Below are 288,358 nucleotides of genomic sequence, written 5' to 3' on the forward strand. Positions count from 1 at the left end.
ACTGGGAAAAACGAATATTATTTCCCATCCACTACTTTTTACAATGGCTGTAAACACATTAACAATACCTTTTTATTTGGCAGATTAGACAGAATGCACATTAGTTCTCACTTAAGTGAGGAGTTTACTTACCATGGCTTTGATATTAAAAATGGTAGCATAAACCAATCTTTTAAAGTAATCTTTAAAATTTTTAACATTCCACATACTCTGTAAGAAAGAGATAAAATTTAAAAAAATTTTGCAACAATGCTGTTTTGCTGAGTATTTAATCATCTTGTTCAAATTCAGGTTTTTTTTTTTAACTTTTTAAAAAATTTATTTATTTATTTATTTATTTATTTATTTATTTATTTATTTATTTGACAGAGAGAGATCATAAGTAGGCAGAGAGGCAGGCAGAGGAGGAGGGAGGAAGCAGGCTCCCCACTGAGCAGAGAGCCTGATGCGAGGCTCGATCCCAGGACCCTGGGATCATGACCTGAACTGAAGACAGAGGCTTAACCCACTGAGCCACCCAGGTGCCCCCAAATTCAGGTTCTTTAAAGAAGTAGTAGGTTAGGCGGGATATAAATTATAAACTACTAAGTAAAACCAGACTCCCTTGATTCTACTATTCTGTCTCTACCATAAGTTGTAGCCATTTATAGTTAAAGTTAAAGACAAGAGGAACTACTATTTCTCAGGCAATTAGAGATCCTATTTGTTTTAATTATAATTTTCTGAAATAGAAATTCTCTCAAACTGGGAATCATAGATGCTTACACATCTGCAAGATTTTATTTTTTTTATAGATTTTGTTTATTAATTTTTGCAAGAGACAGAGAGGGAGAAAGCAGAGTACAGGTTGGAGGGCAGAAAGAGAAGCAGACTCTCTGCTGAGCAGGGAGGCTGATGCGGGGCTCGATCCCAGGACTTGGGGATCATGACCCGAGTTGAAGGGAGATGCTTAGGCGACTGAGCCACCCTGGCACCCCGCATCACTAAAACAAAACTACAAAATTAAAATTGTGCAGATGGGGCGCCTGGGTGGCTCACTTGGTTAAGCGTCTGCCTTTGGCTCAGGTCATGGTCCCAGGGTCCTGGGATGGAGCCCCTCATCAGGCTCCCTGCTCAGTGGGGAGTCTGCTTTCCCCTCTCTCTCTGGCCCAACTCCCCTGCTCATGCTCTTTCCCTCTTTCTCTCAAATAAATAAACAAAACCTTAAAAAAAAAAAGATGAAGATCACCAAGATAATTTACATTTGATATTTTCAGAAAAAGGCTTTATATTTCTTAAGTCCATGTTTTCTCAGATTGGAGGTTGGAAGGCACATGGGCTAAAACTCAGATAAGGACGGTCTCTTCACAGTACGCGAGAGCGTGAACTGAACCTTTAATAAGGAAATATCAAGGAGGAAGGTGAAGAATTCCAATCTGGAATCACTTTCTGTTGGCAAGGAATAAACCATTTAAAATTAGTATTATTCAAATCCTGCCCAACTTCCTGGGCTCAGCTCAATGACCGCTTTTTTATTGATGCCCTCCCAAATCAGCCCATTGCTTCCTGCTCCATAGCTGGCCCTGGTCCCCGTGGAGACTTCCCCTGTAATCTGTCCCTGGCCAAAGTGACTCCCCATCTTGACCTTCCATGTTAGTTATTGGTGTGTTTGTCCTTCCTGTAAGATCATACGCGGTCTTTTAAGGAGGGGACATACCCAGCAGCTCAGAGCATTTATCACACATGATACGTATGTCTCTGAGTCGTTAACAAGTAACTTCCTTTAGGTATTATTATTTTTTTAATCCAAAGCCTGTTTATTGGGATAGTTTCCCACTCGTTTTGATTCCTTATAGAAGGAGCAGCCTTCTATAAGCCTTGCTTTTCCTCCCACAGCCTGGCAAAGGGCAGCAGGGGCAGCCAACCCATAGAACGACTGTTTGTGCTAAAGACAGTGGTGATTTTGCAGCAGCCCGAGCCCTTCACGTCCATGGAGTAGGAGGCGGGGCTCTGCCCCGGGCTCTTTCCCTTGTGCTTGCTCTACCCCTTTTCCTGGGACGGGTGGAGGCCGACCTTCTCCAGGGGTATGTTCTCATGGGGTGGTCATCACTGACAGAAAGAACCAGTAATCTCTTAGGTGGGATATGTTGCTTGCGGGTCATACTCCGGACTCAAGGGGGCCACATCTATGCATCTGTGTGTGAGGCAGAGCTGCTGCTGGGATGCCCTCCATCTGGGTGGTTCTCTGGAAATACTGGCAGAATGAGTGGATGATAAGAACGGCAGGTCCCCGCCCAAACTTGGAAAGCACCAGCTTCAGGATTCATCCAGCTCCGTCGCCTCATCTGGGCCAGACGCTGTAATGCTGCAGAAAAATCTCCTACCTCGCCCCCAGATCCCTCTCCAAAGTCTAAAATTCTGTGTGTGACATGAGTCATTCATTCATTCAACAAACATTCACAGGGCACCGGCGGTGCCCAGAGACTTGCCTCTGATAGGCTCCATTGATCCAGAGGGGAAAAGACAGACTCCTGGCCGCCAGGAGCTCCCATTCTAGTGAGGACAGAAGGACAGTGAACACCAGCAGATGTGTCTCGACAGGGGCGGAGGGGGCAGGGCGGGAGGACTGAGTTAAGCAGGACCAGTGAGTTAAGTGCCTGTACACTTGGAGTCCACGAACTCCCACAAGGGGACTCTTGCAAATAGGAAAAGAACTTTTTCTACTAACGTCTAACTGAAATGTAGCACTTCCTTTCATGATGAACGTGAGTAACAAACCGATGGAAACTATAGACATTTTCATATTATATTGCGGTTGTTACAAGATACACTGGAATTGTTTACACTCATTGCCATCTGGAAACTATGGTCCCGGGAACGTCCTCTGTTAGATGTTGTTACTTAGTGAGTTAATAAAGAAGCACATCTATTACCATTTAGAAAAGTATTTTATAACTGGATTCCCATGCAAGCAACTTCTTTTGTCAACTTATATATTTTATCTTTTTATTGTATTGTATTGAATTGTATTGTATTGTATTGTATTGTATTGTATTGTATTGTATTGTATTGTATTCTATTCTATTCTATTCTATTCTATTCTATTCTATAAAACACTAGTCTGGGGGGCACCTAAGTGGCTTAGTCGGTTAAGCATCTGTCTTCAGCTCGGGTCGTGATCTTGGGGTTTTGGGATCGAGTCTTATGTCGGGCTCCCTGCTTAGTGGGGAGCCTGCTTCTCCCTCTCCCTCTGCTGCTTCTTCCTGCTTGTGCGCTCTCTCTCTCTCTCTCTCTCTCTAATAAGTAAACAAAATCTTAAAACAAAATATTCTGGGGGCATCTGGCTGGCTTATTTGGTGGAGCACGTGACTCTTAATCTCAGGATTGTGAGTTCAAGCCCTGTGATGGGTAGAGACATTACTTAAGAATAAAATCTTTAAAACCCCTCCCAAAACAATCCCCACCGCCCGCATTATTTTGAAAGGAATTCATAGACCTTGTGTAAATGCACAACGAAGCCCTTAACCCAGCCTTCCCCTGGTGGATGCCCTGGGCTTCCCCAGGCTGGGAATCTGCTGTGATCTCTGAACTCTGGGCCTCACACCTTCTGTCTCCTTCTGCCTGGGTGCCTGTGGGTTCCCATTTGCATGGACATGAAGCATCGCCCACTCTGGGCAGCCTCCCTGACTGTGCCTACGGGACCCTCCGCAAGCGTGCGGTGTCCTCTCCCTCCTCCCCAGTCCTCCCCCACCTCTGTCGAGCTCTCTCCTCCACGCGTCCCTCCACAGCAGCCTCTAACCATCTCTGCTTGTCCATCTGTCCATCTGTCTGGATGGTCCATGAGCTGCTTCACAGTGAGGACCCCTCTTCTCCATCTCTGCCTCCCTGAGCCTCATGGGCCTGATGTGCTTGTTGTAGACCTTCAAGATGGGACCAGGTGCTGGAAGGAGCAGGTGGTTGGATGGATGGATGGACAGACAGACTGAAGGATGGATCAGTGTAAAGATTTGGGGCAGATGCAAAGTATCTCACATTTGCAATTCCTTTAATGCATTTTCCTCCTTTTCGAAATAAGATCTTTTCAGTTATCTTCGTGCTGGTAATCTCTACAGCCTTGTCCCAAAGCAGGATCCCAGGGACCCCTCGCAAGAAACACGGACTCTGCAGCCAGCCTCCAGGCCTCAGCCGCAGGCGAGCAGGTCAGGTGGGGCCACGGAATCTGCGGACAAGTGAGACGGTCGCCCCAAACTGCCACGGATGCCCCCACGTGAGAGAGGAGCATCACGAGACATCCATTCCCTTGTGTCCAAGGGGAAAGAGTGTGTTTCACAGGTACGCGAGCCGAGCCAAGCCTGTTAGCTTGAGCTTTTTCCCCATGACAGAAGCGTCAGTTTTATTTTTTAGTTTTTATTTTTAAGAAAGTTTTATTTATTTAACAGAGAGGGAGACAGAGAGAGAGACAGCGAGAGAGGAAATACAAGCAGAGAGAGTGGGAGGGGGAAAAGCAGGCTGCCTGCGGAGCAGAGGGCCCAGTGCAGGACTGGATCCCTGGACCCTGGGATCATGACCTGAGCCGAAGGCAGATGCTTAAACCGACTGAGCTACGCAAGCGCCCCGAAGCCCCAGTCGTAGGACTCCCATGACGTATGAAGATTTTGGGAAGGGACCCCTGTTTCGGCCCGCGCACCGTAACAACCCCGCCGCAGAAGAAACGTGGTATATGTCCCATCACCCTCCGAAGGTGGGTCTGAAGACAAAATAAAGAGGAAACACAGTAACTCTCCTGTATTGAGAGCTTCCCAGTGGCTCTGAGATTTGCACAACTATTTCTGGTCTTCCTGGTCACCTTGTGAATGTCGGTGTCCCGCTACCATTGTCAGTCTTATTCGCAGCCTGCAAGACAGAGGCTCCCAGATGTGACATACGTTGTCCCGGGTCCCAGAGGGTCTGAACCCAGGTCTTTCCATTCCAGAGCTCAGGCTCTTCCATTTCCTTTCAATAACCTTTAGCTTCATGGCAAAGTCTCAGTCTCTGTGTCGCGGTGGGTAGGAATCCACGTAAAGGCTCTGAAGTCAGACCATTCTAGAAGTATCAGGTGGGGCTTTTCCAAGCTGATCTGGACTGACAGTGATGTGGTGCCTCCTTTGGGAAGGGGTTGGGGTAGGGTTGGGGGTACTTTAAGGGAAATGCAGGATTTTGCTGGTTTCCAGGGGAATGGGGTCCTTGCGGCCAGCGCCCTTTGTCCCGTGTCATGGAGGTGCCCGGTTCCCCAAGCAAACAGCGGAGAAGGGAGGCAGGAGGTTACTTAAAAGGTTACTTTCATCTCTAGCTTCTAGGAAGGCCTCATGCAGCCAATTTCTGTTCAACTTTATGCTTTTAAGCGGTTGCAATAACAAGGAGTTTATGAAGGAAAAGGCCAGGATATTTCCTTTCCTTTGCAAGGGGTTCATGAGAGACTCCTCCTTCAGGCTCCCTCGGCAAGCGCACTGTTTTCAGGACATGGGAATGGAACAACCTGTAGCCAGAACAAAGAGCCCTGTGTTGGGAAAGCCACGTATAGCTGGCAGCGGCGGGTGCGCTTTTGTGGGGAGACCTGGGTCCACGCTACCCTCCCACTGACCCTCTGGCCAGCCCAGGCTCAGCCCTGAGCAGCTGGCTGGGGGGTGCGGGCTTGGCTCTGAGCTGGACCAGCTCTGTCCTCCATTGCTCCAGGCTGGCTCTCAAGTCTCCAGGATGCAATCAGATGTTAAGATCCCCGGGAGGGCTCACTGCTCTGGAAAGGTCTGTAAGCAAGTGACCGAGCTCCTTGAGATTGGGGGTTCAGGTCTGATGGAAGCAGAATTCTTCCCGCCCCAACCCCGGCAAAGCCCACCTACCCCGAGAAGGACCTCCCTCCTTCCCCCGCCTCAGGGGACGCCCACCTTGTGGAGGCGATTTCTAGCCCCTTTCTGGTGAGGTCTGAGTGTCTCGACCCTGCCAGGCTGGGGATCACGGATCCCGGAAGCCTAAAACCAGACATGGGTTGCTTGTCAGCACTTAACTCATTTGATTGCCTTTCCGTACGTGGTTTCATCTAGGCACTGAGTTCGTGTCCCGCCAAAATGGATTAGACTCCGAGCTCCCTGAGCACAGGCATCATGACAGCCTCTGGTCACCGGCGCCCACCCGGGGCCCAGCCCTGCTGCTGGTGGCAGGGGCTCAGTAAACACCTGCTGAACACGTGACAAGTCTTCAGTTTTTCTGGAGTCTGTTTTTTCGTTTAAAGAGAGGGAAATGGGGCACCTGGGTGGCTCAGTTGTTAAGCGTCTGCCTTCAACTCAGGTCATGTGGGATAAACCCCCATGGGGTTCCAAGGAGACTGCCCCCTTCTCCTCTTGCTTGTGCTCTCTATCTCTGTCAAATAAAGAAATGACGTCTTTAAAAAATAATAAAATAAAAAGAGGGAACAGCATAGGCAGCTCATTCATTCTGTGTCAATGGCGCTCCGTGGGGTCATGACCTCAGACAGACAAGACCCAGGCAGTGACGCAAGTTCAGATCTTACCTTATGTTCCCAGAAATTCCTTGTTCTGTGACTCTGGGCTAAGGCTGGTGGGGGTCCTTCGGCTGATGTTTCCTTTAAAGTCATCCTGGAGCACAGGACCAGGGCCCCATCTGATCACAGAAGCCCAGAGCTCTGTAAGGGTAGGAAAGGCCGATCCCGTGGGGGCCCCCAACCTTCGTGAGCGAGTGCAGGACCTTGTCAGCCGGAGTCGACACCCAGATGTTCTGAGAGTCAGCCACAGAGTCAGAAAGGCTGGAAGTGGACCCCGAAGGCCCTGCCAAGAGTAAGGGCAATCCCCGGGATCCTACTAATCTACCTAAGGCTTCAAGTGTCCCATTACCATGTCCCCCGGGGAGGCTCTCCGGCTTAGAGAACCTCTGCGTTTCTTGCCTTCCAGCCTTTCTGTGGGGAAGCACATCCCAGCCCGGGGCTCTGATTGTTCTTCACTGGTGTCTCTCGAAAACCCACCTGCTGCCCCACCAGCTCTCGTCTTGGTTAAGAATGTCTCCTTCCAGAGGAAGAGAGGAGCTCTTCCTTTCCATGTTATAGATCACATGGGTCCAGTGACTACAGCGACCTCGACTGTCTCTTCTTGACTGTTCTTTTCACCACTCTTGCCCTAGATTAGGCCCTTGTGGTGCTGCCTTTGCTTCTGAAGAACCGTCTAATTGGTCTCCATCCTCTGGCTCATGGTCAGTGTCTCGATTCGAATCATTCCCAGCTCCCCCTTCCTTGTAGGACCAAGTGCACGTGCCTTCCGGTGAAACACAAGGTCAGGCCTTTGCCATGCGGGGGAGTCTTCTCCGTGCAGCTTTCTCGGCTGCTTGCATTAGGCAATGACACAGCATTAGGCAAGTTGGTCAGGCCACCAGCCTAGAACGTTCTCCTGTCCCAGGTCCTGAACCCCCACATTGGATTTTCCGCTGGTGCTTCTCTTCCAGTCACCTTCGCCGACTCATGCTCCTCAGAACGTCACCGGAGCCCTCCTGTCTTCCCTCACAACCCCTCAATGATGGCGTCTCAGTCTCGCTTTCAAACACCATGGGAAGGCCAGTGACACTCCCCGACCCCACAGGGTCTCTGGCTCTGACCTCTGAGCACATGATGCATTTCCCCAGCCACCCACCTGGCACCCCCATGTGGATGACAAGTCGAATCTCAAATATAAGACCAAGAACCCCTGATTCTTCTCCGTCCTTTCTTTTCCTCAGGTGTCTCCCATTTCAGTACAGGGTGCCACCAGTCACCTGGAGGCTAGAGCCAAGATCCCGAGTCACTGTCCACCCCTCGGCCCCCACTGCTCATCCTTAGCAGGTCCCGTTGACTCGATCCCCAGAGCACACACCCCGAATTCTCCTGTTTCTCGCCAGCTCCGCCATCCCTCCCCAGCCCGAGCACCACCTTCTCTGCCCCATCCAGCTTGGCGCTCACGTTCCCTCTGCCGGGAATGGTGGCCGCAGGTCCGTGTTCGGTTGACTCCCGTGGATTTGTTCCCAGCTCACACGGCTGGGCCGCCCTCCGTGACCCCCACCAGATTCTGCGCTCACTTGGTTTCACCTGTGTCCTGTCTCCCTCCCCACCTGAAGGGCAGGACTGTGCATTTCTCTCCCCCACCTCTCCTTCTGTCTCCCTTTTATTTATTTTTAAAAGATTTTATTTAATTATTTGTCAGAGAGTGCGCGCACTAGCAGGCAGAGAGGCAGGCAGAGGCGGAGAGAGAAGCCGGCTCCCCGCTAAGCAAGGAGCCCATTGCGGGACTCGATCCCAGGACCTTGGGATCATGACCTGAGCCGAAAGCTCTTTTTCCTTTTTTCTATCTCCCCCAAATTGGTGAAAGTTTCAGGGGCACTCAAGTAAATAGATTTCCTGGCAATCATAAATCAAACCAATCAAGTAATTGATAAGTGCTCTGAATTTTAACACATTTTTTTAAAAAATTGTCCGTATCTTAAATGTCTGGAGGCCCGAGAGTCCCAGACCTCACGCCGTCTGGGAGGAGAGTGGACCAGAAAAGCACAAGGCGGACATCCCTTGACCAGAACAGCAAACATCTAGAGGTAGGCGGGGGAAGAAGGGGGTTGGCCAAGTCGAGACCAGACCCACGGTCTTTCCAACTTGTTGGCAGCGCTGAGGCTAAGCTTCAGCGGGGGCTGGGGGCTCAGCCGACCATTTTGAGGGGTCTCAGGCCCGAGCTCCTGGAGGCAGAGCCCAGGGTCCTGGTTCTCAAGTGGTAAGCATGGGAATGTTTGAGGATTCCTGCGGCAGATGGTTCCCCTGCCGAATCCTGGCACCCCGGCTGCTTGGAGAGAGATTCTGATCTGTGACGTCACCGGTGATTCACATCCCGGAAGAGCCGGAGCTGTCTGCAGCTGTCCGCGAGTCCCCCAGGTTCATTGTTCAGGCATTTTCGGGTGTGGGTCGTTAAACACAGCCGTCATTAAAGTTGCATTATATAAACTAGGAATTGCATTATATGAAAACCAAAAGTATTTATTAATACTTGGGATTATCATTTCCTGACAATTTTAATTCAGTTATTACCTATGCTCTTGGGGTTATTATATCTTATTATATCTATTTGTTAACAATACTGTATCATGATGAGCTACAGGCACCTCTTCCCAAGTCGGCCTTCCGTGACTTCACCTTGGAAGCCAGGGACTGGTCTCGGCAAGAGTATTGACGCCACGGAGATTGGCAAAGCCTGTAAGCCAGGGTTCCCACAACCCAAGAGGCGCTGCTTAAGGTTGACCAGCGTACCCCTGGGGACGGGACCCAACAGTCGAGCTGGAATAAGCTCTTTGGGTGGCTCTGAATCCTATGGCTTTCTTGGATCAACTCTGCTCGGTCGTGTAGACTTGGGGGACCCAGCCCCAGCCTACCTCTGCGCTCCGGGAAAACAATTTAGGCACCTGCATCCAGAGCTCTGCAAATGACCTGGTGGCTGCTGGCCAGGTACTTGCCTCTGTGCTTTAGCTCCGCTGTCTATAAGATGGGTCTGCTGCTAGCGCCTCCCGCATTCAGTGCTCTGGGGATGAAATGAGCTACCCCATGTTCAAGTCCAAAGAATGGTGCCTGGGAAGTAGAAGGCACTTGGTAATGGCTGCCTATCATTACCATCTGACAAAGGAAAAAGAGCTTAGCCCAGCAGAGGCTTTTTTCCCGCTTTTATAACATTTTTCCAGGCACCTGGATGGCTCGGTCGGTCAAGTGTCTGCCTTCGGCTCAGGTCATGATTGCAGGGTCCTGGGATAGGGCCCCACGTTAGGCTCCCTCCTCAGTGAGGAGCCTACTTCTCCCCTGCTTGTGCCCTCTCTCTCTCTCTGTCAAATAAATAAATAAATAAAATTTATATATAAAGAAGAAAAATAAATGTGATATATATATGTGATATATATGTATATATATATATGTGATATATGTGTATATCACATTTATTTTTCTTCTTTTGAGAATGCTGCACAGGTTGTAGAAAATTTAGAAAAACAACAATAATGAAAATGAGGGAAAGGAAAAATCTCCATCTTTAGGACTCAGTGAACATCTGGGTGTACCCCCAGCCCTTCTGTCATTGTCCCATACCTACACTGTGTCCCTCTTGACGCCCTTCCGGAATAGGACACTCTTGTTTGCCAACTCCTGATGTGTGGGCAACATTTCCTCTCACTGGTCGTGCTCAGATGAACCAGGTCGGGCTGTGTCATCAGCATTACAAAAGGCAACTGGCAGTGGGGCGGGTATCTGTCACCGTGCTGGATTCTGTGTTTACCTTCATCATCATTTAGAAGGACCCACCTCATTCATTATTAGACAAATATTTGTTGAACGCATGGCATTGTGCTGTGGTTGCTGGGAAGACAACGGGGTGTCTTGTCTTTATTGGTGAGCTCGGTGTATTCATAGGGAGAATCTCTATATAGCAGGACAGGGAAGATTTTTTAAAAATTATAGGTATCTTTTGATCAAAAAATATTGTGTTTGGCAGGAGGAACTCCTTTGTCTTTACTCTTAGGTCCAAGTGTCAGGGAAGCTAAGCACCTGTTAGAAGAAGTGCTCGTTCTCCCCTTTATGAAATGCTGGAGGGCTTCCTGGGGGTGGGGTCACCAGGGAGTTTGTAGTCTGTTGGTCAGTTGTTCCCAGTGCCCTCCTGTCTTACAGCAGTGCTGGTTCTTAGGGTCTTAGGGTATTTTTCCTCCAAGATGCCAAATGAGCCAAGTACTTCCTCTGGTGCTCCCCTCACTGCTGGCCCATTGCTGTGGGGGGAAACGGGCAGGCTCGGCCCTCTGGGAGATGGGTGTTCTCTCCAGTGCCTAAAGGGTTTTTTAGGGTCATGTTGAGATCAAAGGATTTGTGTCTCTCTGTGGACTTTAGATTCTAATGTTCTCAAAAGACACCTTGCGGCTCCCCCATCCCCCACCCCCTACCCTGTCTCTCCTCAGTCTCTGCTTGCACACCTTCCCTTGCAGCAGCCTGGCCACCTGTCTGGGGCCACCAGTGGTCGTCAGCAGTAGCCAGACTACCGTTTGGCCTCGGAGAGGCTTGCCCTTGTGGCTTCTGTGTCTTAGATGATACGGAGACGCTAGCCACCCGAGCCACCATTTTAGGTTTCATAAATGCAAAAATGATCACACCATATCCTTGCTTAGCATCCTTCCCAGGCGGGGCACCTGGGTGGCTCCGTCGGTTAAGCGTCTGCTTTCAGCTCAGGTCATGAGCCTGGGGTCCTGGGATCAAGCCCCCAAAACGGGGTCCCTGCTCAGTGGGGAGCCTGCTTCTCCCTCTGCCTGCCACTTCCCTGCTTGTGTTCCCTCTCTGCCCTCCCCTTCTAGCGGCCCCACCCGCTGTCAGTCAGCGGCAAACCCGAGACCCCTTTGCCAGCAGCAGTCTAGATTCGCTCCACAGCTGCACGAACGGGTCAATCTGATTGACTTTCGGTGACGGATTTTTTTTCCCCAAAAAGGCCTCAAAAGTACCTCCCGTCCCAAGTTTTTCCAGAACCTCCCTAGTCCTCCACAAAGGGAGAGAGACGGAGCCTCTGTTGCTGAGAGCGCTCCCCAGATGTGTGGCTTTCGGTAACCTGGGCTTTTTGTTCTTAGACGAATGTTCTGGAGACAGAGATAAGGTAGTCCTTCGCACACTGAACAGCGTATTATTATTTTTTAAAAATATTATACTTGTGTATTATAAAGGAGGTGACATTTGTTTGTGAATTTCACCCCCACCCTGGGAGCAACACGGGCTGCCGGCAGCGAGTCCCCCCACTCTGCCCCCTGCTACCCTTGCCCACACTGGCCCATTGGGGTGGGAGTTCCCTGAGGGTGGAAGGGCTTGTCCTGGGGTTTCCTCTGCCCCGAACTCACACCCTCACACACCGGCTCCGTGCAGTTCTCTGAATTATCTTATTAGTTTCCCGGTGGCTTCCTACTGGAACGTGAGCCGTGGGGGCAGAGGCGGGGGCAGGGTCCGCACACATCCTGGTCTTGATGGTGTGTTTAGCCCACGACAGTCCAGCCAAGGGGAGGTGCTCTACATGTTTTGCTAAAGGCTGAAAGAATAAATGAGTTAGGGGGGTTGGGAGAGGGTGGCTAGGGTGATGGACATCGGGGAGGGTCTGTGCTATGGTGAGTGCTGTGAATTGTGTAAGACTGATGATCCACAGACCTGTACCCCTGAAACAAATAATACATTATATGTTAATAAAATAAAAAGAATAAATGAGTTGAGGCAGCGCTTAAAGGTTATCCAGGCCTGACCCCCACCGTGGCAGAAACCTCCCCATAGTAGCCCTGACAGGTGAGAATGAATCTTAAAAAAAAAAAAAAAAAAAAAAGCTTTATTTATTTATTTTTGTACTCTGCGACCAAGGTGGGGCTCGAGCTCACAGTACTGAGATTGAGAATTGCACTTCGAATGAGCCAGCCAGGTGCTCCGAGAATTACCCTTTTTTATTTTATTTTATTTTTATCAATTAAAAAAGAAAAGATTTATTTGAAAGAGAGAGAGAGCGAGCGAGCATGCGTGAGGCAAAGGGGCTGAAGGAGAGGGAGAAGCAGACCCCCCTCTGAGCAGGGAGCCCGATGTGGGGCTTGATTCCAGGACCCCGAGATCACGACCTGAGCCAAAGGCAGACAGACACCCCACCAACTGAGCTACCCAGGCATCCCTAGTATTATCGCAAAACAGGTTTGGGAAGGAGAGTCTCACACGGCAACCTAGTCCATTCCATTAAAAAAACAAGCAAACTTCGTTGTGATATTAAGAATCATCTCCTTGTGACCGTTAAGGATTGGTCTCGAGAGCTTTCTGCATGCAGGCTGCCTGCCGGAAGGAAATCTTGAGCTCACCATTGTCCCAGCGCCTGGGGATGAGGAAGCCTGGACAGATCGGTAGCCCTTTTTGGACTCTTCTGTCTTTTTGCAAACTGGAACCACTTCTTACTTTAGCACAACGAGGACAGCAGAATAACTAAGGGATTCTGAGAATTTGTAAAAGTTAAGGACTCCTCTTCTTTTTTAACCTAAAATTCTGGAAAATGCTGAAGAAAGACCCATTCACCTAATGACTCTGAGGCTTACTTTGGATACATCTGGGTCATCAGGGCTCTGTTTTTCTCCTGTCTCCTGTCAGGCAACGTCATGAAAACTCCTCTCTGACCCTGGACTAGACTCAGGCTGGTGTGACGGGCAGTGGTTCTGTTCCAGCGGCTTAGAACCTTCCAGGGCCCTGGCTCTTGCACGTCCTTACAACACCAGCCTCTCGGACCCCGCCGTCCAGCTGCAGGCACAGGAGGCCCAGGGCCCTGAGCAGAGTGGGGTCTGGGCTGTGGGGCCTGGCACTGCTCTGGGACTCTGGTGCGTGAGGCTTCTTATCCCGGCCACCAAGCCCTACATTCTTTGAGGGGTCCCGTGCCGCAGAAATATGCTCTCATGGTGTGGCCTAAATCAAAAGAGCAAACAAGATGGCGCCTCAAAGGTCAGCCCCCCTTGGGGCTCTTGTTTCCACACCCAAACCTTTCTCTTGGACCTGCCAGGAGTCTTCCGGCCTGGTGTGACTTTGTCTGTGTGGATTCAATGACAGCAAAGACAGCTCAGCTGTGAACCAGAAAACCCCTCTCAGACACTAAGAAATCATGCTTTACCCCAGGTCCTCAACGAGGGTGGAAAAAATCTTAGAACGAAATCCAGAGCTTCCCAGGATTCTCCCCTCCTCACTTAGCACCTCTGGGCATCGGTCTTGTTTTTTTTCTGTTTGAATGAACCCAGTGAACCAGCCTCCACCTTTCAAAGGAATCTGAGGAAACTTTCCTGCCAAGTCCCCACTGAGTGCCTGTGACACTCAAGACCTGGGGCCAGGCTCTTGTGTAGGTTAAGGAAGTCCGAGAAGAATAAAGATTATAGGGAAACAGTCTACCTTTCTTTACAAGGCCTTGTTCTGCACCCCTGAGATCTCAGATTCGGCTACTACAATGAGGTCCTGTTGCAGAAAGAGCTGGCCTTTTATCACCACTTAAAATCTAATTAATCCATATTGAAGCACAAAGATTTCTGTTGTACTTTAGGGTGAGGGGTCATAGAGCCCTCTTTGTTCATCTTTAGACTTATAATCATCAAGCATTGGGGATGTAATTTTACCAAGCAAATTGGAAGGTAACAGATCAAATCCTTATCAGAAAGCCTAACTCATAGTTTTAACAGGGTCCTTCGTCCTTTACATGAAACATTATATTTGAGAAGAACAAAAACGCATTTCAGAGTTTCCCAAGAGTTAATGGCCAAAGCTTATATTCCAGGCAGCATAGGACCAAGAGCATCACACTGCTGACAACTACAGAAGACGGTGGCTCCTATAGGGGGTGGCCCAAGTTGTAAGATCTGTTGGAATGGCTTTCGTCTTTAGAGCAGCAGTGCAACTCATTGGACTTTTATTATCTTTGCTGGGATGGGTTTTATCCGTGATCACCACTTACTTGCCACAGTGGAAAAACCTCAACCTGGACCTAAACGAAATGGAGAACTGGACCATGGGGCTCTGGCAGGCCTGTGTTATCCAAGAGGAGGTGGGGAGACAGTGCAAGGACTTTGACTCCTTCCTGGCTTTGCCTGCTGAACTCCGGATCGCCAGGATTCTCATGTTCCTGTCCAACGGGCTGGGGCTCCTGGGCCTGCTGGTCTCCAGCTTTGGCCTGGACTGCCTGAGGATTGGAGAGACGTGGCGGGGCCACAAGAAGGGGCTGCTGATCCTGGGAGGGATTCTGTTCTGGGCGGCAGGGGTTGCGGTCCTGGCTCCGGTGTCCTGGGTCGCCTACCAGACGGTCCAGGAGTTCTGGGATGAGACCGTGCCAGAGATCGTGCCCAGGTGGGAGTTTGGGGACGCCCTCTTTCTGGGCTGGTTTGCTGGCTTTTCCCTCCTCCTGGGAGGGGGCCTGCTGGACTGTGCAGCCTGCTTCTCCCAGGCTGCCTCAGCTTCGGGCCACTATGCAGTGGCAGAAACACTAACTCAGAGTCCATACCTGGAAAATGGAATGGCAGACCCGAGAGTGTAAGGCTTTGATGGGACCGGAGAGACACATCTTTCCACATCAACTGTGATGTGGGGTCTACACTAGAAAGGGGTCTTTGTTCTGCAACTAAATCCGTGCTGCTCACATGTTATTAAATAACCACTCTTCTATTCTAGATCTCTCCTGCCCCCCAAAATCTGAAGAGGTAAGAAAGAGGCAAGTCTTGTAACTAAAAGAAAATTATCGTGGTAAGCATTACCTAGGTATGGGCAAAAATAATTTCATCGAGCTGGTTATTTAAATCAAAATGCGGTGGTGATTGTCCATTGTAATCAGTATTAAGTTTTAATGTGTTAATTTTATATTAGAAAATTTTTTGGTTTTTGTTTTTGCTAGTAGCTGGAAATCATAAGAATTAGTATCTATTTCCTAAAGGAAAACCCAATCTGAAATCCTTTAAACATTCTGCAATAGCAACAGCACATGCTCAGCCTGTCCCAAAGTGTGATTTCCACGATGACGACTTTGGTCTTCTTTGAACAGAGGTTGTTTGTGTTTAGGACATTAGCAGGCGCCCGTTGTGACAGAATTTGATGAGGCTGATGGTTTTTGGTCCTTAATGATACTCTCACACTCAAAATGCTGGCCAGTCTCCTCTCTTGTCTCTTCCTTCCAAAGTTTCAAATCTAAAAAAGATGAGCAATTCCAGAAATGTCTTGTGCTAGATATCCAGATACTGACAGTTCCTACTTTCCCTAATAAAAGCTTTGCTTTCTTCCGTTAAAAATGATCAGCACGAGGATATTGACTTTAGTGGTGAACTGACAAAAGGTGTTCGTTCCCACCTACAAAGTCCTGTTCCTTTACTTTTCTACAATATAGAAAGCAAACTTAAGCAAAGAAAACAAAGTGTCCATGCACACGGGCACATATTTGACAGAAAGGCAGAAAGGGAACTAGACCTGGTCTTTAGAGCACAGCAATCATGTGTTATATCCTATAGGTAGCTCAAGGGTCTTTAAAAAAACAGACCTGATTGAAAGTCTAAAGAGATTTCTGATCAGGTCGATGTATTTGGGTAAGAAATATTGTTCTTGAACCTGCTTTTAAAAAGGGACCACATTCAGTACTACCGCAACGTACGTACAGCAATCCGAGTGGCAAGGTGACAGGTGCAATTAGTAAGATAGACAGAAAGGCTTGGAGCTGAACCCAAACTGGGCCATTTTGCATTTAGACTTAATTCTTTGACTTGTTAGAAAGGTTGGGAACAACCTGAAAGCCATCTGTACTGTTAACAACGAAAGGGGGACGAGCACTGCCTAAGGTGATCTCAGAGACAAACTGCGACCACGGTCAGCCCTGACCACGGTCAGCCCCTACGACGGGATCATGGTGCTTGGCCACACCCTGGCATTGTTGCTGGTTGGTGGACTTATTTCCCTGTCCCTTCCTGAAAATCAGTCAACACAGAATCAAACAATAGCCACTCTGGCAAGAATCCTCTACACACGATGAAGAAATATTTCCGAGCTCTGTGGAGAGAGCATAAGGTGTCACACTTCTCTGCACGCCTGTCGGAAGGCAGGAGCTAGTCTGCCTCGGGCTCCGTGGGCTCAGGGATGGCTTTAGTATTTCGGACTGTGGCACAGTTCGCTGGGATCTCACTCTCTTTGCTGGGATGGGTGTTGTCCTGTCTTACAAACTACCTGCCACAGTGGAAAAACCTCAATCTGGACCTAAACGAAATGGAGAACTGGACCATGGGGCTCTGGCAGGCCTGTGTTATCCAAGAGGAGGTGGGGAGACAGTGCAAGGACTTTGACTCCTTCCTGGCTTTGCCTGCTGAACTCCGGATCGCCAGGATTCTCATGTTCCTGTCCAACGGGCTGGGGCTCCTGGGCCTGCTGGTCTCCAGCTTTGGCCTGGACTGCCTGAGGATTGGAGAGACGCGGCGGGGCCACAAGAAGGGGCTGCTGATCCTGGGAGGGATTCTGTTCTGGGCGGCAGGGGTTGCGGTCCTGGCTCCGGTGTCCTGGGTCGCCTACCAGACGGTCCAGGAGTTCTGGGATGAGACCGTGCCAGAGATAGTACCCAGGTGGGAGTTTGGGGATGCCCTCTTTCTGGGCTGGTTTGCTGGTTTTTCCCTCCTCCTGGGAGGGGGCCTGCTGGACTGTGCAGCCTGCTTCTCCCAGGCTGCCCCAGCTTCGGGCCACCACGCAGTGGCAGAAACGAGATATCACTGTGAGCACCGGCAGATGAACAAAGCCCATCGGAAAATCTAAGCCAGAAAACATCAGTGGGGTCCATCGTTCAAGAGCAACTCACTCCTTTCTGGATTTGGTAGGATTTCCTGCTACACAGCCACCCATTCACTGGGCTTTTAATTTTCTAAAATGCATTTCCCTGTGGCTATTCGCTTCTTAAATTATAATTTCCTTCTAAGACAGTAAAAACACTTTTATCTTCTCTTCTGAGACCAAAACCACTCAAGACTTAATAGTAATCATACTCATTACTGTGGATGAGTTTTCTCCATTTTAAAATAGATTCGGTGATTGCACAGAGCTGGTAAATAAAACATTGTATTAGCACTTACGTATCTTTGAATTGTTATTCATAGAGATGAATCGTTTTGGCAACTGCTAATCATTTATTGCTTTCGAGTGTGTAAGGTCACCTGTTATCTTGAAACTAAAGTCTTGTTGCATATTTACTGAGAAAGGACATTAGATTAGACTAAAAAAATTGCTGGTTCTTTGAAAGCTTGACAGGAGAGAGACGTGGCCTATTTCATCTCCTTTGTCATTGGAGACCTCAGGGCCTCTAAGGGGCCTTTTCCAAAATCCAGCCACATTCCTTCATGCCTTCCTCACCAGCGCAGAAGCAGAGGGTGGCAATCTGGTGTTTGGGGAGGTTCACGTAAAATACGGGCCCCCAAGTGTGCTTTGGCTTCGGTGCCCTGTGCTCTGTGGCAGACAGCTGAGGGCCCTGGATGCCCCGGGCTCTGTGGAGCAGCCACGGGGAGCGGGGGTGGGGGGGCGCTGCAGGTCAAGGTCGGGGGGTAGGGTGGGGGGAAGCTCCTGGCTCACCTTGGGGACTCCTTTTACTCGCATGATACAAATAGGCCCTCTTTTTCTATCAGCAATACTGACCGCCCAATCCAGAACCATTTTCAGCAAACTGCTGGCTTGGGAAGTTCCTCATGATGGATCTGGTATTTGCTCAGTACACGGCTTAGGTAAACTCTTGTTTGCAACAATCAGAGAAATCAACTGAACAGTACATGACACTGAAATGAAGTATGAAGCAATATGCATCTTTGTTTAAAAAAACAAACAAACCCACTGAACCTTTTTCCACCCACAAACACAGGAAAAGTGCAGAAACCAAAGTTAATCTATGCGATGTATTTGCGTACTTTTACAGAGACAATTAACAGAAACAGAAACATATTCAGAATTTAACCTGATTAAATATTTAGTTCAGTCCTGAGCTTTTGATATTTAATACAATATAGATAAAGTAATAGCAAAAAAAAAAAAGATTTTAGATTTGATTTGCATGCTACAGACAGCTAGATTTTGTTCATTTGGCTAGCAATATTTTTTTTGTACCTGTAACTTAGATTCTGATATACAAAATTATAACATATTGATAATTCAAACTTGAGAACTAAATATTACATTCTTTTTACCCTGTGCAGAATAAATTCTACCTTTAAAAAATAGTATTTATAATATTAAAATTCATATTGTTCATATGGTTTTGTGATCAAGTTATTAAAATGTTTTGTCACTGTGAATCATTTGGGTTAGTACAAATATGACAGAATTGTTAAAAGCTGCCTAAAATACACAACACTATTGCTGATTTTTTTAAAAGTGTGGAAAAGGATTATATTAAAATAAGTTCGTTTCTCACGTTAGAAATGAGCAAATTTTGTAAAAGAAAACCCAAATCCTGGTCACAACTGTTGACTACCAGCCTGAGACAGATTTTATTCTTCTTTTATACTTGTCTGAAACTTTTTGTATTACAAAAAGTAAACAGCGAATCTGATGAAGACTTATAAAAGTGTAGATATTCCAATATAGCCTCTTCTATGTCAAACATTTAAAATGGCCAGAACCGAACTATATATTAAACAGAACATAAATAAGACCGTAAATAAATAAATGAAGAAAATAGAATTGAACGGTATAACTACACAAAATTCTATAAACATTTTCACGGTCAAACTAAGACGCTGAAAACAGCTGACCTTCATTTAGCTCTACATTAAATAAACCTCTGTCTTTCACATTTGACTTTGACAAGGATGAATGGTATTCTCTTTCTAGTTCTCCTTAGTCATCTGATAGAATGAACCTCATGGCCTTGAAGGACTGTGTGCAGCCAATTCACAAGGCTGGTTTATGTTCAAAGTCGTGTCACATCCGGTTATAGCTTCAGAGACATTTAGATTTAAGTGGTGGGACAATGGAGGAAAAAATAATTGAAGTTCTAGGTTCAGAAATTGCTTAACTTGAATTTTGATTCTGGTAAAAGGAACTTTCCAAAATATGTATAATTACTTTCAAGAAACTAAAAATTCCTGCCGGGGATTCTATGTTAGAAATAGAACTTAATACATATTTTTTTAAGGGGTCCATTCCTTGAAGATGATTTTTGCATTTCTTTAAAAAAAAAAAAAGATTTAGTTTGTTACAGAAGACGGCTAGCCAAAAATTGCCTCTTCTACTGTAACTGGCTGGATGATAAGTAGGATTTAAATTGCATAAATACTCTTTATTCTAAAAGCCTTTATGTTGGCAGAGCTATAGGGCGGCTTGCTTTCTTTTAAGCCGTGCTTGGGCTGGGGAGGGGGAGGACACTGGCTGGCTGGAGTCCGTTCCTCTGCCTACCTTAGTTCATCTAGGATTGTTTTCTGAAACAAACGCCTTGGCCCATACTTCAGATTGATAATCTCCCCAGGCACACTCTTCTCTTGACCTCCTTACCACAAATTACAGATGGGAGCCCCTAAGAATGAGAGCTGCAAAATAATTTCTAGTGAATGTGAGAAATCGGTTTAATAAAGTTAAAAAAAAAAATTTTCTTTTGGCAACTTTGATTTAATCAAGATTCCCGTTTTCCTGAGGGAGTTCTTGTCCGTGTCCCCGCCACAAGGTGGGTGCTGTCTGTTCTCAGAGGGCCGGCCGCCATGGTCTTGTCGTGGGCACCACCCTCGGAGCTGGCACAGCAGCTCAGCAGCGCGAGCTGGAAACCCTGGCTGGAACACGGTTGCGGAGTCTGGGCATGTTCTGGGCCGTGGATGCTCGCTCACGAGCTGACTCGAGTGGGTTGAGGGTACCGGGCTCTCTCCTCTCCCTGCCCACCCTTAATGTGACAAATCACAAGGTCTTCCCTGTAGTTCGGAGCCCTGCTCCTTTGGGTTCCGAGATTCCCACTCAGCATCTGGTTTTCTTTAGACTCCAAGAAAAGGACAAGAATGAAAGTGTTTTCAGGAAACAGGGGCTTCAACACGGGTGATGGCGTGGGCGCAACACCTGTTTCGAGCTGGACTCATTGGACTCCTATTCGCCTTCAAACCAGGGGTACAAAGATACCACGTGGGCCTGTTGCCATCCTCCTGGTCTGCCCCTAAGACATCGAATGAAAAGCCAAGCTCGCCTTCTGCTAAACCGAGTTCTTTCTTGACAGTTGGTTCAACAGTACACTCTGGGCGCCACCTCTATTCCGTTTGTACAAAACACAGGCTGCTGGCGATTCGTAGGTACTGGACGACATTTGTGTACCAGATCACTCCATTTTGGTTACCTGATTTTGTTTTTCTTTTTTAAACATACAAGAATTACATTCAAGGTACTGTACAAATGAACATGTTGAAAATCTGATGTGATATGAAAGCTCTTTAAAGAGTGGACAGTTACCTTACAAAAAACACCCCCTCCCCCCAACAAAACAAAACAAAACAAATGCTCAGTCTTGTACCCTCCCTAGTTAGTGAAGAGGTGACAGAGTACTTTCTGTACGGGTGTGATCATACGTCATCAGCCGGCAGGGACGGAATGCTTATCTTCGCTCTGGTGAAGTAGGCAATCTTCTCCCTAGAGTCAGGGGTGAGAAATAAACTGGCTTGAACACAACATTGAAAATACTCTGCGACCACTGAAAATAGTCCCAAGAACCTCAGTGTGGTCTCTGCAAGCCTGCACAGGTGATCTGTTCCTTGGGCAGAACACTCTAAGATCAAGATCGTCTCCCCCCTACCCTTTTTCCCCCCGTCTTATCCCTTGATGGGAGGCTATAAAGGAGAAGGGCGGCTCCGGTTGAATCGCCTACAGACCAAGACAGGCACTTCCTTCCTGGATTTCCAGCATCAGACCGTTTCTAAACCACTCGGGGGTCAGTTATGAGCGCTTCTAAACGAGGCAGGAGAGGATGCGTAAGCCCAAAGTCCCAGGGACTTTGTAGGAAAGTTCTACAGGGACCTTGCAGAAAAATACATGATACTGGGAAAATTCTTTAAGATCAATACCATGCCCAGGTAGAGGACCCTTGCTGAGTGATCCCATGACTCCCAAGGCGGGGGAAAGAAGAAATGTGACTGTAGCAAAGGCAGAGCTGTCCCAAATCCCAAAGCGGGGATAAGGAGAAACAACCCGAAAGGGAGAGGCTGGGAAAGATCGGGCAGAAAGGTTTCAGAGGTTAGGAGAGTATTAAAATAATAATAATAATAATAACGATTTTAAGATCGCATAGTTGCCAAAGGCAGGAGCAGGACACCCACTTCCGTGCCAGGTCTGCACATCACACACAGCGCCCCGCCAACTGTATTTCCCGGCGTGGGTGCTGTTGCGCGGGGCACGGGGGCAGCGATAAAGAAGAGAACAACAACAAACAGAATAAAGCGCCAGCCTTCCTTCGAGAAACTAAGAGTCCATGTAGGCGGCGGAGGGAGCGCGGCGTCGAGAGCCAAGTGCTGGGGTGGAAAAGCTCTGAGGACTAAGGACAGGAGAGAGAAGAGAGGGAGCGGCCCAGAACCCCGGGACCCGGAACCACGGCTGTCTCCGCGGTCGGCGTCCTCTCAGGCGAGGGCGGGTGCTCGTGACGTCACTACAGGCCGGAAGGAGCGCCGGAAGCGGAAGCCTCGCTGCACGCGGGGCCTCACAGCCCTGAGTCAGTGGCCATTTTTGACTCTTGATTTCCAACTTCCTTGACGAATCAGAGGACCAGGGAACACGGGGCCCCTGATTCCAGGTGAGACAAGCAGACAGGGTGAGTGAGTGTGTGTGTGTCCCCAGTGCCGGAGGGTGCCCCAGACGCCCCCTGCTCCCGGGGAGCGTCCTCGACCCCGCACGGCGAGGGGGCCCAGGAGGGGCCCAAGAACGTCTGTTGAATGAGTGAACTACAAAAGCCCGGAAGATCTGTGTCTTTCTGTATTTACTCAGGGAGATGTGCCAGCTGCTTCTCGGGGGGTGGGGCGCGCCCCGAGTTCCTAGGAGCCGGGCTTGGATAGGGTCAGGGCCACTGCCGGGGGAGTCTGTAACCTCAGGAAGGAGCAAACGGAAGCATCTACGTTCACATGGTAGGAGAGGATCTGGGGACTCCTGCGCTAATGCGAACTGGCGGCATAATTCAGATGGCGAGAGGACACGCCGACGGTGTCGTGGGTGGGGGGTTTACCTGAAGGACTGCACCTGCCGGGGCACCTTCCGGCTCTGCTCCCGGAGCCGGCACACGTCCTTGGAGACTTGCCGCATCAATTTCTCTGCATTCAAACCTTGCTTCTGCTCTTCTTTTGACTGTTCAGCCTGGGAAAGGAAATCAAATCACAAAACCCCAAAGAGCACTAATTAGAAAGCTCCGAAGACGTGCTGCTAAGGCTTGAGAGCCTGGGTCCTGAGCCCAGAGTGGAGCGTGGACAGTGATGGGGGGAGGGGGAGCGGTAGTGTCCCTCTCCGCTCACCACAGTGGGTGCCCCTCTCACGCAGCTGTGGCGCAGTCGCTGGTTGCCGCAAGTTTATTTCACTGAATTTCAAAGATCTTAGTACTTGGGTAATATGTGATCATTTTAGTACGTTTGGAAAACCTAAGAACCCCCCAAAAAAGAAATGAAAAACTACTTATGGCACTGTGACCAAGAAATAGGCCCTAACATTTCAACCTCTGATTCATCTTTTCAAACTGTTTTCTATCTTAGCCTAATTTTAAAAGCAGTTTATTGATGTACAAGTTACATACCAGGTTATCCTCTTTTACTTAGTCATATAAACTTAAGATTCCTCCAGGTATTTCCATGGCTTGATTGCTTTTTATTTTTTTTCTTTTTGTAGCACTGAATAATATTCCATTGTTTGCAAGTTCCACAGTTTATTTATCCATCACTCACTGAAGGATATCGTGGCTACTCCCAAGTTTTGGCATTTATAAAGAAAGATGCCATAACATCCATGTCCATAACTTTTCAACTCCTTTGAGTAAATACCAACAAGTGTGACTCCTAGATCATATGGCAAGAGTGTGCGTATTTACTTTTGTAAGAAAAATGTTAACCTAACCTGCATCTTACACTTCATGCTATCTTATATGTCAATTACATCTCAACACAGCTGGGGAAAAGAAGAACTGAAAAAAAAAAAGTCTGGGTCCATGGTTGCTGTACTATTGCTTCTGCTGTGCTATGTATTTGCCAGCATTTCGTGTTGTCAGTGAAGCATCAGTGTTTGAGTTTGGCCATTCTAACAGGCGTGTGCTGGTAGCTCACTGTTGTTTCAATTTGCAGTTCCCTAAGGACATATGTGTAGCGCCTCTTCATAAGCTTTACCATCTGTATATCTTTTTTGGTGAGGTGTCTGTTTAGGTGTTTGGTCTACTTTTCAGTTGGGCTGTTCATTGTCTTATTGTTGAGCTTTAAGAGTTCTTTGTATATTTTGGATAGCAGTCTTTTATCTACAGTTCTTTACAATTTTGTATTTAGGCCTACAATCCATTTTTAGTTCATTTTTGCTAAGTGCGTAAAATCTGTGTCTAAATTTTTTTTTCTTTTGCATGTGGATGTCCAGGTGTTCCATTTTGTTGAAAAGATTCTCTTGTTCCATTGTATTGCTTTCACTCCACTGTCAAAAGTCAGTTGATTCTATTTGTATGGGTCTGTTTCTGGGCTCTCTATGATCCTCTAGTGATTTATCTATTCTTTCAATACTACACTATCTTGATTACTGTTGCTTTACAGTTAAGTCCTGATGTTGGGTAGTGTCAGCCCTCCAACTTTGTCTCCTTCAATATTGTGATGGCTATCATCTGTCTTTTGTCTCTCCATATAAACTTCAGAGCCAGTTTGTCTATGTCCATGATATAATTTGCTAGGGTTTTTGACTGGGATTGCATTATCTATAGGCCAATTTGGGAAGAACTAATATTTTTTCCTTTTTTTTTTTTTAAGTTGGTTCTGTGCCCCGTGGGAAGCTTGAACTCATGATCCTGAGATCAAGACCTGAGCTGAGATCAAGAGTTGGAATCTTAGTGAACCAAGCCACCCAGGCACCCTGGGAAGAACTAACATCTTGACAATATTAAGTCTTCCTATCCATGAACATGGACTGTCTCTCCATTTATTTAGTTCTTTGATTTTATCCATCCGGTTTTGTACTTTTCCTCATTTAAATCCTATACATATTTTGTTAGATATATAATTATTTCATTTTGGGGGAATGCTAATTGGTGTTTTTAATTTCAAATTCCAGTTGTTCTGTAGAATACAGAAAAGCAGTTGACTTTTTATATATTAACCTTGTATCCTGCAACCTTGCTATTGATTTTCCTGTTTTCGATGTCATTGATTTCTATTCTAATTTTTATTTCCTTTCTTCTGATTGCTTTGGATTTACTCTTTGTTTTTTAGTTTCCGAAGGCTGAAGCTTAGATTATTGACTCTAAATCTTCCTTTCCAGTATATACATTCACTATTTATAAATTTCCCTCTAAGCACTGCTTTTGCTGCATCCCCCAAAGTTTGATAAGTTGGCTTTTCATTTTCATTTAGTTCAAAATGTGTTTTCTCTTGAGATTCCTTTTTATGACCCATGTGTTATTTAAAAATGTGTTGTAAGGTCTCCAAGAACTTTGGGATTTTCCAGCTATCTGTTATTGATTCCTAGTTTTATTCCATTGTGGTCTGAAAGTAGATACTACATGATTTGTATTCTTTTATATTTTTAAGTTGTATTTTATGGCACAAAACATGGTCTCTCCTGGTGAATGTTCCATGTGACCTGGAGGAGAATGAATTCTGCTGTTGTTGGATAAAGTAGTCTATGGATGTCAGTTATATCTAGTTAATTAACAGTGTGGTTGAATTCAGCTATGTCTTTGCTGATTTTCGGCCTTTGGGATCTGTCCATTTAGGACCAAGGGCTGTTGAAGTCTCCAACTCTAAGAGTGGATCTACCTATTTCTCCTTGTAGATGTATCAGTTTTTGCCTCATATATTTTGATACTGTGTTAATAGGTGCGTACACATTAAGGACTGCTATCTCTTCTTGGAAAATGATTCCTTTGTCAGTAATTATGTATGTCATTGTTTAATCATTATGTAATGTCCTTCATTATATCAGACAACTTTTATGCTCAGCTGTCTGCTCTGTCTCAGATTAATATAGCTACCCCCACTTTGTTTTGATTAGTGTTAGCATGGTATATTTTTCTGTAACCTTTTACTTTTAGTCTATATGTGTTTTATATGTAAAACGGGCTTCTTGTAGACAAACATACAGTCAGGTCTTGCCATTTATTAAACTCTGACAATCTCTTTGAATTTGCAAATTCAGATCATTAATGTTTAAAGTGATTACTGAGGGGCACCTGGCTGGCTCAGTCAGTAGAGCATGGGACTCTTAATCTTGGGGTTGTGAGTTGGAGCCCTACATTCAGTGCAGAGATTACTTAAAGTCTTTAAAAATTAAAGTGATGGGGCGCCTGGGTGGCTCAGTGGGTTAGGCCGCTGCCTTCGGCTCAGGTCATGATCTCAGGGTCCTGGGATCGAGTCCCGCATCGGGCTCTCTGCTCAGCAGGGAGCCTGCTTCCCTCTCTCTCTCTCTGCCTGCCTCTCCGACTACTTGTGATTTCTCTCTGTCAAATAAATAAATAAAAGCTTTAAAAAAAAAAAATTAAAGTGATTACTGATATGGCTGGAATGATATCTACCATACTGATAACTGTTTTCCCATTGCTCTTATTCTGTTTCTGTTTTTGCCTTCTACTCTTGTGCAGTCTTTTGTGGTTTTAATTGAGCATCCTATATTACCATTTTCTCTCCTTTCTTAGCATATCAATTATACTTTTAAAAACATTTTTAGGTGGTTGTCCAATATTTTGCAATATGCAAAACATCACAGTACTTTATGGACAGTGCAAGTACCATATAACAATAAAATATTCCTAATCTCTCCCTGTTGTTCCTTGTGTAATTGCTGTCATTTATTTCACTTACACACAAGCATATATATGTCAAATACATAGTTGCTATTATTATTATGAATTGTTATGTTAGATTAATTAAGAGTAAGAAAAATAAACGTTTTAACTTTATCATCACTTAACTCCTTTAGTGCTCTCCCTTTCTTTATGTAGATCTTAGTTTCTGGCCTATACTATTTTCCAACTCTCAGAAGAGCTTCTGTTAACATTTCTTGCTAGGCAGATCTACTGACAATAAATTCTCTCAATTTTCATTTGCCTGAGAAAGTACTTCTCCTTCAGTTCTGAGGGATAATTTTGTAGGGTACAGAATTCTCAGCTGGTAGGTTTATTTTTGTTTATTTTTGTTTTTGTTTTCCCTCTCAACACCTTAAATAGATCACTCCACTCTCCTTGCTTGCATGGCTTTGGAGAAGTCAGATGTAATTCTTCTCTTTGCTCCTGTAGAAGCTACTCGCCTCTTTCAAGAATTTTCCTGTATTTTTGATTTTCTGCAGTTTGAGTGTGATGTGCCCAGGTATAGGGTATTTTGGTTTGTTTGTTTTGCATTTATCCTATGTGGTAGTCTCTGAGCTTCCTGGACCTGCCATTAATTTGGACATATCTGACATTAATTTGGACAACTTCTCAATTATTATGCCTTGTTTTTTTTAAGATTTTATTTATTTATTTGACAGGCAGCGATCACAAGTAGGCAGAGAGACAGGCAGAGAGAGGAAGGGAAGCAGGCTCATCGCTGAGCAGAGAGCCCGATGCGGGGCTCGATCCCAGGACCCTGGGATCATGACCTGAGCAGAAGGCAGAGGCTTTAACCCACTGAGCCACCCAGGCGCCCCCTCAATCATTATGCTTTAAATATTTCTTCTGCTTTTCTCTTTCTTGTGCTGGTGTTTCCATTATGTGTAAGTACACTTTTTGTAGTTGTTCCACAGTTCTCAGATATCCTATCCCTTTTCTCCCCCCTCAGTCTTTTCTCTCTTTGATTTTCGGATTTGAAAGTTTCTCAACTTTCCTTTCCTCAAGCTCAGAGATTCTTTCTTTAGCCATATCTAGTCTGCTAACAAGCCCATCAAAGGTATCCTTCATTTCCTTCAGTGCTTTTGATGTCTAGTATTTTTTTAAATTATTTCTTGGAATTTCCTTTTTCCTTCAGCTAATATTGACCACTTATTCTTGCATGTTGTCTGCTTTTCCCATTAGAGGCCTTAGTGCATGAGTCATAATTGTTTAAATTTCTGGTCTCCTAATCCCAACATTCCTGCCATGTCTAAATCTGGTTCTGTTTTTTTCTGCCTCTTCTTTCAGTATGGTGATTTTATGTTGAAGCCCAAACAGACATAATGTAACAGGTGAATGGAACTCTGTAAGCAGGTCTTTAGTAATAAAGCGGAGGTGTGGGCGAACAGGAAGTCTTTTATAGTCTTATGATTAGGCCTCAGTCTTTTGGGGAGCCTGTGCCTCCAACTGAGAATTTCACAGTGTTTCTCAGTTCCCCCACACCCTATTTAGGCACAACAGCCTGGCTGGAGTGGGTATTTATCTTCTCCCAAGTTGGTTAGGCTCTCAGAAAACCTTTGTAGGTTAGACTCTGGCAAAACAGTTGCTCCTGGGGGCAGCTCTTGTTAACAGAATGCTCTGGTGTATTTCAGCATGGTCTTTTTTTCCCCCTTTCCCCGTTGGAAGCACAGGAAATTTTCTTTTCTGATATTCACTAAGAGGACCTGGTAGAGGTACATGAGAATGCACAGAAGTTTTGAGGCTTCCCATGGCCAGTCCCTGGGAGTTTTCAACTCTCAGGCTTGTCTACATGGAACCTCCAGGACTCATCAATTATAGTTTAGGTTCTCCTACCCTAGCACTGGTTCCTCCAGAGTTTCTGCTCTGGTGAGTTATCATTTGCTGTGCTGCCTATTTCTCCAGTTTGGGGGGCACTGTTTTAACCTGTGATATTATTTTCCTGACAGATCTAAGAAGAGTTGTTTATTTTTAGTTTGTTCATGCTCTTTCCTTATTTTTAGAGCAGAACACTGATTTCCTTGTAGGCCAGACCAGGAAACAGAAGTCCATAACTTTTTTTCTTTTTATGTTAAGTTTGCAAGCATACAGTACATCGTGAATTTTGATATAGTGTTCAAGGATTCATTAGTTGCATATAGCACCCAGTGCTCATCACAACACATGCCCTCCTTAATACCCACCACCCAGCTGCCCCATTCTCATCACCCCTTTCCCCTCTGAAACCCTCAGTTTGTTTCCCAGAGTCCAGAGTCTCTCATGGTTGGTCGCCCTAATTCCCCACCCACCTTCAGTTTTCCCTTCATTCCCCCATTGTCATCCTCCATTCTATTCCTTATGTTCTACATATGAGTGAAACCATATGATAAATTATCTTTTGCTGCTTAACTTACTTCACTTAGCATAATCCCCTCCAGTTCCATCCATGTTGATGCAAATGGCAGGTACTCATCCTTTCTGATGGCGGAGTAATATTCCATTGTATCTATTCTTTATCCATTCTTATGTTGAAGGGCATCTTGGTTTCTTCCACAGTTTGGCTACTGTGGACATTGCTGCTATGAACATTGGAATGCATGTGCCCCTTCTTTTCACTACATTTGTTTCTTTAGGGTAAATACCCAGTAGTGCAATTGCTGGATTGTAGGATAGCTCCATTTTTAACTTTTTGAGGAAACTCCATACTGTTTTCCAAAGTGGCTGTACCAGCTTACATTCCCACCAACAGTGTGAGGGGGTTCCCTTTTTTCACATCCACATCAACATTTGTTGTTTTCTGCCTTGTTAATTTTTATCATTAAAAAAATTGTGGCATAAGGTGGTATCCCACTGTGGTTTTGTGGCATAAGGTGGTATCCCACTGTGGTTTTGATTTGAATTTCCCTGATGGCTAATGATGTTGAAAATTCTTTCAGTGTATCTGTTAGCCATTTGTATGTCTTCTTTGGAGAAGTGTCTGCTCTTATCTTCTCTCCATTTTTTGACTTGTTTTTTTGGGGATGTTGAGTTTGAGAAGTTCTTTATAGGTCTTGGATACCGGTATAACTTTTTAATAGCTTGATAACATCCTTTAATAGCTGTAGCATAATTATTTAATTAACTTTCTGGAATCATATTGTTATTTCCATCCTGTAATGTTCACTGAAGGTGGGAATTAGCATTTAAACATCTAGATAAATGCACATTTGGTTACATTAGATTTTGAGGGGACAAAAGCAGGCATGTCCTGTGTATTTTGCAAACTATCCACAATAAAGAGTATATCTGCAATCTTTTATAGCTACATCTATGTCTGTATAGAATTCTGCATTTGTATTACTCTACTATCAGGGAGAAAATAATTGTAATTTTGTTTAATTTGACTTAGAGCTTAAAAACACATCTAAAAGGACAGTTCCTTGGCTACCTAAGTGAACTGTGAATCGGAAATGAGGCTTAGGTATAAATGTGCTGTTACTCTTCATTCCTTCATTATTTGAAAATTTTGTGACTTATCCATGATGAGGAAACCGACCTCCACCAAGGCACCAACTCCCTCTTTCAGGTAAAGCTAAGAGGCTGCTTGGTTGTTAATTTAGGTTTTTGGCTCATGGTTTGCCTTGGGGTCTGAGCTGTTTACTCAGGTCCCTAAGCTTCAGAAGGGCAAGGACTGCATCTTTTTTGTTTGTTTGTTTTTGCATCTGTTTAACATAATTTATAGAGGTTCAAGTGCACAATAAACATTTTTAAGTCTGTGGTTTGTTTTTGAAAACGGCCTCTATTTGCAGAAGCTGCTTGTGATGTGTTCTACCATGAATTATATGAAGTCAAAGGCCACACACTACCTACGTACTTAATGAAGGGAAGTGTCATCTCGAAGCAATCTTGTCAATGCATACTTAAAAACATTAGTTATCCTCACCTGACAGAAACAGAAATCTAATTTAAGTTACTTTGAGTCTGGGAAAGAGAGAGATCTTACAAATATGTGAATTGGTTTCTGGCATTTGTTTGGGAAGCTTTTTTAAAAAAAAGGACTTCGAAGCAGAATTTTCGGCGGTGACCCAACTTCCCTCTTCCCCTGCCCTCCTAATCCTCCCCAGGGTGCTGGGGGAACCAAGTCAGCTAAGCTCTAGGAAGCTCCCTTTGCTGGACGGACTCCAAGTCGTTGCTCTGACTCCAAGGGAAACCACCGTCCTTTTCATCCTTCCCAAGATGCACTGCGAGGGGGTTTATCCAGATCTGGGTCTGGGGCTCTTCTTGGCATGCTTACCAAGAATCAGCCGTTTTCACAATGAGACCGGTGGGCAGCATGGGAACAAGAGGTTCTTTCCAAGGCTCCCTCACCCTGCCTCCCTTTTGGAAGCGGCTTGAGGGTGGGGTCTGGTCTGCCCTCCTCGGTGCCGCACTCCCCAGTGCCGCCCCCTGCCGGCACCCAGTGGGAGTGCTGCGGACACAGGCTGAAAGAACGAGTGTGCGTCTATGGGAAGAACAGGTGTTTAGATGACGATCTTTTTAAATTTTATTTTTATTTTTTTTTTAAATTTCTATGTATCTATTCGACAGAAAGACAGTGAGAGAGGGAATACAAGCAGGGAGAGTGGGAGAGGGAGAAGCAGGCTTCCCGTCGAGCAGGGAGCCCAATGTGGGGCTGGATCCCAGGACCTTGGGATCATGACCCGAACTAAAGGCAGACACTTAACGACTGAGCCACCCAGGTGCCCCCAGATGACGATCTTTTTAAGATTAATGTGCTTCAGTAACTCTCAAAAGATTTAGAACAGCCTTGGGTTTTTTCCAACGGTGACTGACTCCCAACAAAGCTCTCCAGAAGGCCAGAAAATAAAGACTGATGGATTTAGATTCAAAGTCGAGCAAACATCAGAACTTCTCTCACTTGAAAGGTGTTCAAAAGACAAACGATAGAGTGCACAAAACCATTTGTAACTCAAGTAACGGATTGGTGTAGAAAGAGGCCTTTCAAAGAGGAAAAATAAGACAAAACAGAGACAAGGGCCCTGGGTATGAGAAGCATCTCACAGAATAAACACAAGTGGCAAATAAACACATCTCCTCGAAGTGACACCACTGTCATCTACCAGACTGGGAACATTTAAGGGAAGTGTGGGGGACAGCACATGTCCCAATGCCTGAGCCACGGGAGGGGAGAGGACTGTGCTACTGCTGCCAGGAGGAAGGATCTAGAGTCGCATCTGCCCCCCCTCCCCAGGCGCGGGATGATTCTGGGCATTGGGGGAGGGGAATTAGGGGCCAGGGAGACTCAGGTCATGTGGGAAGCCCCTGCCCCGACCACTGGTCAGCCTCTCTCCTCATGGCCTCCCAAGTGCTGTGCTCCACTAACACCACACGAAATGTAGCCCTGCTTACTGGGGGCCACTGGTCACGGTGGTTGCAGCTGGAGCTGTAAAGGAAATGGGAAAATACAGAATGTCGGTGTTTGTTGGTAGCTTAGAGCAAAGTCTAAGACAGAGATCGACTCAGGCCAGAAGTCAGCATTGGCACAAAGAGAAGGAATTAAAAACAGCTTTGCTAGGGGTGGTCCCCTGCAGCCTACAATCTAAACTGACTGGACAGTCCCATCATTGAGATCCTTCTGGACTTGAAAGAGCCAAGACTTTCGGTTACAAACTTTGGAAGGAGAGAAGACTGGCGCCGGCAAAAAGGGATTATAAGGATCTTGTCTTCCCATATGCACCCGATGCTTCAGATTCTGCCAAGGCCAGGAAAGAACAAGGTTTTAGCCTTATAAGACGTGACAGGGACAAGACCTTTGCCCATGGTTGGTTCAAAGCCAAATTGCCAGGACCAGCAACTCTACTCCGAGGCATTTACGCTTTGGAAACACTACTGAATCCAGAATGGTGTCCCAAAATGTACAGGAATGCTCATTTCCACATTGTCCAATAACTGAAAGTTTTGGGAACTGTCATTAGAATAAATAATTATGATATATCTACACAGGTGAATGCCTTAAAAATAATGAAGTACAGCAACATTTACTACAATGGAAGGCTGTTCTTCATATAAGAACACAGAATTAGGTGGGGGGAGAAAATCAAGTTTCGCAACAATTTATCTTCCTGACGCTATTTTTGTGTAGCCCTTCCAAATAACAAGCCGCGCGTGCGCGCGCGCACACACACACACACACACACACGGCATAAGAAAAAGCTGGAAGGACAAATGCCAAGGAGGACGGGGCATCAAGGAGGCATCGCTGCTTTCTGCTTTATACAGTTCTGTATTATTTGGATTTAAACAATCAGTGTATGTTAATCTTTTAGCTAAAGAAAATATTTTTGAATTTTAAAATACTCTCAAACTCAAGTGCACTAAAGCATTGTGAATTAAAAAATAAAAATGCTGTGGCACTTTTCGGAAATATGACATTTTAAATTTACTTATCCAGCAAGTACTTATTTAGAATCAATCACACTCACACCACTTTATGGAAAGCTAACTATTCTGTGAAAGGGCATTCCTTAATCATAATCCCTTGCAGTTAACTTCTGACTTTTCACCACAAACGATCCTTTTCCAGATTTTTTTTACTGCCCCACTTTCCTTGTTTTGAAAGATTCTGTTTAGAAAGGCCACCTTTGGGGCGCCTGGGTGGCTCAGTGGGTTAAGCCACTGATTTCGGCTCGAGTCATGATTGCAGGGTCCTGGGATCGAGCCCTGCATCGGGCTCTCTGCTCATCAGGGAGCCTGCTTCCTCCTCTCTCTCTGCCTGCCTCTCGGCCTGCTTGTCATCTCTCTCTCTCTGTCAAATAAATAAATAATCTTTAGAAAAGCCGCCTTTACTGGCTCTGTACTAATTATCTCTTGATTATTTTGCAATCGGTGAGACAGTTTAGCTGTCACTCGGAGCTTCTGGTTTGATGTACCTCGAATTCACAGAGGACAAATGCGATCTTTTAGTTCCTAGGTCAGGTCTTATCCTGAGCAAACAAATACTGTTTCATGAGGTCCCAGAGAAGGAACTACTGACTTGGTAAACAGGAACAAATGACAATGACTTCTCCCGTGATGCCATCTATTGAACTGGTAAACTAGTAAGCAGACAGAAGCACTGTTGCTATCCTAATTCTTGGCAACATGGAATATGAATAAACCAATCTTTTTTTTTTTAAATAATAAGTTTATTCTTCTATTTATTTATTTATTATTATTATTTAAAGATTTTATTTATTTATTAGATAGATATCTCAAGCAGACAGAGAGGCAGGCACAGAGAGAGAGGGAAGCAGGCTCCCTGCTGAGCAGAGAGCCTGATGCGGGGTTCGAACCCAGGACCTCGGGACCACGACCCGAGCCGAAGGCAGAGGCTTTAACCCACTGAGCCACCCAGGCACCCCTGAATAAACCAATCTTAAAATAGCCATCTGCTTACTGACTTAAACAATAGAGATTTGGAAAGGCCAGAGAAAGAAGGTACGTGCTGGATATACTTAGGTAAGAAAATCTGGGCCATTTTCTCTGAGATGTGTTTTATCAGATGAGAATTACAACAGGCTCCCTGGGTCCTGTCCCACCTTTGGTCACCTTCCACAGAAATGCAACGGTGGGGGTCTGTTTTACCCTCTGCAGAAGGTGAGACGGTCCCTCTAAATAAGGTGGATGGCTACTGCCTTTCCAGAATGTTTTTGGGCACTGCAAAATCACTTTGAAATCTGGTTTTGTTCTGGGCAAAATAAGACTGACCACGGAACGTCTTGCTTTTCCCTACTGAGTAATTGACTACTTCTCTGGAAACTGCCTTTGTCTGTGTGATTATATCTGTACCTACACACCTGTACCTTCCTCTCAAAATCTGGGTGACCAAATACATCACGAGAAGGTTTTGTCAGCTGTTAATAAGCAAGAGGAGCCAACTTTCTGGCAGTTAAACCTCCCTGCTGAGTACTTCACTGTAATCAGTAAGATTTATTTTGTTGAATGAGGTGTACTGGTGTCTTTGACACACGATTTTCTTAGCATAATCTAGCTTTAAATGTTAACATCTGTATTATTTTAAGCTTTAAAAAAGGCTAGCATCGCAGAACTTTGGTGTTTTGACAGGGAAACACTCTGAGGAAGAGAAAGAAATTTCTCTGGAAGCAACACGAGGCTCCTTTGGAAAAACACCATCCCTTCCTCAGCAGTCGCCTTCCCTTCTCACCAACACGTCATGACACGCTGCCTGGTTCACAGGATCAGAAACCACTTTTTGCATCCAGATTCCAGAAGAGTGTGACTATCCTTCAGTTTATGCGATGGGGGCCTGACCTGCGGAAAGTGCCAACCTACAGCCACGCAGAGAAGCCTAACAGAAGAAGCAATTCCGGTCCGAATTCAGAGCTTACGTTTCTCGCTCTGTTTTCTGAGGGACTGTACGATACAAGAAGCCACTAACTCGGATTCGGTTTTTATTCTGAGCTACAAAACCCACCTTCCACCACAAAGGAGGAAGGTTATGGAGTGCAGTCCTGAGAGCCAGCAGCTTTCTGGACCAGGGAAGCAAATTCTGCGGCTGCCTTCAATTAACTGCTTCTCTGGGAGCTCTATTTTTTATGGCAATCGGCAGGCTCTTTGCTCAGTGTTAGGCGCTTTATGAGCTTGCTGCTGAGAATCCCACAAAGCCCCACTGCTTCAGGGAAGTGGTGGGAATCCAAGGGCAGCGTGTGTGTGTGTGCTGCTGTGTCCGCGTGTGTACAAAGAAGTGGATGGGACAGGAGGAGCAAGCAGGAGAAGCCCATAGCGGTTAGCAGCGTTTGCGGCCCTAATCAAAGGCACATCGTTGAAATCATCTGTGTTTTCGCGGACAGGGCTGTTCCGAGCTTTAGCGGTGAGAAAGCTAAGTATGTCAGTCCAGCAGCTGGTCAACAGAGAGAGAAAAACCAGCTGTACTTGGGAGTCAGACGGCTGGTTTTACGACGGTATGAAATGCACTTGGCTTTGAGAGCTCCGCCCTCCCTGCTGCTTGAGACAACAGCTGCCCTTAGGCAGAAGGAAGAAAAGATGCGGGGGGGGGGGGGGGGGGGGCTTAGCGTAGCTCCCACATTGTGGTTATGAGCGCTGCTCTACTGGCCTATGGAAGACCTAACTGCGGATGCTTTAGATGGAAAAGGCTCAGGGAATCACATCTCACCTCGAACTGCAGGATTCTCCGAGCACGGCAAGTGCCCTAATGGCTTGGCTGCTGGACCACGCAGCCTTCAAGTTCTGCTTATTTCTCCACATCTTGACTTTTACCAAAAGAGAATTGGATCTGCTCTCAAACAGATCACAGATTTTGCAACTGCAAGGGATCTCAGGGGTCATCTAATCCAATCCTTTTAATTTTGTAGATTAAATATGTAAAACCTTATCTGAGCATGGAAAAAACCGAAGCTGCAGATGTGCCCATTTTTATGGCCTTTTGTAAGGCTGATTTGTGTTTGTTTGGTAGACGGGGAAGGAAGGATCTGGGCCGGGAAGGAAGGGGGAGGGCCATGAGAACAGAGCTGGCCGACAGCGTGCAGCGCCCACCCCTGCGCTCCGGCGCCTGCGGGCCCTCGCTGGTACTGTCACTCGCCTCCTTCACACTTCGCCCTCAACTAGGACCGCCGGTGTCTACCAAAGACGGTTTCACCAGGTATGGCCAGGCGGGGCAGAGCTCAGCCCTGTATTGTGCACACAAATACCGCATTTGGTTTATATGTGCATCAGCTCTTAACAAAGACGTTCATACAGAGCTGTTAATGCCGTCCCCATCTGACGTTCCTGGTAACAACCCAGGAAAATGAGAGCAGTGGTATGGAAACTTGAGTAAAATTATGAAGACAACCACCTCAGCTCTTGATGACCTTAGTTATTTAGCTACATCTTCGTGTTTAGCCAATGCTGCAATTTTCTTGATGAGAACTGGAAAACGAGATGCTCGCTCTGAGTCAGACGCCCCCAACAGGTCAGCCCACACCCTCCCCTTTCCAGCTGCCCTTGTGGTTATCAGCTCCCTTGGGGTCTGGGGGATTTCACAAAGGCACACCCAGGGTCTCCCCTCGTGTCCCTTCTCTGAGCCTCCAGCCCCTGCCGTAGGTTCTCCTGTGGAAGCCACATGTGCCGTGGAATCACCTGGCACGGACACGTGCCCCTGGCTGAGCGATTCTTTCCTCCTGCTCCTAGAGGATGCCTGTGAGATGCGGCGTGCGTGGCTCCCGGGGGCCGGCCCTACGGCAACCAAGCAGCACCCAGGGGCCACCTTCTTCCTCCCCAACTCCTTGCCTCTGCTCCGCCCCTGGGGCTGCACCCCCCGTAGTGACACAGTGCGACGGGAGGGTTTATCCCACGCCCCGCACGACTGCAAGCGAACCCTCAGCTCTTCTCCCTCAGAATCTTGCTGTGCAAACTGATTATGGCACCAACGAGGTGCTGGTTCATCAGAGACACAGATCAGAAAACCCCGATGAAGACATAATTAAATTTCTAAGCATAATCACCAATGCAACTTCTGTAGGGATGATTATAGTCATCAGTAGCTTATTATGGGACCAGAATCATGCATAAGTAGGTACAATTTTATGACTAAGTAACTGCAAATTAATATAAAAGCAAACCACTATTTTACAGAAAAGAACGCTCAAGTGTCACTCTTCTTAGGACACTTTCCAAAGCCGGAACCAGACCTGCTTATGTCCTGCACTGGGCAAGACTCCAGGGATCTGGGATCTGCAGCCGCACTGCAAACAGCAAACACCCAGGATCCTGGAAGCAGTTCTGCGCAGCCGCAGGCAGAAAGCCTCCAGCGCAGCATGCGGTGAACTCGGCTGGCCAGGCCAAGCACACGAGGCTCTGTACAGAAGTGTGTTGGGTTGTGCTGTCTGAAGCACAAAAATCCTCCTGTCCCCGCAGCAGCACTTTCAAAGAGACACTGGTTCTGGGGTAGGCCCGGGAAACAAGAGCACCCGTGCCTGAAGGACACAGCTGTGACAGTTTTCAAAGAGGTCACTTATAAGGGAATTTAGTTCAAGTTCGTGTATCTATCCATCCACCAGCAAGTCAAGGGACAACTGTGTATTCTAGGGGTGGGTAAGGGGCGAGCAAAACTCAGAACAGGATAAAATCATGGCTGGCAGGCAAGTCTAGCAGACTTTAATGAGGCAGAGGAGATTTTTGTCAAGGTGGGAGGGAATATCCTCCCGGAGGCACCATAACATAGAAGCAGCAAGAGGACGGCCTTGTCGCTCCCCTAGGGCGTCTACCTGGGACTTTGCTGCTAGACCAAAGGCACCCAGGAGGGCAAAGACTTGCCTTTAAGAGGTGTTTCTCCTTTACCGGGAACAGCTCTGCTCAAGTTCCCCAGAACCGCCCTCCCAGAATTTTCCACAGCTGAGAACACACACACATTCTTGACTGGCTTATGCAAGGACAAATCGTTACAATGAACGTTACAATGAACACGCAGAACGTGTGCCTCAAACATCAAGTTTTACTTGAAGCACAGGTTTTTAGAAACTCAGCAACGCATCTAAGTCAGCCCTGAAGATCTCCTGGGCTGCTGGCTTCTACAGCCCTCCGTTTTCATCTACTTGCACCAAGGATTTCTTTCACGAAGAAGGAAAACAAGAGCCACCCTAAAAACTTGCAAACCTTGAGTCATCTATTAACACCAGCAAAAGTCTCAGAGTGGAAGGCGACAATGAAAGATTAAAATGCCCACTTACGAGACAGTGCATTTATGATACTCTGATCTCCGAAAGGATGCCTCAGCCTTGTTTCTTTCAAACAGGATCAGACAGCTTGGGTCCTGCCCACGCTCCTAGCCTGTATTTTGTGGAAAACGGACCGGCCGATGTCGCACACACATCTCTACCACACCCAAAGAAGCCTCCTCTCAAGAAACCTTCGGTGCCTCCCCATCACGGCATTCAAGACTCTCATCAACTCTGGCCCAATCAACCTTATCTCCAAGTAGGGAGGACACAGGAGAGATGTCAGAGAGGGAAAAACCAGAAACATGAAAAGATGTGCCCCGCATTACTCACTGAGTTTTTGACTCTTATTTTTGATATGGAAGTCCTGACTCCATTTAGAATTGATTTTTGTAGGTTAGGTAGGCATCTGACACTATCTTTTCCCATACGGATGACCTTTTTCCAAGCTTGACTGATTCAGTGGTCCCTCCTTCCGGCCCTGCCTGACCGGCTACCTCTCCATCCAGCCACACTCTACACACACGTGCGTCTGTCTCTGGCCCTCATTTCACTCCAGTGGCTGGTCTCTTGATTCCCCCACTGCGTCCTTATTATCTTAACAACTGATTTCCTGCAGGCCAAGTCCCTGCTCTTCGTTTTTCTTCTCCAGAAGTGTCTTGGCCATTTGTGCTTCTTCTTCCATCAATTGCATCAATTTCCCTGAAGATCCACGTAGGCATTCAGCTTGGAATGACATTGAATCTGCGGTACATTTTAAGGAGAATCAACTATTTCCACAACAGTGACTCTTCCTTTGTGTCAGGGGTGGCAAACTATGGTCTGTGTCTGTTTCTGTGTAGTTTTCTTAGAATACAGCACAGCCAAATATTTACGTACGTCTTGTCTGTGGCGGCTCTTGTGTTAAACGGCAGAGTTGAGAGGTGGTGAATGAGAACCCTCTGGACGAAATATTTCTTCTCCAGTCCATTACAGGGAAAGTCGGCTGACATCTGCTCTACATGAATGTAGTATATACTTCTCCATGAATTAAGTTTTTTTTTTTTTTAACACTGTCCTCTTAAGGTTATTAAAAGTTTTTCCTTTAATATAATATAAATTTTTGTTGAATTTATTCCTTGATACGTGATATTCTTTGATACTGTGGTGAAAAAGTATCTTCATAATTAAATTTTCCAGTTGTTTCTGGCTGGTGTATATTAGCAAGGCAATGGACTTTTGTAAATGATTCTTCTATTTGCCCATCTTTTTCAATTCTCGTATCCTTTGTAGGAACTTGTGGATTTCTAATGTACACAATATCGTATCAGCCAATGATGACAGCTTTAGCTCCTCCTTTCCTGTCTCTCTGCTTCTACTTTTTTCTTGCCTCCCACTGGTTAGAATGTTGAGCAGAGAAGTGTTGAATGCCTGTGTCTGATTTTAAAGAGAACAATTCCAATGTTTGTCTATTTAGGACCATATTTGCTTTTGGTGATTCTCTTAAAAGAATGATGAGTTAAAGACATCATCTCTTCCTACTTACCAACAGTTTTAAACATGAATGAATATGGACCTTTATTAGTACTTTCCCTGTATTTGCTGAGTTGACCAAAGGGTATTTCTCCTTAATCTGTTCAGGGGATTCATCGTATTAATGGATTTTTCTAATGATAAAGAATCCTTGCAAAATTCAACATGGTTAAAATGTATATTGTTGGATTATATTTACTCACATTTCATTCAGGATTTTTGCATCTATACTTATGGATGAAACTGGCCTGTGATTCTTCCTCCTGGTAATATCTTTGTCTAGTTTTGGTATTAGGGACACTGGTCACGTAGAATGAGTTGTGAAGTGTTCTCTCTTTTTCTGGTGTCTGGAAGAGTTTGTGTAAAATTGAGATAATCTTTGAAAGTTTGGTGGACCTTAGCTACAGAACATCTAGACCTATACTTTCATTGTGGGTACATTTTAAATCACTGCTTTCATTTCTTTAAGAGAGATAGGATTTTCAATTGTTTTCCCCCTTCATCCATTCTAGTATGTTCCATTTTCCTAGATATTTGTCTGAATTGTGGGCCTATATTTTTTATATTATTCACTTATCTTTTACATTTCAAAGTCATCCATAATTCTATTTCTTTACTTTTATAATTTTCTGTGTGTGTATCTTCTCTTCATTGGTCCCGTCAGAGTTATGTCTTTTGTTTATTTTAGTTTTTTTCAAATAATTAACTTTTTGCTTTACTGAGCTTCTCTCTATAAACTGGAGATTAGTAGCTGTCAAAACAAACTAGAATTCCAAGCAGTTCATGGATGAATTTAGCAGTATGATTTAAGGTTTAAAAAAAAAAAAAAAGGCCCCAAAGTTTTTTATAATTACTGATGCCCAAGGATCTGGAATTTCACATCATGACAAATCAAAAACAAACAAACAAGAAAAAACCTTCAGAGATGTAGCGTTCTTTTTAAATCAATAGTTGTAAAACGCTAATCCAGCTTTGAAAGCCTTGGACCCATAGAGGTAAAAAAATTGTGATGCTTCTCCATGATATTAATCAAGCCAAGAGTCTGAAATGATTGTTAATGTTGGTGTTAATTCAAAGACTCAAGAGAATAAAAGCAATGGTTATTATCAAGGTAACAAATGTAAGAGCTGATGATTTCAGCTTTTAACCCAACCTTCCATCATGCAGGGACAGCCACACTGTGGCACTGCTCTGCTGGGGGCTCACATCTACGGACCCTTCACTGGCGAGAGCTGCCCTAGACCTGGACTGTTGTGCTTCCTGCACCTGCTCGCCTCTCGCCCACGGTGGACAAAGTCCCACTACCTGCCATCAAGGCCACTTTGCTATTTCCTCCACGAAACACCTTCTGATCTCACTAGAAAGTGATTTCTCTTGAGGACCTGGTGTGTCTGGCTCATCTCCTTTGCCAATCCGTAAGCTCTTGAGAGTGCACGACAGCGTCTAATTATCCTTGTAGTCTCTGTAGGACCAAACATAAGGCCTACAATTCAACTCTCCACTGAACAGAGATACTTACTGATGTTCTACTGTATGCCAAGGTCTCTTCTATCAGGTGGGACATAGTACAGCTATGGGATATATATATATATAAATATATATATTTTTATTTTTAGATTTTATTTATTTATTTGACAGAGAGAGACCCAGTGAGAGAGGGAACTCAAGCAGGTGGAGAGGGAGAAGCAGGCTTTCTGCCAAGCAGGGAGACTGATATGGGGCTCGATCCCAGGACCCTGGGATCATGACATAAGCCGAAGGCAGACGCTTAATGACTGAGCCACCTAGGTGCCCCGATATGTGATATGTTTTGTTGCTTAAACTTTCTCTACAAATTACTGGGATCAGTCAGATCCCTAAAATTCCTTCATGAAGTTTCTGAGTTTCATCTAGGATTAGTAGTGCTAGCAAATAAACGACTCAGCTTCGCTATAGTACCACACACTAGCAAGTAAATAGTAACTATGGGCCAAAAAGGGAAGTTTATAGTACGGACAAGATTTTCTATTAGTTTAAGAAAGTGTATAATCTATTTCAGATTTTCATCCAAAATGGTTGAAAGAGAATAATGTTTCAGCTATGCAGTAAATTCTATTTGTCTATTACATACGGATGTGGATATATTCTCTTATACCCAAATAGGAATTCTAAACTTAGAGAATAAGCCAACTGGATAAATACGCAGGTTCTAGGAAATTTCGGTTGTAGGTAGGTGGCAGAACAATAGAAATACTCCCTTAAAATTACCCTAGTCTTTTTTTTTTCTTTTTAGATTTTTAAAAAATCTTATTTTGAGAGAGAGAGAAAGAGAGTGCAAGCATCGAGGCAGGGGGAGAGACAGAGAAGCAGACTCCCCACTGAGCAGGAAGCCTGACGCAGGGCTCTACCCTGGAACCCCGAGACCATGACCTGAGCTGAAGGCAGACGCTTAACCAACTGAGCCACCCAGGCGCCCCCAAAATACCCTAGTTTTTAAATCAGTGGTTTTTACCTTATTTTGTACAGTAACCTGTACGGTGAAAGAAAGGCACGGGAGCACGGGATTATGTGGAGTTGTGATCTTTTTTGAAGGAAAGGAAGAATGTGAAAATTTAGAAGCATTAAAATGAATAACATAGTAATAAGTGAGGTGCATCATGAACCTTAAAGAGCTACTCAGAAAATTCAAATGAGATCTGTCATTTATAGTAAAAATTAAATTGTATTTATTTGCCAAGTCTCACGTTGAGACAGAGACAACCGCTGAGCAGAAACAGACCACTCTCTCTGGTGGCCGCGCTCCTTGCTAACAGGTGGCCGGTAAGCTGGGGGTGATGTGGTGGGGGGCTCTCCTATCTGTACCCTGTGGATGGCAGTTCCACACTCTGAGCAACAGCCTAGGTTTTTAAAAAAAAAAAAAAAAGGCCTACAACAATGGGGAAAAGCGTTCTGTGTTCCAGGAAAAGGACCCTCGGCCTTGCTGAAACCCAGGTGCAGGCTGGGGACCTCCCACTGGGCCGGCTTTAGGACCCGCTGTTTTCCCACCCTCAGGGACAGTGGAGACACCGACATCTGTACCTGCTTCTCAGCTTCTTTTAGGAGCTTCTGGAACCTCTCATCTTCCAGGACACCCAGCGGAAGGTCAGTCTCTCCCTGAGCTTTTAGCTCCTCCAGCTTTTGCCTCAAGCCCCTGAGGGCCTGCAGCTCATCGTTGAGCCGGCTCTGACGGGTTAGAGACGCCTGGAGGTCCAGTTCGAGGTCTAGAGATGTGCGCCCTGGGTGTTCTTGAGCTGTTCTTCTCAGCACTGGCTGGCAAACCGTCTGCAGGATTAGAAAACACGACACCCTTATTATGCCGGCACTTGTTCTTCTGCCCTTCCTCCTCCCCGGCACACGAGAGCACGCATTTCCCGGCTCCCCTGAAGGGAGGCACCGCCGGCCAGGTGAGCTGCTCTGGCCAGTGAAAGGGGACGGGCAGTGATGTGTACCACTGCTAGCAAAGCCTTTCCAGGCCAGGGAAGCCTTTCCAGGCCAGTGTGAGATGGGTGCATTCCTGTGCCCTGCTAGTAGCACAGCAAAGATTCAGAGGTGGAGGTCCCATCAGTGTGGGTCCTGAGTGAAGACAAAATGAGCACAGCATCTAGCCAACCTGCAGTGAACACCGAGGTAAGTGAGAAATGTTTATTGTTTTAAACGCAGAGATTTTTAAAAGTTGTTACCCTAATACAGCCTCTCCTAGCCTGGCCAATTTAGAACACAGAGCAGCCCCCTGTGAAACAGACATATGAGAAACTGACACTTCATCCATTTCAGGACCAGGGACTATTAACGACCTCCCCCACCCCGCCCCTCGCTTTAGCCATGATTTCTGGAGGTGCCCACCAGAATGCAGCTGGTCATTCTGACTCTGAGCCCCTTCCTCTCATCCATATGGTTAAATCCCAGCTCCAGGGGGGCACCTGGGTGGCTCAGTGGGTTAAAGCCTCTGCCTTCGGCTCAGGTCATGATCCCAGGGTTTGGGGATCGAGCCCCGCATCGGGCTCTCTGCTCAGCAGGGAGCCTGGTTCCCCTCTCTCTCTCTGCCTGCCTCTCTGCCTACTTGTGATCTCTCTCTGTCAAATAAATAAAATCTTTAAAAAAAAAAAAATCGCAGCTCCTTCCTCGATTTCCCATTGTCTAATATCCACTTTCACTGTGAATCACTGGTGCTCTTCCTGGGTCCATCTTCTCCATTTAGCAAGAAATAATTATTGTGTTATGTGTGACTAAATGTCTGCCGGGGTGGGGCAGGGGGTGGCAGGCCAAACCCCAGGAAGAAAAGCCCTACTCATTAACCTTCAAAACTTGGGAGCCGTGAGCCATGCCACAGGAAGTCAGGGAAAGGAGAGATCGCTCAGGGCCGGTCACGCTTCCTTACGGAAAGGAGTCAAAGGCGGCTGGGTAAGATTGCATCAGCGGAGGGGAACAGGGAGGGTATTTTTTGCCCAGATGGTTGGCAGTGGGACTGGAAAATGAGGTTACTAATAAAAACAGGTACTTTGGGATACGAGAGGAGGGACTCGAATTTGAGAAGTACTTGGGCTTGAAGACCTGGAATGAAGGTGGTGCTCGTGACAGACGGCGGGGCCGGGTGGGAGGGTTTGCCGTCCTCCTCCCTGTCCCAGAGCCCTCGCCCAGCTGCGCCTTGTCCCACACACACCGCTCTAACATTCTCTAACTTTCTTACTAGGTTCCCTCAGTTCAGCCTCTGCTCTAACAAACATTACACAGCAGAATCACGGAGACACACACTCTCTCTGGCTGTATTACTTGTTTTTCAGAATGAGAAATCCTTCCTAGTGGCTCTGTAGTCCTTTCTAAGGACTCCGATGTGCAGCAGTGCGCTGGCCAACGCTTAACGAGTGGCTCTGAGGGTGCATGGGTGGGAAAAGAAGCATGGGTTGTAGGGTCTGCTGATTTCTATGGTGGAAACACTCCCTCGGTAACTGTTTCCGTGCAGTCAACCGGCTGAGCCCAAGAAAGGAGCCCGGGCTCCTTCCTTTCACCCACCGCACAGTCCACAGTCCTATGTGCTCCTTGAGTGCTTCCTGCAGACTGGGGCTTCCAGCAGGCGGCCCACACAGGCCTTTGTGCTTATTTAAACAACACATCTCTGCCCAACAGCTTAGTCAATTACTAGGACACAAATTAGTAGTAAGCAAGTAACTTTCATTAGCGTTTCAGCTATAAGGAAGCAAGAATTGTTGAACTACTTCAACAGTCCAACCTTTTAATTTGTTTAAATATTCTCTCCGACTTATCTTAAGGCTCATTCAGAGACCTACATCTTCCGGGAAAACCGGAGCGTTCCCGAAAGTGTCTGTTTGTTAAGCAAGCAGCGAATACTGTGTCTCCTTTATTGGAATATCCACCCCTCCGTAAAGGTCCTGGGTGTTACACTCTTGCTGGAGAGCCCAAGATGGTGTGGGGACACAGCGCCATCAAACCCACTCAGCCAGCCCCATTTCCATCGCTACCGCAAAGTGAATTTCCTGGCTTTGTTTTTACAGGATGGAAACCAGTGCTGAATGGCTGCTCTCAGGCACCCTCTGCCCCCAGTCTCCACATGAGATCTTTGTCTCTCTGGAATCATGGTGGCTTCACTTAGTGGCCCACATTGAGCAACAACGCTCAGCTGTTCTGGTATTTATGCTTCCCAATCTGTGACTCTGGAATGGGTCGAGACAGGGAGATGCTGCTGGGGAATACATACCCTTTTGACCCTCAAACTGCGCCGCTCAGTGGAGTTTCTCACAAACAGGGATTTTTTAGCCAAGGTTGAGCTGTCACTGTCACTTCGATTCAACTGGCAACAAAGGATTAAAAAAAAAAAAAAGAAAATCACTGCATAACAGAGCGCTAGTGGTTTACACGTGAGAAGTTTATCAGGTGAAAGCAGGCCTCAAGGAGTTTGTTTCTTTAAGAAAATCCTCCCCAGACAAGCTTTTCTCTGTTCTATGCTTTTTCTTAAACAACTAAGTTTTTCTTACATAATTTCAACAATTGCCTTTTGGTGGTAGTTATCAGAACTCCTGCATTAAGATAATTACACATACTTGGAAATACAATTATCCTTTGATTTTTTAGCTAATTTGCAATTCTCATTTTTAAAAAGGAAGGTCTGGATAACATAGAGGCTTATAACCAGGTCAGAGCTGAGCCACAATTTAGAACCAACTAGGACGCCCTTGGCCCAGACAGCCCGTCCTCACGCCTTCACCTGCTTCAGGTCTCGGCTGAGATGGCACCTTCTCAGTGACGTTTACTCTGAACCTTGCTTAAACCAGAGACCCTTGTTTTCACCATGCCCAATCCCCCTTAACTTGCTGGACTGTTTTCTAGAGACTCCGTCCCCACCCAAGACATTTCATAACTTCACGTTTACTGGCTCAACTCACAAGGACATGAGCCCTGCAAAGGCAGGGCTCTGGGGCTCTTTTGTTCACAGAGGAGTTCCAACCAAGTGTCTAGAAACATGCTTAGCAGCAAGTGTTCATAAAAGCATCACCTGAACTGAATGAATAAATTTAGAATTCTGAAAATATTTTTTTAACCATTGTATAATTATTAACCTATCTTACTGTAAGTCATTACTACTTCTGGAAGTACAACTTGGCAAACTGATGCAAATCCCACCATATTCTCTACAGAACTCTGAATCCGATTCTGGGTCTAGAGGCATTATTAAAAGATGATCTGTGTTCGAAAACCCAAAACGCAATTTTGGTTCTGCGGGATTAATGTGCTTGGATTATGTACGGCAGAAATACAAAAATATTCAAGTCTCAAGTCATTTGAAGTTTCTAGATACAGACTGAGGTACAAACATACTCAGAAGCCAGGTCCTTAATTTCACGTGTTTGCCGAATAAACAGCTTCGAGTTCATGAGACATCAAATTTAGGAAAAGGAAAAAAACACCCACACTGAGAAGCCCCTACGAGTGTGGTATTTCGGGTCTATTTCATAGCAGTTTTAGCCACGTGTGTCTGCAGTTGGGAGTCTTTAGACTGCCACACACGGTCTCTTGTCCGGGGTGGGGACACTCGCTGGCGCGAGGGCAGGGCCCCGGCCCCCTTACCCGGCAGATGTACTGGTTGCGCTCCCCCGGGGAGAAGGTCTGGGAGCGCACGATCACGCTGCTGCGCACGAACGGCCGCTGCCGAGCGCTCAGGCTGCTGCGGTCTTTGGGGCGAACCGCCACCCCAGGGTCACCGGCCTCCTCCGTGTTGGTCTCTTTATCGACCTGGAACCGAAGTCATAAATTTGTCAGGAGCAGACGCGCGTGCATACCTCTGTGTTCCTTTCTTCTAAGTACAAAAAGGAATATCCAATCTACAACGCAGCCTTGGCCAGCACTGGGGCCACTGGGGAGAGCAAGGCTTGGTGTTACTCCGGATGGGAGCCCGGGCAGAGGGCTCTCCACGAAGTTAGGAAATAATCCGCTGTGGGGAGGACAGGGTCACCCGTAAATGGAGGAGCCGCCTTCAACCCATCAGACCCCCACCAGGAAAGCTGAGCTTTACAGAGGGTAAATGTGGTTCTGCAGAAAATCTTGTCTAAGAATAGTTCATCATTAAACATTGTTCAACATCCCATTAGGTTTTTTCCAGGTTTTTTACCAGAATAATGATATAAGTAATTACATATAAGAAAATGAAAATATACTACAAGTTACAGTTTTCCATAGAATATGCAAGAATATATATTTGAAAATAGCAACGCTGTTGAAGCTGAGTTTGGATTTTAAGCATCTCTTTGGAAAGGTAACAAAAAATAAAATGTAAGTAAAAAGAGAAGTTTCTCAAAATACAACTTCTACAGGCACTGGCAGAGGTTTACTGTTGATCTTACTGCATAAAAGGATTCCTACGTGTCTCACACTGATTTATTAAAGGAAGTCTCTGGTCAGGGTACAATACTACTTCCCCCAGGAATAAAGAACTGGAATTTCCCAGACCCCATTACCAACATCCCAAGTCTGCCAGCATCCTCCAACCTGAAATAGTTTCCTCCGTGTCTGCAGGTGATCTTCAACATGCCTCTCTGTCAAGGAGCAAAGTTACTGCTGCCTAACTTGGCTGGCACAGGCCGAGCCACCTGCGGCGTTCCAGAGCGGACTGCAACCAGAACCCCACCTCACCAAGAGGAACTTTAAACCTTGACTTCAGGTTTGAAATGGAAATAAAACTCACATTTACAAAACTTAATACAGTTAACTAGTTATCCTGGAATTTGGTAGTCATTCTGGAAATGCTTTTTAGTAAGTATGCTAAACGCTAGTTAGTGAATATTCACAGGACATTTATAGAGATCTAAATAGCACTATTCATTTTTTCTTAAAGTTTTATTTATTTATTTGTCAGAGAGGGAGAGCCAGCAAGCACAGGCAGACAGAGGGGCATGCAGAGGCAGAAGAAGAAGCGGGCTCCCTGCTGAGCAAGGAGCCCGATGAGGGAGTCGATCCCAGGATCCTGGGATCATGACCTGAGCAGAAGGCAGCCACCCAGCCAACTGAGCCACCCAGGTGCCCCAGCACTATTCATCTTACATAAAATTTAAGTGAGGAATGAATATTTGGGGCCCACTGGAGAGTTTTACAGCCTGGCCACTGCCTATTTCCACAAACGTGTCTGACGACCAGCTTTGCACAAAATCCTAAGGCGGGATCACAGCCGAGACACAGATGGGCGCTGGAGCACGCGGCTGCGGGTCCTTACCAGGGTGCGTGGCCCGGCAGGTGGCGGATACCCGCGGGCCTCGGCACAGCTGCGGTCTCTCCCGCCCGCGTCCTCCTCCACCTCGGGCGCGCTCGGACACGAGCACGAGTCTGCCGAACGGCTACGGTCTTCTGGCAACTTCACTTCGGCCTTTTCTTCAGCCGCGATTTCATCAGACGCCTCTCGCAGCATGGCTAACCTGCGGCGAGACAAGAAGGGAGCCAGTAGGCCCCAGGTCAGGCGGGTGTGCGCGCCCCAGGCGAACGGGGCTCCCGCACGGTGACTCGAGCCGCGGCTGGAGCGCCAACGGGGGCTGAAACGCTCAGCAGAGAGACAATCCGCAGCGGCCTCTCCAGCATCAGGCGGCAAAACCACACCTGCGGTACTGGAAAGACGAATGAATGAAATTCGACCTAGTTCCTACATATTAAAATAGAAACAGTCTGAAAATCACATCTAAAATTTAACCCAGCCGTTTAAGAAAACCGACAAGCTGTTTATTTATTATATAAAGTTAATCATACAACAGGCTGGAGTGACTCTGCTAAAAGCGAATAAAGATGTAAGCACCGAATAAAGACGAAATCTCCATTATCTGGGTGCCTGACTGGCTCACTGAGAAGAGCCTGGGACTCTTGATCTTGGGGTTTTAAGTCTGAGCCCCACGTTGGGTGTACAAATTACTTAAAAATAAAATCTTAAAAAAAATATATCCATTGTCAACTGTGCTTACAGGCTAGCAGGGGTAAAAACCCTGTGTAAAGGGAGTTTTACTACTGACATAAGAATCCTAATGCCATAGGATCGTGTCTTTAACAAAAGCCATGGTGTGGGCTGGGGCGGCATGGTAACTGGGGCTCTGGAGTGTACACAGGGCTTAGAGTCCTTATAACCTGTATGGACAGGAGCGCAATAGTACTGGCATGGCTTAGAATACCTCATGCTTTGTTGAGTTACATGTCCTTAGAACGGAAACATTTCTTCCACTGATAACTCAAAGCTGAGCTATAATTGTGATCGGTGACATTCTGACAACTTGGCACACGCCAGGAATTAAACACAGAGTCATGCAGCGAGCACGGGGCAGCTAGCAATGAATTCTGCGAGCTGTAAATTCCTCTATGCTACATACCAAGTGTATTTTTTGAAATGTAAATGAAACGAATTGTATTTTACATACACCAAGAAGGCTTGCTATTTAAAAATACCATGATGAACCTTATAATCGCTCTCGTATTTATTATTTTTGCAGTACTGATTCATAACCATTGTAAATTGTAAAAGGCTTCTAATAACAACAAAGATTTTCTGCACTTTTTGCATCACTGTAGTAAGCTGTTCCTTCCAAATATCCAAGAGTTTGTTAGTTATGACATATCTTGTCATTGTTGGCTTGTAACAAATTTTACACACATGCATGCTATACATATGTTAACAGTAGTTCAAACATATCAACAAAAGCAACTACATGTACATTAAAATCAACCCAAATAATTTTATGTATGTACTTTAATAATTTTATGTATGTAATAATTTATTAATTATATTTAATGATTATACATTATATAATCATTATATATAATTAATAATTTTATGTATGTACTTTAAAAACTGACGTATTCACTAAAATTTGTTTTTAGAGAAAATGGCAACAAGAACTTCTTTTTTCTTTTTAAAAAAATTATTGTTGTTGTTGTTGTTTTCTTAAAATTTTATTTATTTGACAGACAGAGATCACAAGTAGGCAGAGAGGCAGGCAGACAGAGGGAGAGAGGGAAGCAGGCTCTCTGCTGAGCAGAGAGCCCAATGCGGGACTCGATTCCAGGACCCTGAGATCATGACCTGAGCCGAAGGCAGTGGCTTAACCCACTGAGCCACCCAGGCACCCAGAACTTTTTTTTTTGAATTAACATATAATGTATTATTTGTTTCAGGGATACAGGTCTGTGAGTCATCATCATACACAATTCACAGCACTCACCATAGCACATTCCCTCCCCCATGTCCATCACCCAGCCACCCCGTCCCCTCCAGCAACCCTGTTTGTTTCCAGATTAAGAGTCTCTTATGGCTTATCTCCCTCTCTGGTTTCATTTTCCCCTCCCTTCCCCTATGATCCTCTGCCTTGTTTCTCAAATTCCTCATATCAGAGATCATATGATAATTTCTTTGACTGATCTATTTTGCTTAGCATAATACCCTCTAGTTCCAACTACATCATTGCAAATGGCAAGATTTCAGGTTTCTTGATGGCTGCATTGTATTCCATGGTATATATATACCACATCTTCTTTTATCCATTCATCTGTTGATGGACATCAAGGTTCTTTCCACAGTTTGGCTATTGTGGACATTGCTGCTATAAACATTCGGGTGCACGTGTCCCTTTGGATCACTACATTTGTATCTTTAGGGTAAATACCCAGTAGTGCAACTGCTGGGTCATAGGGTAGCTCTATTTTCAACTTTTTGAGGAACCTCCATGCTGTTTTCCAGAGCGGCTGCACCAGCTTGCATTCCCACCAACAGTGTAGGAGGGTCCCCTTTCTCCGCATCCTTGCCAACACCTGTTATTTCCTGACTTGTTAATTTTAGCAGTTCTGACAGGTGTGAGGTGGTATCTCATTGTGGTTTTGATTTGCATTTCCCTGATGCCGAGTGATACTGAGCACTTTTTCATGTGTCTGTTGGCCATTTAGATGTCTTCTTTGCAGAAATAAAGTTCATATCTTATGCCCATTTCTTGATTATTTGTTCTTTGGGTGTTGAGTTTGGTAAGTTCTTTATAGATTTTGGATACTAGCCCTTTATCAGATAGGTCATTTGCAAATATCTTCTCCCATTTCTGGGCTCTCTATTCTGTTCCACTGATCTATGTGTCTGTTTCTGTGCCAGTACCATGCTGTCTTGTTGATTACAGCTTTGTAAGAGAACCTGAAGTCTGGAATTGTGATGCCACCAGCTTTGGTTTTCTTTTTCAACACTCCTCTGGCTATTCGGGGTCTTTTCTGGTTCCATATAAATTTTAGGATTATTTGTTCCATTTCTTTGAAAAAAGTTGACAGTATTTTGATACGGATCACATTAAATGTGTAGATTGCTCTAGGTAGCATAGACATTTTCACAGTATTTGTTCTTCCAATCCATGAGCATGGAACGTTTTTCCATTTCTTTGTGTCTTCAATTTCTTTCATGAATATTCTATACTTTTCTGAGTATAGATTCTTTGCCTCTTTGGTAGATTTATTCCTAGATATCTTACAGTTTTGGGTGTAGTTTTAAATGGGATCGACTCTGTAATTTCTCTTTATTCAGTCTTATTGTTGGTGTATAGAAACACAACTGATTTCTGTGCACTAATTTTATATCCTGAGACTTTACTGAATTCCTGTATGAGTGCTAGCAATTTTGGGGTGGAGTCTTTTGGTTTTGCACATAAAGTATAAGATCATCTGCAAGAGTGAGAGTTTGACTTCTTTGCCGATTTGGATGCCTTTTCTTTCTTTTTGTTGTCTGACTGCTGAGGTTAGGACTTATACTACCATGTTGAATTGCAGTGGTGTTGAGTGGACATCCTTGCCATGTTCCTGACCTTAGGGGAAAAGCTTTCAGTTTTTCCCTACTGAGAATGATATTCGCTATGGGTTTTTCATAGATGGCTTTCATGATATTGAGGTATATTACCCTCTATCCCTACACTGTGAAGAGTTTTCATCAAGAATGGGTGCTGTACTTCATCAAATGCTTTTTCTCTATCTACTGAGAGGATCATATCCTCTCACACTGTGTTGATTTGCAGATGTTGAACCAGCTTTGCAGCCCCAGAATAATTCAATTCGGTCAAGGTTAATAATCCTTTTCATGTACTATTGGTTCCTACTGGCTAGTATCTTGGTGAAAATTTTAGCATCCATGTTCATCAGGGATATTGGTCTGTAATTCTCCTTTGTGATGGGGTTTTTGTCTGGTTTGGGGATCAAGGTAATGCTGGCCTATGCGTAAAATGAGTTTGGAAGTTTTCCTTCCATTTCTATTTTTTGGAATAGTTTCAGAAGAATAGGTATTAACTCTTCTTTAAGTGTTTGGTAGAGTGATGCCTGGGTGGCTCAGTCAGTTAAGCTGCTGCCTTCAGCTCAGGTCATGATCCCAGGCTCCTGGGATGGAGTCCTGCATTGGGCTCCTTCCTCAGTGAGGGGCCTCCTTCTTTCTCTACCTCTGCCGGCTTGTGCGCCTCTCTCTCTCTCTCTCTCTCAAATAAATAAATAAAATCTTAAAAAAAAAAAAAAGAGAGAGAGAGAGAGAGAAACGTTTGGTAGAATTCCTCTGGGAAGCTGTCTGGCCCTGGGCTCTTGTTTGTTGGGAGATTTTTAATGACTGCTTCAGTCTCCTTACTGGTTATGGGTCTGTTCAGGTTTTTTATTTCTTCCTGGTTCAGTTTTTGTAGTTTATATGTCTTAAGGAATGCATTCATTTCTTCCACATTGTCTAATTTGCTGGTGTATAGTTGCTCATAATATGTTCTTATAATTGTTTGTAATTCTTTGGTGTTGGTTGTGATCTCTCCTCTTTCATTCATGATTTTATTAATTTGGGTCCTTTCTCTTTTCTTTTTGATAAGTCTGGCCAGGGGTTTATCAATCTTATTAATTCTTTCAAAGAACCACCTTCTAGTTTTGTTGATCTGTTCTGTTCTTTAGGTTTCTATTTCACTGATTTTTGCTCTGATCTTTATTATTTCTCTTCTCCTGCTGGGCTTAGACTTTCTTTGCTGTTCTTTCTCCAGCTCCTTTAGGTGTAAGGTTAGGTTGTGTATTTGAGACCTCTCTTATTTCTTGAGAAAGGCTTGTATTGCTATATACTTTCCTCGTAGGACTGCCTTTACTGCATCCCACAGATTGTGAAGAGCTGTGTTTTTATTTTCATTTGTTTCCATGTATTTTTAAAATTCTTCTTTAATTTCCTGGATGGCCCATTCATTCCTTAGTAGGATGCTCTTTAGCCTCCATGTATTTGAGTTCTTTCCAACTTTCTTCTTGTGGTTGAGTTCTGGTCTTAAAGTATTGTGGTCTGAAAATATGCAGGGAATGATCCCAATCTTCTGGTACCATCTGAGACCCAATTTGTGACCCAGGATGTGATCTATTCTGGAGAATGTTCCATGAGCACTAGAGAAGAATGTGTATTCTGTTGCTTTGGGATGGAATGTTATGAGTATATCTGTGATGTCCACCTGGTCCAGTGTGTCATTTAAAGCCTTTATTTCCTTGTTGATCTTTTGCTTAGATGATCTGTCCATTTCAGTGAGGAGGGTGTTAAATTCCCCTACTATTATTGTATTACTGTCAAAATGTTTCTTTGATTTCTTTATTAATTGGTTTATATAATTGGCTTCTCCCATCTTAGATATTTAAAATTGTTAGATCTTCTTGTTCAACACACACCTTCCTCATCTCTTATTATGGTCTTTGGCTTAAAATCTAATTTGTCTGATATAAGGATTGGCACCCCAGCTTTCTTTTGATGTCCGTTAGCATGGTAAATTGTTTTCTACCCCCTAGCTTTAAATCTGGAGGTGTCTTCGGGTCTAAAATGAGTCTCTTGCAGACAGCATATCGATGGCTCCTTGTTTTTTAATCCATTCTGATACCCTGTGCCTTTTGATTGGGGCATTTAGCCCATTTACAATTCAGTGTAACTATTGAAAGATATGAAATTAGTGCCATTGTATTGCCTGTGAGGTGACTGTTACTGTATATTGTCTCTGTTCCTTTCTGGTCTATGTTACTTTTAGGCTCTGTCTTTGCTTAGAAGACCCCTTTCAATATTCCCTGTAAGGCTGGTTTGGTGTTCGCAAATTCTTTTAGTTTTTGTTTCTCCTAGAAGTTTTTTTTTTTTATCTCTCCTTCTATTTTCAGTGACAGCCTAGCTGGATATAGTATTCTTGGCTGCATATTTTTCTTGTTTAGTGCTCTGACTATATCATGCCATTCCTTCCTGGCCTGCCAGGTTGCTGTGGATAGGTTTGCTGCCAATCCAATATTTCTACCATTGTAGGTTATAGACTCTTCTCCTGAGCTGCTTTCAGTATTTTCTCTTTGTCTCGGAGACTTGTAAGATTTACTATTAGATAACAGGGTAAGGACCTATTTTTAATGATTTTGAGGGGTGTTCTCTGTGCCTACTGGATTTTGATGATTGTTTCCTTCCCCCAAATTAGGGAAGTTCCCCACTTATATAATTTGCTCCAATATACCTTCTGCCCCCTCTCTCTTTCTTCTTCTTCTGGGATCCCAATTATTCAAATATTGTTTCATCTTATGGTATCACTTATCTCTTGAATTCTCCCCTCGTGATTCATTAGTTGTTGATTTCTCTTTTTCTCAGCTTCTTCATTCTCCATCATTTGGTCTTCTGTATCACTAATTTTCTCTTCTGCCTCATTTATCCTAGCAGTAAGAGCCTCCATTTTCGATTACACCTTATTCATAGCTTTTAAAATTTCAACTTGGTTAGATTTTAGTTCCTTTATTTCTCCAGAAAGGGATTCTCTAGTATCTTCTATGCTTTCTTTAAGTCCAGCCAGCATCTTTATAATCGTCATTCTGAACTCTAGCTCTGACATCTCACTAACATCCATTTTTTTTAGATTCCTAGTAGTCGGTACTGCCTTTTGTTCTTTTTTTTGAGGTGAGTTTTCCCACTTTGTCATTTTGTCCAGACAAGAATAGATGAATGAGAGAACAAAATGCTAAGAGGGTAACAACTACCCCAGAAAAATATACACTCAACAAATCAGAAGAGACCTGAAACCAGGGGGGACAAGAAAGGAAAAAAAAAAAAATCAGGCTGGTGAATAGAACAGAGCCTCACACTTGATTTTCAGTGTATTTTGGTCTGTTAGAAGAAACAGGCTCCCAAAATTTTAAAGAAAGAGAAATATGTACATATACATATATATTTCTCTTTTTTTCTCTCTCTTTCTATATGTGTGTGAATATGATGAATGGATAGGTTATGACTATAAAGTTGAATATTAAGATTTTAAAAAAGGAATTGATAAGATACAAAGCTGGAAAGGTATTGATAAGATCAGATGTTGGTTAAAATAGGGAAGAGGAAAATTTAAAAAAAAAAAAAAAAGAAAATTTTAAAAAATTTAACTTTGAAAGACCTAAAGAATCAGGGGAAAATAGACATGAATTCTATGTGCTGTATTCCCCTAGTGCTGGGGTTGTGCAGTTCTCATTGATCAATAAACTTGGTCTTGGCTGGATGTTCTTGCTGATCTTCTGGGGGAGGAGCCTGTTGCAGTGATTCTCAAACGTCTTTGCCCGAGGTGGAATTGCACAGCCCTTGCTAGTGCCGGGTAACTAATCTGCGCAGGTTCACTCTCGGAGCTTTTGTTCCCTGAATGCTTTCCACAGGGCTTTGGAGGACGGGAACGAAGATGGCGGCCGCCCAATCTCCAGCCAGAGGAGTGGAGAGCTCAGGGCCCCATTCCTCAGTGCGCCCTCAGAGAAAAGCAGCCAACCCCTCCTGTTTCCCTGGTCTCCAGTCATGCTCTGTGCTCACCCGGCCTGTAACAAGCAAGTGTTTCTTTCTCTGGCACACGGCCCTGTTTGGAGTCGCCAAACCCAGCAGATTCCTACAGAGCACTCCTGTGCTGTTCCTCCCAGAGGAGGAAGGAGTGTGTGTGTGGGGGGTCTCTCCGGATCTGCCACTTGTTGGGGTCCCTGCTGAAGAGCAGTGGCCTGAATGTGCTTTGGATCATGGTTTATGGAAACCCTGAGCTGAGAGCCAACCTCCTTGCCTCTATGCAGTCATCCTTCCTGATCCAATACCTGGGAGCTCTGCTGCACTTGGGTACCCCTGGTTGTTCTGTGACCCCGAGGGTCCTGAGACCACACTGTCCCCACGAGGGCTCCACTCTCCACTTAGCCTCTGGAGTGATGTCCCTCTGTGGAGCCGACTTCTAGAAGTTCTGTTTCATGCTCTGCTGGGAGTCTGCTAAGGGAGGCTCGCTCTCCGCTGAGGTCTATATTTTCCTGTATATTGCCTCAGAGTCACTTCTCCACACGTCCGACCTTCCAGAAAGTGGTTGCTTTTCCTGCTCATAGAACTGCTGCTCTTCTTCTCTTCGATCTCCTGTTGAGTTTCTAGGTGTTCAGAATGGCTTGAACTATCCAGCCGAATGCCTGGGACCGGATGAAATCTAGGTCTCCCTCTTCTCCACTATCTTGCTCACAACAGGTCTGTATATGTATGTGAATCGAGACAAAAACTATAGTAACATTTGCTTTTTAAGGAGTGGTGGTGCAGAGAATGAGGAGGGAGCAGGAAAAGAAGATGGACAAGGAAACAAATAGGGAGTGATCACTCTGAAGCGGTTTTCTGGGATGTATGCTCTGACTTGCCCAAACCTAAACGCTACAATGGTACTTCTGGTAGCTTAAGGAAAAAGAAAGTAAGTTTTAAAATTTATGTATGAGTGGAAAATACACTACCACACCTTTTGAAACAGGTCTTTTTAGACTTAAGATTTAAAACAGCTCTGGAAAGAGTGTCAGAACTTAAGGAGTCAGGAACAAAGAACCTCTTTCCTCTGTTCACTCTGATGCCGTCCCCAGTGTCACTGTTGGCCTCTTTGACTCTCTAATAACCGAAGAGGGTCTTTCCTTCAGTGGCGGCTCCCTGCCACTGAAAGTTTCTTAAAAGAAACGAAACACATCCTCTTTGAGTTCCCGGAGAGCAAAAGGAAACAACTGCGTTTACCAGTCTCCATCTGGACCTCGTTGCTCTTCTTCCTGCCCTGGTTCTTCTTCTTCTTCTTCCCGTGCTAACTGCCGTTCCACAGCCAGGAGCTCGGCTGATGTTCTTGCAAGTAAGGCGGACACGGCATCCTGGGGAGTAGAAAGCATATGGCAATGAACATGATCTACTGTGAGAAATGATTTACCATCAGGTGGGGACGTAAGCTTCCAGTGGTGAAAAAGAAGGTAGTACAGGACCTAATCCTCCTGCTGAGAACAAATACGAAACCTGAATAAAATAAAAAGCAACAAATAAACCAATCTCCGGCTGTTTTATTTTTTATTTTTTAAAGATTTTATTTATTTATTTGACAGACAGAGATCACAAGTAGGCACAGAAGCAGGCAGAGAGAGAGGTAGAAGCAGGCTCCCCGCTGAGCAAGAGAGCCACATGCAGGGCTCGATCCCAGGACCCGGGGATCATGACCTGAGCTGAAAGCAGAGGCTTTAACCCACTGAGCCACCCAGGCGCCCCCCTCTGGCTGTTTTAAAGCAATGGAAGAACATCATAGGCAATCAGGTCTAGAGGCCAAGATCCCAGGGAGGAGAGAAGTGCAAAGAGGTGAAGTGACGTCATTGCCACTCTTCTCCCTTGGGGACATGTGTCAGCTCTAGCGGTGCGGCATACAGGCTAAACTTGTGGCTGTTCAAAAGACTGGCAGTATCGATAGGATGCAAAGATGAAAACCGAGCTGAACCACCATGGCGGGCAGTGCGCAATAGGCCAGAGAGAGGAACCAGTAGTGAGTCCAGTATTCTGTACAATATTCTTGATGTGCTATTTGCCATTCCTAAGTGGCATATGTGAAAGCAAGTGGTGAGAAACCAAACAAAACCCAGCTGTGAGGAGGCTAAAACAGGAAGCAGATGCTTCAGTTTCTTTATGGTCTCAGGTGTTTTTTCCCCTGGAGAGAGGAAAAATGGAACCCAGGTCCTCCAAGTGATCCAGGTGATCCGTAACCTGCCTTCTGGAAGAACATTAAATCCTCTCCAAAGCAAGGTATCATCCAGAGCCTCTACCATTCTTCATATATAATATCCAGCATCCACCGGAAACAGGACCCAATGAATGACTGAAGGCCAAGAACAGCAACAGATGAGACAAAAGAGGCAGGTCTACAGGTGATCCATATACTGCAGGTATTCAGAAAAGGAATTTACGTTTTTACAATCGGTTTGTTCACAAAAACTGATGACATGATGAAGAATTTCACTAGTGTATACAGAAAGGATACCACATTAGCACATCTGAGTGAAATTGCTGAAAACCAAAGAAAGAGAGAAAAATCTTGAGAACAGTGGAAAAAAAGATGCATCACTTTTGAAGGATCAGCTGTTCTCCGCAGCTCAACAGAACCAATGGACACCAGATGACAACAAAATGGTATCTTCGATGTGTTCAGAGAATTAACTGCCCACCTACACTTCTGAATATGCAGAAATAAAGTCCTTCACAAGTGGAAAGGAAGACACTGACAGATCTTCACTGGAAGAAATACCAGAGGGAGTTCTTCAGGTGGAACGAAAATGCCCAAATGGAAGCGCACTAATGCTGAAAGAAATGGAATACACCACGAAGGGTAAAGATGTGGGGAAATCTAAAAGAGTATCGACTGTCAATAAAACAATAATACCTTGTAGGATTTAAAATATACATACCTAAAATACATGACCAATAATTTCATGGAAGGAGGAAAGGGAATAAATATAAAGACTTTTAAAACTCTTATACTGCGTGGGAAAAAGTAAAAGCATTAATTTAAGGTAGCTTCTAATAATGCCAGGATACATGCTGTAATCACTAGGGATACAGCAAATAATAAAAGACTGTATTACTAATGATCTAGTAGGAAGGAAAATGAAATGTAAAAAACAAATGACTAATCCAAAAGAAGGAAAATGAAGAACAAAGAAATGTAAAAATGAGGAAAATGAAATGTAAAAATAATTGACTAATCCAAAAGAAGGAAAGCAAGGAACAAAGATAGCACTGAAAGAAAACAAACAACAAGAAAATAGGGTCAAACCCAGATATATCACTAATAGCATTAAATGTAAATGAACTAAGTATTTCCATTAAATGGTAAAGATTTTAAGACTGGACAATAAACCAAAACCAACTCTATACTGCTTACAAGTGAAACACTTTAAATCAAAGAAATCAGAAGTGTTGAAAGTAAAAGGATGGAAAAAGATAGAACCAGGGGCTGAGATAGCTTATGAACACCAGACAGATTTTTAAAAATTAGAACAAATAAAGAGGGACATTTTATAACAATAAAAGGGCCAGTTGAACAGAAAGCTACAACAAAATGCTAAATTTATATTTATCTAGACTATAGACACAAAAGTCAGAAAGCAAAGACTAAAAAACTAAAAGGAGAAACAGATGTCTATAATCATAAGTTGGGAGATTTTAATATATCTCTCCACAACCCGTAAAATAAGAGAACTGAAAAACCAGTAAATGTGGAAGATTTGAAGGACAAAATGAGCAAACTTGACCTGCAGAATGCATTCCTTTCAACAACACACAGAACTTTTACCAAAATTGACCACATTCTAAGCCATAAAGCAGGATTAAAATTCTGTATGATTGAAGAGTATATACTCTAGTCCCTGAAAACAGTGAAATATAGCTAGAAACCAATAATAAAACGATAACTAGAAAACCCCACTGTTTGGGAATTAAGTAAATATACTCCTAAAAAAACCTTATAGACCAAAAAAGAAATTACAATGGAAATTATAAACTATTTAAAATTCAAGAATGGTAGCATATTTTAATAATCTCATATTATCAAACTTGTGAAAAACAGCCAAAGCTATGCTCAAAAAGAATTTTTTAGCCCTAAATGCATATATGGGTAAAGAAGGTTGCTAAACAGTGATCTAACTCAAGAAGGAAAAAAATATAGCACATTACACCTAATGAAAGTAGAAGCAAGGAAATAATAAAAGAGCAGAATTAACAAAACAGAAAACACATACATAAATAGGAAAAAAAAAAATCAATGAGGCCAAACGTTGTTTCTTTGAATAAAATAAAACACCTGCCAAGTCCCTGGCAAGAGGGAGAAAAAACAGAAATGGTAAGAATTACCCATGTCAGAAACAAAACAGAGAACATAGCAAAGTCCTTGCATATATAAAAATAAGAAGGTATCAAGAATAACTTTGACAAATTTTTGGTAATACAGATAAAACAGACAAATCCTATAGAAAATACTACTTTTACTAAAATGAATGTTAAGTACAGAAACCTGGAATAGTCCTATATGTAATAAAGAAATTGAATCTGTAATTAAAAAACATTTCACCAGCCCTTTTCAACTGGGATTCTCTGAGAATTAAGCCTAATGACTTCTAGTATCCATTATATTAAAGCAAAAAAAAAAAAAACACCTAGATTGCCATAAGTTACGTGTCATCCTTGGGACAAATAAGAAAGTAGTCATTGAAAACATTTTTTATAGTGCGTACTTCCTTTGCAGAGCCTTAGTTGATAAAGGTTCCTTTTTAAAAGAAAATTACAGGCTGGGCTGGTGAATTTTCTTGGGAATTTTTCTGAATATTTAAGGAAGATATGACACCCATCTCACAAAAACCTTCTGTGGAAAGTAAAAAAGGAATGCTTTCTAACTTATATTATGAAGCCTGTAAAACCTTGATATCAGAAAATGACATTACAAAAAAAAGAAAACTAAAGATTAATTTCCCTCATGAATGTAAAGAAAACTCAAACACAAAATCAAGAAATCTAATCCAGCAATGTATATAAAAACATATACACCACAATGAAGTCTGTCCTATCCTAGGAATCCAAGGGTGGTTTAACATTCAAAAGTCAATCAATGCATAATTCACCACATTAAGAGAATAAAAGAGAACAATCATGTAATCAATTTAAGAAGTAAATGGTAAAAATGTTTGATAAAATTCAATATCCATGCATAACAGAAAGCCTCAGCAAACTAGAAAGAGTAAAAAACTTCTTTAATCTGAGAGCAATTATCTATAAATAGCCTCAAAAATCATTCTAAATGATGAATAATTGCAAGGTCTCACTCTGAAAAAAGTATAGTATTTTCCACAGAGGTAGACAACTAGGCCAACAGAATAGAACAGGATACCCATGAACAGACTCCCCCATGTTCAGGTCACTGGACTTACGACAAAGATGACACTGTCATGCAGCTGGGAAAGAAAATTTTTCTACAAATGATGCTGGGTCAATCCGCTATGATGTGGGTAAAAAGGAATCTTGACCCCTACCTCACACCTTATACAAAAAGTAATTTCAGTTGAATTTAGATCTAAATGTGAACGGTAAGGCAATAAAGCTTTTATAAGACAATGCAGTAAACCATCTTCATGATCCTGGGGTGGTGAATAGTTCTTAAATAGCAAAGGAAAGTACTGAGCATCCAGGGGAAAACTGATTGGTAAGACTACGTTAAGCCTGAGTCCTTCTTCCATTCACCAAGAGGCAACATTAAGAAAATGAAAAGGCAAGCCACAAAGTAGTAAAAGATATTTGGAAAAAAACAAAACCCATTAGACAAAACACTCAAGTCTAAAATTAAGAACTGCTATCAACCTATTTTAAAAAAGAGAATCCAATAGAAAAAAAAAACAAAAAAAAATCTTGAACAGACATTTCACAAAAGATGACATCCATCTGGCCATTAAACATTATTACAGGGGAACGCACAAAACAGGAGAGTACTATCTATCTATCTATCACAACAGCTAAAATAAAGAAGATAAATAAAGACATGTAGGAGATGCTAATAGCAACACTACTCATAACAGCCCCCGAATCAGAAACTCAAATGTCCATCAACAGCAGAATGGATAAAGAAAGTGATATAATTATACGATGACCTCTCACGCAGCGCGGAGCATGAATGAACTACAATTACACAAAACAACACAGGTGAGCTGCACAAACATATTGCTGAACAAGAGGTGTCAGACACCAAAGAACATGCACTGTATGATTCCATTTTATCAAGTTCAAAGACAGAAATCAGGATGGAGATGATCTTTAGGGGAGAGTGGTAATGACTAAATGGGGCACAAGGGAGGATTCTGGGGGTCCTGGGAATGCACTATACCCTGGGTGGTAGCTACACAGGTGTGTTGGCTTTGTGGAAATTCCCTGGAAAATTCACATTCACACGACCTTTGTACACTTTGTTAAAATCTCTCCATCACTCCTCTCCACAAAAGAGACGAGTTAAAGTGAGATTAGAATAAGATGACAACACTGTGAACCTAAGAAACACCAGTAGAATACTCATCCAGTAAAAGCAGAGCACACACTTTCCCAGGGGCACATAGAACATTCTCCAGGAATGGTAGCATATGCTAGGCCATGAAACAAGCTTCAGGAAACTTAGAAGGACTGAAATCCTACAAAGTATGTTCTATGACCACACTGTAATGACATAAAAAATCAATAATACAAGGAAATCATAAGAAGTAACAAAGATGTGGAAATTCACACATTCTTAAATAACCAATGAGTCAAAGAAGTCACGAGGAAAAATCAGAAAACACATAGAGATGAATGAAAATGAAGACATATCAGAGTTGGTAAGACACTGCTCCAACAGCACTCAGCAAGAGATTTATAGCCAGGAGTGCCTGTGTCAAAGCAGAAGAAAGATCTCAAATCTATAACCTAAACTTCTACCTTAGGAAATGGAAAAAGAGCAAACCTAAAGTAATCAGAAGGAAGGAAATAATAAAGACTACTCTCTCTCTCTCTAAAACAAAAACAAAAACAAAAACAAAAAAACAAAAAAAAACAGGATTGTCAGATGGAGTCCCGTGTCGGGCTCCAACTGAGCCTGGAGCCTGCTAAGATTTTCTCTTTCCCTCTCCCTCTGCCCCTCTCTAATAATAATAATGACAGAGTAGAAATTTATGAAATAGCAGATAGAGAAATATTAGAGATCAGTGGAGCCAAAAGGTGATTCTTTGAAAAGATTCAAAAAAGTAAAAACTTTTAGCTAAATTAACCAAGAAAAATAGAGAAAAAGTTCAAATTACTGAAAGTAGGAGACAAAGAGGGAATATCACTGTCAAATCCATAGTAAAATAATGAATTATAAGGGTTACTACAAACAACTGTTTGCCCACAAGTCAGACAACCCAGATAAATGAACACATTCTAGAAAGACACAAAACTACTCAAAGTGACATTATAACAAAGTTCTGAGTAGACTTATAAGTAAGAGACTGAATTAATAAACAAAAACTTTCCCAAAGTCCAAACCCAGAGGGTTTCATTGCCAAGTTCTACCAAACATTTTAAGAAGAATAATACCAATTCTTCTCAAACTCTTCCAAAAGACCGTTTAGGAGGGAATACTTCCTAAACTCATTCCCTGAGGCCAAAATTACTCTGATGTTGAAACCAAAGACATCAGGAGAAAACTATGAATACAGAGGAAAAAAAAAAAAACTCAACAAAATACGAGGAAACTAAATTAATAACATAAAAAGGATTATACACTATGACCAAGTGGGATTTATCCCGGGAAGGCGATGTTGGTTTGACATCTGAAAATCAATAAACCATATGAACAGAATAAAGGATAAAAACCACATGTCATCTCAAAAGAGCCAGAAAAGACCAGTTAAATCCACAGCTTTTACAATAAAACACTCAACAAACTAGGAAACGGATTTCCCTCCATTCGATGAAGGGCAGTTACAACAAACCACAGCAGAAATCATACGTAACGGTGAAAAACTGAAAATTTCCCCTTAAGATCACATCCTTGACAAGGATGTCTGTTCTCACCACTTCTTGCGATATCAAAATGGAAGTTCTAGCCAGGGCGAAGGGGCAAGAAAACAAAATAAAAGGCAACTGGAAAAAAAGAAGTAAAACCAACTCTATTTGCAGAAGATAGAATCTTACCTATAGGAAATCCTAGGGAATCCACAAAAAAACTATTTGACCTAATAAACCTGGTCAGTGAGGTTGCAAGATGCAAGATAAGTAGTCAAAATCAATTGTGCAATGAATAATCTGAAAATGAAATTAAGAAAACAGTTCTATTTACAATAACATCAAAAAGAATAAAGTTAACCAAAGATGTAAGATTTTGGGCTCTGAAGAGGGCAAAACATTTTTTGAAAGAAGTTAATGAAGACCCAAATAAATGGGAAGATATCCTGTATTCATGATCAGAAGACTTAAAACTGATAAGATGACAATACCTTCAAAATCGATCTACAGGCTCAGAGCAATCTACATAAAAATCCTACCTGCTTTTTTTTTTTTTTTTTTTTTTGCAGAAGTTGACAAACCGATACTGAAATTCATATGGAAATTCAAGAGACCCCAAATAGCCCAAACTATCTTAAAAAAGAAAAACAAAGCTGGATGACTCATATGTTCCTATTTCAAAAGAACTACAAAGCTACAGTCATTGCGATACTGTGATGTGGGCACAAATACAGACATACAGATTAACAGAACAGAATTTAGAATTCAGAAGTATAAAGGATCATATTTGCGGTAATGTGCCTTTCAGCAAGGGTACCAAGTAGAGAAAGATTAGTGTTTTTAATTAAGCGGTACTGCGAGGAACTGCATACCCACCTACAAGAAAATGGAATTGGACCTACTCCTCATATCACACAGAAAGAAAAACTCAAAAGGATCAGAGACCTAAAAATAACATGGAACTTTCAAACTCTCAGAAGAAAACACAGGACTAAATCTTTATGATGTTTGGCTGGGCAAAGTCTTCCTAGACAGGACACCCATAGCACAAGCAATGCAAGAAAAAACAACAACAACAGGCAATCTGGACTTTGATCAAAATTTACAATTTTGTATTGCAAACAAAACCACCAGGAAAGTGAAAAGAAACCCACTGAATGAGAGAAAATATCTGCAAGTTATTTATTGGATAAGGGACTTGTATCAAGAATATATGAGGAACTTTTATAACTTAATAATAAAATAATAAATAAAGAGATAATAATCAAGTGAAATAGTAAAAAGATGAAGTCATCTAAAACACAAAGGATTCAACTAGGCAGCTCTCAAAAAAAAATTAAAAATATACCAATGAGAGGAGAAGGGAGTTGAACCATGAGAATTGGAAGGGGAGGTGAACCATGAGAGACTATGGACTCTGAAAAACAATCTGAGGGTTTTGAAGGGGCGGGAGGTGGGAGGTTGGGGGTACCAGGTGGTGGGTATTAGGGAGGGCACGGATTGCATGGAGCACTGGGTGTGGTGAAAAAACAATGAATACTGTTATGCTGAAGAAAATAAATAAATTTTAAAAAATTAAAAATATATATATACCAATGGCCCATAAGTCCATGAAAATGTGCTCAGGATCAGGAGTCATTAGGGAACTATACATCAAAACCACAACAAGCGCCTCACACCGCCTGGCCAAAATCAGAAAGACAAGTAATAACGTGTGGCAAAGCTGGGCTGGCAGGAGTCCGCGCACATAGTAAGGCTGAAAACGGTGCCCCCACTGGGGAGGACAGCTTGTCAGCTCCTCAAGACGTTAAAACCCAGAGCTATGACCCAGCAGGTCCACCCCTAGGTACGGACGCCAAAGAGGAATGAAAACGTATGTCCTAACAAACCCTTGCACAGATGTTCACAGCAGCGGTATTAATAGTCAAAAGTGGAAACAGCCTAAATGCCCATGTACTGATGAACAGATAAACTAGTACACCCACATAATAGAGCACTCTTTGGAATGATAAGGGAATGGGGTACGAATACACGCTAGCGTACAGAGGTACTCCGAAAACGCAACGCTAAGTTGAAGAAGTATTAGTCCATGTACATGAAATGTCCATGGTAAGCAAATTTACAGAGGCAGGAGAATGAGTGGTTGCCTCGGGGGAAAGGCCTTAGCAAGGACGGGGAGCCACTGCTCATGAGTAGAGGGAACCTTTCTGGGATGGTGACAATGTTGGAAGACTACGTCGTGGTGACGGTGACCCAGCTCCGTGAATACACTAAAAAACCACTGAACGGTGTGGTTCGGACGGGTGAACTGTCCGTTTTCCACGGAGGACCCACACGGTATGTGAATTACACTGCATCAAGCTGTTAAACAATCTACCCACACTGGGACCATCCCATCGGCGCTCTCCAAGGTCCAAGTCTGATTTCATCATCCCGTGCGCCTCCCCTAGCGTCGACCACAAACCGGGGCGTGTGACACAAGCTTGACCCACACTCTTGCGTCTCTTTCACCACCCACCACGACGTCCACTGTCGTTCCTTGCACCCAAGAGATGATCAGTGATTATCTGACTTCTGCTCAGTAAACTCTTTGCTCAGAGATACCCGAATATGCACTTGAACTTGGTAACGACGTTCACAGACGCCAAGTCAGTGATGAATGGCTTCCCAGAATGCCCCCTCTGTAAATTTTTAGAAGTGCTGAATGTGGATGACCTGTTGGTTTATAACAAACTCAACAGAAAATATTTATCACTTTACTGATGTAACAAATAGTGACTAAGACAATCTTTAGCCTTAGTCATTTAACGGCTGCAAACGATCCAAGTTCCAAATGTATAACCCGAGCACAACATATAAAATATAAATTTAAGGACGCCTGAGTGGCTCAGTGGGTTAAGCGTCTGCCTTCGGCTCGGGTCGTGGTCTCGGGGTCCTGGATCGAGCCCCACATCGGGCTCTCTGCCCAGCAGGGAGCCTGCTTCCCCCCTCTCTGCCTGCCTCTCTGCCTGCTTGTGATCTCTGTCTCTCTGTCAAATAAAGAAATAAAATCTTTTAAAAAAATAATAAATAAATAAATAAATAAAAGTATAAATTTAAAGCGAAAGCTTTTCCAGGGTCACCTAACCCCGCTATGACTCCGCATCAGTTTATTCTGATGGAAGTGTGAGCAGAGACGAGCGGTTCTTTTATAAGCTGTACCTGAAACGAAGCTGGAAATTATCTTTCTTTCCTGTTTCGAGTTGTTGGGAAGCTGCGAAGAAGGGGTGAGCCGGGGGAGGAAGGGTGGTGAAGGGGACCGGGCACAGGCCGGTACCGCGGCATCCCACGCTCCACATTATCTCCTTCAGTCATGCCTCTGTACTCCAGGTTGGACTCACCAAGTCTATCGCGTCTATTAACGACTGCGTCGTTTGGAATACAGAGTCCTCGTTTCCTTCGTCATTCTTTTTGCAAGACATTTGCTTGGAAGGAAGCAGGTTATACCACAGAGTGAAAATCTCGCTGGAAAATGGTAAATCAGCCAGACTGATCTGAGTTCCAGCCTGCGTGAAAGGAAGAGGGTGGGCGGAGAAAAGAAGAGAAAAGAAGACGTTTAAATTCATGTTTGCTTCCTCTCATGTAATTAAGATTATTGGGCTAGCCCGCTTCAGGGTTTACAGAATACAGTAGTCCGGATATAAAGAATTGGTAAATTTTTTTTTTTAACCTGAAGGTGTGACTAAGTAAGATATAACCCCAATCTAGAAGCTAACCCCAGGATTATTTTGTAAGATACTGTTTTGCTAAGACCTAATGACTTAAGGATGCAACTTTCTGTATTTTTTAAAGAAAAGTCAAAAAATAAATTAAAAAATAAACAACTAAGCATAAATCATAATAGCTCTCACAATATGCTGTAAGAGACATTTGATTATTACTCACAAAAACCCATTATCCAGTATAAAATTCAAAAACCAGGGGCACCTGGGTGGTTCAGTTGTTTAAGCGTCTGCCTTGGGCTCAGGTCATGATCCCAGGGTCCCGGGGTCGAGCCCATGTCCGGCTCCCTGCTCAGGGGAACCTGCTTCTCCCTCTCCTCCCCACTCATGCTCTCTGTCATTATTTCTACCTCTCTCTCAAATAAATAAATAAAATCTTAAAACAAAACAAAACCAAAATCTTACTGTGGCTCTTAAATGAGAGACCAGATAGCAAATTTTTTCTTCGGATATGCAGAATGTCAAGAAAAGTTTTCACATTCGAGCAAATGACATATATGAGCCAGAATCTAATTAAATGGTACCATTTTTTAAGGCTATTAACATATTCACTAACTTTAAGGAGCTTCTGACACACATATCTACTGTAGCAATCTGCTAGCCTAATGAGTCTGTTCTTTGTTTCTCTTTTTACTGCCACGTAATATTATCAAATATTTTTTTTCGTACCAAGAAAAGGAAATAATAATAAGAAATCTATCACCCTTAGGAACTTTGTTCAGCACGAAGCGTGTTTTTGTGTTTCTGACTGTCCCGCAGAGAAAAGCTCAACCTGAAACCCGTGCTACTGTTTGGACACACAGGCAGCCCCTCGCTCCCTGCATTTGACCATCCTATGTACCTTTTCCAGTGTGTAATGGTTTTCTGGCTGTTATGTACAAGGGCGTGTTAAACTCACCATTAGTTATAGGTGATGTCTCTAAAAAGCAACATTTAAGTCTTCCTAGAAGCTATGATACCAGGGCTAGGGAGAATATAATAAAGGGACCGGACACTCAGTCTGCTGCTTAATTTAAATTTACAACAGTGAATCACATGTGGAATGTCTTTTTGCTCTCCGGCTCCATCGTTCATCAGCTGTAGGACCCTAGACTTACCACCTCTTCTGAAAAAAAAAAAGAGGTACTCGTACCTCTTCCCTGAGACTGTCATGAGGATTAGATGATATGTACAAACCGCCCAGCACAAGACTCATGTTGGGAGTAGTGAGCATGCTTCAGAGTGATCATCATGGCAGAGGTCACCGGGCAGAACAGGAGACAGATTTTACAGAAAATCACAATTAATAAGCAGAACTGAGAGGTCTTGAATAAGAGAATGAAAACCAGCAATCCCCGCTTCAAATAAAAAAAATGAGAGCATCGCTGCTGTGCGCGAGGTCCTGGGCGGATCTGTGGGGTGTCAGGGCCAGCGCACGGGTGTCTAGAGAGCTCTTCTCCAAGTACACCCCACCCCGGGCCTTCTGTGGTGATGGGGCCTGGGAAATGACCTACCAGGCATTCTTCACTCCAGTGTCTGCTAACAGAGCAAAGGTCCACTCTCAGCGTCTTCTGCTGTAAGGCTGTTTGGGAAACCGCCACTCTGAACACGTCGTTGAATAAGATGCATTCTGTGGCCGGATGGACCTTTGTGCGAAACAGACAGCTGACGTCCGCTGACGAGGGCAGCAGAGCAACCCTGAAGTAGCTGCAAAGAGCAAGAGTCAAAGGATTTCACTGGACCTTGGACGACACCGGAGCCAGTCCGACCACGCCCAGCGGCAGAGAGAAGGCTCCGTCTTCCGCCCACCCGAGCCCACGGTGCCCCGTGCCTGCCACTCAGTCCAGGGCTGCAGCAAAGACAAAATCCATGGGGCGGATGAATGTAACATCCCACCTGCCCAGGACGCCAATTCCGAAGTAAAGTTCTCTGAGTCCGGGAAGATGGGATCATGCAAAGCCAATTCTGTCCCAAAGAATCTTCACCCCCGTTAAACAGGGGTGAATTCTGTCCCAAAGAATCTTCACCCCCGTTAAACAGGGGTGCTGGTGATCATTTCCCAGGACTGGACTACACTACCCTACGGGTTCACAATTCCTAGAAATGGCCCGAGGTATTTTCTTTTAAATCCCAGAAAGAAAAGCCCATTAAATCTGCCCCCCACCCCAATTCTGGGCTGATCTAATTCCTATTCTAAAAAAAGACACCTTTCTCCAATTATGAAAACCGTAAATTCATAGGCAGGCCTGAGGGATGTCCTACTATTTCTGTATTTTTATATCAGAATAGAAAACTGATGACGCAATATGTACAATTATGGAATTATCAGAATATAAAAACCAACTATGGAAAGTCAGCCTGAGGGGACTGCGGGGCCTTGCTCGGCTGCTGTTAAGGCTGGAGATGGGGCAGAAGAAATCTGTTCCCGAAAGCCAGGAGGGGAAGTGCGGCTGCAGAGCTGGAATGGAGGAAGCCCTTTGCTGCCCCTCCAGACCTCAGTTTCCCTCTGTGCCAGTGGCCTAACCACTTCCGCGACCCCAAAACGTTTCCACCAGAGGCAGCAGGGGAAGAAAGTCGCTCTTCCTTGCATTCTGCTGTAGGTGGGGTCTCTCCACACTGGAGACAGGAGCCCACCAGCTGGAGGGTAGCTCTGCCTGGTGTAATTAATAACCAGAAAGTAAAATTTGAAATTGGGGGCAGGAGCATCCAAACATCCCTGGACCACTTTTGCAATACTTCCCTTTTGGCAGCGTCCTTATTCAGGCCGAGGCTTTCATGTAGGGGCTTAGGAACACGGCCCTAGACATCTCAGGAAGGCGCAGACCAGTCCATGAGTAACTGCCTGCGAGCTGGGCGCATCAGAGCCCGCTGCACTCACTGCCTGAGGACAGTCACGGGTCCTGAACTGTGCTGGCTGTCACCCTACCCCAGGGGTACTTTGTTTGACTTCCCAGGAGGAAAGTGAGAGTGACCGTGATTGGCTCGGCAGTGGCACTTCTGGGGACGCCTGCCCTTAACAGCATGAGGTTAAAGAAGATGCGGGTTCTCTTGGGGACTTCGGTGGTTTTCTCCCGACTGGTGGGATGGCTCTCCCTGTTCGTAGGTTCGACCCCTGGTAGAGTGGTCTTCTCCCAGGTGATGCCTCACTGAAATGAAAAGGCTGCCGACACCCCAGGATTTCAGCCTACTTACTGGTAGGGAGAAGTCACAGATAATATAGTCAAGCCAATCTTCCCTGAATACTACTGACCGGCCTTCCTAATCTCAGTTCCAGTACGCAGGCTCTCTGGGGTGATGCAGACACGCCCCAGGAAGCCTTCCCTCCTTCTGGTCTCCCTATTTAACACGGACCACCCCCCCCCCAACACACACACCTTGAATTCAGGAGACCCCGCAGCCCACGCCCCTCCTGGAACTCTACTCCCCGTAGCTTTGATGACCGCCGATACACAGAAGCCACTCAGTCTGTTCTACTGTCTCCGGAACAATCTCACCTTGCTCTGTTTTTACTTAGACCCGGTTTCTTTTCTCTGACAAATCTTAGGAGTATTCGGATGTGAACTGAAAAGTAAACCCACAGGGAAAACATCCAGAACTCTTACATTTACTCTATGAAATGTCCTTCTCATTGAGGAATACATTCTCATCACCAAGGAGAACATCCCCCTGGCCGGGTCCAGAGTCCTGGGAAACACCCATCAACAGCTCTTTCTTATTTCCAAGTCCTTTTCTTTTCTTATTTTTTTTTTTTTAATTTTATTTGTTTATCTGACAGACAGAGATCACAAGTAGACAGAGAGGCAGGCGGGGGTTGGGGAGGAAGCAGGCTCCCCGCCAAGCAGAGAGCCTGACGTGGGACTTGATCCCAGGACCCTGAGATCATGACCCCAGCTGAAGGCAGAGGCTTTAACCCACTGAGTCACCCAGGCGCCCATTTCCAAGTCCTTACACTAGCAGACTGAGCAAAGTGTGAAGTGCAGAGCTACTCGGAGATTCTGGATTTGAAGTCAGAGGTGCTGAGTTGAAATCTGGCTTCTTCCTGGGGTTCTCTGGCCATGGGCCTTTAAGAGAGCCCCTGAAAGGCAGACTCCAGAGAGTGTGAACGGTCGCAAGAGATCCTAGAGACACATGTCACGAGAGAATCCCCAGGCAACAGGCTACGTAGCATCATAACTTCACTTAAAGTGAAATAACTTTAAGGAATTACTGTCACAGGGAGGCAAATGCTAGATGCTAAGGAATGACGCGCTTACATGTAGCATGATATGGCCTCTGGCCAAGTTGTATTGACAAGTGAAATTTGTTCACTGTATTTTCATGTAAAAGATCAGAAAATTACTTTAAACCAACAGCAGGTATAATCAAGCAACAACAAACATTTTAATTAAATTAAAATTAAAAGACTCAGGCCCCAGTATAGCATATTACAGTTTCTGGTTGTAAAGAGAGATTTAAAAAACTCTTGGTTCCTAAGCCTAACCACGAATGGGTTGGATAAGGATCAAAATCTAGTACACTTTTCGCACATTCTCCTTTACTTTGCGTTTTGTTCACTGCGGACTGAGGGCTCGGTCCGCCCTGTATGTCTTTCGCACGTTCATCTGGGTGAACTTCTCCAGCACGATGTACAATTTATCACGCGCGAACAATACGCAGCTCTTCAATTTGGTCTTTGATTTTACTTACACTTTTGAAGTATGAGGTATCAAGAAGGCGTGAAGATTTCGGAGCTGTGCTAAAATCACCATGAAGCTTGACCTTTTGGCGTCGTATCTGTCAGAAGAGAAGCGGATGAAAGCAGGAAAGGGCGCAGGCCAGTTGTCCCTGCACCGAATTCTAGAACCGCCCTCCTCCACGTGCCTTCCCTTACCTGAGGCCGATCTGCACCTGGGCCGTCTCCACGATGGTGACATCCCCATCACTGTAGGAAACATCTTCAGCTTCACTAGGCCTAGAGACAGGGCAACAGGGGGCGCAGGTGAACCGTTTATGAACATGGGTATTGACTGTCTCGGTTACTGTTTGCCACTTGCTGATTCTGAATGAAAATCTGAATTAACAGCACTTCTCCAGCCCCCAGGGTACCTGACCCCAGGGAAAAAATTACTCTTTTAGATCCTTCTTCATCTTTTCAAGAGGAGTCTGCCTGTGAGCCATTCGGGCTAAGACTTCCTGATGCCTGACTTTCCTGAGCCTCCCTGGGAAGGGGGGTGTCCCCCCCACCACCCCGAGATACATTCCAGGCTTCTAATAGACACAAGAGGTTCATGTTCCAAATGAGGAGTGGCCAACAACTCCAACATTCTCCTTAAAATTGAGTTTTAAGTCTCCGAGCGGGTCAGATGGCAGGTTTCTGATACACTGGAATTTTCAGGCCCACCATTTCTTTAATGCCCACCGCCCTTCCACGGCAGAGCGGACCCCCAGGCTACAGCCCACACGCACGGCTAGGAGGAGGTAACCGTGTAACGCACAAGCGCTCCTGCGAGTCCTTACTGTTTGACGAAAGCTTCGTAGACCCCGCTGTCTCCAGCCACAGACTCGTCGGACACGGCGGCCGACACGCAGGCTGTCTTCTCCCCGAGCAGGTGGCTGGCTCTTCTCTTCGGTAATGATTTTTCCACATCTAGGGAGGGGAGAGCGAGCGTGCTAATTAGGATTTATTATTAGGAAAAGTTAAATGTAAAAATACACACGTGGCTTGGTTAGGAGCGATCCCAAAGACTTTGTATCTGGGAATCGAGGACGTCACTACTGGAGTGGACAGACGTGGCCGCTTCAAGGCATCCCGATGTTACAGAGGTCCCTGGGATGCCAGTTATTTTGATCATCATTTGAGAAAGAATACAGTTTCTCTCCGTCCGGAAACGCTTGAAGGGAAGCGATAAATGACACACATGGCTGTCGGTCCCTGGCTTCTCTCTGGTAGGGAGTCACCGCAGTCACCATCCGCCCGGTGGCAAGGAGCGAGCTGCATCCCTCAACTCTTAAAAGGTATTTCTGGAACAGAGGGCATCTAGCTACTCAACGGCAAGAAAGGTTTCTGCCTCTTCAGCTCCCCCCGTTTCCCTCCACACATGTAGAGATGTAGCCCTCTACATCTCGTGGGCTACCATGCTAACAGAAGCTAAAGAAAAAAAAAGTCTTTGACTTATAGAATTCCTCACCAGCTAATACCATCAGGGGAAAAAAACAACAACAACAACAACTTTGTGCTACTGAATCTTCAGCACCAACTCCCACTTAACTTTTATCTCTAACTCATATTCCTACACTGTGTCCTGCGGTGAGCGGGGAGCGCTCGCTGAAAGCCACGTTCCTATGGAGTAAGCCGCGAGCCTGCAGCGCTCTTTCATCCGCAGGAGAGTGAGCCTAGATCAGGAGGATTGCTATGCATCTCGCCCCCCTCCTGAGTCGTGACTTTACATCTTGTTAAGATGTTTAAGTTTTAACGCTTCAGATTACAGGATTGATTGCTGCATTTCCCTCTTTATTTCTGGCAGTGGGAATGCTTTCTCCTTGATGATCAAGTGCCTCTCTCCGCCCACCCCCCTTCGTGAGGGGTGAAGGTGATGACATGATTTATTGATTACCCCCGGGAATATCCGCAGCAGCTGAAATTGACTTTGACAATGACAGAGACTGAATGGAAGGACTTCGTAGTCGTTTCGAAGTGGTCTCTGTCCTCCAGCGGGGACTGGCGCCAGGGAGTGGGATGTGCATAAGGGAAGTCGGCTTGACCTGCAGAAGATTCCAGAGTGCTGAGGGAGAGCGAGCGGCGTCATGATCCTGGGCCACCTGCCCCCCACACAGAGGTCAGACGCCCCCGAATGGGCTGAGTGCTGGTGATCTGACCTCTAGAGGATGAGTCTTTATGGTTAAATATATGCTTTTAGCTGTTTTCACGCATGGCTCTCGACACGCTTTCCAAAGAAAGCTCTCTGATATCCTTCCTTTAGGGTGACCGCTTTCTAAGGTAGCAGCTTTCTAATACAAGATGTGTTTGAAAGGTAAGAGCTCTATCCTGGAAGCTTTGGCGATGCTGCGTTCTCGGAGCAGACCCAGAAACAGGAGCAAGGCTAGCGTCAGGCAAAGAGGCCCACGGACCCAGGTGGGGTCGGACCCTGGGCGATTCTTGCGCTGGTCTCCTGGTTCTCTGGCAGCCGGCTTCAAGGACCAGCCCCTCCAAACTGACTGAGTGTTGAGAATGGGTCGCTGGGGAACATTACAAATACACAAAGAGTGAAAACAGCTTTGACATGCTCAAGAGCCTTCAAGCCCAAAGCACAGAAAACACGCCACTTTCTTCTCTTGCCTCTTCTTATGCACTTTCATGTCAGCAGCCTGTGGTAGGAGCCGGGCTTAGCACCGTCCGTACTGTTTAACCGCACGCGGTGGCACTAATTACATGAACAGACTACTCGTGAACAGAATGCTGAGTGCCAGGCCCAGTTAGAGGCTGTCGCTGTGTTCTGGCACGCATCCTCCCAGTACCTTGCGAGGCAGGGACTCTATCATCCCCACTCTGCAGGTGAGAAACAACAAAGCGGAGGGCCTGGGTAACGTGCTTGTGCTCGCTAGAACCAGAGGATGCAGGTGCGGCTGGCTCCAGGGGCGGAAAGCACCGTCCGGCCCCCCCCACTGCATCCTTCCTGGAGGCAGAAGGGAGGCCCCACTGCTGGCTTCTGCTCGCCTGGAATCACTGAGAAAGGCCACCCGTCTGCTCATTTTCTCTGACGTCAACGACGTCATTGACACATCACTTGCCGCTGTGGCCCCTTCCAGGCAGTGCCACCCAAACCACACAGATGTCCCCTGTGCCCTCCAGGCCACCGGCAGGCGGGATTTCGGCCTTCAGGATCGGAAACCACACACACGTGCTGGGTTTGTCTCTCCCTTTAAACATCTAAACTGGCCAATGAGTTAAGACTTAGAATTCTCCAGACCAGAGACAGAAAATAAGGAGGCTTCCCAAAGCAGCAGAAAAGTACTTCTGAAGAGGCCTGGCCTCTTCTGTGTCACGGACACAGCGATGGGCACAGATCTGAGCAGGGCTCTTGGGGACCCGCACTGGGGCTTTTAGCTCATGCTGCGTCTCAGGCTAGCTCCGAGGCAGACCACGGTCCTCGGGCCACAACGGTGGTTATCAGCCAACAAGGGTACCATCCTGTTCTTTACAACCATCTCTAATATACTGAGAGCTTCCGCCTTGCAAAGGGAAACAGATATTGAAGCAAAACGAAGCAAAACAAAACAAATCTAAACAAAAACCGAAAAATGAAAACTCGCCCTCCGTTTCTGTCTCTGCATATGAAGGCAGCGGCGAGGGCACGATGGGCGGCACTTTCCTGGGCTGCAACTAGCAGAGCGGCCAGCAGATGGCAGCCTAACACCACCACATCAGAACCCGCTCTCCACCACCCCCCCTCCCAAATTCACTTCGGGAAGAAAGGGAGAGACGAGCCTGAAACAAAAATTGTATTTATACAGAATTCCCTGAGCAATCTAAACATTGAACCCTGATACTAATTAGCTGCTATGCTAATTGCCTTGGTTTTAATCTGTTTTAGGCCGACTTTTAAAAGAAAGCCCTCTTCTTTCGCCTTGCTATTTCAGAGCCCGAATCTATTTGGCGGTGTGAAGTGTGTTCACAAGACGTGTCCCCAGCCAGCTGCCACCGTACAAACAGGACGGTGGACTATAGGACAGACACTTCGTGATTAAATCTATTAAGCAGGGAAGGCAACTTTTATTTGATAAAGAAAAAATGTCTAGTCTAGGTATATCAGTAAAAACTCCTCCAATGAAGCCGAGAGAGAGAGAGAGAGAGAGAGAGAGAGAGAGAGGGGTGGCGGGTGGAGGGGAAGGAACCACAATTTGTTTCCATGGAAAAAGCAGCCCTCCCACCATTCTTCTTAAAATAATTAAGGGGGAGGAGCCGGAAGCAAAGGTCTCTGCTCACCTGCAGTTCCTTCATAGGACGGCTCCCGGGCACATTCCCCGAGGTCCTTATCCTCCACGAGAGGCTGGGACACTCCTCCTGAATGAGAATCCAGCAAGATCTGACTTTCGCCGAGGCTGAGGTCTGCAAAATGGCCACTCAACTCACAGTCTTCAAAGTCAGCAGTGAACCGATGGAGAGGGACATCGTGAGCAGACATGGGGAACGTGCCTTCTAGAACCAAGGGAGAGCCGGGAGGGGACAGGGAGGAGAGGGAGGACCGTGAGGACAGGGACGTCACAGACTTGGGGGCCTCAGTCCGTGGGGGCGTGTGGCCTGCGGCCGCGGCTGCCGCCCCGCAGGGACCGCTCTGGCCGGGCTGGCTGGGGGACTTGACCACTTCGTTTTCATGGATGGTGGTGATGGGTCCGGAAGGAATGTAGCCGCCTTTCTCCTGCAGAAGGAGGTCCAGTTTGCACTGGTAATCCGTGTCGGTCTGGTCGCTCTGACTGGTGTAATAGAGCTCTCCGGAACTCAGGGAGCTGAGCGAGCCCCTGCTGGAGGTGTTCAGAGACCCCCGGCTGGAGGCCAGGGAGCCCAGGCTGCTCCCAGACGACATGGACAGGGTGCTGGCCGAGAGGCTGAGGGGAGAGGGGCCCTCGCTGTGAAAACTGGTATGACACAGAAACCCAAGCACGATGCCCACCGCCTCCTCCGCACCCCAGAAGGAAGGAACCCAGTGGCGCCAAATAGCATAATGACGGGGGGGGGGGGGTGCGCAGAAAAATAACCCGTTATTATATTACCTATTGCCATGCTGACTCATGAACACTTTCAACCTGGCTCTCTACACAGCAACTCTGTTCTGACTAAAGATCGAGTCCCTTTTGCAAAAACCAAAGCCAAGAAAGTAAAATACCTACCGACAAATCTACCTCCACAGAAAGCCCGCAGCAAGTAGGCGAGTTAATAATAGGGAAGGGGAAAAACAGTGTATATGGTACGGAGTGCTAGTGCAATTATTTTGGTTAAAGAATAAAGCTTTAAAACTTGACAGAGAACAAAGGCGAGCTGATGAAGACAGAGAGGCTTCACACAGGCCCCTGTCTCCCTCGGGGTGTGCGTGCTGAAGGAGTGAACACGGAGCTAACTATTTTAAGGCAAATCTTTCTTCCCCCCTCCCTTTTTAAAAGAAAGGGTGATCTGAAGAAATGTGTCATTTCCTAAGTATGTCTTCACAGCTAAAATATATAAACTGTATCTTCTTCCCACAATATCTTCCGCCTATGACTTTGGGGTTTGTGGGGAGAAAAAATTCTATGCAACTTTAAATTTGATCATCCAAGTTTTAATTTTATTAGCATAACTATTTTATTTACTTTTTAAAAAAATATTTCATTTATTTATTTGAGAGAGAGAAAGACTGAGAAATCACAGAGGCAGAGGGAGAAGCAGACTCCCCATCGAGCAGGGAGCCCAATGTGGGACTCGATCCTGGGACCCTGGGACCATGACCTGAGCTGAAGGCAGACGCCTAACTGACTGAGCCACCCAGGTGTCCCAATTTTATTCACTTTCTAATAGTTGAACATAAAGGGAAAAGTAACCCAGAATGAACCAAAATATGCCTGAATGTAGTCAAGAAAATGTAGTCAAGAAAAACCTTTCCCTTAAGAACCAAGCAGGCTTACCTTTTAAGTTGTGAATGCAAACAAGTAGTTAATTTAGTACTTTCTTCAAGTTTCTGTAGGAGCTCTTTCCTTCGCTCTTCCAATTTCAATCTAGAAAAAAGAAACAGATATGAATTTATTTCCACGTAACTACAATAAAACAGAAACTGAAGGAAAAGATTCTTATTGTACAAACATCATGTACCATGAGGGGGAAACGCAAATGAATGGACAGGAGAGAAAACAGAGCCACCGACGAGAGGCCAAGTGGGCCAACCGACCATGGCCACGCTTAGCGAAGAGGGAGATCTATTCCGAATCAATGTTACTGAGAATCTAAAACATTTTAGTATTCTAAAATTTTCTTAAATGTTTGTTTTTTTAAAAATTATGTTATGTCAGTCACCATACAGTACATGTTCTGTGATTCAGTTTGTGTATAACACCCAAAGACTTGTGCTCTCACGAGACATGGAAAGACAGCCAGGAGGAAAATCACAAACCACTAAGAAAGATCACAGAATCCTTCCACAGGCCTGGGATTTGGCCTAAAGTTACTAAAATACTCGAGAGGAGTAACAGAGAACCATGAAAGACTGTCCTGAAGTGCTGGAATTGAGAAGGACTCTTCCCAACTGATACTCAGTCACAAAAATTCCAATCTTACTTTGATGAGAATTTCAGCAATTAAGAAACAAATTAGTCCATATTGCCAGGGTGAACTCATTTGGGCTTAACGGTTTCAACAAGGAAAAGACACAAAAGTGATTTCCCTTCCTACCCTATAGCACATCTCATTGTCTGCACCGATGATCACGAAATTTCATCCACATTCAACTGACCAAGGTTTTAAAAACTGAGGAGTGTTAGGGAACTGTGTATGTGAGTAAGTCATTTAAAAATGTATCAAGTGTACAGTCTATGTCACCTGTCTTTGGACATCCCTGGAATGAGCAGGTCCAGAGCGGTCAAGGACTACAGAACGGGACCAAGAAGACCACTGTGGTTTCTGGTGGATCTCCTGCTACTAATCGTGTGTCCTTAAATGAGTCACTTAGTCAAGGGGTCCCAGCTTTCTCATCTGCAAATTGGCGATTAAAATCCCACTGTGTCTGTCTGCTAAGGCTGTTACAGGGATCAAATGCAGTGATGTATGTAAAAGTGCTCTACAGACATCAAAACAAACCTTCCTGGTTCAAAGCCTCAGCATGCCTTGCAAGGTGGGCATATAAAAATTAGCTATTTTTCTTTGGAGAAAAATAAAATTTCCCTAATTTCTAACCTCTTTGAAATGTATGTTTTAGGCTGTAAGGAAACATGCCCATATTTTATTTATACCTACCTACCCTTTGAAGTGTCACCAACACAATTTCATTATATGTTTAAAAAAAAAAAAAAAGCAATTCTTGTCATTTTGTTTAGTACTTCAAAGCATGATAAATTCTTAATTCCCAGCTTTCGAAGGTGTATTTTGGAAAGGAGTAGACGGTCCCTATTTTTTTAATCTCTTAAATATAAACAAAAACTCAACATGGAAAAAAAAAATTAATACAACTGAGATAAACTGAATTAGAAGGTAAAGGTCTGGAGAAAGGCCCCAAATCCACTAAAATCCATGTCTTCTGAAACAGGAGAAACACTTTTGAATTAAGTTCTAAAACGGAATACTGCACTAACTAATGAAGGCTTTCCTGGTGTGTTAAGGAGGCTTCAATAAGACATTAGTGTGTTTCATGCTGAAATTTTAAAATCCAAAGCTTTCCCTGTCTTCGTCCCAAGTGATGGTCCCCATTCTGGCCTCCTCAGGCCCACTGCTAAGGCCCTCTATGGCTTCGAGCTGCAGAGCCTGCCTTCATGTTCTTGTTGGTATGCTCCCCAGTCAGACCCGAAGCTCCTGGAAAGCACCAGCTCTTTCTCCCTCTTCTGCCGGGGCTGCCTGAAGAGCCTGGAGCCCCTCCTGGCACACCCTCAGAGCCGGTGGTCTGTGTTTCCAGATAACACCTGCTTTGGGAGAAGCACAAGGAAGGCACTCAGGAGCCCTTCCAGTGGGGTGGCCGTCTTTGATCGGGCACCCCACTCCCATCTCTGATGGAACCACGGAAGCCGGAAGTCTTCCGCAGATTCCGGGTGTCCTCTGTAGGAAGCATCCTGCCCTCACCAACGTCCCCCTGAACAGGGATTACAAGAAACTGCTAATATCAGCCCCTTTGAGAGGGTGCGTCCCTGTCTCTCCAAGCCCTTCTCCACGGTGAGAAAGGATCTTCTCAACCTGGCCCCTAGAAGATTCCTTTCCTCCTGGTCCTACTGACCCACACTATCCATTCATCTGCGCTTCACAAGACAAGGGCAGCGTCTTCACACTGTCCTCTCTCTGCCCTTGTGCCCAGAGAGAAGCACCTGCCCGGTCTCTGCCTGATGAAGACCACCCAGAACGTTCCACCTAGGGAAAATGTCATGTCATCTATAGAAGTAAGAAGTGCCTTTTCCATTAAAAAAATGACACTCATACCCCCAACCTACTTGCTTTAAAATTTTTTCAGAATCAGAGACAGAAACATTCACATAATTAAGAAACAATTAAGACATGCTGGCACAAAGACAAAGCTCTCAAGCAAGAGAATACGGAGCTGTGAGAATATGAATCTGAGAAAATACGGAGCAACGTTACGGTCTCATCAGCTACAGTGTTCTGCAGCACAGAAGTTTTGGAATTTCAACAGCTATATGGCCAAGACACGGAAGATGTGTAAAAGGTCCCACACAGCAGATATTTTAAATTTGAGAGTGACTCGTGCTTGCTGGTGGTCCTTCATGGTGAGCATCTCCCTCTCCCCGAAGTGCTTTATGACCCATAGTGGGGGCTTCGTCACCGCCATTTGAGTGCTTTGCCTGGGTGCAGGGCGGTGCTGGCGGCACACATGGCTGGGGGCCTCTGGGGTCAGGTGAGCTCGGCCCCGAGGAGACCACCTTGTGGCACTGACTCAGACTCTTGCCTGAGGCCACCCCTGGAATCAAGAGAAGCCCGCCACGCCAATGGCAAACGGGACCCATTTGGGAGGAGGCAGAAGTGCTCTGTCTGGCAGTTGGGGAGGAGCCAAGAGAAAACGTAAGGATTTAGAACTGGCAAAGCACGACTTGTTTCATGATGAAATGAGGTTTTACACGGTGAATTGTATTTCCCAGAAGCCTCTCCTGACACCACTGCTTTAGCCAGAGGACGCAGGCTGTGTACAGAGGCACTCTCTTGTCCTCTGGGCACCCCATTTCAGTTCAATAGTAACAATAAATGGAAGAGAAACACTGTGTGTGCACGAGGGGGCAGGAAATAATGATCAAGAAATGTAAGAGAGTATGGGGGGCAGAGGGCAAAGTCAAACCACTGACAACAGCCACCCAGCCCAAAGCCACGCTGTCCGTGTGTACCCAGCAAATACAGGACACGGTGCTCCCTTCGGCCGGTGGCTCTGCTCTTCTGGATGCATGAGATGCTGGGCCGTCCCGCATCCACAGAGAGCAGCGAGAAAATGTCAAGTTGCTCAAGCAAGAAAGCATTCGTCCCCTCAAGCTTATACGACAACATAATGACGGGATTTGGTTTCCGGCCACCAACCAACACATGACAGATATAAAACACAACTGTACACACGTCCCTTTTTGCCAACAGCCAATTGTGGGAGACAGGGCCATGCAGGTATCGGAAGTTAGAGGGACTTTCAAACTGCTTCCTTATTCCCCATCTGACACAAACCCCACGGTTTGTCTGGATCTCACTAAGTATACAATTATTTTATGTAAGTATTTCACAGCTCCTCCTCCCGAAGGGCTCAAACGCACTCTTCCTGCTGGAATTTGGACAGTTATTACATGTACTACGCACAAGCCAAGGTATAAAAGCCAGAACCAAGGCACTTAGGAACAAACTGTATTTTTAATGTTACTTCACCAGTCATTTTCGAAGCTCTAGCCCTAATAAAAAAGACAGACAGGATATCACGCCCATAAAACCTGGTTAAAACGAACACACACAGGGTGCCTGGGTGGCTCAGTGGGTTGGGAACAAGCCCCACATCGGGCTCGCTGCTCAGCAGGAAGCCTGCTTCCCCCTCTCTCTCTGCCTGCCTCTCTGCTTACTTGAGATCTCTGTCTTCAAATAAATAAATAAAATCTTTAAAAAACAAAACAAAACAAAACAAAAACCCGAACACACACTTGTCTTCTCACTCCCGGAACAAATCTAAAGGCTGCTTCCAGGCCCTTCCCGGGTTCACACACCACAGAGAACAGAAGAGAGGCGCTCAGTGAGTTCTGTACATCTGATGGGAACACTTAGTGTGACACTGGACGCTAATGCCCTTGCTGCTTCCTATGTGCGTCACACAAAAGCTACTCGTTTCGTCCTATTTACTGGCGATTAGCAAACTTTCATCCTACAAACTGAAGATCTATAATCACAGACAGGACATCGAGGTAACTCAGGAAAGCAATAGAATTCTGCCCTCTCTCCCTTACATTTTGCTCCTCTGGTGTCTGTGCGGTGGATCGTCCCCCGCCAGCCTCGCTCACGCCTGCTGTGAGGGTGAACCTTCAGTCGGCACCACCAGAAACGACCAGCAACATCCGAGATCTTTCCTCCTACCGCTCCCCCCACCACACTTCCAAGATTCCTATACCATGTAGACACACAGCCCTCCACATTCACAGAGGACACGGAATTTGAAGGCCAGAAGCCATGAAGTTTAAAAAAAAAAAAAAAATCAACTGGATAATGGGTGGGTGTTTTAAACTTACTTCTGGGCCACCTGAAATGATACGGATGTGACCTTCCATCCTGTCCTCCTGGGACAGGCAGTGCACCTGGACTGCTGGCCTATAGAACGGAAGGCTGTGCGGGGGTCCGAGCGGCCTCAGGGTTGTGGCTGGAACAGGGGCGGGGCCACATCCGCCAGTGAGGCTGGGACCCGGGGCGCCCTCGCCCATGCCTCAGCAGCAAACACCCACACGTTCCCCTGCCTGACAATGCAGCTGATCCGCTTACAGAACCGGATTTTCTCAGATTCCGTGATCATTTCGCACCTTCCCCCGGAAAGATCAGGAAACCACGACGGGGGTTTCCCTTTACATTTTCACCTGCTTTGCAGGAGGGGCTCAACTGACAAAAGCAATCCCAGGAAACATTCTGTGACCTGTTAAGATATCAAAGGGAGCAAGCTGTCTTTCCCTTGTGAAACAAAAAGCAATAAACTTTTGCATTCTTGTGAGTCATAAACCCCCGAGTAGGAAGCTGCCACCACTGTAACAGCCCAGATAATGTTTCTTATCAGAGTGCGATAGTTTATAGCCATTGTTATCAGACTCGGTCCGTGATGGACTGCATTCCTGGTTTTATGTCAACATTCCTGACTTGTTCAACATCTGTCACGGGCATTTGCGCGTTCCTAACCAACAGAAGAACTGGGACTGCAGCCCGGACCGGGGGGGTGGGGGGCCTTACTGCCCTACGGAGAGAAAGTCCCTTGGGGTCGGGGCTCCATCCACCGAGAAGAGATGCGATGGAGATTTCCAGAGACCCGGGGCACCGGGCATCCAGGCCCAGCCCAGGTGCGCGCACACGGTCTGCTGCGTCCTTGTCCCCAGGGAGGAGAACGAACCTCTCGGCCAGGGCCCGGCTCGGGGGACCCCGCACGGACAGCAGCTCCTCCTCCAGCCGCTGCCTCTCGGCCTCCAGGCGCTCCAGCTCGTCGCGGGAGCGCTTCTGCGGGGTGACGAACTGCAGCTCCTTCAGAAGCTCCTCCTTCTCGTGGATCAGCATCAGCTTCTCCTTCTCGATGTCCAGCGCCCCGGGCCATGTCTCGCTGTCCAGTTTCGACAGTTCGATTTTTAGGTTGGCCATACTAAAAATAAAGCGGTGAGAGAGGGGGGGTGCAGGCTTAGAACTCTCCAGAAAGGGAGAACACAAAGCAGGCTCAGTTGGGGGGGGCTGCTGGAGGCTTGCTGTCCTGACTTCCCACGGAGGCCGGAGAAGAGGAGCACCCCCGTCCGTCCTCCAGGCCCTGGGCCTCACTCGACACTGGCTCTCGTCGGCCGCCTTTTCCTCACCTTTCCCACCGCTGCAAGCACCGGCCTATCTGAGAAAAGAGTGAAGGTCAACGTACACTGAAGCTTAAAAGCCAGGGAGCTCTGGGAGCTGTGGGTGCCACCCCGATGTGTGATCACCTGTGCAGGGTGACAGGAGGGACACCTGGCGGGCTTCCGTTAAAAAAAAAAAAAAAAAAGGAAAAAAAAAAGGTAACTGCTGTCTGAAGCGACACTATTACAGATTTTTTGTTCCTCTGGGTAAAGACGCTGGGCCCCAGTAAAACGGTAGTCCCGCGGTGGGATGGGCAGCAACTGGGATATCAGGCAGTCAGGGAAGGATGAGGGGAGACGAGACGGCAGTGGCTTGGCCAACCAGTGTTAAAGCAAGTCAATCCAGCAGGTTCCACGTGGCCGAGGAAAAGGCAGCAGCCCTGCCCTCCCCGGCCTCCTCATCCGAACCCGCCTTCAGCGAGCTATGCGGTGTGAAATCAGTGTCTACACTGCTTACTGAGTGCTCACTGACCAGCCCCGTAGACGTGACGGCACGGACCGGGGCGTCTTCCGTCCGGCACTGGGTGCACCCTCCCCAGCGTGGATGGGCAGCTAAGGCAACCCCAGTGGAGTGATGGCCCGTGCTGGAGCACGGGGGACAGGGTTGGGAGGTGGAGAAGGAAAATCCAGCGGAGGCGAACATCGCTGGTTTCGTAGTTGTGCCTGACCTCGGATTACACCATGCCTCAAGCTAAGCGGTCAAGTTAGCTTCTGACAGAATGAGAACGTTCTGACATCCCCGAGATCAACGACTTGCTCTGGGGGCACCGTGTGGACTATCGGGAGGGTTCACAAGGCAAATCATGAACACAGCTGATGTTGGCACAGGGAATCTAGATGCCCACATGGAAAAAAAAAGCTGAATGATCCCTGCGGATACTGTTACAGCACATACCAGTATACGAAAAACAGAAAGAGGGCATTTGATTTTCCTTTTTAATGAAAGAGGTTGTAGAAGGGAGGAAAAAAGGTAAGCAAAATAACGTCATCAGGACAAAGATGGAAGTGTAGCTACGTTCTTGCACCATAGTTTCTTGTCTGAGTTAAAGAGAAAAGACCGTCCTCTCTCACCGGCACTGCAGGTACAACGTGCTTCTGATGTCCACCCCAGCGCCTGCTCTCATGGCAGAGGTAACATCAGCCATTCTTCAGCCAGAACCACAAAACTAAACACAACTGTCTCAAAGTGCTAGGAAATTAATCATCAAAATGCTAAATAAGCATGAGATTATGAGCTTCGTTAAGCACACGAAACGAAGGCTGGAGGAGAAAACAAGTTTCAGGGAAACACAGCCCGCGTCTTAGAACTGAGGAAGAAAAGCATTTGCAACATATGCATAAACGCTTGAGGTTTCCCTTCTCATCAGCATTGCTAGTAACTTTAAATAAAACCCCAAACGAGAACGGGACAGCAAAGCAACCAAATGGGAAAGAACCCATGTCTTGAGCTTTGATGCAACTGAATTAAGAACTGAACCGGGAGCGACAACATAATGAAGGGAAGAGAGGCATCTGTTACTTGTGGGATCGGGCGTTAGGTGGGTCTTGGGTTTTATTTGGAAAGGGTACACCAGATCTGGGGACCAAAATATGATGAAGATTTCCAGGTGCACCTAGGAAGAGAAATGCTGTGTAAGCTCCAGATGGAAAAAGCCGTTCGCAGCCAGACGAACGCAAAAGCTCCAGCTGGTCCCAGCTGGTCCAAGGGAGGTCAAGTTGAGCCCCTAAGAACAAAGAACCCAGGGGCATGAGGCCTGGTTCTCCAAAATTAATTGAGTTCCGGCCATTCTCCTTCCAAATGCCAGGCAGAGATGCTGGGCTTTGTTTACAGCAGAACCCAGGAGCTGTGGCTGCCGCTGGGTTGGTATACTCACAGAGGGCCACAAACAGTACCCACCAGAGGTTTCCACATCACAGGGCCACAAAACCACAAGGAATCCTCAATCCTTGGTGGTGGGCAAGGCATTACCTAGGGCTCTGAGAAGCAGCCAATAAAGTATACAAAATTCTTGGATAATCTACCTAGAAAAACTTACAGGCATTGAAATTAGCTGAGTGAAATGCTGTCGGAGAAACCAAGTGACTTGCTCAAGCACACGTGGTTAGTAATCTGTAGAACAAAGCTTACGGGTTTTGTTCTTTTTTTCAGTCATCAAAGAACCAAGTAATATTAGTAAGAGAGGCTACAAAGAGGCAAATATCGTATTTAGACAAATCAAATAATTGCTTTGGTAAAGCCAGATAACCTCCAAGAACTTCAGCTAATTACTTTTAAATAATCCGCATCACCAATGACAATGGATAATACTTCATTAACTATCTGATGGTCCTGTGACAGCAAACTGTGACCTTCTAGCAGGTTCTCAGCTGAGCCTTCCATGTTCTCAAGGAGGAACATGGTAACCTTCTCGGTTGCCTACAGGGTGGTAGTACAGTTTTTTTCCCTAAATAATAAATCATTTTTTTCTTCCTAAATAATAAATCAAAACATTTTTAAACTCTAAAAAGGAAAATAACGAAATCAAATAGAATAGCATGACCGTCTCCCTCAAAATGAGCAAGGTGTCCATATTATGAAAACAAGTTGAGCGTGTCTGCTGGATGAGGAGGGAGAAGTCTCCTGAGCCTGCCTCAAGCAGAGTTACAAGGTGAGGAGAAGAAAGCACAGGGTTCCCAGGGTCTAGAGGATAAAGGAGGGAAATAGGAATCTCTTCCCCTTTGCCCTGAAAGTCAGTTGCCAGAACAGATATCTCAGCATCTTCCAGAACGTTGGCGGGAACTCTTCCCTCAAAGCAAAGGAATTACAGCTATTTACCTAGAGGTTCTCGGCCACTGTCAAGTCCTCTACCCAAGCCACTGTGCCACCAATCTACCTGAGAAACTGATCTTCCCACTTCTACTTGGGAGTAAGTACTGGACATGCTCTAAGCTTCTTTCTTCCAGAAGAGAAGGGGCAATGTCATGCGCACGCTTCTCACTAATTCTCCCTGTCCTTCAGCTGTGGGGGGAAACAGCGAGCAGAGAGGGTGGTCTGCAACCCTTACATCTAAAAACCTTCAAGAGAAACCTTGGTAAGAAGGCATTGGGGAACACCCAGCAGATGTCACTATAGGAATAAAGATTAATTCTGGGAAAGAAAACACTGTTGGTGCCCACTGACTACTGAACACGGAAGAGCTCCCCTTTTGTTACCTTCTTTTGGCTTCTTCATACTGTAGGCTCAGCCTGACCTTTTCAGCTAAATTTGATCTACTTCTCACTCCGATCTGGTAAATAAACAAAAGAGAAAAAAAGTCAATTAACTCTGCTAATGAATGAAGGTAAACTGCTTTTGTTTCTAGGAGGCACAAGTAATTGGAAAACTAAAGAAGATGGTCTTGAAATTGGGAACACCAGTTTTAAAAGGCACTTACTTTCTAGTCTCAGTAGGGGCAAAACATTTCTTTTTAATTCAAGCTTGTCTGTTTTTCAAAGACCCTTTGAACATCATTTTCTCCACACATTCAATTCAAGATAAAAAGTATTATGTCAATGTTTCTGGTATCTCAGAGTTTACGAAGGGTGTACAGGTCAATAAAATTTATGAACTGAAACTAATTTCCTTGCCTCCGTGAGCCCAAATTCCATCATCTAGCTTCCAAATGCAAAAACCATAAACTACATAACTTCAAAAACTCATTTTTCAAGCAGGTAAGTCTTATTGTTGATCTCTACCTGGTTCATTTTCATAGCAGAGATCTCAAGGAAGTAAGAGAGAACACAAAAATAGCAGTGAATGAACTAGAAAAGTAAGCATCCAATGAATAGCATTCCAAAAAGAGAATGCAAAAACAGTTAACAGGAGTCAAGCCACGGCAAGTATCTTCAAATCCTGAGCATAAACCTCAATTTAAAGTTTTAATATAAATAACCTTTGATCTACAAAAAAAATTTTTTTAAAACGTATTTTTTTGTTTCTCATTAGCCTCAATGTTTAATTGAAAAGATCTAAATTTTGGAGACCTTAAATGTAATAGGAAAAACTTAAATTCTCATGCATCTCTACCCTTTCAACAACATCTCCGAATAAATACAGTCTGAGAAAATTTGAACCAAGCCGTTCACATGGACAGATCCTGATACGCCTGGCACCCAGACAGAAAAGGTAAGACTCCGGGTTTTTAAAAGCAATCTAGGAGGCAGAAATGTTGACACCACACAGCTGTGAGGCAAACTACTTCGCTAGCTCCTGTCCCACTTGCCATCCATCCTGTAATTCGGGCTCATCAAAGACAGTGCTAGGGCCAACCCTTCCCCAAGGATAACTTACGTCTCCAGAAATGCTTGTCTGTGACCCGGCGTCAAGGGTCTGTCTGGAGAGAGATAAATTGGAGTTCACAGGACTGGATCTCAGGTCTGGCTCGGACGTGCCAATGCTCTGATCCAAGTGGAACCGCTCCTGCAGCTTAGCCAGACTCTGTTCAGGAAACACAAAGTCCGACCTAGAGCTTAACACTTAAGACGCAGAACCTTGCCAGCGGGTCCACTCAAATCGAGAGACGCAATCTCAATAGAAAAAAACGACTTTATTTTAACAGGTACTTATCACTTTAAATTACTGAATAAATAAGATGAGACTATCATTTTGCACAAATCCATGTGTGACTCTGGAAGTATCTGAGATAATCATAAACAGGTTATCTTACCTTCCCCAAGACAGCCCGGGAGTTATTCCTGCTGTGCGTAATGGCATCTTTATACGTGATACATGCATTTCTTGTTTTTAAAATTTCATTGAAAAGAGCTCTATTTTAAAAAGACACGTTTTCACTTCTCATTTCATACAGCAGGAATTATGGAAACATGGACTACCTACAATGCAATCTCATTGCAGATACAGCAAGAAAACTTCCTCTGCAGCAGACTCCTGGAATGATGCTTTTCGCACATCTGGATGGAACCCAAGGGATTATCGGCTCCCACTACCGGCAGGGATGATGAGGCCGAGGGCCAGGAGTCCCAGTCCTGGCGGCTGATCCAAGCTTGCTGTTACACCCACACTTAGTAAACTGAGCTCACTTTAACAAGAGGATGTGAGCAAGGGACAGTCTCAAGAAGGAGAAAAAATCTTAGCTACGCTGCTACGAACCCAGATTCCCCTCTTAAAACACTAACAAAAATGGTAAGAAACTCATTATTACTAACTTTAAGAAAAGCCAGGATTTAATCCTGACACTGACAATTCTTATAATAAAAAATGAGAAATTTCCCCCCAAATTAGAAATTTCAGAGATCTGATAGGTGCTTTTTACTAAACTTCTTTATTTTCTTTCAGAGGAGTATTCAGGCAAAATGCCTGTATCAGAGGGATAAAACTCAAGCAGTCCCATCAAATAATATACTGCAGAAAAGAACAAAGAAACCTTTTAGCGACTCTGGGCAAGTCTTTTCCATTTTTTCATCAGTACAGTGAAAACACAAGTATTTTTTTAATCTGTCCGTGTCGACCATGCTCCTCATCAAATTAGTAGGTCAGGACTAGCATGTTTTTTGATGAAAAAGAAGAGACTAGAAAATCAATTCAGACCACGTTGCTAGTATTAAGAAATAAGTATTAAGAGATACAGTGTGTGGGGGCACCTGAGCCTTCGGCTCCAGTCGTGATTCCAGGGTCTTGGGATCAAGCCCCATATTGGGTTCCCTGCTCAGCGGGAAGCCTGCTTCTCCCTTTCCCTCTCCCCCTGTTTGTGTTCCCTTTCTCGCTGTGTCTCTCTCTGTCAAATGAATAAATAAAATCTTAAAAAAAAAAAAAGAAAAGAAATATGGTGTGTGGGTGTGGGTGTGTCCCAACATAAAGTATATGTGCTGCCGAAGCGAGCACTGTGTGTCCCAACATAAAGACACTGGTGTGTGACTGGGTTGTCATTAGAATATATCTCTTACAGTGGTTCATGGTCAAAGAGCTCCGAAAGTCATAGAAGCTCCCACTTAATGTCCCTCTCAGCTCTAATGCTGATTGCCCTACCTACTAATTAATTGTTTTTTATACTTTAGGTAATTGAAAAGGAATCTAATCTTTTAATTTAATCTGGTCTGTGTATAAATCCAAATTTCTTCTTTATAGGAACAATCAAAGATAACCTCCAATTGCTGAATTATAAAGTTCCAATGTAAATTTGCTCAAGTTCTCAACTTTTCCCAAAGGACCTGTGATGTGCATTTTAGGAATTACTCATTTAATCACCAGGATTATTGTGGAACAAAACAAAAATACCTCCAAATAAATTTTTCTATGTTTCATATATATATTTAAAACCACCTACTCTAGAAGCAAGGCTGCCTAGGTTTAAACCACAGTCCTATCACTTCTGAGCCGTGTGACTTGAAGTTGCTTAATTTTTTTTGTACTGCAATTTCCTGTCTGTAGGTAAGGATAATACGAGCCCATCTCCAGGGTTGCCGTCAGAGTTAGATGCGCTACTTTCATGCGAGGCAGGGAGAAGATGGCCCAACACACAGTCCGAGCTCAGAAGGATTTGCTATTAATACTATTATCTTTTCTATTTGATCTCTTCTTGCAAGTTATTTCAAAATTTCCTAAAGGCAAAATTATAGGTGTTTAAGAATATGTACCTGTGTTCAGTTAACATTTTGAAAACTGACATGAAGTAGTTGACTCTAGTATTTAAAAGTAGCGTTTCTACTAAGAACGCGAACATTGCCACTGGCTCTAACATTCTTCCTAAATCGCAGACGAAATCCTTACTCAGAGCTCCAAATATCTGAAATACAAAGAATTCTGGGGCCTTGTGATGAGTACAGGATGGAGGGAAGGTGAAGAAGAGACACACTCTTCAGAAAAAAGGAAAAAAAAAAACCAACCCGACTCTACTTACTGAAAATAGGTATTTAAAATGCAGGATATTGATCACTGAGTGGTTGTTTCTTTTGCACACAAGGCTGGATCAGCATATAGGAACCCAGGAACCCACCAATTTACCTCCAACACCACCTGCGGCCTCAGTGCCTGGGCCAAAGTCTGTCTGAACGAGGCAGCATAAGCAAGGGCCATCCAGACTCTGATGGAGAACTTCTGCCTCCAGGAGAGTTTCTGAGAGGGTAGGTGTCTGACTTAAAATATGTTTTGCAACATACCTGCATCAGATCTTGCTTTTCTTTTTCTCCTGAGCTAATAGCCTTTCTGATAGATTTCAGTTCAGTTAGAATGGCTTTGGCTTCACTAAGTTCATAGCCACTCTGGCCTCCGGACATTTTTTTATCTATTCTGTTGAGAAAAAAAAGAAAAGAGGAGAAAGGTCAAAGAGGGTTGACAGAGTACAAGTTAAGCTAACAGTCTAGGAACCGGTTTTCGGGTTGTCACAGCTGGCTCATGATTCTGCTACTTGCCTCCCACATATCAGGACCATGTTCTCGAGCGGATTGCTCCTCCTGCTTTCTCTTCCAACCACTTCCAGCACTCACCCACTGCCCACCTCATGCCCTCTCCGTCTCTCATCAACTTCAGGCTCAGTCATTTTGTCTTCAATTGTTTTGGATGACCCCACCATGGGCCAACCTCCTAAGCCCAACCTCCACCCTGAGGAGGGTTCAGGCCTTGGGGAAAAGATCTAGCAGGACAGAAGTAACAATAAACTGAAAAGCTACAGGAAGTACAGGATTCCTCCTGGTTGCCTAATTTTACATAGGCCATAATGTCTGTGCCAAACCAAGCACAGCGCCTACGGGCTGGCAGGCCTTTCCACAGTGCAAGTGATTATTATTTATACTAGTGTGTATCCTACAATATTTGGATCGTGTGGTTAGTTTCTTCTTTTAAAATATATGAAAAGTACTTGTTCTGCTTTTATGACCGTTAGGAGTTGAGATTAAACTGTTTGCCTTGTTGACGAGTTCAAATCTAGGAATAAGGCAGAAGGCAGACGTGTTCATCTGACAACTAATGTTGAATAAAAAGCTCTTCAAGTAGTTCATTTTTCACGTCCCCCAGATCTGCTCACCAAACGTCCTTACAGTTTGCATGGATGGCACCCTATGTCAGGGGATTTCAAGTCTAATTCTTTGCGTGTAGAAGGATCCAACCGAATTACCTAGGTTTTCTTTGTTTTTTGTTTTGTTTTGTTTTGTTTTTTTAATGGTTTAACAGTGTCCTCATTCTCACTTTCTTGGTTCTCTCCGACCACCGACGCTGTCCAGGATTCATTCTGAATACAACTTGGGATTCCCCTGAAGAGCATACAGCTAGGCCTCTGTCCCAACAGCCAACGACTCTCATTCTTGGACATAGTCTTAGTCTTATCCACAGAAATATGGCACCAATTATGCCATGGAGAACTGGCTCTGAGTTCATTTGGTTTAAAACATTTAATGATTTATATTTATTTCTATGATGTGAAAACAAAAACAAAAACAAAAACAAAAAACCACCACCAACAATGCCATCTTACTCTTCCAAAGTTTACTCAAGCAAGTACAGTTGGCAGATAATGTTATTTCCCCGTGTACTATTTTAGTTAGTATTTTATTGTTGCCAAACAAAGTCTTAGCCTAAGAAAATAAAAGGAATTTCATCATAAGGTTATTTGATAACAAAAGTAAGTACAACTAATGAAGTCAGTGAATTAAACATTGGTGAGCACAGCCAGTGTTTAGGGCTGGAAGTGACCCTAGAGATCTACTCATCACGCTTCCTCTAAGTGAAAAAGCAAGACCAGAAGATTTAGGCACTTTTGCCCCTAAACTGCATAAACACTTAGTTAGTAGGGGAGAACAGTCCTCAAAATGACATATTCAGGCTCAGGGCTCTTACGCTATTACACTTTGAATATTTGATTAAAAAAAGCACAGGTAGTACTTCAAATATTGATTAATTCCATTTATTTGGGAAGGGATTTATCAGTGAAATTGTTGACTCCCCTAAGTATTATGTCTACTCACCTAGTTGAGGCAAAAGTCTTATTTTAATAAAAAAAAAAAAAAACTGTGCAATTTCATGAAATAGCTGTGAACACAAGACTCTCGGACTGTGTCAAGGTGAATTTCTAAAGCCCAAATGATTTCTTCCTATTTGTGCAAAACCTTCGGAATCTGAGAGTTAAAACTAATCTTTAAGTCAGAAATCAACTTTAGCACTTAAAAACAAAGGCAGGACTACTTCAAGACTGCTCATTTTCATTTCAGAGAGCTTTAAAACTAGATTAAAATGTCTTTGCTAACCACTGCTCAGTCTGGGGCTAACCACAAACAAGGACAAGTCAGGTCAACTCAGCACCTGCCCCCAATGTAGCCCCACCCCACTGGGGAGCCCTCCGATCTTTCTCTCAGACTCCTTTTGGCCTCCCCTGAGCACCTCTGCTTTCCTCTAACTAGTGTTTTTCCCTTTAGCTCCACGTTTCTCCTTTTCTCCTCAATTCTACATCTTCCACATTTTCTCTTTTTTGACCCTGACCATAAGATAAAGTCAAACCAAATATTAGCGTTATTTGCTGATTTTTAAAACAAAGTACTATGTTTTTCTGTTTTTAATTTGAGAAACACAATTTTATATTCCTCCCTAAAAAAAATTTTTTAAGGTCCCCCCCCCCCCAGGGGAGAGGTTCTGAGTACTGAGTACTGAGTATTATTAATTTCCTCTATATCTTAGTCTCTTCCAAAAGAGAGGAGAGACCCATTTGCATGCCTTCCTTGGAGAATATGTGCCCCACCCTGAGCCAGATTTTCACAGGCCAGGTATACACTTTTGGCTGGCTGAGTGTTTCACTTCTCATTTTCCACTTCTGAGTAAATGCCGAAGGTGACAAAGCAGAAACGTCTTGGTCATATCTGTCTACGTATATGCTATGCTACGGTCTAGGCCAAAGTCAACTCCGAAACCACAGACAGAAATGAATAATGCAGAGAATAAAACTCCATTCATTCATCCAGAATAAACTCTTGTACTTAGTAAAATGAAAGCTGGAGTTCAAATTACATTATAGCTCCAGATTTGGCAAAAATAGCCCATCCCATTGTGAATAAATGGAAAGTTACAAAAGCCTACAGTAGGATTCTATTTAAATCCTTTCAGAAATATATTTTCTGTCAAAACCCTAAGGAAAAGTCTCTTTATAGTATCAGGAATGTGGTTTCTTGAAAAGTATGGTCTCTGGGTTCAATCAATTACTAGTCAATGTTCTCGTAGTATGGTGGTTAACATTTGAATGAAAACAGCTTTATTTTGTCTATAGTTAGGATCAACAGGAGAGGTCTCTGATGTTAGATATCATATCTTTCCGGCTCTCGGTTCAAGGGATTAGAATCATTGCAAGAGAATGCCTGAATTTCTACAACAAATGTCTATTGTTTTCTTGTGGAATGTTATTGACAGATTCTTAAACATGCCTTGGATTCCTATAAAAATGGCTTGCAAGCAAACTGCTTTAAAACAATACAGCATTGTTATATCAATATAACAAAACAGCAAGTTTGGCTAACCTTTAATCCCGGGTGGTGACATGAGTTACAACTTCATGTGCCTTAAAAATGTTTACCATATAGCTAAACATTTCATAGGGCTCTTCAGAGTTCGCTTTCTCTCTCCATTCCCACCACAAAGCCCTCCTTTATGTGACATGCAATTACCGAGTATCACACTGATGTCATTCTAGGTCTGCTCAGTTCTTCAGGGGAGCTCTGAAGCTGGCTGAGGTTCTTAGAACACAGCCATCCCCGAGAACAACCTACAGATCGCTCAAAGTATATACCTAGACGGAGACCAGAAATAGGTATTTTTTTAAAAAGCTCCTCAGATGATTCTAATATGCAGTCAGGTCTGAGAAGCACTAGGACAGGAGCATCTGAAAGAATAAATGCTGATGATTACAGGAGGTGAGCAGCAAAAAAGAAGACGAGCCATAAGACCCTTGTCTGAAATCAGCCATGTGATGCTGGTCAAGAGTCAGGACTGGTGTTCGGAGCTGTAACCCGTCGTGCAAACACACAGAACAACCAGCTTATGTCTGTCTGGCCAACAAACACGGGGTCTTGAAAAGGGATAATGCCCTGTTGCCTTGGATTGCCGCAGGGCGGGGGGACGCACAGGCCATCAGGAATGCTCTATAAACCTGCCCCACAGCCGGCACGGAGCCCCGCGCACAGAGAAGGGAAGTGAGACACAGCAACAAAACCCCAGCTGAATGCCTTTCGAGGGATGATGCCTTCCATCCTCTCTGTGGTCATGTGGCTGGGAAAACCATCAGCTTCTTGCCTCACACCAGAGACCCTGCGGTGGGGGGCGTGAGCGTTGGAAAGCCCGGGGAGCTTGTCAGGGTTTAACGGGGCAGCCCCTTGTCAGCTGGGAGAACAGGGGCTTCCAGGGGCTGGGAAGAGGGCAGAAGATTCCAGAATCCACTACCCTCTGCCTGTCTGGATCTTCCGTAGCCTGGCCCAGTGTAGAGTCAGGCCAGTGGCTCGTCAGACAGGACTACAAAACTGGAAAGGAGAGAAGGAATGCGGCAAGCAAGGAACCCACTCGAGCTTCCCTGCTGACCCCGATTTGCTCCCTGAGATCAGCCCCGGTTAGGGGGTGCCTGGGGCTGACAAAGAGGCAGAGACATGCCTCCCACCCAGGCTCCAGGCAGCAGAGGCTCAAGCTGTCCAGCTGCGAGAGCCCAACATGGCGGTGCTGACCTCAACCTGAGAGGCGGCCGGTGGGCGCCCACACGCAACGTGAGGCTTCTCACTGCTTTCTTTGACTCTTGATGATGCATAAAACGTTAGACCCTTTCAAAGTATATAGATTTTTCCAAGGTTTTGTTGGTTGGTTGACCATTTTTTTTTGTTTTTCGGTGTAGAGCTCGGAGCTTTTTACTTTATGTTTCTTTGAGACATCTCTTAGGTAGAATGGGCACTTCTATTTTCTTCGTAGGAGTTAGGGGGCTTTGAGCTATTCTCAATTTCAGTATTTTCATACTCACTGTTGCAATGTTTCAAAGCCTTGTTCTTTATACAGCAATTCTTGCTTCATTTGTGAGAGTTCTCTCTTCAGCTTTTTAACCTTTGGCGAGAAATCAATGTAAATAAGAATGTTTGTAAATAATTAGCAACGCTGTTTTAGAAGACAGTCTAACGGTAAACTATTAAACACGCAGACACAGCCATTAGCTTAACATTTATTCTACTGGCTTCCCCGAACATATATTCTGTGAAAGGCAGGTTAATTATGTTTAAATTATCAGTGATGTTCATTATCACCTATATCTACCCTCGTGATCATAGTTAGCAACCTTCCTGCGAGCTGGCATCATGACTTTCTCCACGCTGTGATAAGTAGCTAGGAAGGGGGGAGTTAGAAACCCCGATTTCTGGAACTCCAACAGCACGTTGTTCCGCCTTCCCTCCTTCGCCGGCACTCCAGGACCGTCGGCCACCCCTGTTTCTCGAATGTGTCAGGAAATACCCGCTCTGCTCCTGCAACATGCTATTTCCCCTGGCTGGAAGGCTTTCCCTCAGACCTTCCGGAACAGACTCCTGGCACTCAGGTCTCCACTCACAGGCCGCTTTTTGGAATACGACTTCTCTAACCACCCCAACCATTACTGCTATGTCATGCACGGTACTTCTGAAAGTACTGAAATTTTCTGTGTAGTTGTTTACTGTCTACCCCCCATGGGAAAGTGAGCTGCATCACACCAGCTGTACCCCAAAGTTCTAGAAGAGTACCAGGCACTATGAGGAATAAAAAGGACAAGGACAAGCACTGTGTGATCAATAAACATCTGTCAATCTGATTAAAAAAATATATATATATATATTTATATGACAGATATTTATTGAGATATATATGTGTATATGTGTGTGTGTGTGTGTGTGTATCTTTTTTTCCCCTGTTGCCAAATACATTCTTGGTGAAGACAATGCTAAAATGTGATAGGTCAAAAGACTTGCAGAAGCCTGGTTTAGTCACAAAATAAAGGTTTTCTGTGGGTGTCAGCAATTTACTTCCATATTATAGCCTTAAGTTTGAAGCACATTCTGAAGGGCAGCATTTCAACGTGCTTTTGAGCTTTTATTTCCTATTTAGTCTATCCATTCCACAAATATTTACTGACTTTCCACTATGTGTCTGTCAGGTCCTGGGTCTCAAGTGTGAATAAAGTAGACATGATCTTTGCCCTCACGGGCCCTTCAGAACAAGGCGGGAGCCAGACCTTGAGCAAATAATCATCCAACGAAACAAATCTTACCAATTACCATGAGGGATAGAAAGGAAAGGTTCGGGATACTTCAGGATGAAAAGGGGGGACAGGACCTGATTCGGTGTGAGGAGCTGGACAAAGCCTGTCTGTGGAAAAGGTATTTAAACAAAGTGGGTCAGCGGGGCTTCGCTCGGTAAAAGGAGGTCCTCAAAAGGCAGACCACAAACCCTAAACCATGCGAAGAGGAAACTCAAGTCTCTGGGATTTGGGGGCACCTGAGTGGCTCAGTCGGTTAGGCATCTGCCTTCAGCTCCAGGCATGATGTCAGGGTCCTGGGATGGAGCCCCTTGTTGGGCTCCCTGCTCAGCGGGGAGCCTGCTTCTCCCTCTCCTTCTGCCTGCCACTCATGCTCTTTCTCTGTAATAAATAAATAAAATCTCTGGGATTTAGAGTATGCTACCATTTGCTGGATTGCAGCATGAAATGCGACTGGAAAAGAAGGCCTTAATATAGAGTTTTGAAGCCATGTGGAAGATTTCTTTCTTTTTTAATTTTATATATATATATAAATATATATATATATAATTTTTTTTTTTTTTAAACTTGACAGAGAGAGAGAGACAATGAGGGAGGGAACACAAGCAAGGGGAGAGGGAGAGGGAGAAGCAGGCCTCCTTCTCTGCTGAGCAGGGAGGCCGACGTGGGGCTCGATCCCAGGAGCCCAGGATCATGCGTAATGACTGAGCCACCCAGGTGCCCCAGATTTCTAAATCTTAAGAACAAGGAGAACTGGGGAGAAATTTTAAAGCATGATCTTCTTTATGATTTTTAAAAGCCACTGTGAGGACTGTGGTGATTGGACCAGAGGGGCCAAAAGGGGTCATTCCACCTGCACTGCCGGCTGGCGTGCAGGCGGCGTCTAGAGAGTAGAGCCAGAGGAAGAATGTATTTGGGAGGCAGAGTCAACAGGCCTTGGTGATGGGCTCAAGGTGCAGGGTGAGGGAGATGATGTGTCAAGGATCACTGCCAGGATTTTGGCTTGCCAGGCGGAGGCAGGTACACCAGGAGTGTGGGGCCAGATGTGGGGGTAAGATCAAGGGTGTTCTTTGAGACATTTACTTCTCTGATACTCAGGAAACTTCAAAGGCCATTGCAATATGGAGGCTTGATGTTCAGAAGTTTCTGGACCAGAGATATAAAACTGAGAGTCACTGACATCAAGATAATATTTTAAATGCATGAGAATCAATGAAATCACGTACACAGTGTGTACTGAAAACAGAAGAGAGTCCAGAACACGCCTCGGATATCCTCATCATTCAGAAATCTACTAGAGGAAGGGACAAAACGCACCGCAAAGTGGTGGCAAGAGAAATCAGAGGGAAAACAGGGCATCCTGGAAAAGGACAGCAAAAAGTCAAGAGGGGGAGTAGGCACCACGTAGAATAAAGTAACAAGGACAAGAGCCATGTAGTACTCATGTTCGCACACCTAAGGCACAATACTTGGGGAGTATGGATATTCAATCATTTATCTGTTGATGAATCATCTGTTGAGTTTATCTGAATGTTAAAAGTTTGTGCCCTAAGGCACTTATATTTGATGAGGGAAAAGTAAACACAAATCATGATGTTGCAAGGCCCTCTTTATAACTACAAAGACCGGTATAAACAATGCTACTGGAATCCACAGGCGAACGGGAATACTTCTGGCTGGCCTCACAGAGGAGGAGCCATCCAATTGTGAAAGTGCTTTAACATTCACGAAGAACAGTGAGCTCGTTTGCAGTGGATCAAAAAGACATTTCAGCTGTAGGATTCGATTATTATCACGTCAAAAGAGCCATCAGTAATCAATAGCTCATTCCACACGCACTTCTACTTCTGACAGCACCTCTAAAGAGCTGTTTACCAAAGACTGTAACATTTTTATTTTAAAACAACAACCACATTTAATCCAAAAATCAATAGCAACTCAAACAGCTGGCCTGAAGCCTGTCTTTACCTCTGAAAACACAGTTGATAGAAACAATGGCGATACTGAGCCCATTTAGAACAATTAAATTAAAACAATGAGCGTGTCTCATTGACATAAAAGAGCATTCTACTTAAAAATCATTTGGACTACAATGACACATCAATTTAAATTTTTTTTGAAAGTTATCATTTAAAATCTAAAATTAACTTTTGAACTTTCAGGCTCTTGTCTGGTTAAGTGATGGGAGGAAGATTTTATTGTGCATTGAGTGACAAAGATGTTCGGAAGCTAATCTGTGCTTGCTTTCATTCCACATTATTTATTCTACCTAACGTTGGCTGTAAGCTACTGTAAGCAACTGCTTCCTTCTTGGGGAGTCTTCATAGTGGATTACCTGCATAAACCTTACCTCCAAGTATCAGTGATTGCATTTTATGATGCTAACTCTGAAAAAGTCTGATTTCCATTATAATGACAAGTGAAAATGGGTATTATTTCCAATCAAAGAGCATTTGCAAATTGTATTCGGTTTCAAGAGTAGGGTCTGAACTAGTTCAACAACCTTTCTTCTCCCAGGACCATGTGACATCGTTAGCTATTTGAGGATCACTGTTACTACTCTTTAATTCTCCATCCCACCCCGCCTGGGTAGCTCAGTGGATTAGGCCACTGTCTTCGGCTCCGGTCATGATCTCAGTGTCCTGGGATGGTCATGATCTCAGTGTCCTGGGATCGAGGCCCGCATCGGGCTCTCTGCTCAGCAGGGAGCCTGCTTCCCCTTCTCTCTCTGCCTGACTCTCTGCCTACTTGTGATCTCTCTCTCTGTCAAATAAATAAATAAAATCTTAAAAACAAACAAACAAACAAACAACAAAAAACCAACGTCCTTAGATCACAGCTAAAGGATTAAGCTAATCCTGACTTGCAAATTTAGCACAATGTAGACTCGACCAGGAAGCAATAATGACAGCTAAAATTCATGGGGACCTTATGTATTCCCGGCATTGTGCTAAATATAAACGCCTATTTTCAATCCTCACAGCTACTCTATAAATAGTTTTAATTCTTATCTTATAGGTGAGGAATCTCAAACCAAAAAAGAATAAGTAAATACTGTGCTGTCGCTTACACTGTTAACAATCCAGAACCCAAGACAAGGTTTTAAAAACTATAATCATAAAAGTTGTAGTTATTAATGGCATGATAGTACAAACATATAAGATCAGAGATAAACTAGAATTTTGGAAAATGACCCAAATAAAATCTAAGGCCCTTATTTTATCTTAGTATTCTTACAGCCCAACCAAGTTGAACACATGAATAGCCCGACAAACCCTAGAATTTATGCTTTTTGTCTCCTTCATACTCGACGTTCTGCCACAGCCAACCATCTAATTACAGAGTTACTTCCAAGGAATCAAATCTCACAGCCCAGAGTATCAAATTGGAGGCAAGAGACCCATGGCTTTTGCACATTTCCCACCTTCTATTCTGACTACACCAAGGCAACTGACATTTTAAATTGATTTTAAAGTTATTTCTGAAAACCAGGAAGATGCTGTGATTAAATGTGATGAGTATGACTGGGAATCACGGACCTTCGTCCCATTTCCGACAATCCCAGTGTAGTAAGTTTTATTTTAAGAGGAGGAGGAAGAAGATGACAAGAAGAGAAAAGTAAATTCCAGGTATCTGTGGACCTTGGAAGGATCGCAAGACAGGCAGTTTTCAGAAGTTTGCCCCAAAAGTGAACCCTGCAACATTAGAGCTATAATGAGCAAAATGGCATTTTACTAATGACTACCTTCCCTTGTCACCACTTTCTCTACTGTCTTGCCGATACTGTCGTCTTAGGCAAGCCAACAAAGGGCAACTGTCAACTTGCTTCTTCTAGGAATCCCTCTCCTCACTACCACTTCCACCTCCCTAAAAATCCTCATCACGTCTCATCGCATCTCAACGGTCACCTTTAAAGAAAATGAGAAATCAGCTCCAGATAGATAAAGGATCAATAATAAAACAACCTTGAACTTTACTAAAGAACAGAGGAAAACAGAACCCCACATGCCGTTGGAACAATTTATTACAGCTAATAAATGGATTCTGTCATCAGAAACAAGATGACTGAATACAACGTGTGTGTGTGTGTGTGTATACATACATATATATATTTTTTAAACCCAAACTTTAACAACAATAAGAAGAAAACAAAGCAAAAGAAGAAAGCAAACACTGGAAAAAAATTGTAAGAAATATTCATGAAATATACTTCCTGGAAATACACATAATAAATAAAAATACAGACAATCCTATGCTAGATGCCCAAAAGTAACTAAAATAAGCCAGTAAATTGCCATATGACCCAACAATTCCACTCACCCAAGAAAACTGAAAACATATGCCCACATAAACTCTTGTGCAGGAATGTTCACATACTCCATAGTAGCCAAAAAGTGGAAACCATCTAAATAAACACCAACTAATAGTGAAGAGATGAAAATGTGGTAGGTCTGTACGAGGGAACATTATTCCGCAATAAAAAGGAATCAAGTGCTGACACCTGCTACCACATGAATGAACCTTAAAAACACTGGGCTAAATATAAAAAGCCAATCACAAAGACCACATATTATAGGATTCCATTGATACGAAATGCCCAGAATGGGCAAATCTAGAGACAGAAAATAAATCAGTTGTTGCTTGGGGCTTGCGGGTAGAAAGACGTGTAGGGAACAAGTAGGAACTGCTAATGAGCACAGAGGTCCTTTTGCAGGAGACAAAAACTTTCTAAAATTAGATTGTGACCATGGGGATACAACTGTATAAATACAGGTAAACTGTATGGTATGTGAATTATTTCTCAATAAAACTGCTGAATAAAAAGTACATAAATAAATCAGCAAATGGAAATAGAAAAGGTAGACCATCACGTATGTATACACATACACACATAAAATAAATCACCTCCTAACAAAGATAAAACTGAAACCCCTGGTATCATTGTATACCAATTAAACTAGCAGAATACACATATAAATCATCGGAACTTGGTCAAGTGGCTGCCTCTTTCAGATTAATATCCCTGGTCTTTACAGTGGTCTACAAGGCTCACGTGTTCTGTATTCATTCCATTGCCACGATCAACACTCTCAAATCTTGTCCCTCCAGTGAAGATCCCAGAACTTCTCTGATATCAGGACATTCACATCAATGCAATGTGTTAATGCAAGGGTTAGGGGAACTGACCCCCTGGACAGCTGAAAATCTGCATTTCTAACTTCTGACTCCCCCCGAAAATAGCCTACTGTTGACCAAAAGCCTTACAACAACAGAACAGTCAATCAGCATATGTTTTGTACAGATATTGTACTGTATTTTTACAGTAAAGTAAGCTAGAGAAAAGAAAGCATTACTTAGATAATCATAAGGAAGATAAAATATTTTTACAATACCATAGTGTATTAATTAAAAAAAAACAAAAAAACAATGTTTAAGTGAACAGGTAGTTCAAGCCCATAGTGCTCAAGGGTCAACTGTAAATGGAGATATGCAATCAGTAGACTTTCAAGGCTAGCTTCTTTTCCTTATCATATTGCTTTTGAAATTCGTCCTTTTTGTGAGTATCAGTAGCTTGTTTTCATGGGTAAACCATAAACTGCATTTTGGGGATAAACCACAATTTGTTTATCCATTAATTCACTGATAGACATTTAGGTGATTCCCAGACTTGGGTTAGTAAGAATAAAGATTCTGTGAGTATCTACACTCAAGTCTGTGTGTGGGTACATATATGTTTTCATTTCTTTGCACACACACCTATAAATGGGATTGCTGGTAACAGTTTAAGTGTATATTTAACTTTATAGGAAACCACCAAGCTATTTTCCAAAGTGGTTGTACTACTTTGCATTCTGCAGTAATATGTGAGAGTTCCTTCTTCCAATGACCTCCCTCTGAGCACTGTTTTAGCTACATCCCATAAATTTTTATGTATTTCCACTTTCATTTAGTTCAAAATATTTAAAAAAATTCTTTGCTTTCTTCTTTGACCAATGAATTATTAAGAAATATGCTAATAGGGACACCTGGGGGGCTCAGTTGGTTAAGCAACCTTCAGCTCAGGTCATGATCCTGGAGTCCCAGGATAGAGTCCCACATTGGGCTCCCTGCTCAGCAAGGAGTTTGCTTCTCCCTCTGACCCTCCCCCTCCTCACACTGTCTCTCTCTCTCATTTTCTGTCTCTCAAATAAATAAAATTATATATATATAAACTTCAAAAAATATATACATATAAACTTCAAGTAAGTTCTCCTTGGTGAATATGCCTACACTTGAAAACAACATTGTTTTGCTCTTTTTAGATGACATGTTCTACAAATGTTAATTAGATCAGGTTGGTTGATAGTATTGTTCAAAACTTCAACAACTGTGCTGATTTTCTGTCTATATATTCCATTAATTACTGAGAAAGGAGTATTGATACATCCAACTATAATTGTGCTTTTGTCATTCTCCCTTCAGTTTCATTGGTCTTTACTTCAGGTATCTGAAGTTCTGTTTTTATGTGTGTACATCTTTAGGGTTACGTACATACATCTTTATGCCCTTCTTTAAAAAGATTTAATTCTATTTTTTATTAACATATAATGTATTATTTGTTTCAGGGGTCCAAGTCTGTGATTCATCAGTCTTACAACAACACCCAGAGCACGCCACAACACACAACCTCCCCAATGTCCATCACCGAGCCACCCCATCCCCCCATCCTCCTTCCCTCCAGCAACCCTCACTTTGTTTCCTGAGATTAAGAATCTATTATGGTTTGTCTCCCTCTCTGGTTTTGCCATTTCATTTTTTTCCTCTCTTCCCTATGATCTTCTGTCTTTATGTCCTTTGATGAACTGACTTATTTACACTAGCAAAAATTGCCTTGTTCTAAGGTTTACTTTGATATTAATATGGAAATTGCAACTTTCTTTGCATTTGCATTTTCATGATAGATATTTTTCATTTCTTTCATTTTTAACCTGTCCAGAAAGGGCTTCACATTTAAAATAGCTCTTCCGCAGCCATCATAAAGCGGAGTTTTATTTCAACCATTATGAGAATTTCCACCTTTTTACTGGAGCATGTACACCATTTACATTTAGTGTAATTATTGGTATAGTTGGGTTTAAATTCACTATCTTTATATTTGTTTTCTAATTGTCACATATATGCTTTTTTCCTTTCTACCTCTATTCCTGCCCTTTGTATTTTTATTCCATTTTTTTAATGTTTCTATTTTATTCCCATTATTTAGTAATACCTCTAATATCTCTATATTTTCTCAGTGGTTTCTCAGGGCAGAGATCAACAGATGTCAGCTTGGGGGCCAAACATCCCTTGTGCCCTTATTTTTTATGGCTCATGATATAGAATGATTTTCATGTTTTTAATAATTTTCCCCAAAACTGAAAAGAAAAATCTATGGCAGAGATTTTCCACAGTGGTTGTACCATATTTTCTATCCCCACCAGCAATGCATGAGATAAAAACAAAAACAAAAACTTCCTAATGGGTGTGAGATAATATCCCATTGTGGCTTTGATTGCACAATCCCCTTGTGCATTTCCCTACTGACCAGTGATATCTGTCATCTCTTCATATGCTTATGGGACAGCTGCACATCTTCTTTGGAGAAATGTCTATTAAAGTCCCTTACCCATTTCTGAAGTGGGTTGTTTTTGCCTTCAGTTTTGAAAGATATTTTCACTAGGCATAAACAATTTAGTTGCCATTGTTGTTGTTGTTGTTGGGTACTCTTAACATATCACTCCACTGCCTTGCAAGTTGCATAGCTTCTGATAAGTCTGTTGTAATTATTATCTTTGTTCCACTGCAACTCTCTAACTTATATGGCTGCTTTTAAGATTTCCTTTAATCACTGATTTTCAGCAATTTAATTATGATATATCTTTGTGTGATCTCTGTTTTCTTCTGCTTTGGAGTACCTTCCTGTTCTTATGGATTTATAGTTTTAATTTCTTTAAATATTTTTTTTCTTCAAAGAAATTTTTTTTGTGATTTCCTCTCCTTGCTCTTTTGTGGGGACTCTAACATATACGTTAGATCATTTAATACTGTGCTAGAGGACAATGATGTGCTGTTAAATTTTTTCAGGCTTTTTTCATCTACATAATTCATTTTGGACAGTTTCTATTCCTATGTCTTCAAATTCACTGATCTTTTTACTCAGCATTTAGGTTGTTCTCAATAGTGTATTTTTCATTTCTTATATTATATATTTAATCCATAAAACTTCCATTTAGATCTTTTTTGTATCTTTGTTTTCTCTCCTCATCATGTTTTCTTCTATATTACTGAGCATGTGTGTAATACTTTTTAATGTGTTTGCCTGTTAATTAAATAAGAGTTGTAACTTCTTGTTTTTGTTACACCTCGTACTTTCTTGCTTCTTTGAATCCTTGGCAATTTTTAACAGCTTTATTGGTGTACTACTGGCATGTAATAAAGTAAGTATGCTTAAACCATACACTTGGTAAGGGTTGATATATGTATATACCCACAAAACCATGAACATCAAGATAAAAGAATATATCCACATTCCCCTGAAAGCTTCCTCATGTCCGCTGGGGATCCCTTCCTTCTGCCTCTCCTGGACTTTCTTCTAGCACACAGTTAAATTATTTTTAAATAAATGTGATCCATTCAAGGTTTGCTTGTAATTTTTTGTTGCAGCAGTTCCAGAGCAGCCTTTATAAAGCCTTAGACTAACATGGTCCCACTAATGAGGTCTTCTATTGCCCCAAAACTAGAAGGTCTCTCCATTCTGGTTTGTAGATGCAAACTATTCCTAGTCCTACAAGCTCTGAGAATTGCTTATTCTACCGCTTTCTTTCCCCATCCTTGTTGTATTTTATACCATGATTACTCAGCTGAAGATCTGAGGAGATTGCATGAGAAATCGCCACAACTTTCTCTTACTCCTTCTCTGTAGCTGTCTCCTCTCCAGGATTGCCACAAATTCCAGATACTTCTGCTTTACTGAATTTTACTCTTCTGACTCTTCAGTTTCAGTAGACCACGTTTGAATCCTTCTTCCTACACTGGAGATAGTGTGATCTCAGGGCTCACTGCTTCTGTTTTCCTTTGGTAAGGGATTACAGTGTTCAACTGCCTATTATCCAATGTGTGGAAGCAGTTGTTTTTATAGATTTTGTCAATTTCTTTAATTGTCTGTTGTTGGGAAATGATTCCTATAGCAGCTAGGAAGACATTTATGTAATTCCAACAGCCTGAATTTTAGGCAAAATACCTCCCAGATTGATAAAAATATTTTATCAATCTTCCTTTGTCTCTCTAAAGGCACAAGATCTGAGTCTGGGATCCAATTGGCTAACCTCAATCATACAATTCTATTTCTCTGTATCTTGAAGGAGCTCTATGAGATTCTGGTTCTCTGACAAAGTAGAAGCTGATAGTACCATGTCTCCTAATCTCAACTCTAGAAATAATGTGCCTGAAAATGCTGAAGATCACAAAATGCATATAACATAGCTATTTTTTTCACTGCCTCATTGTTATGGCTTCATGAGACTGATTCTTTCAAAATTTCATGCAAACATATTAGGTCAATGTATTTGTTGTATATCAGAATATAAGTATTGGTTTGAATGCATTCATTACAACATCTTTACCACATACAGTTCCACAAAGCTTAACTCCTACGGTCTTTCAAAAATGAAAGAGTGAGTTTTTCAGGCTTTACAGAATCATTTAAAATTGATCATTTATGAAATATCATTTTCCTGTCTGCTTTAGACTGTACGGTTTCCCATAAAAGAAGTTAATTGCATTTAATTTTATAAATTGCCATCGGCATTATGGATATAAGAATGTTTATGAATGAAGATGGAGAAGACTGAAAATCATGGCCAGAGAAACTGATATGCTAGTTTATCTAGGTGAGGAGAAGCTAAACATGCCCTCTCCAACCACACAGTGTCAATGAAGGATTTCTTGCCAAGTACATATTATTTAGCTTGCAGGGTGGTAGAAAAGGAGACCAAAATCATTAACAAGAAAGAAAGAAAGAAAATATCATGAAATCAATAAATGTGCTTAAGTGTTACAGAGTCACTTACTCAAAGTCTGAATATGGTTTTTGAAAAAAAGCACTTTTGTGCTGTGAATTTTAATTATTTCAAGGTACCAGCACATCAAGAAGGAGATAACTCCAGTTCTTGCTCTAAATAGAGTACTTCCTTTTCTTTTTCTCTCAGTCTTGCTCACACTCTCTCTCTCTCTCTCTCTTTTTTTTTTTTTAGCAAGTATGAGTCAAAGTCAGATCATTCTTCATTTCACTCAAGATTCAGTAAGACTGGTGTACTGTTTCCTAACCCAACACCAACTATAATAAAACAAATTTATTTCTGAACATCCTAAAGGAGTAACAGCCTTATCTAATATACAGATTGGTGCTGTGGGTTAGAACTGCTCTATCTCCTTCAGCATGCTGAAATCAGGTAGTCACAGATGGAAGAACTTAGGATATAAACTAAATTTTTAAAATAGTATGAGTATACAGACACCTCTCACATCAAGTCATGAGACAAGCCTTACTGGCAGCAATTTATATTCTCAGAAGGAATAGTTCTTTGCTTTGAAGCACATTGTTAGGATTTTTGTTTTTGTGACATCATTGGTTAAAGTGTCATAATTTGATATGCACGTGAGTTAACTCTATTCACAGTGACAAACTAAACCTTAATTGAACTGCCATTCTTTTAAATCTATGCACAAGACTGCAAATAGGTAAGATTACAGTTGACTTTTCCAAGTCCATCACCACTGCTAAAAATAATTCAAAGTGAATTCATATTAACAATGTACAAGCAAATATATTTGAGAGCAGAGATAATACATTGTTTTTAATAGCAATGCTCACCAACCAGCCATGTGTTTGGAGTACAAATAATTTAAACAAAGGGGTCTCATTATTTCTTTTTTTTTTAACAAAATTAAAAGTTGGATCACAGCATATGCTATAGTGCTCAATAAATTTGTCAAATGCATATGTATTTCTAAGGATTTTCTTTTACACTTGCAACATCTTACTTCCCTTTAATAAACAACAGTAATAATTTAAAATCCACCAACTATTTTCTCCACCAAATCTCACCTACATGTAATTTGGAGCATAGATTTAAAAAAAAAAAAACATTTTTATGGTTAAATTTTGTTTTATTATTATTACTATTTTAAATTCGTTTAGTTAACATACAGTGAATAATTTTATTACTTTGATTCAAAAATTTCCATATCAGTGCTCATCGAGATCCGTGGATTCTAATCCCCTTCACCCATTTCACTCCTTCCCCCACTGACGACCTCTCAGGCAACCCTCAGTTTGTTCTCTGTAGTTAAGACTGTTCCATTGTTTCTTTTTTTCTTTGTTCACGTCTTTCTTAAATTCCACCCATGAGTGAGATACTATGGTATTTGTCTTTGTCTTTGAATGGCTCATCTTGCTTAGCATAAGGCTCTCTGGATCCACTCATGTTGTTCCAATGGCAAGATTTTGTTTGTTTTTATGGCTAAATGATATTCCTCTGTGTGTGTGTGTACACAACACACCTTCTTTATCCATTCATTAACGGATGGACACTTGGGCTCCTTCCAAATATTAGCTATTGTAAATAGTGCTGCAGTAAAATAGGAATACGAGTATCTCTTCAACTTACTGTTTTCATATTCTTTTCATACATACTTGGTAGTGTAATTCCTGGATTGTAGAGTAGATATTTATTTATTTATTGCTTTGGGGCACCTTACTATATAAAAAGCTGGCACTTGTATACATGAACAACAACCTAAAATTCATCCCATATTTTCTTCATTTTTTAGCTTGACCTTCTGGTCAAGTCTTTAGCTTTACTGACGTTGGCTGCTATGTACAGAGATCCTTCCTTGTCTGGGTGATTTATTTATTTATTTATTTTTTTAAAAAATTTTTTTAAAAGATTTTATTTATTTATAAGACAGAGATCGCAAGTAGGCAGAGAGGCAGGCAGAGAAAGAGAGGGAAGCAGGCTCCCCGCTGAGCAGAGAGCCCGATGCGGGACTCGATCCCAGGACCCTGGGATCATGAGCCAAAGGCAGAGGCTTTAACCCACTGAGCCACCCAGGCGCCCCTTGTCTGGGTGATTTAAAAGCATAACTCATAGATGAACATCTCTTCTGTTTCCTCTACTAGCAGTAGGCCTTATGCCTAGTATTAATGCTACTTCTCATTTTGCCATTTTGGATTCCTCCCCACCTCTGTCAGAGCCACCACAGAAAGCAGGTTTTGGTAGATTGTGAAAAACCTGTTTTACTTGAGGCTCCCTATGCTTCATGGCCTGCAAAACATGACAGCTTGCAAATCCTGCAGCAGCGAAGGTCGGTCCAACTGCGACCACTATACTGGTCTTGGCTCTGGCTCAGCTCCCCAGCTTCTGCCCAGACTGCAGTTCAGCCCAGCCCAGAGGCCGCAGACGCCAGTGCCACACCTCCACCCCACAGTGATGCGGACACCACCAGCAGGCACAGAACCTATTTGTAATTTTTTGAGGAACCTCCATAGCGTCTTCCCCAGTGGCTGCACCAGTTTGCTTTCCCACCAACAGCGCATGAGGGTTCCTTTTTCTCCACATCCTCACCAACACTGATGCTCCTTGAGTTTTTTTATTTTAGCCGTTCTGACAGGTGTAAGGTGCTATCTCATTGTAGTTTTGATTTGCATTTCCCTGATGATCTGTGATGTTGAGTCTCTTTTCCTATGTCTGCTGGCCATCTGTATGTCTTCTTTGGAGAAATGTTTGTTCATGTCTTCTGTCCATTTTTTAATTGGACTGTTTGGTTTTTAGTGTTGAATTGCATTTTTTTTTTTTTTTTAATTTGAGAGAGAGAGGGAGAGCATGCATGTGAGTGGGGGGAGAGAAAGAGGGAGAAAGGGAAAGAAGCAGACTACCCACAGAGCATGGAGCCTGACATGGGGCTTGATCTCATAACCCCGAGATCATAACCTGAGTCAAAATCAAGAGCGCAATGCTCAACTGAGCTACCCAGGCACCCCAGGTTGTATAAGTTCTTTGTATATTTTGGATACTAATCCTTTATCAGATATGTCATTTGCAAGTATCTTCTCCCACTCAGTACATTGTCTTTTTAGTTTCCTTGCCTGTTTCCTTTGCTGTGCAGAAACTTCTTATTTTGATGAAGTTCCAATGTTTATTTTTGCTTTTGTTTCCCTTGCCCCAAGAGACATGTCTACAGCTGGTGTCAAAGAAGTTACTGCCTATGTTCTCTTCTAGGATTTTTATGGTTTCAAGTCTCACATTCATATCTAATTCATTTCTAGTTTATTTTTATGTATGCTGTAAGAAAGTGGTCCAGTTTTGCTGACATTGCTTGTTGAAGAAACTTGTCTTTTTCCCACTGCATGGTCTTGCTTCTTTAATTATAAATTGAATGCATAACTGTGGGTTTATTTCTGGGCTTTCCATTCTGTTCCATTGATCCGTGTGTCCATTTTTGTGCCAGTGCCATACTGTTTTGATTATCGTAGCTTTGTAACATAACTTAAAGTCTGGAATTGTGATACCTCTAGTTCCATTTTTCTTTTTCAAGATTGCTTTGGCAGTTTGGAGTCTCTTGGGGTTCCATATAAATTTTAGGATTGTTTCTTCTAGTTCTGTGAAAAAAGTTGATGGTATTTTGATAGGGATTGAATTAAATGGGTAGACTACTTTGGGTAGTATAGACATTTTAACAGTATTTGTTCTTTCCAATCCATGAACATGGAATGTCTTTCCACATCTTTCTGTTGTCTTCAATTTATTTCATCATGTTTTACAATTTTCAAAATACAGGTCTTTTACCTCTTTGGTTAAGTTTATTCCTAGGTATTTTAATTATTTTTGGTGCAATTGTAAATGGGATTCCTTAATTTCTCTTTCTGATGCTTCATTATCAGTGTACAGAAATGCAATAGATTTCTGCATATTGATTTTGTATTGAGACCTTACTGAATTCACTTCTGAGTTTGAGCAGTTTATTGGTAGAGTCTGTAGGGTTTTCTATATGTACTATTATGTGATCTCAAATAGTGAAAGTTTGACTTCTTCCTTACCAGTTTGGATGACTTTTATTTCTTCTTGTTGTCTAACTGCTCTGGCTAGGACTTCCAGTACTATGTTGAATAAAAGTGGTAAGAGTGGATATCCTTGTCTTGTTCCTGACCTTAGGGGAAAGCTCTCAGTTTCTCACCACTGAGTATGATGCTAAGCTGTGGGTTTTCCATATATGGCCTTTATTGTGTTGAGGTGTGTTTCCTCTAAACCCACTTTGTTGAGAGTTTTTATCATGAATGTTTGTATGGAGTATGAATTTTTAAAAATATCAGCTGAATTTAAGTTTTAGTTTGTATGAGACATTCCATTCCCTATCTATGGTCTAAGTACCTATTATGAATAAATGAAATAGTTTTTCCCCCAGTTTATTGAGAAATAATGGACTTTGCTGTAGAAATAATAAAGTTTACAGTAAAAAGCTTTTACATTCTTCTTCCTAAGAAACATTTTCTCATGAAATTAAATACCACCACTAAAAGTTATGAGTATATTAATAAAAAGCATTGGCTTATTTATTTCACCATTTCAAAAATGAGAAATAAGCTGTCAGAAGTACTATTATCCAGTTTGACCAAGGAAAAGAAAACCTAATTATCACCAATACTTATGACCACACTATAAAACAGATGCTTTAGACAGATGTTCCTAAATACCTAGTTCCTCAATACTTGACCAACTAGCTCTAATTCAGTAAAATAAATGAAGGACATCTATAAATATTGTGACATCAAAATAATGAAGATGAAGTTAGTGTTTGTGCCTGAAAAATTGTTAGTGACCAAAATGCAGGTAAATACTCAAGACACCAAAGCAATGAAGGTTATTAGTTCAATCATTGAGTTATTATTTCTGTGGCATTAATTTGTGAAATGGACTGGCCAACACAGGGATTTTGACAGGGTAGGGAAGCCAAGAATAACTTATATTAATAATAAAAAAGTTATTAATAATAACTTTATTATTTTAAAGGTCAGGTTAGCAAAATCTATGAGGCTCTGACAAGTTACCCATCCACTTCTGAATGGCTGGGGTGTTCTGAAAGTGTTACTGGCCAAAATGTGCACAAACAGCAGAGTGAAGGCACCATCTGCTCCAGTGTTCAAACCACGACAACAGCAACATAGACCATGAGGGCCACTTTGCTATGGGAGCATTTTTAAAAAGGCATTTACCCTGACAGGAAGTGTTAAATAAGTACCTATTCACTAATGAAAAAGACAAAGAGAGTGTCACTTCTGATCTTCCATTACAGCTAGCTAGGACTCTCTTAGAGCCTCCTCTGGAGGGAAGGACTTTCTTGTTTCTGGTGGAATGACACAGAACGCTTCTACTAATGTTTTCATAAATTAAACCAAGAAATCCAAAGAGAGGTTTAGCTTCCAAAACTACACACTTTTTTCATGCTTTAACTCTGAGAGCAAACAGAGAAGTTGTGCAAAAGAAAAGAAAACAAAACATCTATAGGAAGATGCTGGAGAACTACTACAGCAGCAAGAACTTGTGTCAAAAACCCAAAAGGTAAGGAAAGCCCGTAGTCAGGATCCAGACTTGGTGTTCTTTTTCCTTGGAGGCATTCAAGTGTACAACAGAGAAGCTGACAAGTTGGGAGAACACAGTGACTGAATCCACAGGTACAGAGAGCTAGCTACTGGCGGTCCCACAAAGCTGAGAGATTCAGGGGAGATATTTGGAATTTGGCTTCCATGGAGCAGGAAGCTCTCAAAAAATATCCCCAAAGTTCCGGTGGGATTTTGAACACCTCTGCCCTGAAAGAAAAGGTAAACTGGAAAGAAACCTACTCTTTGAAAAGGAATGAAGCCCAGATTTCAGCTTGAACCATGACCGAATCACAGTTACCTGCCCCTGGCCTAACTGCCCTTAAGAAGCAACACTAAATCCTCCCAGAAGGATGATAAGATCATCCCAAACCTCAAATTACCCTTACACTTCTTCATATAGACCATAGGGCTCTTAATAAAAAGTAAGCAGCTCTAAGAGGCTTGACCAAAGGTCATGAAAGAAAAAAAAACAGACCAAATTGAAGAAACCAACAGATAGGAGATCAGGACACTGCATTGATAAAGACATGAATTTATAGAATTTACAGCTAACTGTGATTATTTTATTCAAAAAATTACAAATCCATGAGCAGAATTTGGGCAAGGAAGCAGAGATAAAAAATAATCCAATGCAAGTTTTAGAACTGAGAAATACACAGTGGGAAATTCTGCTGAAATCCTGAAAAAAAAAAAAAGAGATAAGAAAATCCCCAACTGTTTAAAAATTAAAACCTTTATATGAGAAATCATAAAGAGCTAGAAAATATTTTGAACTGATAACAAAAATACAAAATTCAAAACCTGTGGGATGAAGACAAAAGCTATCTGTAGAAAGTCACATAGGCTTTAAGGGTGGATATTAGGAAGTCAGAGACCCAAAGCCCTCTCTCAGCCTCTGCTAACGGCGAAGCACGTCTATTTCCCAACACGGCAATCCCACTGCTGGTTTCATAACAAAGGAAAATGTGTGCCTATGTGCACCGAAGATATATACCACAGAAATGTATATTAAGGCATTTTTAAAAAAATTTTATTCATTTGACAGAGAGAGAGATCGCAAGTAGGCAGAGAGAGGAGGGGAAGCAGGCTCCCCGCTGAGCAGAGAGCCCGATGTGGGAGTCGATCCCAGAATCCTGAGATCATGACCTGAGCCGAAGGCAGAGGCCTAACCCACTGAACCACCCAGGTGCCCCAAGACACATGTTTTAGTGACCAGAAAGTGAAATAAACCCTGATTTACATCAATAGTCAAGAGATAAAGAATTTACAGTACGTACACCAAAGTGGGACACTTGCCATAATGAAGGCAAATGTGGATGAATCTCACGTGTACAAAAGAGGCCAGGAAAGAATACATAGGGCAGCATTCCAGTTTTAGAAAATTCAAAAGAGGCAAGAAAAAATTCGCCTACAGTGTTGCCCGAGGCCAGTGTTACCTTTAAGGAGAAGGGCAGTGACGATGCAGGCATGGGAAAAACCTAGTTCATGATTGGGTACTGGCTGCACGAATGTATTTTCTTGATGACAGTCTGTAAGACTCCAAAAATCAAGGATAAAGCAGCTCTGGCCTTAGCAGCAGGGCCGCCAGAAAGATTTAGGGTAAAGATCAGGAATCAATCCATGAGGAAGTGTGACAAACCGGTAAAGTTTCACCCTCGAGAAGGAATGACGTGGGAACACGAATTGTGGGCACCTGTAATTACTGGGCTGTCCTGGGGAAAGCAACTACACTGAACCCTGGCACAATTTAGCATGATAAGGGAAGTTCCTGAGACTTAAACGTTGATTTAATACACTCAGTATATGCTAAGTATACTGTAAATGTCATATTAATATTATGTTAAACAAGTATATTTAACATACAAGGTATATATAATACGCTTAACCTACTGTAGATAACTGAGCTGCCGAGTAACGGGACACATGCCTCTATAACGACATTCTCCATCACTGAACATGTGGTCACCAAGGTAGGACCGCCACCCTAAAGTCCCTCCCACCACCTTCAGACTCTATGCATGTGTTAAACAGAGAACCATGATTAAAAAATATATACCTTACCCTTAAGCGTGTAGTGGAGATCTCCGCTTTTAAAATATCGGGATCATATTTAGTACTGGATGAAGAGCCTGAGAATACTTTTCGGAGAGAAAAAAGAAAAGGAAAAAAAATTAACTTTTCCAAGTTGCAGAACTTGTTCTTGGCTTGGAATTTACAAACTCTAAAAACGAGATTTACATGCTTCTGTGGATACTTACTTTAGAATTCCTTTATTGTCATTCATCAGACACCTAGATATAAAAAGTAATCTTCAAACCTTTATCATTTTTTTCATAAAAACTCAAGAAAGAGGAACGTCATAAAGACCACGGAGCGTACTGCTCTCCAGAGCTCATGTCTACATCTAAACTCTTAGAGGACCCTACGGTACATGCAGCTTGTCAGAGCTGTGCGTTCCCCAGAAACTTCTAGAACTTCTGAGCCCATCCATACTGCTTCTTTAGATACACCAGCTCCAGATGCTCAGTTTCTAAGATGTGAGAGAGTGACCAACAGAACCTTCATCCCGGCCAACAGTTCCAGCGCCTCCGGCTAAAATACCGTGCACAGATAGCAAAGGAGGCCAACTTATCTGCCTGGATCCCAACAGGTGAAAATGAACTCATACATAAGTAAAAGACAATCTCACGGAGGAAAGAGCAAAAACTAGAAAGGATTCATTATCTGCAAATGCAGGGGAAGGGTGGGGACTTCAGTCTGGAATGGAGTCGAGGGGTTCAGCCGCGAAGTCTGCAGGGTGCCCTCACCCCCCTTCATGGCTTCTGCCCGCGAAGGAGCAGGACTCAAGATGAAATTCCACCGAAACCCAACTGGCCTTCCCTTAGCTACACTTTGGTCCCCATTTCCAGAGTCTGAGCAGTCACACTGTACTTACAGCTGGTGTGAGAACTTGACTTTTCCTTGTAGGCGTCGTTTAATCGTACATATTCATCGAGGGCCAAGGCAAGTCTCTGTTCTTTCACGTGGTACAGCTCCTTCTGGGTCCTGAGAGTGTCCTGAGCCACCGAGAGATAGTCCTTGAGCATCTTCTCCTGCTCCCCCCTCCACTGTTTTCGTGGATCTTCAATCTGTGTGGTTTCTGAAAATACATTAGATGGTTATATTTTAGAATTTAATGATTTTTTTTTTTTGGATCATCGAAGCTTTATTTAAAAAAAAAAAAAAGTTGCTAGCTTTAATTCTTATCTCCTCCAAGCAGTTCCTTAGTATTTATGAAGTGACCTCGCCAGAAATCGGATAGAGTTCTTGCTTGATTTTACCCAGTGGCTCACCAGACCATCCACCCCACTTCAGATCCTTGTTAACAATTTATCCTCACTGTGAAGCCATCGTACACAACGTTGCCAAAGGAAGCTTCCTTCACCGGGGTCCCGCCATTCCTCTCAAGAATTTCCTGGCTCCCCAATACCTACAGAATAAAAGCCAAATGATTGATGCCGGCATTCAAGGTCCTGTGTGATCTGAACCCAATCTACTTCCCATGGCACATGTTTCCCTTTACTTAATACAGGACACTCTTGCCACGTTGCCCTTGACATCGGAGCCCCTCAACGTCTCTACTGGCCGGCCCCAAATCCCCAACTCTGTTACACGTCCACCACAATCAGTGTAGAAATGAGAAAACACTTTGAAATGTTTATGGCAATTCAATACAGTTATTGTATATTGTTGACTCTACTAGTATTCGGGTTTGCATTTTATCCTTTTTTCCCATTTTCCGAATAATTCATTTTTATTGTATTTTACAAAAGTATTGGTCAGTCCGTAGTGGATTTGAAAACTAAAAACAAACCAAAAACAAAACCAAAAACAAAGCCAAAAAAACCAAAACAAACAGAAAAAAAAAAAAAAAAAAAAAAAAGAACAAAACCCTGGTCTTGTTTGGAGAATACGCTACGGCACCATTCTTGGTTGTGTCTGTTGGATACTAGAATCACCCAGGGAGCTCTTAAAGGGGAAAAAAAATTCCCAGCCTGGTGAGAGTTTCTGTGGAAGAACCCGTGCAACGGTAGGTTTAAAAGTTGCATAGAAATTGCAAGGAGTGCAAAGAGCCCTCTTCTGCAGTGGGTCACGAGCTGCCCTCTCCGTGAAATTATTCAGAGTACCAGCCCTGAGCTTGCTCGGACTTGCCCACCTTGCCTGGCCCATTCCTCCAACAAAGGCTCTGGCCTGTGCTCTCGCTTTCACTCCTGCCTCCAGACGGACCCTGGAGCTTCCCACTGTGGCCCCGAGAGGTGGCCCACCCCTTCCCTTGGGAACTGTGAGCGGTACAAGTTGTTTTGATGGCGGTGACCACTTCGCTTCGCGCTGCCGTTTGGTCACCTCTATGAACTAAATCACTTACTATCCAAAAGGTTGGGTCATACGGGTTGGTCCCTGTATGAATATGAGAACCTACTCCTGACGAAGTAGGATAGGGAAATTAATTTATCAATTTGCTGGAATGTCCAGGAACATACTATGTTTAAAATGTTTCTGCGTGGGAGTCTCAGTCTTAATGTACCCCAAGCTCCGTTGTTTCTGGTTGGCCCCAAAGGCCGCAGTAAGTCAACACCCAGACAATGATCTAAGGTGATCTGATGTGGACACGAGAATCTCTAGGGCCTGGGCTGGTTCTGGAAATGTCTAACTACCCTGGTCTCTAAGGATAAGGGATAACACTAAACTGAATGTGTTCGGCTGGGAAGCCAGGGTCTCTTAGGGCTTAGAACGGTTCTGAGTGATTAACCAAATGGCCTGGGTTGGTCAGACACTCTGCAACCACCGCCTTGGGCCTGGGACCTTCACTCCACAGCCACTGGGAACAAAAGCTGAGCTGCTTCTAACGTAGTATTTTGAACACTCATATTTAAAGATGTAAGTATTTCAGCTCACAGAAGAGGCCTATCTCATGTAATCAGGAGAAAAAAAAAGTCTTGGCATCAATGTCTAGAGATGCAGGAGGGAACAATCCTGATCAGACGTTCCATCCAGCCCTGATGGACATCATCACGGTGGGGCAGCTTTGCTTTCTGGAAAATAAGGGGAAAGGGCAGATACCGGCCAATAAGAGCCTAAACTTCTCAGTTTAAGAAATTTGTTACAATTCAGGTCTCTGGCGATCCAAACGTGTAATATTTATATTGCTTCCAACATCTAACTGCAAGTCGACTCAAAGTACAGAATTCATCCTCTACCAAATGGAAATTTATGGTCTTACAAAAGTTTTCCTAACTGTGGCTGACCAGTAATAATCCTCCCTGCTCGTGCTCTTGCCCCTTCAGTATGGGCTAGCCCTTGTGATCTGCTTCCAATGAATACAAGGGAGAGGACGTGATGGGTAGCACCTGGGACCAGAGCACCAAGGGCTGCGACTGCCAACTGGTGTGTCCCTCCCCACCTGGTGCTTCGTGGCTTTCCTGCTGAAGCCAAGCACGATGCTGTAAGCTGACCTAGGGAGAGGCCCATATTCAAGGAACAAGGCGGGCCACTGGCCCTCAGCCAACAGCGAACAGAGTCCTGCCAACAACCACGTGAGCGGGCATGAAAGCAGATCCTTCTCCAGTTGAGCCTGCCTACCACCTTGAGGACCATCAGCCTGTGAGACCGTGAGCTAGAAGATTCCGCTGAGCCTTGCTTGGATTTATGATACACAGGAACGGTGAGATAATAAATGTATTTGGAGCCACTAAGTTTCGAGATCATGTGTTATAGTGAGAGATGTTAAGTAATAAGCCGGACAGCTCAAGGGAAAACACGAATTCCAACTGCGAATGACAACTGTGGATAGTTACGTTATAATAGTTAAAGTATGCACTCCTGGTTCTCTCAACACCTTCAGGTTTCATCCAAACGTCTTTTCCCTACATATTGGGGAACGGGCATACTTTCCACAAGACACCTGTTCAGCACTTAAATTGCCAAAAAACACTGAAAGTAACACGGACTGACACTGAAATGAATAAATAATAATAATGATAATAATGATAAATGATCCGCATTGGGGCGCCTGGGTGGCTCAGTCAGTTAAGTGCCTGCATTCGGCTCAGATCATGATCTTGGGGTCCTGCGATCAAGCCCCGTGTCAGGCTCCCAGCTCAGCGGGGGGTCTGCTTCTCCCTCTCTGCTCCTTGCTCATGCTCTCTCTCTCAAAGAAATAAATTTTTTTTTAAATCTTAAAAAAAAAACCCAAATGATCAGCATTTATTTGGCTAGATCAGCAGAAACACTCTTGTTAGGCTGGGTTAGATACTGTATGTTACAAGAGTTTTATGGGAACGTTTACATTTCTCAAATGCTGTACAATGCAAACGTGAGCTACAAAAGAGGGTTCCCAGATGCACCTCAGAAGAAGGTTTCAGAAAGCAGGATTGTGCTTCACCTCCACTGGCTACATGTGTTGAATGGATTTGTAAAGAATATTTATTAAGTGCAAATGCTTAAAAAAATTATGAAAATGTAATATTTTTTAATTAAGACCTGGTAACCTTGGGAAATCACCATATTAGGACACAATAATTTGCATGATGTCTGCGGAAATGTCCCGTGCCTCAAGGGAATTCACACTCCATTGGTTTCAGGTGTGGAATTTTATACACAGAGAACAGGTTGTGAGTTACAAGAGCTTATCGTGGAAGATGACATTATTCTTAAAAGGAGTGTGAGCCCTGTCTGTCAGGCCTATTTCCGTTCTTTCTGCTGTCCTCAGGAAGAATGGGTGACACAAACTGGAGTAACTGTCCTTTTCCTTCTTCTTAGAAATTACCCGCTGAGCTTATTATCCCTTGTTACTTCTACAGACAAGTACCAACCATCTACTACATGCAATATAGGAGAAACGAGATGTTGGGATGTGAGGCCCTCCTTTCAAGGAACCTACAAAATAGAGAGGAAAATGTGACCCATGAGTTAAAAACAAAAACAAAAACAAAAACAAAAAAACCACGAGTTTGTCCAGTAAAAAGTGATAAAACCCTTGAGAGGAGGAAAGCTAAGAGCCAGGGCAGTTTAGACACTGGGTTTTCTCTGGCTAAAAAAGGAAGGTTCCACGGAAAGGCAGTGAAGGCAGACAAAGGCCCCTCAGGACCCAGTGCTTTACTTTTCCAGACACGCCCCCCCCCCCGACTCCCACAAATACACACAGCAGCCTTCAGTGGCACCAAATTTCTTTCAACAACCCCTGCGTTCTGTGGCCTCTCTAGACCTTTGGCTTGAACACATGATCTCTCTTCTTCCAGGAAGGTAGGCCTTTTCCCAACCCCCAAGCCCAACCCAAGCCTCTTCTTCTCCAGGCCTAGTTAACTCGGTCATTAGCTCAAAGCACTGTCTCTAGCAGCCGTGGCTACACCCTTCCGAACGGAAAGGACACTTGTACTTGTTCTCGCTTGTTCTGCCGGCCCAGCAGCGGTTCTTCCCACACTCTGCTATGTTGTCTCATTTCTTCCCACTACTCCAATAGGGATGGGCCTGCGGTTTCTTGAACACCAGGTTAATAAACATGAAATTCATTTTGTGAGCGATGGTGTGCCACAAAGGTTCTAGGCAAGGCCAGGAAAGGATCTTAGGTGTATTTGAGGAACATTATCTGACAGAAATGTGAGGTTCTACTATCGCTACATAACTCTACTAACTCTACGGAAGAGTCAATATGATTGTGCAGAAAGTTTGACAATAGATTAAATGTTAAGTGAAAAAAGTTTATAAAATCATATATATACCATAATCCCACTTGAGATATAAAAATGTATTTAAAACTCTGAGTGTGTGTGTGTCTCTATGTATCAATATGAAAAAGTCTGGAAGAGGTTTAGAATACTTTGTTCCCTTGGGCTGTGTGAATACAGATATTTTTCCTTCCTTTTATTGATCTATATTTCCTACTTTTTTCCTATGCACATGCATTACTTTTATAGTGGTTTTTTTTTTAAGGGAAAGAAACAAAAGACACGAGGTAATGAGGGTCTGAATTAGGAAAATGATAGCGGACAAGTGGCTAAAGAAGCAAATCTGATCTTACGGTATAGATAAAACAATCTGTAAAGAACTGACAAAATGATTCTACATTTTTTGATGTAGGAGTCATGAGGACCATAACGTATCAAAAAATAATAAAGTCAAAGGGAAAACAGAAGAACCCCATTTTGTGATGGCAAAGTGGAACAGTGCTGTAGATGGAGGACAGCGTGCAGGGGCATGAGGGTGAGGTCCTGTCTTTGAGAATGACAAGATGTGGGGACTATAGATACAGCCAATGAGGGGAGAGAGGAGCAGCAGTCTACAGGAAGGAAGAAGGTTCCAGGCACTGTTATCTTCGTCCCCTTCCATCTAGGTGGAAGAAAGGGACACTGGGACTGGGACTAGACCTCTGAAGTGACAACTATATGAAACATGTAGATCATTACACAGATTCATGATACTGACAACTGTCAGTTACACTCACTAGTGAGTGTCAGTTACACTCACTAAAAATCAGTATCATTACCGCCGTCATAGGTTTTACTCAGATATTTTAAGTGTCTAAAAATTTTCTTTATATTTCCATAGTTTATCCTCGTAGGTAAATATAAAGGATGAAATATGACAGAGACGAAATAGGAGGGCCCCAAATTTATGTCCCTTCTTCTAAAGGAAACGGCTCCATGTGAAATATTACACACACTTGAGAAATTTTCATCAAATTTAAACACGACGTGAGGTGATTCAAAACTAATACAAAGGAGTTCGGTGTGGGTAATATGGAGTAAGCGTGCACTATCCAATCTCTCCCACTGGTTACAGATAAAAACCAAGGACAGCAAAGCGAAACAGAAGCACCACCGCCACCAAGGACAGCGCACATAAGACAATCAAAGGAAGATGCTGCACAGTTGAGGTAGAGCAAGGAGGACTGTGGAAGAAGTTGGCGACTCACAGAACAGCCGTACGGCAGTAAGTCCTAGCTCGTTGTTGTGTCACACCTCCCTTACCTGTTTCCCACACCCATGGGTACTGAAAATGGGTGCGATGAATAAACTCCCAGACAAACCCCCTCTCTCTTGTCAGAGGACTGAGGGGACACCTGCGACCATCCCAGAGAAGCCCGGGAATGAGCTGCAGCCCCATGGCGGGCAACAACGGTGGGCGGTTGGTGGAGCGGTGGCAGCCCACACCACAGCCTCCTGAGCTCTCGGCTCCGCCTGAGACACAGGCAGTCCTGAGGAGCATTCGGTGGTGTGCGGCGAGGCTAAAGCCGCATCGTATTTGCTAGAATCCCAGGAAGAGGCTCCAGGGGAGCCAGAGATCAGGGGGCAAGACGACAAAGGAGAGAGTTGAGGAAGTCTCTAAGGTGGTTGACCCTTTTTAAATTGGGTTGTTTGTCTTCTTAATGTTGATTTTCAGGAGCTCTTTATATGATCTGGATAGGGGCTCTTTGTCAAGATAAAAGTACTATGAATATTCATCCACGATACTGTTATCAGCAGGCTGGTCCTTTAAAAATAAACCGAGTGAAAGATTCCATCCACAGAATTGAATGTACTCAGTTTATACAAAGTTCTAGAACAGGCAAAACGAAGCCACTGTGACAGCAATGAGAACTGTAGCAGTGGGGAAGGTGGGACGAGACGGGACAGGAGAGAACTTACTGGGGGATGAGATGATTCTGCCTCTTGACTGGAGGGGCAGTTACAGAAGATTTTTACATTTGCCACAATTCACTGAAATGCATACTTAAAAGCTATGCACTTTCTTTTATGTAAATGAGACCTCCATTACCAAAAGAAAGAAGGAAAAATTACGGTAGAACTCTACAGCTACCCAAAAAGTCATTAATTTCTGCTTATGGTGGTAAGATCAAAACTTTATAAACAATACTTCATAATTAACTTTTAGTTACAAATATCCCCCCATTATCTACACCCCCACTAAAGAATTCTATCATAAAACACTTAAGGTGGAAAATACTCATTGTCAAGGTCAAATCGTTTACTTCTAGGTATTTAATAGTGTTACACAGAAATGGTATTAAACAGCCAAACAGGCTTGCCTTCTTTCTTTCTTTCATTCTTTTTTTTTTTGGTAAATAAAGATAAAATAATGCTGAAACTATACAATGTCAAGACAACATATGTGGAGACCAGCTGTTATGAGAAGATAATACCATTTGTTCCCCAAAACTACTTCACAGGAATGTCTTTAAGATTAATGAGATAATGGACCAGATCCTTCTTAGTGGGAAAACTACTTGCTGTGGGGAATTTGGGCACTTTAGGGCACAGTAAATCCATCAGGCCACTGGGATACCATTATTGCAGTAAAGCAAAATGGGAGGCTTAAAAACCTGTATTCTAAATAATTAAGTTTTTAAATATTCAGAAGGGTATGCTCTGAAGCATAATTTATACTTGAACTTTACTTTCTTCAAAAACAAACAGAAAGCTTTCAATGTGTGAGTTAAACAATAAAGTTCTTCCGTCCTTCTAACATTTAAGAGTTTACCATAATACGAGGTAGCCAAGGTTAAAGAAATGAAGATACATACGGTCACTGTCCACAAGAAGCTCACCATTTAGCGGGGGAAACATACAAATAAATGATTTAAATGCAATGTGACAAATGCTTTTTAAAGATCCCTAAGTGCCTGGTACTACAGAAATACCTGGACAGGGCACCTTATTCGGATTTGGGGTGGGGACCCCGGTGGAGGACTGGACACCCGAGGTGGCCTGTGGGAAGCCCAGAGGCCTGGGCAGAGAGTGTTTGGAGCTGGAACCAACTGTCACAAAGGGAGGCAGAAAGCCAAGGAACCACACGGCACAGGGACAATGTCTCCGAGTACCTGGCACACTAGTGGGGGCCTGTGAGGGTAGGATGGAAAGAGCCTCTTCGTTAGAATCAGCCGCATGCACCTGGAACCCTAACCAAGACTGAAGAGACACATGTGGCAGCCATCGGCTTCAGGGAGTAGCTGAGGTCACAACCCACGGGAACCATGGGCTGCAGAAATCTCAACACCAAGGACAGACAAAAGGAAAGAAGGCAAGAGCCACCAGGTATGTTTAAAAAAAAAAAAAAAAATTCCAACAGAAGGTATCATGAAATCCCAAAGAGTAAAGAACAAAAGGAAATAAACCCTGGTAGCAAGGTCCTCTTGTCAGATAAAGGAAGAGGAGACCCGGTGTCGTCTGGATGTGACCCCGGTGGGGTCTCAGGTGAGCTCTGTGACAAGACAGAAAACAGGGTCCATAGCACAGTTCACGCAAGCTTTCCGGGCGAGGGGGAAGGAGGGGCCACAGCTGGTGGGGGTTTGGGCTGAATGACTTTTTTGAGTTCAATGAGTGAGGCAGGGAAGAGAGAGCTGTTACTGTGTCTTTCGGTAGCTCTGGTTTGGTTTCACTGTGAGAGTTGCCAGGGTTTAAAGAGGAAGACAAAAGAACCATTAGATAAAGAAATGGTGGGAGAAGTTTTTAAAACCAGAAAACGATGGGTAAAGAAATCAAAGAGGAGGATGGGACATAAATGTTATTAAGAGGGTCGCCTGGGTGGCTCAGTCTGTTAGGTGTCTGCCTTCAGCTCAGGTTAGGATCTCAGGTTAGGGTCCTGGGATGGAGCCCTGCACTGGGCTCCCTGCTCCGTGGCAAGTCTGGTTTCCCCAGATGCTCCCCACTCGTGGGCTCTCTTGCCATCTCTCTCAAATAAATACATAAAAACATTTTTTTAAGTTTATTTATTTGTTTATTTATTAGACAGAGAGAGAGAGAGAACAAGGGGAGTGGGAGAGGGGGAAGCAGGCTCCCTGCTAAGCAGAGAGCCCAAGGCGGGGCTCGATCCCAGGGCCCTGAGATCATGATCTGAGCTGAACGCAGATGCCTAACAACTGAGCCACCCAGGTGCCCCCATAACATCTTTTAAAAAAAAACTTTTTTTAAAAAGTTATTCAGAGGGCTGTCAGGGTTGGGGGTCCAGGAGAAGCCCTCTACCACTGAGATCGAAAGGAAAGTCCGACAGGTGGCTTTAGGAGCCCAAGAGTCTGCAGGTGGCCAGATGCAAACAGGGAATTAAAATGGCTTCTCATTTCGGTGCCATGAGAGCTTAGTTCTGTCGAACCAGGACAGGGAGGTTTGCTTCTGCTTCTGCAAATATTATTTAAGGAAAGAAAGCTAAACTTGCATGAAAGTGAGTTTAAACAGTTACGCATTCCAGGATATTCCACTGAATTATGTATCTGCAATGACATAAGGAGTTACAACGGTTCAAAATGAACGGAATTTTACCAAAAGTTGTCCCTTCCACTAGAACATAAAAATATTTGGATGTCGATCATTGATAAGCAATAAAACCCGCAAATAACAATACAATTAAGAGAGGTTTACTAAAAAATATAAAAATGAAAGCTACAAAACCCACAACGATGAATTCTTCAGGGAATCTGGACAAGCTTTCGGGGAGAGATATCTCTCCACAAAAGTCACATTTCTTCTAATTGTATGCTACAAACCAGTAAAGCTTACAGAAGCTATTACTTCTTGTTATGTTGAACTAATGTGTGCAGAAATGTTAGTTCCAGCTCTACGCACTGATGTTCTCCTACCACAGATTAGGAGCTATCTGCGTTTGCTGAAAAACTGATTTAATTCTTCCAAGTCCTTGTTCCTCCGACCCCTCCATCCCATCTACGTGTGAGAACGGGACGGCTTTACAGCCACTCCCCATGCTGCCTGCAACAAACAGCCACCATACCAGACACCCCAACTGTCCTCTTGTCTGGCTCCCTGGCTGCTGCTCATTGGTGGGGAACACTTCACTCTCCACTCTCAATGGTCTCCCCAGCAGTCCCTCCACCGCTGGCAGAGAGTCCTGCGTGCCCCTCTCCCCTGCACTGGGACTGGAGCCTCCCAGCAGATCGCCAGGGGGCTCAAAGCCTCCCCCCCAAACTCAGCATGCCCCCCATGCCTTCAGCCTCTGCAGATGTCAGGCCTGCGTGCCCTGGTTCCGTCGTTTCCGGAACCCTTCCCAGTCATCCTGGGAAGTGAGTATTTGCACAGATAAAAAACAGACTCTGACAGAGAATCAGTGGAAGGATATTTTCTCAAATTTGATAAAAGTACTGTGAGCAGATTTTATACATAAACACAGATATAGATATACATATGTATATATTTATATTTACATGTATATATTTAACACCCTTAGGTTTCTAAGAGACCACTGTTATTGATACGGGCTTTTTGTGCCTCCAGAACACTCACCCTCTACCAGGCAGATGGACACACAGATTCGTTTCTCTGTCTCTGCCCCCATAAGCCCAACATACATGTGGGCCCCAAATTCCAAAACAGGCATTTCAGGCAATATTAGTCACTGAGAAAGTGGGGCTTAAAATAAAGAAGTTCACGGTAGAGAGCGTTTATGTTTTTGTCGGACTCGAGATCTGGGGAGGGATCACTTTTATAACAAAGAGAAACTTACTGTTGACGTGATCGATGTAGTAGACGCCAATCTGTGGGTCAAAGCCTGCTTCCCAGCCCCACGGCAGCTCATCCCCAACACAGTCAGCGAACGACAAGGGCTTCGTTAACCTACAACGGACCAGAATAAATGCATGGGTGATTCTTTCCATCGAGCCACATTAGGTCAAAATTCAGCACCGTAACCACAAAGAAGACGAGTCTAGGTGGCATTTCCCTTTTGTTCTTGTGTCTAGAGTCTGTGCTGCTGTGTGTAAAACCTTAATGGAAAAAAACAAGGGTCGAATACAAAGATGAATATTCAAAAAAATAACAGTAAGTCCTAATACCCTTTGCAAAGTTCTAAGGTCATTTTAAATCAGAGACAAGTCCAAGCCAACAGTAAGGAGGCCTGGCACCCCACGCTAGCTCTCCAGCTAAATGGCTCTCCCACGGCCAAGAAGAATTCGTCCCTGGATTCAAATCCTGCCCTCATGGAAATCCTCATGCCAGCAACTCTAAGATGAGATCTGTATCAGGCTACGCTTATTCCAGATTTAGACGCTCTTGTACAAATGAACTGAACACTCACTTGACCGTGAGGTCCACTATGACCGGTGGGACAAGTATGTTTTATTTTTGTACATTTCTTACACGTACCAGTTTACTTGACACAATTTTTCATGGAACCAGACACACAGACTACTGATGTATCAAGGTGCTGTGACCTTCTGAAGCTGCCTCAGGCTTTCTCTTTAAGCCTTAAAATGATTGGGGGAGACTACAGTTTCCTAAGCAGAGTACGGGTTTCAAACTCAATGTTGAGTTGATGTTTTTTCTCTCTCCCTTTCTTCATTTTTGATTCTGAGATTCTCCATGGCGAGCCGGCTAACAGTACAGGTTAGCGAACGCCCGCCCTGCTGCTGGGTGGCCAGCGTCAGTGGACACACCTTCCCATTCAGCACACGGGCCCCACTGCCGACAGGGTTCCTACGTACAGAACCGTCTGGAATCCCGTGTATCCATGCTAATGAGTATCAACAGTGTCAGGGTTCAACTGAAATACAGCTCGTTTCCAGAATCTCCTCCTTCCTCAGAATGGCCAACTATGTCACCTGCCTTCAGAATTCTGGGACGACAGGAAAAGGAGGGAAACCATTTCCTCCCAGGCCTCGCCTTCAACAGCCCCTCCAAGGACATAAAACACGGTGGGTGAAAAGAAAGGAGTGTCTCCTTTTCTTTCAACGCTCCCAGAGCCTGAAATCTGCTTCTGCCGATAGCTCCAGGGACACTGGCCTTGGAAACCCAGTTTGGCTGATTTCCATCAGCTCGCGGAGAAGTAGCTCTGACCCCAAGGCACTAGGACACGGCCTCACTGGGAGCCTCTGTCTACGCCACTTGGCAGTGGGGATCACACCCCCTTACCCTTTCCTTGCAATTTAACTGTCTCCTAAGATTAATGTGAGATGAAAGAGGAATTAACTTAGAACAGTGTCAAGGACGTGGTAACTAGTCAACAGATGTCAGAGATTATCAATATGAGCACAACCCGTGCTCTTATTCGTTCTCCAGAGGAGGAGGGTCAGGCAGTAGAGCTCAACGTGCGGTCCTCATGACCTGCAGCATCAACATCCAGGCACTGGTTAGAAATAGCAATTCCTGGGCCCTCGCAGGGGCCTACAGAATCTGAAACTCAAGGCCCCAGCAATGCATGATGAATCAAGCTCTCCGGGTCATTACAGAGAATGTGGGAACCAGCGGCTCAGAAGGTAAGAGCCTGCAATCTGCCCGCAGAGACCTGGGTTCCATCCCTTGTCCCCTGCCTACCATTCTCCTCTGTGCAGCCTAGAGCAGGTTGTTATTCACCTTTAAAAACCCGTTTCCCGATCTATTTTGGTGGGGCGGGGGTGCCGACTGTGAAGTTTACGTGAGAATAAAACAGGATCACGCTCTGTGAATGGTCGGGCTTCAGTATAGGTCAGGTGAGTGAAATGAGCCTCAGACATGTTAGGCAAAATGTACCCACTAACCCGGCAACTTGTCAGATTTACTTTTACAAACCTGGAGTCAATTTGAACCCAATCCAAGTCCTAAAAAACTCATGCTCTCGGTTGTGCTTAAATCCCATCTTAAATCATGAACTGCCCAGGAAAACTGACAAAGGAATTAAATTCTGTATCAAAAACTCCCCTTAACATAGGAAGTGGCCTTGTCTTTACACACTGTCTAGAAGACTGACCTCTGACCCCGCTGATAAAGCTGATTATTAATTAGACAAAGCCCCCGCGCCAGGTTACCTTGCATTGTATTCTGTTCTCTTTCCCTCACTCCTTTATCAGTGCTGTCTAAAATGCACACGTATCCTGAAGAAATGAGTAAGATTTGTAAGTTTAAATGATAAAAGAGTGGTATTACACAAGTGTTATCCTGGGACCAAATCAGCGTGCTTCAGCCTGAGTATGACAGGAATACATTTATTACTCTAAGAATGAGAAGTCACAAAAGCTTCAGAACATGGGTTATGATTGCAAATTATGGTAATTTGACTACACTTGGAAATAATCCAGTTTTCCTATTAATTGCTCAACAGATGATAAGCATTTTATTAACTGTCACTGTTCTAAGACTAGAATTACATGTATAAGTATACATGTAATTATGAACTCAGTTAAAAAATTCAAACGTTTCCATTCCTGGAAATTTTCATGCAAAAATTTCTTTGCAGTGTTACTTCAAAAATCATTTAGACGCTTTGTTTTCTGTGCCTGGATAAGTACCTATCTTTTCTCCACATCCACCAAAAAGTAAAACCATTAAACACATATGTATAAATTTCTAAATGTTAGAATTTAATTCTGGTCCAAATTACAAGATATAAATAGAATAACAGTCTCGGATACCAAACAGAATGAACCACTCAATTCTGCTGCTATCCTGATAACGGGAACATATTACGATGACATACTAAGAACTAACATAAAACAAAAAGAAGTTAACAGATGCATTCCAAAATTGGCAACAGTATGACTTAGAATAAATACAGTAAGCAGAAATTGTTGATTAGTTTCTAATTTCTTCCTCTTGTTTTCCACAAGGAATCTCTGAAACAGTCCATCTTCCTTTGATGTTGAGGAAGTGAATATGGACGGAGTTTGCTTTCTGTTGGTTCCCCTCAAAGGAGCAACATCATGCAAAAAGCCTGAAACTAACGAGAGTCTTTATGCTAAATTCCGGCGATTACTCTTTGCTTTAAAAACCGCCTTCTTTTGCACCGTGACTAATGTGAAGAAAATGCGAATTTACTACAGCGCTTTGCCAATGCTCACACACAAAATTGGAACTTGGCACAGTGTTTCCTCTCTCTGAGGGCACTGCATCGTCCTTCTACACGATGTCATTTAGGGCTTACTGTCAATCGCGGATACCTGTCCTATGACACGAGACACCTGCCACACACAGACAGATTTACTCTTCGCAGTTATGTGACAGTGGATGCCGTATGTGCGCGCACAAACCCCCAAGCACTGAGTTTGTACTAATTGCACTGAAAGAAAAGGCTCTTCAAAGAAAAAGCCATTCTCGGGTTAACAAAACTCTTGTAAGTCCCCCAAATGTATAGTTTAGCATGAAAGTGAAAGGTCTTCCCAGTTATTTATTTTATTATTTTATTTTTTTATTAGCATATAATGTATTATTAGCCCCAGGGATACAGGTCTGTGAATCGCCAGGTTTACACACTTCACAGCACTCACCATAGCACACACCCTCCCCAATGTCCATAACCCACCACCCTCTCCCGACCCCCGCCCCCCCCCCTCAGTTTGTTTTGTGAGATTAAGAGTCTCCTATGGTTTGTCTCCCTCCCAATCCCATCTTGTTTCATTTATTCTTTTCCTGCCCCCCAACCCCCCCACGTTGCATCTCATTTGCTTTGTGGCACCTGCCGCTGTCATTGTTGGGCTAAGTCAAAGCAGAGTCTACACTGCGAGCTGTCCGGGATTACTACAGGATCTGCCCACACAGACACCGCTGAACTTGCTCTGCAACAGGAAGGAAGGAGGCGTTTCACAATCTAAAGTTTAAAAGGAGGGTAAAACACCAGGAATCTTGCTAGAGGCCTGACAGAATATTAATTTGTAATGATGTTAATTAGGTCCCTCAGCACGTCTATCTGTTTCTATCGCTACAGAGTCAGGGCCAAGCAGCAAAGGGACAGAAAGGGGGAAATCCCAGAAAAGGGTGAGTGGTGGCAGCAAGAAGAAAACCGCTCTTAGGAGAAGTACAGACTACTTCAGAGGAGGGGTCGAGGTTAACTTCGTATCTCTGGGAAAATTAGCTTAAATTCTTCAAAACGAGCCATATTAGACAGGAGGACAGCCAGACTGGGACGGTCCTGAGCCCAGTATACCGGGTCAAGGAGGAGCCTGGGGCGCCATGATTTAAATGGCTCACCCAATGTGTCGTAGCTGCGGAGCCCGACCATTTCTCCAGGCCAAGTTCATGTCATCTTTGCAGCTTCTTGGGCTCTCAGACAGCTCTTTTTCATGGTGGCCAGAGATCTGGTCTTCCTCGAACTTTTACCCATTGGTGCTCGTTTCCTCAAATATTTGAACCCAACGGTCTTGTTTCCCAAACCTGCTCTCCTTGAACCCAAATGGCTGGCTGCCCTCACCGTTGCTCATACCCTTTCTCTACTCCAAAGCCTGCCAACCTCCTGTCTGTAATTCCACCAGATGCTCCCTGCTTTGCTATCACATCCCATCAGTTAGTGTCAAGTATGAACATCCTCTTGTATCGTTCATTTTTTCCCCTCAGCTTATAAATCTACTCAATCCCTCCACACTAAAAAAAAAAATATTAAAAACTTTCCTCAAATCTTCTGCCTTCTCTTTAATGTTCATTCCCAAACCATTTCTTCATTCTAACCCAGAGATCTTAAATCTGGAGGGCTTCAGGGAAACCCCGTCAAAATCTCCCTTATGCCACCTAACCCATCCTAGAGCTACTTCACGAATATACACCTGAGAAGGCAAAATTTGTGCCTGACTCACATTTGAAAGACCACACTGCTAATACCGTTGATTTGGGGACGCAACTGTATTGTTTGCAAAAATGTCAATGCTTACACTCTTCTAGAAGTCAACTTTTACATGCAGTAATTATACTAAAAATACAAAACATTCCCTGTTTACCATGTGTAAATGTGTGCCTTAAGTCCTCATAAACCTGTGCGAAGTACATACAAGTATTACTGCCATTTGAACAGCCCATGCGGGACAGAAACTTCAACTCTAGTCCGGTAAGCACGGGACTGGGTAACGCGTACCTTTCTAGTCACCATCTGTAGTTTCCAGCCACTGGGCTGATGATCCCGTGTGAGGCTGGTACTGTTCTCTAAAGTGTGCGTTTGGCTCCTGATACGGATTTGACTCACCACCAGTTTCTGGAAGACGCAGCAAGAAAGGGGCCCCTTTCAAAAGTTCTGGAGGGAGGGAGGGGTCAGGATGCCGAGGCAGCATTGCTGGGCAGAGGGGTATGCTGGGGCCGTCAATATGGCCCAAGGGGCTCCTGTGGCTGTCAAAGGCCATGCACCCCATGACACAGGCCTTCACTCTGCCCACCTTCGCAACAGAGGCTCCTAAGGAGTAGGATGTCAAGTACAATCACAGAGAGAGGGAAAGAGACATATCAGGGACACAAGACTCCTGCGTGCTTTGACGATTTGACCAACGAGCAAAAATTGCTTTTTAAAAAAACACTTATCTTTCTGATAGGATTTGTAGACCAAACTGCAATTCCTAAGTAATATTATATACACGCAATTCTGAAACAGGACATTATAAAATGATTCGACTTAATTGTTTATATTGTTTGCCTATTTTAAGTAAAAAAAAAAAAAATGTTGGTATCTGTAAGGCCAAAATTGTGAACTGAATTTCCCACAGGAGCTCTTTAAACGTATCAGCTTAGAAATGCTGGTTTCGAGTGTGGCTCCCAAACCTACGTGTACATACAACTCATCTAAAAGGCTTATTCAAACAGATCCCCGGGGGGCACCTGGGTGGCTCAGTTGGTTAAGGGGCTGCCTTCAGCTCTGGTCAGGGTCCGGGGACCGAGCCCTGCACTGGGAACCTGGTTCTCCCTCTGCCCCATGCTCACGTGTTTGTTCTCTCTCACTATCTCTGCCTCCAAAGTAAATAAAATCCTAAAAAACAAAAACAAAAACATTGCTGAGCCCATCTCCAGGTTCTGCCCCAGTAGAGCAAGGTGGGGAACCTGTATTTCTAACAAGATCCCAAGTGATGCCGGCACTGTGGCCCCTGGACCATACTCTGAGAACCCCTAGTTAAACCACTAATCACAGCCCTAATCCACCCAGGTGATGGAGAAATGAAAACAAACTCAATTTAAAAATGAAACTGGAGGCAGGAGGCTTGGCTGCAGAAATACCTATATGATGAGAACTATGTTTATGTAATGTTTGGACAAAATTAATGGCTTAATAATTCTTACTGAAGTCATTTCATATAATTTTAAGTAAACTTTTTTTTCCCTCAAAAAACACAAATTTTTAAAATAAGTTCTTGAAAAGCAAAGTTTTCTTTTTCTTTCCTATTCTCACCCACATACAGAATAGTAATAAATACTCAACATCATTAGTCAACGGGAAAATGCAAATAAAGAGCATAATGAGGTCCCAGTTCATACCCACCAGGATGGCTATAATTAGACCACCAGCACCCCCAATATGAAAAGTAACAAGTGTTGACACAGATGTGGAAAAAGGGGGAGGCCTGTACATTGTCCGTGGGAAGGTGAAATGGCGCAGCCTCTGTAGAAAATAGTTTGGCAGATCCTCAAAAGTTAAACACAGAATTACTGTATGACCCCATACTCCTGCTCCTGGGTCTATGCCCCAAAGAACTGGAAACATGTACCCAAGTCACTGAAAGCCCATTCATGGTCACAGCAGCACTGTCTACAGGAGCCAAAAAGTGAGACACTTCAAATGTCCACCTACGAATGAATGGACAGAGCGTGTGTGACATCTACACGCAATGCAGGATCATCCCGCCACGGAAAGGAATAGTGTGGCTACCGCGCTACAATGCGAGGGCCTTCCAAACATTAGGCTAAGTAAAGCCAGATCCCGCAGATCACACATACCTCCCATATGAAATATCCAGTGTAAATAAACCCAGGAAGATGGAGAGTTAGAGGAGTGGCTGTCAGGAGCTAGGGAGGGGGCGGATGCGGGGAAGCTGCTGGAGGAGGATTTTGGAAGGAGAGAAATGGTTCAGAACCAGACAGAGACGGTGCTTGCACAACAGTGTGAGGGCAGGAAATGCCACTTTAAAGTGGCTCGTTCCGCGGTATGTGAATTTCACCTCAATAAACAATTTTGAAAAAATAGTAACGAGTCCTCACAATGCCAAGACTCCAAGTGAGTAAGATCTCTTCACAAGAGGAAGTTAAATAATAAAAATATGTGAAAATGTGCAACTTCGTTAAAAAAAAAGAAATGCCAAATAAAACAATAATGAGGCTTAATTTTAAGCCTGTTAGGGTATCGAGTTTTTGTTTTGTCTTGTTTTGCTTTGTTTTCCTAATGAAACTCAGTTCCGGTAAGGATGTGGAGAATCAGTTACTTTCTTTTGTTGCATAATTCTGTAACTTGATACAATTCTTTTAAGAAACAATTTGACAGTATTAGAAAACCATTAAAAAGTTGATTCCATTTAACCTAGGAATGCTATTCTTACCCAGTATTCCCTGAATTCTGTCCCACAGGACCACTCCTCCAAAGACTGGGCGCGGCCACCTAAGGCCTCTTACTAGCCACCGTCTTCCCCACAGCCTCTGAGCTTCTCCAAGGCAGGGCCCATTCTGCTCTCTCCAACCCTAGCAAGGTACCTACCTCGACAGGTCAGAGTAGGTGTCAACTGAATGGATGCAGATTAGAAAGAAAGACAGAAGTGAAAACAATTATGGAAGGACTGTTACTATTTTTAAAGTTTTCAATTTACATAAATGTAATAGTAAATGCATTTATTAAAAGAATAAGATGAAGGTTAATATTTAAGTGATCATTGATTAATATAGGAATGAATATTGATAATAAAGACCGTGGGACAGGAAAGGAGAAAAATCTCTTGATATTACACCAAAATGTCTGGTCCTATAACTTAGTTTGGTTTATTATAATTACATTATGTATCACAAATGAATAGCTAAACGGAAAACAGATTCTTAGTTACAGAGAGGTGAAAGAATTTATTGCAGGTGTTAGAGTAATTCACCCATTTTTTACAAGTATTTTCCCCTACAGAAGAAAACAGAGTGGTCAGCAAACACTTTAACCTGAACCTCTTTTCTCTCCTAAGTGCCAAGAAATGTTTGCCCATTGGATTATTTGGTTCTGGAAAAGAGTTTGAGAATTTAAGTAGACATGCCAGTAAAGAAGAGAGGAGTGCCGGTGGGAGGAAGAGGGCTCAACAGGTGATTAATTGTCCGAACAGACCAACCCACCCAGACCGCCTCGTCCTGCTAACTACAGCTTGAAGAGCACACGCATCACGGCCGCCATCGCAGGCAAGAGCCGTTCAAGGACCAGGACTGGAAGATGCTGGGGGGATTCACTCAAGAGACAGTGCTCCAGCCAGAACAACAAAGAACTAACCTACAGCACCATCCCTGGACAGCTACAACCTTACTGTAGTCAAGCTCTTTCTTAAGAAGAGGCTGACTCAATGATTAAAATGATCCTGTACTACTTTTATCAAAATCTAAGGAGCTGGGAAGTTATTTTTTAATCCCTATAACCCTTATCACATAGGGAAAAACCCTAGTTCACAGTGTGGTCACTCCAGGCTACGTTTTTCTTAAATAAATGTATACCCATATACTGAAGCACATATAATATTATGCACATTTTTATAAGATCGGAATATTAAATTAAATAAAATATACAGTATATTTTTGAGCCTTGCCTTAAAAAACACAAGTAATACATTCTCATTACAAAAAAATATATAAAATAGAATAAACTATTTGTAAAGTCCTGCCTTCATTTCCCTATAGAAAGATATATATTCCCACACTTTGGTATCTTTTCAGTCTATCTATAAATTCACATGCTATTACAAAACGTATGATTAGGCTCATGCTATGTGCTTTTTCTATGACTTTATTTAGTTGGCAAAACAAGTTAGAAATATTTCAATGAGCATAACTACACATTTACTTCAAATTTTTAATATCTACATACATGGAATGGATTATAGCCCATTATTTGACAAATCATTAATTAACAGACATTAGTTTCATCTTCCTTCAAGAGAAATGCTTCCGTGTACATGCTTGCAAATATTTTCAGCAGTGTAATTATTTTTTAGAATGAATTCCTGGCAGTGAGTCAAAGGATATACATATTTTTAAAACTTAAAAACATCAATATATATTAGAGAGATCTTAAAAGACATACTAGCATTTAAAAAAAATTTTTTTTTAAAGATTTCATTTATTTATTTGACAGAAATCACAAGTAGTCGGAGAGGCAGGCAGAGAGAGAGAGAGGGAAGCAGGCTCCCCGCTGAGCAGAGAGCCCGATGCGGGACTCGATCCCAGGACCCTGAGATCATGACCCGCGCCGAAGGCAGCGGCTCAACCCACTGAGCCACCCAGGCGCCCCAGCATTTAAAATTTTTAAGATTTTATTTATTTATTTGACAGAGAGAGAGAGTAGGCAGAGAGGCAGGCAGAGAGTGAGGGGGAAGCAGGCTCCCAGCTGAGCAGAGAGCCTGATGCGGGGCTTGAGCCCAGGACCCTGAGATCATGACCCAAGCTGAAGGCAGAGGCCCAACCTACTGAGCCACCCAGGTGCTCCAGCATTTAAATTTTTTTAGTTTAAATTTAAATTTAAAATTTTTAAATACTCTCCTCCACAGTGGTAGTGAGCGCCCATTACCCAGGTTCCACCACACCTGATAAGGTCCTGGGAAGAGGGGAAATCTAACAATTACTACAAAAGGTGTGTAACTTTTCCATATGTTTATTTGCATCCTTTGTCCTTTTTAAAAGTGGGCTGTCTGCCCTCCATACTGATTTGTAGCAACTTGTAATACATGTTGGCATTAATCCTTAGTCAGGATGCAAATATTTTTTTTTTTTCCCGAGGATATTACTAGTCCATGAACTTTGTTTAGGGTAAGAAAAAGAATTGATTATTTAAACATAGTGGGAGGGGGCATCTGGGTGGCTCAGTCGGTTACATTTCTAACTCCTGATTCTGGCTCAGGCCATGATCTCAGGATTGTGAGACTGAGCCCCAAGACAGGCTGCGTGCTCAGCTGGAATCTGCTTGGGGTTCTCTGTCGCCCTCTTTTCTCTGCCCCTCCCACCTCTCTAAAAAATAATAAGAGAAGAAGAAAAGTCTTGCAAAACTGGACTGACAGGGGAAAAAAGCTAGCTCCTGTATCTTCCTTCCAACTGTACTGATTGATTGCAGGTAAGTCAAAAGAATTACATGTGATAAGTGAAGCTGAAGTATGAAACCCACAGAAGATACACAAGAATTCTTTATGACTTCTGGGTTCTGTTCCCACCCCCAGCGTTTCAGACGACAGTCCTTTAACTCTTGTCACTGAAAAATAAATACAATGAAAACAAGATCATGCGATACATTTCAGAGAATTCCTCACACAGATGTAAAGCTTACAGCTGGCTCTGTTAAAAAGGCAACTAAGTATTAGAAAGGTGTTAAAGACATACCAGCACCAGACTGACTCTCTCCTTACAACAGAAAAGTTAACGGGACTAAAATGTACTTAATATGATGTCCCCATTCTACGACACCCTCCTTGGGAAATCCGGTCCTAGGCCAATGGAAGACCCCGGCAAGGAGAACCATCGTCGGGACAAGTTTAAATTGAGGAAGGTGAACCTAATATCAGTGAACAGAACAGACTAAACCAGCAGCATCAGGGTCGACTAGTAACTTACTAGAAATGCAAGTTACCAACTTCCTCCCCTCAAACCACTACATGAGAGCCTCAGGGTAGAGCTCTGCCCTCCCTCCTCCCACCTCCCTGCTGCCTGCCCCGGGGGAGAGCCGCTGGTTTGGAGAGGGGCTGAAACAGCTCGGTTTTCCATTTTACCATCCAGCAGTAAGCAACGGCCAGGGAGAAAGGAAAGCAATGCGTTGGCAGCAGACAGGATGCCGTGAGGGAAATAACAGCATCTGAGGCTGCCAGGGAAGAGAAAAGGCTCCTATAAAAGTGGGGTTCCAGACAGGAGTCCTTGAAAGTCAAAGCTGGATCCTGAAAGGCTGGGGGTGTTCCTGAAGCAACGCACTCACTCAACAGGAGAGCAGTAACGGAGGAAGTTTCTGGTTCTGTGGTTTGAGCATGGTCACTGCAGCATGAATAAGCAAAATTATCAGGAATTAAGTACCTTTAAAAAAGATGTGGCCTGTGAAGTGCTAGAGGGACATGCAGGTGAAATACAGACTGAAATTTCCACAGGGACATCAGATAATGGATGAGAGGAGTGCGCCAGGCAAGGCGTTGGGATGTACCCACATTTAATGGGACAAAAGCAGAAAACAGAAAGAAGGGCTCTGACAACAAAGTTCAACTGGAAGAAGGGGAAAACCCCACTTCACTCTCTTCTTTTCACTCCTGCCCACAGGAAGTCGTAACAAAACTACCAACAAAGGAACATTTCATTCATGCGTTCACCAGACCACCAAATCTCTACTGATGGCCTCTGTCCCCCACTGGGATACACAGGATGGGGGACAGCACGGTTCTGGTCCCCCAGCAGTTCTTCCACAAATAACCAGGGATGGGCCATCTGTCCTCTGGATGTAAGCGCAGCATGAAAGTGTTCCCCAGGGAGAGCGAAATGTTTGCTTTGAAAACCAATGAACTTTGAGTGTATCTGCTTTTTGTACCATCAGAAAACGACTGACATCACACCAGTCAGGTAGTTCTGTTGAACACCAAGTAATTCTCCTAAGGACACTACGTGAGCCTCTCCAGGGACCGGAGCACCCAGTTCTCGAGCTGATGTCCCAGGGACCCCATACTGTCAAAAGGGAAGGAATCCTCTGGCCAGGAAACGCACTTGGCAGAGTCAACACGGGCACGGCCTCTTCCCCACGACACCAAATGCCGTCACGATGGTTGCTCTCCTGCCATCCTGACCACGGGAAGCAGTCACGGCTCAGGCTGGAATTTTATAACCCCAAGCCTCGTTGTTGCCGTTGAACAGCATTACTGAAGTCTAACTTCTATACCATAAAATTCCCCATGGTTTAAGTGTGCATATCAGAAATTTTAAGTAAATGTGTAGAGTTAAAATCACCATGCAATCTCAGTTTAGCACATTCCTACCAACCTGAAAAGATCCCCTGTGCCTAGACGCAGTCACCCCCTCATCCCTACTGCCTGCCCCAGGCAACCACTCATTTAAGTTCTATCTCTACAGATGTGCCTTTTCTGGAATGTCAGAACAATGGAGTCGTACAACTTGTGGTTTCTGATGTCTGGCTTTTTATTCAGCATAATGTTATTTTGCGGTACATCCATATTGTTGTGTGTGTCAAGAATTTGTTCCTTTTACTGCAAAATAGTGTCCTATTGTATGGATATATCACATTTTGCTTAGCCATTCACCGCTTTATAGACCTTGGGATTGTTTCCGCTGGTGTGAATAAGGCTGCTGTGACCATCTGCAAACAAACGTTAGCTTTTGGGAGAGAAACAATGATCCGACTTCAAGCTCAGTGTGAAGGGCCAAGTTTTATGACATGGTTGGCACAAGTTATTGGCAGAGTGGTCTACAAATACTGAACATCAGAGAAGAAAGAAAAACCAGCTCAGACCAACAAGGTATTAGCTTATTAACCTCATTAACACCAGAAAATCCTAATGTTTGTCCGCTGGCAAAGGGGGACAATCCTACACGACTTCACTGCCCAGAGACAGGACATCTGTACTTCTGATGTCTACTCTACCCACTGCTAAAAACCTAACCGAGTCCGTGCAAAGTAAAGGAAAAACCAGTCAGCCCGATGCACAGGGAGCAGAAACAGGCTTTTATCACTGCAGCTCCATGTGCCTGGACACCCTCTCCACCACTTGTCCACCCTTGTCCACCACTCTCTCCCAGCTCGGCTTCACCTTACAGCTGTCCTTTGAGATTCAGCTTCCTTAAAAGAGCCTTTGGAATGTGCTGTCTTGCCAGGCAAGCCATCCTGCCCCCCCTAAGCTTTACGAGTTAAGAGCATCGTATGGAGCTCTGTACAAGCTCTGGTTTGGGAAGTATTTTTTCCCACCCCCAATTGGTCATTTTTCATACTATTCACATTTTTTTCAGTTGACTTGTCTATTCTATTCAATGAGTCCCTCCTGGTTTTTCTCTAGGCACGTAGCATAGCCCTTGGTGCTCAACAGATGTTAGAGAAAATGAATGAGTGATCGCTAAGTCACACTTCTGCGTCGAGACCCAGTGTCCACCCAGCCAACATCTACCCGATAATTGTGTGTGTGTGTGTGTGTGTGTGTGTGTGTGTGTGCAGGGGTTATGCGGGGGGGGGGGGTGGCTCATAACCACACTGAATGTTGAACTCACACAAAACATAACCCTCACTCCCATCCGCCCCCTCCCTTCCCCTAAGACCACTCCTCCAGATTACACATCTTGGGAAATGCCATGATTCCCCAACCCAGAGGCTTGATCTGTCCCTCTCCCTCATCCCCAGAACCCCTACTCAATCCATCACAAATCCTTCAGGCTCAATCCCCAGACACCACCTCAACCCACACAGCTTGCTTCCTCCACCTCCCCTCCCTTTGATGGTCCCTTCTCCCCCCCACCCCTCTCTTCGGGGGTCCCCACAATTACCAACGTAGTGTGTATCCTTCCAGACCTGTCTCTGCAAATAGCTAGAAAACGGTCTGCAGCGTTAACATAATACGCTGCACGTGTCATTCTGCAGTTCCCCTCACTCATCCGAAGACAGAAATTGGGACCTTTCGTGTTGCTCTCTCATTTTTTATAGAAGGTTTAGACCACGGTTTATTTAGGCTTTCTGGTACCTCTGGTACCAATAGGCAGTTGAACTGTATCTAAAAGCAACGCTGTACCGAGCCTTCCTGAGTGAGCCCTCGGGCGGATACTGACAAGAATTCTGCTCAGGCACAGGTGCCCAAAGCTGGCCTCAGACGGTGCCGCCCGCAGCACGCCTACACATACGCACACAGGATGGTGGCTCCCGAGGGGAAGGCGACCCCAGGCCAGGGTGCCTGACCCGGGCAGTTCCCAGGTTTGCAGCCCTGCAGCTGGGGGCCACGGAATGGAGTGCTTGGCTGCCGGGGCTGGTTTCCAGCTACTATGCCGAGGGTCACAAAGTTTCCAGGCTGGACATTCTTAAGAAGTAAGCCTTGGTGACTTGCGGGGAAGTATCTGGGGCTTCACTTCTATCCTCTGGTTTTTACTTTTTCATGATCTACGCCTACAGATAAGCATTACATTTAGATACAAAGCAAATTAACATCACACTGTTCATCAAGGGAAGCTTGTGTTGTTTCCCTGGATCCCTGGCAAGCCTGCCTGGGTAAATGCTCCAAGAAAAGTAGGTTGTTCTGGCTGTGGCCACTGCATTCCTGATAGATTGCACTGAACAAATTTCTGATGCTAGGGCGATGCTATTAGTAGATCCTAACCTGGCATTAAGACGTCTCATTATGACTGACCCGAAAGTACCAGTCTTCAAGAATGGGATGACCCTGGGCACATCTGATCACACTGCCACAAACAAAACCATGTCTGACGCCTGCAAAGAAAGCTTTGAGGTCCAGGAGTCCATCACCTTCTGTGTACCCACTCTTTTTCTTGATGAAGAAAAAGCACATGTTGAAAAGTGTGCTTCATGTTTCAAAGATGACTATTATATACACCTGCAAAAGATCTATGCCTGCCCCCATATATGTTACTTTGGAAATTTGTAACATTGGTTAGTCAGTTTCTATACAGTGTCTATTCACATATCTTATATATAATGTGTCCATTAAAAGGATGAACCATCCATTTGCATGTTTTAAGTATAATGTCTTCATTACAAAGAGGAAACATCTTTCTATTATTTAGCCTTTCCTGAACTGTACACTGAAGGAGTATAACAAAACATTTAAAGTTTCTGGCCAAAGGTCCTATAATTTACATCTTCGACTTCTTCGTATTAAACTGTTTTCTATTAAATGTAAAGAGTATAATTTTAAGTTATTAACATCAGGATCCAATTCCCCTCTTTGGTGATATGACTGGACCGAGACAAATCTGAATTTCTTAAAGTCCATTTTCAGTGACCAAGTTATCGATCATGCGTAATCACCATTCCTTGGATTTATAGTTTAGGTGACGATTTTACTTCTTATTTTTTAGTTGACTTGACACAGCATGAGCAAGAAGCAGACAAGTGTATAAAAGCCACTGAGATTTGTAGGCTGCTTGTTAACTCGGCAGAGCTGACGAATACACAAGTCTAACTAAAATAATCAGTACCCGTCATATGACTCAGTTGATTTCCTCAAAGCTGCTATCAAGTCTGATCTGTCTTGTTTATTGATAGTCTTTCTTCCTACCTTCCCACGACTTGCCTTGTCCACCACTGCAGTCCTTGGTGCCTAGAGCAATGGCTGATGTGCATTCAACACACGTTCAATAAATGTTCTTTCTGCCAATCACTGCATCTGCTGACGACCCCGTCAACCAAACACTGAACTGCTCTCCGGATGCAAGACTTCTGCATTGCAAAGCCCCTCATCTTGGCCCCGGGTGCAACTAACACACAAACCAAAAGAATCACAGAAACTTTTTTAAAGCTCCAGGGTTGGAATTTCAAGAATCAAATAACTGAAAACTAGGAAATGTTCCTAAGCAGCCTAAGGAATGGCACTAACATGCTACAAACCAATGCCATACCTGGCATCTGCTTTGCTAAACACGGGATTGAATTTTTATAACTTATTCGAAGAGTTTCTCTGGAGCTATTTATTTCCTTGGGCTCTTACCCTCTATTTACCTCTGGCATAGCACCAGGTCCTCGAAGCACTAAAAATTAAGACATATGGAATGTCAGGAATGTCTGATAGCTATACTAACTTCAGAGATCAGCCCTCAGTCATAAACAAAAATGCACGCCCTTTGAGCTTTGACTCAAATTCAGTCCAAAGTGCACAGAAGTCAGGAGTTTGAATGCTGGCAAAGTGTACAAGGTTAAGTGGGCTGGGCAGAGCTCTAAATATAGCTCTTCATCACCACAAAGATAAATATTGCTTCTTTATCTACAGCGGTTGTGAATTGAATGTGCAAAGCACACTGCTTGGTAAATTTTTAGATTAATAACACCTGATTTAGAAAAACAAGCCATTAAGATTGTTTATGAAATAAACTTCAGTGACTCCCTGATACTGGACCTAATATCTCCTTGTCGGGGCCTCGATTTCAGTTATTAATCCAGTTCTACAGGTGTTGGTACTTACAGTTCAAGATTAAGTAAAAGAAAAAATGCAAAATACAAGATGCTTGAAGAACTGGCTTTTGGTCCAAAAGAGAAGCAACAACCAATTGTCTCATGTTTATCTCAATTAGGTCCCATTTTTTAAGGGGGAATAAAAGGTTATAAAAGAATTCTTGGAACAACGAAGGTAATTTAAATATAGTAGATATAAGGTGATATTACAGAACTTTTTTTTTTTAATTTCCATAGTTGTGATAATTGGTATTATGGTTGTGTAAGAGAATATTCTCGTTCTGGGAAGATATATACTAAACTACTTAGTAGTGAAGGGGCATAATATCTTAACTTCCAATGTTTCAGCAAAAAAGCTAAATATAGATACAAATATAACATATACATATATGTAAAGAGAGGAACGGAAGATAAAGCAAATATGGCAATAAGTTATTTGTCAGATCTAAGCAGAAAATATACATGTGTTCATTGTTTTCACTTCTTTGTATGTTTGAAATTTTTTATAATAAAATGTTGGGGGGAATCCCTCATTAAGGAAATTCCAGTAAACACAATAGACTCAATACACGTGATGACATACACACCCTCTAGAACACAGCAGCCAGGGGATAAAAAAAGGCATACACACAAAAAGACAAAGGGCAGATCAGTGGACAAGTGCAACAAAATTTGAGGTGGTGGAAAGCAAATGGCAGAGTAGTAACTGACTTAGCGGACGTGAGAAATAGAAAACCTAAATCAGCAAGCAAGCAAGCTTAGAAGCTGATCGATTCATACCGCAGACCCCTAACCTGGCTCTGGAATTCCGGTGTCAAGGACTCAGACATTAGGCCTTGGCCAGGGAGGACTCGCTGTAAGTCTGTTAAGTGGTAATCAGAGCTGCAGCCTGCTTCTGCCCACCCTGGTCAGAAACAGACAGTTCCTCTCCAAACAGCTCACAGACAGGGACTGTGGACTCCCTCCTGGGCAGCTGCTACAGCTGAAAGAGTGAAGACATCGTTGACAACAGGAGGATTAAGGGACAGTCTACATACCTTTCCCTCCTCAGCTTGCAGAATCTTGGCAATCAGGCTTATATTTACCAGGCAGGGGATGGTGGGGAATTTCCCAAGAAAACTATTAAGAACAGGAAAAGAGATCTGTTGACATTCATGTCTGGGAATACCATAACAGAGAGGCGGGGCTAGATCACTACACAACGAAGCTCTACCCACAAATACAGAGCTTCCAAAGAGCATTTTATGACTCGTTCTTAAATATGTCTGGGGGTTGTATCAGTCAGGACAAGCCAGGTGATGCTGCATCGAAAAACAATGCCAATCTCAGTGGCTAAACACAACAATCTCCTATTTCCCACTGAAGCCAAGTTCAAAGTGAGTCTGGATGACTCCCCCAGGCAGCTGGTCCCTAGAGCCTGGCTCAGCATTCCAGAACACATGTTGGGTGACTGTGGCACCTCCATCCCAATATGACATGAATCCTGTGGGCAAGGAAGACGCACACACCACTTCTGTTCACAGTCCACCGGCCAAAACAAGTCACATAAATGCAGGGAAATTAATCCTCTCACATGCCAGAGGGAGTTAAGAACCAGAATGGAAGGCATTAGTTATGTCTAACATAGAAATAAGAACACTACCTGTAAAATAAAAGCAGAATCTAAAACAAACACACAGAAATCATAAAACAGGCAATGCAGTAAATAGGAGAAAATTTCAATTTTGTTTAGAGAAGTTTCAATTAGCACCTTCAAGGAGTTAGAACAAAACACCAAAAAGGAAATATTTGGAGAAAGAATTTTAAAACTCTTGGAAATACACAACACGAGAACAGAAATAAACCCATCTATTGAAGTGTTAAAATCAAGTGAAGAAAATGTCCCAGACAGTAAGACAGATAGAAAGGAAAAGAGAGGAAAACTGGAGGACCAGTCCAGAAGATCTAGTATCTGAGCAGCTGGAGTTTCAGAGAAAATGACATACATGTGAAGGGGAAGATACTCTCCAAGATGTAGTGCAAGAAAACTTCTCTGAACAAAACGACATAGGTTTCCAGATTGTATATGGCCCACTCAGAACAACGGTCAAAAAAGGACCTAAATCAAAGCAGAACAATGAAAAATTTTACAACATGGAGGCAACAAGAGTGTAAAAGCTTCAAAGAAGAACCAGGTCACCAAAATACATACAAACACACACACACACACACACACACACACCCCAAACAAATCAAGAGTAAGACAGGCTTTCCTAACAACAAAACAACTAACAACAAACAACAAACAACAACAACAAAACTTCCGAAAAAGAAATTTAAAAAATGGATCCCACTTATAGTAACATCAAAGACAGTAAAATACTCAGGAATAAATTTAACCAAAGAGATGAAAGAGCTCTACTGTGAAAATTATAAGACACTGGTGAAAGAAATCAAAGGTACAAATAAACAGAAAGATATCTTACGCTGATAGAATTGGAAAAATTAATTGTTAAAATGTCACTATTGCCAAAAGCCATCTATAGACTCAATGCAATCCCTGTCAAGATTCCAATGGCGCTTTATCATACCAGTAGAAAAAATACTCCTAAAATTTATATGGAACCACAAGAGAGCCCAAAGAGCCGAAGAAATCCTGAGGAAGAAGAAAAAGCAGGAGGCACCATACATCCTGATTTCAAGCTCTAGCATCAAAACACTATGATACTGATAGAAAAACAAATAAACCAATGGAAGAGAATTGAGAGTCCAGAAATAAATCCAAGCATATAAGGGCAGCTAATATTTGACAAGGAAACGAAAATACCCAATGGAAAAAAGGCAGTCTCTTCTATAAATGGTGCTGATATTGGATCATTGGATATTCACATGTACAGAATGAAAACTGGACCCGTCTTAAACCCCTCACAAAAATTAACTTGAAATGTATTAAACATTTAAATGTAAGCCCCCAAACCATGAAACCCCTAGAAGAAAACATAGAACTAAAGCTCCTTGACATGGGCCTTGGTGATGAATTTTTGGATACGATGTCTAAAATAAGCAACAAAATAAAAAATAAACAAAGATTTCATCAAACTAGGAAGCTTCTCCACATCGAAAGAAACAGTCAACAAAGTAAAAAGACAACTTACAAAATGCAAAAAATATCTGCAAACCATATACCTGATAAGGAGTTAATATCCAAAATATACAGAGAATTCATGCAACTCTGTAACAAAAATAAACAAACCACAGTAGCCCAATTAAAAAACGAGCAGAGACCATGGATAGACATTTTTCCCAAAGAAGATATATGAAAGGTCAATAGGTACATCAGAAAAAAACTCAACATCACTCAGTATCACTGGGGAAATGCAAATTAAGACCACAATGAGATATTATAGCCATCATCAAAAAGACAAGAAATAACAAATGCTGGTGAGGATGTGAAGAAATGTTTGTGCACTGTTGGTGGGAGTACAAATTGGTACAGCCATTATGGAGTAACCTCAAAAAATTACAATTAAAACTACCATATGACGGAGAAATTCCACTTCTAGGAATATACACAAAGGAAATGAAAACACTAACTCCAAAAGATATTTGCACACCCATGTTCACTAGCAGCATTCTTTACAATAGCCAAGACATCAAACAACCTAAGTGACCATCGATAGATGAATGAATAAAGAAGCTGTGGTATATACATAAAATGGAATATTATTCAGCTTTAAAAATTGAGGAAACCCAACCATTTGCAATGGAAGACCTTGTATTATACTAAGTGAAATAAATCAGAGAGAGAAGAACAAATACTGTATGATTTCACTTACATGTGGAATCTTACAAAACAAATTCATAGAGAATGATCAGACCCGTGGTTACCAAAGGCCAAAGGCATGGGGAAGGAGAACTGGAGGAACGGGGTCAAAAGGTAAAAACTCTCAGTTATAACATACATAAGTACTAGGGATGGAATGTACAATATGGTGATTATAACTAGCACTTCTGCATGACATATGGGAAAGCTGTTAAAGGAGTAAATACTAAGCATTCTCATCAAAGGGGAATTTTTTTTTCTTTTTCTTTTCTTTTAATTGTATCTAAATAAGATAAAGGATGTTAGTTGAACTCCTACATTTATGCCATAGTATATATAAATCGAACCGTCATGCTGTATACCTTAAGCTTAAACAATGATGAATGTCAATTGCTTCTCAATAAAACTGGAAAAAAAGAATCAGAAAGTCATCACACTTCTCAAGACTGAAAGCTACAAGTCAGTGAAGCAGTATCATCAGATTTTTGAGTGCAGATTATTTCCTTTTTTTTTTTTTTTAAGATTTTATTTATTCATTTGACAGAGGAAGAGCACAAATGGGGAGTAGTAGGCAGAGGGAGAGGGAAAAGCAGTGCAAGGAGCCAGAGAGTGCAAATTATTTCCAACCTGGAATTATATCCCCAGCTAAAATATCAATCAGGTATGAAAGTAGAAAAATGTGGCATATTCTGAAATGAAAAGTTCTAACAAATTCATCTCCTATGTCCCCTTTCTAACGCAACTCTGCCAAAATGACAGAAGAAACCAAGAAAACTGGAAGACTGGGATCTAAAAATTAAGTATTCAACACAGGTAAAAGACACATCTACAAGATGACAGCACACGGAGAGCCCATAAACATATGACAGGTGTAGCAGTTATAGCGAATAACCCGTCGGAAGCGGAGACCAAGGACAGAAGGAGCAGGACGTCTGGAACCAAGAGAACACCTGCTGTGTTTAAGGAGATTTAAGTTCTGGCAGCAAATAGGCGACAGGGACATAGAAAATTAAACCAATGAAAAACAAGAGATAATTATTAACCACAGAAAAAACAAAGGAAATTCAATTATAGTACACTAGATTGGTCATCCAGAAACGGTATTTACATAGTCATAAAATGTAAACACTGAATACTGATTTCTTCACAAGGGGACAAAATACCCCAAGATGATGGATGAGGGGGAAGGGAGGTGTGGGGGGCACCCGTGAGAGCCAAATCCTCATCCAGAACAAGAAGTCGATTCTCAAAATCTGAAACCAAAAAATTGAGACATATAAATATGTTATTTAAAAACACAGAGGAGGGGTGCCTGGGTGGCTCAGTCATTAAGTGTCTGCCTTCAGCTCGGGTCATGATCCCAGGGTCCTGGGATCGAGCCCCGCATCAGGCTCCCTGCTCAGCAAGGAGTCTGCTTCTCCCTCTCCCACTCCCCCTGCTTGTGTTCCCTCTCTCGCTGTGTCTGTCAAATAAATAAAATCTTAAAAAAAAAAAAAAACCTTAAAAAAAATAAAAACACAGAGGTAAACCCAACAAAACCCATTACATAGGTAGGTTGACTCTGGGGAGAGAGAATCAGGTGTGGCTCAGAGGAAGTGGGTCAGAGACCATGGCTTTGCCTCGGGAACTTATTTTGTTTGTCCATCACTTATAGACAGAACTTTGAAACAAAGTTGTAAAATCTCCCTTAGGTTTCCAATTTTAATTCCAAAAGTCTCAAACCTTTCTCTACTGTCTCCACTGATTTTAAATTTACCCATAATAAATCTCATATAAATTGTTAACATTACATTTGCTCACAGCTTATGTGAAGTAGATTTTTGTGGTACTCTAATGCACGTGACCTAAACATTTGAAAATCTCACCAATATTGTCTTTTAGTATAAACCACATTTTAGTGAGTCTTGAATAAAATTGAAAATACACATAATCTTATTCTAGCTTTTAATTTGAAGCTTCTATTACATTCAGTATGCTGTTAAGAGATCCCAAATAATATACCTGAAAAGCATTCCACAAAGTGTTACACCCTAACATTAATGCCTTTATTTTCATTTCTGAACCCTTGACTCTGCTCTCCAAGAGGCTACAGTCTAACTGGCAAGATAAGGCACATTCAGAAATAACCTACCATAAGGCCATCTGTGCTAAGTAACATGTGAATGATACAAAGAAGAAATGAAGACGGCTGAATAAAGCAAGTTTGCATCCAGATGCATCTGAAATGGTGGTTGTCATGCTAAGCTCGCATCAGCTACCTACTCTCCTCCTTTTATAAAGCAGAAAAACAAATTCATTCGAGGAAATTCCTCTTCTTAGATGTCATAATATGCTGACTCTCTCTGTCCTATTATTTCCACTGCACTCTCAAAAAAAAAAAAAATAGTCTAAGAAAATCAATATAAATGAAAAACTATGTCCAGAAAGTGCTTTTCAACACCGGACGCTCCAGCAGGACGGGCTCTGAGTTCTGTACCCACCCCTTTGCAGCACCCCACCAGTTCCCCAACCTGGCAAGCAAGCTTTCCTCCTCTGCCTTCTCCCTGCACCCACACATTCTTCCAAACGACAACTCCAGGACCTCAGAGCTGCAAAGTTTGCCGGTAGAAGCCCTGCAGCTGTTGTCAGGGAGCCGAAGATCACGGTCACAGAAGGTTTCTGAATGTTTTATTCCTCCCCTCTCTGAGCCTCGGGGTGGCCTGGTGAGTTCTCTCCCCTTGTGGACTCCGTGTCTGCCCCCTGAATGTGACATTTGAAGACGGATGATAGATCAAAGAAGACGTACTATTTTCTAGAGTGGAAATCATTACCTGGCCAAGGACATAGCAACTGCTAACCTAATGTTTTTGTCTTTTGTAGGTTTATAAGAACTATCTGGAATTCTGGAAGAAACCTCTCACCCTTATTTCTGCTGTGGCTTTATGCTGGTTTTGTCCAGTGAACCTACTATTCTCTAAGGAACCTGAAAACCTAGATCCCAAAGAAAATAAAGTCATCATTTTGAAGTGTGCTGTTCTTTTGAAGCTCAAACTGGGGTCCACAGGAAACCACTGATTTTACAGCAATTTCTCCACTTAGGTAAAATATCTACCTGATTATTTATATGAAGTTAGAATCAGGTTTCAAAGGTGTTCCTGGGATGAAAACATAATTTTACATGATGTGTTTATTTGATGATACAACTTCACGAGATAAATGGCTTATGAGAAGAAGTTGTAGCATTTCATCTAATTCTTCCTTTCTTTACACCAGGTCTTGAATCTCCAAAATTGCTTCCATATCATAAATACTACGTGATGTAAACAAGTGGGTTTTTAGGCATGAAAATATTCACCCCACAATTTGGGTACATCATGGTCACCCCGAAATTGTATTTTCTCAGGATTTCTCCAATGGACATCCAAAAATATAATGATTAAAACAAATTAACTTCCCATAAAGTATAAAAAATACACAAAACCTGCTTTCAGTCCTTTCTCAGACTTCAACAGCTTTATTGTAACACGTTTAATTTCAATGAGTATCAAAAACAATTATGGATAATTAGAACAAAATAAAGTTCTCACATGCCAAGAACTTCTAAGCTTGTACTTACTTGATCAATTTTGCTAATTTTAATATTTCCAAATGTTTTTAAAAGTACAAAGATCTAGACTATCAAAAGATGACATTTCCTAATTACAGACTTTTTTTTTTAGAAATTCCTGCATTTCCACATAAGCCATAATTTATTTAAGACTTACTTATTTTAGAGAGAGAGTGAGTGAGTCGGGGAGGGGAAAATGGAGAAGGGGAGAGCGAATCTCAAGCAGACTCCACTCTACGCAGGGGCCGTCTCAGGCTTCCTCTCAGGACTCAGATCATGACAAGAGCAGAAACCAAGAGGCGGATACTTAACCGACTGAGCCACCCAGGTGTCCCGTACACAAGCCATAATTTAAAATCCTATTTCAGTGCGCGAAAATGGTATCTACTGTCCTTGCTTTTAATTGTTGTTCTTAATGATTTCGACCATCGTTGACACGCGCTTTGACACTCAGGGACAGACAAGGAGTGATCAACTGTTTTGACCGTCTCCCTTCTTAATGTCTGCTTTCTTCTATGGATTTCTAGGCACTAGACATTTTTTAAAAGTAAGGGTCAACATTCTTAAAGTAGAACAGGTGTCTTTACCTTATCACAACTAAGCCATGACACAGAGCCACTGGTGGGCCGGAAGTCATCGCAAAGTCCCGAAAATACTACTCTATGGTCAAGTGAGATACCTACTACACAAGAAATCAGGGCGCCTGGGGTCGGTGTCTGCCAAGAGCTTGCTGGGAGAGCTTAAACAGTTAACAATCTCTTTGATTGTTAGTTTTCTTCATCTATAAAACCACAGGGCTTGACTCAAAGTCAATGCATGCTCTAAAGCTTAATGATTTTTTAGATTTTTGCAGTAATACCTCACTATAGATTGTAATTCATATCTTATTTTCCTACTGACTTCTATAGAAATCTAAATGATCCTTAATTGGCAGGGGCTCCTGTGCCCCCAGAAAGCCCTTTACTATACCTGGAAGGAAATACAAAGATCTTTATAAATCTTAAAAAACAAAAAAGTTCACTGACTTCCATTGCCAATTGCCTAAAATCCAAGATATGTATGCAGTTTGGCATTCAGGATACCCCCAAATCTGACCTCAACCATCCATCTCAACTTTTGTCTCCAATGATTCCCTTTCCTGTTCCCAAAGTTACAAACTTTCTGAACATGTCTTTCCTAAGTACCCCAAAGCCTTCTCATCACCCATGTTTTTGTTCACAGTACTGTCCATACCTACACTGTTCTCTATCTCCACAAAGTCAAGTTTTACCTAATCCTCAAAGCTGGAGGGACCACATAATTACCACCCAAACTGGGATGATTTGACAGTGAAAGGGGATGTTAGTTGAGTGGGACACCATGATACTAGGAGTAAGTGGGGCTCACCCAAGCAGACAGAGTCATGGGATCACTCTACACAAAGCCCAACTCAAGTGCACATCTACTGGGAATAATCTCTCCCTCTCCTAAAACTCCACTGCGCTTTAAATTTGTATCTCTTTTCAATGATCATTTCTGCTGTACATCTGAGCTACACGTGTAATAAGCTTTATCTCCCTTACCAGTTTGAGTCATGAAATGATTCAGCATTATACTCCCTACAATGCCTAGCATATCAGTAAAGGTTCAGTAAATATCTGATGAATGAAAGAGCTCCTAGGTATGTTTAACTCTGGTATATTGCATTAGCTTCTTTCAAGTTGGTTACATACCTTTCAAATCATCATCATGGTTCATGCAGAAAAGAACCACACTTCTCGGCCACACCAAAGAGTCATGTCCCTCAGAGATGGGCCATGTTCACACACTGTGATGGTTTGTCCTAGTAACGCAACTTCCTTCATTTATCTGCCAAATTCACATGACGCCATATATATTGGGACAGAAACCCTATCACCCACCACTTGGTGCCTCGGTAACAGCTACGTGTCTAAGCCCCGATAACAATATCTACAGAACCGCTTCCAATCTGTGAGATGTTTCACGAAGAGCACCGTTCTCTCTTGGCAAGAACCTTAGATCTCAGGATAAAGAGCTGAGAGGTTACTTACCATCCAACAGGCTCTGACTGCCCTTAATCCCAAAGTATTTCATCTATGCCTTTCTTAGGCTATTGACAACTTTCTAGTACACATTCTGGACACCATGGGGTCCAGATCTGTACTCTGGAGTGCACAGAATAAAATACATAGGACTCAACGAATACAGACTTAATTAATCTTAAATCGATGAGTAAGTGACTTGAGGTTCATCAACAGCCTTACTTACTTATGCAGAAAGGAAGAATTTCCATGGCCCTGCAGAAACCTGAGATATACAGTGAGTCAGGCCCGCTTTCTCCACATATCCCAACTCCTTCATGTACAAAAGCCCCGTGAGACAGATGTGATGAGTCCTCATTTTGCAAACTACTGTACGGTTCAGAGTAACAGAGAGCACTATCCGAAAGAGCTGCTAAGTGGTGATGGAGTGGGGTCTTCAATCTCAACCTTCTGACCATAGGACTACCTTGGTTCACCAGGACACACTGCAGTGAACTTGACAGACGGCATGTATATAACACAAAGCATTACAGGTCGCTAGCTTCTCTCATCCCTGAGAGCCACAGGCTACCCCAGACAACTGCCCCCATGTCTTATGTAGTTCTATTAATTTTCTGAAACCAAAGGGGGAAAGCTTTCATTGTCTGCTCCCCGACACAGACAGACCTGGCTACGGCAGCGTGGGAGGAAAGGAGAGCGACAAACCACAGATGAGAGAAGTACAGGGTTCAGGAGGAGAGAAGTGCAGAGTGCCACAGTATCGACGCGCCACGGTGTTCTGCGCAGGCGCACATTACAATGTTGCTGTGTAGTGCATCGAGTGATTTGGGGGACACAATAAATGAGGCACCTCATCACGCTCAATGGGCTCTTTTACTAAAACAGAACGTCTTACAGATTAAACAAAAGCACTTCTAAAAACTCTGACATGTTTATTTTGGGTCCAAGTATATTTCACTACATCATATTTAAATGCCACATATACAGGGTTTGGATGAAAAAGTAAAACTCATACTTTGTGCCAGTTTTTAGAGTTCCTTCATTACCTATACAGTTTCTACATTCTTTCTTTGTAAGAGTAATTAAATTTAAGCCTCAATGGGCTTCATTCCCATTTGCTAGGAGGCTGAAGGCATGAGAAGTATGTAGCATTTATATAACAGGAAATATCTAAAAGCATTCTGCTGAGATTTCCTTCCCCCACGCCCCCCTCCACACCCATTCCTTAAACTGCCTTCGAAAGGCTTGCTGTGTTCTTCAAACCTTAAACCCGAGTCACTAATGGGAACAGTGTAACTTTTCCTTGGTTTGTTGAGACACCACATCTCCACCAAAGTTGTATTTCACCCGGTTTCAACAGCTACTCCAGCCCGGCCCCTGACCCTTTGAATGCTCAAATATTTTCATGCCATGTAGGTCAAATAGGCTTTTCTGTTGTTATCAGGGTGGAATTTAGGAGGAAAAGAAGAAAGCTTACCAACTCGGCTTTCCATTCTCCACATACCAAACCCTAATCAAGAGGCCCTTCCAACGTCTGACATGAATGTGGCTCCGACTCTCCCAGTCAGGAGAGGCCCTCCAGCCCCTTCCAGCTCTCTAACCCTTGCCCCCTCACCCACCTCCTCTCAGCTTCGCCCAGCCTTGGTCCGAGTTCCCATGGGCGTTTACCCAGAGCAAGGAAGACGCTGCGACAGGCTGCGACAGATGGAATGTGGGCTGCCCCGGGCTCCGGAATGTCTTTCTGGTATACCAGAGGTACGGACTGTCAGGACAGTGTTTAAATGAGTCTGACAGTTATCAGCTATCAGTACCCCCGTAACAGCTAGTAGTACTTCTGGTTTATTAAATGTCCTAAGTGTGCCTTTCCGACAGGAGACCACTGGTTGAGGAAAAAGTCCTTAAGGTAATGGAATGTGGGTCACCACACTGGAGGGGTCACACAGCACTGGCGCTCTGCCAGCCATAATCTGCCTGGACTTTGAACAATCCATCTGTGTCCCCAGAAGCCAGTGAATGTCAAGAACACCCAGTGAGGTCTGGCTCACTGAGGGACATCTTCATGATAGGTGGGGCAAGCTGGCCTAAACCCAATCTATTCTAGGACCCGTACCCCCAAGAAAGGACTTCCCTCTCTGCCTGCTCCAAAGTCCCACAAAACTTCTCTCCAACAGTGGAGACTGGCTTCAGAGTTTCCCAAAATATTCCTGCTTTTTAAAAAAGCAAGCATCTCTTAGTTCTAAGTTTCTCCATCTCTGAAAGACCAAGTCCCAATCTCTTCTTTCTGTTCCCACTTCTTTCAGACCCTTTAAAAAAGGTCAAGTCACATAATGCAGAGGACACAGAACTGCGTTAAGTCCTAACATTTTCCAAGTAAAGTAACAGGCAATTTAAGATTATGAAACGTTACTAAATGAAATTTAGAGCAGAAAGTAAATTTCTTATATGGACCTTTTAATTGCTGCTCACAGAAATTATTTTGCCCAAACTGCAAAAGAGAATTTTAATTTCTGTTCCATTTTCTCATTACCCTCAAAAACTCTACAAGTACCATTTTGTTAAATTGAGTCAGTCCCAACTGAATAGAGTAATTCGATAAGTTGGCTCAATTGTCCATAGGAACACTAATTTCATTTTATCTAAAATTAATACAACCTGCAACATTAAAGCAAACCACTCCCTCTACTCCTGCCACCTTATTTTATGATTCAATTCTATGTATAATTATGTTATAAAATTATAAGGCACCCAATAGCTCCATCACTAATCACTCTGGCATTATGACCTGGGAAATATCCAACATCTCTTCACAAAACTGAAAGCATCTACAACACGTCCTTGTTTAGACTGGAGTTGCGTTCCGAGAGCTCCTTTGTAAGCCAGCTGGTTGATGCACAGGTTACTCACCTGGTTAGGCCCCCAAACCAGCTGGCAGAAGTCTTACCCTCACAGTTTACCCATATAAACGTCTCCGTGTCCTCTCTACCATCTGCCAAGCTTTTCCACTGCAAGAAGGTTTGTCATTCTGTTTTGTTTTTTTTAAAGATTTTATTTATTTATTTGACAGAGAGAGACACAGTGAGAGAGGAAACACAAGCAGGGCAAGTGGGAGAGGGAGAAGCAGGCTTCCTGCCAAGCAGGGAGCCCGATGCAGGGGCTCAATCCCAGGACCCCAGGATCATGATCTGAGCTAAAAGGCAGATGCTTAACGACTGAGCCACCCAGGTGCCCCTGTCATTCTGTTCTTACTCTCATCGGCGGACTCTGGACCTCTCTTCTAGCTGCAGCCCAGGGCCAGGTGTGGACCAGAGTGGGGGCTCCACCAGCTGGTAGGGTAACGCTCTGCACACTTCCCATGAAACTTCCTCTCATGTCTCTGTGGCCAATGGCAGGGTCTGCCTGGTACCACTTTTCTTTACCGCCCAGTCTGTCCTTGACAGTTCTCCTGGGAAACGGTCTTAACAGCTTTGCCTCTATCCTCCTTCGTGCCTGATGCGAATCACTGGGGTGACCTACGGCTTCCCATCACTGGTCACTCAGGGACGAGAGCTGCTCTTCCTTGGAGCCCTGCCATCTCACCGATGGGCTACAGAGAAGGACAAAACTTGCACGCTGGGAATAAGGAGGCCTCTTGGAGCACAGATGAAAGAGGAATATGTTTGAAAAGGTAAAGGCCCCGAAGAGATGCTGTGATCGTGGCTGAGACTCTAAGCACGAACGACCTGGACGAGACAGGGGTAAGACAGCAACACTCCCGGGAAAGGTGGGGAGGGGCCTGCGTGGGGTCGGGGGTGGGCAGCGAGAGGAGGAGTTGACACAGGAATGGAGTACGTTCTTGTGAGTCAGACAACCTACAAGTCCCACAGAAAACAACTGTGCCAAGTCTGTGGACCAGAACAAGGACGGGGAAGACGGGACGATCTGAGACCGGGGGCAGTAATGCCTTGTTAACAGGAAACACCATTCAGACCCTAACAAAACAGCTAGGTACGGACACCAACACTGCTGACAATGGCTGGCGAAGGCAAAGGAAGGCAAGGAACTTCCATCTTGAGTGTAAGTGGTCCTCTCGTTGCCCGGAGTGCAGCACCATAAAAAAGACGGGACCAGCCGAAATCATGCCAGGTCATCTTCCTAATCAATGGGAAGAAGCTACGACAGTTCCATGACCTTTGAAAATTTTATCCAAAATATTAAAGGCTCTCTATTCATGTCAAGAAATAAAAAAATAGTAAAACAAATGTTTACTTAGCATACTGCAATTTAAAACATCAGAAACTGGGAATTAAAGTGTGTATTTCTTTGCAAAAAAATATTTTAAAAAAAACAAAAATCAAAGAAAAAAATTATCAAGAGTAGTTTGAACAGGGCTTGCATACTTTCGGTTGTATAACTTAAGATATGAAGGGAGACTCTTTTCTGTACTTTAACAAACTGCCACACTCTTTCTAACTTTGGATTGGCTGTCAACATCTTACTCTTTGGGCTTTCAGGAATGCTCTCTGAGAGCTCCTTTAATGTGAAGATACTTGTATCTTTACTTCCATCAGTCACTTGCCTCATTTAGGCTTAAAAACTCACCTTCACCAAATTCCTAGAGCTACACAGCTCCAGTCTCTTCACTGGAGGCAGTGTCAACATTCCGTTGGTCAGCTATCTCTTCTGTAACTCTGTGTATGTTCAACTCCAATCCTGCAAGGGTATTTGCACAGTGGGGTCAAAGCTCCCGCCATCCTGCACATACCGCTCACCGGTACTTCCTGCCGTGATGCTTGGAGATTTTGTAAGGCATGCCGCACGTCGTATTTCTTCCAAAATTCAGCTACAGAAAATGCACAATCTCCAACTGTAGCACCAACAACCTGTCTGAAAGTCCGTGTAAGGTAAGAGGCTTTAAAAGCTGAAATAACTCCTTGGTTCATGGGCTTCATTCATGAAGTTGTGTTTGCTAGTAAAAGCCAAGTTTTCCCATTCATTCAAGTCCCCAGGAGAATCAGGGTGACCTGGAGCATTATCTAACAATAGCAATTGTGCTTTAAAAATTATCTTGGCGACCTCTGGACAAAAACACAACCGAAACAGGTTTTGAAACAATGATACTGTAACCCACCCATCTTTTATTTGTATGCCAAGGGAATGGCTAGTCAAGATGCCTTTTTTATGACTTTTTAATGTGCTCGGATTCTCAGACTGATAGATAAACACAGGTTTTAATTTAAAGTCACCCTTTGTATTGTCTCCTAATAGAAAAGTTACTCTGTGGCCAACTCCTTCACAGCCACTTCTGAGAGCTGACATCTTCTGTGGCCCAAGTTCCTGATGGGGTTGCTTTCCAACGTGTCTCACCGACACTAAATAGTGGATACTGACGGTCTTCAACTGCTTTACCTAACCCTTGGCATCTGGATGCAAATTTCTCAGCAGCATCCTGACCTGTGCTACCGTATCACCTGATGGTTTCACGTTAATCAATCCATGCTGACTTCTGCACGATGAAGTCAGTCTTGCCTCTTTAATATCCACGTAAGGACTATTTTCTTTCAATGTGGCAACTAACTTCAATGAGAAGTTGGACTCATTAAGCCTGAATGACAGTTACCCTGATTGGGATTTTTTTTTTTTTTAAATGACAGTCTTCAAACCGAAAGAGAAGTAAACATTCCATTTTAACTATAAGCCACTTTCTGCTACTGGTACGGTTTAAATAAAAAGACCCTGCAGTGGCTTTCCCTGGTTTTCATACTCAGAGGACTTCTGCATCACTTTTTCATTTCATCCCATAGTTTTGCACAAGCTGAGATCTCAGCCCATCGTGGCTTTGCTGTCAAAGCTTTCAAATCTCCAGAAACTTCCAATTTCACTTCTAACATTATCGCTCTTCATTTCTTTGCTGCACCTTCATTGTTCGTTTGTTTGTTTTTAAGATTTTATTTATTTATTTGACAGAGAGAAAGACAAAGCGAGAGCAGGAATACAAGCAGGGGGAGTGGGAGAGGGAAAGCAAGCTTCCCACCAAGCAGGGAGCCCGATGCGGGGCTAGATCCCAGGACGCCGGGATCATGACCTGAGCCGAAGGCAGACACTTAATGACGAGCTGCCCGGGCGCCCCTGCACCTTCACTGTTGTTGGCCAGGTCCCCCTTCCAGTTCTTCATCCTTGTTCGATGCTATGTGGTTTATCACTAGGAGACAAAGAGGCAACACGGCTACATGCTTTGCTGTCTGTGTGTGAACAGAGCGACAGACACACACCCAATGACTTGCTGCTGAGGCTAGAAAAGCCACTGTGCTTTGTCACTGACCATGGTGCACACCTGTTACTTGGGCCACGATTTGTGGACTGAGCAGAGTCTATCCCATATGCAGGCAGAGCCGACACACTGAGCCGGCACAGTAACATAACATGTGTGTGCACATCGGAATTGTGCAGAGTGAAGACTGCCTAATTTCATTCCAAACCCTGCTTAACGATTACGCAGGCCAGTGAGGCTGAGGATTTAAAAATGTGATTGAAACAATGAAACTTAAGGAAAAGTAAAAAGAACCCTGAGCTCTGACCAAACAGGTCACAGAAGGCATACAGAAACAAAAAAGAGGAAAAGAAGGGGTCATAATAAAATTTCACTATCAAGTACATTAATTGACTTATTGTGACTGAAGTAAGAGTTTCCTTTAAGAAGAGGAAATCCGCACGGAGGGTCTGAACGGCAGCAATGAGGACTGCTGTGTAATTCCGAATCTCCCAACAATCCTCCAAAACACAAAAAGACAATTTTAAAAGGCAGGAACAGATAAAACGGCATGTCCCATGCCTTCGGGATAACCAGAAGACTAGAGTAACTTCAAATTACCTTTAAGTAAAAAAAGACCATATCCCAGTGAGCCACTGTGAGTTTTGCTGTAACACTTTCTTGAAAATGCAAAATCTGGTGTTCAAATATGATGGATATGTTAGGGAACAACTAGAATATAATGAGAATTTTTTTTTTAAAAAAAAAGAACATAACGAGAATTTTGAGTTTGCTTCTCAGCATCTTCATCTCCAAGGAAAAGTAGGTAAATGCAGAAAATTGCGCCCAGCTGAACCAAACCAGTAGAAATGAATATGAAACACAAAAAACCCTCAAAAATCTACCGGCTACCTTGGTCCACCACTGGAGATTATGAGCTGCAGCGGTCCAGGTTTGGAGTCACAGCTTTCCAGCCCATAAAATAACTCACAGGGACACCTCGGTAGCTCAGTGGGTTAAAGCCTCTGCCTTCGGCTCAGGTCATGGTCTCAGGGTCCTGGGATCAAGTCCCGCATCAGGCTCTCTGCTCAGCAGGGAGCCTGTTTCCTTCTCTCTCTCTCTATGCCTGCCTCTCTGTCTACTTGTGATCTCTCTCTCTGTCAAATAAATAAATAAAATCTTATAAATAAATAAATAAAATAACTCACAAACTGCAATCCTTTCCATGGCCATTCCCACAAGCAAACGTCAGGTCTCTCTCTAAAGCATTATATTTATTGGAGTATTTTTATATTTTTAATGACTTAACATGGGTAAAATGATGCTACAGTTTTTATTAGGTTCCTATCCTTTTTTTAAAAATGTGCCTGTTTGATGTTTTTTGAGCGCTGTGCCTGCCCTGTTATGGGCTGAACTGTGTGTCCCCTCTGCCCAAAGTTTATAAGTTTAAGTCTTAATCCCCAGGACCTCAAACTATGACTGTCTTTGGAGACTGGCCCTTTAAAAAGGTATCTAAGGTAAAAGAAGTCATCCAGGTGACTAATCCAACAAGGCTGGATCCAGCCCTAATCCAACGAGGCTGATGTTCGTATCAGAAGACATTAGGACAGAGACACACAGAGGGAAGACCATGAGACAGGTGTCAGAAGAAACCAAGTCTGCGGACCTTGATCTCTGACTTCCGGCCTCCAGAAGTGTAAGAAGATACATTTCTGTTGTTCAAGCCATCCAGCCCGTGGAACTTCATTATGGCAGCCTAGCAAACACACACAGGTCCCCAAGCCCATTTTCTCCACAAGCTCTGTGGTTTTTATTGTGCAATTTGGCACAGCATGACTTTTTAAGAATGCCTATGTTGCATTATAGCAGAACTGAGTGTATCCCTCGTGCCCCTGCTGTAAGTGGTCATTGGAACAAGGAGATTCCAGAAAGACCAAGTAGAAGAAAGAAGGCAGTGATGGCTGTGGTCTTCAAGACCAATTTAACGTCCCTGCCTCTGAGAAAAAGTTCCCCCTAAACTGGGGGGTAGAGAGAAAAAAGAGGAGAATTAAAAGTACATCCCAGACACCAGGAGGCAGTCTTGGAAAGGCAACTATCTGCGGGAAAATAAAATAAAAAAGAGAGTTGCTCTTTGGGAAATGCATGGTAATGTTTAAAAAAGGGGAGAGATGGAGATTTAGAAATCCGCAAGAGAAAATAACTTTCCACCACTAGAGGACACATAAATCTTCCCCATGTCCCTCCAGCCATCCAGTAAAGCTGCCACACTGGACGACACGGTCAGGACCCTGGCAGTCACCCCGGCACATGAGAGCCCAAGGTGAACCTTACCAGCAACGGGACAGACAGGCAGCACGCACCCTCTGACACGAGGCACTGGAGAAGGGCACCGGCTCACTTCCGAACTATCTGCAGCAAAAACGCGTAACGTGAATCTAATCACAAATAAATACCGGAAAAACACAAACTGAGGGGCGTTTATTATAGCAAACAAATGACCTATACTCTTCAGAAATGTTAAATTCGGGAAAGACAAATACTGAGAAACGATCCGGATTAAGGGAAAATAAAGAGACACTACAACTAAGTGAAGGAGAGGAGACTGAACTGCAGAGTGGCCTGGGTGGGGCGGGGGTGTCCTATAAAGGACAGTAAGGGGACAATCCAGCACAATTTGAATGAAGTCCATGAAATAGATCACTGTCTTGTGACTATAGAAGTTTTCAGGAAATGCAGACTGGGGTGTTGAGGGCTGAAGGGCATCATGTCTGCAACTTAGTCTCAAATGGCTCAGAACAACAATTACTATGTCTAAGGGACTGAGTAGGGCAGGGAGGAAAAAGGGAGGAGGGAGGCCATGATAAAGCGGACACCTGAGGAATCCCAGGGCAGGGTGCAACTATCTGAGCTCTATGGGCAACTATTCGGTGTGTATGAAATGATTTCAAATAAGAAGTCAGAGAAAAAGATGGATGCTGCCCAGCCTTCCGATGTGTAGTTTTGGCCATGTCCTTAATTCATTCACTGGGAACAAAAAGGCCATGGCAATGTAGATGGGAGTATAATTAACAAAGAACAAAAGAGAATTGGAAATTCACAAATACCACTGGCACGTCCTCTTAGAATCTGAATTCAGAAATCAAATAAACAAACAAAGAAACAACCATGTAAAGTGATCAGAGGCTCCACAGCACAGGTTGGAAAGTTCTGACTGACATCACCAACCTTGCCAGGTGGCCTCGGATGAATCCCTTCAGCCCCTCTTTGGGGGGGCTATCTATAAGCAGATTCTGTATTTGCAGCAGGCACTCATGTAGAGAAAAACCAAGCAAAAAGTTTGCATTATAGGACTTTTTTTCAAAGTACATGTTATTACTTGCAAGGGCATATGATCCAACAGACTGCCGACAGAAGAAAGCATAATGGCGTAACTCTTACATAACTCCACTCCCATACCAGCACGAGACCCAGGCGCCCAATTCATCATCCCTCCCTCATTATAACATTATCTCAACTAGTCTCCCTCCTGCCAATCACTCTCCCTTTCAATCTCTCGCTACGCTCTTCCAGACTCCGCATTCTAAAAGACATTTTCCATGCCATCACTCTTTGATCAAAACTCTTCAAAAGACATTTATAAACAATAAGGTTCAAACATCTTCCCCCAGATATCCAGGGTCTCCTACTATCTAGTCTTCAGCTTCTTTTCCAGCCTGGTTCTCCAATCTCCCTTCAGCCAAGACAAGCCACAGTGTCTATGCGGACCCCTAACACTTGCCCCAATGATCCTCAAAGGCCACCTGGGGGCCCATGGACTCCATGGAGGGAGGAACAAAGAACAGAGAAGCCCTACAGAATTCTGATTTTTTAAATTACCAATTTTCTAATTCCTGCCCATCATTCCCCCTTCTTTTCAGTCTTTTAACTGTTCCAGCTTTGCAAGTCCCTTGGCACATGCTGATTATGTAATACAAGGGGCTAGAGCAGCTCTGAAAACACAGAGGTACGGAAGGGATGACAGTTCTCAAAGAGCCACAAAACCCAAAAAGTGACCCAGGAAGAACTGGTGTTTACAGTCGGAGAGAAGGGGTCAGACTGTAGGGAAGGCGGCACTGGGGTGGGGGTGGGGGGACACGGTAGGACCCTCTGCCACTGACAGTACAATGCAGCCCACCCGGGGAGGGGCTGATGGTGAGTCAGTAATACCGCCACCACAGACAGAAGGGTGAAACCCCATCTCATCCAGTTCAAATTACAAAAAAAACTGTTTAATTAGACACATGTAAATTAATGAAACGCGGCTACATTTTCAGAATGCAGCAGTAACAAAGGGGACATCTCTACTGACCACGTATCCATTTGTTACAGAAACGGAGATCCTGCTGGCGAGTCCAGAAATCCAGCACTGGGGAAAACTGAAAGGTTGGACGTGACCTCTCTTTCCTCTTCATTCAGGACAAAGGCTTCAAGAACATTTCAAGACACTCTCTAGGGGCAACTGTACAGTGACGGATGTTAACTAGACTTCTTGCGGTGATCATTTTGCGATACACAGATACTGAATCATTACGTTGTATGCCTGAAGCTAACATCATGATACAATCACTTCTAAATTTTAAAAGTTAATTTTTTTTAAAAAAAGAAAAACTTTTCAATTTATTTATTTGTTTGTTTGTTTTAAGTAGGCTACACACGCAGCACGGAGCCCAGCGCGGGGCTTGAACTCACAATCCTGAGATCAAGACTGAGCTGAGATCAAAAGTTGGACGCTTAAGTGACTGAGTCACCCAGCTGCCCCTAAAAAAGAAATTCTTGTCATTGCAGTTCAGTGCCACAAAACCAAGAGCCCAGCTCAAATGAGAAAATTTTTTAAATGTGTTTCCTCTTTTACTTTCCTCTAAAATAAAAAGAGAGAAAAGTAGTGAAAAGATGACACCTACAACCCTCCAAGCATCTCCAAGGATAAAATTCATCCCAAACCAAGAGAACTCCTCCCTTTATTCCCTGTAATGTGTTTCCACATTTGAAAATCACTCATTTTCTCCCCCAGTGGTCTAAGCTCTTTGCCAGTGAACTGTGTTATTTTTTGCTGTATCAGCAGCTCCCAGCCCAATTCACAGGCTCAATATATGTTTATAAGAATCAATATTTAGGGGGCACCGGGGTGGTTCAGTGGGTCAAAGCCTCTGCCTTCGGCTCGGGTCATGGTCTCAGGGTCCTGGGATCGAGCCCTCATCGGGCTCTCTGCTCAGCAGGGAGCCTGCTTCCTCCTCTCTCTCTCTCTCTGCCTGCATCTCTGACTACTTGGGATCTCTCTCTGTCAAATAAATAAATAAAATCTTTTTTAAAAAATCAACATTTAGCCAAAAACTATTTCAGAAGCCAGTGACCATTTCAGTCTAAAATGTTTCATCTAAAAAAAAAAAAAAAATTCCCTGGGGACCAAGATCTTCAGGAATGGCACGTGAGCCAGTCTTCCCAATTCAAGGTAATCGTAGTCAGCTAACGTATTTTGAGCAGGTATCTAATCAGAGCCCTACTGACAAACCTTTGAGCTAGGTCCTCCTATAACTTCACAGAGGAAGAACCACCTGAGGCCCAAGAGAGGTTAAGTAAGTCGCTCCAAATCACAGGGGTGGGGTGGGGGGTCACTGCAGGGGGATGGGGCAAGGGACAGAGCCAGAATTCAAACAGATGGGTCCCCAGAGTCCACACTTTTGTTTTTTTTTTTAAGATTTTTTTTTTTATTTATTTATTTGATAGACAGAAATCACAAGTAGGCAGAGAGGCAGGCAGAGAGAGAGGGGGAAGCAGGCTCCCCGCTGAGCAGAGAGCCCGATGTGGGGCTCGATCCCAGGACCCTGAGATCATGACCTGAGCCGAAGGCAGAGGCCTAAACCACTGAGCCACCCAGGCGCCCCCCAGAGTCCACACTTTTTATGCAAATACAAATGTAGCAAAAAAGATCAAATGAATGTACTCCAAGAATTAACCACCAAGTATAATATTTTCATTGCATACTTTATGGTTAATACTTACAATGCAGTCTAATTTAAACACCATTAAATGATGATTTGGATTTTTTAAATGTATTTATTATTCTGCGTTTAAAAGCCTACCTTAAGTTACCATTAACAGAGCGAGCCCATTAATCATGATTACTTGTAGGGCAATAATAATAACTAGAAACTGACTTTTCAATTATAAGTTTAATCAAAATAACATTCATATAGGATGCATCTTTTCCTTTAATAACAATAATCATTTTTAAGTGGTCGTGCATTTTAAATGTTTCATTATTTTAGTTATAAATAGAATTATACTGTCTCTTAAAACCAAAAGGAAATACACAAATAGAACATTTTCGCTGGGTTACCATGAAAAAGTATCTGGTCAGTCTTCATAATTCCTTTTCCTGAGAAGGGGTGAAGCACAGAGGGCTCCGCCCAGGCCTGACGCTGGGCTTGGATTCCAGCCAGTCCATTCTCCATCCCTGTGACCTCCAGCAGGGGATTTAACTCTCTGAGCTTTGTAAATAACACCGACAGTCTGAAGTTATTTTGAAGATGAAAAACATAATATACACAAAACAACAGACCTAAAGGAAATACAGGCTAAGTCCTTTTCTTTCTTAGAAGAGAAATAAGAACAATAATTTCCATCTGTGTATCAGTTAAATCCAAACTATGCTGATACTTCCCAGAGTCCAAGAGAGATACAGTGTTTCTCCATCCCCAAGATACAGTGTTTCTCCATCCCCAATGTCATCTGTGAAACTTTGAGGAAAGTAACTGAATTAATATACCCCAATTCTAGATTCCAGTTTATATGGGTGGCTTATATGCAAATATTTACTTTAAGATTTAATTTTTGAGATTACCATCTTAAAAACCTTTTTATTTTTTTAATTGACAACTTTGGCCTCTATGATGAGTTTAAACTCTGTAAGATGGAGATCCCTTCACCTAACCTACTAAGGCAAGAGATAGGACCAGATGATATTTAATGGTTTCAGACAGCGAAGTAAGGCCTTAGATCTGCCAACAAACAGAAACAGATTTAAAAACAAAACAAAACAAAACAAAAACGCATGGAGGTTTAAACAAAAAGAAAGAAGAGTCCAGTCTTCTGAAAAAAGGATTCACCAGTAGCAACAGGGTAACAACTGACAACTTATAGACCAGGACCACTGGGTCCTTGTCCAAGCCAACAACAAAGACATGTGTCTATCAAATAGCTGGGAGAATCCTATAACTAATAATAGGTCCCAGCACCCCAGAAGCCTGCCATGACCTCTGTACTAATAGATGACCAAGGAGCAGGAGAAGGGAAATTCTTCTTTCTAGAAATAGTGCAGCTAACAAGTACATTAGGATGACTGAGTGAGATCATCATTTTTACAACACCCAATCACAGATCTCGACACTGAGCATCAATGGCTCAAATACCAATCGCTTTCTCAATCTCAGTGAGAAACATCTCAAATGTTCTGTGCTTTCCCCCACCAAAATATCCACATGGATGCATGGGGGGGGGGGGGGCTATAGATAGATACACACACACACACACACACACATATATATCCTGAATTTGAATAAATCCCTACCAATTTACAAGAAATATGGAATTGTACAATGAGGATGCTATCAAGGAAAAAAAGGATGAAGAGAAAAGCATGTTTGAGACGGTGGCTGTCCTGTGGTGCTATTAAATACCAAGAGGGCATTTTTCAAAAAAGAATCAGTCATGGTGTTTGTAGCTTCATCGCAGTAACTGGTTTTATGGGAAAGGGCTATCGAAGGTTTCTGGGGTGACTGGAAAAGTTCTAGCATCGTGGGTGGTCTCTTTACAACAATTCGTTAAGATAGGTTTGTTTTACGTGGGGGGGGGTGTATTTCTTTTAACAATAAAAATGTTTAAAAATAGCAGAGTGAGATTCTTTTTTTTTTTTTAAGATTTCATTTTATTTGAGAGAGAGAGAGCACAAGCAGGAGGAGGGGCAGAGAGAGAAGGAGAAGCAGAATCCTCACCCAGCAGGGAGCCCGATGTGGGACTCAATCCCAGGACCCCAGGATCATGACCTGCACCAAAGGCAGATGCTTAACCGACTGAGCCACCCAGGTGCCCCAAAAAGTGAGATTCTAAAGGTATTTCCAGAATTGCCATTAGGCAGACTACGTAGGAGCTGGGGTGCTTAGTAGGTCAGTAACACGGTCCCTTTCTCTGACCTCTATCCCAAATGAATCCTGGGGGCAGGTCTGTTCGTTTGTATTAAACAATACTCTTCAGTAGAATGTTATATGAAAACAATAACAGCAACACACAATTTTGCCCAGACAGGTATTTTTACCAGACGGGGGAAACATGCGCCCCATAGCGCCGCAGGACAGCCACAGTCTCAAACACGCCATGGAGCTTTTGTACTCCACGAGGTAAACTCAAGTTTAAGGGCGGTTTTGGTAAGATCAACTAACGGCAGCACTATAATTTCACAGAGTTCTCAAATTTCTTATAACCTACTTTTATTTTTTTGAACTACTCAAAACAAAAAGATTATTCAGAACAATCATTCTAAGTATTCACTTTGTAAAGGCTGCTCCCATTCATATTGAACAATGAAACAGAATGAGACTCATTAGCATGGGCAAATACATATTTCGCCACTGAAAAAATACGCTTCACCTTATTGTTCTTATACCTGCCTTGATAGGCTTTTATGTTGACCTTTACAAAGTTTCAGAAAACAGAACTTAAATAATGTGGACAACCCTTTAACATCACCCCAAACCTCTCAGAACCAGGTTTAACTGAAATCCTAAATAGAGCATGCCAGAAATTCCTGTTTTCAGCTTGACCCTAAACTTTCAAAATTTCGTTATTTTTTAATATCATCCCTTTACAGCATTTTTAAGCAAAAAGTTGAAGGCATTTTACCAACTATAAATCTCTGAAATTCCCCAGTACAACTACCATATTTTTTTAGGTCCCGGTGAACGGAGAATGTAGAACATCAGAGTAATCTGAGTGTTCCTTATCACAGGTGGGAAGGCTCCCTCCACTGCCCCAAATTCCATCCTGTTGTGCAGCTATATATACGGGAAATAATATGAGCTACAATGGCATTTGGCATTAACTCCGAAAACCAGTCCTAACACACACCAGCAGTGTGGCTCTGGGCAAATTACTTGGTCTTTCTGAGCCTTCACAGCCTCACAGAAAACAGAGATTACACAACTTTCTGTAAGTGAAAATTAAGTGATGGTATACATATTTCTAAGCATCTGGACAGACTAAGAACTCGAAACTTCCTTTTTCTTTCTCTTCTCTTCAGAAACACTGAGATTCGAGGGATAAGAAAAGCTCGCCTGGGGTACCGAGTAGACGGAGTAGAGTGGTTCTTCCCGTGTGGTTCAAGGACCAGCAGCACCGATAGTAACAGGGAGCCTGTGGGAAATGCCAGACCATGGTGGCAGCCCCAGCTCGACTTAACAAATCAGATCTTTGGGGCAAGTCCAGGAAGCTGTTTTAATAGTCTTTCCAGGTGCTTCTTGAGAACATTCAAGTTTGAGAACTACAGCATCGTCTCATTGCTCCTGATCCTGTTTCCTGATTCTTGCTTCCCTCCCCTTGCCTGCTTGTCACTGCAGCTCCTTCAACTGCCCAGCTGTGCAGACCCACTGGCCCACCTCCCAGACCACAGCTGGTCGCTTCCCATCCCAGCGGCCCTCTCCTGCTGACAACGTACCAACTGTCACATCACCACCCCCAGCACCACTGCGCTACACGGACGGACATCTAGAAGGGCCTGGTACCCACGCAGGCTGGACGATGCCTCACGGGCCGGCTGGCCGGTGTACACTCCCACCCACAGTGAGCCTTCCCCATTCTTCCCCAGAGAGAGCACCACTCTGCCAACCCATGGCACTTGGGGCACAGAAGAACGCCCGAGGACGCTGGATCTCCCAGATCTCACTTTTAAGGCTTCTCCTGGAATTGCCAAGTCAACTGAAGAAGGTGTGACAACATCAGCCATTCTGGCCACCACAGCTGAGTCCACCCCTGCATCCACCTGTCCCCACCCTAACTACAGAAAGTGAGCATCCCGAACCCTGCTATGGGCAGACTGCCAGCGTTCTGTTCTGGGGGCAGCTCGTTACACTTGGTATCTTCCGAGCAGTCCGTCTCAAACCAGGACCATGAGTGCAACAGTCCTGCGAAGAAATATGGTGGACATTTGCCCGAGATGTTCAAACTAGTAGTTACGGGCCTAGGCTGAGAGCGCTTAGCCAGTTAGGGAAGACACTCCATCATCTATGATTTCCAGGTCCTAGTAATCCACATCCCACTCCCTCTTACTCTCTGGAATGGCGTCCCTCTAAGTCGAGTTCTACCAACACCCAACACTGACCATCAGAAGGAAATTATGGCCCAATTCGTTAGGGGTACAAGAGACTAGCTCTCTACCAGTAGACACTCACCAGTTCCATCAGAACACAGTCCGTGCGAGACCCCAGAGTGGGGAACAGAAGATAGAGACCGTCACCCTGGCAGTAAATTGTTCAGGGGCTTCTAAAAGATAAGCCACTTTGGCTTCTGCCTTGGCCGAGTCTGGAGTAGACACAAACCAGAGCTGGTATCAAGCCCTTCCTGCCATCAGTGAAATACCCAGCTAAGGAGTTTACCCCTACGTGTACCATGACAAATCCTGAAAGTCCTTAAACCAAAACTTCAAAACCAGTGGAACTGTGTCCCTGACAGCGAAGTCCGAGACAGGCGCTCACCAGTGATAAGAGATGAGGGCGGGCATGACAATCCGAGGCCACACACGCAACCACCCACACACAAACACCCACATTATTATTGTGGCAGTTTATTGCCTTTTACAAATCTGAGGTTATATTTTTAGTGACGTTCAGATCAGAAAATTGTTCTTTTTCCACACCACTTGTTTCAGAAATAATCTACCCATTTACAGTCTCACTCCTGCTAGGCGCTTTTATTTCCCTGGATTATGTCCAGCCCTGGGTGTAATGACGGTTTTAAAGCTTTGTCAATTTCAAAAGGGAAAACTGGTTTTACTCCTCATGTAGTTTTGATTGCTAAAAAAATCAAACATTTTTTCACTTTTAAAAAAATTGGACACATGCAATTTCTTCCTTTTAGGGGTCATTTCTTTAAGCAAACTGCGACAGGGCAAGTTTGATAAACATACTTTTGACCTGTTCTGTTCACACTGCTACAAGCGATATAGGAGGAGGGGAGGGAACAGCAAAACTCACAGGTTAAGCTCACAACTTAAACTCACAAAATAAGCATTATGTCAAAACAAAAATACCAAAAAGCAGTTCTACAGCTTTGAGCAGGATAAATTTAGGAGTGGAAAAAAGAACAACAGCTGATCTGACACCTTATTTTACCTAGACCTAGAAAGCTTGCCCAAGGTCACCCAGCTCGCACCAGTGGACAAGCCGGCACTTCCCTCGGCCCTTCAGTCCAACACTCTTGCTAACACAACATTCTCTCAGCTCAAATCCCTGATGGAGACAGACTCTTTGCAGTACTGAGTAAATGGCTACCACGGACACCATGATTCTACCTGTTTAGAAAACACGTACTTCTGGACAAGAAAGACCACTCACAGAGTAGGAGAAAGCCCACTGTTCAACATAGTGCACTTCTGTTTCTTCAGCTTCTTAGCACCCCACGCACCCCCCACCATAGCCCCAACATAGTGGCTGTGTTTGCAACCACTATGCCCAACCCACTCCTGAGCAAGCACGTGACCAGGACGGGCCAATCATATTCAGTTGCCTGCAGTGATTACTATATATGTCATAGTTTCAATTATATAAAATATGCATACAAATAAATAATAATTAGAAGATAATATGCAAACCGTATTTCCAAAAACTGGTTATATGGATAATTATTTTTTATGATTTTTTAAACATTTATTTAAATTCATTTAACATACAGTATGTTATTAGTTTCAGAGGTAGAGGTGAGTGGTTCATCAGTCTTATAAAACACCCGGTGCTCATTACATCACGTGTCCTCCTTAATGCCCATCACCCAGCTGCCCCATCCTCTCACTCCACCCCCAGCAACGCTCAATTTATTTCCTACAATTAGGAGTTTCTCTCTCTCTCTCTCTCTCTCTTTTTTTAAGATTTTATTTATTTGTCAGAGAGAGAAAGAGCAGGAGAGCACAAGCAGACGGAGAAGCAGGCTTCCCTCTGTGCAAGGAGCCCAATTCGGGACTCGATCCCAGGACTCTGGGATCATGACCAGAGCTGAAGGCAGACATTTAATTGACTGAGCCACAGAAGCATCCCTGATTAAGGGTCTCCTATGGTTTACCTCCCTCTCTGATTTTGTCTTATTTTTCCCTCCTTTCCCTTATGTTCCTCTGTTTTTCTTAAATTCCATATGAACAAAATCATAGAACTCTTTCTCTAATTGACTTAGTTTGCTTAGCTTAACATCTTCTAGTTCCACCCACGTCACTGCAAATGGCAGGGTTTCATTTTTGATGGCACAGTAATATTCCACTGGATAGCTATACCACATCTTTATATGGGTAATTATTTTAAAATTCTTCTTTAACATTGCCTATCATCTTTTCAACAACAAGAAAAGGGAAATATTTGTCAGGTGTATTTTCAAAAGAGCTTACAAATAACTATTGCCTGGGGGGTGCCTGGGTGACTCAGCTGAGTCTCCGATTCTTGGTTTTGCCTCAGCTCGTGATCTCAGGGTGGTAAGACTGCCCTGAGGAGGGCTCTGTGCTTGGTGCAGAGTCGGCATGAGTTTCACTCTCCCTGTCTCTCTGCTCCTCCCCACCAGGCTTGCTGTCAATCTCTCTCAAATCAATAAATAAATCCTAAAAACACAAATAAATAAATAAATATTGCCTGGAATTTTTAAATTTATTTAAAAGTCACTTATATTCACAGACTATGAGACAACGGTGATCCTAAATGTTTTATTAACAGCACACATTTAATCCCTGGAACAAGTCTATCAGGGCACAGGCAGAGAAATCTGCCATGGGGCTAGTTAGTAACGTACCCATAGCGCCAGGATTGGAACCAAAGTCAACTACCAGGGTTCTGCTTCTCAACTATGGGCTAAATTCATTAAACCTTCTCTCCATTGACAGACACCAAACTCTAAAGAAGCAGAAAAAATTCTATGAGTGCACTATCTTGCCTATGGCCATATTCCTTGGGTTGGGATTTTTTTGGGTCTAACTTCATCAGCCAAATAAACCAAATGTAACCAGTACTTATATATAAAAGAAGTACAGTGGCTTTAAGAATGCCCTAGATGTTAGTGAGATGACACTTTCTCCAATTCAGAAATAATAATGTTTGTTTGTAATTATCTTCTAATTACAATGCAGTATGTATATACAATGAATAGCATTTCATGTACAATAAACATCATTAAACAAATCTTGTCCTGTTATAAACGGTATGAAAACAACTGGAACCAGAATAATCTCTTATTAGTAAGACATATCATGAATGAGTAATGACATCTGGGATCATACATTTTCTCTCTACAAAAATTTCAATTAGTCCTGGCAGCCACGGCCTTAATTATTACTTCCAAATATTAATTTTAACCTTCAAAGAATGATTTAGCAATGCTCTGAAATTATGAAATTAATGCCACGGAGTTTTCTTTGCCCAAGTATGTTTCAGTACTAATCTCCTAATAAATTCCTCCCTAAATTTGTAAATTTTTTTCCAACTTGCAATTGAAACGCGAAAATAGAAGACCAAATTAAACACAAAAGTTTCACAGGAAACAGTTATTACTTATTCAAGTCGAAATGGTCACATTTCCTCAGATCAGTATCTCACACTATTCTCTCTGCAACCACTTCAACACATATACCCACATCAGAGGGAAAGGTTCCTGATTCAGACTAATGAAGTACCTAAAACCCAAAGGAATAGACCAGCTACTTAATAGAAACTTATAGAAACTCAACTTTATTACTTTCAAATATTAGGTAACTCAAACTAGGGAAACAAACTATTTAGAATTTCTGATGATATGCCCATCAATTGTCCCATGTACCCAGGCTTCTGAAATTCAGGTCAGTTTATTAAGATTTCCTTCTTTATGTCTCTGCGTCCGATATCTTAATTTCACGTGGCCTTCCTGTTAATAAAGAGTTCATGCCGGAGCACCTGGGTGGCTCAGTGCATTAAGTGTCCAACTTCCAGTTTTGGCTCAGGTCACAATCTCAGGGTCTTGGGATCAAGCCCCACTTCGGGCTCTGTGCTCAGTGAAGTGGGGGAATCTGCTTCAGGGTTCTCTCCCTCTCTCTCTCTCTGCTCTCCCCATCCTGTTCATTCTCAATAAATCTTCAAAAACAAAAACAAAATCAAAAACAAAACGCTCATGCTAAGAACGTCCACCCCATTCAAAATCATGACTGTGCACCATTTTCAATTTTGCTCAAAACTTTCAATATATTTCATTTAGTATTCTAGAAGTAGAGCATAATTCTTGCCTAAAAATGGTTTTATATTAACAGTCTATACAACTAAAAGAATGATAACCAGAGTCCACTACGTTATAGCTGGTTCCCAATTACGCAAAGAAGTTCCTGTACACTTAACAGAGTTAGCAAATGAGTTTCGTCTCTAGGGCAACTCTAATTAATTAGTGATGACTTCCTGGAGTGTGGTAGGGAGATTCTGAGCAGCAGAGGGGCAGGCCCATGGTGCAGGTGAAGGGAGGAGCAGCACCTGCGCATGCGCGAGTCACCTACACCCACCACCATTAACCAATACTCAGTGGCGGCCAAGTTCATTCTAATACTAATTCAATAAAACATAATTTCAAAAGAAAACTTGCCTGTCAAAGCAAGTGTCACCTTATGAATTCCAAAATCAAATACAAGTGATTTGGGGGAAAGGTCTGTTGCTGGACCTTCTACCTGGTGATTCAATTCTGGTAGTGATGGGGATGACCTTCACAGTTCATTCTTGACAGCTGTTTGGACGTTCTTATGCCCTGCTTTCTATTGCTTATTCTGGGGGAAGAAAAAAACTGCATTTTCTTGGTTTCTACTTTATATATAATTTATGGAAGGAAGCTGGACATTCTTGTGTTTCGCTTTACAGGATACTGAGCAGTAAAACCACCCAGCCCACACCCTAATACCCTCGGGTAACATTAGCCTCCTGCTGAACCTGAGCCAGAATATACGCCACATGGCTGTGTTCCAGGGCCTTTCATACTGGTGTAGGCCAGGCAATGGACCTGGGGGCAAGGGTATTCAAAGCCACAAAACAGATGTGACATTTAAGACATTATTTAAATAATAAAATAAGCACAAATATATTATTTAGAAGAACATAAAACTGGCATGCATCTTTAGAAGAAAACAAGAGATTACAAAAAAAAATGTTCCCGTTATGGAAAGGTCAGAAAACACACACAGACACACACACACTCACACACACTCTCATGTACACCCACCCTTTGGGTTCAATCTTTTTGCAGTAAGAATACTTTGGTGGAAAATTCAGAAAAACATGGGTTTGCTCTATTAGTGTGCATAAACTAAGGAGAGACTCGGAAAAAAATAAGTTATCTTGATTTTCAGAGGAGAAATGGGAGGCAAGCTGATCCCTGTAACAATGTAGCTTCCAACAAGAGTACATTGGGCGGGCCGGGGTTGCTTACCGCAAAGTTTTGCTTACTACTGGACTATAATGACTACAGAAACAGCAATAGTTAACATCTACTGAACATTTCCAGGCACTGGGAACCCAGAACCCACGGGTATCACCCTTACACTAGTTGCCAAGAATATCCTAACTAGTGGGCCTTTGTATTTTGTATTTCACCCCTTCTGTCCAAAATGTTTGCCTCTGAGATCATTCCTGGGTTCACGTTCATTCTTTCTTTCCTATTATTTTTCTAAATTTTTCTCCAAGACTGCTAACCTCCGTCACCTCACCTGTTTTCTTCACAGCACACAGACATTTGCTATGCTACTCTATTTACTTCTGAAGCACGTGTCCCTCCTACTATAGTATAGTATATACTCGTAGTTACGTAAAGGCAGGATCTTGTTCTGTTACGCTTCTCACTCTATTATCAAGGCCCATCTACAGTATTTGGCATGCAGCAGGATAATTATATATCTGTTAAGTGAATGACTACTAGACTATATCTACTTATTCAAGAATGTAGACTAGGAGCCATGAAGATACCAGACTTGTACACCTGCACGACTGCACAGACCTCCCAGTACACAGAAAGACATGATCGGCAGACCGCACAACAGTGCCACAGTCTGCCTTACTTTAGCAAAATAATACCACCTCGCTGCCTACAGAAATGCCAAATACTCTGGAATAAGCCTCTTGGTGATGTAAATATGAACCTAACCACTCTGGTGATAACTTTCAAAAAAAACCAAAAACCTGACACTCACTAGAAGGCAGTAGAGAACACATTTAGTCTTAGAAGATGCTATATTTGTTCCTTGGGGGGGGGGGGGGATGCTATAGACTAAACTGTGTTCCCCCAAAATTCCTATGTGAAAGCCCTCCCCCTCAATGTGGCAGATATCCCCCTCAATATTTGGAGAGGGGATCTTTATGAGTTGATTAAGGTTAAGTGAGGTCATAAGGATGAGGCCCTAATCAGACGGGGCTTGTGGCCTTACAAAGAAGAGGGAGAGAGGCACCTGGCTGGCTCAGTAGTTAGGCGTCTGCCTTAGGCTCAGGTCATGATCCCAGGGTCCTAGGATTGAGCCTTGAATCAGGCTCTCTGCTCAGTGGGAGGCCTGCTTCTCCCTCTCTCACTCCCCCTCCCTGTGTTCCCTCTCTTGCTGTCTCTGTCAAATAAATAAATAAACTCTTTAAAAAAAAAAAAAAAAAAAAGGAAGAGGGAGAGGGAGAAATCGCTCTCTCTCTCCATGTGCACCTGCAGAGGAAGGCCATGTCAGGAAATGGTGAGAATGCGGCCATCTCTTTCCCTGGCCATCAGCCAGGAAGAGACCCCTCACCGAAAACCAAACTGGCCATCACCTCAATCTTCAGCTCAAGCTTTCAGAACTGTGAGAAAATAAATGTCTGTTATTTAAGCCACCTATTCTGTGATATTTTGTTATAGCAGCCCAAGCTGACTAATATATAAGGGATGGAAATCAAATGATCTTTAAGATTTTATTTATTTGTCAGAGAGAGAAAGAGCACACAAGCATGGGCAAGCAACAGGCAGAGGGAGAAGCAGGCTCCCCGCTGAGCAGGGAGCCCAATGTGGGACTCAGTCCTCGGACCTTGGGATCATAACCTGAGCTGAAGGCAGATGCTTAACCAACAGAGCCACCCAGGTGTCTCTCAAATGATCTGTAAGGGCCTTGAAATCCCTCAGAAACCCATTCCTCTTCCTCTGTTAAATGCTCCCAATTTGGTTCCCCACAAACTGTCATCCTCACAGAGGAGCTCTTGGGGTGAGGATCCCCCCACTTCAGTAACACAAGTCAGCAGTTCTGGAAAGGTGTCACTGCTATCCTGATGCCTGCCTTTCTCTAAGGCTCCATAAACCTAAAAATCCGCCCCATAGGGTTATGGTGAGGATGTAATTAACAGATGGGAAAGGTTTAGAGCCGTGTGTAGCAGAGTAAATGTTATATACTATCAGCTGCTGTTTTTAGGAGCCCAATTAACAATTTTTACTCCCAAAATAACCCTTGGCAGTGGGTACAATCAGTATCCTCGATTCAGGAGACTGAGGCACAGAAAGGTCACAGCTATTAAGAGGAGGTCAAGACTGGAAATCAGGCAGTCTGACTCTGGGTACCAGGCTCTTAATTCAATGACTGGTCCACAATGAAAACTGTAAAGGTTCGTGCTTTTATTACTAAGGTCATACTATAATATTAGTAAAAAAAACAAAAGTGGACACAACCCAAGAAAGCAATTTATTTTTTCCCTCCAGTGCTCTTCCTATAAGGGCTCCTCGGTCATTTTATCTAATAGTAAAACTATAATTCTGCTTATTAAAGAAGAATGTTTCTACATGCACACTAAAAAGAGTGGTCATCTCAATATATTCTGGAAAGCACTGAAAAGTTCCAAGTTAATCGCTCCTATTTATGATCCCATGTGAACCAATATATTCCCACTAATAACAATGAAGGCAATCGGTCTTTGTCTTTCTCTCCTGGCAGCACTCGAGCCATGTCCCTCTTAAGCATGGTCTCAAGTCTTCATCTCGATAACTGCTTGTAGGATACACATTATTTTCAAGCTTACATGTAATGTTCACTAAAGTGATAATATAACAGGCCATAAACTGACTTTCAATACAGTCAAAACACTGGCACTACACATACACATTTTCTGACAACAATTCAATTACATCAGACATTAAAATCAATAACAAATCTGAGTTGTTTGAAAATTCAGAGTGATACTTGTAAACACCTACAGGTAAAAGAAAAAGACAGCTAAAAATTGCAAAATTCATAAGATAATAATAAAGAAAACCCTGCATGTAAAAATATTCAAGATTCAAGTAAAGCACATGTAGTTCAGTTTATGATCTAGCAAGTGCAATTTTTAAGAAGAAAAGACCAGAATTTCTAAACATCCCTTTTCAGAAATTTTAAAAAGTCAGTAAAATCAACCCAAAGTAGAAGTCTGGAAATAATGGGTATAGAAAGCAATAGAGAGCAAGTGACAAAGAGAATGAACAACATTGGGATCAAAACTCGTTTCTTTGAAAATAATAATGAAACTGACTAACCTCTAACAAAGACAGATAAAGAGAAAAAGATGAAACACAGACAATAGCATGAATGAAGAGGATACAACTGCAGATGCCACACAGATGAAACAAACACATACTACAAATTTATTATGAACTACTTATGCTAACAAATTTGGACATATGGATGAACTAAAAATTCCTAAAAAGCAAACTCAAAAGAACTGAATCAAAAATAAACAGAGGGGTGGCTGGCTGGTTCTGTCAGAAGAAGTGACTCGATCTCGGGGTCATGAGTTCCAGCCCCATGTTGGGTGTAGACATTATTTCGATAAACTTCAGGAAAAAAAAAAATAGAAAACCTGAATCATTTCAGAAGCAGTAAAAAAACTGTATCAGCAGTTAAAATGCTACACCTGTATAATTTTGTAGGCTTGTTCAACCAAAAAGTCAAGAACAAAATAAAGACAATATTCACCAACTATTTAAGACAGACAAGTAAGCACATTACTCAACTCGTGCTGCACAGCCATAATACCTAATTTTGATGAAAACAATCAGGAAAGACAACTGTAGGCCAAGTTCATTTAAGAACACAAATATAAAACACAAAACAACACAACACTTAATTGACATTAGGATATAACTTTTCAAATATTTTAACATCTCTCAAACCACAATACATTTTACAATCTATAATTATCATTAGCAATTAAAATATATACATATATACATATATATATATACATATAATAACATCCCTGAAATAGGAATGCATTTTACATAAACAGCATTTTAAAGTTGAAAAAAAAAATGTATCAGCAAACTAAACTGAGTAATAACAACCTTGGATTTTATCCCAGGAATGCAAGGTTGGCTTAACATTAAAATATCAACTAAAGCATTTAATGAAATTTGTGCCATTCACAGAAAAAAAAAATCACTTGATTATCTCAAAAAGAACAGAAAACCTTTTGATAAAATTCAACATCATTTAAAAAAAAAAAATTCTTAGCTTGCTAGGAATAGAAGGGAACTTCCTTAACCTGATAAAGGTGTCTCCAAAATACCTATTTACATTGAAAGCATTTCCTGTAGGATTTAGAGCAAAACAAAGATGCCCATTATTACTACTTCAATTCAACACTGTACTGCAAGTCCAAGCTGGTTCTGTAAGGCAGGAAAAGGGGAAAAAAAGGATTAGGGATAAAGCAAGGAAGAACAAAAGTGTCATTATTTGCAATGCAATCACTGTCTCCGTGTAAACAATCAAGGAGACCTTCCCTACCAAATACTGAAATTTGTTATAAAACTGTATTTAAGGCAATGTGATAATGGCAAAAGGACTGAATAAACAGCTTAAAGGAACTGAACATCAGCACAAAACTAGACCCACACACCGGCCGACACGATGTACAGAGACACACCGACCGACATGATGTACGGAGGCTGACAGGAAACTCCTCAGTGGCAAAAGTGATATATCTGGACGGATGGAGCTGTGGTGACAAGTTGACCCACAGGGGGAAAAATGAAACATGCCCCACACTCAAAAGCCAAGTCCCAGGTTTTTGAAGACCCAAATGCGAAAGGCAAACCTCTAATGCTTTACAAAAATAATACAGTAGAATACTTTATGACTTCAGGATACAAGACACAGGCTTCCTGAACGAGAAACAAATGCACAATCATGAAGGAGAAGAGGGATGGATCGGACTATATTAAGAACCACCATCCACCAGAAACTCCGTAAAGGGACTAAAGCCAAAAACCAGAAGAACCTCACAACACCTGTAACTCACAAGGATTTGTTACTAAAGTACATAAGGAACTCTTAAGAATCAACAAAAAACTACAAAAGAAAAAAAAAAGAAAAGAAAAGAATCAACAACAACAAAAAAAAACAAATTCACCCCGAAATCTCTAAGGGAAACAGATGGCTTCTTAACGTAAACTATGTCAACCACAATGAGACCCCAGGTTGACCCCACCCAATGAAAAAACTTCAGAAGTCCGACAAATTCAAGCGTTGCCAAGAATGTATACAACTGGGAAACCTCAGTAACTGCTAAGAGAGTGGAAACTGCTTTACAAAGAAATCTTTCTCTGGGAAAGTTGGCTCTACCTGGTAAAGGTGCACATGCAACTGTACGACCCCACAAATCCACTCCTACGTCGATTCTCTGGGGATTCTCCCCTTTCACGGGTGCCTGAAGAATCCTGTACAAAACACTTAGCGCAGCACTGTTCCCAGTAGAGGGAAACTGGATGCAGACTGAAATGGCCTCTGACTGTATAGACACGATGTGAGGGTACAGAGCAGTAACTCCACACGAGCAACGGTCAACAACATTGAGAAATACACAGTTTTGGGGCACCTGGGTGGTTCAGTGGGTTAAAGCCTCTGCCTTCAGCTCCGGTTGTGATCTCAGGGTCCTGTCATCAAGCCCTGCGTTGGGCTCTCCGCTCAACAGGGAGCCTGCTTCCCCCTCTCTCTCTGCCTGCCTCTCTGCCTACTTGTGATCTCTCTCTCTCTGTGTAATAAAATCTTTAAAAAAAAAAAAAAAAGAAATACACAGTTTTAATGGTGCGTTGCCCTTGACATGTTCTATTACGAGCTATCTTCTCATTGACAGACAAGGAAACTGGTATCGTGGGCAGCGTACAGTCTGTGAACTTGAACAAATGTACTGACTGGAGTTGCCACCCTCACAACGAGAAGGCAGAACAATTCCATCACAACCCAAAACCTCCTCCGTGTGACCTCTCTGTAGGTACCGGTCCTCTGCCCCACTCCCCCACCCCACCAACCCGGGCAAACACTGCTCAGTTCCCAGCGCTGTGAATGCATCTTCCTGAGAGCATCTCGTCAATGGAACCATGCGATGCATGACCTTTTGGGACAGAAGTCTTGCACTCAGTGTGATGCCTGTGAGATTCAGCCAACCTGCTGCCTTCGTTTTTACGGCTGAGCGGGGTTCAACGGGAGGTATGTGCCACCGTCACACACCCACTGAGGGACATCTGGGTGACTTCTAGGGAGGGGGCCTTATGACCACAGCTGCATGCACATCGAGGTATTGGTTAAGTTTTCTAGAAAACATACCGAGAACTGGAAGCGTGGGGTCGTATGTTAGGTCTGCACGTAACTTCATAACAAAGTGGCCAACGTTTCTGCCGCAATAGCTGTACCGTGTCCCAACCCATCAGCGACCACGAGAGCCCCAGCCCCCCACACCTTCATCAGCACCTGCTGTTCTCACCAGTTCTCCATTTCAGCCTTCTGCCCAGGCGGGCCGTGGCCTCTCCCTGTGGTTTCGATCCACAAGTCCCTAAAAGCTAACGATGCGGCACATCTTTTCCTTTGCTTATCCTCTGCAGTGGTACAGCTAGTCAAATCTTTTGGGCATTTTCTAAAAGTTTTTATGTGAACTCCAGGTAGTTAACACACAGTGTAGTATTAGTTTCCGGAGTACAATATGGCCATTCGACACTTTCATACGAAACCCGGGGCTCGTGGCAAGCGCGCTCCGTCATCCCCATCACGGACTTCACCAGTTCCGGCCGCCCCCCCACCTCCTCTCTGGTCGCCATCAATTTGTTCTCTGTAGTTAAGAGCCTGTTACTTGGTTTGCCTCTCCTTTTTTCCCCCTTTGCTCATTTATTTTGTTTCTTAAATTCCACGTATGGAGTGAAATCATATGGTATTTGTCTTTCTGTGACTGACTTATTTCACTTAGCATGATACTCTCTAGGTCCATCCATGTCACTGTAAATGGCAAGATTTCATTCTTTTTCATGGCCGACTAATATTCCATTTAACACACACACACACACACACACACACACACACACACACACACACACCCCTTTATGCATTCACCAGTCAATGGACTCAGGCTCTTTCCACAATTTAGATAATGCTGCTATAAATAGCGGAGTGCATGTATCCCCTTGAATTATCAGTATTTCTGTATCCTTTGGATGAACACAGAACAGTACAATTGTTAGGTCCCAGGGTAGGTCTATTTTTACTTTTTTTTTTTTCTTTTTTTTTAAGTAGTCTCCACACTTATGGAGCCCAATGCCGGACCTGAACTCACCACCCTGAGATCAAGACTTGAGCTGAGATTATTTTTAACTTTTTGAGGAATCGCCATCCTGTTTTCCACAGTGGCAGCACCAGTTTACATCCCCACCAACAGTGCACAAGGGTTCCCCTGTCTCTACATTCTCGCCAACACCTGTTGTTTCTTATTTTTTATTTGAGCCATTCTCTCACTGTGGTTTGATTTGCACTTCTCAGGTGATCTGTGATGTTGAGTATCTTTTCATGTGTCTGCTAACCATCTGTACGTCTTCACTGGAAAAATGCCTATTCACACCTTCTGCCCACCTTTTAATTGGATTATTTGTTTTGGGGTGTTAAGTTTTATTCATTTTGGGGGTGTTAAGTTTTAGAAGTTCTTTATATATTTTGGATACTAACCCTTTATCTGATATGTCATTTGCAAATATCTTCTCCCATTCCATTGTTGTCTTTTAGTTTTGTTAAGATTGCTTCCTTCGCTACAGAGAAGCTTTCCATTTCGATGAAGTCCCAATAGTTTATTTTTGCTTTTATTTCCCCTGCCTCAAGAAATATATCTAGAAAGAAGCTGTTATGGCCAATGACAAAGACCTGTGTTCTCTCCTAGGATATTCATGGTTTCAGGTCTCATACTTCGTGCTTTCATCCACTGTGAGTTTATTTTTGTGTACGGTATAAGAAACTAGTCCAGTTTCATTCTATTGCATGCTGCTGTCCAGTTTTCCCAGCACCATTTGTGGAAGAGACTTTTTCCCACTGGATATTCCTTCTTGCTTTGTCGAAGATCAATTCGCCATATAGTTGTAGTTCCGTATCTGGGTTTTCTATTCTGTTCTGTTCATCTCTGTGTCTATTTTTTGTGCCAGTACCATACTGTTTTGATTACTATAGCCTTGTAATAGAACTTGAAGTCCAGAATTTTGATGCCTCTGGCTCTGCTTTGTAGTTCAAGGTTGCACTGGCTTTTTGGGGTCTTTTGTGGTTCCATATAAAATTTTAGGATTGCTTGTTCTACTTTTGTGAAAACTGCTGTTGGTATTTTGATAGACTGCTTTGGGTAGTATAGACATTTTAATAGTATTTGTTCCTCCAGTTCATGACCATGGAATGTCTTTCCATTTCTTTGTGTCATTTTCAATTTCGTTCATCAGTGTTTTATAGTTTCCAGAGTACAGGTCTTTCACCTCTTCAATTAGGCTTATTCCTAGGTATCTTGCTGGTTTTGGTGTTAACCATAAGTGGGATTGACTCCTTAATTTCTCTTTCTGCAGCTTCATTATTGGTAAATAGAAATGCAACAGATTCCTATACATTGACTTTGTATCCTGTGACTTTACTGAAGTTGTTTATCAGCTGTCGCAGTTTTTTGGTGGAATCCTTTGGGTTTTCTGTATAGAGTATCATATCATCTGCAAACAGCGGAAGTTCTGCTTGTTCCTTGCCAATTTGGATGCTTTTTATTTCTTTTGTTTTGTTTCGGGTTTTTTGTTTGTTTGTTCAAGTAGGCTCCATGTCCAGTGTGGAGCCCAACATGGGGCTTCCACTCACAACCCTGAGATCAAGACCTGAGCGGAGATCAAGAGTCAGACACTTAACTGACAGCCACCCAGGAGACACGCCTTTTATTTCTTTTTGTCTAACTGCTGTGGCTAGGACTTCCAGAGCTATGTTAAGTAACAATGGTGAGAGTGGACATCCCTGTCTTGTTCCTGACCAGAAAGGAAAAGCTCTCCGTTTTTCTGCACCAAGGATGTCATGACATGTGGGTTTTCATCTATGGCCCTCTTTTGCCCATTTTTAAATTGGATTTTATGCTTCCAACTGTTGAATTTTGAGAACAATTTATACAGAATATAGTCAGATAAATGATTTGCAAATATTTTTTCCCAATCTATAGGTTGGGTTTTCTTTTGTTTCTTTTAAAGACTTTAAGTAATCTCAACACCCAATATGGGGCTTGAACCTACAACCAAGATCAAGAGTCACATGCTCCACCAAACAAGCCAGCCAAGTGCTCCTGAAACTTGGTTTTCATTGTCTTAACAACATCCTTCACAAAGCGTTCAATTTTGTTGAAGTCTAGGGGCACCTGAGTGGCTCAGTCAGTTAAGTGTCTGCCTTTGGCTCAGGTTATGATCCCAGGGCCTTAGGATGGAGCCCTACATTGGGCTCCTTGCTCAGAGGGGAGCCTGCTTCTCCTTCTCTCTCTGCCCTCCTCCTCACTCACACTTTCTCTCTCTCAAATAAATAAATAAAAATTTTTAAAATTTTTTTAATGAAGTCTAAGTGGTCATTCTTTTCTGCGAATAATGCATTTGACGTCATGTCTAAGAACTCTTTGCTTAATAGAAGGCCATGAAAATTTTCTGTGATGTTTTCTCTAAAATTTTCATAATTTTATATTTCACATTTACTCTATGATCTATTTTGAGTTTATTTCCATAAAGAATGTTAAGTTTACACAGGTTTCTTTTGTTACACAGGTGATCAATTGGTTTTGTTTTCTTTTTGTCTTTTTTTTTTTTTAAGAGACAGAGAAAGCAAGCGTTGGTGGTACCCAAATATTTGGTCAAACCTCAGTCTAGGGGCAAAAGGAGAGGGCAAGAGAGAATCATAAGTAGGCTCCACACCCAGTGTGGAGTCAGATGCAGAGCTTGATCTCATATTAGACCTTAGACCATGACCTGAGCAGAAACCAAGAGTCGGTTGCTTAACTGACTGAGCCCTCCAGGGGCCCTGCTGTTGTTTTAATACCATTTGTCGAAAAAAGTGTCCTTTCTTCATTAGGTTGCATTTGAGTCATTTTTAAAAAATCAATTGCTCATATTTGTGTAAGTTTATCTATTATGTTCCACTGATCTGCATGTCTACCCTTCACAAATACCACACTGTCTTAATTACTGGTGGTTAATTTTATGCCTCAACTTGACTAGGCCACAGTACCCAAATATTTGGTCAAACCTCAGTCTAGATGTCACTCCGGAGGTACTTTCTGGAAGAAATTAACATCAAATGTTAAGGTCTTATGAGGAAGAAAAAAAAAAACACTGATTCCCAAAGAAAAGGGAGTTCTGTCTGCAAACCACCCCGCCCCCAGACTCAAGCAACCACATCAACTCTTCCATGGGTCTCCAGCCCACTGATCCGCCCTATCTTCGGGCTTACCAGCTTCTACGACTGTGTGGGCCAATTTCTTAAACATATCTCCTATCAGTTGTTTCCCTGGTGAACCCTGCCTAATAAAGTTACTAAAGCTTCATGATAAGTCTTATTATAATTGGGTAGTGTGATTATTCCAAGCTTACTCTTCTTTCACAAAATTCTTTTCTCTTTTCTAGCTCCTTTACCTCTTCATATAAATTTTAGAATCAGCCTGTGGATATCCAAAAGAAAAAAAAAAAATACCTGTAGAGATTTTTACTGGAATTGAGTTTACTCAATTTGAGAGTATATCTCCCCACTCGCTTAGACATCCCTTGATTTCTTCCACTAGCATTATAGGTGCTTTAAAGATGCTAGTTTTGTGTCCATTAGGTTTTGTAATTATACCATTTTAATTTTGGTTTCAAATTTTCTATTGCCATCTTACAAAAGCAGTGTAGTATAAAACATTAATTTATGTTCCTACTGCATGTTCAAGGAGGTAGAGCGTAACTCCCCGCTCCCTAAGTGGGGGCTACACATAGTGATTTCATTCCCAACAGGGCAGCCCGGGCCGGGGGAAAGAAAAGGTAACTTTATAGTAAAAAGGCCAGAGAGACACTACCTCCGCCAAATCACGGTCAACATCAGCCGTGATCCATCTTCCAGAAGACCTGCGGTAATGGCGGCAGGTGACGGGTTACAGGCCAATGATCCATGAGGCCAGCTGGAAGTGTGATTTAAGTTGAAGACCGCCTCTCTCCGGTTTCATCTGTATTCCCTGTGTTCCTAGAAAAAGTGCTCCCAACCCCAGAAGGCCTGCTGTAAATATCAACTAACTGGTAATGACTAGACGCCGGTCTCTCTGGGGTCAATGCAGTCAGTAATATCTTCTTCGTGACTTTCCGATATCCTAAGATACAGCACACAGGTAATGTCCTTAATATCGGCAGTCGTTAACACCCTCACGATAACCCCTGTACTTCTACTACTGCAGCAGGAAGACTGCAAGCAGCAGAATTTTCCTTAAAACCACCATCTGGGAAAATTCCCAAAATGTGTGACAGTTCAGTAAAAGGGCTTTCAAAAGGAGGGGGGAAAAAAAAAAGCTCACTTGCTACCAGAGCATTTAAAAATATAACACTTTGGCTCCGGATCAGATGCATACAATGATTACACCTAAGAACCTGAACGGAGGAGGAAACTCCATTCCTTGGTAACATGCGCAAATTCAAATACCTTTGTTGAAGGTATTCCCAAGGCAAAACCTGTATTTCCACCACCTCTGCTTCCGCAGGCTCCTCTTGATATCCAATGATAATGTACACTTCAGTGGGAGACTGCCATAAGGGGAAAAAGTCTCAGATTCAACTATAAAAAAAGCAAATGCAGGGGCGCCAGGCTGGCTTAGTCAGTAGAATACCTTGAGCTCAAGCATTGGACAGAGAGAGCCTACTTAAAAAAAAAAAAAAAAAAAAAAAAGTATATTAAATAAAAGCAAATAGAGATTAAGAACTTGTCCCCACTGGATGCCACAGAACTGGGGAACTTTTACCCAAAGTCAGGCTGACAAACAATAAGCCAGCTTCCACTAAGAAACAGAAGACAGCTTTTCTTCTGTTCTCTTTTTGCAAATTAAACCTCAACTTGGTTTTAGCATTCTCAGGGAAAAACTAGGACTTTGATTTATCTAGATTAGCCTCTGTCCTCTAGAGGCTGGGTCATCAAATCCTCAATGACTCCCCAGACAACCTCCACTTACACTGTTCTTTCAATGCCCCTTGGGTTTCCCTTTGTGTGTGTATGTGTACGTGTACCCATCTGTGTGTTTCCAGGGAGTTTTATGGGTTATTTATGATTTCATATTGAATCTCTCATCATACAGACCATACTTTGTGATGGCAGATTCCAAAACAATTGGCCTTTGATGCTTCCAATCGTCTTACTTCCCAAAACCCTTCCAGGTTTAACCCAGGATACCATGTTTGGGGAATGCAGGCTTATTAAGGTTGTAAATACCTTAGTATTTACCCTTTTGGGGTACGATCCAGTAATTCTGACAAATGCACGTTACAAGTACAACTATCACCATGATCAAGGAACAGAACACATCCATCACCTCATAAAGTTCCCTCATACTTTTATATGACCCCTCTTACCCTGGTAACCACGGGCCTTTCTTGTGATTTGATAGTTTTTCCTTTTCGAGAATGGCATATAAATCCGTGAGTTTGGTTTCCTTCCCTTAGCCCACGAATTTTCAACAGGGAAGTGAGGGCGATACTGTCCCCTGAGAGGTAAAAACTGGTTCTTGGCAGGTGCAAACACCTTAGATACTACACTGGTCTGGGTTCTCCAAAGGGCCCCAATAAAATAGACAACATATCTTGGCATTAAAATTTCATGAAGGAAATGGGAAGTTAGGGGGAAGACGTCTAAAAAAGGCTGGAGGAGGTGTAGTAATTTTTTTTTTTAAAGATTTTATTTATTCATTTGACAGAGAGAGAGACAGCAAGAGAGGGAACCCAAGCAGGGGGAGTGGGAGAGGGAGAAGCAGGCTTCCTGCCAAGCAGGGAGCCTGATGCGGGGCTCGATCCATAACCCTGGGATTATGGCCTGAGCCGAAGGCAAACACTTAACTGACTGAGCCACCCAGGCACCCCGGAGGTGTAGTCATTTTTAAGAGGTTGACAGACTCCAACTTAGCGGAATGCATTCGAGGTTCACCCATGCTGTTTCCCGGATTAACAACTTGTTACTTTTCACTACTGAGTAGAATCTTAGTGTAGAAGTACCAGTTTGTTTCTCAAGGACACATGCTTGCGCTGCTCTCAAATACGAACCTAGCAGTGGGGTTCCAGGATTGAGTGGCAAAGGTAGCTTAAATCGTTCATTTAAGTGTGTGCACCTCGTTCCTTCCCCCCCAGCAAGGCAGGCAAGGCCCATCGGCCACATCGTCAGCAGTGCTGGGGGTCAGCGAGCGCTTGCTGCCTGCTTGCCTTAGCCATGCCTCTGGGTGTGCGGTGGTACCTCACTGGGGTTTTAATTCACAGTTTCATGACAAAGGATAATTTCATGCATTTCTTTTTTCATCAGTGTAACTTCTTTGCTCAAGAGACTGTCCAAATCTTTTGCTTGGCCCTTCTTAGATTGTCGGTTTTCTTATTACTGAGTGGTAAAAAATAGTTCAGTTTTAATGGGGTGAAAACGGTTTTTCAGAAAGACTCTCAAAAGAGGGAATGTATCTATCAAATATTAAGCTTTGCCATTCTACCACTCTATTTTCCTTACAAAACCACTGTACTTTAACTAGCAGAATACTCAGAGCTCCTACATAGCTATATAATGGATTTTGTTTTTTTATAATGGCTTCAATTTCTAAAAAGTGCTGATTTGGTTTCTTGCTAGAGTAAGGACAAAGCATGTGTGTGTGTGTGTGTGACACACATATGTATGTGTATATAACATATATTAATTTTATATCTAATATCTAATGTATGATATATAATTTTTATATATAATATATAATATACATTATATATATATATATATATAATTTTTTTAAGTTACCGCTTAGGTCAGAGTTGATAGCCATTACACTAGGCCAACAGCTCTGATGGTTCTTTGACTAAGATAACCGCCTTAACGGAGCTAAATTCCTCACAAGCTACCTCCACCATCTACCACTTCTACTCTTCCTTGGAAAAAGAGCTCAGGACTAAGACACTTATGTAAGAAAAACCTGGGAGGACTATTATATTACTTCCCTATTTAGCAATAAGCACATATATGAGACAGTTCGGACTTTAACCACAATTCATATGGGTCTGAAGTTTTGTTACTAGAAAATATGGGCAAAAAATACCATTGCTGGAAACATTCTTTGCTACATTTGGTTAAAATAACTCAGAGAACTTGGCTGAAGATAATGACACTCAGGTAACTGAACTTAGTGATTACAAAGCGAAAGAAGCAATGCAAACAATGACTACCTCCAGAGAACACTAAATGGGAACGTCCTTCCAGAACAAGGTAGGAACTCAACACATGTTACATGACTAAATGCAGGGTAGGAAAAAACCCTGCAAAATTCCAAGTGTTATGCATTTGTAAGAAATACACCTTGTCAGGCTATGTGACAGTCGACTTCTTGGCAGCACACGGAGTTAAACTTCTCAACAAACTCTAACTCATGCACTGCTATCCAACAACAAACTAACCGTCTCTACACACTCATTCAGGAGATTTTAATAACAACCTTACAGAACTGGGTACAGCTGACCCTTGAACAACCTGGGTAAGGTTAGGGGCACTGAGCCACACACAATTGAAAATCTGTGCATACCTTGACTTCCAGAAACTTAAGTACGAATAAAGAGCCTGCTGACCAGAAGCCTTAGCGATAACATAAACAGTTGATTAACACATAGTATGTTTTATATACAGAGAGTGAGCTCATATATATATAAAGATTATATACTGTATTCTTACAGTAAAATAACCTAGAGAAAAAATGTTAAGAAAAGCGTTAAGAGAAACACATTGACAGTAACATACTGTAAAAACTCTACGTGTAAGCGGACCCATGCAGTTCAAACCCATGTTGTTCCAGGGTCAACTGTGTATTCATTATCTTAAAGTCTAAAAGGACATGCTTTTTTAAGCAGCACTTTCCACCACATCAACATTTTAACCAGGTCTCTGATCGGGGTGATCTCAAGCACTCCCAAAATGTGAATTACCATTGTTGTAACTGTGCGTCACTATACAATAATAGCTCCCACATTTATATGCTAGGACTAATCCTCTCTTCTGAGCTCGAGACTCCAACAGTCAAATGACACCTTCACATCTCCATCTGCACGTGTCACAAATTCCTGAAATTCAACAGGTGTGCAACTGAACTCAACCTTGCCTTTACTTTCATGTTAACCAACTTGTAAAATGACATCACTGTCCACCCACTGCTCGAGCCTGAAAGGCTGGAAGACATCCCTGGGTCTCATCCCTAATATGCCATCCATCAACAGGTCCGCTTGCTGCTTAACACTAAATCTCTCCAACACACAGACTCTTGAGGTCTATATCTCCACCACCACTATTTCCTTTCACATTTTAACAAAATTTTTGATGTAGAGTTGACATAAAACATTCTAATTTGTTTCAGGTGTTCAACATAGTGATTTAACAACTGTACACATTACTCTGTGCTCACCACAATAAGTAGAATTGCCATCTGTTAGTATACAAGGTCTTTATAATATTATTAACTATATTCCTTACGCTGTACTTCCCATCTCTGTGATTTATTTATTTTATAACTGGAAGCCTGTACCTCTTAAGCCCCTTCATCTATTTCACTCTTATCCCCACCTACTTCCCCTCTGGCAACCACCAATTTGTTCTCTGTATTTAAGTTTGTTTTCTGTTGTTATTTTTTTTTAATCTGTTCATCTGCTTTGTTTTTTAGATTCCACATATAAGTAAAATTATATAGTATTTGTCCCTCCTCTACCTGACTTAAGTCACTTAATACACTCTAGCTCCTTCTATGTTGTCAAAAGTGGCAAGATTTTGTTCTCTTTTATAGCTGAATAAAATTCCAGTGGGTGTGTGTGTACACACACACACACACACATCTTTATCCATTCATCTCTGACTACTCTAAATAATGCTGCAATAAATACAAGCACTGAATATGTCTTTTCAAAGTGTTTTCATTTTCTTCGGGTAAATACTCAGTAGTGAGGGAAACCTGAGTGACTCAGTTGTTAAGCCTCTGCCTTCAGTTCATGTCATGATCTCAGGGTCCTGGGATCAAGCCCCCGAGTCCGGCTCCATGCTCAGTGGGGAGCCTGCTTCTCCCTCTCCTCCCTGCTCACATTCTCTCTCGCTATCTCAGTCTCTCTCAAATAAATAAAGCATCTTTAAGAAAAAAAAAATACCCAGTAGTGAAATTACTGGATCTTATAATAGTTCTGTTTTTATTTTTTTGAGGAACCTCCATACTGTTTTCTAGAGTGGTTGCACCAATTTACAGTCCCACCAAGAGTGCACCAGGATTCCTTTCTCTCCATATCCTCACCAACACTAGTTGTTTCTTGTCTTTTTGACACTAGTCAGTCTGACAGATGTGAGGTGGTATCTCATTGTGGTTTTGATTTGCGTTTTCCCAACGATGATTGATGCTGAGCATCTTTTCATGTGTCTGTTGGCCATCTGTATGTCTTCTTTGGAAAAATGTCTATTCAGGTCCTCTCCCTATTTTTTAATCGGATTCTTTGGGATTTTTAGTGTTGAGTATAAGTTCTTTATATGTTTTGGATACAGATCCCTTATCAGATACATCACTTGCAAATATCTTCTCCCATTCAGTAGGTTGCCTTTCGTTCTGTTGATAGCTTCCTTTGCTGTTCAAAAGCTCTTTACTATAGTTTAGTCTCAATAATTTATTTTTGCTTTTGTTTCCCTTGCCTACAAAGACATATCCATAAATATGTCTTACTAAGGCTGATGTCTAAGTGATTACTGCTTTTGTTTTATTTCGGGTCTCACATTTAGGTCTTTAATCCAATCCATTCTGAACTTTTTTCTGTCTATCTGTAAGATAGTGGCCCAGTTTCATTCTTTTGCATGGAGCTGTCCAGTTTTCCCGAAACTATTTAATGAAAAGACTGTTTTGTCCCCATTGCATATTCCTGCTTCCTTTGTTGTAGATCAGCTGATCACATAGGCTCTACCCCCACTATCTGAATCCAAGGCAACATCACCTCTTGTCTGAAATACTATTGGCTTACTAGTTATTTTCCACCTCTGCAATACTGCCCCTCCCCATCAATCTGTTTTCTACTTCTCATAGACTGGTTAGATATATTGGAGTATACATTTGCAACAGATCACCATGCAGCCATACAAAAGAATAAAACTATGTGGACAGAGGTCATGAAAAAGACATAACCACCAAGTGATGCATGAACTGGACCTGAGCCATCAGAGGCTCCTCACCCCCTCCCCATCCTTACAAAGCAGGTTCTGCTTGCCTTTCTTGCTCCCAGAGGCTGCCTATCACAAGGACAGAGCCTTGTGATAGCAATGTGGTGTTGAGAACACCTGCACCGTAGACAAGACAGAACCCAGGTGAGGCCTCTATACAAATTCATAAGGTTTGGTGGGCAGGGGCAGAGATCCATTCATTTTGCTGCTGCCCAAGTAACCCTTATATGGAAGTTCCATTTGCTCAAGACAATTGCCACCTACCAGCCTGCCACTTTATTGGGTCTCTCCATGCCTCCCAGAAATGGAAGCCAGTTTCAGATTATCCCTAGGAAGATCCTGAGGGCTACAATCCAACAAAGTAGGTCTTTCTTTACTGCCAGGGAACAAGATCTAAAATCTGTTAACTGAAAAAAGTAACATACATAGAATAGTCTATATAGTATTTTGCTGTTTGTGTAAAAAAAAAAAGGGTGAAGAAAAGGAAACCACTGTGTTATTTGCTTGTATGTGTACAGAGCATTTCTGGGAGGTCACACAGGAAGTGAACCCACAGGTGTCTCCAGGGGAAGGAACTGGAAGACGAGAGACAAAAGGTGGGAAGGAGAAGACACTGCCATACCCTCTGCTGTCTTTTGAAAATCCAATTACGTAACTATTTTACCTATTCAAAAAACGCATGCAATTAAAAGGAAAAAAAAATGCCTTGCTCTCAGGATAAACTACCAAGACTTTGATCTAACCCCTGCCTAGCCCACGAGTCTCCTATCAAGCCACCTTCTCTCTCTCTCATGCATGAACACGTGTGTGTACATACACACACACACACAAACACAGATTCTATCTGAATCTCCCAGGCATCAAGGTTCTCCCTGCCCAGAGACTCTGCACATGCACTTTCCTCTGTCCCCCAAAACAGTCTCATCCCACTCCTTTCTAGCTAACTCCTATTACCCTTCAGGTTTCCATGTAAACCTCACTTCCTCGGCTACCCTGGAAAGCTCCCGACTTCCAAAGTAAGTCAACTGCCACCCAGCACACTGCCATTACACTTCACTTTTCTTAATATCACAATATTTAAAAGAAAACTCCTATTCCCTATCTGTTTACTCGGCCAGACTCCCAACATGGGGACAGTGGCTGGGTCTGTCTTACTGACCAAGCAGGAGGAAATCTGGCACCCCGAAGGTACAGAAGAGTGCCCCCAAATATGTGGTTTGGGAAGAAGGGAAGGAAATTGATGAATCTGGGGAAGACGAAGGCCGGCACGACGCAGGCACTCACACGTTGGTCAAATAAATAAATGCGTGGACAAAGGAAGAGACCTGGGCTTGGATCCAGCTTGCACGCCCACTGGCTGGGTCACCTCCAGCAGAGATTAACCTTTCTAAACCTCACGTGTACAAAGGAAACAGTCAGGGCACCTGGGTGGCTTAGTCAGTAGAGCATGTAACTCTTGATCACACGGGTTGTGGGTTCAAGCCCCATGTGGGGTATAGAGATTACTTAAATAAAACCTTTAAAAAAAGTAAAAAAGAAAATGAAATGGAATGGAAACAGTGGCATCTCCTCTTAAGAGATGTTGTGAAGGACTTCACAAGGTAGCAGAGAAACCAAGCACATCCTCAGTGCCCTGCGGAACCCCAGGAAAGACCACGGCACCCACAGGAAGAAACGGACAGATCCAAAGTTTGGGCACTTTCAAGTTTAAGAGATGGCTCTGCCACGAGGAAGAGAAGCTACATCTTCTTGTTAGCACAAAAGCCAAGACTCACAGAAATAAGACATTTAAAAGAAAGGTACTTAGGAACAGAGACGAACAAGATGAACAAGACAACAGCAGTAGAGGCGGAAGCAGCATTTCCTTAGACCTGCCCCCCACCCAGGAAACAGAAGAGCTGAAAATGGGGGGAAAGGCCAGAGACAGAAGGCATGACAGCCCTACGCTCTGGTGAATGGGCAGGAGGGGTGGTGTCCTACTACGGAAGGGCCAGATTCTGCAGCAGGAGAAGAGATCCCACAACCGCGGAACGAGGTCTACCATAACGGCCCTCAGAGACAGGGATCCGAACCTTATGCAGGGAAAGGCGGGGGGCACGAGTATAGAGACGGTTAAGCTAATAAGAGCAATGAGGAAATGGACATCTGCTCAGCACCTGGAAGGAGTACGTCCACAAATATCTGATGGGTCGGTACGAACAGATTCATCTCAGCTCTGTATTTCAAGATTTGGAAAGGGAAGCTATACAAATTTTTGGAGTCCACAGTGATGAGAAACACACCATCTTGTAAAGTAGCCCGTCCCATTTCCTAACAAAGAATCAGAACTAGACTGTGGTTCATTACAAGAAGAAAGATGCGAGCCTTCTTGCAGTTGTGTGTACTGGTCCACTCTCTCCCACAGATGAGGTCTAATCTTCCCTTCACATGAGAAACCTTCAAATATTTGAAGATCATTATAAATAGGCGACCACAGGTTTCCTCTTGCCCTGGATAGTTTATGCCCATCACCTCAGCATAATTATTAACACTGACCTCTATCAAAAAGTCCTACTATGGATAGTAAATCCTACGATCACCCTGTTATGAGACAAATGCCTGCCCCCTGAAATATTCTCTTCTTTGGGCTAAGCATTTGCCTTCTCACAAACCATCCCTCCTATAATGTAAGACCCAGGCACCATCCCTTATGCCCTTAGCTCTGAATGAGCTCCAGGGGACGGGCATTCCTAAACCAGATATAATATCCCAAATATAATTTCTCAGAGGAAAAATCAGACCTTACTCTTCTGATCATATAAGGGCACCTTAACATTTTCAGAAATATCACACTCTTTACTTATGTTAAACCCAAATATCAATTAAAACTTATAACTCATTTCCCCTTACATTTCCACCAGGCAATACTGTACTTAACACAAATAGGCTTTTAGGTCCAAGACCTTACATTATTGCATTAGATTTCATTTAGTTCATTACTTCATCCAAATGCACAACTCATTGTAATCTGCCCTGTACTTGATCTATCCTCACTTTATCCTATCTGCTAATCTGATAAACTTTCCTCTAAGGTACTACTAATAAAGACTGGACTCGGATTTGTCAAAATCCTAGAACAGGCCCAAAGAAACCTTCTCCAGGCTCCATGGATCCTTCTTCCCTCCCTCACAGACACCTCTTGGGGATGGTCACTCAATTATTAATATGTCTAACAAAAAGGTTACTCCATATTTCAACACGATCTTCAGGAGAATGTTATGAAATATCCTGCTTAAATATCCTGTGTCTACTACATGAGGCTATTTTGGGACATTTTATTTTGGAAGTTGTATATGAAGGTCAATGTGGAGGTACGGTGGAAAACAGAACAAGGACAGAAGTACATTCACCCACTGATACCAAGTCACTCGATAAATTCAACTTCTCTGTGTGCCAAGCATCGTGGCTGTCCCAAGTGACACAATGTGACACAAGCTACATGGCCCCCACTTACACAGAATTTTGAAACACACTCATATTTAAAGAGTTAAAAGAAGACCCCATCAAAAAACAGAGCGGGGGTGGGGGGGTGTCAAAGATTAAGGTGAAGAATAAGGGGGATGTCTTTGGGCAAGAGCCAAGGATAGAGGCTTTTGATGAGAGAAGAATCAAAGGAGACCCCTTGCCTTCGGTGTCTGCCTTCTGGAGGCTTTAACCCACTGAGCCACCCAGGCACCCCCATAAGAGACTCTTGATCTCACAAAACAAACTGAGGGTTGCTGGGGGCTGGGAGGGGAAGGAGAGGGGGGTTGGGCATGGACATGGGGGAGGGTACATGCTAAGTTAAGTGCTGTGAAATGTGTAAGCCTGACGATTCACAGACCTGTACCCCTGGGGCAAATAATACATTATATGTTAATAAAAATAATTAACAAAGAAAAAAGTGTCTGCCTTCAGCTTGGGTCATAATCCTGGGGTCCTGGGATGGAGCCCTACATCGGGCTCCCTGCTAAGGGGAGAGCCTGATTCTCCCTCTCCCTCTGCCTCTTCTCCCTGCTTGTGCTCTCTCTCTAATAAATAAATAAAATCTTTATGGGGTGCCTGGGTGGCTCAGTGGGTTAAGCTTTTGCCTTCGGCTCAGGTCATGATCTCAGGGTCCTGGGATCGAGCCCAGCATCGAGCTCTCTGCTCAGCAGGGAGCCTGCTTCCCCCTCCCCTCTGTCTGCCTCTCTGCCTACTTGTGATCTCTCTGTCAAATAACTAAATAAATAAATAAAATCTTTTTTTTAACCTTTAAAAAAAAATAAAAATGACTAGGAAAAAAATAGAAGCATATTTTCATAATCTTCATGCAGAGAAGACCTTGCTAGGTGTTTGACAAAACCCAGCATAAGAGAAAAGTCTGGGAAATTTCATTAAATTAAAATTCAAAACATTAAATACCATAAAACTCCATAAAATCTATATGGAAAAAATATGTATAAGTACATCTGCAAATGACTAACTGCTCTAATTATTTGAAGAAGTGCTTTTACAGATCATAAGAGACATCGAAAGGAGCTCCCCTGAGTGACACGAGTGACAAAACACGTGGAGACGCAGGACAACACCACGACTGAGTGATCAAAAGCAGCACGATCAAGGCGGAGGAGGATACAATGCACCCCTGCTGCGACACAGGAAAAGGACAAGACCTAACATGGCATCAGTGGGAGGACCATCCGCCCAGGAGAGAGCCCATGGTCTGATAACTGCATAGTGCCCAAAAAGCCCAAACCGAGGGACATGCTACAGAACAGCTGATCTGTACTCTTCCGAAATACCGGGGTCTTAAAAGACTGATGATCCATGTTCCAGATTAACGGAAATGGAAGATATGTGACAACTAAACACACTACTGAGCTTGGAACCTCCTACGGGATCAAGGAAAGGACATCACGGGGGCGACTGCCCAAGGGCCACATTGATAAGCTGCACTTCTGTTCTGCGTGTCGGGAAACCCTGCTGCAGCTGGAGAAGAAGACAACTTTCTTCTCGAATATGCACGCTGAAGTAGCGTGGGGCAGGGGGACAGAAGGTCTGCAACTCTCACGTGGTTCAGAAAGCAAAGTTAGAGATAAATTTTCGAAAGAAAACAAAAGAGAAGATGATAAAGCAAATGCAGCAAAAATATTCAAAATATTTGGTGAGCCTGGATAAAAGGGTAAGGCAGAGTTCTCTGTACCATTTTGCCATTTTTCTTTAAGATTAAAATAATTTCAAATAAAAGATTTTAATTTAAAAAGCACACAAAGTTGTACACATAAAGACAGTCACTGGGCTATATCATTCCCAAGAGCAAAAAATCAGGAATGATCCCAATGCCTATGAGAGAAGAAACAAAAATACTCTCAGTAAATACTCTAAGAAACTTCCATCCGATGCTATTAATTAAAAGAGTGCATTAAAGCTACATGAATAGGGAAAGATATTTAAGATATTAAGTGAAGGAGCGCCTGGGTGGCTCAGTGGGTTAAGCCTCTGCCTTCAGCTCAGGTCATGATCTCAGGGTCCTGGGATCAAGCCCCACATTGGGCTCTCTGCTCAGTGGTGAACCTGCTTCCTCTTCTCTCCCTCTCTGCCTGCCTCTCTGCCTACCTGTGATCTCCGTCTGTCAAATAAATAAAATATTTTTTAAAATTAAAAATAAATAAATAAAAAGATATTAAGTGAAAAGTTCAAGCTATAAATGATGTCTAATATTATCACGTTTGGTTTACAAAAAATAAATATGACACTACCTGCATTTAAAAAGGGGGGGGGGAATAGATCCATTACATCCGATTAACAATATAACCTCTTTTGAGTTGAAACTGCAAGAGACTTTCATTGTCTACCTAATATATTAAGTAAGGGAGGAAGCTGCTAAGAGAATGACTGGAATTACAAGGGACCTGATTGTCTACATATTTCAAACGGGGAGGCATGCCAACACAAAGGAATGACCACTGCAGTGAGGGCACCCAGAGTCCCAAAAGGAGAGAACACAAAAAAAAAGAAAAGAAATATCAAGGCATTTCAAAGTCTCATGGATCTCTTTCAGCCACGGACCCTAAGACCAAAAACAGCAGTGATCTCCTTGAACACCACCTTGAGAGTGCTGTACTAAGTCTTCAATATACTTAGAAATAAAAGGCAATTGTATAACACAACCCTACATCATTATTAGCAAATCAGATTCCATTCTCACCAAAAAAATGCTTATCCATTCTTCATAAAAACCTAAAAAAGAGAAAACCAGGCTCCAAAAGCGTTTGTTAACTTACTGAAGCAGACAGACAGAATGATAACCCTTCCGTACTTATGGGTAATACCAATACAGCGAAGTTATACGGTATAGCACTGTACTGGGGCCGGGGGCAGGGAGGAGACTGTCACAATAGTAAAACAATGGATTCAAACAGAGAAATGTTTACCGGGCTGTTCCAACAACATTTATTGTAAACTACCCCTACAAGGTCTCACTGTACCTGTGCCATGACCTTCTTATGCAGAGGGCGGCCAGAATGGAATGTCCATTGTTCTCCTGCGCTGTCCTGAGAAGGACTACAGACTTACACTTCCTGAGAGAAAGTTTAATGTAGTGCCTAAGAATAAGCCAGAAGTCAGAAATTCAGACTCGAATTCAGATTCAGTTGTCTCTCAGGAAGCAAAAAAAGTTATGAACAAACTTATGAGATGGCGGCACTGCAATTCTTTCCATGTCTCACTGAGAATCTGACAAGTAAAGGAAATCTTTCTAAAGAATTTTTTTTTAGTTCCTCTGATAGAAAGTGCTATGTAAGGCAAATGGAAATTTCAGAAGTGATCCATAAAATAAATTCTCTTCAATCTATTAATCTGGCCCCCAAAAGTGGGATACTGTACAAAACTTTCAATTCCTATGAAAATGTTGAGCATCAATAAAAGTGGCCAACTGTTCCAAAGTTCTTGAAAAACACTTCTTAATATGGCATGTATTTAATTTTTAATGAATTTCAAATGCCTACCACTGACCCAGGTAGTAAAGAGAACTGAAAAGGGTGAGATTTGCCCCCTACTGTCAAGGAACATGAAAGCCAATGTCCGTGGGGAGACCAGAAACCTTAGTGAAGCAGTTAAACAGCGTGCATGATGAGGGACTATATGCCTAAGCACTGTAATTAACAGAATCAGAGAAATTATCCATTGAATCATTCATGAGTCAGCAAATACTTAGGAAGAGCTTAAACCATGCCAGACACCACAGTGAAGTGGGGAGCACAGAGCAGGGAATAATAACAGCAGCAGGAATAATAAAACAGTAGCAGCTACTTATTGACGATGTCTATGTAACACACCCTGTGCTAAAGTGCTCTAAAATTATCTCATTTAATCCCCCAACCACCCTAGGAGGTCGGCATTATAGAGTAGCTCCATGTTTCACGTTTAACAACGAGGCTCTGAAAGCTGGGTCAAATGAATCTGGTTTTATTTCAGGACCTACTCACAAGCTCACTTAATTCTGGACCTCAGTTTCCTTAATCTACGAAATGATTAAAGTAGAAGGATTAAATGGTTTAATTATGTGGGCACCAGAACAGTTAAGAGTCCATCGGATTCCAAATCCTACATTCTAGAACTGCAGTACTACGCAGAGGGCCATGGGCGAGGTTACAAGTTTTCTGCTGCAAATGGGAGGTTTGGGAATGAAGCTGGTTCCAACACAGAAATCTTTTACTCTGCCTAACGCCAGGACAGTGGAGATTCCAACAGACTGCTTCAGTGTCTTAACAACGTCAAGGACGTCGCCTCTTCCCGTCTTACACCCGGGGGCAGCAAGATGGAGACCGCAGGTCCAGGCCAAACAACACAAGAAGGAAAAGACAAACTGTCTTTTCTTCTAGCTTTTCCCATGGACTCGGGCCAACTTCCCCTGACCTCTCACTGGCTGGAACTGGCCACGTGCCCATTCTTGACCCAGTCTTCAACGAAAGGGGTGTCCCTTCTACACCCGGCATACACCAAGTATCTGAGATAGAATGAAGAATTAAGAGAGGTATTTACAGAGACTGAAAAGTTAAGGCCCCTCCTAATGAATCCACAGGACACAGGTCACAACCAAGAGGAAGAGAAGAATTCCACATGGGGAGGGTGGAGAGCCTCAAACACAGAAGTGTACACTGGACGGCAGACACTCCACAATGGACGGTGGAAACTTCACTCAGTCTAGAGAAATGGGGGTCACGCTCAATGTGTGACCAACGTGAAATCCACTGTGAAGTGTGTCACACAATTACTTGTACCACTCAAGGAAGCACCCACTAAGCCACCAAATTTAGAGATCACTTGTGACGCAGCAATACAGAACCCTGAATACATTCATCCCTGTGCCTCGTTCAAAGTGCAACTAGTCTCAGAGGGTGGTAAAAAAGAGAGTTGGGGACAGCAAACTGCTCCCTTTTTAAATTCTTTCCCCATTCTCACACACAAGTAAAAATAAGCCAGTGTGAGCATTCATAGGCTTAAGAGACTTTCCCAAATTTTTCTTCATATTCATTCAACCAGGTTTGATGTAAAAGCTAATCTATCCTTTAGCCTGAAAATACAATGGTATATAAATCCTGGAAAGTTCTGAGGAAACTGCTTCCATTGCATTGACAACAGCTCCTCTGCAACTCTCAAGAAACCTCTAGCTTTAGTTGCCTTGGGAATGACGAGTGGGCAGAAAGAACATCACATGTGCACCACCAAGTCATATGCTGAGAAGCACCATGATCCTGCTGGAGAACGAGGTCACCGCACCTGCCAGCCTTCTCTGTCCCGATGGCATGCTGAAGGACTAAACTCAGAAACAAGCGACCAGGAGCAGGTCTTCAGTACGAGATGGAGCCCTGAAGAGCAGCACTGACATCGTCTCTCCCCCAACCCATAACAATAAGTGGTTCTCGCCCAGTTCTGGTCAGCATCGAGCAAAAGTCATCTGGACACTGGGATGGACAAGTGGGTGGCTTTTCAGTTACCATGGGGACAAAAGAGCTCACAGAGACAGTCTCTGTGGAAGTAGGAAACCCAGCCAGGTAGAGAAACTGGATAAGAGGCAAGCTAAGGTCCCAGGGTACAAAATTTGAGGGGCCACTGCCTCCCAGGGCCATGCCATGCAGCTGCTTACCCCAAACCTGCACAAGGGCAAGAGTGAGTCCTGCGTCCAAGGCCTCATCTTGCGAGGCGCTGGCTCCCACCCTGGTCCAGCCCTGGAAGTGCACGGTGACAGCACGCCTCCTCTCACCAGCTGTAAGCATCCGTCACACCGTCTCAAAGGCCTTCCGACTGGGTACAGTTGGGAACATGAGAGGTTACTCCGCGCTCTGATCTGGAGGGAAGAACTTGAGAATGAGCACGAATTCTGCTGGAACACTACAGACACCTACAGACTGGAGTAAATTCAAACAAGAAGTGTACAGAATCTTCTACTCTGATATTTAACAAATTCCCAAAAGAGCGTATGAAGAGTTGTCCATAGGCCTAACGTGATGTGGGGGCGGGAGGGAGCGAGGAAGTAGACAGTATTATATGATGCAAAACCAACATAAATACTTTTAATTTTAATTTTCTTTCACAGCTGAACACAGAGACAACTCCCTTCAATGAAATGCTTCTTTGATCAAATGCATATTTGATTAAAGGGAAGGAGTCATCACATTTTTCATCAATATTAGCATTTTCATTTTTTAGCATTCATTTTTATAACAATAAACTTACTTAAGAAAATAGTATGATGGCTACAGTACCACAACAGAACAGTTGTCAGAGAGCACCCACATAGAGCTGAAACTAGCCGTCAGATAATCTGAATTCAGCATCCGAAGGCAGATCCCATGGTGCTGATCCTACGGTGCCCTTGAACGTGAGTCACCTGAAAGAGAACTAGCAAAATCGAGCATGCCCAGGCACCTTCATTCCAAGGAAAATACCTTGTTTTATGTTAAGAGCGTCCAGCCCTGAGCCATCAGTGAAATGAAGGCAATTGGAAGGAAAGACTATAATTCTAGACCAGCCTTGGCCCTTCCCCAGTGCCCCCCACACATTAAAAGCAGCTCTAAGAGCCTGGTGTCGTCTCCAAACACCATGGCAAGGATGCCGCACTGGGGACATTTCCGGCACTTGGGATCATTTCTTTGGCTCCACGATGTATCAGAAAAATTTAGTGTATTAGCCATTTCTATGCTTTTCAGGAGAAATCCTGAGTTACCAGAGATTCTAAATTCTGACATAAAGAGGAATTCAAAACTGAGCATTGATGAAGAAGTAGAAGGTAATGATGAAATCACAACCTATCAGAAGCTCTCATACAGCTCAAGCAGGAAAAAGTGTTCCCTGACTCTCTTAAGATCCCTGGCTGGGCCTAAAAATTAAACGGACAAAGATTAACAGAAGAAAAGCAAACAGATTTATTTAGTAAGTTTTACGTGACATGGAAGCCTTCATAAGGAAATGGAAGACCCAAAGAAGCAATCAGACCTGTTTATTTTCATGCTAGGTTTGATGAAGAGTGGGCAATGGCTGAGGAATATCCTAGATTCAGGTGTGTGCCATGTTTTCGGGCAGTCCGTCCTGAACCCCATCAGATCCAAGGGATATTCATAGCTTTTACTGCTAATACTAATAAGCAATAAGGAAAATAAAGTAAGCAATCTCAAGAAATTACCAAAAAATGAAAAACAAAGCATAAGGAAGGAATAAATAAAGATAAAAGCAAAAAGTACCATGAAAAAGAGTAGTTCATAAGGATAAACTCAACAGCTGGTCACTTTAAGAAGGACCCGTATTACTGAGCAATTAGCTGATCCGAACTAGAAAAAAAAAATGAAAAAGCACAAATACACTAAATAATGAGAACAGGAAAACCACCACAAATGTAGTAGAAAGGAGAACATTAAGGGATTATCTTGTCCAATAAATTTGAAACACTGGTGATTTTCCAGGAAAATGGAAATACCAAACTGATCCCTGAAGACAGGGACCAAAACCCAATCATGAGAAAAGCCATACAGATACCAGGAACAGTTATCCAAGAACTAACCCTTCAGGCAAATTAGGAGATCAAATTTACATACAGTAAGTTATAAACATGAACTCCACCAAATTGCAAGGAACACGCGATTCTGAAACACGCTATTTGAACTGCTCTGAATTCTTAGGAACTCAGCGTAACACCGAAACCAGAATCTAATAAAGGGAATGTTAAAAGAGAAGACAAAAATGAGACAACTCTCATGAATACTGTCTAAAGTAAAGTAAAAAAATAAAGTAAAAATGCTAAATGAAGTATTAGAAAACAGAATCCAGAAATACACCTTTTAAATGACTCAGTGGGCTTCATACCAAAATTCAAATTAATAAAATTCATTAAATTATGAATAAAACTCATTATTAGTTTAAAGCACAAATTATCTCTACATAGTGAAAAGGCATGTGGAAAAATTCAAAATGTGTATTCAGAGTATATCAAAAAAATATAGAGACAGGGCGCCTGGGTGGCTCAGTGGGTTGGAGCCTCTGCCTTCGGCTCGGGTCATGGTCCTGGGGTCCTGGGATCGAGCCCCGCGTTGGGTTCTCTGCTCGATGGGGAGCCTGCTTCCCGCCCCCCCCCCCCGCCTGCCTCTCTGCTACTTGTGATCTCTGTCAGGTAAATAAATGAAATCTTTAAAAAAAAAAAAAATACAGAGATAAATCAAGATCCATGTGTACAACACAGAGATTTAAGGCATGGTATGTTGCCATTCTTGCCTTCAGGTTTAAAAACATAAAGAATACTGGTCTCTTTGAGGACAGACCCCCCTCACCCCCTTCCCTCGTCAGAGGCAATTACCATCCTGATGTCAGGTTGGATCACTCCTGTTTTAAATCTTGACCACATATAAATGTATCCACAGAAGTATCCACTACTCCAGTTTTGTGGGCTTTTTAAAAAATTGACATGAGTGATAGATTGCATATATACTTCTGAAACTTGCTTTGTTTCTCTAAACACTGTCATCAAGATTTATCTATGTTGATATATGTAAGAAGATCCTAGCTCATTTATTTTAACTGCGGTATTACATTCTATTATACAACTAAACCCAAAAGTTGTTTATCACAATCCCCTAGTGATGGACATTTGGATTGTTGCCAATTTTCTGCTTTTTCAAATTAGGCTACAAGAACTTGCTCGTACGTACGTTCACGCAACAGTCGCTCTAGGACACACACACAGAGCCCCGGACTCATGCTCAGGAATACAAATGTTTAACCTGACATACATTGCCAACTGCTCCCCTTAGTAATATTGTCGGCCCATGTTTCTATCAGCACTGACAGAAGCTCCCACATCCCGCATCCTCTCCATGCCTGATGTTATCAGGCTTACTAATTTTAGTGAATCTGATGAAAATGAGATGGTATTTCGTTGGCATTTTACCCCGTGTTTCCCTTTCTGCTTACTAGTGAAATCAAGACCTCTCCATACATTCACTGATGACGCTGTCTCCTTTTTTTGAGCACGTCTGTTACTTTTTACCCGTTTTCTTCTGGATTCTCATTTACTTACTGAATAACAGATCTGTATTCAATAGGGATACTAACTTTCTACAGTTCTATGCAACACTGCCCCCACTTCTTTTGTCTTATTTGTGCCTTTTGCATGTCAAATTTTTTCTGTCTTCAAACGTATGAATCTTTTCCTCAACAGTCTGGACTTCTTAGCCCAGACTACTGTGTCACACAGATACCTACCTACCTATAATTTTCTAGTAGCTTAAAATCTGCTTTTCCATGTTGATTTTCCACATTAATCAATGTACAAGTTCTTTTGAAAGGGAAAGCATAGGAATCCAAATTGTATTTTTTAATACAGATGGCCTATTGAGCCAGCAGCATTTCTTAAATAATCCATTTCTGCTCCCACTGATTTTATACTATGCCTAATACAAAGTCTAAAAATCAGTTGTAAAAATAACAATGATCCAACCAAAAAAAAAAAGAGTATGAGACTTGGGCATCTGGCTGGCTCAGTTAGTGAAGGGCACGACTCTCAATCTTGAGGCTGTAAGTTGGAGCCTGAGATTGAGTATAGAGGCTACTTAAAAATAAAATCCTTTTTTAAAATGGGACGACTCAGTTCACAGAAGAGGAAAAATAAATGTTTGATCCCACTCATAATAGGTTATTTCACTGTCGTTTTAATACGCATCTCTCTTACAATAAAAAATGTCAAATGTTTTGACACATAATGTTTGGCAAAGGTGTGGGGGAAAGGCACTAATTCGAAAGTTGCCAGGAGTAGAAACAGGTATGATGCCCATGGACGGTAGGCTAAACCAACCAATCAAAACTGTAAACGTACATCCAATGACCCCGCCTTTTCACGTCTAGGAATTTACCTGTACTAAAGAAACTGACGAGGAGGAACTTAAATGACCATCATTGAAGAAATGGTTCAAAAAGATTCAGTACGCTCACAGAAAAGAATATTAAGAGGCAGGTTATATGTGACAGAATGAAACAATCTCTAACATTAAGAGGAAAACAGGTGCTAAATGCTATTACAATTGTGTCAAAAAATACAAAGCCAAGATATATGTAAACCCGTACATGTGCATATATAGTCTTATGTAAAGAGTATCTCTGGAACAATATACAAGAGCCTGATGATAGAGGTCTCTCCTTTTGGGGAGAGAAATGGGGAGCACCAAGAGGCATGGGGAGGAGGATGACTTTTTACTCTTTTTGTTCTTGCATTTTGTAACATACAATTAGTCAAAAACTGGGAAACTTTTTAAAATAAAGGGAAAAATTGCAAACTGATCCTGACTTGCTAAAATAATGGGGCATTTTCCCCATTGGGGAAAGAGGACTTCATTTAGCCCCTGAAGACCATAGTAACAATGGAATTGCAGAGCCCAGGAAAGAGAGCAAAAATAGGGTAGGTAGTAGAATTTTTCATATAAATGAATAAACAAAGAAATGAAGTTAAGAGGCTAACATTATAGAATATGAACATATCTGCCTCAAGATGTTTTAGTAAGGATTACATAAAATAAGGCATGTGGGAAGCCTAGGAGAGCCCCTGGTTCATAGTAAACACTGTGAATGTAAGATCACTAATCCATAATCTGGGTCACACTCCTACAGGGTATACTAACCTCTAGTTTTCCATCAGGTGATACACATAGTGCTGGGAAATGTACCAAAAAAATATCATTCCAACTTTCAGTGAGTTTATAATTTAGCAGGCGACACAGGAAACATACATATATACTTCTTTACACATAGTCATTCATAAAAGTGAAACACATTCCATCTTCAGATATTTCTTGTTTTGGATAAGTACTAATGACCTTTTGATTTCTGAAAAGTGACAAGCCAGGTTAGCATACTGCGTAAACTGAAAGCCTGCAGTTAAATTTGGGCTCCCTACCTTCTAGTTAAACCTGAGTTTTCTTGGGGCACCTGGGTGGCTCAGTAGGCTAAGCCTCTGCCTTCAGCTCAGGTCATGGTCTCGGTCCTGGGATCGAGTCCAGCTTCGGGCTCCCTGCTCAGTATTCTTCCATCTTTATCAATTCACAGTATTTCATTTCTATGTACCATGATTATTCAACATGAATAAGGCATTTTTCAATAAAACATACACACACACACACACACACACACACACACACACACACCTTCAGACAGCTGACCCTGTAACCTTGAAAATTCTAAAGTAACTCATTTTCCAAATGATTCTTCATTTTTCTCTTCAAGGCCAGAAAACCAAAATCCAAGAGTCAAAGACACACCTCGGAACAAGAATTGACATCAGTGGGAAGGAAATGAACTTTGTATACAAGAGGCATGGGTTAAATGAACACCCTTCTCAAACTCTTACAGGCTCATTTTCAGTTCTGACTCTTATCCCTGAATACAGCACAGAATTACATTCTAACACTCTGCGCTTTTAAAACTGGTAGATTATTTTATTTTATAAAAAATAAAAATCCAATTTAAATTTTCAGAATTAAAAAACAAGACTTTGGTTTAAGAAAGAAACCACTGCCTTCAGATGTACAAAGTGCACAGCTACAGAGATGTTAGCGTGAGGAGGGGCCGGACGTCTTCTCCTAAAGGTGGAGAACTCCGCAGGAGGTGCTGAAATCTTGAAGGAGAAAGTTCTGTCTTCTTCCTACAAACGGAGTAAAGGACTGGCCTTCTAGGGTTCATCCTCAGGAGCCGGCTGGGGCAGAGGCAAGAAAGTGGGAGGAGGACAAAGGGCATCTCCTCCCTGAGTCCTGGATTCTCAGAGGGAGAATTAATTACATTATCACTATAAATCCCTAACCCGGCCCTTCCCAGCTCTCCTGCCTCTTCAAGGTCTGGCCCAATTCCTAGCACCCTCCTGGAGCAAGAGCTCAGGGAAATCCGTCAGGCAGGCTCTCCACGGGGCCAGGGCAACTTGCTCTCTCGATTTTCATTCAAATGGGCCAACCGGAGTCCTTTGCTGCCACCACTAATTTAGGTAAACACTGCTAGTTTAAACAGCACAAAGGAGTGTAATCAAAAATCACACAACAGAATCAAACAGCAAGTCTAAGCAATCACCAGGAGTCAATGACGTTGAGACTCAAGTAGGGGGGCTGAGCGAGGCAACAGCTACTGTCAAGACAAAAGAAGTCTTTAAGAATGAGATAAAGTGGTGTGGGGAAACTGCGAGGCAAGACTTTTTTAAAAAAAGAAGAAAAGAAAGAGAAAGAGAGAGAGAAAGAAAGAAAGAAAAGAAAAAAAGTTGGGAAATTTTAGATAAGTCATGGTTTTTCTATGCAAACCACTACACACAGCCCCTTTTCAGCCTCCACAGCAAACACAGTCAGACGGCCACCACCAACGACTAAAAGGACTCAACGCTTGGCTACTCGGCCGCAGCCCCGTAAAGTCTTTCCTCATTTGAATAGTATTTTAGGAATGTTTTGTCCATGTGTCGGATGATTATTCACTTCTACTGCATTCTTCCCTTCTTCTTGATAACCACAGGCATAGTAACAATTCATTTCATAAACAGACCATTCGCAACACTAAATGATGCCCATTTTTTAACCTGTTAAAATTCATATTTGTCCACGTTTCTTTAAAGAGAGGAAGGTTAACTTTAACAACTGTTGTTCATAGCAACACAGGAACAAAAGATTTCTCCCATGCATAATCTAAGCATTCACAAACTTGGATCTCAAACCCAGTCAAAAGTAGAAATGTAAGAATACTAGATTTCCAGGCAGAAGCAGATACACAATACATTGCTTAGCTCTCACAAAAACAAACAGAAGTGCAGCAACTTGTGACAGGGAGAAAGAATGAGAAAGAAACGTCACATGATTCCTCTACAACCAGGGTGTTAGTGAGGGCGTGTTTTCTTCCAGGTAAGTTTCGTGTAATGAGTAAATCAAACAAAAACACACCACACTCCCTCATAGCTTCTATCACTTCTCATTTACGAAGGCCGGCCCTTGAATCCAAATCTGAGCAGTGGAAAGCAAAATATAACATGGCAATTTACAGAAAGAGATGACTGTTCCCCCCCAAGACTTACACTCCACTGCAACAGTCAAAGTAAAAAATAATTCCAATCAAGTTCTGTAATTTATACCCTTGTGGTAAAACCACAGGATTTTCAGACAATGGATTGACCACTGGGGTTTAAAATCCATGAAAAAGAGAGAGCTCTAGGATCTGGAGGAGCTGGGACTCAGCTTTATGCTTTGAAAATTCTCCGTTCTTAATAATCAGTTCACCTGAAGGGGTGCAGGGCACATTTGGGAAGGTGGCAGTCCCACAGAAGGTGCACTGGGAGAAGACGGTGACAAGGTCAAAGGGTTTTTAGAACCAGAAGACAAGGATAAAGAGGATTTATAGCATGTGGGATCTCAGCCTCTGAAGGAACTTAAAGCACTGGAATAAGGCAGAAGCGACAGAATCAACTCAGCTTTGAGTACCAAACATGCCTAAGACACTGGGTTGGATGTCCTCTGAGGGGCACGAGTAAGTAACAGAATGTATGACTTAACCAAATGAAGCCTACCAACTTGTCTGGGAAAATAAAAAGTAAATTCTGAAAAAGTCACAGCTTGATTTCAAGTGTGAAAACCCAGTACAGGTACAGGATTAAGGATTAAGGCACTGGCAGATTACCTGTGGCTAAGTTGTTAAGGGAAGCTCCATGTGCTGGAAACTTCACTGTGTGCCGGCTAGGACTTCCAACTCCTAAAGGACAGCCCAGAGCCCTTCCCAGCAGTTGTCAGAGTCAGTACCTCGTTACACGCGCAGCTCTGAAGGCAGAGCGACATGGTTGAGTTCTGCTACCACTGCCTCACAGCTTTGTGCCTGACACAAGTCACTTAACGCATTAAGCCTTGGTTTCCTAAAATGGCGGCAATAATGGTACCTTATGAAAGGTTTCACTGATTCAACAAATACTCATTAAGAGCTCCCACGGAACTAGACACTGAAATACAACAGTGGACAACACAGACCACGCACGCCCTCGCGGGGCCTGATGGGACTTATGAACAAGGCTCCATATGTGGTAGTTCTACCATCATTAACATCATCTCCGTCACACATTCATCATCTGCAATGTGTAATGTGTAACTCCAATGTGTAACGTATGTTCCAAGGAGAATAAGGAAACCATCTTCACTGGAACAAGGTTTCACTAACCAAAAAAATAAGTGTATGGAGCCTCAGCCCTGTACTTCACCCTGGGACCTCTTCTTTTCCTTCTCTCCCAGGGATCTTATCCCATTCCGACCATTTAAACATACTATCTACATACACCCAAACTTACTATCTTGAGCTCTGAGCTCTCTTCCAAACTCCAGACTCCACATCTGGCCACCTGTTGGGTATCTCCATGTGTATGTTGTAACAGGCCTCTTAGACCTCAACTCTAGATTATGGATCCAACTGCCTACCGACCAACCATAGTCCTCCTCAGTCCTTCCCCATCTGTGTATCAGTAAATCCTTCATTCCTCTCTTTTCCTCATGCCTCACACAGCCAAAGCACGAGTAAGTTCTTTCCCTTTTACCTAAAAAACATCCCAATCTATTCACTGCTCTCCGTTGCCAAACCCATCACTCTAGTTCAAGATCAAATGGTTTCTCACCTAGATTATCTCATCGCCATGGCTCTAACACTCCTTCTCCACAGAGTAGTGATGGCTTGTTAAATGGGTAAGGTCTTACAAAGAAATGTTCCCTTTGTGGAAATAAAGCAGGAGCACGCGCACGCACACGCACACACATGAGCACATACACCTCCCTTCCTCCACTCAACTTAAAACTCGTCCGGTGGCTCCCAAATGCCTTAAATGTTGATGGTCTACAAGGCATACCTGGTCAGACCCTTTCCATGTCTCTGCCTCATCTCCTAAGACCCTCGTCCCACTGCCTCTCTACACTGTGGTCACTCGGGCTGCCTCTCAGCTCTTTGAACATTCCCAACCTCTTTAGCACTTGAGGACAGTGGGGTCCAGGAGAACTTTCCGCACAGATGGAAGTGTTCTACACCTGCACATGTGGCTCCTGAACCCTTAGCTGGTGGCTAACAAGACTGAGAAAGGAAATTTTTAACTTTATTTAATTTTGATTAATTTAAATAGCCACATACTCCTAGCTGCTATCACCACCAGATAGAGCAGGACTAGGGCTTCTGCCTAGCCTTTTCCTCTGCATGGACCGTCCCAGCCTTCATGCAGATGGCTCTTCCTTACCCTGACGGCTCAGTTCAAAGTCAGCTCCTCAAAAAGGCCTTTCCTTACCGCCGCACCCAAACTAGCTCCCGCCGACACTCTTTATTATGTCATCTTGTTTATTTCTTCCAAACACACTCACTACTGCCTTTATAATTTGTCATCCCTAAACGAGAACATAAAATCCATGGAAGTAGGGACCTTGCCCATTCCGTGCAGTGCCACGTCCCCCACGATGTATGTTAGGCAGACTGTGTTGTCAATAAATCTTCAATGAAGGGTTGAACAAGTAAATGAGTCAGTGACTGGGGGGTGGGGGGGTCAAGTCAGTAAGAGTAGGCTGGGGACAGATTACGGAGGCTGCTGGAAGAAGCCAAAGGTCCTTCAAATACTTACATTTCATTTATATGGGTGTGGGGGTCTGCAGTGTTCTCAAGTGCCCCGTGGGGACAGGCAGTCCAAGCAGACAGCACAGAAGAACGGCGCACATGCAAAGCAGGTCTCCCTCCTTAACAGACTTGAAATCAATTTTATGAGAACATTAGCGATGCAGACACACAGATGCTCCTCCATATGAGACATGAGGAAATCTCTCAAGAATGCATCTATATACATCTAAAGGCATACCTTTCGGGGGGAAGCGGTATTAGACAACCGAGGCAGCCTGTAGCCTTCGGATCTGCAACGGCAAACCAGGGCATTCATGTTCAGCCAAGTTAAATACCAGTTTCTAGTTACGTGGTCCTAAGAGAAAAGTCATGAGCTGCGCCACTTAGCAGAAAGGGGGGAAGGGAGGAATGAGGGGAGAAAGTATACCTCTGCCAAGTTCAAACACCCAGACGATCTGCAAAAGGGCAAGAACACACAGTGTGGACAGCACTACCGACCAGCCAGAAATAAATACACCTAAGATCTGTAAGCGGACAAAACAGACAACCCAGGGATATTGTGTACAATACGGATTCCACACATTCATTCACTGTCACAATTTCAAAGGAAAAAAAAAAAAAAAGATTGGCATTTAAATGTATCTCTAAGAAAACCTGTAACACGAAGGACAACTGAAGAATAAGGTTTTGCGCTGTGTGCAACAGTGTGCTCTTGCCGTCTTTTGCAGTAAAAGCTATGCCTCCCGTGCTTTCAACTTGAATGAGAATCAGCGCCACTTAATAAAATTACCTTCTCATAAAACGGACCAATGTCAGTAAAGTATGCAACACATTCCACAGTCTAGCACCAAGACAGAATCTTAATCGGGACTGGAGAGCACAGATCTCTGTCCATCAGTATTTCCTATCCCTGTCGGCACTCATACTCAGGGTCAGAGTTGGTGACCACAACGGTCACGGCCACGCTGGAAGAGCAGCACATGCAGAAGCAGCACCAGTTGCACCAAAGGAAAGCCCCTCTGCCCGCCCAGTCCCAACACACTCCTTTTTACAGGAATACGGGGGACACTCTTTAGCTAAAAGTCAGTGGCTATTTTCATAATCAAGGTAATGTCCACATTACTTTCCATTCCCTACCCCTGCCGCCACAGAGACCGAAGTAAGTTAAATGTACACCTCTGGTCCAATTCTCTGTCAGGACCACCTCGACACCTCCAGTGTCACAGGAATGAAAGCAGGGTCCCCAAAAATGAGCTCTTTTACCCCGCCAAGTCCCACTTCCTACGGGCCCCGTTTCCAATGCTGCTTGCCACTGGCCTCTCAGAACCATGAGTTCTTTCCTTTTTGTTTTCATTTTTTAATTTTTTTTTATTTGTTTATTTGACAGACAGAGATCACAAGTAGGCAGAGAGGCAGACAGAGAGAGAGAGGGAAGCAGGCTCCCTACCGAGCAGAGAGCCCGATGCGGGGCTCGATCCCAGGACCCCGAGATCATGACCTGAGCCGAAGGCAGAAGCTTCAACCCACTGAGCCACCCGGGCGCCCCTGTTTTCATTTTTTAAAAGCTGTATCCATTTACTTTGAGGGGAACAGAGAGCACGAGGGGAGGGACTGAGGGAGAGAGAGAACCTCAAGCAGACTCCCTGCTGAGCCAACCCAGGCCTCCATCCCAGGACCCCAAGGCCACGATCCAAGCCGAAACCAAGAGTCCAACACTCAAGGGACTGAGCCATCCAGGCGCCCCACAACTGTGACCTCTCTCTTGGCATCAGGGCAAAAAATATAGGAAAAATTATTCACAGAGTAAAACAATCTTCGCCTTTCACAGAATCTTTGGAACACTCTTCTTGGCTGTGACAGGCACCCGCTGTATAAAGATAATACACAGACTCATTTTCTACTTGATCACCATCACCAACTTTGTGATTTTATAAACCCCATCAATCTGTCACAGGAAAATCCGTGTTTCCAACCATCAACATCGATTACTATATTCAGACCTCCAATGTAAACCGGTCCAGACGTTCAACTTTCCCTGGTTTTCTCAGGTCCCCCCATCCGATTCCAGCCATCTCAGAGAAGCACAGGTTTGAAAACCTTTCTGTGGCATGCTGCATTTCATTAAAAGCAGTAAGTTAAGCAAGGCAACCCCTTTAACTCAGCATCAGCGTCGGACCCGACATTGTACTACATGATGTCTACAGCCCAAGGATATTTGTGAAAAAAATGATCCATGATGACTGATAAACATACCATTTTATCATATAAGATCACTATTTCTTTTAAATATTTATATAAAATATTGTTAAAGACTATCATCTCACTTTCTATCAGAGGTTGGCAAAATTTTTCGGTAAAGGGTCGAAGTAAATATTTTAAGCTTTGTGGGCTACATACACTGTCACATATTCCTTTTTGTCTTTGTTTGTTTGCTTACAACCCTTTAATGATGTAAAAGCCATTCTTAGCTGGAGAGTTGTACAAAAACAAGGCTGCAGGCTGGGATCTGGCCCCTGGGCCGTAGTTCGCCCACCCCTGCTTTTCAAGTATACCAAAAAAACCATAATTATATAGTGCAGTCACATTTTGACTAAAGAAAAACACTTCCAACTGTTTTGTGTATTTTTTGGTAACCTTTTTCAAATCAACTATTTCTGAGGAACAGTTTTAGATTTACAGAAAAAAAATGTACTTAGCACAGAGTTTCCATACGGCCGGCACTCAGTTTCCCCTATCAGGATAAGTTTATTAAGATGAATGAACCAAGAACGATGTATTAACTGCAATCTATACTTTTTTCAGATTTCCTTAGTTTGTACCTAATGTCCTTCTTCTGTCCCAGGATCCTATCCAGGATACCACACGACACTTAGTCCTCATGTCTCCCTGGGCTCCTCTTAGCCATGACTATTTCTCACACTTTCCTTGTTTCTGAGAATCACGACAGTTTTAAAGAGTACAGGTCAGATATTTTGAAGAAAGTCCCTCTACCAAGATCTGGTGGGTGAACGTTCTTCTCATGATTAGACTGGGGTTATGAGAGTTTGGGGGGAGGAAGACCACAAAGACAGTGTCACTGCCATCGCCTCGCACCAAGCGGACATCCACGTGAGTTATCACCGCTGTTATTCACCTTGGTCACCTGGCCAAGACAGTGTTTGCCCGCTTTCTTCCAACTGGTTTGTTTGTCTTTTTAACAATTAATAAAAATGAACTTGATCCTTACCATATATTACCAAACTGAAAATGTTAAAATATCAAATCATGTTTAATAAGCTGGTTATATACCTATACACATAATAATTCCTTATTTCCATGATTTACATCTAGGCCTCTTAAAATATATCATTTGGGATGAAGACAAAAATGAATGATTTTTGGCACTGTCTCCTACTTTTAATTCCTCTGGCTGCTCCTCCTCACCCTTAGGATGAATTAAAGGGGTATCTAAGGAAAATGTAATCGACACTATCCAAATTTTCTTTCACTTTTTAAATGGTGATTATGCAAACTAAACTGTAACCAACCTGAGCTGGGAGAAATCCTGTTCCTCCTGGGGCCTCCCAGAGCCCAGGGCTCTTGGCTGGCTGGCCCGGTAAACACTGGGGAAGAGCCTATATCCTCCCCTTGGGTGTTACATGGATTCAAAGTGGTGAGAAAAGGAAGAGGGATGTGAGACTAAACAGAACTGATGTCTCTTAACTAACTTTTTGCTGGTCGGAAACTAAGCCAGAGGACACAAAAAACGTGGGGAGAGCGGGAAGAGCTAAGAGGCTAGAATAAAGGCTCAAGCTTGGGTCACAGTAAGGCTAGCAAAACACTCTGCAGACGGAAAGGCAAATCCAAACCACAGTCAGATACCACCTCGTGGCCAGAAGAAATGCTTAAAACAAAACAAAACAAATGGAAAACAACAACTGCTGGTGAGGATGTGGAGAAACTAGAACTTCGGACACTCCCGGTGGGATGGTAAATGGCTTGGCAGAGCCTCAAAAAGTTAAACATAGAAGTCCCATGTGACGTAGCAGTTCTACTTCCAGGGATCTGCCCAAGAGAATATAGTTATACAAAAATGATGCATGAATGCTCACAGCAGCATTATTCCTAACAGCCAAAAGGTGGAAGCAACCCAAACACCCATCAACCGAAGGAGAGACAAAGGGCCTATGGTATATCCATACAACAGAATATTATTCAGTCATAAAAAGGAACAAAGTTCTGTCACCTGCTACAACATGGATGAAATTTGAAAATACGGTGCTAAGTGAAAGAAGCCAGACCCCAAGGACACAGACTGTATGATTCCATTTACAGGAAGTGTCCAGAAATGGGACAACCATGAAGACAGAAAGCAGATTAGTGGTTGCCAAAGGCAGCATGGGTGGGGAAGGAACGGAAGGGGAGCTCTCAGTGGGCACCGTGTTTGTTTGGGAGGTGACAAAAGTGTTCAGGCATGTTTTGTTCGGGTTATGCTCAGGTTGTGGCGCACGACATAGTGAATATACTAAGCACCACTGAATAGTACTTTACAATGTTTCAAACAGTGAATTTTTAGTGCCTTCTTGTATCTCAATCAAAAATCAAATAATAACTGGGGAAAAAAGCCACTGAAGAGAGTGGACCTGTATATCTGGTAAATCATTTTTAATCCATAACTTACATAGATGCCATGTCTTTAAAAAACCCCTTTCCTAGTCTATGTCCACGATAATTTTTCCAGTAACAGGAGCTTCAGAAACAAAAAAATTAGGGGCGCCTGGGTGGCTCAGTGGGTTGAGCCGCTGCCTTCGGGCTCAGGTCATGAACTCAGGGTCCTGGGATTGAGCCCCGGGGCTCTCTGCTCAGCAAGGAGCCTGCTTCCCCCCTCCCCTCTCTCTGTCTGCCTCTCTGCCTGCTTGTGATCTCTCTCTCTGTCAAATGAGTAAATAAAATGTAAAAGAAAAGAAACAAAAAAATTAGTCCAGAATTCTACTAAGAAATCGGGTCAACCAATTTTAATCAAGTTCATAGCCTTGAACTTGACAGCCTACACAGACTGCAGACTCAGGTCCCGTTTCCTATCACTTCAAGGACTCCCACAGCAGCAAAAGGAAGCTGGCCACACCCCTCTTTCATGGCAGCATCTTTCTCCCACTGACCATTTCCTCAAGAAAAGCAAGCCCATGCCATTTACAAGGCAACATCTCCCAGTCCCACAGTCGGATCTCCTCAGGCACTTCCCAGTGCACTGGGGCTTCCCTACAGGAGACTTAAATACTAGCTTGCTACAAGGCCACAGCCATAAGGGTTGACTCGCAATTCAGTGATTTGCAGCTATTAAAAAAAAAATTTACTTATTTATAAATAATAGTCTTTCCTAAAAAAGCAAGTGGTGCCCTAAGTCTTCCAACAAATTACACTGCTAAGGACTATTAAAGTCCTGGAAGAAATCTCAGTCATATACTAAGCAACCATTGCTCCCTCCTGCAAACACTATAGCACACTGTGTTGAAAACATGAAATACTTCTTTGGGAATTTTTTGGAAGACAACACAGTTGAGTTTAAATTAGTGCTTCCCAGAGTGATTTAAAAAACAAAACAAAACAAAAAAACCCTTTCTTTAACAACCTCTCCACACCTCAAAAACCGTAATCACTCAAATAATTCACAGTAAATAACCACTTGGCACCCAGACTCTGCCGGCAGGAGAGGAAAGGATTTCTGGCAAACTATGACAACGACAGTCGTGATTAGGACTATAAGGGCGGACTTTTGTTTTCTTTGCTCTCATGTAATTCCCATCTTTATACTATTAGTCAAAATGTAGCAGCTTAATTCTCTCATTATTTTTAATTTAACTGGAAAATCAATTGTCTCTGGTTGGTGGTGGTTATGGGCATATTTTTCGAAAGCCTTAACAATAAGGAACTGGAAGAGAGTGGCTCAACAAGCATTCTTTCATTAATTTAACAACTTTCTTCATTAATGGACCTAACCGACATTCACTTAACATCTACCGTCTACAAATGACGCAGAAAGCAGTAATAAGCAATTAGGTCTCTTGAGGAATTCACACTCTAGCAGTAGGTTTAGCAAAATTACTTGCTTTGACTTTGAAGGAAAGACAATACAGAGATCCTCAGATCCTAATCACATGCCATAAAAAGAGCCAAGAGTTAGCTCAGCCATCAAGGATAGCCAACTAACATCCTCTTCCTCCTGTCACCGTCCCCACCCAACGCCAGAACCTCTGCCCTTCAATCAGAAAGCACACGGGTCACTCAATATCTAATGCTAGCCATAAACCAAAGATTAGGTCTATCGGCAAGTTTTTGTGTGGTGGTAAATCTTTTACGTTCACCTAGACAAAATTATTGTATCTCAGGATAACATTCAATCCAAGGACAGAAAATGAGCAAAATTCTACTGAGAATTTGTACAACTACTCACCCAGGCTCTGAGGCCTGCCCGCCTTAGCCACTTATTCCTGAGGCAATGAATCCAAACCCACCTTTCTGTCCTATGTTGAATGGAGGGGGTGTTTTTTAAGCACCACACCATTTGGCCATGATCTATGGGCCACCATAAACGCCAGCTGGTGTGGTCAAAGGCTGTCCATGGTGGGCAAAGGAAGAGGTGAGGGAGGAAGCGGACCTCCAAAATAACAGTTAACCCACCCGGGTGGGGGGGAATGGGAGGCAAGGAATCATAGACGGGGAGATGTCCTCAGAACTGGTAAGGGAGGAGGAGGAGGGCAAAGTCGAGCCCATCGTAGTAAAATTGTTCCTACTCAGGAACGAGACAGAGCCCTTAACTCTTCTCCAAGGAGAACTTCCAATGTGCCCAAGAGTACACTGGATTTCCAAGTTCTACCTGGCCCTGCGCTGTTTTTCTGTGGGGTCAACCTGGTGGGCCTCCATCCCTACTCCCAAGGCATTCAAGACCCAGATCCGACCTGTGGCTAACTGCAGGATCTAAGAATCACAAAAAGTTAACAGGAACCTTTGAAGACCAATAAAGACCAGCCAATCGGCTTGAAAAATCAACACCAGGCAAAGAGGTTCTACTCCATCCAAATACCCCCGAGCATGTCCAGGTGTTCCAGCCGTCTACAGGAATGACACAGGAGTCTAGAGTCAAACTACCTGACTTCAAATCTCGGCCAACTTTTAACAGCAATGGCAATGTCTCTGTGATTCCATTTCCTCATCTGTAACTGGAAGATAATAATAGCACCAAGTCAGAAGACTAATGAGAGAAGAGAAAGATTACAGGTAAGAAGCTTAGCCCAATGACCGCCACACGGTAAACACCACATAAATAGGTGCCAGTACATCCACCACTTCCAAGGGTCACCCGAACTACCTCTCAGTTCCTGCAGTGAAATGACACCATCACCACTACTATTTGGCTGGGCCCTCATTGTGGACCCCTAACCGTCCCTATGAAGTACGTGGAATTAGCTTTATCTCAGAGTTGAAAATGAAGGTTTCGAGGGACTCAAAACCTACTCAGTTAATAAGTGGTGGAGCGAGAAAAGCTTTAATCACGTCCCAGAAAAGTTTGCATTATTTCATCTACCTCCAAAAGCTCAGAAATAAGTTAACACTTCAGTATTCTAAAACCACTACTTATTGAACAAAATTATGTTCTTGTAAAAGCCTCCAGCCCTTCCCCGACCCTGCCACTAAAACTGCGTGTGTATCTATATAGTCAGAAATACTCCACCAATTCTGATAGACTTCCAGGATTTTTCTTAACATAATGGGGAAATCATCATGACCATTTTAATTAATTGACGTTAAAAGTTCAAAAGTACTGCATTCAGTACTTATATCAAGTTTATCAAGACACTTTTCCTCCAGGATTTGTAACCTGATCCTGTAGAAGAATCGGCACACTCCAATTGGCCTGCGTAACATACTCTTTTCCATATGGTTGGTAAGCGTCTAACAAAATTGACTAGAGTTCATAATTCCTCCAAATATCCTCTCACATAATTTAGCAAGACTTATAGTCACTTTACTGCCCTGGAAGAAAACACAAATTTAAACTAAGTATGTCAGCAATGACCCTGGATCTCACAGAATTTTTTAAAACTCATAGTGAGATCCAGAAATGTGTATAACCGAATTCCTATTTCCAAATACTTAAAGATCTAACCGCTTCAAAAGAAAACTTGAATAATAGCAAGTCATCTTAGTCAAAACTGTTCATCCAAATAAATGAATTGGTTACCCAGTTTCCTGAAAACAGAGTTCTTGATAATTGTTAATCCATTAACAGTTTAAAATAAAAGGCATGCTTAACTTGTTTAATTAGTAGTGCTATGGACAAGCAAAGTCCTATCTCACTTTCTATTTGCTTTAACAGGCATTACATATTCTTATAATCCTTGTTAGTAAATACAAATGAGACGATATAATTGAACATGCAAAATGAAGACAATCTGAAATGCCTAAAAATGTCAAGAATTCACCGCAATTTCAAGAACCTGAAACTCCAAGTATGAGAGAGCAGAATTACCACATAACTGTAAAAGTCAAATATTTATACAGGTGCCTTAGAAGTCACTGCTGGGTGCACACCATCATCACTGACATTTAGTATCTGTTAAACAGTTTCAAGTGCAAGGGCATAAGTCAAATAACTGACCCAGAGCGTGAAGTTTATGACAACAAGTAATGTGTCTGGAGAAACTGTGAAGGTGTGATGCTTGCGATAACTTTCATCAGGCCAGCAACAGGCAGCCAGGCTGTGGTGAGAGAGAACCTCAGCACAGGTGCCTTTTCTCATTTCAAAAAGGAAACCTAAACTGATACCTTCATGGATAATTTAATAAGGATTGTTCCATAAATTTATAATGTCATTTATGACTTTCTTAGAATTACTCTTTAACAGCTTTCAAAAAACAATATTCTTAAGATAAAAGTTAACTGAGAACACAAAGTACAAAACTATTTCAACTTCAAATTAAGAAAAGGGGTAAAAAAAAGCACCTAAAAGGTTATACATCCCTAATTTACAATTAGGGACACCTCCTTAACGGCCACTTTACAAATTTACAATTAGGAATATCTCCTATTATTCTTACAAGAAGTCCAACTTTCAAGAAGTTTTCCTTTTAAGGGTAACGACACCGATGGGATAGAGGACCAACTTTTGTGAACATTCAGGAAAAATTCAGCCCCTCAACTTCTTAAATGATGACTTGATCTCCAAGCAGGACTAGAAAGTGTGTGTTGAAAACTCCAAGAAACCATGCTAAGCTCGTGTCTGTTTCCATGTTCACTGCACTTCTTTCTTCAAAACAGCATTTGCCTTTCCAAGCTCTAGGACTCAGTTCAAGTTTTCAGGTGAAGACTTAACAATAAGCAGTAAACCAAACCTTCCCCCCACCTCCCGCCCAAGAAAAGTGTTTCTAAACCCCGAGGGGCAAATCTAACAACATCCACAGCTAAGGCCCAGCGAGGAAGGGCGCCTGGAACCCCCCCGTCCATGCCCAGGTCCTCCCGCCTGACCCGGGGCGCGCCCCGTCAAGAACTTGCAGTCAAGGCTGGCAGCCAAGGACGGTCAGAGAGAGAGAGAGAGAGATGCCACAGGTGGCCGGGGTCGGCTGGTTCCCCACCTTACACTTAGGCCTTCTCCGGGAGGCTCCCGGCCCGTCCCCGCCTCCCAAAGGCCGAAGCAACCCGCCAGCTCCAGTTTGGCCCACTTCAGGCGGAGACGAGCTCGCGGCAGAGCTCAGGTGGCTCCTCGGGGTCCGTTAACGGGGCACCAAGTGCCAGCTCGGGGCGCCAATTCCACCCTTCCCTCCCGGCCGGGAGTGTCTGAAGGTCCCAGGGGGCGTCGGGAAGGGAGCGGGCAAAGAGGCCCTGGAAGGGGCGGCTCCAACCGAGCCCCTCCGGGGCTCCTCACCGGCTGATGGTCCCGAACCTCCTTGCCGAGACCCCTCCCGGCACCCCGGGGTCGACGACGCCCCACGCCCCACGCCCCCCGCGCCGCGGGCGCCGCCGATCGGCCGAATCTCCCGGACAACAGCCGCCGCCGCGCTTCTGAGGCGGGTCCCGGCGCCCACCCCGCGGCCCGGCCGCCCACCTGTCCCGGGGGTCGATCCAGCTGGTCCTCCTGGTGTTGTGGTCGATGTAGAAGACCTTGCCGTCGTAGTCCCTGGCCTCCTCCCAGCCCCGGGGTAGCGGCAGCTGCCCGCTCCCGGCCCTCCTAGGCATGGTCGGCGGCCTCGCCGGCGAGCGGCGCCTCCATAGGGACCGGGCGCGGGACGCGGCGGGAACGCGACTGCCCGGCCCGGCCGCCGCACCCGACGCGGGCGCCGGCGAGGGGCTGCGGGGCGCGGGGCGCGGCGGGGCCACGCGTGGGGGGCGCCTCAGGAAACCCTGCTCTCGGCCCCGCCGGGGATCAGTCCACCATGTCTGCGTCGGAGCTGGCGAGCGAACCCTCCTCCACCTCCTCCTCCTCCTCCTCGCGGCTGCAGCCGCTGCCTCCGCCTCTTCCTCCTCCTCCTCCCCGTCCCCCTGTGGCCGCCGAGGGTCGCGGCGCCCAGGCTGCCCGAGCCGCCGCCGTCTGGGCTCGGATCCGGGAAGCTCGGCGGAGCGGCGGCCGCGGCGGCGACGGGCCTCCTCATTTGCGTGCGATTAGCATGCGCCCCGCCCCGGGCCCGCCCCCGCCCGCCCCTCCCCTCGCCGGGCTCATCTGCATGCACATTCCTCGCCGCCACATTCCAGGGCTTAACCCTGCAGCTCCCGGGGCCCGCTGCCTGAGCAGGGGCGCAGAGCCGAGCCGGAGTCCCGGCCCGGGGCGGGGGCGGAGGAGGGGAGCCGAGGGCCCAGGTGGGTGGGAGGAGGGCGAAGGAATGCACCGTTGGCTCCCTCCCCTTGACCCCAAATAGCTCCCTGCGGCGGAACGCCTCGGGTTTTTCGAGTTTCGGGACGGGAAGGAGCTGGAGAGCGCTCCGCAACCTTCCCAACTTCTTGCCGACTTCTAGGGAAACCACAAGACTTGCGAGAGGAAAGGGGTGGGGGAAGCTCTCTTCGGAAGAAAAAGTCCCAGCAAACAGCGAGGGCACAAAGGCTCCCCGCAAGCCGCGCCCTGGGCGACTTGGGAACCCGAGGGCGGTTCGGAGCGGTGGGAAAGTGTGAAAAGCACGGAAAGCGCTTAGAAGCGTGTCCGTGGCGTGTCCGGGGCGGTGTCGCCCCCGGGGCCTCTGCAGAGCGCCCGGCCCTCCATGACCTCAGCCCGGAGGCCACGGGCCTCGCGGCGGAAAGCGAAGGCGGGTCCAGCGGTCCCAGAGCGCCGAGACACGCCTGCCCCAGTCGCCTGCGGGGGAAACTCCAGCCTGACCCTGGGCAGCTACTGCTCCCCCGCCACCCTAGCTCCGCCCGCCACGCGGGCCACGGACTAGAAGGCGCCCAAGCCTCCCGCCGGGTCTGGCCGCTCCCCCCGGGGTCCCAGGCCGGCCATCGGGGACCTTCTGCCGCTGGCCTCCGTTGTCGGGGTTTAGGACAGCTGGACATGGACTAATCCTGAAACCAGTCCCTTCCGCCCAGCGCCCGCCGGGGGAAGTTCCCCCACCCCGAACCCTGCTGTGGCCAAGAAGGTGTGGGCGACCACGCTGGAGGGATCCCCTTGCGGCCCAGAGGCCAGGCTTTCCTAGAACCTGGACTGCGTCTTAAATGGAATGTGGCTCTTCCCTTAGCCCACAAACATTTCTTATTCATCCCCAAGTGCTTCCTGGTGGACACTGAGGAGGGGCTGGACGTTGGGCTCCGGGTAGGACAGCGCCCTGAGCAGTAGGACTGGCAGTGCTGGACGCAGACCATTCAGTGCCCCCAGCCCCTTGTCTGGGAGGGCGCCTCCCAGTCCCAAAACGCCTCTCCAGGCTGGTCTACACCGTCCCCCACCCATATTCTTCTGGGTTACTAGCAGCTTCTTTTAAAGTAAAATGCCAAATGCCGGCAGAAGGTCCCCAGCTCAGCCATTCACCTTTTGGTGTGAATTCGCTTAATCTTGCTGGCTAGTGCATAATGACTTCCCCCACCTTGTGCAGGACACAGGGATTTTCAGAGGGTTTGGAACAAAGTCGTTTCTCTGCCTGGATTCACAGACCCGCATTTCATACCCAAGCCATCAGGGCATCTGCGGTCAATCTCAAAGCTGGAGTGGGGAAGGGCTTGGCTTGGAACAGTTCATGGCAGGGACCCGACTTGCCTTCTTGGGTGAGAGTCTTAGAAGTTGTATTTGCACTTAGAGTAGTCTGCTGCAAGGCAGAAACTTCAACCAGAAACTCTGGGGAGTTCAGTCCTCCGGAGGAACAAACCAGAGGGAGCAGGAGGTGAAGAAGGCACTCACCCAAGGAATTCACTTACTTTGTCCTTCTGGGTCTTCAACCCCCCTCCACCCCCACAGCTAAGCCTGTCCTTAGCAAAGAGCACTCTCCATCTCCAGGTTCCTTGTTCTGCCCCACTCCATTCATCAAGAGGTAATCACACACGCAACCACAGGGCAACCTTCTCCAGTTCCCAGGGAGATGTGACATATGACATCCTAGTGGGTGTAGGACTGGCATGCTGTGAAAAAATAGGACTGAATGCTGTGAAAAAAAACTAATCTCTCACACCAGTAAGGTGAGAAGGTGAAGGTGCTTTGTTTTGAACTGCTTTAAACTGGCTCGCTTGCATGGCCAAAATTTATATCATAGTGAACTAATTAATAACATCATTTAGGGACGCCTGGGGGGTTCAGTTGGTTAAGCGGCTACCTTGGGTTCAGGTCATGATCCCAAAGTCCTGGGATCCAGCCCTGCTCAGTGGGGAGTCTGCTTGTCCCTCTCCCTCTCCGTCTGCCACTTACCGGGCTTGTGCTCTCTCTCTCTCTCTCTCACTCCCTCTCTCTCTCTCTTTCAAATAAATAAATAAATAAAATTTAAAAACAAAACAAAAGCCCCATCATTCATCAACCCAGCCAAACCATTCGGGTTTCAGCCCTTCTTCCAGGCGCCCCACCCACCCATTAGAAAACATATGAAAATGTCCGCGTCCTACTATTAAAACAAACAAACAAACAAACAAACAAACACTAACTTTGCTGTTGCCATAATTTAATTTGTTTCACTGGGTTGAATTACTACAAAATACTTCTTGATACAATTTCAAAGTTGATAGGCTTTCAGATAAATATTTTCCCCCAAACTCCTAACACCGATGGGGGGGGGGGGTCCAACATAGCGCATACCATAGTAAATGACATTTATTGTTCCATAAATCCTGGAACTTCAAAAAGGGATGCTGAACAGATAAACAAAACTCTAAAGCCACGAAGAGACAAGCTCGCTTCTTCTCTCCCACTGGTTGGCACAGGAAACATTTGGCCACACAAAAGCAGTTAAGATGACAAGCCAGTCACTGCTTTACAGATTCTGTGTCTTGATCAGGTTTGAACTCGGCTGTTCTGAGTTCACGCACTTACATACCAACATCTTTCCAGAGAATTCCTAGTGGTTAAGACAATGAAATTTTACCTGATCGATATTCACGTCCATAAAAATAATAGAAGTGTAAAGATTATCCCTATTTGGTAAATGGATACATTTAGATTTCATTTAGCTCTAGTTGATTATTGGCAAAGAAAGACGGTGTGGTCTGCTGTCCTGGATGGCTGATTTCCCCAGCTGAAGGAGCCCTGCCCTAGCCACTGAAGGGTCTGTTCTCTGGAATTCATTTCTCTTTTCTCCTGGCTTTACATTCTTTCTGGTACTAATAGTCTAAGGGGATGAAAGGGCTTTGAGCAAAACCCACACTGTCAATGGTCCGAATACTGCGGGGGTGAGGGGGACGTAGGTAAATCAGTGATATGTAAAATGAAGTATAGAGGGTGCAAATTATTTCAAAAGGTAATTACTTATGTCAACCCAAATTGAAAATATATATGCGGGGGGCCTATGCGGCTCCGCCTTCGGCTCAGGTTGTGATGCCAGAGTCCTGGAGTCCTGAGATCAAGCCGCATCAGACTCTCTGCTCAGCGGGGAGCCCGCTTCTCCCTCTCCCCTCTCCCACTCCCCCTGCTTGCGCTCCCTCTCTTGCTGTGTCTCACTCTGTCAAATAAGTAAAATCTTTAAAAATAATAATAATAATAATGCTTTCTTTAAAAAGAAAAGAAAATATATATGCTTTTATTCCAGCAATCCCAGTGCTGCAACTTTACCTACGAAGCTTTTCGGCTCAAGGTAAGCAAAGGTGTTCATTGCAGCATGTTTGACGATAACGAAACTGGGGAAGCCACCAGTGTCCGTGATTGGGGGACTGATTAAATGAGTTACCAAACACCCACACTCAGCAGGAATTTAAAAGGCTGACTCGGGAGGTGGAGCGTGGACTCTCAGTCTTAGAGTCATGAGTTCAAGTCCCATGCATGGGCATGGAGCCTACCTACAAATAAATAAAGAGCATTAGAAAACATATATGTGCTGATTTAAAAAACAATAACAACAACACAAGGTGTCCAGGATACATTAAGTGAAAAGAGCAAGATGCAGAACGACAGAGTACCCTGTGCACTTCCTTAGTGTTAGAGGAAGAACTTTCTGAGTTCTCAGTAAAGTAAGGGAGTTTTTAGAGAGAACAGGGGCTATCCGGGTGGGGGGGGGGTCCCATCAAAGAAGTACACATGAGGAAAATGATCATCGAAGAAACAGGATGGGGGGGGGGGCACCTGGGTGGCTCAGTGGGTTAAAGCCTCTGCCTTCAGCTCAGATCATGATCCCAGGGTCGTGGGATCAAGCCCTGCATCGGGCTCTCTGCTCAGCGGGGAGCCTGTTTCCCCTTCCCTCTCTCTGCCTGCCTCTCTGCCTCCTTGTGATCTCTCTCTCTCTCTCTCTCTCTCTGCCAAAAAAATAAATAAAATCTTAAAAAAAAAATTTCTACTAAAAAAAAAGAAACAGGATGGGGTAGAAAGGAGTGCCGACGCGACCCCAGAACGGTCCTGCAGGGCAAGGCCTACTTGTGCAAAGAAACAAACATGCAAGTTTCCAAAATGCATCTGGTGGGAAAGAGCCCAGGACTGTCTGGAGCCAGGGAGTTAGGAGGCCGGTGTGATAGTATAGGTATGAGAGAGATAAAGGTCTGCATTAGAAATACGGAGAGGGGGTGGATGAAAAGAAATGATCTAGCAAGAATTTGCTGCTGATTAGATTAAGAAGGGCACAGGGACTAGACCAGAAGGAGGAGTCTGGTTGGAGTCCAAGATTTTAGGCCGTTAAGAGAGACTCATGTAGAGAAATAAACGAGGAAGTCCAAAGGGGGATCTGATAGGGGGGTTGTTTCTGGAAATTAGAGATACTCAACAGAAAGTGAAAGGTCAGGACTCAAGCTCAAACAAGAAGCCCAGACTGCAAATGTATTTGGGGAGTCCTCCCCCTGAAAGTCTGTGGAGGGCGGGGGGATTCAGGACTGAATTTTGGAAGGGAAACGTCAGTAAGATTTAAATCACCCGTCTCTAATCCTATTCTTGACCTCTAGCTCCTCAGTAATCTGATATGATTTAGTTTATCTCTTTGTAAGACGTGGTCTCCATTTTCCGGATGTGTGCAAGCATTAGTTACTAGCGTGTAAATCATCTCTGAGAGAATTCTTGTCATAACCTTCATCGTTACGCCAGTCAATCAACTCACGTATGGGACAAGAGGAACAGGTTTTCAACATTTTAATACCCCTTGTTTCCTCAAGGAGATCGGGGATTATATAAGCCGGAACTTTTTAATAAATAAAGAGAATGTTCCTTTTCTTCTGAATTAAACCAGTAGGGTGGGGTTTTTTTTGTTTGTTGGTTCGGTTTGGTTCAGCTACTCTGCCACTAAACTGATTGAAATAAATAACATCCCTATGACTGTGACTAGGTAACGCTAATCCACAATTCCTAAAATATATTGTCTACACGGTTCTTAAGAAGATAGGCATGTGATCTTTAAGAATTGCCAGTGATGGGGCGCCTGGGTGGCTCAATGGGTTAAAGCCTCTGCCTTCGGCTCAGGTCATGATCCCAGGATCCTGGGATCGAGCCCCACATCGGGCTCTCTTCTCAGCGGGGAGCCTGCTTCCTCCTCTCTCTCTGCCTGCCTCTCTGCCTACTTGTGATCTCTGCCTGTCAAATAAATAAAAATAAAATCTTTAAAAAAAAATTCCCAGCGCTGGGCCAAACCAGAAACCTGGATTACCATAACCACTTTCCCCTACAGCTAATTATGTAACAACACCTTAGTTCAACCACCATCACTCCAGTTCAATAGTAAGCAACATCAACCAGATTAAATTTTACCATGTTCACTGCAAATAGAAGCCTCACACTGAGCAAATTCTACGGTTGCTAAAAGATACTGAAGGTAGAGAATCTCCATCTTATAATGGAAAGGAGCAAAAGCCTAAATGCCCCATGTCTATGAATGAGGCCCTCAGAGGGGACCTCTTGCGTACACTGGGGGTATACTCCTAGAATGGGTTTTCATTTACATTCTTCCTTATATAGTGAAATAAGGTTCTATTTCCCTTTTATCACCTTTAAATTGGTTTTTTTTTTAATCTGACTTTACAGTCAGTGGAAAAATAGCTTCTTTAAAAGGATAGATTGTATGTATCCTCTCATATGGAGAGAATTTTACATCTCCCTTCCAACCCCTCTGAATTTTCCATTAAAATTTTTATTTCTGCACAAATCAAGACCACAACGAGATGGTCACACTGGTCGGAATGGCTAAAATGAACAAATCAGGAAATGACAGGTGTTGGTGAGAATGCGGAGAAAGGGGACCCCTCCAACGCTGTTGGTGGGAACGCAAGCTGGTGCAGCCACTGTGGAAAAAGTACCGAGATTCCTCAAAGTTGAAAATAGAACTATCCAACAACCCAACAACGGCACTACTGGGTATTTACCCTAAAAATACAAATGTAGTGATCGAAAGGGGCACGTACACCCCAATGTTCGTAGCGGCAATGTCCACAATAGCTAAATTGTGGAAAGAGCCCAGATGTCCATCAACAGATGAATGGACAAAGAAGATGTGGTGTATATATAGAATGGAATATTACTCAGCCATCAAAAAATAAAATTTTGCCATTTGCGAGGATGTGGATGGGACGAGAGGGTATAATGCTAAGTGAAGTACGTCAATCAGAAAAAGACAATTATCATCTGATCTCACTCATAGGTAGAATTTAAGAAACAAAACAGAGGCTCGTAGGGAAAGGAAGGAAAAAATACAGCAAGATGAAATCAGAGAGGGAGACAAACTAAAAGAGACTTTTACAAATAGGAAACAAACTTGAGTGTTGCTGGCGTTGGGGGTGGAGGGATGGGGTAACTGGGGGGGCGGGCATTAAGGAGCGCACGTGATGGAGTGAGCACTGGGTGTCATATGCAACTGATGAATCACTGACCTCTATCTCTGAAACTAATAACACGTTATATGTTAATTAATTTAAATTAAATTTGAAAAGAAAACAATTTTTATTTCTAATTATTATTTATCAGCCTGTCTCCCTCCTCATTCAACCTCTCTCTCTTTTTGGTTCTCTGATGTTGACCTGGAGGCTGTGAGTTTGATTTTAAGAAATTTAGCTAAAATTGGGGTGCCTGGGGCGCCTGGGTAGCTCAGTGGGTTAAAGCCTCTGCCTTCAGCTCAGGTTGTGATCTTAGGGTCCTGGGATTGAGCCCTACATTGGGCTCTCTGCTCAGCGGGGAGCCTGCTTCCCCCTTTCTCTCTGCCCGCCTCTCTGCCTGCTTGTGGTCTCTCTCTCTCTCTCTCTCTCTCTGTGTCAAATAAATAAACAAAAATCTTTAAAACTGCGGTGACTTGGGGCTCCTGGGTGACTCAGTTGTTGGGCGTCTGCCTTCCACTCAGGTCATTATCCCAGAGTCCCGGGATTGAGCCCCATGTCGGGTTCCCTGCTCAGCAGGAAGCCTGCTTCTCCTTCTCCCACTCCCCCCAATTGTGTTCCCTCTCTTATTCTCTCTCTCTCTCTGTCAAATAAATAAATAAAATATTTAAAATTGGGGTGCCTCGCTGGCTTAGGTGGGAGACCATGTGACTCTTGATCTTGGGGTCAGGAGTTCAAGCCCTACATTGGGTGTGGACACTACTTGAAAAAAAAAAAAAGAAAGAAAGAAATTTAGCTACGGGTGTGCCTGAGTGGCTCAGTTGGTTAAGCATCAGACTCTTGGTTTTGGCTCAGGTAGTGGGGTTCCGGCCAGAGGATCTAGCTCCAGTGTTGGGCTCTGCATTCAACCAGTAGTCGGCTGGTCCCTCTCCCTCTAATCTTAGCCCCTGCTTGAACACATGTGTGTTTTGTCTCTCTCTAAAATAAATAATATATTTTTTTAAGTAACTACAATATAATCTTGTAAATGTGTCTTATTTGGGATTATTCAAATTGATTAGGTGGCAAAGAAGGTGGTCTGTGGAATAAAACGTGTTCAAAGAAACCGATGTTGCCCATAAACACATAGAAAGGTGCTCAACATCATTAGTAACCAATGAAATGAATATTCAAAACACAATGAGATACTTACACAACTACCAGGTTGGCAAAAATTTTGAAGTTTAATAATATCAAGTGTTGGCAAGAAGGTAGAGCATCAGGAATTCTCATCAATGACAAACGGGAATACAAATGGGTGTAACCACAGTTTGGCTTTATCTAGGAAAACTGAGGATATCCACACCTTAGGGCCTGGTGATTCTATTCCTAGGTATACTCCTAGAGAAAGACATATAGGGGCACCCGGGTGGCTCAGTTGGTTGAGCATCTGATTCTGATCCCAGCTTATGTCTTGATCTCAAGGTGTTGAGTCTGAGCCCCAAGTTGGGCTCCATGCTGGATGTGGAGACTCCTTAAAAAAGAGAGAGAGAAAGAAAAATACATATCTATGCATCAGATCTGTATACAAAAATCTTTGTAGGGGCGCCTGGATGGCTCAGTGGGTTAAAGCCTCTGCCTTCAGCTCAGGTCATGATCTCAGGGTCCTGGGCTCCAGCCCCACATCGGGCTCTCTGCTCAGTGGGGAGCCTGCTTCCTCCTCTCTCTCTGCCTGCCTCTCTGCCTACTTATGATCTCTCTGCCAAATAAATAAATAAAATCTTTAAAAAAGAAAGTTTACAAAAACAAAGAAAACCAAGCTGTATTGGTTAGAGATGTATACAAAGAGATAAAGTAAATAATTAACACAAAGGTCAAGATAGTGCTTACTTCTAAAAAGAAGAATGATGTTGAACTTGGGGAGGAGGACATGGGGAGGGGAATTCGAAAGATGTTCTGTTTTTTCACTTGTTTGCTTTATATTTACTTGTTACATTACATGTGCATGTTTTATGCACTTCTCTGTAGGTTCAATTTTTCTCTTTTTGTCTTTCTCTCTCTCTTTCTCTCTCTCTCTCACACTCACACATTTACACACACAGAAATACCAGAGTTTGAAGAGTGAAGAATACCTACCACCTGTCCCCACACCGGGGAAACACGCTTTAATGAACAGGTGACAAAGCTACTTATAATGAGCACATTTAGTGTGTGGATGCAAATGCTACCCTAAGGTTTATTCTTTCTAAAACAGACTGAGTTCCATTGTTTGTTTTTTCACAGATCTTGGGGACATACATACAAAGAAGATCCAATTACCATAACTCCATAAAACGAAACTATGTCCTTCATATTACGATCCTGTGCCAGAACTTTTTAAAACTGTAATAAATTATGCACAACAGTAACTCTACACAAAGAATGCTTTCTCCACTTGCTAAACACTTTTGTTTTAAAACAGCATCAGTCGGTGAAGCGTCTGCCTTTAGCTCAGGTCATAATCCCAGGCTCCTGGGATCCAGCCCCGCATCAGGCTCCCTGGCTCCTGGGATCAAGCCCTGCATTGGGCTCCCTGCTCAGCGGGGAGTCTGCTTCTCCCTCTCCTACTACCCCTGCTTGTGCTCTCTCTCTCTCTTTCTTCTGTCATATAAATAAATAAAATCTTAAAAATAAATAAGTAAATAAAAAATAGCAACTTGCGAAGGTCAGGTGGGGACGTCGGGCAAGGCCAGCACTCCTCCCCCATCGACTTTGTGCCCATCAGCTTTTGTTGTCTTACCTTTCAGTTCACCTCTCCTCTTTCTGCCTAAAACATCCAAATGTCCTTTTCATGGAGTTGCCGAAAACATCCAATTGCAGAATAAAACAAATGCTTCTCTCACCAGTTGAATGTTTAAGCACTTGCTATGAACCAGGCCCTGTGGGACTGTAATGCTGATTCCTCATAATTTGTATATTTCCATAGATTTCCCTGTCTGTATGTCTTTCAACATCTATCATTTCGGCAGTGTCATACAGTTATTGTAGTGGTGTTTTTTTTAAAGATTTTATTTATTTATTTATTTGTCAGAGAGAGAGAGAGAAAGAGCAAGCACACAAGCAGGCAAAGTGGCAGGCAGAGGCGGAGAGAGAAGCAGGCTCCCCACTGAGCAAGGAGCCCGATGCGGGACTCGATCCCAGAACCCTGGGATCATAACCTGAGCTGAAGGCAGCGGCCTAACTCACTGAGCCACCCAGGCATCCCAGTGCAGTGTTTTTAAAATAAGAAATGCCAAACCATTTATTTCTTGAGACATAACTGAGAGAGTTAGGCTTTACTTTTAGTTTTGAAATATGGAAAAACGGCAGAAAAATGGAAAGACTAATGAGCATTTGTGTATCTGTCTTCTGGATTCGACGGGAAATACGAACATTTTGCCACATCGTTTTTATTTGTCTATAGATGGAGATACAGACTTTCTTACTCAACATTTTGAAAGTAAATTACAAATAGGATGCTCGATTCCTAAATATTTCAATAAGTACCTCCTAAAAAAAAAAAAAAAAAGATGTTCTCCCATGTGACCACAGTATTGTTACCAAACCTAAGAGATTAAAATTAACATAATAAATTTTACCTAATATACAGTCAGTATTCAAATTTCCCCTGTTGCTCCAAGAGGGCCTCTCTAGCCGTTTATTATTGGCTTCTTTGTTTAAAACAGGACGTGGTCAAGGACAACACATCATGCTTAATTGTTCTGGCTGCTTAGTCTCCTTTAATCTCAAACGTCTCCTTGCTTCTTTTTTTTTAATCTTTCATGACAAGGACAGAGAGCCTAAGCCAGCAGTTTTGCAAAACGTCTCACAATCTGGTTTTAGCTGAGCTTCCCGGGATTAGTTTCAGATTAAAATTCGTGTCAAGACAGCTTCACGGGGAGGTTTTGAACTTCCCACTCCGTCACGTGAGGAGGCACGTGTCTCTGGTTTTGTGCTGCCGTTGGTGGTACCCACTGCGCGCAATGAAAGCGCTGACAGGTGCGTCTGAGGCCGTCTGAAAGTCATCTTTTCTCCTCCGTTAGTTAACAGTTATCTGTGGGGCCATTCTTTGAGATTGCCCGAATATCCTTTTTCCAAAAGAATCTTTCACCACTTGATTTGGCATTTTACTGAAGATCATGCTTCCATACATCAATTATTACACTGATGGTTTTCCAAAATGATGGGGTTTTTTTCCCCCCACATGTAGCAGCCAGCATTTTTTTGTGAAGCGCTTTCCTTATCTCTTTTGGCCATTATTATTATTATTACTATCAGCATTATTATTATTATTATTATTTTAATAATCTTTAGGAACCCATGGGATTATTTTTTATTCAGTGTGTTATACTCCATTATCATCATTTTTTACCGTGGTAAAATTTACCTAGCATAAAATTTATTACATTGACCATTTTTTTAAAAGACTTTACTTATTTGACAGAGATTGAGACCACAAGTCGACAGAGAGGCAGGCAGAGAGAGAGGGGAAAGCAGGCTCCCTGCTGAGCAGAGAGCCCGAAGTAGTTCTTGATCCCAGAACTCTGAGATCATGACCTGAGCTGAAGGCAGAGGCTTAACCCACTGAGCCACCCAGGGCGCCCCTACATTTACCATTTTTAAAAATGCAGTTCAGTGACATGAAACACATTCACACTGTTGTGCAACCATCACCAACATCCATCTCCAGAACTTTCTTATTTCCCACAAATGAACTATGTACACATCAGACATTAACTCCCCATTCTCCTCTTCCCCTAATTTCTGGTCAATGGTCACTCCTTCAGTCTGGCGCCCATGTCCTCTCATATACCCCCATTATTCTTTCAATGCTTCCAGTGCTTTTTATCTTTCTTTCTTTTTTTTTTTTTGAGAGAGAGAAAGAGAGAACATGTGCATGTGAATGAAGAAGGGGAAGGGGCAGAGGGAAAGAGAGAATCTTAAGCAGGCTCCCTGCCTAGCACAGAGCCCCACCTGGGACTCAATCTCCTGACCCCGAGATCATGACCTCAGCTGAAACCACGAGTAGGATGCTTAACCCCTTGAGGCACCCAGGTGGCCTTGAACACTTGTTTTCTGACACAAGAAGATAATCCAGGCTTCTTTTAGGCTCTCCCTCTCCCTGAGCCAAAATCAGCTCTTTCTCCAAGGGTCCCAGTTGCTTTTAATGGGCAGGTATTTAGAAACTGACACGTGGGGGAAGTCGCTGCTATTGGAGCACCACCCCAGCCCTCTTAGCAGACACATGCACTTGCCCATCGAGAACTATACGTTTACTTGAATTCCTTCAATTCTCATGCAGTATTACCGGTTTCATTCCCATTTCGTTTCCTTTCCATGATTGTAATTCCCTTCTTCAACAGGGAGAAAGCTGACTCTCCTTATCCTTAAAGACACTATATTTTATTTTATTTTTTAAAAAAGATTTTATTTATTTGACAGACAGAGATCAAAAGTAGGCAGAGAGGCAGGCAGAGAGAGAAGAGGAAGCAGGCTCCCTGCTGAGCAGAGAGCTCGACTCAGGGCTCGATCCCAGAACCCCGGGATCATGACCTGAGCCGAAGGCAGAGGCTTTAACCCACTGAGCCACCTAGGCACCTCTGACTCTCCTTATCCTTAATGTATTCATGTATTTAACCAATACCACTGAAGCTAACCAACCCCAAAGGCTGCCACTATACCTTCCCCAGGGAGATGCACACCCCATGCCTGACCCACCCCCTTCCAGGATCTTCCTTATCTGCTGTGGACTCCCATACCCCACACAGAGGCACCCTGCTCCCTCAAAAGGTGATCCTCTCATCTGCCTGGGTTCTGACACCCTGGACTGGGCAGCCCATCCACCCGGACACTGCGTTCACCCTGTTTGTTTTACTCCCGACCCATGCACACACTGTTCTTACCCCTCTTGGGCCCCAATACCCTACACCATGCTGCTCCTCTGTGTGGATGCCCTCCTCACCCTGCTAAGGCTCTGGGCAGCATTTCTTTAACCCACTGAGCCACTCAGGTGCCCCTTGGGCAGCATTTCTTAAACCTAAGAATTTCTTGATGACCTTGTTAAAAATGCAGATTACCAGCTCCTGTTCCCAGAGACTCTGATGCAACCCATTGAAATGAGGCAGAAATCTACATCCTCTGCAGCAGGCCCCCCAGTTTCCTACTATAAAATCAGGGTCTTCCATTAAATCAGTGTTTCCAGCCTTGCCTGATGGTGAGCATCACCAGGAACTCTTGATAAACATTCAGATGTGGCATCAGACTCTCCAGGGGAAGAAGGAAATGGAGTCTGTGTGTTTAATAGAACTTGCTTCTCTGGAATAAGTTCCGTGTTGCTCCTTTGATTAAGTGAGTTTTGTAAATATTGCCCCAAACTACTCTGAATGATCTCTCTGGTTCTATAATATTTTGATTCTGCCTAATACAAAGTCCTTATTTAATTAGGAACCAATAGCCATGAACTTTAAAGGAAAAAGTACGGACCGTAGACAGAGCAGCTGTAATTCTCCAAGGGGATATATATGAATGATAGATTCAGAACTTATCTTTTATATCTTTGTCAAGGCTAAATATTTCAGATATTTTTACATTTTTAAAGAAACTGCCACTGCAAAGATTTAAGAGATTCCTTAAATGTCAAGGTTGCATGCTAATACTTCTCTGCTGCTTTCTCGCCGGGGATATTAAAGTTATGGAACACTACATAATAAAATAAAAACTCTAGACCCAAAGGAAGATCAGCCTTCAGGTTAAAAAAAAAGTGTCAACTTTCTCAGCAAAAAAGGAAATAAGTCCAGTCGAAAACAATAATAGTGACAAAAAGGGACTGAAAGTGGATCTTACGCCACCGCACTAAAGGAATGATGTGTAATTTGGAGAAGTTATGGCTAAAGAGTCTGCCGCAGAGGAAGGCACTGATTCATACGACGTGAATATTAAACTGTCGAAGATTTTCCATACCAAAATGATATTTCTCTGTGTATCGTACTGCTTTATGAACCCTATTTGCCAACAGTTGTAAAGTTTAAAATCATCAGGTCACTGTTGGCTTTTGGAGGTTTTGGTCAAATAAATCTTCTGCTGTAGATTTTCTGGAAAAGTGAACAATGATTGAGCCCTCCTGTGGGCCAGGCCCTGGCCCCGAGGGCTCTCCTCACACAAACTCACCTAATCCTTCCATCGGCCCTGTGGAATGTGTTCCAGCAGGACCCCTCTTGGAGAGGTGAGGAAACTGAGCACAGATCATTTTCTTGGATTGCACAGTCTTGAGGCTTTGTGAGGAAGCTGGGACTCAGAGGCAGGGAAACGGGCTCTGGCGCCCAAACTCCTGGTGGTGTCCCAGGAGAGCAGGGGGGCTGGTCACTGTGGGCAGTGATGAGGAGGACACTGCCCCTCTACTTTCTGTCCTCATTCAAAATGGAGTCATTATTAGGGCACCTGGGTGGCTCAGGCAGTTAAGTGTCTGCCTTCGGCTCAGGTCATGATCCCAGGGTCCTGGGATTGGGTCCCGCATCAGGCTCCCTGCTCATCAGGGAGCCTGTTTCTCCTGCTCCCTCTGCTGCTCCTCCTGCATGTGCTCTCTCTCTCTCTGTCAAATAAATAAAATATTTTTTTAAAAAATCAAGTCATTATTATTAGCAAAGATCTAGGTAGACCTAAGCTAGGTTTCTCACTGTCAAAAACAAACAAACAAACAAACAAACAAGCAAAACCCACAAAAACAAACAGAAAAAACTACAAGTAAACAAGGGGAAGTCTAGAATGAACCCTAGATTACTGTTGGAAACATCAGTATGAACTCGTACGAGTTTAATACAGGCAGATAGGCAGAGAGATAAATTAGAACTTGGAGGGACCCATGGGTCTGTATGCACACATGTATTTCCTAGCTTGTCTCATTATAGCACCTAGAAACAATGACACCACAGCAGCAAGGACCAGACCCAGCAGCAGGTCTTGGTTTCCAATACCATTCTCCAATAAAAGAACCAGGAATCCTTGGAGAAATGGCCAATCCTAGGGCAAGAGCAGGAAAAGGATAGGATGAGCCTGAGCATCTCAGAGTGCCAGAAAGTAATGAAATAATCAAAGAATGAGACAATGGGGATATACACATAGACAAGAGCCTATTGTTGTAATTGTGTTCCTTAGATCCTGTGTTTGTCTACTTGGCATCATGGGGCCACACGAATGGCCAAAATTGTTTCTAGCTCCCCTGTGATCCAGTTGTTGTGTGTGTTTCAAAATCATATTACAAACCCTCTAAGCACTTCCCAGTCCATATCCCCAACCATCTCCTACACTAATTCACACACACTAAGAAATCACTCTTCCCCAGCTCTGTACCAACCCAGGGCCAAGTCCCAGACAACGACGGACAGCCCCTAGGGCTCAAAGCCTGCCTGAATTATTCAGACGAATCTGAAAGGGTTTGCCTTGCTTGGTCTTGCCTTCCCCTCTCTCCCAAGTTCACCTCCTAACCGAACCCGGTGCTTCCCCCGGCGGCCCTGTGTGGGGTGGTATGCCCCTTCCTCTCAGGAACTCTAAGTAACATGTTCTTCTTTCCATGTCATTAACCTCTCCGTGTTGTCCCTTGGTCCCCCCCCCCGGAAATGACAGTCTCACTGGTACATTTTAACACGCCAGCCTGGAAGAGCCTACAATGGCCAAAGCTGAAACAATTTGAGCAACCAAATCAATTACACGGTTTTGGACTACAGCCCCAATAAAATAAATATACGTGAGTCCAATAATAAGTAAATGATGGAATAAATACATGTGGAAAAGGAACCCATTTTCTTCCCAGAAGAATTCCAAATAATTTACACAGTGACTTCTCGCTCCGGGAGATGAAGCCCATTCTCCCCTCCCCCGCTTGAGTATGAGCTGGAGTCAGTGACTTGTTTTAAAAAACAGAGGAAGGAAAAATGTTAACTTCCCTAGTGGAGAAAGCTGGCAACACGAAATGATCAAGGTTAATATATTACTAGTGACATCATACTGATAACATGTACCCTAATATGACGTCATAAGAAGGGCATTTCACCCTGCATTATGCTTCCCCCAAACCCCTAACCCCAGTCTAACCACAGGAAAGACATCAGAAAGGCCAAGATTTTGAGGCATTCTCTGAAACACGTCATGGAAGACAAGAGAAGATTGAGAAACCGTCATAGAACAGAGTGGACTAAGGAGATACGATGACTAAAAGGTATCTCGGGGCATCTGGGTGGCTCAGTGGATTAAGCCTCTGCCTTTGGCTCAGGTCATGATCTCAGGGTCCTGAGATTGAGCCCCCCATCGGGCTCTCTGCTCAGCAGGGAGCCTGCTTCCCCTCTCTCTCTCTCTGCCTGCCTCTCTGTCTACTTGTGATCTCTCTCCCTCTGTCAAATAAATAAATAAATAAATCTTAAAAAAAAAGAAAAAGTATCTCGTTGGATTCTGGAACAGGAAGTCATCGATGAAATCAGAACAAAGTAATGCTCCAGTGTTCATTTCATAGCTTGACCATGGTTTGATAAGATTTTCCACGTCAGAGGAGACTAGGCCAAGTGTGGATGTGAGGATTCTGTACTACAAGTTTTCTATATGGAAACCTAAAATCGTTCCCAAGTGGAGAGCTGACAGAAAGAAAATTAGCTCAGATAAACCTAAGACAGCTTTTCTGTCAGATCCTGTACTGTCCTGGGATAGGGAATCAGGCTGTTTTTCCCTTTACAGATATACAAGTTTTGTTGGTTTTTATTTTGGTAATCTCTAAACCCAGCGTGGGGCTCGGACTCACAGCCCTGAGATCCAGAAACACATGCTCTACTGACTGAGCCAGCAAGAGCCCTGAGATGTCTTTAAATGTGCAAAGATAATCATTGCCTTTTACGGCAGGTCGGTGGATCTCCCTGCATGAAAGGAGGCTACACCATTTGTATCTCGAAATTTCTTCCAAGTCTATGATTCTAGCTTGATAACAATTTAATTTAATTCTTGCAATGTTGACTAGTCATCTATGAATGCCAAGAAATACCTGTCTTAGGATCTATTTTGAAATATTATATATTTTGTATATGACAATTTTTATTGTATTACACAATCAAACCTCATGAAATAACATTTTGGGGGGACAAAAAAGAATAACTAAAATTTTTTAAAACTCACAGACAAAAAAATCCTTAAATCATATTAATGCTAAATAATTTTTCTTTAGAAAGATTCCAGTTTATGTCGATGAATAATGCCTTTTGAAAACCCAATATTCTTGAGTGGCTGTTTCGTGTAAGGCACCGTTCAGTACACATTGTGAGCTGGTGATAGTCACAGGTTAAAAGCTCAAAAAATAGAATTCTAAGACATCATACACTACGCGTATAAAAACCTATTTAAATATGTAATGCTACCCATCTGTGCACAATCTTTATACATTTTTGTTTGTACTTTAAAGTTCAGTATAATATAGAGGAAATAAAGTCCAGCCATTCGAACAGCCAAATAACAGATGAAACAGATGGATTCTGAATTGCCAGAAAGGACAGAAAGTTATCCTATTTTGGCATGTCTATTGTAACTGGCATGAAATGTCCACCTTGGGGATGCCTAGGTGGCTCCGTTGGTTAAGCATCTGCCTTAAGCCCAGGTCATGATCCTGGAGTCCTGGGATCGAATCCCATGTGGGGCTCCTTGCTCAGCAGGAACCTGCTTCTCCCCCGGCTTGTGCTCTCTCTCTCTCTGACAAATAAATAAATAAAATCTTTAAAAAAAAGAGAGAGAAAAGAAAAAATGTCCGTTCTTCCATCATTGTGGTTGGACACTGTATAGAACCTTATGCTTTTTCATTCTTATATACTGACCCATCAAAATTTACATCATGGAGCATAGAATAATAATTTATAAAGCGTTAAAAATAAATATGGGAGATTGAGCACCATAAAACTAATCTGGGCTCAATGGCCAGAGAAATTGCATATTGAGATGTTCTTGACTTAAATACATTGGTTGGAGCCACGTATGAGCTAACTTTTCTCTGGGCGGATTTCTGTCTCACTCTGTAAAGACGGGGCCTGTATTGATTTACTGCAGAAAGGTTTTCCATACCCACAGTAATTTTGTACACAAATACGTACCAGGCAAGATACACGTGCTTGCAAACACACAGTGAAAAGTCATGGCCAGTCAGATCCATGCCGGCTTGGGAACCATCTGGCTGTTTTTTTTTTTTTTTTTTTTTTGAGTGAAATAGCTACAAAGTTCACTCCTATGTTCTGCTTTGGTTTCTCAAAGAAAAAAAAAAAAGTGTCGACAACAGGGGCTTTTAGCAGAGAGCTACGGGCCCCCTTTTGGAAAGTCCAAGGTGCAAACTGGAAGACTCCCTACAAAGGGGTGAGGCAACCTCCCATCGACTGTCCAAGTCTAGCTTTGGGTTCCATTCAAGGGTTCCCGGAGGGTCAATGCCTTTGCTACCCTGGCTTCCTTGAGAATTGGTAACTCACCGGCTGCAGGGGTCTGTGAGCGCCCAGGACCGGGAGCAGGGCCACGCAGGAGCAGGTGTAAGTTGCCGCGGAACCGTGAAGAACCCACCAGCCCCGAGGAGGAGGGACGCTCTCAAGTCCCACCCCCCGCCCCTTGCAGAGATGCACCTGCAGAGTCTGACCACTGTCTCAGAGTCCGCCAAGTTTCTCCTCTTCCCCCTTCTTTTCCTTTCAGTAAATGTGGAACGGACGTGTGCCCGAGTGTGGAGAGGTGCGTGTGTACCCCTTTTCCTCACTCTTTGCCAGACTGTATCCTTTTTGCGTACCCATGTCCAGCAACTTGTCTTACGAGCACGAGATGAAGCAGTAGCGGCCCAGGAGGAAAGCCTAGACTTCGGGAGCCAGAAAGGTGGCTGGCTGGCTGCACCGCACACCAGCCGGGTGACCCTAACAGTCACTTAACTTCGAGCTCTAAGGCCCCTGTTCCTTCTTCACGCAGCTGCAGTGAGCAGGGAGCTGCAGGGCCTAAGCGCGTCTCACACGGGATTGCGCCGCGGGAATCCGTTCACCCGCCCGGCTCTTCCTTTCTTTTCCAGCCTCTCACAGGCTTGTCTGTCTTTGCCCTCCCTCCCTCTGTCTTTAGCTCCTTACCCCGACAGGCAATTCGCAGGATCTTGGAAGGACATTTTAAAATATTTCGCCCTTACTGAATAAGTTTAATTTCTTTACGTTTCTAATTTAACAATCTCACGATTTCAAGCCTTGCCCTGTCTCTGACGACAGCTGTTTAAAAATTGCACTGGACTTTCTTTTGTCCCAACATCTAAATTCTCTTCCTAAATTTGGGTATGCCCAGATGCCCAGATGCCCAGATGCCCAGATTTGATGGAAGGCAGGGAATTCTTCCCGCTAGACAGACCGGGATAGGCCAACTTAGCCCAGCCAATCAGGTGCTCCCGATGTGGTACTGCATTGGGCTCAGCCAATCAGGTGCTCCCGATGTGGTACTGCATTGGGCTCAGCCAGTCAGATGCTCTGGCTGTGATACTGCATTGGGCTCTGCCAATCAGATGCTCCCATTAAGATGTGACGTTCATCTCCCATTGAGACGAACGAGTCAAAGAACCGAGAGAGCGCAGCCCGCCGCAGCGCCGTCTGCAGGTAGTCGAGGCCGGGAGCTGTGGGTCTCTCGTGCCTTGTGGTGGGCCAGGCGTTCATCAGCGGCCAGAGCCCGAGCCACAGATCCCCTCGCAGTTTTTACCCTCAAGCAGTTAATTTCCTCCAGTTTCTTGCGGCTTCTGGTCCCAGACTGCGCTTCTGGAGAGAGACCTCCAGAGGGAAGCATTCCGAGACCTTTCTAGAGCCGTTCTCTGGGTTCTGGTGCCATTGCTCTGGGAATCTGTCTCCTACATCAAAGTGACAGGCTTCTCTCAGGAACCCTCACTGAGCACTGCTGCCTTAAATGTCATTTTAGTAACCTGACTTTATTTCCTTTCTTCTCACATTTTTATTTCTGAATGCGCTCGTTGAGTGTGTGTGCGTGTGTTCTTGCACACCCCCCCGTGTGCCTGTCTTACTGTTTCTATCTCATCAGTCTTCTCCTGGGGAGGTCTGACTTGGAGCTGAAGGTCACACCGTCATCTCTGCTTAAAAAACCAGTAAAGCCAACATCAGCAGAAAACACAGGATTAAAAGATACTTGTAGATCCTATAATCTACAAGTATCTTTTAATCCTGTGTTGTTTTATATATTTATAGGAATTTTAAAAAAATATTTTAAGCAGATAACTGTAGTGTTGACTATGTCCTCACTGCATTTTCTCCAACTTTCTGGGACTATGATTCCAAAGGGAAGAAGCACAAATTAAATAAATGCTCAATCATATTAGATGTGATAAGTCTGAAGTCATAATGGGGGGCTTCCTTTGTATTTTTCTGATCTGGGGCATTGTAACCGTCTATTAGTTACTGTTTCTTTTCCTCTCTTCTCAGATTGCTGCTGCTGAGTTCACCTCCCCCTCCAGAGAAAGCTGCCCTCAATGCTAGCTCAGAGGAAAAGGCTTCTGCTGCACTTAGGGTTCAACAACATCTCTTCCTCTTCAGGTCTCTCCTGCTGTGAGCAAACTAAGACGTTTACTGACCAAAATTCAACGTGTAGTAGCTAAGCTCATGGAATCCGACAAGCCGTGTGACCTTGGGCCAGTTACTCTTGGCACCTCTATTTCTTCCTCTGGAAAAAGAAATGATTGTAATAGTGCCTACTTCGCTGTGTTGCTCCGATCAGTATAAACTGAATTAAAACACGTGAAGCAGTCAGACTCGGTCCACATACGGTTCGTGCTCAGTAAGGGTTAGCTGTGGTCATGGTAATGCATGTCCCTTAGTTCACCAGTGAGGAATTTTCAGATCTCACGGCTGGCTATGGGTTGAATTGGGTCCCCCCCCCACACCAAATTCATATGTGGGAGTCCTAACCCCCAGTATCTCAAAATGTGACTGTATTTGCAGAAAGAGGTAATTAAGGTAAAGTGAGGTCATGGGGACAGGCCCTAATTCAGTGTGACGGCTGTCCTGAAGGGAAGAGGAGGTCGTCAGGACACACACACACACACACACACACACACACACACACGGAGGAAAGGCCATGCGAAGAAGACAGAGGGAGAAGATGGCCATCTACGAGCCAAGGAGAAAGGCCTTCAGAAGAAACCAACACTGCCAACATCATGATCTTGGACTTCAAGCTTTCAGAAAATAAAATTCTTTTTTTTTAATTAATTAATTAATTAATTAGAAAGAGAATAAGCACAGAGGGAAAGTGAGAGGTAGAAGCAGACTCTGTGCTGAGCAGGGAGCTTGATGTGGGGCTGGATCCCAGGACCCTGAGATCATGATCGGAGCCAAAGACAGATGCTTAACCAACCGAGCCACCCAGGAGCTCAGGATATAAATTTCTGCCTTTTAAGTCATGTGGTCTGTGGGACTAATGGTTTGGTGCTTTCTTATGGTGTCCTTACCAAACGAATACACACCCACCACTATCTCAAGTTCAAGCCTTGAAACTGGTTCCCACTCTGGATCCCCTGCCCTTGAACCCTACTGATGGTCCCATGTCTGGGTGTTCAGGCCTTCCCCCTGGTTCTTCAGCCACTCCTTTTGCCCCCGGAACGTAAATGCTTTCCAGATTCTTTCTCAGCCCTCTTGTTCTTCATTCTACATGTTTTCTTCATATTTCCTTTCTGTTACCCATGTCTGTGGCCCCCGTTGTGGCTTTTGTGCTGAAGAATTCTAAATCTGGATCCCTAGTTTCACTCCCCACCCCCTGAGGTCTACACAGACTTTCCAAATGCCAGGAACACATCTTCACAGCTCTATCTTGCTAGCAACTCCCTCAACCAGTCCATTGTCTTTTCATCCATACTTTTTCCTCCTCTTTTCCTTCTCTTATGGCTTATTACCTTGGACTATAAAGTCACTCAACCATCGTGAATTTCCTTCCTTCCTCATGCCTTGTCCCCAAGCCACAAAACCCATTGCCCACAGAGTCTCACTTACTTTTTACCTTCTCATTCCCCGTCACTATGCAAAGTCAGGACTCGCCAGCCCGCGGTCGGATATTCCGCATTACTTCCAAACTATTTTCCCTACCTTCAGCTTTGAAAATTCATTCTCCAAGGAACCCTTTTCCTAAAACACAAATGATTTAATTTTTCTCTCAAAATATCTTAGTGGTTTTCTGTTGCTTAACTTAACAGATAAAGCCAGTATTACTTCCAATGGCATTCACGATTTCCTAGGATCTATGAAACACCGTTTTTAACTTTAAGGGATATTTTTAAAAATGTTCACAAAATGGCCCAATATACTTTACACGGCCTCTATATCAGACTATTTAGGAATCGGTATAGATTGTTGATCTTGCAAATAGCGGTCGTTTAAATGCTGCAAATATATTGCTCTTTTCTTTTGCATATTATATAACTTCCCTTCAAAGTAGGTTCCATATAGTAAGTAAAATAAAGGAGAATTCTGATATTTTTTATAAGTGTTATTTTTAGCTTCACGGACGCTCATCCAACCTTTATTTTTTTTTCCTAGTTTTATGGAGATGTAATTGACATACAGCCCTGTATAAGTTTAAGATGTGACATTATGGTGTCACTTGTATATATTGTGAATGACAATATATTTGTACAATAAGTCTGGCACCCATCATCTCATAGGTACAAAAAAAAGGAAAAAAGAAAAAAATATTTCTTCTTATGATGAGAACTCTTAGGATTTATTGTATCTTAAGAGTCTTCCTATGTATTATACAGTGTGTTAGCTACAAGGATCATGTTGTACATTTATCCCTAGCACGCACTTATCTTATATCCTGAAGTTTGTACCTTTTTTTAAAAAAAGAGTTTATTTGAGAGAGAGCGAGAGTGAGAACGAGAAAGAGAGAGAGAGAGAGAGCTCACAAGCAGGGGGGAGGGACAGAGGGTAAGGAAGAAACAGGCTCCCTGACAAGCCGAAGGCAGATGCTTAAACGACTAAGCCACCCAGGTGCCCTGGTTTGTACCTTTTTACCCACTTTGCCAGTAACCCCCTCCTTCTTACCCCTGGTAACCACAAATCTGATCTCTTCCATTAGTTTTTTTTTTTTGTTTGATTGCTTGGATTCCATATATAAAGTGAGATCATACACATACATCCGCTCCTTTTTCCATTTATCCTTTGGTGACTACTCAGGCCGTTCTCATGTTTTGGCCATTGGAAAAGTTCATTGCCACCATGAGTGTGAGGGTACAGATACTCTCCGACACAGTTTTCATTTCCTTCGGTTATATCCCCAGAAGTGGAGTTGTTGGATCATACAGTAGTTTTATTTTTTAATTTTTTGAAGGACCTCAATACTGTTTTCCACAGCAGCCGCACCAATTTACATTCCCACCAACAGTGCCCAAGAGTTCTCTTCTTTCCACACCCTCCTCAACACTTGTCATCTCTTGTCTTTTTGAAGACAGCCATTCTCCCAGGAGTGAGGTCCTATCTCATTGTGGTTTTGCCCCACATTATCCACATTAATTTGTAGAACTGAGCATCATAATTGGGGTGCCTGCATCCCTCATGCATCTTAGGCATATTTATAAAACTTCAAGAATACCATGGTCCTGTGTTCACTATCCCAACGGTCACGGCCTAGTGTCACTCCTTAGAAAGTGCCGGGAGTACAAGACTCAAGTCCATTGCAACCAAAGGCCTTTCCAGTGAGGCTAATGACTTGTGCGTAAAAATTAGAACGATTGTGGGAAATCCCACACAGTAATGAAAAGGAAATGGCACCTCACTTCTATCTTGTTCTTAGGCGTTCCAAGACCCATGGGTTCCCCCACGGCGGGTGTTCAGCAGACAGAGAGCTAATTCTTGGTGGAGAAGGATGGATCGGCGTGAAGAGGGAGATTTTGAAGTTTTCCCCACCTGGAGATAAGCAGGTGTGCTAATGGACACACTGTCAGCCGCCGAGGCAGGAGAGGAAGGTTCTGGATCTTCAGTGCGCAGACCGCCCGAGGAGAGTGGCCCAAGTGGTCCCAATCTGGCAACCAGCACTTAGATAAACGAGAGATTAAAGACAAAAAAAGCTTATCTCTCAGTAGTCTCCTGTCCTCTTAAGGGTTTATTCAAACCTTCATCAACACATTCTAAGACCACTTTGCTTTACTTTCTAACTTAACTTGTTTTAAACTTTCAAACTATTCTGCGATCGTTCTGTAGCATGGGCAGAGGTTTTTTTTTTTTTTTTTTTTTTTTTAAGGGTTTCTTTGGGGAGCATTAAATATAGTTTTTAATCTGTTTCACTTGATTTTTATTTTAGTCAAACCCACAGGAATATTCATGTATGAATCAGCCTGAAATAATGAAACTTGAATAATTGTATTTTTTGGAAATAGGTCAGTTCACAGCTACCATTAGAAAGGTAACATCTTGAAGCAATCGTTTTTTCCTGAATGTCGGTTATCAAAACTGTTGCTATGTTACCCATTCCGTGTGTGTGTGTTTTAAGATTTTATTTTATTTTTTTGAGTTATCTCTACACCCAACATGGGGCTTGAACTCACAACGCCGAGATCAAGAGTCACACCCTCCACAGACTGAGTCAGCCAGGCGCCCTATTCCATAGGTTTTTAAAACCTAGTTTTTAGAAATGTAGAAATGTACTTTTGCAGGGATAATCTTTGAAGAACAATGACTTCAGGTTAAAATATGTGGGAAGTTTGGGACCAAAATTCCATCTATAAGATTACTGCCGCCTGTACTTCACTTGATTTGAGTGTCCACATGGGTTCTTCCCCAATTATGAACACTTGACCAATGAGCATCCATATACAAAAATTCTGTTTGTGCCTGGCTCTTCCCGCCTGTGGGGGAGGGGGTGTTTACCTGGGACACCTGAGGGGTCATGAGATGATGCTGCCACCTGGCGGTCAATAGGGGTAACGTGCATTTACCCCCAAACTATTCTCTCCAGGGCCACCCACACCCAGTTCCGACCAGTTTTGTTCTGTTCCATAAATATTTATTGTGATAATTATCAGGTGCAGGCCTGTCCCTATATCCTTTACTTTTGCTTTTTACCTTTTGCAATTCAGTTTATTTAACTCGTGCAATAGTTTTCTTAGGAACAGTCTAATTTTCACCCTCGGCCCTTCTTCCCTCCCCCAGTTCTCTCGTGGTTACCTGAGAAAGGGTTATTTACCTCCTTCTTTCCCAGGTTCCGTTTGTTTACCAACAAAACACTAATCATGACTTGAAGCAAAAATGTTACGCTGTTAGACATTGTTGCAGGAAAAAAGGAAATCACAAATTTTATGATTTTTCCATTGAACTCTCAAGCCCTCAAAGGGGCCCAGAGTTCCACAAAAGTCTCTTTTTGTCTTCTCACCTAATTGTGTTTGCATCACTTTTACCCACTGTTCCTGAGGCGCCAACATTGAAGAAAAATATTTATAATTCTTCTAGTCCATTCTCGATTTTCTAGCAATAGTATATGCTGCTTTTCTTTACTTTTCATTGTAAGGATGGATCATTTCAGCTTGTTGTGGGTTAAATCCATTCTCTTGAGATCGTTTCTAAGCATAGTCACCATTAATAAAACTATTTTTAGGGAAAATTCATTTTGAATTCAAACAAGTAAACCTTTAGAAAGGTAGAGCACTTCAACACAAGAATTCTCAGCATTTAAAAAGCAGAAATTATGGACTATTTTGTTTATAACATAAAAAAAATTGTTATTTAATACATTTAGGTCTCACGGAATGTCTAAATGACATGATTACCTTGATGCATTTAAATTGTGATTGAATTGTAAAACATTTAGAAATCTAAGTAGTTATAATCCAATGAGGGTAAATACAAAGTCAGTAAGGACCAAAGAATTTGTGAGAATTACACAATTTCAGAATTCTGAGAATTTCCTTAGTTCCACTAAGTGTACATATGTCTGAAATATCCTTTTTTTGCAGTTAAAACAATGGCAAAGACTAATTATAAGAAATATGTGACCTTCAGGTAAATTCCTAGAATTCCTGGTGGAATTGTTTAATTCAAGAGTGTATACATTTGGAATTTTGAGAGGTATTGCAAATTTCCCTCTACAGAGATTATTCCAGTTAGGTTTCTATCATTTTTTACAAAGATTTTATTTATTTACTTATTTGAGAGAAAAAGAGTATGAGTAGGGGGTGGGGCACAGGGAGGAGAAGCAGGCTCCCCGCTGAGCAGGGGACCTGATGAAGGGCTCCATCTCAGGACCCTGGGATCATGACTTGAGCCTAAGGCAGATGCTTTACCAACTGAGCCACCCAGATGCCCCTATTTTTTTTCTTCTAAGATTTTATTTATTTATGTGACACAGAGAGAGAGAGAGAGAGCACAACTGGAGGGCTGAGAGAGAGGAAGAGGCAGGTTTCCCAGTGATCAGGGAGCTCAGTGCAGCCTTCCAAACCAGGACCCTGGGATCATGACCTAGGCTGAAGGCAGCCGCTTAACTGACTGAGCCACCCAGAGGTCCCCTACTTATTGGTTTTATCCTCATTTTCTAGACATTTTCCTCATTTTCTAGGCTCTCACTGAATATACTGATATATACTGATATATGATAATATACACTGAGTAGTTGGCCTTTTTCTGCCTTCTGCATCTTTTATTCTTTTTCTGGATTTTTTGTCTTCTGTGCTGCATTCTAGACAACTTCTTCTTACTAACACCCAGTTTAGTAATTCTCTCTTTGCATGTGTCTAGACCGCTATCAAACCATATTTGAGTAATTAATTTCAGCTATGGAGTTTTTCAATTTTAGTTCTGTTTTTATTGTTGATGTAGTATTCATAGTTTCTGGTTCCCCAGAGATATTTTCAAGCCCCTCCTCCCCATTTTTTCCTTCTGAATACCTAGAAGTACTTGCTCCATAGTCTGTGCTTGAGAATCCTAACACCTGCGCTTGTCCGCCATGAAAATGTGCTCCCCACCTCTGGGCAGGGACTGGAAATGGTTGATGGCGCCTGCCGCTGTACTCTGATATTGGTCGTCACATTCACGTAGAGCACACGCTTCCCATAGGTTGCTCCCAGCTTTTGACTGAGCACAGCAAGAGCCCTGAGGGAATCCTGTTTCTGGGAGACACAGGACTCCTGGGACAGGTGACTCTCTCTTAAAGACCACTTCTCCCCCATAACAACCTTACTGAGCTTCCTTAGAATTTCATTGTGGCTTAAGACTCTCCCACCTAACATTTTTTCCCCCTCTTCCTCTTTCTTGGGGACCAGAACTGCATTGTGGTATACCCCTCAACTCCTGTTCCTTTTCCTTCACAGGCATTTCCCCTAAGACATTCTTGTCTTGGTCTTTGCTTTCTGGAGGACCTGGGCTAACACAAGTGGTACCAGGAATACTCCAAGACAATAGATGATGAATGGGAATTCGAGATCATTCTGCAGGCAATCAGGTGGGCCAGGAGGACACAAGGACACTGTCTCCATGGGTAGGTGGGGCCCAAGTAGTCCCTGGCACAAAATCGGGGCTTAGTTGCTAAAGATTTCACCAGTGGTGATCTGAAACACTGTCCCGGTGAAGGGACTGCGGCAGGAATGAAGGGATTTGAGCAACATGGGGGGAGCTGTGCCCACCAAAACAGTTGGCTGTTTACTTCTAAACTGTACTGACATCCTACAGAGGGATAATGAGAAACTAAGAGCCACTAACAAGCAGTTAATGGCTAAGTGTGAGCACTTGATGGTAGCTTACAAAGGGGCCCTTCTCTCTTGCAGTGGGAGAACAGGAAGTGAAGTATCGCGCTGAAGACAGAGCTGTTAGACATGCTTGCATCTTCAGCCAAGGCAGACACAAAGGTTAGGGCCCTGTTGGGGAAAACCTGGGACTCTGAAACATGGGACGGAGACATCTGAATGGATGCCTGCAGCTGCTGGCTCTGGAACATTCTCCAGGCTGGCAGAGGTGGCCCACCCTCCTCTAGGAAGAGGTAGCACTTCTGAGATATTGGAAGACACTGCAAAGGGCTTTTCCCCCACAAGACAACCGCTGTCCCCTGGGGAGCATTCTGCTACCTCTCCTGGCTGCCTGGATAAGAGCTAGGGTTAAACCTCAGGGTAACTCAGCTGAAGACACACTGGGCACGATAAAGGATGAAAGAGACCATAGGCTACCAAGATGACAAGAATTTGCCAGCATGGAGTCCTGGAAGTGAATTTTAAGGGTGATCAATCAATACTAGTGCAATGGTGGGGTGCCTGGGTGGCTCAGTCAGTTAAGCATCCAACTCCTGATCTCAATTCAGGTATTGATCTCAGGATAGGGAGTTCAAGCCCCACATCAGGCATCATCCTGGGCATGGAGTCTACTTAAAAAAAAAAAAAAAAAAAAAGACTAGTGCCAGGTCATCCTGGATAAGGATTTCTTTGGAGGTAAGATTTAATACCATGGCAAGGACCCCAGGCAATGGGGCAAACTCCTTGCTGGGATGGCTCTTGGAAGCCTGGAGAAAGACACAGCTGAGTGGAAATGCCTGGGTCGCCCTGGCAACGGTAGAATCTAAGACATGTAAGTATGCTGGGATGGCCAGGTTATGTGAGACCAGAAACCACTAGTGGGTTATGTTCTACAAGAGAACCTTCACCGAAGCCATTGAGATGAGCTCCAGAGAGGGGCTGGTAGGAAGTTCCACAGTAGCTCTCCTTCACAGGCCGGGGCTGATGGGAGGAGCTGAGCTCATTAACAGCCACGGAATGATTAATATCCCCTGCAGTAATTGAGGCTAGGTAATAGTCCTTACACACTGGATGCTAAAGGGACACAATCGCCCTGACCACTGAAAGGTTAGAGAGGAAAGTCAGAGAAGCAGCCCCCTCCACAAGGATGTGGCAAGATGGCCGGTAAACTAAGCTGTCTGTGGTGCAAAAGAAGTGGGTAGACAATACACAGGAGGAAGGGTGATAACCAGACATTTCTAGGATTACTGGACACAGGATCTGAGTTGACACTGATAACCCAAAGACTCAAAGGACAACATGTTCTTCCCCGACTGTTACAGTGTGGGTTGATAGGTGCCAGGTGATAAATGATGTCCTGGTTAAGGTCAAGTCCACAGTGATCTTGGGTCCATGAAACTTTCCAGTAGTCATTTCCCTAGTCCCTGAATGTATAATTGGAATCAACATACTTGGCAGTTGAAGTAAACTCCACTTTGGGTCCCTGGTCTGTGGGGCAGCAGTTATCAGAGTGGAGAAGGCTAAGTGGAAACCTCTGGAATGACCCCTCTCCCTGATCAAGGTAGAGAATAAAAACATCTCATGTAATATCACAAAGATGCATTGCACTCATCAGTAATTTCAATGAGATAGGATGAGCAAGAGGTCTCAGTAAGATACGTGTGATCTGGAGGGTGGGAAATGAACCCTATCTGTGCCCAAATTTTCTCCTTTTGTAAGGATACAGGTCATATTGGATTACAGCCCACCCTACTACCCAACGTACTTCATATTACCTTAATTATTTCTTTAAAGACCCCATCTCCAAAACAGGGTGGTACTGGCATTAAGACAGACATTTAGAACAATAGCATAGAATAGGAAACCCATAAATAGGTCCTTACATATTTAATCAAATGATTTTTTGACAAGTGTGCCAAGATCATTCAATGAGAAAGTTTCTCATTCAATGAGAGTGTTTTCAACAAACGATGTTGGGAAAACTGGATCTCCACACACAACAATGTCAAACGGATCCTTACCTCACACTGTATACAAAAATTAACTCAAAATGGACCGAAGACCTAAACTTAAGACCCAAAACTCATAGAAGAAGACAGGGGAAGAGTTCTTGACATTGGATTTGGCAATGACTTCTCAGATATAACACCAAAAATACAGACCAAAAAAAGGAAAATTTAGATAAACTAGATTACATCAAAATTAAAAGTTTCTGTGCATAAAGGACATAGTAAACAGAAATAAAGGCAACCTACAGAATGGGAGAAATATTTGCATGTCAGATGTCTGGCTGAGGGGTTGATATCCAGAATATTTAAAGAACTCCTACAACACAACAACAAAAACCAAACAAGCCAATTAGGACGTAGAGGAAGAGCTTGAACAGATATTTCTCCAAAGAAGACACTCAAGTGGTCAATAAGCACTTGAAAAGACGCTCAACATCACTGATCATTGGGGAAATGCAAACCAAAACCCAGTGAGATCCTACCTCACGCCCATCAAGGTAGCTCCTATAAAAAATGAAAAAACACACGTGTTAGCAAGGATGTGGAAAAATTGGGATGTTTGTGCAGTGTTGGTGGGAATGTCATATAGAGCTGCTGCTGTGGGAAACAGTATGGCAGGGCCTCAAACACTTAGGACCATGTATGATGCAGCAACTCTGCCTGTACCCCAAAGTAGCAAAAGCAGGGCCATGAAGAGATACTCACACACCCGTGTTCACCGCGGTATTATTCACAATTGCCCAGAGATGGAGGCCCCCTGAGTGTCCATCAGGGGATGAATAGGTAAACAGAATGTGGGCTATCCACACAATGGGATATCATTTTGTCTTAAAAAGTCATGACCTTCTGACACCTGCTGTGACCCAAGGGATCACTGTGGACATCACGCTGAGTGAAATGAGCCCGTCACAGAAGGACAAATATTGTATGATTCCATGTATTTGTGATACCTCGAGTGGTCAAATTCACAGAGACAGAAGTCGAATGGTGGTTGTCAGGGACCTGGAGGAGAGGGGAATGAAGAATTATTATGTCATCGGTGCAGCATTTCTGTTTTGTAAGACAAAAAGGGTTCTGTAGGTGACTGGTGGTGATTCTGGCATAATAATGGGTCTACACTTGATGCCACTGGACTGTACTCCTAAAAATTGTTAAGATGGTACATTCCACGTTAGGTGTCTTGTTCCACAATTTAAAAAGAAGCAGCAGATCCCAAAATAATAACTACAGTAAAATTCCATTCATATGAAATTAAAAAATATATATAAAACTATGCTTTTGTAGATGGTATAACTGCAAAGAAAAGTAAGGACATGATTCTTTTTTTTTTCTTTTTCCTAATTTTTATTGGGCGCCTGGGTGGCTCAGTGGGTTAAAGCCTCTGCCTTCAGCTCAGGTCATGATCTCAGGGTCCTGGGATCAAGTCCCGCATCGGGTTCTCTGCCCAGCAGGGAGCCTGCTTCCTCCTCCCTCTCTCTCTCTGCCTGCCTCTCTGCCTACTTGTGATCTCTGTCAAATAAATAAATAAAATCTTTTTAAAAAATTTCTATTTATTTCTTTATTTGAGGGAAAGAGTGTGCAAGCGGGCAAGTGGAGAGAAAGGCAGAGGGAGAGGGAGAGAATCTCAGGCAGACTTCACACCGAGCGCAGAGCCTCACGCCGGCCTAAATCCCAGGACCCCGAGATTACGACCTGAGCGGAAACCAACAATTGAACTCCCAACCCACTGAGCTACCCAGGCACCCAGGAAATCATTCTTTAAAAGGTTAATAAGATAAATGCTTCTTGTTTCCACCAGGGATAGGAAGTGATGTGGGAGGGATTTTGGGGGGTGCTGCCTGCGTTTATTTCTTGGTTCAGGTTGTTACGTGGATATTTGCTTTATTACTGTCTTTAACGGCAGGGGAAGAACTTGACTGCTCTAGATTACTCTATAAGGCAGTAGTGTGGAAAAAGCCACTGATGGTTTGCTGGAAACCTCACAGTGTTCCACCAAAACAGCTCTGGGATTTCTCCTTTCCATTCTCCCTGGTGGGTTTCAGCCTGCCTCACGCAAACTTGGCCAGCCAGACCCTGGGGCAGGAGGTAGGAGAAGCCACCAGACCTCTAACACGCTTATCTTCGAACTGACCTGGGGCTTGATTTCTATCTCCTACCTCTTCACAATACGACTACATTTATAATTTTTCAGTTTTGTTAAAAACATCAGGTGAGTTTTAGAGCCTTAATTCAGTTCGGCGTGGAAAAGAAAGATGTGCTTTTAAAATAACCAACTCACAACTCTGCTGTGAAAAGTTTCTGGTGACCTATCAGACATCATCCGTATTACTGCTCCCAAGAATTTGATGACCACTCGTTATGAGCCTTATCTAAGAGGAGCATGGTGACGGTGGGTGAGAAGGCATGACATGATTCATTAGTAACCAAGCACCTCTTGCATCCAAGAATTTCAAGTAGAAATAACTTCAGGTTCTCTTGAGTATGAAAGACAAAAGTAGGGGTGCCTGGTTGGCTCAGTTGGTTAAGCAACTGCCTTCCGCTCAGGTCATGATTCTAGAGTCCTAGGATGGAGTCCCACATCGGGCTCGCTGCTCAGTGGGGGGTCTGCTTCTCTCTCTGACCTCGTCCCCTCTCATGCTCTCTCTTCTCATTCTAGCTCTCAAATAAATAGATAAAATCTTAAAAAAAAAAAAAAAGACCAAAGTAACATACAATGTGTCTAAAGTGTTTCAGGGCTAGATGTTCACCCCTGGGTGAGGAGTTGGGAGATACTCTAGAAAATCAAGGTAAATATTGAAGACTTGGAGGAATTTATTGTCATAAAATATGGTGGAACAACAAGAGAATAAGCAAATAAATCATGCTATTCTTGCTGGGTGATTCCTAGTGAATGATGACAGCTACACAGATTTTTAACACATTCATTGTCTATAATTGAGATCAAGGAAATAAAAGTTGGGAAAAGAGATATAAGGTTTTAATAACACAACAGGCATGATCTAGTGGCTATATAAAAATCCATTAAAATCCTAGAGGAGAACACAGGCAGTAACCTCTTTGACATCAGCTATAGCAACTTCTTTCTAGATACGTCTCCTGAGGCAAGGGAAACAAAAGCAAAAACAAATTGTGACTATATCAAGATAAAAACCTCTTGCCCAGTGAAGGAAAAAATCGACAAGACTAAAAGGCAACCTATGGGATGGGAGAAGATATTTGCAAATGACACATTTGATAAAGGGTCCAAAATACATAAAGAACTTCTAAAACTTAACAACCCAAAACAAATAATTCAGTTAAAAAATAGGCAGAAAAGATGAATAGGCATTTTTCCAAAGAAGACATACGGATGGGCAACAGACACATGAAAAGATGTTCAGTATTTCTCATCATCAGGAAGTGCAAGTCTATTTTTTTTTTTTTAGGATTTTTATTTATTTGACCGAGAGAGAGAGAGAGAACAAGCAGGGGCGAGCAGCAGCCAGAGGGAGAAGCAGGCTCCCTGCCAAGCAGGGAGCCCGATGTAGGGCTCCATCCCAGGACCCAGAGATCATGACCTGAGCCAAAGGCAGATGCTTAACCGACTGAGCCACCCAGGTGCCCCAGGGAAATAGAAATCTAAACTATAATTAGGTGTTACCTCACACCTGTCAGAATGGCTAAAATTAACAACATAGGAAACAATAACTGTTGGCCAGGATATGGAGAAAGGGGAACCCTCTTAACACTGATGGTGGAAATGCAAGCTGGTGCAGCCACTGGGGAAAACAGTGTGGACGTTCCTCAGAAAGTTAAAAATAGAACTATCCTATGACCCAGCAATTGCACTAGTAGGTACTTACCCAAAGGATACAAAACCACGGATTTGAAGGGGCACTGGCACCCCATTGTTTATAACGTTATCAACAATAGCCAAACTATGGAGAGAGCCCAAATGTTCATTGACTGATGCATAGATAAAAAGGATGTGATACAGATGTCATAAATTTATCACATAAATATATATCACCTTATATAAAGGTACACATACACAGGAATATTACTCACCCATCAAAAGGAATGAAATCTTGCCATTTGTGACAGTGTAAACTAGAGGGTATAATGCTAAGTGAAGTAAGTCATTCAGAAAAAACAAATACCTTATGATTTCCCTCTCATGTGGAATTTAAGAAACAAAACAGATGAACATATGGGAAATGAAAAAAGGGACAGACCAGAAAAAGACTCTTAGCTCTGGGGAACAAACTGAGGGTTGCTGGAGGGACCTGGGAGGGGGGCAGGGCTGGATGGGGGATGGGCACTAAGGAGGACACTGGCCGTGATGAGCTCCTGGTGTGCGGTGTCAGCGATGAGTCTCTAATTGGAAGTGTAAACTGAGGAAACAGAAAACAAACCACCGAGAAGATTATAAAACCCGAAGCTGATTCAGTGCAAAAACTAGCGAAATGGTCAAGTGTGCAAGCGAGATGGAGCTGGGAAAAATGAGATAAAACACGCACACAACACACAGGGACTAAAACAGAGACGCTGCTTCGGAGGAAAAAGAGATTCTGAAAGCCAGAAGAGAATGCTTGTCAAAACTTGGTGGCAATAAATAGGAAAACGGATAAAATGATTCCCACAGTAAGTATAGCTTATCGAAAGGGACTCAAAAAACAACAGAGCCTGAATATATCAAGAAACTTGGAAGAATTTTTATCAGTGGTTAAAAAAAATTAACCAGTCAACCCGCCCAGAAGTGCCCAGTGTAACAAAGGATTGCCTGGACGATATGAAAACTCTTATATTTTCTAATTTTATTTTATTTTTAAAATTTGTTTATTTGAGGGGTGCCTGGGTGGCTCAGTGTGTTAAGCCACTGCCTTCGGCTCAGGTCATGATCTCATGGTCCTGGGATCGAGTCCCGCATCGGGCTCTCTGCTCAGCAGGGAGCCTGCTTCCCTTCCTCTCTCTCTGCCTGCCTCTCTGCCTACTTGTGATCTCTCTCTGTCAAATAAATAAATAAAATCTTAAAAAAAAATTGTTTATTTGAGAGAGAGAGTGAGTGAGAGAGAGCCCAAGCAGGGCAGGGGCAAAGAGGGAGAAGCAGACTCCCCAGTGTGAGTAGGAGGAGGGGGCAAAAGAGGGAGTGGGGTGTCTCGGGGTCTTGGTCCCAGGACCTCAGGATCATGATCAGGGCTGAAGGCAGACGCTTAACTGACTGAGCCACCCAGGTGCCCCTAAAGAGTTTTTAAAAGAGACAAAGCATCCTCGCAATGAATACAATCTTGACCAGGACAGCACAAGAAAGGAAAGTTATAAAGAACCTCATTTGCGAACACAGTCACAAAAACCCTAAAAAATTTTTTGGCAAAATGAGCACCAGCAATATATATATAAAGGAATTTATCACGAACAATTGGATTTATTGCAGAGTGCGAAGAGAGCTTAAAATTAGAAAATTGTGTTTCTGTTCTTTGTCACATTGGCAGATTAAAAGGGAAAAGGGTGAGAGCATCTTGGAAAACACCGAAATAGCGTTTGATAAAATTCAGTGTCAATTCATGATAACATCTTGTTTTTACTAGAATAAGAATAGAAAAGAATTTCCTTAAGCTATTTTTCATTTTCCAAGGAAATAAAAAATCTGAAGTAAATTTGGCAAAATGTCAAGTAAATCAGTACTGGGCCCGTAGGTGACCACACTGTAATTTTCTCAACTTGGTTTTTTGTCTGTTTTGGTTTAGGATCATTTGGATGTTAAGTAGAAAAACAGTTGAAATAATAAAGGAAGTGATGATGTAGAAAATTCACAGAACTGAGGCTGATAAAGAACAGGTAATGAATAATCCCTAAGAAAATTTAAATAAAGGAGAATAAGACAACCTTTAAAAAAAATTTATTCATTTATTTGTGAGAGAGAGATTGAGAGAATGAGTGGAGAGGCAGAAGGAGAAGCAGACTCCCCACAGAGCAGGGATCCCCATGTGGGACTCGATCTCTGGACCCTGCGATCAGGGCCTGAGCTGAGGGCAGAAAGATGCTTAACTGACTGAGCCACCCAGGCACTCCCAACACAATTATTTTTGTTATCACACTTTAGGTGGTGTCTTGGTCTGTTCAGGCCACGGTAATAACTTATCATGGACTGGGTGGCTTGTAGACACAGAAATTTATTACTCAGAATTCTGGAGGCTGGAACCGAAGATCCAGACACTGGCCGATTTGGTGTCTGATAAAAACCTGCTTTCCGATTCATAGCGGGCCATCTTTTCACGGAGCCCTCACAAGGGGGAAGAGTGCAAGGGGCCTTTGTGAGATCTCTTTTATTTTCTTTTAATTTTAAAAAAGATTTTACTTATGCATTTGAGAGAGAAAGAGAGACAGATACCGACAGAGAGCACAAGCAGAGAGAAGCGGACTTTCCAGCTGATCAGGGAGCCCAGCGCGGGGCTCCATCCTTGGACCCCTGAGATCGTGACCTGAGCCGAAGGCAGCCGCTTAACTGACTGAGCCACCCAGGCGCCCCTGTGGGGTCTCTTTTATAAGGGTGTTAATCCCACTCACGAGGGGTTCAGCGTCTCCCATAAGCCCCATCTTTGATACCATAATATCAGACATGGGTTTAAGCATTGAGCATTAGGCTTGAATAGGAATTTCAGGGAGATATAAGCAGTCAGTCTGTTGCAAATGCTAGAGAATAAAAGGGTTCAAAGAACTGGCAGACAGAAAAGAAGAGGTGGAAACCTAGAAAACAAAAAACAGAAAAAAATAAGAAATAGAACAAAATAAGGAAATCTAGAGAAAATGTAGAATAAAACAAAAGAGCAATTTGAATCCAGTCAAATAGATTTGTGGGAACAAGGAGTGTTACTTTTAAAAAGAATAAGAGTGGGGGAAAACCCATCAAGCTCGTTAATAGATTGAGCCAAACATTCCCTTTGCTCCTCAGCTGCAGCAAAGAATTAACTGCTGTGCTCACACCACGGGTCCTTGGCCGTGACCTTGTGGTGGAGCCCAGAGCTGTTAGCCAGGCAACATTGCCAAAGGTGGAGAGGGCGGGTTGCAGGCAGCTACCTGCTGGTTATAATTCGGAGGCAAAAGAACAGATGCGCTGACCCCCACAATACCATGTGCATGGCACAGCATCGCAAAGTAATGGTTTAAGAAAATGGTTCACAAAAAAGTGCTTATTACAAGGATTTGTAGATTTTAACAAGCTAGCTCAGTGGCACTACCATTATCGCAGGTAAGGTAACAGGTGTCGTAAGAACAAGCCAAGCGTCCTTTTTGCAATTACACGTTAGTAGGAGTTAGTACATACTAGTGCCTGTATTTATTCCTTCAACCCCAAATCTTTCCTGAGAGCCTGCTGGAGATGAAGGAGACGCAGTCTCTGCTCTTCTGGGGCTTGCCATGTTTTAGGGGAGATGGGGCGCTTGTCCATACTACCAGGCAGACAGGGTTGAGCACCGTGGGCAGGAACTACTTTCTACCGGGTGGACCTCGGGCATCCACGGGCACCCAGGAAGGCTTCGAGGACAAGGTGACATAGCTCAGGACCTTGAAGGGCAGGGAACACTTGCATATGAAAAGATGGAGAGAGGGTTCAGACCAAAAAAAAAAAGAAAAACTATCCGAATGTTTTTTCCACTGCGCAGTTGGATAATCCATCCCTGGCCTGAGGAAAATGGACATGGTTCAGGTGCATTGGATTCGGAAAAGAGATGGCAAAAGTCTGACTGGAGAACCCCTTGGGGAGCCTGGGACACTTAGGGTGAACTGGAGAATCAAGGAGTCAGTACGTAGGTTCCAGTGAAACACCTGAGCCGGCCAGGAGTGGTCCTGGGGTTCCAGGATGCCCACAACCCTCCCTTTTCCTCTGGCTGCTGGCAATGTGTAAGCAGTAAACGAGAAGGGATCCAGTCCAGCCCCTGAGCTCCAGGCACAGGGGAAAGGAATGTGCCATCTCCCATGTTCCAAGGAACTAATCTAGTCATATAGACTATCTCCATAGTCAAAAGTCACTTCACTTATTTATGAGTAATTGGAAAGGGCTAGTAGAAATCTTTTCCTGGGCAACTTTAGGATCTCCCACAATACAGAACCTCCTCTATGGAAATTGCCAGCATTCCTAACAGTTTTCCCTGTTCACACTCACTGTTGACCATTTTGAAAGTCCTGTTTCCTAGCGAGCTGGGATAGTGAGGTCTCCCCATTGGGGCTACGTGGTCAATGCTAGCCAGGAATTTGACCTGCTCCTGGGCTCCTAGAGAGTTCCATTGAGACATTCCCTGCCCTCAAGAAGAACTATGCCTAAAGCAATCAGGGCTCAAAGACTGACAATAGATTATGAACATGTCTTTAAAGTTGCTCATGAAATTTTTGACAAGCCAAGCTATATGAAGACGTTCATCATTAGAAGACATTTTCAAGGTCTTTGGTGGCCCATGATCCAGAACTTGTTGCTTAAAATCCTTGGGCTGATTTGTGACAACATGGACGGAACTAGAGGGTATCATGCTTAGTGAAATAAGTCAATCGGAGAAAGACAACTATCATATGATCTCCCTGACATGAGGAAGTGGAGATGCAACGTAGGGGGTTTGGGGAGTAGGAGAAGAATAAATGAAACAAGATGGGATCAGGAGGGAGACAAACCATAAGAGACTCTTAATCTCACAAAACAAACTGAGGGTTGTCGGGAGGTCAGGGGGAAGCAGGAGGGAGAGGGCGGTGGGGTGGTGGACATTGGGGAGGGTCTGTGCTATGGTTGCTGCTGTGAAGTGTGTAAACCTGGCGATTCACAGACCTGTACCCCTGGGGCTAATAATACATTATATGTTTAAATAAATAAATAAATAAATAAATAAATAAATAAATAAATAACCTTGGGCTGGCAGCATAACATCTCTCTGCAGAAAAGAGAACTCGAGCCCCGCCCTAGACCCAGATTTCCAGGCGATTTGTACGCTCATTAAAGTCTGAGAAGCCCTGGTTTAGATCAAATTACAAGGGAGACATAAATCACTCTCCAAACTCCCAGTAAGATTCCCTAGTAGAAGGAAAGCCAAACATTTCTCTTTTGTTGACTCTAATATTAATGTTGATACCAAACAAGTCAAGCAATAGTCTAACTATTTTCCATGAATATACAAGGTTCTCCTAGTTTCCTGGTTTTTCTTCAGTCCTCAGAAAAGTTATTGAGGAAATTGAGTCTGTGTAGATTCAAATTAAGCTCTGGCTTGCAATATTCATGCTATGAAAGTGTATCAAAAGTCAACAAAATACTTCTGATTGTACTATTATGGAAAGTAAAATAGTACCCTAAAAAGGCCTTAGCTTTCCACATCTCATGTTCCTCATTAAATGACTGGATATTTGTGAATAAGTATCATTCTTATTTTTATGATCCAAAGACAGATAATTAATGAACTCTACTGATAACTATGGAATTTTAATATTTATAGACATCTGTCACTTTACATTTTAAGATGGTCTTACCATATGTGCTGCTTTCTTTTAATTCCAGTAATTAAAGTTTATGAACATATACTGTGAAAATGTAGCTGTGACATTGTGAAGTTGATTATCTGGAAGCTTTCTTACTGATAAACTGTCTATTTTTTAACAGGGTAATTTTTATAAAGATGAAACTTGTCTTAGAATCTCATTCTTTTTTTGTTAAAAAAAACCTGGTGTACACTTTTGAAGTCCCTTCGGCCTAAAAATATGCCCTATGGCCCTGGGTAGGTGGCTGCACTTAGATTTTACCTATGCTTGGTGTATTACTTACTATGTGAAATGTATCAGTAAGTCTCCAGAACTTTTGCCTAGTAGGGAAAGCTCGTCAATCCTAATCTTCAGTAACTTTTTAGCTTCCACGTCCACTCTGAAGACCCCTACACAGGACGAGAAATGCCCTTCCAGCTGATTTTGTTGACTACCAAACCCAGCATCCAATTCATTACTGTCTGGTGTAGGTGGGTAGAGATGTTTTTTCTCTTTTTGAGCTTGTCTTAAATATTATCGCAGATTGAATTTGAGTCTCCAAATCCAGATTGGATTTGAATCAACCCTTAAGCATTGAAAATAGTAGACACATTTCTATTTAAGCTTTAGCAATACAGACAACAATTTCTAACTTTTTTTTTTAATTTTTAGCGGTTTCCAGCTATTCTTGAAAAGTCTGTCTTTTGATGTAGGTGAGAGAAAGAATTCAATTGGTAGACTAATTGTACAAATGGACAATGGCCAGACCATATGTGAAGATAAAATTGACTCACAGCCCCAGGAAGCCAGCCCCACCATAAGTGAGACTCATAGGAAGTCAGACTACTATCTCTAGTAACAGTGCAGGAACTCTGTACCAATTGGTCCCAAATGGCCAAGACTTCCTAACCTACAGCTTCCCCAATTCTTGTTCCTGCTTCCAACTTGAGACCAACCAAAGAAAGGCCAACCAAATATGACCCCTAACCAAACACACCAAATGCTCTGCTTCTGGTCAACCCACCTCCAGCAGCCCCATGCCAAGTCTGAAACCTTCCATTCTTTCCACTATCAGGCTTTCCCAATCTTCTGCCAGCACCTGAATCTGCCAAAACTCAAGTGATGATGGCTGCCTCCCTTGATATAGTAGGTTCGGAATAAATCGCCTTCACTTGTTCTCCTTTGGTCTTTATTTCTGCTCAATCAATACAGTAAGTATATATTGAGTGTCCTCTATAGAATATATATATATATATATATATATATATATATATATATATATTTTATATATATATATATATATTTTAAGATTTTATTTATTTGACAGAGATTACAAGTTGGCAGAGAGACAGGCAGAGAGTGAGGAGGAAGCAGGCTCCCCGCTGAGCAGAGAGCCCAATGCGGGGCTCAATCCCAGGACCCTGGGATCATGACCTGAGCCAAAGGCAGAACTTTAACCCACTGAGCCACCCAGGCACCCCTAGAGTATATTCTAAGAGTATATTCTAAGAGTCCTTTAAGAATATATTCTGTTGGAGAAGATCTAAGATCTAGACTCAGCAGAGCAGACAATCTTGTCGGGAAGCTAATATAGCCAAATGATAATATGTAAAACTCAACAGTTTTTAAAAAACATTTTTTATTCAAATTCAATTAATTAACATATAATATATTATTCGTTTCAGAGGTAGAGGTCAGTGATTCATCAGTCTTATATAACACCCAGTGCTCATTACATCCTGTGCCCTCCTTAATGTCCATCACCCAGTTACCTCACCCCCCACCATTCTCCCCTCCAGCAACCCTCAGTGTGTTTCCTATGGCTAAGAGACTCTTATGGTTTGTCTCCCTCTCTGGTTTCATCTTGTTTCATTTTTTCCTCTCTTCCCCTATGATCCTCTGTTTTGTTTCTTAAATTCCACATATGAGTGAGATCATATGACAATTGTCTTTCTCTGAATGACGTATCTCACTTAGCATAATACCCTCTAGTTCCATCCATGTCCTTGCAAGTGGCAAGATGTCATTTTTTTGATGGCTAACATTCCACTGTATATATACACCACATCTTCTTTATCCATTCATCTGCCAATGGACATCTAGATTCTTTCCACAGTTTGGCAGATTGTGGACATTGCTGCTATAAACATTGGGGTGCAAGTGCCCCTTCTGATCACTACATTTGTATCTTTAGGGTAAATCCCCAGTAGTGCAATTACTGGGTCATAGGGTAACTCTATTTTCAACTTCTTGAGGAACCTCCATACTATCTTCCAGAGTGGCTGCACCAGCTTGCATTCCCACCAACAGTGTAGGAGGGTTCTCCTTTCTCTATATCCTTGCCAACACCTGTCCTTTCCTGACTTGTTAATTTTAGCCATTCTGACCATGTGAGGTGGTATCTCATTGTGGTACAAAGCTGAACAGGTTTTGAGATAATAGTATAAAATCATGAGGCTGATTATCATAAACCACAAGTGATTTTTGCTATACCATGAACTCCTTTAGGGAGGACACCACGAGTTTATCATTTAACAAAATTCCCAGATTGGCTTAAGCAGAAACAGGAAGTTACTATTTTCCATAGCTAAGATGCCCAGTAGGGTATGGCTTCCAACGGACCTGACTGACAGAAGGAATGGTGTGGCAGGTTTCTCGTCTCTCCAGTTCTCCCCCTAGTTGGTTCCTTTCTCAGGTGTTTAGAGTGCGAACTCCTGATCCTAGTTCCCCAAAGCTCTGGTTTTCCCAACCCCAAGCTTGCAAGATGCTGCAAGCCTTCCATCTTTGGAGCCCAAATTCAATAAAGAGTGCAAGCCTCTCTTTCCAGAAGCTTCAGCCAAGTATCTTCCTGTCCTCTTGGATCCTCTAGGGTTAAATCTCCAACCCTGAAGCAATCATGGGTCACATGGGGAAGGTGAGTGGAAAATGGCAATTGCCTTGAGCCTATGTGATCTCAGTCTTGTCGTCAGAGGTGGGATCAGCGCCATGCAAAGCCCATAAACAGACTGCAGCAGAAGTGGTTTTCAAAGGACACTGAAGTCATGTTTCCAGGATCAGAGAACACGGAGACGGGAAAATAAAGACTTGCATTCCTTTATTCAACAAAAAATTCTGAACGGTACATACTTGTGCTGTTCAGACAGGGTGCCATGCTTTGGGGATTCAGAGATATGCTTTTCTCACCACTGAGGAACCCATAATAATAGGGTGGAGGCAGAAAGAGAAGTATACAGATACAAGAGTGTCGTAAGCTCTGAAAGAGATGTGCAGGGGGCTCTCTGGGAGCACAGTGAAGTCATCTCTTCTAGGGCAGCTGTGAGAAGGAAGAGGAAGAGAAAGATGGGAGGTAGGAAGGGGCGAGAGATCAAGAAAAGCTCTCAAAAAGAGGTGATGCCTGAGCTGAGTGTCGTCTGCCTGGACTTGTTATCCTGGCATGTGTGGGGCAAAGGCATTCTAAGGGGAGAGAGTGTCCTCAAATGCACCCAAACCTGAGGAATGGGTGGCCCATTGGGGAATGTAAGTAGGTCAACATGACTATAGAGTGTGGTGAAGGAAGGGGGGTGGTTTGAAACCTGAATGAGTGAGCAGGACCCTGGCCATGGAAGGTCTTTCATACCCAGGGAGGAAGACTGGATTTTATTCCGATGGCAGAGCAAAGGCACTGAAGGCTTTCTAGCAAGTTTATGTTTTAGAAAAATTACTCTTCAGAATAGACTGGGGGTGTGCTTTTGGGAAGTGGGGGGTGGGAAGGAAAGGAAGGAAAAGATGGGTAGAATCTGTTGCAGTCAGACAAGATGAGAACGCGAAATAGGTGAGTACCAAGAAAGACGGTGAGGAAGGGACAAATATAAGAAATAATAAAGAAGAAGGAACAACAGGAGAATTCAGGGTATCTATGGCTTTGTATGGACCCATCCCCCAATGTTGTTGCCAAAATCAACAAACTGATTTTTTTTTTTGTTCAGTTTTGGTAGTTTGAGAAGTGGCTGGAGGACACAGATCATCTCTGTTCTACTTGGCCTCAGCTACAGTTCCTTGACTGAGGACTGGAGAACCCGCTTCCAAGGGAGCTCGCACCCATAGCTGATGGGTTAGTATGGGCTATCAGTTGGGTTGAGAGGTTGAACATAAGACCAAGCAACCAACTTTTCTAGCTTGAGATGAAGTCAAGATGACACAGTCTTTCATTCTATTCTTTCTGTGTTGACACTCATGCTATTTCCTCCTACTCTAAGCACCATGTTCTGGTGCATCCTTTGACCCTATGGGATGGAGCATCTCCAGGGTAGGGGTCACTCTGTCCTCACTTGGAATGTCCAGAATCTGAAACCAACCTGATTCCTGGCTGGTAAGAATTTAAGGAGTTCCAGCCTGTTTAGATGGTCTAATATCTTCAATTTTTTTTATTGATCTATCCACCCATTCCAAAAAATACTTCTACTTGCCTTCATTTTGCCTAGTAATATCTTTGGTAAGATCTTGCTGTGCTGACTTTTAATTTGATTCAGTAATTGATTCTTATATCTTAGGCCCAAGGCTAACCTTGAATGCTACTTACACCCAGATTTCTAGTTTCAAAGTTCCTTTTTCTTCTTTGACCCAGGATCCCAGTTCCCCTGAAATCCAGGCTATACTTGTTCTTATCAGCTGGGGATGGAGGGGAGTTCAAGTCCTGTTTCTTAAGCTCACGGGGTCTCAATTATGTCACATGACCTTTAAGGTCCTCATGGTCTTTAAGCTTCTGTGATTCACTGACCACATGTTTTTTTTTCAAATTTTTGGCCTCTGCCCAGTTCTCCTGATGTTTGGCTGTCCTGGCTGCTTCCTAGATCTGTCTGCTCTGACAAAATTTACTCCAGTTCTCAGAAACTTGTGGTTTGGCCCACTTCCTTGGCTTATCCTGAATTCACATATGTTGGAGCTGTGGACACCTCTAGTCAGAAATGCTTCCTGCCTTTCTGCATAAGGAAGTTATTCCAGCCCCCAAGTGGGGCCAAGTGGACGTGGGGAGATGCATCACAAAGACAGTTCCTGCTCTTGAGGCTTGTTTGACATAGAGACAGAAACAGATAGCACCACCCTAGTTAACATGTTGCGTAGAGAGAGCTAGAAGAGCCATGTTTCAGGAGCATGGGAAAGGGTTTCAAGGACATCAGGGAGGGCCAGCTAAAGTGATGGGGGACTTCTTTACCTCTTGTTGGGAACAGACAGCTCTGTTTCAGTGACTTGTCTTCCTAGAGTTTGTTTTCTTTTTCTTTTTCTTTTTTTTTTTTTTTAAGATTTCATTTATTTATTTGAGAGAGAGCAAGAGTGAGAGACCACAGGCCGGGGGGAGCAGCAGAGGGAGCAGGAGAAGCAGCCTCCTTGCTGTGTACGGAGCCTTATGTGAGGCTCGACCCCAAGACCCTGGGATCATGACCTGAAGAGGAGGCAGAGGCCCAACTGTCTGAGCCACCTGGGCACCTCCTGGAGTTTGTTTTCATCTTTCTTCACTCTTCTTTTTCCAGTGTCTATTCTCTTTCCCGTTCCTAGCTTACTGGTCTATGTTTTTCCTGTTCCTAGCTTACTGGTCAAACATAGACAAAGGTGCTCTGAGCTCAGAAATGAAGAGTCACCAGCTTTTCCATAACACTGGTGTGTCTCTGAGTTCATAGACTCAGACAGCTCAGCCAGGAAGCCAGGATTTAAGCCTGGACAGCTTTGGGGGGACAGTTTCAACCAGAAGTCTTACTGGAGGCAGCCAAGATGGTTTGATGCTAAGTGAGCTGGGTGTGCAAATCTAAGGGGTGAGGAGAAGACAAAAATGACCAAAAAGGTAGGTTTGGGCAAAGGAGGAGGGCTAGCTTTCCAGCGACACAATGAATGGAGAGAGAATATGTCATAGACCCTCATTTTATGCTGGCTCACTGTGGAGAGAGCTCCCCTCGCAGACTGATTCATGGACACTTCCATGTGTGCGTCAGGGACTGGGGCAGTGACTTCAAGAGATTTGACTTAAAGAGTGATCTCTCTGTATTTATGCTTTTGATATACATTTCTGCTTTCCATCACACGCTGAAAGCCAATGGAGGAAGGCACCAGTCCTCTCTCTTTGTGTTTCAACATTTAACCCAATGCTCTCAACAGATAGTTCTTTTCTGTGATATGAAAGAAAAGAACCAAGAAGAATTGATTTGGTAGGAAAATATATTAATGATTTTGCTAAGGAAGGAACAGGACCTTAAGGCTTATGATGGGGTATCTAGGTAGACGTGCTGGAAAACTTTAAACAGTGATATTCCCCTGAAAGCTGCAGGACAGCAGAAGGAACAGCCCTTCCCCACACTGCCTGGTTGGAAGACAGTGGGTCCCCTTTGCCTGAAGACTATGTGATAAGATAGGGCCTTCTCGGACAGAGAGCTTGTCTTCCTCAGGATCTGCCACATGTTTGCTCCTGACCACAAGATCCAAAATTAGGGCCCCAAATTAGTGTGAGCTGGGGTGAGTTAAACCTTCTAAGGGGATACAGAGATACCAGAGCAAAGGAGGTATAGATCCTGGCTGACGCATCTAGGCAGGACCCATGATTCTGCCTGGGAGTGAACTGTGAGGGGCTGGGATCATGGTGGGGGGTGGGAAGCTGGCTAATGGGGAGTTTGTCAGTGTGAGAGCTCTCTCCCATCACTCAGGATTTAACTCCTTGGCAAGAGCCCCGGGAGTCGGGTGTACTATCCTGCTTGGATCACTCTTAGCAACTTGGAGAAAGCATTGGCCTCTGTACAATGAACAAAGATGGGTGGGAATGCCCGGGGCCAACTCTGGAGGAAAGAATCAAAGACTGAGAGTAGTGGGTGTGCTAGAGAAGGTCTCCTCTATAAGATCAGCTGACTGGGTTTCTTGGGAGGACACTCCATTTCTGAAGGGGGTAAGGAATGCAGGAGTGAGAGGCACCAGCACCAGCATCACTAACAGACTTAGCGGTGGCTCCTTCTGCAGGGCAGGGCTGACAGCTGGAGATGCAGTTACAGAACTGCTCTCTCTGGTTGCAGTAAGGGTAATGGAATCTTCACAGTAACAGAGGCAGAACTTAATTGTCAGGAGCTAGATGGCATGTTTGCTGTAAGGACAGTAAGTGTGTAATGACAGCTGGAGTGGAGGGCTCCCAGGAGGGTTGTCTGTAATGGGGTCTGTGGCAGAGTCTGTAGGGGACTCTAGAGTGGCTAATAGAATGTGGTGTTTCCAGGGGCAAGATAAGTGGTCTTGCTTAATATACTCAAAGTCTTTGTACATTTTTAAGCTCTAAAAAGAGATCAAGGTTGAATGATCAGGAGGTCAAAGTCAGCCATCTCCCATGGAAAGTTACAACCTCTTGCCCCAATTTCAAGATCTAAGCTGGTTCTCAACCCAGAGCTCACTGTCTGAAGTAGAGACCAGGTCCCTGGCAGGAAGGCCCTGTGTCTACGGTATATCCTGCATGTGTTGTATGTTACTGATTCCCTTCATGTTTCCCTTGGAAACTATGGCCAGCTATACACTAGAACCATACACTAGAAAAAGGGGGGTATCTGGGTCTTTCCAGGGCTCCTGAGAATAGCACTCGAGTTGACACTGATAGCCAGGGATCCAAAGTCTGAGGGCTTTGACTGAGACAGCCTCTTGAGTTTGCATCCCACAGAACTGTAGCTTCCCTGTTAGAGTCAAGAAATGTGGGGGTCAGAAAATAAAGTCCTTGATGAAGTCTGTCTCAATACATTGAGTCCATGTGTCCTGCTCACCTGCTCACCTCCACCTCCCACCGTGCAATGGTTGTTTCCTTGGTTCCAGGGTCCATAATCAGGTTAACCACAATTGGCAGCTGGTAGAATCCTCAGGACAGTTCCTTGACTGTGGAATAAGAACTATCATAGAAGGAAAGACCAAGTGGAAGTTCTTGAAACTACCCCTTCTGGCCATGAAAGTAAATACATCATTTCAGAGGGATAGCAGAGATTAGTGCCACCCTCAGAGATTCACATAACTCAAAGTCTGACCAGACAATTCAAAATGGCGCCCTCCTTAGAACCCCACTTAGCCCACCAGTCTAACCCCTGCAAAATCAGGATGGACCACAGCAGATGATAGTGGACTATCATAAACTTAACATGTAATACCCCAATTTCAGCTCCCATTCTGGATGTGGTATCTTTATGAAAGCAGATTAACTCAGACTGGGAATATGGTGCACAGCTTCTGACCTGAAAAGTGTATTCTTTTGCTGCCTATCAGGAAGGAGGGCCAGTTCTCATTCCATGGGAACCAGAGTGCGCTCTCCCTGTCTTGCCCCTAGACTATGCTATGCTCCCACTCTAGTTTATTCTGATTAGATTTCAGTTTATCAGGAATGGCAGTGAGTGTTTGAAGCTTGATCAGCTATTTCTGCATATTAAGATAGGATCAAGACCTAAAAAATAGGACAAGCTTTTTAGCTGGTCTATGTTCTCTGTTCTGTGGGATGCAAACTCAAGAGGCTGTCTCAGTCAAAGCCCTCAGACTGAGACTTTCAACTTGGGAGGTGGTAGTAAATCTACTTCGATGAGTGGGGGAAAGCCCTCCTCCGGAAATCACGTGTTTCTAGAGTTTGCTCAAGGAAGTACTGTTGTTTGTAGCGGGTGTGATGGCTTTGAGGTTACTTCAGGGAGTTGGAGCACTGGCCATGCAGGCTTTCAGGGTCCACGGTCCCAGTGGAGTCACTGTGGTGCACACCATAGCATCTGGAGGTGGTGTTCTTACTAATGACCAGGTGACTTGGCTGGAGAGGGAGGTCATGATGGCTGCCAGGAACGACTGGACTCATGCAATATGCTAACCCCAAGGGCAGTTGCAGGCACCAAGGAAGACCCTAATTTAGTCCCATCCGTCACCAACAAGCAAATGGTTCCATCTGTGAAGAGGACAATAGTACGGTCATCGGGTTCTAGTTGCACAAAGGCAAGGTTCAGCGATGCCCTAGCTGTGGAGCCCATTACATATTGGTGTCCCAACAGCAGACCCACTGAGCCTCAAAATGTGCTGTGAGGTTTCTTCTTTCCAATAACGACTGCCCATTTCATTGGCTCCTTCTCCCGTATGAAATTATATATGATATATATATATATGTTTATATATATATATTTCTTTGAAATTGTTGGTAATGAGTCACTGGAAATTATAAAATGGTTGCTCAAGGTATTAATGAACTTAGGGAAATTGTCTAGAGACTTTGAAATCTTGTGTGATCTTCTTCCCTTAAACCACCTGTGTACCCCAGTGTGGAAAGGCGGTATACGCTCACTGTCATTTTATTCAGACAATGTATGTTTTGTGCTGGCAATTTGAAGATATCTACATATTTCACTATTTCCTTCAACACTTAACTAATGTAAAATGCATCTGTTTCCCAGAAATAAGATAAGCAGTGGACAAAAATTAGCTAAATTGTCATTTAATTGGTTAAATCATCATTAAATAAACAAGAAAATGCCATTTTATGTAGTGTGGATTTTCAGAGATAAAGAGAATCAAAAGCCACAAAGAAGGAGTTTCCCGTGGTTGGACCGTGCATCTACCAGGAGCAGATTCGTGCTCTGTTCCTCAGAGCTCTTGTCCAATGGGAAAGAAAGAAATGTCTGCGAGCAGACAGACCTGGCAGGAATACTCTCTCACTTTGTCTGCCATCCATCTTGTAGGATATCCCCCAGTGGCCTCTGAACAAGGCATTTTGCCAAGAATTTTCCCTTCCCCCATAAGCATAACATCGACCATTAACTCGGAGGCTGGTTTTACGTTTCTTAACGGTTGTGTCCCTGACACCTGGGACTGTCACTGCCTCTTCTTTGCCTTTAGGGATAAAACTAAACAGCTCCATACTTAGAAAGCAATACTTCGCTTTTCTTCCAGAAAACATTGTATGGATGCTTCAAAAGGTCACTGGCTTCTTTGAAAATGATACAGAAGATTTGATAGCTTTGTGTTGTGCAACAAAATTTCAATGTAGACAGTGCACTAGGGACAAAGAATGAACAGATCACTAGCGGAACGGGTATTCAATTTTCAGATCCCATAATCCTAAGTTTTATTCACCCTTTTCTTTTTTCAAGGCTTGTGTGAAGTCATGACCTTCACAGGTCTACCTGTCCCACTATGCACAATTTCACATTCTATGTTTGCCCTGGAATCTTGTGCTGTCTCTGTAGGGACAATGTTGTTCTGAGTCGTCGTTTGTATGCTACTATTTCATTATGGCTTTACTACTTCAATAAACCATTCTGAGTCACTAATCTACTTTTGTGCAGTAGAGCTAAAATGCAACATGTGGGTAAAAACACAAAGGCATGTTTAATTAACCGAGCGGTACCATGTCAATGATTCGGAAACCCGTAAGCCAGAAGGTGGTATTTCCTACTGACCGGGTGGTGCTCCCTCCGAAATGATCAACACAGTTTGTAGCACATGGGCAACCTCTAAACTCATAATATTTTTAGTAGTTTATTGGCATTTCTTGAAAATCCTAGTTTAGCTTACATTTAAAATTTATGGCATGTATATGAACAAAATCGGTTTATACCTTTTCCTCTGCGGGCTGCTTGATAGACCGCTAAGGATGACCTATGGTCTGTGAGTTACACGGCTCTGTGGTTACTGCCTTTTCCATCCCAGAGATTATATCAGGACCTGCCTGTATTTTTAAAAGATTACTTTTCATAGTTGCCTTTTTTACATTTAATTCTCCGTTCTTGGACTTTATTTTGGCATAAGGAATAGATAGGAGGATACCTCCCTGCCCAAAATGTTACCTTATTAACTTAGTATTATCAGTTAAATACTTTTCATTTTCTCTCCTTATTTCAAATGCCACACCTATCATGTAGACTTTCTTAAATATCTCAGGCACAATTTCATGGGCTCCGTTCATAACAGCCCTGCATGTGGGTCTTTCTTTGCTTTCTGTTGTTTTCATCAAGCGTTCTTTTCTTACTCCTGTACCATACAGCCTTATGGAAGCTTAATATGTTTTGATATTTGGTGGTGCAGGATTCACTAGACGTCTCTCCTATTTTTAAAATTGTATTGGCAAATGTTATTCTTTCCTAAGGCGAATATATGCATGACTTAGTGGGGTTTTTTTTGTTTATTTGTTTGTTTTTTGTTTTCGTTTTTATTCACAAGGCTTTGGGATATGCGGGGAGCACTCTGAAGATATAAGATATTTTTATTTTTTTGGTCTTTTTTCTTTTTAAAGATTTTATTTGTTTATTTAACAGCGAGAAAGTGAGAGAGCACAAGTAAGGGGAGCAGAGAGGGAGAAGGAAAAGCAGGCTCCCCACTGAGCAGGATACCTGACACGGGGCTCCATCCCAGGACCCTGAGATCATGACCTGAACCAAAAGCAGAGGCTTTAACCCACTGAGCCACCGGGTGCCCTTCTCATAGTCTTATTATTACTACTCACAGACAATCTATTAAATGAAATAAAAAGCATTATCTCATTTTTGACATCTAAGGTGCCGGGTGATAGTGTTCCCAATAGGAAATACTATAAGAACCCCTTCATACTGAAATTCTATTTTCCTAGTCTGAGAGGCTGAACATAAGGAACTCATGGAGATATCACCAATCATTGTTATAGGCCAATATTTTTTCCCCAGTTGACTGTGGAAATACTGCCACAATATGCAAATTAAAGCAATTACGATTCAGACTACATTTCTGGGATGCCAAAACCGCAATCGGAGGGTAAAAATTCAGTCAACCAATGAGTTTCTTTGTCTCTGTGATTTTGAGCAATTTTTCACATCCTCGTCCCCTCCCCCACCCCCAGCTAAATTAACGAATCAGCAAGTTCAGTTTGGGCACAACTTCCAAGTAGCAGCTTATTAAAATCACACATCTAAAAGAACCTCTGGGTCTTCCCAAGCATTTGCACACTCTGTGCTAGAGTGTCAGAGCAAATGTCTCCCGGATCCAGATGGTTCACGAAGCATCTTGTGATGCAGTGATCTGAGGCAAAGGACCCATCGGTGGCTTTGTATTGTTAGTGGTTAAATATGATTTGGCTTCTGTAATCAGAATTCGTAAAATGAAAACAGAGCGGGTACTGTGGTTCATACTTGTGCCAAGTTAGGTTTCTCTGTGGACTTCAAGAGGTTTTTTTTTAATGTTGTTTTATTATATTTGTAATTAGCCCTTGTGAAGAAAGACTCTTTTAGATTCTGCAGTGATGCATTGCAGATTTCATTATAACAAATATCCATGACCCCTGGTGCCTAACTGTAAACAATGATAGTTACTAGCCTCATTAGGAGACTAGCAGATGGCTTATAAAGTCCTCACTGGAGTTTAAATCCATTGGTGGCTTGCGGTGCACAAATGTTTATCTTTAAACAGTATAAAATATGTCAGAAGGGGTCTGGGTTCTGTTTTCATTAGTATTAATGTATTCTGATCCTAGCAAGAAAAATTTCTTTGATTACATTTTTTGTTTGTTTGCTTGCTAGCCTACTCTATGTGAAGTGATTCTCAGAATTTTTTCTTTTTCTGGTTTTTTACCTTTTAGAAGAACAAAAGTTTTGTTAACTTCTCACTTTTGTCTTTCACTCGTTTTACAGATCTTTATCACATTCCTACTATGGGCCAAGCTAAAACATGAGCGATGCAATGATGAATACAACATTGTAGGTGCTCAATAAATACTTACTAAAAGAAACTGAAGTTGGAAGTTAGTTTTATTCTGGGGTGCCTGGGTGGCTCAGTGGGTTAATCATCTGCCTTCAGCTCAGGTCATGATCCCAGGCTCCTGGGATGGAGTCCTGCATCGGGCTCTTTGCCCAGCGGGGAGTCTACTTCTCCCTCTGCTTCTTCCTTCTGGCTTGTGCTCTCTCGCTTTCTCTCTCTCTCTCTGTCAAGTAAATGAAATCTTTAAAAAAAAAAGAAGTTAGTTTTATTTTGTATAATAATGCTTTTCAGCTAGATAGAATTTCAACACTATTTTCTAGACATGGAGCATATTATTTTTGTCTACAAACATTTCTTTTAAACTACAAAATGTTAGAAATTGGAGAAGGTTCCCCATGCTGAAGACCATTCTTGGTCTAATACATATGAAATTCTCAGGAATAATAGCCACCCAGATAAGATAATAATAACAATGGTGAAACATTAATTAAGCATTTACTGTGTGTCAGCATTTATCTGTGATAAGAACTTTAGGACCTCAATTCTGTAAAGTATAATCAATCCATGGGGACGGTCCTACTTTCCCTTTTTACAGATCAGACTAAAGCTTAAAGATATTAATCAAGTTCCCCAAGTTCTTCCAGTGGAAGAGCCCAGAGTTAAATGGAGGCAACCTGATTCTAGACCCCATACAAATTTTAATCCTTATGCATTATTTGCAGTAACTTTTACATCTAGACATCCACATGATTACAATGTCTATTCCCGGCCAGCATCTCTGGGGGAGACTACAGTTCTTAAGACTTAACTGTTCAGACTTTGGAGCCTGCCTATTTGGGTAAATCTTGCCTCTGCCATTTAAAGCTGTGTGACTTTGGGCAATTTACTTGACCTCACTGTGCCTTGTTTTCCTCATTTAGAAACTGGAGATAATTACAATATCCACTCCTAGTGTTGATGTGAGGATTCAATGACAATATAGGCAAAGCACATAAGACAGCATGTTGTGCATAATACATGCTGTTATGATACATTTAGCTATCACCACTATCACCGTTACTGTGTTATTAAAGGGTCAGTCACTCCTAATTGAGCTCTCGGTGACCATATAGTGTCGCCCAGTGCTGCAACTTCTGACTTTTAAAGAGAAGATGGGAATCTAGATTTTTTAGAAGTGTGAGCTCTTCCTATTCTAAAAATGTCAGCACCTAATGCAAATTTTCAATACTGTTGAGCGAACCAGAGTAATTACATCTGTGGGTCATTGTCAGCCCACTGTGGCTGGGCTGTGATCTTTGATGGAGGAACAGTAGCAGAGACCCACAGAATGAAGGCCAGAGAATGCAGACATGGGGGTGGTGGGGGCCTGAGCCCCTTGGAATAGCCCAGCTGCCAAGCACGACTCTGGGGGACTGGGTCACTCAGTTGTAGGGGCTTAACCTGGCTTAACCTGGTACAACTGGCTTGATCCACTCTACCGTGTTTCTAGTCGGTAAGACTTCTATTAGGTACCATATTCCTTACTTACCCTTCTTCTCTTAAAGGTGATCACTTTGAGTCAACTACTTAAAAACAAAGAAAAGTGAATCGAATGATGAAAGAAAGTTATAAGATTTCCGTTTCCAGAAACAAAACTCCTTAATTTGTCCACAGAGAAGATTCTGCTTGGAGTGACTAAACCCGTGTTCAAAATTTTCTTGGAAATCCAAGGACCATATGCCGTTTTCCATTTCTATGATGGTTATTCCCGAGTGCCTAGGCTCTGTCACAATATACAGTCTTGCATGGGACCCCACTTAACTATTTTAAAAATATTATCCGAATCGAATTTCCTTCATCTGCCAGGTGTACCAGCCCCTGAGTCCTTCACCCCCTGGCTGATGGCCGTCACAGCCAAAGTCACTCTGGCCTGAAATCTGCCCGCCCCCCCGCCGGGGCTGCTCCCAACACCTGTTCCAGCTCTTCTAGTAGCTTCCCAAGGATGCATTCCAACTGGCACAAATACCCTGAGATAGGTGTGTGGTTTGAAAAACTCAGTCATGGTTAATGACTATTCATGTTGATTTAAAGAATTGCATAAATAAAGGGATTCATAGGATTAAATAAAGAACTCTGTGGGGTCAGAGACATCATGAAAGGAAACAGAGTGATGTGTGTGTGCCAACCACACCTTTCCTCCATGGTATTGTGTCCAGGAAGGCTGCCCACACTTATCACTCAACAGGGACAAAGCATGCACAGTGGATGCCAGTCTCCCTCTTCTCTGTTGAAGAACATCACGCCCAGCATTGCGTTTTGATGTGAAACAACTTGTTCTTTTCATTCATAGATTGATTTCATCCTTAATTTCCTACCATGTTCCAGGAACCATGGGGGCGGGGGCGACAAAGAATTTAACAGAGAGCAAGATACAGTCCCCGGAAGGAGAGGTAGACAAGTGAAAACACAATGCAGTGGGGTGAGGGCTAAGAGAGGGGGAAATCAGGGGAGGCTTCACAGAGGAAGAGGCATCCATCTCCTTTATCTTCCTGTGAAATCAGGATCTTCAAATGCAGCTAGCTCTGCTGGTCCGTTGAGAAGGCAGAATGGCCAGCCCTGAGGTCTCCTGCAGCTGGGAGTGAGAACTCGAAGGAGGGATTCCCCGGGAGGCAGTATGATGGCGCAGCCTCCTCCGTGCCCTCCACCTCCCCAGGACAGGTGCTACCTCCGCGGTGTAGCGATGTGGCCCCGTGGGTCCCGCGTGCACCAGGGAGGGCATCTCACTTGCTTTTGCCCGACCCCCCTCCTCTTCCATCAGTCTCGCTTAGCTTTGTTCTCACGGCTGGCTCTTGCCCTGGCTCCCTTCTCTTTCCCCTTTTGCTTCCCTCTCCGTCGGGCACACACTTGCCTTCCTCGGGTGGAGCGTTCCCTTCTGTTTCAGGGTCTGGGGGTGGGGAAGGGGTTTGCTGGACCCCGGGTTGCGCGGCGGCTGCTCTTGGCTGCTCACACTCTGCCATCTTCAGGAGAGGGGCGGCCTTGCAAGGGGATGCAGTGGGGTGTCTCGCCCGCAGGAGGAGGAGAAAACAAGCAAGCGTCCCAAGAACGGAGCCCGGCGCTTCGGGGCAAACGACTCACTTAGTGAAAGAGGAAAGCCCTATCTCTTAGGCATCTGTCCTGGCCTGTCTCGGTTCTGGGTGTGGAAGCGAAGGGTCAGAAATAAGAAGAGCTCCCCAGCAGCCAAACGTCCAGAAGTTACACTGTTCAGACGGGAAGGGCTCCATGAATATGTCAGACTCAGAACACGACAGTGCTGGCTTGCACTTGGAGAAATGTGCGACTATTTTGGACTAAGCCTCTTCTTAAAATAGGGAGGCCCACTGGCTGGGATTTGGAGAAAGACCACGGGTTCACTTGAAGGTATAACAGTTCTGGCTTGCCAGCAAAATGCTGTGAGTGAGTGAGGATGGGGTTGGGGGAGGGACGAGTGCTGGGGAACTAATGACTTGAGTTGGAGGGAAAACAAGAATAAAAGACTTGGTATTCAATTTCCATTCCCTTGAAACCCACTGCCCTGTGGGAGCCATCTATAATTAATGATATTACCATGCAACAGTAGGACTATCTCGAGATATGCTAATATTGATGAGTGCTCTTTCAATTTTATGGCACTTTTTCAAGTATGCCAAAAAACATTAAAAGTTCATAAAAGAAAATAACTTGGCTTAATCATGACTGATCTCATACCTGAAAATGGTCCATGGTACCACAGGCTTACCAGCCATCTGCGCTCATTGGGACAGTCCCATTTTTCACTATCTGACTTCCCAGATGTCTGGACGTTCCAGATAAACCCTTGGGTTTGGGTATTGGCTTTTACCAGAAGCAACTCTTGGGAGAATAAATCCAATTTGCTTCCAGAAATACTCCAAGGAAGAAAATGGACGGTGGTAAATAAGATGCCGAATTTGTCCACTGATGAGTATTTATTGTATCCAGCAGTACCGACTGACCTCTTGAGCTTAAAATTTCTCAAATTGTGGCTTCCATAGAACAGACTACGCAATAGTTGAAGTCATAGCTCCCACTGCTCAAGCCAACTGTGCTGAAGTTTTGTTGCTGAAAAGCAGGCAGGGTACAAATCTCTCCACACTTACACATTTGAGAGGGAAATAGATTTCTAGTCCTTTACATTTATTTTGTTTTTAAAAATATTTTATTTTTTTATTTGAGAGAGAGAGAGAGAGAGCATAAGCAGGGGAGAGGCAGAGGGAGAAGAAGGTTCCCTGCTGAGCAGAGAGCCCGATGCAGGACTTGATCCCAAGACCTCACGATCATGACCTGAGGGGCTTAACCCACGGAGCCTCCTGGGTGCCCCTGTTTCTAGTCCTTTAATAAATAATTCTAGTTAGTGTCTCTCCCAGCAAAAAAAAAAAAAAAAAAAAAAAAAAAAAAAATCAATAGGAAGCATAATGAGGAGGAAGCCATCACCTGACAAGGTTGAAAGGTAGATTGGATGAAGTCTGTGGCAGGTGGGTTTGCTCATGAAACACTCCCAGTGATCCCCTGCACATTCACCCCTGCACACTGTCTACTCAGGGGGTAACCAGTTCTAGGCAGAAGTGAAGTGGATGGGTGTCCCTTCTGGGGGAGGGCTTTAAGAGTGAATGGGAGTTTTCTGCTCTTTATCTCAGTGTTCCCGGAAGCCCTATGTGGACTGAGGGAAACCAGCAATTTCTAGCGGTCTGACCCAATGATAAGGAAGACACCATTCTGGAGAGTCACCGTCCCTACAGTGGACCTCATGGGAACTGGAACTGAACCTTAATTAAACCCCAAGTCACCGAGATTTCAGGATTTCTTTGTTACCTCAGCGTATCATCACTTATATACACTGTAGACTAAAACAAAAACAAAACTACAAACCAGTAAGTATTTGTTGTGCCCCTGTTACATACAGGGGGACATAATAGTGAATTCTCTCCCTGGGGAGTGTTTTCTCCCTGGGAAACTCTGACTCACCAGTCACTGTTCCCAGGGATGCCCAGACTCGGACGACTGGTGATAATCCAATTCAGGAAGATTTGTCACTCACCACCCACTGTCATGGAGGAAGCATTGGCTCTGGTGCCAGAAACTCAAATTAGCTTTTGATATTTCACGTCATTTAATTTTATCTATTTCCTTATTTAAAACGACTGTGACTTTCTTAGTTCTAAGCACACATTGAAGTACATTTTATACTCGTTGGCAGATTGGTATCTCTTGAAACACATCATTTGAAGTCATTCTAGATGTCTCGTTGTCTCCCCAAATTAGGCTGCCATTAAGCCCTACTGTTGCCATTACGAAACACCCAAAGCACCCCCATCCATGCTGTACCCCCACCAAAGGGCTCAATTTAAAAACTCTGAATTTTGGGTGGATAGTACAGGTGAGTAGGGCAGACCAGAGAAAGGCCGCCATCTTTGAAAATTTCATCTGAGAAGCCTGCTTGTTCGTAGAATTCTTGAGTCCTGTCCCCAGTGGAGCCTAGCCTCAGAAAGAAGGAACTCTATTTTGTTGGCCTCCTCACCGAGAAACCTCAAGTACAGACTAGTGAAACTTGGCTGGGGAAGGAAAGTGGGAGAGAAGCGAGAGATTAATGTACTTCATTTCTCAAGTGCAGAGAAATTTCAGGGAGCTGTAAAGTGTGAGTACGTGTATAACTTTTTATCTTCCCTCAATGTGTGATTAAGTTTACCAGCTCCGAGTAGTTAACATTTCCACACGAGCTGTGATAGCAACACTTTGTCTGTTCATCTGCAGATTAGTTTTCAATCTAACGTACCTCCAGAAAAAAACAATAAAATCTTACTAAAGAATACAAAATAGCCCCCAATCTAGCATATCTCCAGAAAAGAGAGTAAAAATCTTACAAAAGAACACAGAATAGCACCCGTACACCAGAATATGGTATTTTTGACGGAAAATGATATTTTTGACAGAAACTAAAGGCAAGAGAACACTCATTGCTCTAACACACATCTCGCCATTCAATTCTTCCTACAAACCCTGAAGGTGGGAATGATCTCTGTTTAACAGATGAGGATATTGAGCCTTGAGAGAATATAGGGACTTCCTAAGTTCTGTCAGCTGGTCCCTTAAGGAAAGGGGAGAGCTGGGGGGCAGGTCCTGGTAGACCACGGCGTGATGCCTCCCAGCTCATTCTGTCTTCAGGCCGCACCCACAGCCCTGTCCCTCTAAAGGAGTGAGGGCATGCATTTTCCATGTGGGGGAACTTACCCCCGAGGGGGCAAAAATTGGTTCTTGGGAAGGGGTGGAAAACTTCTTCTCCGGATAAAGCACAAATGTACATACAATACAGACACAGGGATATTCAGTATACCTGTGCTTTTAAAAGTTCATGGAGGGGCGATTAGGAAAAAAGTGTCTAAAAAGGTGCCTTCTGGGGGGCAATAATGATTTAAAATAAAAAAAAGCCTAGAACACCGAGCAAAGGGAGGAAGTCTGAGAGGCATAGGTGGCTGGGGAAGCCGCCATTGTTGCGCTTGGTGACCTGGAGCCATGATGGGGGGATGTTCTGGAGACCTGGCTCCTCCTGCTCTTTCTCACCCTTTCTGAACATGAAGGCCAGAGAAGGCCCAGGCCAAAGCCAGTAACGAGAGTCTGTGGCTAAATCCCAACCCCGACCTTTCCCTCTTCAACGCCTCCTTGAGAACGTCACTGGTAGATTTATCTCCCACACGGCAAGGGCAAAGGGCTTCAAGGAGAGGAACATACCTCCTTTCCGTAAGCAGTCTCTGGGGACACCTGAAGTGGGGACACTCCCCATGGCAGAGATTCAAACCCTCCCAAGGATCCAGTTCAGGGAGCCTCCAGGTCAGGACCCTGTGTGGAACCTTCCAGCTGCTCTCGTGTCATTGGCACCAAGGGTGGGGTAGGCGGAAGTCTTCTCACAAAATGAAACCCATCTTCGGGTCTACCTAAAGATTCCTCCACCAAAGTGGGATTTGAAGCTTTACCCCTGGGATCTCAGGGGTCTCCCAATTCACTCCTTCAGGAGACTGTGCAAGTGGTTTTAATGACTGCATTCTTCTGTGTCACTTCCTCGACAGAGCAGAACTTGAGGAAGGCCCTCTCTGGACCATGGTCCTGCTCAGCTGTCACTTAAAAAAATGATATCAGCTATAGTCCTAGGGACAGTTAAGAGAAAAAAAGGCAAAAAACCCAAATCTCAAGATCAGGGCTCCACACTCTGTGCCTTTTCTGCCTTGTGACAGGGCACAATTGTTTTCTACCAACTTTTGTCTTTATCTTGGAGAAGGGAAAGGACTATTTAAGATGTTTAAATGTGAGATAAAGGAAGAGCTCTTTTAAAGGTAGGAGGAAAACTATACATTTAGGTCACTCACTAACACGCTTAAAAAAAAAATGTCTCCAGTGACCATAAATAATTGGATTTCTTACAGGGGGCACACAATGCTTCAGATAACTTCTTTCCCCTTTATCTGGGTTTTTGATACCTGGTAGGAGGGAGTGGGGGAGAGACACTTCACAGCGGATGGAGGTAGATAAAAGGGAAAGATCTAGCAGTTGCTTTTATTACCGTGCTGTATCATTTACCTCAGCCAGGAGTCACTAACATGCCAGGTCACCCCCGAGGTCGAGGGCAAGACGAGAAGTTTACACAGCCAAGCGGGGAGTTTGCTGGCTGGGGGCACACATCAAAGTGTGACAACAAACATGAGAAGAAGATTTGTTCGGGTACAGAGATCAAGATAACAGTGCCTTCCTTGCAATATTCCACCACTTTGGTGGAAGGGACGCTTTCCGCTTCAACATCAATTCTTTCCAAGCTTTTGAGGTTTAGTGAGATATCCTGTTTCTTTAGAAGGGAGCGCTTCCTCATAATTTATTGTCTCACTAACGTCTTCCTCTGCACCAACTTCAAATCTGAAACAGAAATTTGCGAGTTTGTTTTGTTTTTCACTGCGATGAAATATACGTAACACAAAGTTTATCATTTTGACCATTTTTACAGATACAGTTAAGTCCTTTCACATTCTTGGGCAACTGTCACCACCAGTCCATCTCCAGAGCTTTCTACCTTCCTTCACTGACACCTGTACCCCTTAAACAGAGCTCCCTCTTCCTTTCATAATCTCATCACCCCCCCAATGCCTGGTAACCAATGTTCTACATTCTGTCTCTATAAATTTGATGAATCTAGGTGCTGTCCAAGGCCTCTGATTCTGTGATGGGCTCTTTGGTTCAAAATGGTAAACACTGAGTTTGTGTTTTGTTTCTGATGTTGCTTCACTTTATACAATGATTAGCAGTATGACTTCAAGCAATCTCAAATTTCTGCAATGATTAAGAAAACCAGCAAGTTAATGTGTTGCAGTATTAGGGAGGTAATGGCAGGATGGATAATAGAACTCTTGCACAACCACTGTTAAGGGGGCATTTAATGGTGTTGCACTAAACTGTAAAATACAACAAAGTATATAAGAAACATATGTATGATTTAAAGACTAATGTTCCAATGGATCTGTGACCCAAATGAAAAAATAGAACATGTCTTGTACTTTGGAAGCCCCATGTGCCCTTCCTCCTGCCCCTGCTACTGTCCCCGGGAGTAATGGTTTGTAACCCTGGCTACACATTAGAATCAGCGGATGCCATTACACATTACTCATTAGAATGGGCAGATATGATATGGTATGACATAATATAATATAATATAATATAATATAATATAATATAATGTTTGATTTTAATATATATAGCAGGCCACAGAGGGTAAAACCCACTGTAAAAGAGTTCTTTAACTTTTAACCTTAAAGATCTTTTAAAATGTAGCCTCTACAGGGCTTGCTCATCCTTCGTTAGACTTCTCTGTGAGCACTTAATATTTTTGTTAGTATGGTGAATGGTATTTTAACTGATTGTCTCCAGTATATATTGGCTTTTGTAGATGAATATTATTCAGCAAACATGCTATATACTCTTATTAATTATGATGATTTATCTTCAGATTGCTGGAATTTTCTATGTGGTAGTTGTATCATCTCTCAAGTAATGACAATTTTATTTCTTTCTGACCAGTTCTTCCATATTTTCCTGGGTTTTTTTTGTTTGTTGGTTGGTTTTTTTGTTTTGTTTTGTTTTTGTTTTTGTTTGTTTGTTTTGCCTTTCTTACTGTGTGGCTAGGTCTTTAAAATAATCTTAAAGAGAAAGAATGACATTTCTGATTTTCCAGAGAATATTTTCAGTATTTCACAATTACGTATGATGTTTTCTTAGGATTTTTTTTTTTTTGGAGGATGTCATTCATAGAGGTTAAGAAAGTTGTTCTTTATTTTCAACTTCCTGAATTTTTGTTATGAATGGACACTGAATGTCATCAAATGCTTTTTCTGTATGATTCTCAGTTTCTCCTTTGAAGATTTGTTATTATGGGTGAATTATATCAATTGGCCTTGAATTCTTAGGATCCACCCAGCAAGAATTTAACACATGGCTGCAATAGGTTTACTTATATTTTGTTCAAAATTTTTATATCTCTGCAGACTAGACTCACAACCTCTATTTCTCTTCTCTGGAAGAAATGGAAATTATTTATTCCTGGACTATTTTGATAGAACTAGAACTAGTCTTTTGAGTCTACTGTTTGTGATGAGACTTTCATACTGTAGATTTATTAATGGTTGAGATTTTTTTAAGGGATATCTATTAGTTTGTTAGAACTGCCATGGCAAAGTACTACAGATCGAGTAGCTTAAATAACAGAAATTTATGTTCTCATAGTCCTGGAGGCCTGAAGGCCAAGATCCAGGTGTCAGCGCGGCTGGTTCCTTCTGAGGCCTCTCTCCTTGGCCGTCTCCTCCCTGCGTACTCACATCATCTTTCTTGTGTGTCTCTGTCCTAATCTCTTCTATTTTTAGAATTATAGTTTTTTTCCCCCAGTCCCAATTTTTTGTATGTATGCATGTATATATTTAAATAGATTTTAAAGCTTATGTTCCATAATCCCGTATGAAAGGAAATTTAGGCAGTTTCTAATTTTTATGAAATAATACATTTCATAGTAATTAACATAATTGGGGCACACGTGTAGATAGATAGATATATATTTTAAGTTTTTATGATGAAGTATAGTTGGCTAAGCCCCCCTTCTTATAGAAAGACCTGTCTTGGGGCACCTGGGTGGCTCAGTCAGTTAAGTGTCTGACTCTTGGTTTTGGCTCCAGTCCTGATCTCAGGGACGTGAGCTGGAGCCCCTCCCCCCACCCAGGCTTGTGTGCTCAGCCATCTGCTTGAAGATTCTCTCCCTCTGCCCCTCCCCCATAACTAGAACTTTTTCTCTCTCAAATAAGTAAATAAATCCTTTAAAAAAAAAAAAACCCACCAGTCATGTTAAAAAAAAAACAAAACCCACCAGTCATATTAAAATATGACCTACCCTAATGATCTCATTTATACTTCATTATTTCTTTAAAGATCCTATCTCCAAACAGTAATATTCGAACGTTTTGAGAGGGTTAAGGCTTCAGCACATGAAGTTTGTTGGGTGAGATGCGAATACAATTCAGCTTGTAACAGGAATTTTGTGTGTGGTATGAGTAAAGGTTGAGTTTATTTTGTTTTCCATGTAGATAACTAGTTGTCCCAACACCATTTATTGCAAAGACAATCCTTTCCTTCATTGAATTACTCGGGCCCCTTTGTCAAAAAAATTTGTTGATCATAAATACATGTGGCTCTAATTTTGGACTCTATGTCTACAACATTGACCTGAATGTTTATCCTTGTACTGAAACCACACTTCCTTAACTACAGTAGTTTTACAGGAAACCTTGCAAATAGGTAGGTAAGTCCTCCAAATTTGTTCTTTTTCAGAATAGTTTTGGCTCTTCTAGGTCTTTTCATTTCCATATACACCTTAGAATAGGTTTTTCAGTTTCTACAAAAGAAGATTCTGCTGGGATTATTACTAACAGTGTATTGATCTACAAATCAATTTGGGCAGAATTAACACCCTAGCAGTATCCAATCCAGTAACCAAGTATATAATATAATAATAGTTTTTTATAGACTTTTAATATGTATAAGGTATGTCTTGGATATATCTTGTTAAATTTATCCATAAGTCTTTGGTGTCTCTATGCTAGTATAAATAGCCATTATATTAACATTTCATTTCCAGTTGTTTATTGTGGTATAGAGATATAATTGCTTTTGATGTATGGAGATATCTTGTGACTCTGATACATTAACCAGTTGGTTGCAGTAGCATTTTTGCAAATTTCTTATTATGTGATTATGTTACCTACAAGTACAGAAAGTTTTACCTTCCCTTTTCAATCTATATGTGTTTCTTTTTCAATTCTCATTTTATTGCACTGGTTAGGACATCCAGAAGACTGTTAAATAGAAATGGTGAGAAAGGACATCTGAGAGAGGGCATCTTTGCCTGGTTCCTGATAAGGGGGAAAGCCTTCAGTGTTTCACCACTAAGTATATCTGTGGAAATACTTCTGTAGATACTGGGCCACAGAAGTAGAATGGTCCATTCCAGCATTTTCACTGTGGAGGATTTTACTGAGCCTTCTTCATGGTTGTACATGATGATGTCAAATTAATAGTATGTGTACAAAATTCTCATTTTGGAGAGAGGTTATGACATTCTTTTTTTTTTAAATAAGGGGTTTATTTTTTTAAAATAAGTTCTACACCCAGCATGGGGCTCAAATTCACAACCCCAGATCAGGAGTCCCAGGCTTCACCAAATGAGCTGGCCAGATGCCCTGATGTTATGACATTCTTAGAGAGTATTTTCATAAACCTCATTGGATCTTAGGTCCTAGAACTACTCTGATATCCTGTTATATAAAGACCTCTGGGCTGAGAGAATCCCGACTGGACATACATCATGGGAAAGCTTCTGATGGTTAGAGTGGGTCAAGCTGGTGCATAGTGCTAGTGCAAAATTCTTCGACCTCAGTCTGTCATACTTTGGTCTACGTATTTACTCAGTTTTTAGTTTTCTCTTCCCAGGGTTAATTATTAATTTAATAATGGGTTTCTGGTGTGACTAACTACCAGTTAAAGAGAACGATCTTTGCAGTTCATGAATTTTCATGGACCTGCCTTTCATGTTATTCCATTCCAGACCAGATCCAGGTTTTAAAAAGACAATTTTTAGTGTTGATTAAACCTTATAAAAATTGTTTCTTATATAAATTTTCCCTTAATCCTTGAAAGGAAAAAAAACCAATAAGGCTTTAAGATGCATGACTTTTCCAATTATTCTTCATTTATTGTGGAAATTAGATTGAGTTTGGTCTTCAGCCAGAATATATATAAAATATGTCCAGCAGACAGAGTGTCATTTACCTTTAAGGTGCTTATAGATCTTGGTTAGAGAAGATAACTGGGCTCACTGAGTGTTACACAGAAGAGCAAATTATTAAATTATTGCTTGCCAGGGTCTTTCTTTCATACCTTTTCTGGAGGAAAATTGTCAATTCAGAATTTCTCTTATGGGTCTCAGAGGCTAGTAACTTATTGAATGCAGAAAATGTCTTATTTTAAACTTATATGCAAGTGAAAAATCACCCCTTAAGAAGTCTCTAGTGTGATATAATGTGCGGCTTACACGATCGCTGTAGGTAGAGTTAGCCATATTTATGGGGATGCCTGGACATACATTCATGGGTTTCTCCACATGTCTTCAAGAATTTTCTTCTGAGCCTGGTTCCTGGGGCTTTCTGCTTAGATGAAAGGAAGAGGATGATTATGTGCCTTCACTGACAGCTGGAAATATTTGAATTTCAGTCTAAAATTTAGTCTAAAAAGCAAAATGTGCCTGCTTCTCACCTGAGCATTAGAAAAGACTGGAAGACTGGGAGTGGGTAACCGTTTTGGGGAATTGAGGAACCGTATCGGTAGATCATTGCCTGAGGCAGGGAAACTGAGAATCTGGTTTTACTTTGATAATTTTGACATCGTTGGTGCGGCAGATATTTGGTGGAATTCTACCGTCTCTGATAGTCAAATCGATTCGAGGTTACTCTTAGTTTGTTTTTTAAATTATTTTTTATATTCTTTTTTTTTTTTTTTTTTTACGATTTTATCTTTAAGTAATCTCTACATGCAGTGTGGGTCTGAAACTCACAACCTTGAGAGCGAGAGTCACGTGGTCTGCGGCTGAGCCAACCAGGCACCCCAAGGTTACTGCTTGTTTAGGGCACACAGGAAAAGGAGGCAAGATGAATTTTTGCTGTGTTTTCGATCTGCAACCGTAGAACTCTGCGGTGAAACTGTACCATCAGGCATTCCTTTATGGAAAAACGTGCATCTAGCAGAAACTAATCCCTCTGTAAGTCACCTTCCCCCCCCCATAGAATATTAATATTAGGAAATATGGTTGCACATGGCTTTATATTGGATTCTCTCTAAGCCTTTTCTGGTCCATAAACAAATAAAAAGGATTTTAGGACTGTAATGCAAATTTTAGCAATCCAGGAAACTTTCTAGTAGTAAGAACACACAATTGAAAGTACCCAGCCTTCTTGTCTATGCTCAGATATTTTTAAAACAGTCCTCCCTGAAAATCTCAGATGGTTTCAAAATGCCTCTGGGCCTATGCCAAATGCTAGTGGGAAAACAGGAGGTTCCTTCACTTTTATATGATAGAAAAAGGGAAAAAAAGAAACCCAAACATTAGGACTTCTTGTCAAGGGAAACTTGCCAAGTGTGCAGGTGTCATAGGAATTAGCTCAGTCAGCTTTGCACATATAGACCAAACCTGCCGGTGGACACACAGAATTAAATAAAACAGTAAAAGAAGAAATGTTGAGAACGAGAATCAATATTTACTTAACAAAGTAGATATGCTCGGAAAAATTAACTTTGGTCTTGTTGTCACAGTGAGAGTGACAGCTGCTTGCTTTTGGCTCTGTGGGAGAGCAGATCACAGGGTTGCAATTATGAAGGACATATGCTTCCCTGAGACGTGTACGCATGCTAGGGTAGAAGACTGAAATGGAACAGGGAGTGTCTGGGGGCCAGCCGGGTCCTTTGTCTCATCGAGCAGCTGCTTCAAATCCTCCTGGCTTCTGAAGTGAATTTTCCTGCTGATTCATGAACATCGGAAGTCGTGGCTTCAGGTGAGGGATTTGTCTCTTCAAGCCTTACCTTAGATGAGAGAATGTCACAGGAAGGCAGAAGAACAGCTTTCATTCCCTTGTGATTCTAGAAACTACTACCTCTGTTAGGGTCCTATTACCTATGGCAGCAAAGGACACAGAACACGTACTGGCTCAGACAAGATAGCAGTTCAAGTTGCCATGCAGGGCATGTATCCTGGGGTGGCAAGTGACTTCCTGCTGTACGCATGTTGCTCAAGAACCGAGGCTGACAGCAGCTCTACCATCTTCAGTAAATGACGTCCAAGGTCAGTATGGACTCCACCATCTTGGGTGGCAGAACAGTGGAATGACAAGTTCATGGTTAGAGATTTTCTCTTAGGCAAGGGAGAAGAAAATTGTACTCGTTAATTCTGATCTTGTTTCTTTAGCTAGAGCCAAGTCCCTTGGGCACACCGAATTGAAGAAGGCTAGAAAAGGCCAACCCTAGCTCACACGGTCTCTTGAAAGTCTCTACCCTACACCTTAGGTCTCTGTATGGAAGACTCTTCATGGAATTCTGTCTCTAAACTGTGGCTGTCTCACCCCACTTCCACACACACATGCACATGTACTGGAAACCCTAGATCTCTGGATCACAGAAACATGCTCTTTGTTTACTTAAAGAACATCTCAGCTCTGGCTCTTAGAAGATGAATCTTAAGTATTTAAGGGAAAAAAGGTCATGATGTTTGCAATAATTTTTTTTGTAACAGCTTTATGAGATACAATTCACCCATTTAAAATGGGTTCCTGCCTGGCTTAATCAGTAGAGCATGCATCTTGTAATCTCAGGGCTGTGAGTTAAAGCCCCATGTCAGACATGGACATT

At 43.3% G+C, this 288,358-nt stretch overlaps 3 protein-coding genes, 2 long non-coding RNA genes and 1 pseudogene across 9 annotated transcripts; 5 read left to right on the forward strand and 1 right to left on the reverse strand.

Annotated features, from left to right (window-relative positions):
* Positions 1 to 14,402: 14,402 nt before the first annotated feature.
* LOC116581902 (putative claudin-24) lies at positions 14,403 to 15,065 on the forward strand. The gene has a single exon (XM_032329221.1). It carries the CDS (start codon positions 14,403 to 14,405, stop codon positions 15,063 to 15,065), a length of 663 nt encoding a protein of 220 aa, XP_032185112.1.
* Positions 15,066 to 16,394: 1,329 nt separating this feature from the next.
* On the forward strand, positions 16,395 to 17,613 carry LOC116581901 (claudin-22-like). The gene has a single exon (XM_032329220.1). It carries the CDS (start codon positions 16,646 to 16,648, stop codon positions 17,306 to 17,308), a length of 663 nt encoding a protein of 220 aa, XP_032185111.1. The 5' UTR covers positions 16,395 to 16,645; the 3' UTR covers positions 17,309 to 17,613.
* Positions 17,614 to 18,359: 746 nt separating this feature from the next.
* Positions 18,360 to 221,693, reverse strand: WWC2 (WW and C2 domain containing 2). 4 transcript variants are annotated; one of them, XM_032329219.1, is made up of 23 exons: positions 220,729 to 220,809; positions 126,848 to 126,957; positions 116,298 to 116,501; positions 115,424 to 115,500; positions 96,430 to 96,509; positions 91,613 to 91,742; positions 88,788 to 88,934; positions 87,671 to 87,744; positions 84,001 to 84,243; positions 78,374 to 78,463; positions 76,704 to 77,323; positions 73,238 to 73,367; positions 72,612 to 72,692; positions 72,428 to 72,514; positions 69,256 to 69,448; positions 67,382 to 67,546; positions 57,216 to 57,343; positions 48,444 to 48,642; positions 46,805 to 46,969; positions 45,438 to 45,530; positions 42,764 to 43,006; positions 22,716 to 22,843; positions 18,360 to 21,136 (listed from the first exon to the last, which is right to left on the reverse strand). In XM_032329219.1, the coding sequence occupies exons 3-23, from the start codon at positions 116,446 to 116,448 to the stop codon at positions 21,070 to 21,072; spliced, it is 3,291 nt and encodes a 1,096-aa protein (XP_032185110.1). In that variant the 5' UTR covers positions 116,449 to 116,501; positions 126,848 to 126,957; positions 220,729 to 220,809; the 3' UTR covers positions 18,360 to 21,069. The 4 variants fall into 4 exon arrangements, with proteins under 4 accessions (XP_032185110.1, XP_032185109.1, XP_032185107.1 ...); XM_032329218.1 differs by lacking the exon at positions 220,729 to 220,809 and adding an exon at positions 116,742 to 116,831 and having other exon boundaries at positions 126,848 to 126,935; XM_032329216.1 differs by lacking the exon at positions 220,729 to 220,809 and adding an exon at positions 221,199 to 221,691 and having other exon boundaries at positions 18,414 to 21,136.
* LOC116581903 lies at positions 108,366 to 130,418 on the forward strand. 2 transcript variants are annotated; one of them, XR_004282296.1, is made up of 3 exons: positions 108,366 to 108,444; positions 122,180 to 122,329; positions 129,921 to 130,418. It is a non-coding gene; the product is annotated as an uncharacterized LOC116581903 (long non-coding RNA). The 2 variants fall into 2 exon arrangements; XR_004282297.1 differs by lacking the exon at positions 129,921 to 130,418 and adding an exon at positions 122,444 to 123,154.
* A 15,852-nt stretch (positions 221,694 to 237,545) lies between the features above and the next one.
* On the forward strand, positions 237,546 to 245,548 carry LOC116582042. The gene is made up of 3 exons (XR_004282359.1): positions 237,546 to 237,689; positions 241,930 to 242,270; positions 245,291 to 245,548. It is a non-coding gene; the product is annotated as an uncharacterized LOC116582042 (long non-coding RNA).
* Positions 245,549 to 269,318: 23,770 nt separating this feature from the next.
* On the forward strand, positions 269,319 to 269,700 carry LOC116581615 (annotated as a pseudogene).
* Positions 269,701 to 288,358: the final 18,658 nt, after the last annotated feature.

Source organism: Mustela erminea, chromosome 21 (assembly GCF_009829155.1).
Source record: "Mustela erminea isolate mMusErm1 chromosome 21, mMusErm1.Pri, whole genome shotgun sequence".
Classification (NCBI taxonomy): Eukaryota; Metazoa; Chordata; class Mammalia; order Carnivora; family Mustelidae; genus Mustela; species Mustela erminea.

What these genes read in the sequence shown, in the direction of transcription:
- LOC116581901 (XM_032329220.1), top strand. Translation starts at nt 16,646, where the DNA reads ATGGCTTTAGTATTTCGGACTGTGGCACAGTTCGCTGGGATCTCACTC.
- LOC116581902 (XM_032329221.1), top strand. Translation starts at nt 14,403, where the DNA reads ATGGCTTTCGTCTTTAGAGCAGCAGTGCAACTCATTGGACTTTTATTA.
- WWC2 (XM_032329216.1), bottom strand. Translation starts at nt 221,329, where the DNA reads ATGCCTAGGAGGGCCGGGAGCGGGCAGCTGCCGCTACCCCGGGGCTGG. An exon ending in GCAACCAGTACATCTGCCGG is followed by an intron (nt 45,531 to 46,804) that starts GTAAGGGGGCCG and finishes CTTTGTTGCCAG; the next exon opens with TTGAATCGAAGTGACAGTGA. An exon ending in GCAGTTTGAGGGTCAAAAGG is followed by an intron (nt 43,007 to 45,437) that starts GTATGTATTCCC and finishes CTAATCCTGCAG; the next exon opens with ACGGTTTGCCAGCCAGTGCT.